This window comes from Watersipora subatra, chromosome 7 (assembly GCF_963576615.1).
Source record: "Watersipora subatra chromosome 7, tzWatSuba1.1, whole genome shotgun sequence".
Classification (NCBI taxonomy): Eukaryota; Metazoa; Bryozoa; class Gymnolaemata; order Cheilostomatida; family Watersiporidae; genus Watersipora; species Watersipora subatra.
In genome coordinates, this window is record NC_088714.1 from 1,699,373 (window position 1) to 1,943,165 (window position 243,793).

At 35.6% G+C, this 243,793-nt stretch overlaps 10 protein-coding genes and 1 long non-coding RNA gene across 11 annotated transcripts in view; 6 read left to right on the forward strand and 5 right to left on the reverse strand.

The window, feature by feature from the left end:
• Window positions 1-4,198, reverse strand: part of LOC137399935 (ATP-binding cassette sub-family C member 2-like) — a 13,853-nt gene extending 9,655 nt beyond the window's left edge. The window contains exons 1-5 of the mRNA XM_068086200.1: window positions 4,159-4,198; window positions 2,501-2,732; window positions 1,992-2,162; window positions 548-687; window positions 120-319 (exon numbers count right to left, since the gene is read on the reverse strand). Of these exons, the coding sequence (XP_067942301.1) occupies window positions 120-319; window positions 548-687; window positions 1,992-2,162; window positions 2,501-2,696 (707 nt within the window). The 5' untranslated portion in view covers window positions 2,697-2,732; window positions 4,159-4,198. The remainder of the gene's footprint in view (window positions 1-119; window positions 320-547; window positions 688-1,991; window positions 2,163-2,500; window positions 2,733-4,158) is intronic.
• A 20,850-nt stretch (window positions 4,199-25,048) lies between these two features.
• LOC137401161 (uncharacterized) lies at window positions 25,049-38,359 on the forward strand. The gene is made up of 3 exons (XR_010979292.1): window positions 25,049-25,136; window positions 37,527-37,718; window positions 38,254-38,359. It is a non-coding gene; the product is annotated as an uncharacterized lncRNA (long non-coding RNA).
• Window positions 38,360-38,606: 247 nt separating this feature from the next.
• Window positions 38,607-40,557, forward strand: LOC137399725 (multidrug resistance-associated protein 1-like). Its single transcript, XM_068085936.1, has 4 exons — window positions 38,607-38,660; window positions 39,500-39,634; window positions 39,728-39,850; window positions 40,330-40,557. Exons 1-4 carry the CDS (start codon window positions 38,607-38,609, stop codon window positions 40,555-40,557), a joined length of 540 nt encoding a protein of 179 aa, XP_067942037.1.
• Window positions 40,558-40,798: 241 nt separating this feature from the next.
• On the forward strand, window positions 40,799-86,875 carry LOC137400217 (multidrug resistance-associated protein 1-like). The gene is made up of 24 exons (XM_068086546.1): window positions 40,799-40,912; window positions 43,502-43,560; window positions 47,142-47,331; window positions 48,223-48,320; window positions 49,762-49,984; window positions 51,087-51,224; window positions 52,598-52,744; window positions 54,486-54,570; window positions 57,155-57,348; window positions 57,491-57,667; window positions 58,210-58,389; window positions 61,602-61,743; window positions 66,151-66,244; window positions 68,885-68,981; window positions 69,473-69,704; window positions 71,645-71,815; window positions 72,264-72,403; window positions 74,849-75,048; window positions 78,772-78,910; window positions 81,548-81,681; window positions 82,420-82,690; window positions 83,053-83,219; window positions 83,423-83,617; window positions 86,580-86,875. The coding sequence occupies exons 3-24, from the start codon at window positions 47,263-47,265 to the stop codon at window positions 86,692-86,694; spliced, it is 3,408 nt and encodes a 1,135-aa protein (XP_067942647.1). The 5' UTR covers window positions 40,799-40,912; window positions 43,502-43,560; window positions 47,142-47,262; the 3' UTR covers window positions 86,695-86,875.
• A 3,783-nt stretch (window positions 86,876-90,658) lies between these two features.
• Window positions 90,659-134,695, reverse strand: LOC137399726 (ATP-binding cassette sub-family C member 2-like). Its single transcript, XM_068085937.1, has 16 exons — window positions 134,570-134,695; window positions 124,986-125,162; window positions 123,213-123,392; window positions 114,870-115,005; window positions 113,948-113,971; window positions 104,567-104,655; window positions 102,907-103,138; window positions 102,399-102,569; window positions 100,955-101,094; window positions 100,527-100,726; window positions 99,635-99,773; window positions 99,095-99,228; window positions 98,679-98,949; window positions 91,561-91,727; window positions 91,167-91,361; window positions 90,659-90,927 (listed from the first exon to the last, which is right to left on the reverse strand). Exons 1-16 carry the CDS (start codon window positions 134,693-134,695, stop codon window positions 90,813-90,815), a joined length of 2,496 nt encoding a protein of 831 aa, XP_067942038.1. The 3' UTR covers window positions 90,659-90,812.
• Window positions 134,696-135,989: 1,294 nt separating this feature from the next.
• On the forward strand, window positions 135,990-137,516 carry LOC137399727 (uncharacterized). Its single transcript, XM_068085938.1, has 2 exons — window positions 135,990-136,038; window positions 136,147-137,516. Exons 1-2 carry the CDS (start codon window positions 135,990-135,992, stop codon window positions 137,514-137,516), a joined length of 1,419 nt encoding a protein of 472 aa, XP_067942039.1.
• A 3,421-nt stretch (window positions 137,517-140,937) lies between these two features.
• On the reverse strand, window positions 140,938-141,522 carry LOC137399728 (uncharacterized). The gene has a single exon (XM_068085939.1). The coding sequence runs from the start codon at window positions 141,520-141,522 to the stop codon at window positions 140,938-140,940; it is 585 nt and encodes a 194-aa protein (XP_067942040.1).
• Window positions 141,523-145,907: 4,385 nt separating this feature from the next.
• LOC137399729 (chloride intracellular channel protein 6-like) lies at window positions 145,908-148,474 on the reverse strand. The gene is made up of 2 exons (XM_068085940.1): window positions 148,390-148,474; window positions 145,908-146,314 (listed from the first exon to the last, which is right to left on the reverse strand). Exons 1-2 carry the CDS (start codon window positions 148,472-148,474, stop codon window positions 145,908-145,910), a joined length of 492 nt encoding a protein of 163 aa, XP_067942041.1.
• Window positions 148,475-148,596: 122 nt separating this feature from the next.
• LOC137399730 (multidrug resistance-associated protein 1-like) lies at window positions 148,597-160,812 on the forward strand. The gene is made up of 10 exons (XM_068085941.1): window positions 148,597-148,650; window positions 149,490-149,624; window positions 149,718-149,840; window positions 150,319-150,530; window positions 150,742-150,901; window positions 153,491-153,549; window positions 156,880-157,069; window positions 157,913-158,010; window positions 159,461-159,683; window positions 160,660-160,812. The coding sequence occupies exons 1-10, from the start codon at window positions 148,597-148,599 to the stop codon at window positions 160,810-160,812; spliced, it is 1,407 nt and encodes a 468-aa protein (XP_067942042.1).
• On the forward strand, window positions 160,702-198,693 carry LOC137401179 (multidrug resistance-associated protein 1-like). The gene is made up of 19 exons (XM_068087564.1): window positions 160,702-160,797; window positions 162,846-162,992; window positions 164,726-164,810; window positions 168,425-168,618; window positions 168,758-168,934; window positions 169,687-169,866; window positions 172,765-172,906; window positions 178,429-178,522; window positions 181,718-181,814; window positions 182,306-182,537; window positions 184,735-184,905; window positions 185,354-185,493; window positions 187,282-187,481; window positions 189,997-190,135; window positions 192,936-193,069; window positions 193,826-194,096; window positions 194,459-194,625; window positions 194,829-195,023; window positions 198,273-198,693. Exons 2-19 carry the CDS (start codon window positions 162,852-162,854, stop codon window positions 198,385-198,387), a joined length of 2,874 nt encoding a protein of 957 aa, XP_067943665.1. The 5' UTR covers window positions 160,702-160,797; window positions 162,846-162,851; the 3' UTR covers window positions 198,388-198,693.
• A 3,611-nt stretch (window positions 198,694-202,304) lies between these two features.
• On the reverse strand, window positions 202,305-242,392 carry LOC137400306 (ATP-binding cassette sub-family C member 2-like). Its single transcript, XM_068086634.1, has 15 exons — window positions 242,222-242,392; window positions 240,729-240,908; window positions 236,980-237,121; window positions 217,315-217,420; window positions 216,083-216,173; window positions 214,425-214,656; window positions 213,917-214,087; window positions 212,473-212,612; window positions 212,045-212,244; window positions 211,264-211,402; window positions 210,724-210,857; window positions 210,308-210,578; window positions 203,140-203,306; window positions 202,746-202,940; window positions 202,305-202,568 (listed from the first exon to the last, which is right to left on the reverse strand). Exons 1-15 carry the CDS (start codon window positions 242,390-242,392, stop codon window positions 202,454-202,456), a joined length of 2,454 nt encoding a protein of 817 aa, XP_067942735.1. The 3' UTR covers window positions 202,305-202,453.
• Between the last annotated feature and the right edge of the window lie 1,401 nt (window positions 242,393-243,793).

A 243,793-nucleotide genomic window follows, 5' to 3' on the forward strand; every position in this document is an offset into this window, starting at 1 on the left:
TTGTTTTTAGTTAAACTTTATATGTCAACGAGCTGCAGCAGGATATACATGTATTTTTAAGCTGCCTCGGCATATGATGCCTTACGTAATCATAAATAACCTAGTGAGACTCTACTAACCAGGAGCTTGTCTGGTCAAAATATCGAAACATGTTCTGTTTCTCAATCTTATTAATATTATCATTCATGAACCTCTCCTGGTGTCCATAGGCTCGTATTGTCTGGCAGCCATTAAGGGTCTCACTGAAGTGAGCGTATATGGGAGAGGAGGCCTTAGACGAAAGCCTCCTTAACTGTCTTCCACTTGAGATATAGTATCTCTGTAATTGAATAGAAATTTTTAATAGCCTAATATGCTAGCAACAAACAAACTATAAAAATGCCGCAAGACCAAAACTTGCTGAAAGTAAATCAGAAACAGAGGAAAAGACATGCAAGAGAAGACAACTAAGCTTGTAAACGATCTGATTTCATCCAATCAAATTTCTTTTTCACTAACAAACACTATATAGTACTATGAGGTGAAATAGTCCAGTTATTCAACTTACCTGAACGTAAACATAAAGAGCCGTTATAGGAACTATGGCTAGTATGAATAGAGGAGTGGCATATATGATCCCAGCTATACTCGCTAAAAGGCCGACTAGAACTGAGGCTAGGTGCAGCAAGGACCAACCAACAAGATTATCTGGAATACAATCATAGAGACTTTACTTCAGACCTTCCGTGAAATACTTGAATCTATAAGATTACATTGTGTAGACAACTCTATACACGCAGCTCTTACAATATGCTGCATAGTCCGTAGATGTTGTGTATAATCTATGGATGTCTGTGGTCGAGACTGACACTGTGTCTGATACAAGCATACATATTTCCAATTCTGAGTAGTTTCGGGGAAATATTCAAAGTCACTATTGCAACAGCGAGAGTACAACTCTATATCCATGCAATTCAAAATGTTAAAAGTTTACTTGCAACAAAATTCACATTACAGTTATTTGGTATCAAAAGATTCACCATGTCTTACTCTGCTGTGTTGTAGGTGCAAAATATGTGGAAATGTGATTAAAAGCTATTAAAAGCTCAAAAACGAACAGTTAATCGCAGCCATTACAAAACCACCGTAGATTGGAATCTCCTTCCAAAACGGCTCAAATGGGATGTAGATGAACGAGATGGCTTCTGTTTACATTTTCATGCAACCTCATTCGTCAAAATATTTTCGCAAATATACTTCACGCATTCAATAAAACCATGTTTATTGTTCTTACGCGTCTATTTCATTGTCATTGTAATGCTGTCACTTTTAGCACTGATATCTTATAACCTAACATGAAAATTCGTTTAATTTTTTAACCTTAGCTCAAAGGAGTGCATATCATTGTCTAATAAACATGACGAGTCTGTTGGTCACCTGTGATAATCGAAAAATGCTGCAGAAATTATTCACACTGTTTGGCAGGAAGTATGGGTCACATGATCAGATTACGACTAGACGATTAGATCAAGCCGAAACAAAACTGTAAAGTAGCGAGCATCTATATCTGGTACGGGGTCTTTGGTAAAACCGTAAGTGTTTGTCATAAACTAGTGCTACGAGAAGCTTTATATTAAGCCTTTTATAGGCCTTTCAATTTACGTCAAATTTATGTCAAAATAATAACCAAATGGATTAACTCTGTCAGAGAAATAAACTGATTCCGATCTATGGCGGTTTCGTGATGGCGGCGATTAACTGTTCATTTTTGAGCTTTTAAGAGCTTGTAATCACATTTCCACACATTTTGCACCTACAACACAGCAGAGTGAGACATGGTGAACCTTTTGATACCAAATAATTGTAATATGAAGTTTGTTGTGAGTCAACCTTTAAAGTTAATGTTCTAAAAATGTTTTCCTCAAACTTGGTGAGGCTGCTAGACAAATCGGTCTGATAGAAGTCAACAGACACAAGATAATGCAATACAAAGTGTGAATAAGGACACATACCTACAGTATTGATGTCTTTGGAGAAGCGATTGAGTATCATTCCGAGTGGTTTGATGTCAAAGAAGACAGACTTAGCCTTAAGTATGTTGTTAAGTAGAAACTTGTGTAGGTTGCTACTAGCTTGGCAAAAACAGTAAGCAGCTAGTAGGGTGTAACTCAACACCGTCAACACTACGAATATACAAAAGAAGGAAAGTCACTCCCTAAAAGACTTAGCACATTTGATTTTTCTAACCTTCATGGAACTTGAGAACACAGGCTAATATTATGGAACTTGAGAACACAGGCTAATGTTATGTTTAACAGAGTAGCTGGGATATTGATAAATGTATTGCTCATAATTAGCTGGTGAACCTGGTTTTCATATCAAAGCATCCATCTCTTACTCAAGAGAAAAAGTGTTATCTGGAGTAAATGAAGGTCATAAGGAAAAACTTACGAGTTTTACACACATCCAAGTGTAATTTTGACAAACCATATCTAGATAAAAGTGACAATGGCCGACTCACTTTGTCCGAGACCGATGAAGGAAAGGATAATTAGGTATCTCTCCATAGCAGACTCTTTCTGCTCAGCACTAGCTTGACTGCTGTTCTGAAACACTTCATCTCCTGTCCATTTACTTATCCAGATGCTGTAGGTCAGGTCTAGACCAGTTGATCCGAGCATACAGAGTACACAGATAGACATCATCTTTAGTCCCATGGCTTTAAGATAAGCTTTGTAGACACTCCATGATACCTACATAGAAATGAAAATAAAATTTAGTCTGCGTAGTGTTTGGCTGACTTCCAACGCTTGCAATAGGATTGTCAACTGCAGAAACTGTTAAAAGAACATGAATTACCGATAATCATTTATGAGACGAGGGAAGATGAACTAGGTAAAATATATGTATCTGAAAGGGTAGATTGTAAGCTGAGAGGGTTGACAATGTGATACTACAATAAGGGTGCTTTACATGAATTGAAGGTAGACGGAGAGTGTATACTACAATAGACGCTCCTATTAAGTAAACCTATTATATCAATTCCACGTAACGTAAAGAATTTATGTCAAGTTTTTGCTTCATACCTATTATTTAAAAATTCCATATAAAGTGTCAAGCTCGCTGCAAGTTCTTAAATTTGATTTAAATAACGACAATTTCGTAGCTTGTCTTAAAATGTCTTTTCTATCTTGCTGTAGTTCAGAGAAAAACGACATACATGGGTATCCCTATTATATACACTAGTACCCTGGTAGTCTGGTGCGCCGTGAGAGATCGTCAGATGTTCCAGAAATAAAACACAGAGAATAAGTAGCTGCCCAATTATTCAGAAATATCCAAAGGCAGTCGATTGGTCTGAATGTCACAAGTTGGAATTGCGATAAAAGCGATGTTTCATCCTAACTTCTAACCCTGACTTCGGACACACGGACAGATGGACCGACAGACACCACTCTTATTCTAGTAAATTCATATTTTGTTTTACTTTAGGCATATATATTTCTTTGCAACATAGAGCTTGCTGTATAGAAAAAATTTAAAAATCAATTTAAATTGACACTGAAGGTTTGCGCCCCCTTAAATTGCCTGAAATGACCGTAATCATGGACCCTAACCTAAGTGAAAACGATAAGAAAAAAGAATAAAGTTGTCGATACAAAACCAATAATACCAGTTACTGTACAGTCTTTGAATTAAAAAGTTAAGTTTGGCTTTTTCTATCTGAAGGGCCAAAGAGGTGAGTTAGGGAAGATCTTGGAACGGATTAGTCAGTTTACACGTATTTCATGATTATTATAACTTAAAATCCTTACAACGTAAATGTCCTCGGAACGGATTATTTACGGTGAAGGAGTGTCTAATGTACTTCGTTTCATGTATGAGAAAAAAATTTATTTATACTTATTTTATATTGTTTACGCACACTGTGTATATGCATCTACAATGTGTATATAGTTATATGAATACGTATCCACACTGTGAGTGCTTTGGCACTATCAAGTTTACGTAACATACACATATGTAATCTACTTTGAAAAGATGAATAAGGAAAACAAAGTTAAACTAGAATACAACTACGGAGAATAATCTTTTGACTGTTGGGCTACCTTTTGCTAACCGATACCAAGTTGGCTGTAGCCACAACTATCTACCTTATAAATTATAAACACAACCTACTGTGCCAGTTTGAACTTTCTCCTGTTCGTCATATAGGTCTGAATCTTGTGATCCCTGTGAAGGTCTGACACCAGTATTATCAGAGGCAGCTCTAGAAAACATACTATATCAGTAGCTAATTTCATCTTCTACATGTATATGCTGTTAACTGTCTGGTAAGTCCAATCCTTAATATGGCTAGTGAGAAAAAGAAGCACATCAAGTTGGCAGTTAGACTCCTTTAGACGACACACTCACTAGGGTGTAGACCCTGCACAGCAATCAGAAATTTAACCATGTTAACATGTCAACATTACTCTCTGGCAGCACAGCACACAAATATTAGGTAAGTTAGGGAAGAGTGGTGGAAATCGCAGCACCAACAAGTCAGTGTATTCTCGGGCTACCAAACTACCACAAATACTACAGAAAACTTTGGTTGAAGTTAATTTGCAGAAGTTACTCAAGAGCAAAATATTTCTTAATATAATTGCACCGCCATTTATTGTCTAGAACACCAAATCAAGCTCTAAGGCTATGATCAACGATAATATTGCGCGCTTCACCATTTGGCATACACACATAGACAACAGAGAGACATTATCAACTCTCAACCGATCAGCCGACAGACACTCTCAACCAACGGACAGACATTTTAAACTTTCAACCAATCAGCAGACAGACATTTTCAACTTTCAATCAATTGGCAAACAGATATTCTCAACCAATCGGCAGACGGACATTCTCAACCCTCAACAAATCAGCAGGCAGACATTCTGAACCGATCGGTAGACAGACATTCTCAAGTATCAACATCTCTAAGATGTTGTGTCAAGTGGCTAAGTCACTTGAGTAAGAGTACTTGAAATGGTCAACTACGGGGGCAACAATAAAGTTGCAGCAGAATCAGCCTGAAACATTTCCCAACATCTTATTTGGTACAACCCTTTTACCAACTTTCAACAACCTTTACCCACTTCCAACAACTTTCGCCCATCTCCAAACACCCACTGTTATCCACCAACCTACAACCAGCTATACTGAAATGTGACATGGCTACCGCAATGAGAAATGATGTATTAAGACTCCACCGAAATACTCAACTCATGATAACTTAAAAGCAGATGATTCCACTAATACAACTTGCTTAGTTTAACATATATACACTCTGCCTTAGCCTGTCTTGACGAGCTGTTGTTTTTGCGTAGTTGTCCCCCCGTCGAGCGGCGAGCAACAACAGCTTGTCACAAGACGTACTGCACCTGATGCATCAGCTGCATTGAAAGGGAGTTGTTCTCTTCCGTCTACGCGGCTTGGCCGCGATGTTATGTCGGTCGCTCCATTGGTAATCATAACGGATTTCACGCAAAAATTTATGTAGAAAAAAAACAAGATTACAACGTTTAACCAAAGACCAGTTTTAGTGATAAACTTTAGTAGAACTTAAAAATAAAATAAACTTATAATAAAATCCATTAGAACAAATAAAACTGACTGATACCAAAATAGAAATAAAACTGACTGAGCGCACAAATAACGACATGTTTAGTCGCTGTTGTTGCCTAAGTTCTCAAGTTCTACTAAAGTTTACCGCAGAGACTGGTCGCTGGTTAAACGTTATAATCTTATTTTTTCTACATAAATTTTTGCGCAAAATTCGTTATGATTACCAATGGAGCGACCGACATAACATCGCAACCAAGCCGCATAGACGGAAGAGAATAACTCCTTATAAGTGCAGCTGATGCATCAGGTGCAGTACGTCTTGTGACAAGCTGTTGTTGCTCGCCGCTCGACGGGGGGACAACTACGCAAAAACAACAGCTTGTCAAGACAGGCTAAAGCCGTGGTCACACGGGCACCGAACCGAACTAAATGACGCAAAACGACGTCGTTTTCAGCTCTAAAAAGTTCGGCTGAGGACATTTCTGACCGAAACGAACTATTTCGGTACTGCTCGAAATTTCGTGCCGAACCCTTGCTCTTATTGGCTGGTTAAAATTCTAGAATTCTAGCGAGCACGCGTCACATTTCTTCTTACGTGCGTGTGAGTAAAGTTAAAAAAGAAATGGGATGATACTTTTATTTCGCTAAATAAACAACATGAAGCAATTTACGACAAGGTTCACCCGGACTTGTGATTGGGTTGCATAAATGTAAGATGTTGCACTTAAGTTTTGCATAAATGTAAGGGAATGGTTGTGATTTTCTTTCGTGTGGAATACAAGTAATGTGTCATATTCATCCTGATGAAGTATCGTTGACTGATTTATTTATGTAAAACCACAGTACTATGATAAAGACTGATTTTGTTTGTTATGTACTCAGCATAGAAAAACATTCATATGTTAATAAAAAAAATATAATTATGTTGATGGGAAGGGTTAGCAAAATCTTTGTATCGAGTGATTTATTTTGAGCAGCTGAACGATCTTCTGATAAATCTGCTGTGTAATTATAATTGTTCCTCAAAGTTTTTTGTTTACAATAGAAATATTTAACTCAAATACATAAAAACTACGAATGAAACCGTGTCTTGTCTCTACACGTATGGTATCTAAGAAGCGAAGTTACTTCGGTGGCCGTGTGACATGTGCCCTGAACCGAACCAGCCTCCGAACCGAACCGATCCTACGTCGGTTCGGTGTTCGTGTGACCACGCCTTAACTCTGCCTGTCTTCATGGAAAACATCAAATAATGAGATGCAATATAGGATGTGCCTGGCTAAAGCAAGACAAAGCCTATGTGACTAACCGTGCTGAAGCATTTTCTCTCTTCAGTCTTGACTTCCTTGGGGACTCAACTCTTCCAGCATCCTCATAGGAAGTGCCAGTGTCAAGGTCACTCTCTTCAGTCTCATCTAACATAAGGAATTACCTTTATATAACCTTGTTTACTATAATACTATCTATATCTAATACTATTGTTTACTATAATACTACCTATTACTAGTACTATTGTTTACTATAATACTACATATTACTGATACTATTGTTTACTATAATACTACATATTACTGATACTATTGTTTACTATAATAGTACCTATTACTAGTACTATTGTTTACTATAATACTACCTATTACTAATACTGTTGTTTACTATAATACTGCCTATTACTGATACTATTGTTTACTATAATACTACATATTACTGATACTATTGTTTACTATAATACTATCTATTACTAATACTATTGTTTACTATAATACTACATATTACTGATACTATTGTTTACTATAATACTATCTATTACTAATACTATTGTTTACTATAATACTACATATTATTAATACTATTGTTTACTATAATACTACCTATTACTAGTACTATTGTTTACTATAATACTACCTATTACTAATACTATTGCTTACTATAATTCTACATATTATTAATACTATTGTTTATTATAATACTACCTATTACTAATACTATTGTTTACTATAATACTACCTATTACTAGTACTATTGTTTACTATAATACTACCTATTACTAATACTGTTGTTTACTATAATACTGCCTATTACTAATACTATTGTTTACTATAATACTATCTATTACTAATACTACTGTTTACGATAATACTACCTATTACTGGTACTATTGTTTACTGACACCTTCCTTGAACATTAAGGACTTTCAAATAGCCATAAAATGCTGGATTTTTTAAGAATATCATTTATACTCTGTTAAAATACAACCAAAATGTATTATTTATAAGTAATCCTACAGGAATGATCATGAGATAATTGCAAAAGGCTAAAACTGTATATTTACAATAAATCGTGAAAACTTCATATATCGTTTGATGGAATCCAGTGTGACACTTAACAGTCATTAAGAAGCCTTCATATATCGTTTGATGGAATCCAATGTGACACTTAACAGTCATTAAGAAGCCTTCATATATCGTTTGATGGAATCCAGTGTGACACTTAACAGTCATTAAGAAGCCTTCATATATCGTTTGATGGAATCCAGTGTGACACTTAACAGTCATTAAGAAGCCTTCATATATCGTTTGATGGAATCCAATGTGACACTTAACAGTCATTAAGAAGCCTTCATATATCGTTTGATGGAATCCAGTGTGACACTTAACAGTCATTAAGAAGCCTTCATATATCGTTTGATGGAATCCAATGTGACACTTAACAGTCATTAAGAAGCCTTCATATATCGTTTGATGGAATCCAGTGTGACACTTAACAGTCATTAAGAAGCCTTCATATATCGTTTGATGGAATCCAATGTGACACTTAACAGTCATTAAGAAGCCTTCATATATCGTTTGATGGAATCCAGTGTGACACTTAACAGTCATTAAGAAGCCTTCATATATCGTTTGATGGAATCCAATGTGACACTTAACAGTCATTAAGAAGCCATCGATGCAACTTCAGGAAATAGTTAGACTTCAGTAGTTTTTTAAAAAGCTGAAAATCATATAATGTAATTTTCATGGAATTACAAACCGATGCTGAGTATTAAAAACTATGTAAACATTCGGAAAACGTGTTTAATGACTGCTATAAACAGCTAAATTTGAATCTTGAAACAAATAAATTCCCATGTGATAGTACTACCATATTGTGCCACCAACCAAGATGTGCTGCTCAGGGCAAGTTTTGCATCGTAAAGGTTGCACAGATATGAGCAAACATATGTGAATGCAAATGGAGAGCTTGAATGAACGAGTTACTTTGCCTTGTTATGGAGTAGTCAACTGTGTTTAGTGGGTTAATAACGCAATATTGACTTCCTCCATGTACTCATATAACGAGTTCGCATACTCGAGGAGATTCCAATAAAATTGAGATTGCTGAGCCTTGGAGAAATCTCACTTTAGTATTAGATACTAAAGTATTGAGTACTTCTATTTAACAGAGTATAAAAGATTACAATTGCCATTCGAGCGGAAAAAATTGAAGTATCTTACAATTCGCACCTCAAGAATGACTTGAATGACTCAAGAATGACTTGGATGACTCAAGAATGACTTGGATGATTCAAGAATGACTTGGATGACTCAAGAATGACTTGGATGACTCAAGAATGACTTGGATGACTCAAGAATGACTTGGATGACTCAAGAATGACTTGGATGACTCAAGAATGAATTGGATGACTCAAGAATGAATTGGATGACTCAAGAATGACTTATATGATTGTAAATCTCAATAGAGTAGGAGTATAGGCAGAGAGTAGGACTTTAGGCTAAATAATAATGACAACAGTTTTTAATAACCAAGATAAACTGTGATTTTTATATTTATTTTCAAATTGAGCTAAATTTTTTCAGATTTGAGTAACAGTAAAATCTTTTATTTTTGTATAGAGTATATGTAAATCCATGGTTTGTATAGAGTATATGTACATCCAGGGTATATATAGAGTATATGTACAACCAGGATATTTTAGTCAAATTCCTTGCATTTTTAACAGCTAATGAATGTGACAACACAAGTGAACATTTACCAAAACTCATTCAAATATTGTTATACCTATTTTCTGAACCTCATATTCGTTCACAATGGCTGCTATAAAAATATATAATGAAATGCAATAGGAATTTAAATTGTTATTAAAGTTAAGAAGTAGTCTTTTACTGCAACTGCTTTGTAAATTAACCGTAAAGCTAACACCATATTAATATATACATATTATTATACATATATAAATTAATATAGATATTAATATATATATTAATATGAATATTAATATATATATTGATATAGATATTAATATATATACATTAATATAGATATTAATATACATGTATATATTTATATAGATATTAATATATATACATATTAATATAGAAGCTAACAGTAAATTTTCAACAAAGATGTTGGAATTATCTGCCCGCACAATATAAAACTTTGTGGGCTAAGTATGTTAGAAGACTAAAACAAGAACTTTAAGTCGCTTGAAGAAGGAAATTGTTGAATATTCAGTTAAACAAAATACTGATTCCTAAAGCTGTAAAAGCCAAAATAATGTGAAACTGAAAACGCGAAGAACGTCGCGAAAGATGCGACCTATCTGGCAATGAACGAGTGGAAACTTTCACGATTCAGTGATACCACTGCAGTAACTGTCTTTTAGTCGTACAAAGTTTGACTAAAATATTGACTACCAAGCTGATGACAAAAATCACTTAATGTTTCCGTCTGTTGTACTAAAGGAAGAGAACAACAGAAAGCGAAAGCACCTTTAGAAAACTCTTTGAGAAGCTTGGCGAAGGCACCATCACGACTGATTAAGGATTTATAAGAGCCATGTTCAGTGAGTCTACCAGTGTCCATAACATAGATCTCATCTACTTGAGGTAGCCAGTGCAGTCCATGTGTCACCTAAAATAGGGTTTCACCTTATGACTCAGTTGGTAAGACAAGGATCATACGATTTGTGAAGTTTCACCTTATGACTTAGTTGGTAATATAAGGATCATGCATGTTGTGTTGTTTCACCTTATGACTCAGTTGGTAATATAAGGATCATGCATGATGCGATGTTTCACCTCATGACTCAGTTGGTAATATAAAGATCATGCATGTTGTGTTGTTTCACCTCATGACTCAGTTGGTAATATAAGGATCATGCATGTTGTGATGTTTCACCTCATGACTCAGTTGGTAATATAAAGATCATGCATGTTGTGTTGTTTCACCTTATGACTCAGTTGGTAATATAAGGATCATGCATGTTGTGTTGTTTCACCTCATGACTCAGTTGGTAATATAAGGATCATGCATGTTGTGATGTTTCACCTCATGACTCAGTTGGTAATATAAGGATCATGCATGTTGTGTTGTTTCACCTTATTACTCAGTTGGTAAGATAAGGATCATGCATGTTGTGTTGTTTCACCTTATGACTCAGTTGGTAATTCAAGGATCATGCATGTTGTGTTGTTTCACCTTATGACTCAGTTGGTAATATAAGGATCATGCATGTTGTGATGTTTCACCTCATGACTCAGTTGGTAATATAAAGATCATGCATGTTGTGTTGTTTCACCTAATGACTCAGTTGGTAATATAAAGATCATGCATGTTGTGATGTTTCACCTCATGACTCAGTTGGTAATATAAAAATCATGCATGTTGTGATGTTTCACCTCATGACTCAGTTGGTAATATAAGGATCATGCATGTTGTGTTGTTTCACCTCATGATTCGGTTGGTAATATAAGGATCATGCATGTGTGTTGTTTCACCTTATGACTCAGTTGCTATTACAAGGATCATGCATATTGTGCTGTTTCACCTTATGACTCAGTTGGTAATATAAGGATCATGCATGTTGTGATGTTTCACCTCATGACTCAGGTGGTAATTCAATGATCATGCATGTTAGGTTGTTTCACCTCATGATTCGGTTGGTAATACAAAGATCATACATGTTGTGTTGTTTCACCTCATGACTCAGTTGGTAATATAAGGATCATGCATGTTGTGTTGTTTCACCTCATGATTCGGTTGGTAATATAAGGATCATGCATGTTGTGTTGTGTCACCTTATGACTCAGTTGGTAATATAAGGATCATGCATGTTGTGTTGTTTCACCTCATGATTCGGTTGGTAATACAAGGATCATGCATGTTGTGTTGTTTCACCTCATGACTCAGTTGGTAATATGAGGATCATGCATGCTGTGTTGTTTCACCTCATGATTCAGTTGGTAATATAAGGATCATGCATGTGTGTTGTTTCACCTCATGACTCGGTTGGTAATATAAGGATCATGCATGTTGTGTTGTTTCACCTTATGACTCAGTTGGTAATATAAGGATCATGCATGTTGTGTTGTTTCACCTTATGACTCAGTCGGTAATATAAGGATCATGCGTGTTGTGTTGTTTCACCTTATGACTCAGTTGGTAATATAAGGATCATGCATGTTGTGTTGTTTCACCTCATGACTCAGTTGGTATTACAAGGATCATGCATGTTGTGTTGTGTCACCTCATGACTCAGTTGGTAATATAAGGATCATGCATGTTGTGTTGTTTCACCTTATGACTCAGTTGGTAATATAAGGATCATGCATGTTGTGTTGTTTCACCTTATGACTCAGTTGGTATTACAAGGATCATGCATGTTGTGTTGTGTCACCTTATGACTCAGTTGGTAATTCAAGGATCATGCATGTTGTGTTGTTTAACCTCATGACTCAGTTGGTAATATAAAGATCATGCATGTTGTGTTGTTTCACCTTATGACTCGGTTGGTAATATAAGGATCATGCATGTTGTGTTGTGTCACCTTATGACTCAGTTGGTAATTCAAGGATCATGCATGTTGTGTTGTTTCACCTTATGACTCGGTTGGTAATATAAAGATCATGCATATTGTGCTGTTTCACCTCATGACTCAGTTGGTAATATAAGGATCATGCATGTTGTGTTGTTTCACCTTATGACTCAGTTGGTAATATAAAGATCATGCATGTTGTGATGTTTCACCTTATTACTCAGTTGGTAATATAAGGATCATGCATGTTTTGTTGTTTCACCTTATGACTCAGTTGGTAATTCAAGGATCATGCATGTTGTGTTGTTTCACCTTATGACTCAGTTGGTAATTCAAGGATCATGCATGTTGTGTTGTTTCACCTTATGACTCAGTTGGTAATACAAGGATCATACGTGTTGTGATGTTTCACCTCATGACTCGGTTAGTAATACAAGGAACATGCATGTTGTGTTGTTTCACCTTATGACTCAGTTGGTAATATAAGGATCATGCATGTTGTGATGTTTCACCTCATGACTCAGTTGGTATTATAAAGATCACGCATGTTGTGTTGTTTCACCTTATGACTCAGTTGGTAATTCAAGGATCATGCATGTTGTGTTGTTTCACCTGTATTACTCAGTTGGTAATATAAGGATCATGCATGTTGTGTTGTTTCACCTGTATTACTCAGTTGGTAATATAAGGATCATGCATGTTGTGTTGTTTCACCTTATGACACAGTTGGTAATATAAGGATCATGCATGTTGTGATGTTTCACCTTATGACTCAGTTAATAATATAAAGATCATGCATGTTGTGTTATTTCACCTTATGACTCAGTTGGTAGTATAAGGATCATGCATGTTGTGATGTTTCACCTCATGACTCGGTTGGTAATATAAGGATCATGCATGTTGTGTTGTTTTACCTTATGACTCAGTTGGTAATATAAGGATCATACGTGTTGTGATGTTTCACCTTATGACTCAGTTGGTAATATAAAGATCATGCATGTTGTGATGTTTCACCTCATGACTCAGTTAATAATATAAAGATCATGCATGTTGTGTTATTTCACCTTATGACTCAGTTGGTAGTATAAGGATCATGCATGTTGTGATGTTTCACCTCATGACTCAGTTGGTAATATGAGGATCATGCATGTTGTGTTGTTTCACCTCATGACTCAGTTGGTAATATGAGGATCATGCATGTTGTGTTGTTTCACCTTATAACTCAGTTGGTAATATAAGGATGATGCATGTTGTGTTGTGTCACCTCATGACTCAGTTGGTAATATAAGGATCATGTATGTTGTGATGTTTCACCTTATAACTCAGTTAGTAATATAAGGATGATGCATGTTGAGTTGTGTCACCTCATGACTCAGTTGGTAATATAAGGATCATGCATGTTGTGTTGTTTCACCTTATGACTCAGTTGGTAATATAAAGATCATGCATGTTGTGTTGTGTCACCTCATGACTCGCTTGGTAATATAAGGATCATGCATGTTGTGATGTTTCACCTTATGACTCAGTTGATTATATAAGGATCATGCATGTTGTGTTGTTTCACTTCATGACTCAGTTGGTAATATAAGGATCATGCATGTTGCATTACTCTTTGGAGCTCACTAAAACCTCAAAGAATAAACCCAACGATTACCATGAGACGAGTTTTGTCTTTAAGAAGTCCATTGGGTCCGATGACATGTTCAAATATGTGTTTACCAACATGAACATTGACAGCGCTGAGAGGGTCATCGAGAAGGTAAATGTCAGCGTTACTGTACACAGCTCTGGCCAAGCTTATTCTCTGCTTCTGTCCACCAGAGATATTTATACCCTGCAGTCATAGGGAATCATTGTAAGTAAAGTAATATTAAACATTCAACTTACTGAGAGATATTTATACTCTGTAGTCATATGGAATCATTGTAAGTAAAGTAATATTAAACATTCAACTTACTGAGAGATATTTAGACTCTGTAGTCATATGGAATCATTGTAAGTAAAGTAATATTAAACATTCAACTCACTGAGAGATATTTATACTCTGTAATCATATGGAATCATTGTAAGTAAACTAATATTAAACATTCAACTTAATGAGAGATATTTATACTCTGCAGTCATATGGAATCATTGTAAGTAAAGTAATATTAAACATTCAACTTAATGAGAGATATTTATACCCTGTAGTCATATGGAATCATTGTAAGTAAAGTAATATTAAACATTCAACTCACTGAGAGATATTTATACTCTGTAGTCATATGGAATCATTGTAAGTAAACTAATATTAAACATTCAACTTAATGAGAGATATTTATACTCTGCAGTCATATGGAATCATTGTGTGTAAAGTAATATTAAAAAATCAACTCACTGAAAGATATTTATACTCTATAGTCGTATGGAATCATTGTAAGTAAAGTAATATTAAACATTCAACTTAATGAGAGATATTTATACTCTGTAGTCATATGGAATCATTGTAAGTAAAGTAATATTAAACATTCAACTCACTGAAAGATATTTATACTCTGTAGTCATATGGAATCATTGTAAGTAATGTAATATTAAATATTCAACTTACTGAGAGATATTTATACTCTGTAGTCATATGGAATCATTGTAAGTAAAGTAATATTAAACATTCAACTCACTGAGAGATATTTATACTCTGTAGTCATATGGAATCATTGTAAGTAAAGTAATATTAAACATTCAACTTAATGAGAGATATTTATACTCTGTAGTCATATGGAATCATTGTAAGTAAAGTAATATTAAACATTCAACTCACTGAGAGATATTTATACTCTGTAGTTATATGGAATCATTGTAAGTAAAGTAATATTAAACATTCAACTCACTGAGAGATATTTATACTCTGTAGTCATATGGAATCATTGTAAGTAAAGTAATGTTAAACATTCAACTCACTGAGAGATATTTATACTCTGTAGTCATATGGAATCATTGTAAGTAAAGTAATATTAAACATTCAACTCACTGAGAGATATTTATACTCTGTAGTTATATGGAATCATTGTAAGTAAAGTAATATTAAACATTCAACTCACTGAGAGATATTTATACTCTGTAGTCATATGGAATCATTGTAAGTAAAGTAATGTTAAACATTCAACTCACTGAGAGATATTTATACTCTGTAGTCATATGGAATCATTGTAAGTAAAGTAATATTAAACATTCAACTCACTGAGAGATATTTAGACTCTGTAGTCATATGGAATCATTGTAAGTAAAGTGGTATCAAACAGTTGACACATCTGTAATACCACAAAACTGACAAATCATAGGTGAGTATTTTATCAGTTAGCCCAAATTAGCCATGCATACCTTTTACCAATGATCGAGTTGTCACCATTAGGAAGTACTCCAAAGTCTTCAACAAGGGCACATGCATCCACTACTTTGCTGTACAATTCTTCATTATACTCATTGCCAATAAGAATGTTGTTTTTGACAGAAGCATTCACTATAAATGCTTCTTGCGCAACCAGTGCCATAAAACCCTGTAGGACATATCAATAGCTTTTTTCAACTCAATTAGGCAAAAATGCCTAAATTAATGCTTTTAATGCTTTTAATGTTTAAATTAATGCTTGTTTAAAAGCAAATACGCCTGATTACTAAAATATGGTGGCGATAGGACTAACGATCAATCAAGAGTGGAAAGTACTTTACTGATTAATAAGCAAACTACAGTAGAAGTTGTTTAATGCTATATTAATCAATGCAGTTCTATGCCTGGAAGATTAGCTCTACATAGCGTATTTGATTAATAGAATCTGAGAAAATTATATATGAAATGAATGTTTACATTAGTATAAAGGGCAATACTTTACAAGTGGATAGGTATTTTTAAGGCAAAAATTGTATTTTTATAAGTATTACTCATGTATAAGTCAACCACATTATTCCAGAATATTTTAGAATCACTATAACTGTATCGATTTTTGCTATCCGAAATAAAAATATAGCTTTCAAAAGTTTTTTATTCGATATGATAAATAGAGTTCATTGGCATGTTTTAAACGAGGTTTTGGTTGACTCACTTATGATATTGTTTGTGAATGGATCACATGCTAAAACAAAAATTAAGCATTGCCTGTTCTCAATTGGGTGTGGGCTGCTCAGGAGGTAGCAAAAAACAAACAAACAGTGCATATTTATAGTCTATTTAGAATTGGAATATTTCGCCTAATATTTTCCAAATATATTACTTGTTAAACTTAAAACCGATCAGTAGCAGTTCAGCATAACATTAGCGCCTGCCATATTATGATTGAAAGTGCTGTACTAAGCATGTTCAATAGAAATATCTATGGTATCGTCGCTGATATTTGATACTGGTATCATGTGACTACTATTGACCTCTGACCTTTTAATGTGTTTTACTGTTTTACTTGTAATTAATAAATAGAGACAGTTGGGTTCTAGATGTGAAGCAATAAGCACGCTTACATTAATTAGCGATACACATCGATACGCTAAACTAAACTATTATAGTCGTACACTACAGAAGATAATACACACAATAACAATCATACTACACAGGTACTTCTGTGAAATAACTTTAACATTTATATGCTGAACTATCATTAATATGAGTGTTTGTGAATCCGTAGACAAATGCATGCTTCGTCGTCATTAAATTTACTATTTTGCTTGGAAGGGTTTTAATAATAACGGTTTTTGCTGGAAAGCCTTCAAAAACCATGAACAATTGTTTTTTATTTACCCAAATTGCTCATGCCATCCAGATTTTGTTAATTAGTAAATATGAATAGTATGAACACGAACTATATGGGTAAGAATTGATTTTCATATTTTTAAATGGGCTGTTGTGATTGCTTTATTTTGCCTGAACCTGATCTAGATTTAGGGGCTTGTTGTGGAGTAATTCGAAGACCTTTGCTAGGCATGAAAAATATTATGCTAAAGCCTTAAATGAGTTCAGACATCTCTACAGGTTCACGACCTTGCACAATAAAACAAGCTTACCCATGAGATGAATTCAAAGTTCATGGTTAATAAAGCACTAGTCAATAGAAATTTAGTCAACAATCAAAACTCAGACTATTTGTGTTTTGAGAGTACTTTTGTCCCATTTTTTACTGAAACTTAAAATAGTTAATTTATCAAGGGTGTATATCGCAGGTATAATTAAGGCTACATCGCAGGTATAATTAAGGCTATACATCGCAGGTATAATTAAGGCTATACATCGCATGTATAATTAAGGCTATACATCGCATGTACAATTAAGGCTATACATTGCATGTATAATTAAGGCTATACATTGCATGTATAATTAAGGCTATACATCGCAGGTATAATTAAGGCTATACATCGCATGTATAATTAAGGCTATACATTGCAGGTATAATTAAGGCTATACATTGCATGTATAATTAAGGCTATACATTGCAGGTATAATTAAGGCTATACATCGCAGGTATAATTAAGGCTATACATTGCAGGTATAATTAAGGCTATACATCGCAGGTATAATTAAGGCTATACATCGCATGTATAATTAAGGCTGTATATCGCAGGTATAATTAAGGCTATACATCGCATGTATAATTAAGGCTATACATCGCATGTATAATTAAGGCTATATATCGCATGTTTAATTAAGGCTATACATCGCAGGTATAATTAAGGCTGTATATCGCAGGTATAATTAAGGCTATACATTGCATGTATAATAACAAAGTTTTTCATATTCACATTCTATTTGACTAGGCAGCAACATGTTCATTAATATTACTCATGTATAAATTGACCCCCAGAGTTTTTCTTTAAAATCGTCTCCCAAAAACTCATGGGTATATACGGTAATACTTTGACTGAAACCTTTCATCTGGCATGTGTTTTTTGAAAAATAATATAACTTATAAGTATAATATAACTTCAGTGTAAATTCAAAGCAACCAGAAAATACGAGCTACCAATTGCCATGAAACAGTTTTACAAAGTATTTTGTAAGAGAGCAAATGCAGCAAACGTCTGAGTTCGCCACCTATAAATCCAATAAAATATCTGATAGTATGATTTCTACTATGCTTCCTCAATGACGTCTGAATCCTTAATTGATGTTTTCTTATTTCTTATTGCGGTAGCTTAAAGAGCTCAGTAGTTGTAAGGGAGGAGGCGAAAGATTTTCCAGCCATGGAGATAATACTCGCCTATTTCCATGATACTTTTATACGCGGAGTCATTCTAATCAGCATATGAAATGTATATTTTCGAGACATAGCACACGAACTAACAACTATGTGGAATGTAAATATTAAAAGCTAACAAAAATTACAAAATCAAAAAAATCAGACATCGTCCTCTACCTCGCAATATCAGTGATGCGTGGCAATTTGGCTTCCCCAGTTATTGCATATTGTTTATATTCGTGGAATATGTTGAATCTTATTAACAAAAATATCTGTCAGCAAAACAATTCTCCCTAGGAGTATGCAGACAGATTTTTGTTCTTAAGACTATATTCTATAATGATACATCATGTGCTAATATCCTTTGATTCTGATTCATATTATTCTGCTGTTTTAACATATTAAAAACCCGCAAAGTTTATTAATACTCAATTTATAATTTTGTCTTCCTCAAAGTAATTCAATAAAACAGAGAAGCGTTCAAAAAGCCGCTACCTTCACTTCAAGTTTTAAATATTGTACTGCATATAAAATTTTATGTAGACGACAGTGCGAATGTGCAGTCCCCAGTATTTAGGCTAAGATCCTAAAAGGCTAATGAGCTAACAACAATCTGCTGTAAATCAGAAACAAGCTTTCACAAGATTAAAATAAAAACTGTATGCGATTTTCATCTAATTTTTGGGTTAAAAAAGATAATTCGTATAACTTAATCATATTATAAATTTACTCAGCAAAGTGCTTTTTTATACCTAGCCAGGAACAGTCATTTCAATGACGCGGTTGGAAGAAAGCACCTTTCAATATAGCTTCTCATTTCATGTTTAAATGACGAAGAAATATTGTATAAACAATGAGCCGCAGCTGCTGAAAGAGGTTTACCTTTTTACGAAAAAATATGGGAACGATCGTTGTAATCTACTTTCTTTGGCAGACCTTGTGTGACGTAATGATTAATTTGTATTGCTGAGTGAGTTTTGTTAATATTCAATGACACAATTTATGCTCAATGCTTAATTGCTTATAAGAAATTCTATTTGATGTATATACATGTATATATATTCTTTGTATATATAAAAAAACTGTTTCCTCACCCCGGATACACCGTATGGGTGGTAATTTCTGCTCTAACTCGGGTCTCCTACCAGAGACCTGGGAGTTTGAGTACTCGCCTCAAGATCTTAGCTGTTCCCAATAGCGCACCTTTTCTGCAACTCACCGGAGTTGATTGCTGTTGGTATTTGGGCAAGCCACATTTTATGCGCCGGTGTTATTGCGTCCAGTGCCCCAATGACTACTGGGATTACAGTTGTTCTTACATTCCAGCATTTTTCAATCTCTTCTCCAAGAGGGAGATATTTCTCTACATTTTCTTTTTCTTTGCTGGCTATAATGTAGTCATTGGGTACTGCTATATCTATTATAATAGCTCTCTTGTTCTCCTTGTCCACCACCACTATATCTGGTTGGTTTGCTAGGACATGCTTGTCAGTCCGGATGTAGAAGTCCCAGAGGATCTTAGCGCGGTCATTTTCATTGACCTTATCAGGAGCTTCCCACCAGTGTTGTGGTTTATTAAGGCCATACTCATCACATAGACTTCTATACACAACACCTGCAACATGGTTATGCCGCTCAGTGTATGCGTTTCCTGCTAGCTGTTTGCATCCACTGATGATGTGTTGGATGGTCTCAGGTGCATCTTTACACAGTCTGCATCTAGGATCGTCTCTAGTGTGATAGATTTTTGTTTGGAGTTGCCTTGTTGGGAGCACTTGCTCCTGGGCTGCCATGATAAGCGACTCTGTATTGGGCGTTAGGTTTCCTTTGTTCAGCCACATATATGTCTGGTGAAGATCGCCAACCTTAGATATTTGTCGGTGGTAAGCACCATGAAGAGGTTTCGTGTGCCAGTCATCTTCCTCATCATCAGGGCGTAGGTCCGTTGTAAGAGCAGCCGATTGAAATTCAGCTAGCAGCTTATCTGAAGTGGCCATGGAGGCTGCATATGCTTTGATGCTTTGCTCCTCCTCTTTCACTGTCTTCTTTACACTTTTGAGTCCCCTACCGCCATCTTTCCTATCGAAATACAATCTAGTAGTATCAGATTTTGGGTGGAGTGCTCCATGCATGGTCAGCAGTTTACGAGTTGCTATATCTGTTTCCTTGATGGCTATATATATATATATATATATATATAACTAACTAGAGTAAAAATATAATAATATAATATATATAACTAACTATATAATTATAATATATATAACTAACTAGAATAAAAAGTCTGTAAATTTCCTTGACGTAACCTTTAACCTTAATGCAAACACCTACTCTCCCTATGCCAAACCTAGCAATACAACACTCTATGTCCACAAAAACAGTAACCACCCACCTACTGTAAATAAAAAATCTACCACACAACATTAATTTGCGACTAACTACACTGTCCAGTAATGAGCATGAATTTAGCAAAGCAGCACCCCCTTACCAAAAAGCACTCAATGACAGTGGTTATAACCACACACTTAAATATAAACACATCCCGACCCAGCCAGCGACTAACAAGAGACAGCGTAAGCGACCCGTAACATGGTACAACCCCCCTTTTAACGCCGACGTACAGACTAATATAGGCAGAAAATTTATAAACATTATAGATACATGCTTCCCGCCTACTCATTCACTGCTCAAAGTATTTAACAGACCCACACTAAAACTCAGCTACTCTTGCATGCCGAACATGAAACAGCACATAGATTCACACAACAGACGCCTGCTGAGCAGCCAGCAGAGCACAACTACAAACAGGGCCTGCAATTGTAGAGTAAGGAACAACTGCCCACTAGATGGAAACTGCTTAACCACAAACATAATATACCAGGCCATAGTGACTAAAGAAGATACGGGCACCGATAGCACCTACATAGGACTATGCACAACCGACTTCAAATCCAGATTTAGAAACCACACAGCCTCTTTCACACACAGTGACAAGCAAAACAGCACAGAACTTAGTAAACACATCTGGAAACTTAAGAATGACAATGCAAGCTACAGGATTAAATGGAAAATCATGCAGAAAGCTAGACCTTATTCAAACCAAACAAAGAAATGCCATCTGTGCCTTAGTGAAAAGTATTACATCATTTGCAGGCCAGAAACAGCCACCTTAAACAAAAGAAATGAAATAAACAATACATGCAGACACTCCAAGAAATACCTACTCAGCCAATACGATCCAGGCAGAGGCGGAGCTACAGACACCACCAACAACATCAGGAGAGGCAATTCCACCCGCCATTCAACACAAGTCACCTGAAGAGTGCACCAGCACGAAACAGACCTGTCGTGACCCCAGAATAAAACATCAATCTGGAATAAAGATAAGTAAAATTAACCTATTCCACCCTCTAGTTAGTTATAACACTCCGCACTTTTTAGAGCGTAGAGTGCTGTTAGCAGTAGGCCTGACAACTTATCTATTATATATATATATATATATATATATATATATATATATATATATATATATATATATGTATATGTATATATATATATATGTATATATATGTATATGTATATATATATGTATATATGTATATATGTATATATATATATATATGTATATATGTATATGTATATAGATATATGTATGTGTATATGTATAGGTATATGTATAGGCATATGTATAGGCATATGTATAGGCATATGTATATAAATAGTGGAACTGATAACAAACCCCTAAACGCTTTTCAAATGCATTTTTATTTATATTCAATCATTTTCATTTTAGGGAAACTGATAGTTCGCAGGCGGACAAAAATGGCAGAAGTTAGAGGAACGGATTCAAAAGCTCAGGAGATAGCTGGAGCAGGGAAAATGAACAATAAATAGCTACTGGCGAGCAATAAAATATGCTGTGAATGAAATAATGTAAAATTACCCGCATTTACATGTACTTTATAAAAATTTATTGTATTTATCATTTCAATTGATTGATAGAGAATACTTTTGTATGTAAAATTATTTTTTAAGCAATAGTTCATGCCTGTTGGGACTCTCCGATGAAATTGCTAGAACAAGATAAAATTCCAAATATATTGGCTATATACATGTATAATCCGTTGGTTACTTGGCTGCTTTGTTTGTGGTATATGTTTAGAATACATTTTATTATTATAGTTACATAGTATATTATTATTATACTGATTAGCTTATTTCTTTGATTTAAATTGGGCATGTGAAGAGTAGAACATGCAGAGTAGAAATAGGAGATATAGAAACTTTTTTAACAAGCACTTGTTGCATCTTACGGCACTAATGTTACATGAGGATATTTTACCAGTTTCAACTAAAAAAATTACTAGACAATGTCATCCCTTAGTTGCCAGATGTAACTACATGTACTTGGTTCTGTTGCTGCTCTTTTGAGATGCCTATTAAGTAAGGAACATGGGCCCAAGCGAGAATATTGTACAATATCGAGTAAGGAACATGGGCCCAAGCGAGGATATTGTACAATATCGAGTAAGGAACATGGGCCCAAGCGAGAATATTGTACAATATCGAGTGAGGAATATAGGCCCTTTGACTATATTGCGCAATCTCGAGTGAGGAACATAAGACCCAAGCAAGTAAAATATGCTCGTTATGATGTGAGGAATATAGGCCCTTTGAGTATATCGCGCAATATGAAGTGAGGAACATAGGCCCTTTGATTATATTGCGCAATCTCGAGTGAGGAACATACACCACAGCTAGTATAATACACCAGTATAATATGTCCGTTATGAAGTGAGGAATATAGGCCCTTTGATTATATTGCACAATCTCGAGTGAGGAATATAGACCAAAGCTAGTATAATATGCTCGTTATGAAGTGAAGAATATAGGCCCTAGTGAGTACCTATACTGTAATATCTCGAGTGAGGAACATAGCGAGTACATTGTACAATATTGTGTGAGGAACATACGTAAGCCCTCATGATTATAATTATATTATAATTGAGTGAGGGACATAGGCCCTCATTATTATATTTATAATAAAATAGAGTGAGAAACAGAGACCCTCATGATTATATTTGTATTATAATAAAATGAGGAATAGAGTATATATATAATATATGTAACTATATATAGTTATGTAACTAGTAATAATATAACTAATAAAATATTTTTAATATAACATTGTTATAGTTATAATAAAATAGAGTGAGGAACATAGGCCCTCATTACTATATTTATAATATGTTAGAGTGAGGAACAGAGACCCTCATGATCATATTTGTAATATAATAAAATGAGGAACATATTATACTATAATATACGTAGCTATATACAGCTAATAATATAAATAATTTAACTAATAAAATATTTATAATAGAACATTGTTATATTTGTAATAAAGTAGAGTGAGGATCATATGCTCTCATGGTTTTATTTTTATGCTAATAGAATGAGGAACACAGGCCATCATGGTTATATTTATAATAGAATGAGGAACATAGGTTGTCATGATTATATTTATAATATAACAGAGTGAGGAACATAGGCCCAAGCCATTATATTGTACAATATTGAGTGAGGAACATAGGCCCTCATGATTATGCTTATTTACTATATCATTTAGTGCAGAACACCGGTTTTCTTGGCATACAATATCATGTGGTGAAAACATTACGCCTAGAAGAAAAATTGTATAATATTACAGAGTATGTAACAGAGGCTTACATGATTATGTTAATTTTGTTATGGAGTGAGAAATACAGAGTTTATGACTTTTTATGATTAGAAATGTAGGCTTACATTGTAGGTAGAATACTTGTACTTGTAGAACACTTGTATTTAATTAAATAGAAGAATGAAGTAGCCTTTGAATTTATCTATATTCCTTTAAGATAAAGAAATGACTGAAAAAAGATGGTTTTTTGCGTATTCCAGTTTAATAATTCGTGTATTATCACCAGACCTGCCAACCCAAGAATGGGGCAATGCGTGAGATTTGGTTTTGGGGCAATTGATGTATCAATGATAGTATATATAAAATTGTGGAAATTGGGGCAAAAATCTCACGCATTTCTCACGCATTTTCATTTTTTCTTTTGGTGTGATTGCGTGAGTCTCACGCCCAATGCGTGAGAGCTGGCAGGTATGATTATCACTACTAATTTTTAGTCAACGTTCATTCGTCAGATCTTTTTATTTTCTTTCAAATTCAGCAGAGCGGTTTGTATTTTTCCAACGGCGTGATTTTGCAACGACAGTTTTAATTTAAACGGCTATAATTGCATTTGTTTTAGAAGTTGTCTCTCCTTTTTAGAAATTTCATTGGATTTTGCGGAAAAGTGCGGAACATCGGGACTTGCGGAACATAGAGCGTGCGGAACAAAGACCTGTCCCCACACGTGCGATAGTACAAAAAGCTGCGCAACAGGGTGCAACACATGTGAATGCTCGCGTAGTTCGCTTCGTTGTACATGTTCAGTCATGCCTAAGGGCCTGTGTTGACAATGGAGCTTAAGGAGTTCTGTGGATCCGTATTTTGGGTCAGTATTTACAATGAATTGCGAGCTTTAAATTATTTCAGGCTATCATTAAAGTTGATTCTGCTGCACATTCAGAAATTGCAAGTTCTGCATGTTTACCCCTTGGAGATTTATCGTTAACGTTACACCCTAATTATTTTGGGACCATCAGCATGTTTGCTGCAGAGCTAATGGTTTTGCTTAGCTCACTGTCTTCCATTGATCATCATACATAAATAGTCATTGGTGCTTCATTGGTGCATATACTTGTGTAACGACGTGTACAATCACATCTCGTGTTCTAGTGATTGACCCTTTCAAGAGCTGATTTTCAAAGATTGTGAAAGGTTGTTTTGGTGGGCCTTTATACAGGGTTTTATACAGGCACAGATAAACAATTAGCCTGCTATCCTGTTCATATACATGTATTTAGGGTGTGCTCATCTCTGATTCCTCCAGCATGGCATGTGTTGTGCCGAACTATTACCGACGCCAATATAGACCATGCTTTGCACATGTGTAAAAAGTCCATGCTCGATAAAATGGCAACTTGACAATTAGAGTATTTATTTAGGGATTTAGCCTGGCCAGGTTTTATCATTACGATTTTCATAGTCACACATATACTGCATACACATTCTACATAACTCAAACAGGTAAGACACAACATAGTGTCTGAAGTGAACGGGTAATAGCCCACTGATTATACTACCACCATCCTGATGCAAACGAGTACGAGTACGATGCTAATTTAAGCTAATGAAAATAAATAAATAAAAAATCTAGTTACAGAAGATCTGAAAGACTTATACTAAGCTATGGCTCGCAGGTTTGACCCTCCTAATGCACTGTTGTTAGATGAACATCGTGAAGAAGCGTTTCGGGTGTTCAAGAAACAATGAGAAAGATATGCTATAGTAAGTAAATTAAGCAATGAAGACGAGGACTACCGTTCTGCATTGTTACTATACACAGTTGGTGAACCCGCAGTGAAGCTAGTAGAATCTAGTGGAAAAGAACACACTGGTTACACAAATACTAGATATTCTTGAGTCACATTGTGTTGGAACAAAGAATGAACTGTACCATGACTTTGTGTTTGGTACTGCTGACCAGAAGGAGGGAGAGAATTTCGACACTTTCTTAGCAAGACTGCGCAGTCTGAAAAAAGTGTGCAACTTTGAAGAGTTGAAGGATAGAATGCTGCTCAACAGACTTGTGTTAGGCATTCAAAACAATGATACAAGAAGAAAACTGCTGGCTTCTACTGAGCAAACACTTGAGTCTGTAATTAAGCTATGTAAGAGTGAGGAACGTGCTACTACTACTCTTCGAAAGATACAAGCAGAGGAAGCAGTTAATGTCAATGAAATCGCAAAGAGAAGTCATCGTTCCTTTAAGGACACAAAATCGGCAACTAGGTCGGTGGATTGCAAATACTGTGGCAGACGGCATGCTGCCAGGAAAGAATCTTGCAAAGCTTTTGGCAAGATTTGCAATTTTCGCAAGGCAGAAAATCATTTTGAAGCTGTCTGTCTTAAAAAGAAAGCTGGTGCGCATGCGTCGACACATGCAATAGCAGGAGAGACTAGTGATCATGAATCAATAGACTAGATCACAACAGAAAGCAGCTCTCAAAAGGTTTTTGCACGCTTGGTTTTGACAGACTCAGACGCAGAGGCCAAGTTTCAGGTAGACAGTGGCTCGACTGTCAATATCTTGAGACGGGATATGTTACCACAGGGGGTACCAATCACAGCAGACAAAACAATACTAACTTCATGGACCAACGATGTGCAGACAGTCTTGGGTACCGCTAGGATAATGGTTCGTAATCCCAAAAACAACAAAAAGTACAAAGTGACGTTTCATATTGTAGACAAAGAACGATCACTCATTTTAGGCTTAAGAGCTTCTGTGGCAATGGGCATGATAACCATTAACCAAGGAAATATCAATGCTATGAATACGGGCGGTCAGATTGACATCTTGAAAGAATTTCCAGGTGCTTTCGACGACAAGTTAGGTTCTCTACCTGGTGTTCAGCACTTGAAAGTGGCAGAAGTCAGACCACATGCCTCACCAGTGCGCCGCGTGCCACATGCTATACACACAGAGGTTAAAGCTGAGCTAGATGCTATGGTGAAGAAAAGGGTAATTGAGGCTGTGGATACACCCACTCCTTGGGAAAGCAACATGGTAGTGGCAAAGAAGCCTAATGGCAAGCTGAGGATATGCATAGACCCACAGAGATTAAATGAAGCGTTGCAGAGGGAATCTTACCTTATGCCCACATGGAGGATGTACTTCCACAGTTCAAAAATGCTCGACTGTTCTCTGTAGTAGACTTGAAGGCTGGATACTGGCATGTGAACTTGATGAAGAATCATCTCTACTGACATGCATGAACACACCTTTTGGTCGTTATAAATGGCTACATCCGCCGTTTGGTCTGAAAGTCTCTTCTGAGATATTTCAGAAACAACTTCATCGTGCACTGCAAGGTGTAGATGGTGTAGTCTGTGTAGCTGATGCCATTGTAGTGATAGGCTGTGGCTCAGACGATGTAGAAGCGCGCATAAATCATGATGCAAGAATGAGATTGCTTCTTGAGCGCTGTGGGGATCTAGGAATTAAGCTAAACCCAGACAAAGTGCAGTTATGTCAGAAATCGATTAAGTTTCTAGGCCACATAGTAACAGACAAAGGGTTACTGCCTGATCCCATGAAAATCAAGAGTGTGGCGGAAATGAAAGAACCTCAAAATGAAAAAGAACTGAAGAGTTTCCTTGGTTTCCTTCAATATCTATCCAAGTTCCTCACCAACCTAGCAGAGATTGCAGTTCGTCTGCGAGAGGCAAACAATAAGGGAATTTGGAACTGGACCGAAGCTCAAAGTGAGGCCTTTTTGGAAGCCAAAGCACTAGTAGCAGCTGAGCCAGTGATGCTAAAATACTATGATCCAAAGAAAGAGTTGACTGTACAGTGTGATGCTAGTGACAAGGCTATAGGAGCAACCTTACTACAGGATGATCAACCTCTTGAGTTTAGCAGTCGAGCTCTTCGAGATGCAGAGACCCGGTACTCTATCATCGAGAAAGAACTTCTAGCCATTGTGTGGGCAATTAAAAGGTATCATCAATACACGTATGGCAGGCACACAACTGTACTTTCAGACCACAGATGTTTACAAAGAATCATGCTCAAACTTCTCAGAGATGTCCCTAAAAGACTGCAAGGTTTACGTATGCGGCTTCAGCAGTATGATGTTACTGTAACATACCACCCAGGAGCGCAGCAACATATTGCAGACATGCTTAGTAGACACGGATGTCACCTGAATGATCCAGCAGACAGTGCAAGGGAGAATGAAACAATAAACTGTCTCACAGAAAATGTTCAAGCCTTAACTGAAACAATAGCTGGTCCATGGAAAGAAGATCTAAAAATGGAAACTGCAAACTGTCCGACTCTACAAGCTGTTATGAAAGTTATAGCAAAGGGGTGGCCAGAAGAGAAAGAGAGAATAAACATGCTAGCAAAACCATTTCATAGCATGAGAGATGAAATGGCTGTGCATGATGGACTTGCCTACAGAGGGGAGAGAATTGTGATTCCCAGCTCACTGAGAGCTGAAGTAAAACAAGAACTACACTCATCCCATCAAGGGGTCAAGGCCACGCTGAGAAGGGCTAGAGAGTGCCTCTACCGGCCTGGAATGACGGCTGAAATTGAAGATTTTATAGCCCAATGTGACATTTGTCAAAGATATAGTGCAAGACAACAGAATGAACCAATGATGAGGACAGACCTACCAGATCATCCATGGCAGATTGTGTCTAGTGATCTCTTCACATGTGGTGAAAAAGAGTATATGGTCACTGTCGACCACTATAGCAACTTTATTGAAGTGGATAGAGTTGAGTCAAAAGACGCTAGAACTATAGTAAAGAAATTGAAAGGACACATGGCTCGATATGGTCTTACTGAAACTCTTATAACTGACAATGGTCCTCAATTTACATCAGAATTGTTTGAAAAGTTCACTCAAAAGTATGACATTAGACATCAAACCTCAAGTCCACATCATCAACAGGGGGATGGCAAGGCGGAATCAGCAGTCAAGACAGCAAAAAGACTAATAACTAGAGCTAACGAAGATTAGACTGATGCCTATTTAGCGCTGCTAGCCCATAGAAACACACCTCAAGAAGGGCTTGAATACAGTCCAGCTCAGCGAATGTTAGGTCGTCGTTGCAGGACAAGGTTGCCAACTACTGCATCATTACTAAGCCCATCAAATCCAAATACTGATAGTGTAAAATCTGCACTTAAACAAAAACAATTTGTAGACAAGGCTGTGTATGACCAGCACACAAAGGAACTAAAACCTCTGCAGGATGGGGATGTAGTTCGACTTAGACCAGTGACCTTGGGTCAGAAAGTTTGGCGACGTGCTCAAGTCACACAACGTCTGGATGAACGATCTTATATGGTACAACCAGAGAGAGGAGCTCCTGTTCGTAGGAACAGAGTGGATATTAGAAAAGTCCCTCATCCAATAAGTCTGAACCAGAAGTACTCAGCACTCCCGAAACAACAACATCAGAACCAGTGATAGACAACTCAACATCTACCAACACTAAAGAGAGGGAGGTATCAGAGGCAACGCCTATCAGAATCACACGCTACGGAAGAACAATCAATCCTCCTCGTCGCTACCTAGAGTAGCGAGCTGTCTTTTGGACAGCGCTGTACATACTATATTACTCTACTACTTACCTTACATATTATTATATCAAGTCTCATATCTTACTCAACTTGCTAATTACTAGCGTCGATCATATGGACAATCAAAGGGGAACACAACAATCAATATATAAACAGTTCTCTACATAACAGATAGACTCAACACATTATTAAGAGAAGGGAGGATGTTGTGCCGAACTATTACCGACGCCAATATAGACCATGCTTTGCACATGCGTAAAAAGTCCATGCTCGATAAAATGGCAACTTGACAATTAGAGTATTTATTTAGGGATTTAGCCTGGCCAGGTTTTATCATTACGATTTTCATAGTCACACATATACTGCATACACATTCTACATAACTCAAACAGGTAAGACACAACAGCATGCACGCAACATTTTAATAGTTTTAAAAAAGCAGTTCTCGTAGTGCAACCGCCGTACTAAAAGTTTTGTGATATTCAATCAACTAAAAAACCATTTAATTTTTGAACTAAAAGCTGTTTCTTGAGGAAAATCTCCTGATTCTGTTTGCGATATTAACTATTAAAATGTATGTTTTGTTTCTAATTAATGTAAACTGGCATACGCTTAGTAATCCCAGTTTTTGTTGTCATATTATTAGTAGCCTGCCCATGTGATCGTTAAATTACCTTGATCCGCTCCATGAAAAAGATGGCCATACTTCTCTAGGAAGACTGTACATGTATATCAGACTCCCAACTGTTGTTTCTGTATGAATAATAACACAAGCTATAACAAAATTAATGTGGTTTATTCTCTCTCATAGTATGTAATGAACTATTGCTTCAAAAACCTAGTTTATATAACCATCAACTATGGCTATTTAATAAATGGCTAAACAAAGCATTTATTTATTAGATATATACCGCAAAGTTAGCTTGGTCTAAGCTTTTTTTATCATAATAATATATCTACCACCTCACTAGTCTGGACATAAAATGAACAGACGATGTGATTACGGATAAAATTGTGTTTGCTGTCTATTGGATAATCAACGTAGATTATCTGGTCCATAATCACTGTTCAGAGGATGCCTAGGATTTGGTCTCCTTGGTTGACACACTGGTTCTTCAGGAGGTACAGGAATAGGCAGTCTGTCAGTATCTTTATCTGAAGTTTGAGACATATCCTCAGGGTTTCTGTCTTCTTCTCTGCTAAACCTAGGTTGTAGTTGTTCTACATGTCTTCTCCGTGTAGGTCCACTTGGCCATACTTTAACATCAACACTTCGCTGGCCATAGACTTTAGTCACTAATGCTTGCACCCATCGAGGCTGAGTAGATCTTCTAGGGCCACAGTATAATGCATAGTATGGATCTTCAACTTTATAGGTGTGAATCTTGTTTACTGTGTCATTCAGAAGCTGTGCACTTCTAGATTGTCTCCCTTGAGCCGAATGGGCTGGTGATGGAATAACTGTTTCAATTTTGCATCGGATTTGCCTTCCATGTAGCAGTTGGCTTGATGAATATCCTGTCTCTAAAGGTGTTCTTCTATAATGCATTAGGAATTCTAATAATGCTGCATTAGGTGGTAAGCTAGACTTCCTCAAAGCTTGTTTAAATGATTGCACCATTCTCTCAGCAGCTCCATTTGTTGCAGGATGATAAGGAGCTTCTGAGAAATGTGTAATTCCTCTTTCTTTGCACCGATGTTAAAACTCTTCTGATTTAAAGCTAGTAGCATTATTTGTAACTAACACGTGTGGATAGTCAAAGTGTGAATAATCTTGTTTTAAGAGATCAGTAGTTGATGTGGTCAAGGTAGAACTGGTCCTGTGAATGCAGGGATATTTAGTGTAAGCATCTGTGAGAACTAGCCAGTTACTTCCCATAAAGTTAGTAGCATGATCTAAGTGTAGATGACTCCATGGTTTTTCCGGTAGCATCCAGGGATGTACAGGTTACTTTGAAGGTAGTCTCGGATTTTCAGCACATGATGTACACAACTTGCTTGTCTCCGCAATGTCAGCATCCATTCTAGGCCAGTATACTGCTGTGCGTGCTAGCTGCTTCACCCTTTGTATCCCGAAATGTTCGAGGTGCAATATCTTCAGTACTTCTCTTTGTAGGCTGGTAGGAATTACTACTCTGTTTCCATAGAGTAGACAACCATTACACACAGATAGTAAATTTTCTAACTTCTTAAATTCTTTGATTTCAGAGGTAGCTGGGGTTGTTTCCTCTCGATGTGGCTATCCTTCTGTTGCATATCTCATCACTGTAGAGATAACAATGTCTTTAGAAGATTCTTTGACTATTACTCTTGGATTTGTAGGATTTAGTTGAGCTGCAATAGTTTTAATGTTGCAAATGATGTCTACGTCAGCATCGTCTTCCTCTGTCATACTCAACATCTGGTCCAACAAGTAGTCGATTGAGAGCATCTGCATTCCCATGTTCGTTAGTCTTTCTATATTCTATTTCAGATTCGTATTTACTGAGTCAGAGAGCTCATCTTGCTAATCGGTTAGCAGCAAGTGCAGGAGTTCCTTTGTTAGGTGCAAACATTGATGTAAATGCTCTGTGGTCAGTAACAATGGTGAATTTTCTGCCATAGAGAAATTGGTGAAACTTCTTTAACACAAATATGATAGCTAGTGCCTCTTTTTGAATCTGACCATACTTCCTTTGAGTGTCAGTCAATGTTTTAGAAGCATGCATAATAGGTCTTTCGCTGTTATCCTCATATCTGTGAAATAAGGCAACTCCAATTCCTTTTTCGGAAGCATCACATGTTATTCCTATAGGCAGCTTTAAGTTGAAATGTGTAAGAACTGTGCCAGCAGTCAGCAGTTGCTTCAGCTGAAGAAAACTGCTTTCATGTTCTGCACTTCACTTCCACTGCACATTCTTTCTAGTTAGCTTACGTAATGGTTCTATGATAGTTGATAGGTTAGGTAAGAATTTGCTATAGAACTGTACTGATCCAAGGAATGAACATAAACTGTTTATGTTAGTAGGTGTCGGCATCTGTTTAACAGCATCTGCTTTTAGTCCTTTAGAAATTCCTTTTGCTGAAAGGTGATGACCAAGATATTCTACTGAGGGTTGAGCAAAATGGCACTTTTCTTTACAACATCGTAAACCTTTCTCATTCAGTCTTGTAAGTAGTTGTCAGCAATTCTGTAAATGACCCGTAATTTCAGTACCGCTAACCAGTATATCATCCAAATATACAGCTATGCCTGGTAGATCGGCTGTTAATTGTTTCATTATCTCCTGAAAATATCCAGGTATTGAACTGATTCCAAACGGAAGTCTCATCTGCAGTAGAAGTACTCCTTTTTGAGTGCTTTTGCAGGCTGTTTGGTTTTAGTGGGATTTGGTTGTATGCATCAGCTAGATCCATTTTAGTGTATCTGTACCCTCCTCCTAACTTGTTCATCAGGTCTTCGGATAAAGGTATAGGCTGTCGGTGAGTCTCTAATTGTGGATTGACTGTTTGTGAGTAGTCTCCACATAATCTGATTGATCTTTGATGACTGTTAGAAAGTGCTTTCCTGACTGGAACTACAGGGTACCATATTAATTAAACAGTACTGGCTTCCAAATTCCTCTTTGAATTCTGGTTTTGTAGGCTAGATTTAATTCATCTTGCTTAGCAAATGGAACAGGTCGAGGTTTGCGAAACACTGGCTTTGCATCTGCTTTAAATCTTATTTCTAGCACGCAATCTTTTAGACAGCCCAAATTGCTGTAGACTTTTGTCAGGCTTTCGTTTCCTGGTCTACTACTTTACAAGTCGTAGTAGTTTGTTGGTTGAACAGGTTGTTTATTGATATCCCTAATAGTTTGATTGCTTCTCTTCCTATCATATTGAGATTTGGAACCCGGCTAACTACAAAGTTCAAAGCCATAATGTTTTCTTTTACTGTTTTAGTATTCAGCTGGCACTGTTCAGTTACTTCAATAGGATGTTTTGAAGTAGGTGTCTTATTTCTATGATCTGGTTGTACCTTGTTGACTCTTTGTTGCTCTCCATATACAGTTTATTTAGCTATCTTGTCTGCATCTTCTGTTTCAGTTGCAATTTCAATAGCTCTTTTGAAAGATAGCTCATTTTCTTTTACTTTGAACAGTGCTTCGAGAACTGCTTCATTATTTACTCAGCAGACAAACAGTGTTCTCATAGCTTCATCTAATGGATAATTTATATTAGGAAAGTCACAAGTAGTCGCTTCCTGTCTAATTCTATTCGTTAATTCATGAATAGTTTTTCCAGGTTTTGTTTTTATATTGCTCCAGAATATATAACGTTCACATACTAAAAATCGTGTAGGAGATTATATTGTTCTTTTAAGAAATTATCTATTTCTTCCATGGTAACTTCATTTATAAGTTTTGGAGTCTCCAGTTGGCCAGCCATTGCTGATTTGTTTTGTAGAGAGCAGGTCGACTGATTAATTCAAAACACGTTAGCTTTTCTCTCCTCAGGTATAGAGTTAGCTGCTACAAAAGTGTCATATCGATTTATGGAATCAGTCAATAGTTCTGTGGCTGGATCATACTCTGAAAACTTGGGTTGCTGATGAAGGCTGCTGATGGTGAAGGCTGGGAAGTGCTGGGAAGGCTGCTGATGGTGCTAGCTTATCTGCTGCCTCAGTTTGACCTTTCACCAGTAGTTATATGAGTTTCTTATTTTCTTCCAGATAAGCTTGTTGTTGCTCTTGATAAACTTTTTGTTGCTCTTCCATCTTTTGGTTTTAGCCGTAGTTGATTCAATTAACTTATCAACTTCCGAAGACGTACTTGTATATACTGAGAATGTTGTATAGGTTTCTGGATTATATTCTTGTAATAATCTCAGTTGTACTGCTCAAGAATATCCCATCTTTATCGCCAATAATTTCTGTTATGGTTCTGTATGAATACTAAAGCAAGCTAAAACAAATGTGGTTTATTCACTCTCATATCATGTAATTAATTAACATGTAGATACAACAAGGAAAGTATAACAGTAATAATAGTTACCTGTATGAATAATAACACAAGTTATAACAAATGTGGTTTATTCACTCTCATAGTATGTAATGAACTGTTGCCTTAAAAACCTAGTTTATATAACCATTAGCTATGGCTATTTAATAAATAGCTAAACAAGGCATTTATTTATTAGATATATAGCGCAAAGTTAGCTTGACCTAAATTTTTTTATTACAGCAATATATCACCGACATTGATGTCGGATTGCATAGATGAGATCATGTAGATATGATACAAACCTTTGAATATTCTTTATATTATATTATTCATTATTATATATGCTTTCAAAAAATCTCTACTGTGTAGAGTGTAGCATTCCTGTAACAACAGCAAAATTTGTTCATAACTTTAATACAGACGTAGATACGGTAAGCCTAAAGTTTGGCACAACCCTGTTGAATCGGTTGATACAAGTAATACAGAGTAACACAGAGTTTATTGTATAGCAAAGAGGCAACTACAATAAAAATAGTAAATAATGCTGATTACGCTGTAATACTACTTTATGGTTCATAATGTACGATTGGTATTTTAAGCATCGTATCACTACGGTATTGTAGTGAAACAGATATGAATGTGAGTCACACAACTATTGACAAAGGTTTACATGAACAAATGTTTCGTATTAATATTAATTAATATAGGTATTCAATTTTAGTGTTAAATGGGACCTTTAACAACTCTTTAACGTTAACAATACTGTCACTGCAATGTAACTGATATCTGCTTTCCTTCTATGTCTCACAGGGAGATGAGTAATTTTAAACGTTGAATAGGTTTAAGAGAAACTCTTTCACAATTTATTAATTAAAGAGTAAGACATCTTCCATCAAGAAACAAGCATATCAGGGCGGTTAGAGGTTAACTTCACTAACTGATACCTAGTACCTGGTAACTGGTATGTGCATAATTAAAACTTTAAAATGCATGTCCCAGAGTCCAAAGAGTTGGCAGAGTCCAAAACTTTATCGAAAATGGCCAACGGATAGAAGACTTCATTTTAAAGCAATACAATATTGTGCAGAATCAGAGTTTTCCTGTAGTTTTTCCATTAAACCATAGACTGTGTTTCGAAGTCTCCACATATGACTGCGACATATGTTTCTACATATGACTGTGCACCTGTTTAGAAGTCTTTACATATGACTATGCAACTGTTTGGAAGTCTCTACATATGACTCTGCAACTGTTGGCAAGTCTCCACATATGACCGTGCACCTGTTTAGAAGTCTCTACATATGACTGTGCACCTGTTTAGAAGTCTTTACATATGACTGTGCACCTGTTTAGAAGTTTCCACATATGACTGCTCAACTGTTTGGAAGTTTCCACATGACTGTGCACCTGTTTAGAAGTCTTTACATATGACTGTGCAACTGTTGGCAAGTCTCCACATATGACTGTGCACCTGTTTAGAAGTCTCTACATATGACTGTGCACCTGTTTACAAGTCTTTACATATGACTGTGCACCTGTTTAGAAGTCTCCACATATGACTGCTCAACTGTTTGGAAGTTTCCACATATGACTGCACCTGTTTAGAAGTCTTTACATATGACTGTGCAACTGTTGGCAAGTCTCCACATATGACTGTGCACCTGTTTAGAAGTCTCTACATATGACTGTGCACCTGTTTACAAGTCTTTACATATGACTGTGCACCTGTTTAGAAGTCTCCACATATGACTGCTCAACTGTTTGGAAGTTTCCACATATGACTGTGCACCTGTTTAGAAGTCTTTACATATGACTGTGCAACTGTTGGCAAGTCTCCACATATGACTGTGCACCTGTTTAGAAGTCTTTACATATGACTGTGCACCTGTTTAGAAGTCTTTACATATGACTGTGCACCTGTTTAGAAGTCTCCACATATGACTGCTCAACTGTTTGGAAGTTTCCACATATGACTGTGCAACTGTTTGGAAGCCTCTACATATGATGGTATAGCTGTTTTGAAGCTTATAAGACAAAGATCGTGCACGTACACACGCCTATTTGAACACATACATTACACAGACTTTTTATTTTAAATATATTTTATATATATGTTGAACAATGTCAAAAGTTGACAGATTTGATTGCAGCTAAATGTGAATTGGTATTTTCACCAATTTAAAAAAAAAATGAAAATGCCTCGCGCAAAATCTCGATATCTATATCAACGTCATATAGCCTACATGTGTTTAGACTTATATATCTGTATTAATGTAGATATATACGTGTTTAGAACTATAAATCTATATCAATGTAGATATACATGTGTTTAGGACTATATGTCTATATCAAGGTTAATATACATGTGTTTAGGACTATATATATCTATATCAATGTAGATATATACGTGTTTAGAACTATAAATCTATATCAATGTAGATATACATGTGTTTAGGATTGTATATCTATATCAATGTAGATATACATGTGTTTAGGTTTATATATCTATATCAATGTAGATATACATGTGTTTAAGATTATTTATCTATATCAATGTAGATATACATGTCTGTTGCTCATAAATACTCATAGTAGTTTGTTCGTATAATAATGGCTTTTTAATTTTGCTAAACGCTAACATCTCCAACATGTTCTATTTCCTGCCAATCTTTGCCATTTTCTGCTAATAAAATTTCTGTTTACTGTCTTTTAGGATCCAAACCTTACCTGGAATCCTCCTAATGACACATGGCCAGATTTCACTCCTTGTATGGAGACCGTTTGTTTGGTCTGTGCTCCGTCTGTGTTTCTTTGGTTGCTGCTGTTGCCTTATATCTTTACACTAAAGCTAAATTTGAAGGGACGTACTCCGCAGCCCCTCACGAGATTTACATTGTTAAAATCTGTGAGTAGTTTACTTAATGGAATTTGCTAATCAATTCTATTGCAAGAGTTTTCAGTGATGTAAACAAGTCCTACAAGACTTGTACCCGAGACCTCCTGTTAGCTGCTTCACTATGAGGAAATATTTCTGTTTTCAAATTGTCAGGGAAGATTGCTAGGTTACTCAGAGGTCAATATGTGGAGCATTCATCACTATTGCTTTGACACTTTCTTCATCTATGCTTGTATTGGCTCTTTGTTTTATAGAAGGCTGATAATCCTAGTTGGGAACACGCAGCCTCCACTTCAACATACCTTGCATAAATTTGTTTTTGTTTCCTTCAAAAACATCCTGCTTAATGATATGATAACCGATTTGCATGTGTACATTTATGTTAATATATGTTTAAAATATACAAGATTGAAATGAGCACTTGAGTCAGTAATCACATGTTCAAGTGCTTCTTCAAGTTGTCTAATTGTGTATTGCTCGAGTGTATCTCATCGCAAAGGATACCTATGTAATTTCCTATTACACGCATTGCCTAATCTTGTAGGTGTTTCCTGGCCTGCTTATAGGATTTAGTGTCTATGACCTGATTGGTGACCTACACAAGCCTCTTGACATCCATCTGTTGTCATCGGTCCTCTCTATTCTGACACTGGCAAGTGTACATACTGTCCGTGACTGTCTTCTACTTACTGGTGTCAATTGTTTCATGTTCACGGCCTGAATATTCGTCAGCTGATGACCACCATTTTACAAAAATATATAGAGCCACTGTCATACAAACTCCAACATTAATATTTTGGAATACCAGTAAAAATCTAGCTGTGAACTTACATTATATTAGTGTGTAAGCGATCCCTTGGTGAGACTCTGTAAGCATGGCTGGACGAGTTTAAGTCCATGGGCAAGAGAACCTGGACTAGAGACATGCCTAGTCGGCGAGAGCAGTTTAAGGTTGGATGTCATTCCTGAGACAATCAGTGGCCTTTTTTGGGAATTAAACAGCAACCCGTTGTTTCCAGCTCAGGCATTTTAGAATATATGGCTACGACTGTGCTCAAGCTAGTTCAAGTTGATAAAAGGGTGTTCTAGAACACTAGGCTACGGCTGCTCTCAGGCTATGGCTGCTCTCAAGCAAGTGAAGGTCAATAAAAGTTAGATTGGTACAATTGTTGTTGTACAATTTTATAGCTTCATTCTGTCTAAGGAATATTGCTCATAAAAGAAAGTCAGTCCTAAAGACTGATCTCTGATGATTCCAGTGATTAAATGTTTCAATTAACACAACTAAAAAATAAAGGAACAAAATAAAAGCGCACAATTTTTATAAAGTCAGCAGTCTAACATTGGCAGCTTCTAACACTGGTAGAGATAGTTATTGCGTTTACATTCATCAATACATGAAATGCGATGCCATGGATTTGCTGAAAAGGTTGACTTTGCGGAGTATCACGGACTAGCTGACAAGTACTGAAAAGTATTGCAGCTTTACATGTTACCAAGATCTCTTCATCTTTTAGAAGATTGAACAGGTTTTGGTTACCATATATACGATGGCTAATCGACTCCAATATTCAGCACAATTGTTACAATAGTTGTTGTTCATATTTGTGAGGCGACTAATAGCTAACATCTGCATGCTATCTGGATGGCAACTGGATGCTAAGCACTGTTTAATTGTTTCTCGTTAGTAGTTTTACATCCGGTACGCTGTCCAGCTTGGCATCTAAAATATTAGCTAAAATTTTAGAGAACATTTGTAGAAAATATTATAAGGCCCATTGTTTCAACAGGTGTGTGCAGGTGCTTTGGTTGACGTCTATAGAAGATATGGACAATATTCTAGCGGTCTACTGTGGATTTACTGGCTTATCTCGATGCTTTGTTCTGGACTTCGAGCATATATCTACTGGAAGAGATGGTTATTTGTAAGTTTTATGCTAAGGAGCAAGCATGGAATTAGTAAGTGATATTCAGGAATATCAGTTGAGCACTCTCTATCAAGTTGTCATTTGATGTAGGATGAACGAGAAGAGGCTAGGACATTAGCCATTCTCTACTCTTCAATTTTTCTCCTTGTCATCGGAGCATTCATTCTCTCTTCCATAAGTGATGCATCAGCATGCATTCTGGAAACTTACAAGGTATGCAACAACTTGCACTGTATTGTATAGAACTGATCTCGATGTTTACCACGTTCCCGCATTTTGGTGGAAGACCCATGTTAGGTTTGAAAGCTATGTTGTGCGTCACATGTGACACCTTGCATCTTAGATTAAACTACAATACCTCTCACATCAGTGATAATGTCACAGGAACCATCGTATTCACTGACACCTGGGCTACCTTATGCCATTTTGGTAGCGTGTAGAAAATAAAAAATTCTTACCAAGGTTAAAAAGTGATTTCTACTGATCACCGGAGGAGATAGCATTAAAGTATTGAACTGGAGAGTCTATGAATTTCAGAATGGAAGTAGATGAGTTCTCCATAGTTGGATTCATTTTGTTGCATATAAGAAGACTTTTACTCTGCAGCGACCGGGAATGTCCTTGATAGAAGAACACTGTTTCACTCTAGTTGATCTTTGCAAGGCGTCTGTCTATTACTTCTCTACGTTTAGGACATATCTCCAGAGGTGACAGCATCCTTTTCTTCCTACATGACCTTCTACTGGATGCAGCCATTAATGGCCACTGGTCACAGGAAAAAACGAGAAGGTTCAGGAATAGAGAGGGAAGATCTCTACCAACTCTCAGCACCTGACAGGGTTAACAGCTACTACCCTCAATTTGAGAAGGACCTCCATGATAAGATACACCGACACCACCTAAGGCAGGTTGATGCTTGAAGATTCACACCTCCTTTGTAAAAGAAAATATTTGGTTGTTGGCTGTGTTTTTCAACTATGTTGGAGATTAGACGTCTAAAGATGTCAACTTTTGATGTGGACATCAGAAGCCATGGGTTTCAGCTGTGAACTTCTGAAACCTCGTATTTCGGCTGTCAACTTCAGGAGCCAAATCTTGCTGTTATTTTTATGCAGTCATCGAGAGGTCAGACGTCTCACAGCTGATGATGATTTACGGATGCCTATCAACGATTCCGAACCTCTGGTAACTGTCTCCACTGACAGTAACACTACCTTCAAAACTGCTTCTCTGATAGCTGTTCTGGGGAAACACTTTCTACCTTTATTATCTTTGGTAAGCAACAGCTAGCTCCTTCCTACATATACATCTTGTAAACAGAAAGTGTTAGTGGTATAAAAAGGTATTTTGCATAATCTTTTCGCATTCATTTTTCTTAAAGCTCTCTGCCATCTCATCATATTATATATTAGATAGTCTTCGTTCAGAGGTATAGATCAGTGACAGTTAATAGAACAAGGAATGTGAGTGATAACTATAAAATGCCTGCTATAAAATTCCATGAAATTGTTAATGCTTTCAATTATTCACACTATTGTACAGCATCCGTGCTTATTTTGTTTTGTTAAAACCAATAGCTATTTTGTCACACTATTCACTGTCGTCAGAGCATTTGATGACAACTGTGGTACACTCTGGTTGTATTATTATCAGCTCTCTCTCATCTCAAAATTAACCTCGGAGTCCTTGTTTCACTATTGAAATTGTAACCATAGCTGTAAAATGTTTGACAAGTGAACAAATTATAAACACAATAATGCCAAAAAAATATTGTGAGTTCAATGCACTTGTGGTTGTTATAATCTCTTCATCTTTGCCACTAACTCAGTTTTAAATGATAATACCCGTTTTATTTTGTTCATAGCCTTTCTGGGTGGTAACTTTTCAGTTACCTGGCTTTTTTGTGCTTTGATCACAAAAATGCTATCATTAGCGAGTAGATAACTTCTGTAGTTCTGGATTTGTATTCAACTTTAAACATTAGGTATCTATGACTGTATCTAAGCATGAAGTTACTATACAGGGCACCAAGGCTACTTCTATGGGCACCAAGGCTACTTCCTATCCTTTCTAACACCTGCTTACAATGCTGTGAGTGTTGTGATATTAGTTAAAGGTTTACGTGCAACAAAATTCACATTACAGGTATTTGGTATCAAAAGGTTCACCATGTCTTACTCTGCTGTGTTGTAGGTGCGAAATATGTGGAAATGTGATTACAAGCTCTTAAAAGCTAAAAAACGAACAGTTAATCGCAGCCATCACAAAAACGCCGTAGCTTGGAATCTTTTTATTTGGCTGGCGTACTCCAACAGTTTGGTTATTGTTTTGACACGTGATGTTATCACATGAAATTAAAGGCCAATAAAAAACTCGATATAAAACGTCTCGTAGCACTAGTTTATGACCGATACTTCGGGTTCTACCGGAAAGCCCGTATCAAATATAAATGCTCGCTACTTCACAATATCGTTTCAGCCTGGTCTAATCATCTAGTTGTAATCTGATCATGTGACCCATACTTTCTGCCAAATTGCGTGAACAGTTTCTGCAGCATTCTTTGACTAACGCAGGTGACCAACAGGCTCCTCATGTTCATTAGAGGATGATATGCACTCCTTCGAGCTAAGGTTACAAAGTAAACGAATTTTTAAGGTAGGTTTTGAGATATCAGTGCTCAAAGTGACAGCATTACAATTATGATGAAAAAGACGCGTAAGGACAATAGACATGGTTTTATTGAATGCGTGAAGTATATTTGTACAAATATTTCGACAAATGAGGTTCCATGAAAGTGTAAACAGAAGCCATCTTGTTCAATTACGTCCCATTTGAGCCGTTTTGGAAATGGATTCCAATCTACGGCGTTTTCGTGATGGCTGCGATTAACTGTTCGTTTTTGAGTTTTTAAGAGCTTGTAATCACATTTCCACATATTTTGCACCTTCAACACAGCAGAGTAAGACATGGTGAATCTGTTGATATCAAATAACTGCAATGTGAATTTTTTTGCAAGTCAACTTTTAAAGCAAATTAAATCACCTTTATAACGATGGTGTGGCTTATATTGTTTGAAGATTTTATTTCTGTTGGCATTTTTTGGAGTGATGAGTACCTCTATTTATATCTTAATATTAAATGGCGATGAAGCTAGGTGACCCGATCTTATCAAGTAAACTGTCATTAGTAATATATTTATACATGGAAAGTAAATGGAAACGTTGTATGACCAAGTCAAGGCCTAAAAAGGTTCATCAGTATCTTCATGTCTAGTAATAATACAGGTCTTGTCAAAACATCAGATACAAGCAATTGACGCAACAGTCTAGGCCCAGATGTATTGCTAAAGGATTGTCTCGCGTATATATTTCTCTGAATTATACCTGATTCTCCTATAAGGACTTTTCTAATAGTCTGTACTTTTCGGTTAGTCCAACATTTTTAAGCGGTTTTCTCAGACATAGTTTGTGTTCAGTCAAGTTGCAGGTTGATGATCTTAGTTCGTGATAATTTTAAAAGTTCTTTAATTTACAATTCTACGCAGATTACACATGTATGTAAAGAAGTATTTTATCGCATGTTTATGTGGTATTTATACAGTATAGTATTTGTCCAGTATTTATATAATATATCTGCAAAAGAATTGTAAGACTGCTAACAGTTGCGTCTGAAAGCGACTTTGTTTCTAACAGATATATATGTACAGGTATATGGATGATCCTGACGCTAAGATGTGGAATTTTATCTTTTTCATGATTTTATTACATATATACACTATATTGTTATATATTATATTTCCGCTACCTCTTACTTGCTTACACCACTGTTTTATATCATTGCTTTCTAATTTTCCGTTTGTTTTAGAGCTGGACTCTGAGTCTGGTTACGAGACTACAATTACTCATTAGCCCACTTCTTCAATTGTAAGTATAGATGAGTGAATCGTGGTTCTACTGACAGACATGTGAATAGACCAGTAGGAGGTAGTTCTACTAGCTGCCAAATAAATACACCAATAGGTAGTGGTTTTACTATTGGGCACATAAATAGACCAATAGGAAGCGGTTTTATTGATATGCACATAAATTAACCTAAGGGAGGTGGTTCTACTAGCTGACAATTGGAGGTGGTTTTATTGACAGGCACATGAATGCGCCAATTAGGAGGTCATTCTACTAACAGCTACAAGAATCGACCAATAGGAGGTAGTTCTATTTACAGGCACGCGAATGGACCAATAGAAAGTGATTTTACTGGCATGCATATAAATTAACCACTAGGAGGTAGTTTTACTAGCTAGCCATTGTATAGACCAATAGGATGTGGTTTTACTGACATGCACATAAATCGACCAATGCAAGGTGGCACTACTAGCTGGCACATGAATAGACCAATGTGAAGAAGTTTTACTATCTGACATATGAATAGACTAATAGCAAGTGGTTTTACTGGCATGCACATAAGTGGACCAATAAAAGATAATTCTTCTGACAAACACAATAATTTAAATTGAAAGCAGTCCAATATGCCAACAAATGACTATACTACCCATATGAAAAGCCTATGGGTGTCTAATTTCTCTGTCTAAAATTCTTCTGATTTTTAAAACTACGCAACAAACCTTAAAAAATTTACTAAGTTTAATGTATGATTCACTTTTGCATGACAATTACAACAGGGTATCCCACAGGCAACTATTAATATACAGTGGAACCTCAGTTCTCGAACACAATCCGTTCCAGAAGGTTGTTCAAAAACCGAGTTGTTCGAGATCCGAAACAAGTTTTCCCATTAGAATTAATGTATATAAAGTTAATTCGCTCCAAGTCGATTTAACAACTTCGGTAAAGTATTGTTTAAAATTTTACACTATAAACTGTACTGTTTACTGCACACTATAAATAAAAGCAGGTAGATATAGATCGTGTTTAATTTTAATGAAAAAATTTCTATGATGACAAAAAAACAAAAAGTAAACATTTCATATACTTTGCTTTTAAAACATTGAAAACATTATGGATTAAGATACAATACCAAAAATTGCAGAAATTGATAATGAAACAGCAAAAAAATGCAACAGATCAGTCACATCAAAAATCGTGTGAAAAAGAAAATATAAACAGCAATGGCACGTTTACTTCACATCTTTGAAGAAGAATCCTCTTCCAAAACAATTTAGGGTAACTCGACTGGAGGAGTTGTGTCCCTAGAAAATCTCTTCAGTAGAAGCGACATCCTTCCAGTTGGATCCTTTTTGTAAAGAATTTGACGCGAAACTTCTCAATTCGCATGTTCCGGTTTGGTCGAGAACCGAATTTATGTCGAGATCTGAGACGAACAATTCTCAAATTTTTTGTCGAAAACCAAGTTGTTCGAGAACCGAGGTTTCACTCTATGACCGAAGATATTTTCGCTTGTATTTTAGGGCCACTTTTGTAAATTTGACCTGGTCATGAAAACCTTCAGATGTATAGGCGATCAAATCTCTTTCCTCTGGTTCGGCTCAGCTCATGAATCCAAATTGGTTTTGTACTTGGCTGATTTCTATTGTAGCATTTGTCCTTTAACAAAAATATACCAATGCAAATAGCTGCACAAACCTTATTACTATCACAAATTGTTGATGATCCATAACTGATAATAAATAATCCATAATAAATACACTGACGATACTTCAATAATAATAATAATAGTAAGTCCAGCAACGTCGTCATAGCTTTCACACAACAGTCCAATTCTCATTGCTCTATTTGTCATTTAGGAGTGCCGTTGTGTGTTGCACCAGCAAATATCTACAGGGCCATCAGCTAGCTATGCAGCAGTTATACCTGACATTACATACCAATGAAATTCATAGCTGATCATAGCGTAAATAATATCTGTGGCTACCTATGCTAGTACTACTGAATGAGAGATCGCACTTACAAATTGATTGACTAATGTGAATTGGCACCAGCCACATGAAGGTCATAGTGTTCTTCTCATTATGATCATTGGAATACCATCAGCATATTACCATTTCTGTACTATAATATGTTTCATATGGATCATTAATATTTTGTAATCTATATATTATATAAATCTCAAAGTTTGTTGGTCTGTCGTTTGTCTGTCCTGTTATAGCGATTAAAATCTAGCAATTAAAAATCAGTATAGAAGATTTAATCTCAGAACCTCCTGATTCGAAGGCGACAAGCTAAACCATTAAGCTATAGGAAATGCAATGGATTCATTGGGCGATATGAGTCATTATCTGAGTTAAAATTTGCGTAGCGATTCTGCGTTACGCGCAACGTCTCTAAAGCTTGCTCTCACGGTATCTTACTAGTAAGTTCAGCATTACGAATACTAGCTTACTCAAATTAGCCAATAGCAACTACATCACCTGCCACTGTTTATAAGCTGTTTTTAATACCCGGGCAACACCGAGCATTCGGCTAGTTTTTACTATAATAAGAGCCCGAGCTGTCTGACTGAAGCCGTGCTTGGAGTGTTAGGAAAAATATTTCTCACACAGGAATCGACACTGGTTATTTGGATTTGAAGATGAGAGCCCTACTACTTCACCGCTCTACCATTTTGATCTATCATGGAATAATTGTACACATAATTATTACATGATAATCTCTCAGGGCGCACGGGACTGCCAGTGTACTAGTTCTAATAATGTATGTTCAGCTATTTACATTGCTATAATGTTGTTCAGGGAAAAATATTACCAGTATCTCCCATTTATCATGTACATTCATATACAAGTATAGGCTAACATTTATATATCCCATGTATCATGTACATTCATAAAGTACAAGTGTAGGCTAACATTTATATATCTCATATATCATGTACATTCATAGAGTACAAGTATAGGCTAACATTTATATATCCCATGTATCATGTACATTCATAGAGTACAAGTATAGGCTAACATTTATATATCCCATGTATCATGTACATTCATAGAGTACAAGTATAGGCTAACATTTATATATCCCATGTATCATGTACATTCATAGAGTACAAGTATAGGCTAACATTTATATCTCCCATGTATCATGTACATTCATAGAGTACAAGTATAGGCTAACATTTATATCTCCCATGTATCATGGACATTCATAGAGTACACGTATAGGCTAACATTTATATATCCCATGTATCATGTACATTCATAGAGTACAAGTATAGGCTAACATTTATATATCCCATTTATCATGTACATTCATAAATTACAAGTATAGGCTAACATTTATATATCCCATGTATCATGTACATTCATAGAGTACAAGTATAGGCTAACATTTATATATCCCATTTATCATGTACATTCATAGAGTACAAGTATAGGCTAACATTTATATATCACATGTATCATGTACATTCATAAAGTACAAGTATAGGCTAACATTTATATATCCCATGTATCATGTACATTCATAGAGATCAGACAGTATCACCAAATTTTGCATGAAATTTAGGCTAGTATAAAATTGTATCTTTTTTTTAGTTTGCTTATCACTCATGTGGAAAGTCAGCGAACAGACAACCCTGAACCTCTCTGGAAAGGAATCCTTTACTGTTTCTGTTTCTTCCTATTTTCATCCTTCGGCACCCTCGTCTTTAATGCCATGTTCACCTTATATATGAAATGCAGAACAAGAGTTAGAGCTACACTCATTGCAGCAGTTTATAAAAAGGTTACTCTTAAATTATTGCTCTGAAATATTTGACATCGATCAAAATTTACTTCTGCTCCTCAATTCTGTGATATTGTACTAGTCTGTACAAGGAATAATCTGTACTAGGAATAACCTGTACTAGTAATAACCTGTACTAGGAATAACCTGTACTAGGAATAACCTGTGTTAAGAATAACCTGTGTTAGGAATAACCTGTACCAGGAATAACTTGCTTTAGGAGTAACCTGTACCAAGAATAACCAGTACTAGGAATAACCTGTACTAGTAACAACCTGTACTAAGAATAACCTGTACTGGTAATAACCTGTACCAGGAATAACCTGTACTAGAAATAATCTGTATTAGTAGTACGTATGTTCCTTTGATTTTGAGTTTTTACAACTTGTTTAGTTTTTTTCAATGAAAAGCGGAGTTATTGCACCAGTTTTTGAATTTTGTTAAGTGCATGTTCATGCCAATAATTATCTGTGATGAAACTGTCCCACTCAATTGTACGGCAGCATGTAAATCAGCTGACAGCTCTGTGAGAGGATATTGGGTAGTTTGTAAAATTATTACTCAGCTGTCAAACACCTCACTAAAAGAAACTTTCAACGCTCTGACAGTGTATTTGTACATACAAAGCACTTTACTGCGATACATATCCTACTAATATAGTTGTACTGTGATACATATACTACTAATATAGTTGTACTGCGATACATATACTACTAATATAGTTGTACTGTGATACATATCCTACTAATATAGTTTTACTGTGATACATATACTACTAATATAGTTTTACTGTGATACATATCCTACTAATATAGTTTTACTGTGATACATATACTATTAATATATTTGTACCGTTGTGTATACATAGACTAGTTATCTAGTATTGTTCAGGCACTTAGACTGAGCGCAGATGCCCGACAGAAGTCGAGTACAGGAGAGATAGTCAACCTAATGTCTGTTGATGCGCAAAGGATTGCCCACTTTGTATAGTGAGTACATGTAAATAATATGATTGTCAGTTTATGATAGAGAAAAGCTTACCTTGAAATGTCCATGTAGCAATATCATAGGTTTACTTGCACAGCTTCAGGTGTTTTACCTCAAGATGCTCTTGTTGTGTATATTGCTATCAGTTTTACTTGCTCTCCTGTATACTAGATCAAACTAATCCCATTGGAGGCTGCAGACTTTTATAATTAGTTGACATAACAGCGTATTCATCTGGCAATTGAGCATGTTTAATTTGAAATATTTTGACATTAAGTCTTCTCTGGGACTATATGTTTTTCATCTTTTGAGGAGCCAAAACTCTGCTTTCGTACGAAATTCGTTCCGGTAAACAGGTTGTAAGTAGAAAATATCTTAAATAGAAATCGATTTTACCATATAAATGCCTTATTCCATTCCAAGCCTCCGCCAATTTTGGATATAACATTTGTATAAATACATGTAATGGTTAAAACCTGTAACAAATACATGTTAGAGTTATATTATTACATAATAAATAGAAAAAGTACACATCGAAAAACAAAATCTAGAGAAATAATAAAAAATCTGGAAACGTTCTGCTTGTCTACGTTTGGCGTTGGCTGTCTAAATGAGGCTGAGAACAGCTCACGAGAAGTTGGAAGATGGCGATCACTAGAGGTGGGTGTTGTGTTGTTGCGTTGTTACCTTGGTTGTGTTTTGCTCAGAATAAATGTTTTTAGAAATCTCAGTAGAAAGATTTATTTGCATTGACACAAACTAAAAAACTAATCGTATGGAAAAGACTGAACCTGAATTGCTAGAAATGAAAGTTATAATACTCTGTATGCGATGTATAATAACTCCAAATTATAAAGGACCGAAGGCAAAACACTTGTCGTTTATTGACTCACTAGTAAAATAAAATAAGTGAGCCATGTTTTAAGTTGTACCCACTGGAAGCAAGCGGGTCAAGGCATGAAACTAACTGAGCCATGTTTTAAGTTGTACTCACTGGAAGCAAATGGGTCACGGCATGAAACTAACTGAGCCATGTTTCAAGTTGTACCCACTGGAAGCAAGCGAGTCAAGGCATGAAACTAACTGAGCCATGTTTTAAGTTGTACCGACTGGAAGCAAGCGGGTCAAGGCATGAAACTAACGCACCAAAGTACGAATAGCTTTTTGTATCTAGAAATAACTTTCATGAGTGGAAGCAAAATTTCCACTAAAAGTCATTTTATAACTTGAAAATTTAAGTAGAGGTTTCAAGTAGTAAGTACATAGAGCATACGGTGAAACCTCTACTCATAAGTAAAGGTTTCACTGTCCAGTTTTCAACATTACATTTAATAGAGAAGTGTAGGAAAGTGTCTAGCGAACTCAACAACAGTTCTGCATAGGTTGTGTGCAGCATTATTTTTTAGAATGACATTTATATTTTGTGTTCTCTATCTGTTTCAGTGAAGGTTGGGTGTTCATCGTTGTTCCCATTCAGATCTGTATTGTTATATATATGCTTCATCGGCTGATGGGCAACAGCATTTTTGCTGGAGTTGCAATACTGCTTGTGGCAGCACCAGTTTCATTTGCTATCGGAATCCTTCAGAGGAAGATCAGGGTAAAAACTATGAAAATCAAAGATGAACGAATAAAGTTGCTTAAAGAGGTGCTTTCATCTATCAAGGTGTGTGTATGCGGATCATACTCTATGTCAATATGTCAATGTGCCCTCTATGTCAATGTGCCCTCTATGTCAATGTGCCCTCTATGTCAATGTGCCCTCTATGTCAATGTGCCCTCTATGTCAATGTGCCCTCTATGTCAATGTGCCCTCTATGTCAATGTGCCCTCTATGTCAATGTGCCCTCTATGTCAATGTGCCCTCTATGTCAATGTGCCCTCTATGTCAATGTGCCCTCTATGTCAATGTGCCCTCTATGTCAATGTGCCCTCTATGTCAATGTGCCCTCTATGTCAGTGTTCATGCCGCAATGATCTATTAGATTATCGCAGCTTGTATGGCTTCCCTTTACATGTCGTTTTTGCCATCTCCTTTGAACCAGACTTCCAGTAAATTTTGCAGTGCTAACTTCAATTCTTTTCACTGTAACAAATAGTGGTCATTTTGAAATAAACTGGATGTGACGCCCGCTCTATTTTTTTGCGTCAACATCAAAACTTTTAGCACCTTTACTCACAAGCTATTTAGTTGTATACCTGGTAGTTATTCCTTTAGTGACAGGTTATTAAACTCTATGCCTGGTAGTTATTCCTTTACTGACAGGTTATTAAACTCTATGCCTGGTAGTTATTCCTTTAGTGACAGGTTATTAAACTGTATGCCTGGTAGTTATTCCTTTAGTGACAGGTTATTAAACTCTATGCCTGGTAGTTATTCCTTTACTGACAGGTTATTAAACTCTATGCCTGGTAGTTATTCCTTTAGTGACAGGTTATTAAACTGTATGTCTGGTAGTTATTCCTTTAGTGACAGGTTATTAAACTCTATACCTGGTAGTTATTCCTTTACTGACAGATTATTAAACTCTATGCCTGGTAGTTATTCCTTTAGTGACAGGTTATTAAACTCTATGTCTGGTAGTTATTCCTTTACTGACAGGTTATTAAACTCTATGCCTGGTAGTTATTCCTTTAGTGACAGATTATTAAACTATGTCTGGGAGTTATTCCTTCACTGACAGGTTATTAAACTCTATACCTGATAGTTATTCCTTTAGTGACAGGTTATTAAACTCTATGTCTGGTAATTATTCCTTTATTGACAGGTTATTAAGCTGTATGCCTGGGAGCCATCATTTCAGAGGAAAGTTACTTTGTTGAGGAAAAGTGAAGTTTTGCGACAAAGAACTTTGAATATTATCAGGGCTATCCAGGATTCTCTTTATAATATTGTACCTGTTCTGGTACGTATGAAGTAATAGGTGATTTTTGATGGTTCTGTCAATGTCATACACCAACATGAGTCAACTTGAATCCTCGCTTGTACTTCTTCGTAAGATTTGTAAGGAACATCATAAAGTTGACTAGCAAACAAGAGGTGTACAGCCTAGCTACCCTTTACACTCTTGATAAGATATGCCAAAACTGCAGTGTATACAAACCAAGCTTTACGCTTTTATATGGTTGCAACAAAAACGAAAGTGTCAGTTGTGTAGAATCAACTTAACAATAAACATTTACAATTTCCAAGTTTTGTGCATTACATGCTTTTGCTACATGTAATAGTCATCACACGTAGTAGTTAGCACATGTAGTAGTTATCACACGTAATAGATATCACATGTAGTAGTTATCACACGTAGTAGTTGTCACACGTAGTAGTTATCACACGTAGTAGTTATCACACGTAGTAGTTGTCACACGTAGTAGTTATCACACGTAGTAGTTATCACACGTAGTAGTTATCACATGTAGTAGCCATCACATGTACGTAGTAGTTATCACATGTAGTAGTTATCACATATAGTAGTTGTCACATGTAGTAGTTATCACACGTAGTAGTTGTCACACGTAGTAGTTATCACACGTAGTAGTTGTCACACGTAGTAGTTATCACACGTAGTAGTTATCACACGTAGTAGTTATCACACGTAGTAGTTATCATACGTAGTAGTTATCACACGTAGTAGTTATCACACGTAGTAGTTGTCACACGTAGTAGTTATCACACGTAGTAGTTGTCACACGTAGTAGTTATCACACGTAGTAGTTGTCACACGTAGTAGTTATCACACGTAGTAGTTATCACACGTATTAGTTATCACACGTATTAGTTATCACACGTAGTAGTTATCACACGTAGTAGTTATCACATGTATCAGTTGTTACCTTTTTCTTAACAAATAGCAAGTTGTTCATACAATAGCTAATCACATTTAATTTGCATTTATTCTCCTGTGTTACGAGAGAAATCATTGCGACTTCTTAAATACAAATATCTTCCAAGGGGCTGTTCTCCCTAATTCTTTTTAAACGTTCGGTTCTCAAACTATTGCTCCCCCTAATGTACAGGTAGTTAATATTAATTGATGTGTAATTTTACTCCAATTTGATCTGGCTGTTTCTAATAAAGCTAATATGGATATAAATATGACTGTTTCTGTATACTAGACGATACTACAGGTCATTCTTTTGAACCAAGTTTCTTAACGCATGATTTGCCCTCCCTTGGTCATGGAGAAAAAAGTACTGAATGTTTGCATGGCTCTGCTAAGTTGGCCACCATTTCAAGTTTATATTCAGTAAAAGTCTATAGATAAGGTTTGTTCTCATACAGGTTGCTATGACAACATTTGCAATATACACATCGACAAGACCTGATCACACACTAACCGCCAGTGTAGCCTTTGTTGCTCTCTCGCTTTTTGATACCATGAAGTATTCGCTGAACATAACATCTCAAAAAATCTCCATGCTAGTCATGGTAAGTCCGTCCAGTATTGATACAAGGGGTAGACAACTTATAACTATTATGCAAGTGATTTTTAATGAATTTTGCTCACCAATCTATATATATATTTTCTAAAGTTGGTCGTATGTGTGTAGTTTCAGCTATAGCTATTAAAATATTGGAATAAAGAATCCGTACCGCAGAAGATTTGATCTCACACCTTGCGGTTCACCAGTCTGACCCCTTTCGAATTCGGCTACACAAGCTTGATGAATTCATTAGGCGATATATGTCGTTATATTGGAGCAAATACGCTACGCTTTCAGTCATGACGCAAAGTTATGGCGTTACGTCATGAGAAACAATAGCTCTTATTAGTAAGCTTACTCAAATTATCCATTGGCATTGTGCCAGGTTTATAGCCAGTGGCGAGCAACTCTCATTGCCTCTCATTGTTTTTAAGCTGATTTTTAATAACGGGCAGCGCCGGTAGCACAGCTAATCTTTACTATAATAAGAGCCGTGTTTGTTCATTTGCTATCCGAAGCCGCGCTAAGATTGCTAGGCAAAAAGATTTCACTGATCTGGAATTGAACTCGAATATTTGGCATCCTACTCAAGCTCGCTACCATCTCCATGACTCGTCCACCATTCCACATTCAAGAATAATTGTACGTATAGTTATTACACCTGATGATCTTACATAGCAGACTGCCCTGCCTGCGTACGAGTTAGAATTAATATTTGTTGTGCATTGTGCGACAAACTGAGAATAACAACGCTACCCGACCTGTTTTCGTACGTACATCAATCTAATAATACTTACAATAGTTTTATTGCTAATTATATGGATGACTCCTGTCATTCAGGTGTTTGAGGAGCATCAAAGCAGTAAAAATAGTAATTATTATACTTGTACAATTTGAACAGTGTTGTTTATAGCCTATATCTCTGATTTTTAATAGATGTAGTCATTTATAGCCTATGTGTTTCACTTTTAATTCATGTAGTCATTTAAAGCCTGTTTTTCACTTTTAATAGATGCAGCCATTTATAGCCTATGCAGTCATTTACAGCCCATGATTTTCACTTTTAATAGATGTAGTCATTTATATCATATGTTTTTCACTTTTCATAGATGTAGTCATTTATAGCCTATGTTCTTCACTTTTAATAAATTTAGAGTTGCTTTACCACAGATAAAACAAGGGTTGCTCAAGACCTGTAGCTTTTGCTGATAAACGAGCTTATCACAAGCTCTTTAAGCTTCCTGCTCTAGTGCAACCCTGGGGCAACTCTAGTGCAACTCTAGTGCAACTCTAGTGCAACCTTAGTGCAACCCTAGTGAACTCTAGTGATTCACTATTATAATGTCCATTCGTCACAAGCCACAATCAGAGGTTAGGAAAAAATAATGCCTTGCACGGTAATCGAACTCAAATATTCAGCTTAGCAGCCCGACTACCAACTGCCCCACTCGACCACCTTGCTACATATTGGAATATTTGTGCACATAGCTATTACACATGATTATCTCTCACAATGCCCGGGACTGCCAGGGTACTAGTATAAATATATTCTAACTACAAAAGGGTTGATGAATGTACATACAGCGCTAGCAAGGTTAAGTACCTCCAATAAACTAGGAACTACTGCTATTCATGCTCACCTTGATTATACTCTCTCGTGGCACTCAAACTGTTAATTTAGTATGTGTGTTAGCACTTGTGTTCTCATCCATTCCTTACTCCCTGTTAACTTAAATTATCTACAGACGACAGTGTCGGTTACTAGACTCGCAAAGTTCTTTGCAAATGAAGAGCTTGATGACACTTTTGTAACTCTGGACCCAACTGCTGGTTTGTATTGCTTCTAAATGTTTATTCATGGGATTTTCTTAAAATTGGAACTTGTCTGAGCACTGTGCCTTTTTTAGAAGTGTAGAGAAAATATATCTGTGCTGCAATTTAAAGTTGTCATACGAATGAGGTCACAACTCCTCTTTTGGTAGGAGATAAAAAGGATTTACTAACAAATTGTGCAAACCAACTCTGTTCAAAGTACCTAGATCCGAACTGCCATTGCTTATTTTTTCATGCATTATTGTTCTGTTCCAATAACTGTTCACGCCTTATATATGTTATAGGTTATATATATATATATATATATATATATATATATATATATATATATATATATATATATATCTTATAGGTCGATATGGCCATACCAACCTTATTGGCTCAAATAAGGTTGATATGGCCATATCAACCTTATTTGAGCCAATAAGGTTGATATGGCCATACCAACCTTATTTGAGCCAAGAAGGTTGATATGGCCATATCAACCTTATTGGCACAAATAAGGTTGATATGGCCATATCGAATTTCAGAATCTTTCAGAGTGTAACAAAAGCTCTGTTAGGTTGAAGCAGGTGTGAAATGAGAATTTTGACAACATTACACAGGCATTTAATATATGCCAGAGATATGGCAATTATCGCTGATACATATCAATTATTATATTGTCTCGTTTGGTCCACCCTTTATGCGATGGCGTCAAACTGATGACTATGCATTTGATCTACTGACTTCTCAATACTTCATCTATATATAGTAATTTCAATGTTTGTCTGTCGTTCGTTTGTCCATTTATAGTGATAAACTTTCAGGAATGAAAAATCCACTTTCAACTGAATTCAAATCGAAACCTTCCGGTCTGCAGACAGGCATTCTAAACCACTAGACTACATATCCAGCTGACAGTAGTGATGAATGATTGTGATCATATTCATTACATCGGTTAAAATACTCGCTCTCAAAGCGCTTTAAAAAATACTAGCATGCTTGATCTATACGCGTAACGATTATTAAGCTGGCTTCATGCACAGCTTTAGCTTAAGGTACTAGCTAACCAGGTAAATTACTCATAGTCACCTTAAGTGAATTTGAGGTGGTTTTGAATTCACTCATTGGGTAATTATTTTATTAACCATGCAACGCCGGGCATTCAACTAGTATATGCATATATAACGATTAAAAAGAACTCGTAATATTTTTAGTCAGCTAAAATACGAAATGTCACATGTGCTATTTTGTGTGATATTTAAATTATTTTGATAAAAAACAAAATGAAAATTCGTATGTTGACTTTGGAGCTATTGCATTATCGATATTCTATTGCTCATATTGATAGACAGTTGCACACAGCAGAGTTAGCAGAACTAGGTGTAATCACAATGCATATATAACTATACTACTGATAAAATTTGTTTGTTGATAAATATTAGGCTTTCCTAAACAAAGTTTTTCAAATGTCATGTGCTATAGAAAATAATGTAATAGTAATGAGTTCCGAGAGCATCAAGTTTTTTAGTTCGTGATGTAGATAGTCGGCTACATAACTATAATAACAAGTTTGTGTTTGTCCTTGACCTGCACTACTGCTAGTGCCCAAATGTGCCGAATTAGTAGAAATTGTTTTGCAAGAAAATGACTATTAATTAAAGCCAAGTTGTCTTCTCCATATAACTATTGCTTTAACGTGTGAACTTTGCTGTTGTCACACGTTCTTCAACAATGTCAGACTAATTTAATATGTAAATGAAATTGCTTGCATTTTTGGGCAGAGTATAAATAAGTTTCTTAGAATCTTCCCAACAATTCACAAATATATAACTATCGACTTGTAGACTGAGTTAACCAACTGCATGCATTGACTACTTGCTAGAGTATCATACAAATCTGAGCGTACCTTCTCTGCCAAACTTGAAGGCATTAATAGGATTGCTCATCGACGTTTTTGTGACTTCAGGCTTTGTCTCATGAACATCTCTGCTTCTGGTAACAAATACAGAAACAAGTGGATTGTTTCTGGAAATTCCTGGCAGCACCGATATTCATGACTGGTTTGGAGTCGCCTTGTGGAGAGTAGTTGGTAGTAAAGCCAGGATTAGTGAATCTGTATTAACGATGCTGTCATTGTTAGTTAGCCATATATACTACTGGTGTTAATCATGCTTCTCTAACAGTCTAACAGTTGTTAATTTTGGCATCAAGGAGATCTTCAATTTCTCAAATTTCCAGTGGCTTTAAAATGGCTCTTCAGTGGCCTTAGTCCCCAAGACTCCCTAAGTGGTTTTGTTTTCACAGCAATTGATTATAAAATGATGGCCCTGTAGATACAAATTTGTTGTTTTTAATTAGACAGTAAAATAATAAGATAGACAATAAAAAACATATTGCTTAACATTTACTAAATACTATTATGCAGCAGTGAAGTATTTAGATACTTGAATACGATTAGAAACCCGTGTAGGAACGACGAACGTATGGACTGTGTCTAGGAATGTTACTATTATCAATAGTAGAACGCATCCGAAGGTTTTATACAACTTGCTGTACTCATCATAGTGACAGTAACAATTCAACTTTTTCACTACAGTTGCGGCTATTGAGATCTTGGATGGAGAGTTCTCACATCTACAAGATTCTTCTCCTGTTCTACGTGACATTCATCTGCAGGTGACAGATAAATCTTTGACGGCAGTTGTTGGCTCAGTAGGTTCGGGTAAATCCTCACTCCTCTCGGCTGTAACGGGTGACTTGTATAAACTGGAAGGTTCAGTGATTCGTAAGGTGAGTTATGTTCCCTTAGACAAAACGATGGATCACAATGATAGCTTTGCAAATGATTTCCTTGACGCTGATGATCTTGTTAAACTAATCTTATCAACATGGTAAGAAGTGCTTCCTGAATGCTATTCATTTTACCTCGCAGGGTTCTCTGGCATTGGTATCTCAAGTGGCATTCATAGTGAATGCTTCTGTCAAAAACAACATTCTTTTTGGCAATGAGTATAATGAAGAATTGTACAGCAAAGTAGTGGATGCATGTGCTCTTGTTAAAGACTTTGAAGTACTTCCTAATGGTGACAACTCGATCATTGGTGAAAAGGTATGCATGGCTAATTTCGGCAACTGATAATATACTCACCTATGATTTGTCAGTTTCGTGGTATTACAGATGTGTCAGCTGTTTGATACCGCTTTACTTACAATGATTCCATATGACTACAGAGTATAAATATCTCTCAGTAAGTTAGATGTTTAATATTACTTTACTTATAATGATTCCATATGACTACTGGGTATAAATATCTCTCAGTGAGTTGAATGTTTAACATTACTTTACTTACAATGATTCCATATGACTGCAGAGTATAAATATATCTCAGTGAGTTGAATGTTTAATATTACTTGACTTGCAATGATTCCATATGACTACAGAATATAAATATCTCTCAGTAAGTTGAATGTTTAATATTACTTTACTTACAATGATTCCATATGACTGCAGAGTATAAATATCTCTCAGTAAGTTGAATGTTTAATTTTACTTTACTCACAATGTTTCTATATGACTACAGAGTATAAATATCTCTCAGTAAGTTGAAGGTTTAATATTACTTTACTTACAATGATTCCATACGACTGCAGGGTATAAATATCTCAGGTGGACAGAAGCAGAGAATAAGCTTGGCAAGAGCTGTGTACAGTAACGCTGACATTTACCTTCTTGATGACCCTCTCAGTGCTGTCGATGTTCATGTTGGTAAACACATATTTGAACATGTCATCGGACCCAATGGACTTCTTAAAGACAAAACTCGTCTCATGGTAATCGTCGGGTTTATTCCTTGAGGTTTTTGTGAGTTTCTACGAGTAACCCAACATGCATGATCCTTGTAATACCAACTGAGTCATAAGGTGAAACATCACAACATGTATAATCCTTATATTACCAACTGAGTCATAAGGTGAAACAACACAACATGCATGATCCTTATATTACCAACTGAGTCATAAGGTGAAACAACACAACATGCATGATCCTTATATTACCAACTGAGTCATAAGGTGAAACATCACAACATGCATGATCCTTATACTACCAACTGAGTCATAAGGTGAAACAACTCAACATCCATGATCCTTGTAATAGCAACTGAGTCATAAGGTGAAAGAACACAACATGCATGATCCTTGTATTACCATCTGAGTCATGAGGTGAAACAACCTAACATGCATGATCATTGAATTACCACCTGAGTCATGAGGTGAAACATCACAACATGCATGATCCTTATATTACCAACTGAGTCATAAGGTGAAACAGCACAATATGCATGATCCTTGTAATAGCAACTGAGTCATAAGGTGAAACAACACAACATGCATGATCCTTGTATTACCATCTGAGTCATGAGGTGAAACAACCTAACATGCATGATCATTGAATTACCACCTGAGTCATGAGGTGAAACATCACAACATGCATGATCCTTATATTACCAACTGAGTAATACTGGTGAAACATCACAACATGTATGATCCTTGTATTACCAACTGAGTCATAAGGTGAAACAACACAACATGCATGATCCTTATATTACCAACTGAGTCATAAGGTGAAACATCACAACATGCTTGATCCTTATACTACTAACTGAGTAATACTGGTGAAACATCACAACACGTATGATCCTTATATTACCAACTGAGTCATAAGGTGAAACATCACAACATGTATGATCCTTATATTGCCAACTGAGTTGTAAGGTGAAACATCACAACATGCATGATCCTTATATTGCCAACTGAGTTGTAAGGTGAAACATCACAACATGCATGATCCTTGTATTACCATCTGAGTCATGAGGTGAAACAACCTAACATGCATGATCATTGAATTACCACCTGAGTCATGAGGTGAAACATCACAACATGCATGATCCTTATATTACCAACTGAGTCATAAGGTGAAACAGCACAATATGCATGATCCTTGTAATAGCAACTGAGTCATAAGGTGAAACAACACAACATGCATGATCCTTGTATTACCATCTGAGTCATGAGGTGAAACAACCTAACATGCATGATCATTGAATTACCACCTGAGTCATGAGGTGAAACATCACAACATGCATGATCCTTATATTACCAACTGAGTAATACTGGTGAAACATCACAACATGTATGATCCTTGTATTACCAACTGAGTCATAAGGTGAAACAACACAACATGCATGATCCTTATATTACCAACTGAGTCATAAGGTGAAACATCACAACATGCTTGATCCTTATACTACTAACTGAGTAATACTGGTGAAACATCACAACACGTATGATCCTTATATTACCAACTGAGTCATAAGGTGAAACATCACAACATGTATGATCCTTATATTGCCAACTGAGTTGTAAGGTGAAACATCACAACATGCATGATCCTTATATTGCCAACTGAGTTGTAAGGTGAAACATCACAACATGCATGATCCTTATATTACCAACTGAGTCATAAGGTGAAACAACACAACATGCGTGATCCTTATATTACCAACTGAGTCATAAGGTGAAACATCACAACATGTATGATCCTTATATTGCCAACTGAGTTGTAAGGTGAAACATCACAACATGCATGATCCTTATATTACCAACTGAGTCATAAGGTGAAACAACACAACATGTATTATCCTTATATTACCAACTGAGTTATAAGGTGAAACAACACAACATGCATGATCCTTATACTACCAACTGAGTCATAAGGTGAAACATCACAACATGCATGATCCTTATACTACCAACTGAGTCATAAGGTGAAACATCACAACATGTATGATCCTTATATTACCAACTGAGTCATAAGGTGAAACAACACAACATGCATGATCCTTGAATTACCAACTGAGTCATAAGGTGAAACATCACAACATGCATGATCCTTATATTACCAACTGAGTCATAAGGTGAAACAACACAACATGCATGATCCTTATATTGCCAACTGAGTTGTAAGGTGAAACATCACAACATGCATGATCCTTATATTACCAACTGAGTCATAAGGTGAAACAACACAACATGCATGATCCTTATATTACCAACTGAGTCATAAGGTGAAACATCACAACATGCATGATCCTTATATTACCAACTGAGTCATAAGGTGAAACAACACAACACGTATGATCCTTATACTACCAACTGAGTCATAAGGTGAAACATCACAACATGTATGATCCTTATATTACCAACTGAGTCATAAGGTGAAACAACACAACATGCATGATCCTTGAATTACCAACTGAGTCATAAGGTGAAACATCACAACATGCATGATCCTTATATTACCAACTGAGTAATAAGGTGAAACAACACAACATGCGTGATCCTTATATTACCAACCGAGTCATAAGGTGAAACAACACAACATGCATGATCCTTATATTACCAACCGAGTCATAAGGTGAAACAACACAACATGCATGATCCTTATATTACCAACTGAGTAATACAGGTGAACATCACAACATGCATGATCCTTGTATTACCAACTGAGTCATAAGGTGAAACAACACAACATGCATGATCCTTGTATTACCAACTGAGTCATAAGGTGAAACATCACAACATGCATGATCCTTATATTACCAACTGAGTAATAAGGTGAAACAACACAACATGCGTGATCCTTATATTACCAACCGAGTCATAAGGTGAAACAACACAACATGCTTGATCCTTATATTACCAACTGAGTCATAAAGTGAAACAACACAACATGCTTGATCCTTATATTACCAACTGAGTCATAAGGTGAAACAACACAACATGTATGATCCTTATATTACCAACTGAGTAATACAGGTGAAACAACACAACATGCGTGATCCTTATATTACCAACTGAGTCATAAGGTGAAACAACACAACATGTATGATCCTTATATTACCAACTGAGTAATACAGGTGAACATCACAACATGCATGATCCTTGTATTACCAACTGAGTCATAAGGTGAAACCCTGTTTTAGGTGACACATGGACTGCACTGGCTACCTCAAGTTGATGAGATTTATGTTATGGACACTGGTAGACTCACTGAACATGGCTCTTATAAATCCTTAATCGATTGTGATGGCGTCTTTGCTAAACTTCTCAAAGAGTACTCTGAAGGTGCGGTTACACCATCTACTATGGCGATTTTTTAAGGGCAAAGAAATTGTTCACACGCTAAGAAGCTTGTCTTGCTTAATTGACGAAAAGGTTGGAAACTACCTACATCACTGAAACCTATCAAAGTCACATGTAGTAGCTAGTCAGTGCCCCAGCTGTGTAGTATCAATGTTTATTTTACTACCAACATCGCTAGCACTCAACAAGAACAGCATCGACTAGTAGGGTCATGAAATTTGGGTGATGTTTTCAGTCAGTGCGTGTGTTAGTCAGTTTTCAATTTACCGTAAAATGTCTAATTAAACGCCACCTCTATTTGAACACCACCTCTATTTAACAGCCACTATAAGAAGGTTGAAAAATAGAGTGCCACCCTCTATTTGACCGCCACCTCCATTTGACTGCCACTTTGACAATCTTTGATCTTTATGAATCCATAATATCAAGTGATCTGTAGAAAAGTGTTCACAAAATCGTTTTAATAATGAATCGTTTACATCAATAACAATCAATTCTCTCGTTCTCCAGTTCCACAGTTTTTCGCTATTTTTTCCTTTTAAACTTTGAATGCAACACCATAGAAATAATTATTAACTGTCTCATGTTGATAGCAGTTCTTTGTTTAACGCGGTCTTGATACTTCAAAGTACTTCTATATAAAACTGGTTTATATTCATGATGGTAGATGAATGACTATTTTTAGGCCAAAGGTTACATTTAGCGAGCAAAACCTTTACACGTTGCATTTGTGCTAGATGCAACACGTAAAAGTTTTGCTCTGTCAAAACAATTGTTTGAACGCTAATATCAACTAGTTCAGCAGTGCAGAAAAAGTGTTGAGGTTAGAAGACCTTGTGGAAGGTATTGAACAACCCAAAGATTTTCGTTCCATCGAAAGCAACAATCAGGATGCAGCTATCCGAGCAAACGATGTAAATATTGTTGCTTTAAAAATGTTAATTTTTGTTTTTGCGTGTAATATAAGTATGGTTCGTTTATGTCACTTGTTCATGAATATATATTTGTAGCATTTGATAGATTATCATTATCCAACTTATAAATTTGCAGATTTATGGCATATTATTTGATAGCATCATTGCGGTAATCTGATCTTACAATTGATTGACGCTCGTAACTCCTCTTCTATTGCACATAAAACAGTAGTTTTGGCTCCAAACTGTAGCAAACATATCAATGGGTGCAGTGAGCTTTTATGCAACATTGGTAAATATATACATAACATAAAAATACGTTTTCAAATTTAGACTGAAACAAAAATTGAAAGCTCCAACAAATCGCAAAGCGGGACACAGGCTATAATATTATCGCAGGTTTATTGCAAGCCAAAGATATCAACTAGTAGAGATATTTCTTGGTTTCTCAATGCATATTTATTAAAAGATCTCTGACAATTTGGAGGTAGGTTAGCAGATTTATTGCATCCAAAAGGAATAATATTGTGTAAAGATTTGCCCAAAAATAGAGGCAATCTTTATGTTTTGAATTCGACCTGGTTCTTGGAAGTTGTCTTATTTTACTTAGGGTGAAAATTAGTTTGCAAAGAAGTAAATGAGCAAGTTATCTTACACACACCAATCAAAAATAGTTTATTTAATTCTAAAATGAAACAATCACAACCTTAACAACTATTAAAATTGTACAATGGCTGACACTCAAAATAAAACTAAAATACAGTAATACCTGGCTTCGAGAGAGAGGGAGTTGTGTAGACGTATAATAACAATTCAAAAGACAGCTTCATAAAGTGACGGAGCAGTATATATATGAGAATGCGACGCCACAATTAATTAAGATTAAATACTTAGAAAATGGGTTGTGCTAAAAATATAATAAAGTTAGGAAGTGTGCAATAGTTTTATGGTCAAGTTGGACCAATAACTCGGACAACGGATAGCCAAGATGGGTAGAGTTAATTCACTTTGGTTAGCTAATTTTGACATAGTCATGCAACCCTAGGTAGAATATGTAAATGTTTGTGAGAATTCTTAATGTCCAGGTGTGTCTTCTTATTAAATGTCTTTCTGCTGGTGGAGGGTGTGTCATTGTGTGTTCTTCTTTAATATATGTGCGTAAATGTTATGATGAATGTTGTAATGAAATGGAATTAGTTTTGACCGTGAGAACCTCCGATCTGTGGGAACCTTACAATTGCTCAACCAGAAAAATAGGACAAAATATAGGCGCCATTTGCTTCGCCCTTAAAAGGGTTAAATTTATCTTAACAAACTTTTGAGAGCCATTTGAAAAATACAATGCCGGCCTCTATTTGAACGCCACCTCCAATTGACTGCCACTATAAAAGAAAATTTAAAAATAGAGCTCCATGGCATTCAATTGAAAGTTTTATGGTACTATGAACACACAAAACCATCTTTTAGGTCTCCGAAAATATCAAAAACACTCATTTTGATTTGGGAGCCATGAAATGGTGCTCCATCTTTAATCCTAACTTGAGGCGACGTATATACAATTATTTGTAGTATTTGGATGAGAGACAACAACTATGTTGAGATAACAATATAGCCTGAATTAGCCTATTAAACAATTGCATCTAACTGTTTTGTCCATCACTGTAATTGTATCATTTTCAATCACTGAATTATGTTGCAATGTCTAGATTTTACAAAGATCCATATGCCTCTACTCTTTTAGTGGCTTGAAACTTATAGAGAAATCATGAAACTAAAAAGAGGTGCATAGACATTGAAGTGCCAGACAGACATTGAGTTAAATTCTGTTTCACTGCCAATGCAGGTCATTAGCGCTGGCAGTATTTGTGTTTGTGTTTTTGGTTTTCAAGCCTGCGGCACACTATTCAGTAAGGCACTTGCTCTATTCAGTATGCACTATTACTATAGTATTCAATTGCACTATTCAGTAAGGTGCACTATTACTATAGTATTCAATTGCACTATTCAGTAAGGTGCACTATTCAGTAAGGTACACTATTCAGTAAGGTGCACTATTCAGTAAGGTGCACTATTCAGTAAGGTGCACTATTGCACTTGCTCTTTAAGATGAGCTTACTTAAAATTTCATCAGAAAGTATCGATATTTTTTTATCATTTGTGATTTTTTCTGATGGTTGAGGCTATTTAATTGCCAGGATGTTGCTAGATTAAAATCGATAAAACTTGGTCACGATTATACATGTAACACTCAGTCAAAAAATATGTGCAAAATGGTGTCACAAGTTGTTATCGTTGCGGTGATTGATATCGGCTATTGCATTCAGGCTAAACTCTATACTGTCGGTCTCTTTGCAATTATAGACGTCATAATTGCACCAATTGATCTGAGCATTTTAATCGCGATCAAGTTTTATCGATTTTAATCCTGAAACATCCTGTCAACCAGATCACCACAAACAAAACACAATCGCAAGTGTGATAAAAAATAGCAATACTTTCTGACAAAATCTACACAAATTTTGTGTGAGTTCATCTTTAAGTATCAACTAGCTGAGTGTTACATAGAGCAAGCCACTGAGCACAGGTAAAATATGTAATTGCCTTCTCCATGCTTCATTGTGCAACCTTCGCTACACTCATGAGTTGGACCAACAACTTATTTTAGTAGCCAAAATTTTGGAAGGTTTACAAGTTCTTGTGGCAGGTACTTACAAGTTCTTGTGGTAGGTACTTACAAGTTCTTGTGGCAGGTTCTTACAAGTTCTTGTGGCAGGTACTGACAAGTATGTGGCAGGTTCTTACAAGTTCTTGTGACAGGTACTTACAAGTTCTTGTGGCAGGTACTTACAAGTTCTTGTGGCAGGTACTTACAAGTTCTTGTGGCAGGTACTTACAAGTTCTTGTGACAGGTACTTACAAGTTCTTGTGGCAGGTACTTACAAGTTCTTGTAGCAGGTACTTACAAGTTCTTGTGGCAGGTACTTACAAGTTCTTGTGGTTTGAGGTAGGAGTTTTTGTTCATCTTAGGCTTTGATCTTCAGGAATATGTGCTTTTGTAGTTGTTCCCAACTTCATTTATTGCAAAAATTTAAAAAGATTGTTGTGATCTTCCTATCATGTGTCGTTATAGGTACTTTACCTGCTAGATTCATTCTCAGCCCTTATTTGTTCCTATCCACTCTTTTATCTTCTGCGGCAGTTTATTCATGGTTATTTCTTGCCATTTACCTTCTTTTTAAACCATTTCTGTTTTTTCCTTTCTAGACCACCTTTCCTATTTTTTCTCACTTTCTCCTTTTTAACTATTTCTTTGTCTTTTCCTTTTTCTCATCTTTTTGCTCTCTCCACTAGTCCAGAGTTTTATAACGATCACTAATCAGTAGATATAATCCAACACTAAACTTATCTCATGCAATACCAACTCGGGAGATATTTAACCTCGAAAGTGATGAGAGTTTTCTAAAATTCATTACAGAAGCATCCGAAGAGAGCAAGCCAGAGGGACAGGAAAAGTTGCAAAAGGATCTCACACAGAGGAAATGTGAACAACTGGAGAGAGCTGCTAACAAGTTAGCTTTAGCAATCACATTGTAGTTCTTTTTATTTCAGTTTGCTTTTAGATACAATTTCAGTTTCTTTTAGTTCTAATACTTCGGATGATTTTGTAGGCTTGGTTCCAGCTTTTGGCGTACCTTATTTTAGTTAGCCATACATTTTTAGTTTACCAGTAGCCTCAGAGCATAGTTGACTCACAGTTTCTCATCAGATTAAATATTACTGTAACTACTGGTAAATATACATATGTAAGTTTTAATATATAAATAGGTTTTAATAGACAAAGTATATACTTCCATTTAAAATATACCCCTATGTTTCAACTGACAAAATACGTACTTATAGTTTCAATAGAGATAATTTATAGTTTACTAATTGGTATCAGCCTTACATTTTACATTGTAGACTTCTTTCTTCAGTTCTAAAGCTTTTGAAAAGTTGACAATAGACAATATATTTGCAATAGATTGTCGATGGGAGATTTTTGGAGATTTATAATAACATGTACATTATATAATTTATAGCAGACTGATGGGATTGTTCACAATATAGACTCATCCTTTATAGTATACTAGATGAATGTCCGGTGTTGCCCGGGTAATAAAAAAGTCTTTGGACAAAATTTATTTTTATTTAACATATACAACATTCACTACTCTAACTTTTAAACTTTATATCATGGAAAAAGTTTTTTTTTCTGCAGTTCAAATGACTTGAGAAAAAACAACTGTTAAAGTTTTCAAACTTTTTCAAACAACTAACTTTTAAATTTCATATCATGAAAGATGTGTTTTGTTGAAATAAATTAGGAGGAAAAATAAAGCTGTAAAGGTTTTTAAATGTAAGTGTGAAATCACAAGCAAGTAATGGTTAAATGGCTGTTTTGCTACAATTACAATGGAAAATTATTTGATATGGGATTATATGATTTTAGTTCGTTTCAGTGTTGGCATGATAAGGCGAAAATACTGTATAGACATATAGAGTGGTATAGAAACCCACAGTAATTATCTAATGCAAGCACTGCCTGGTAAAAATCATCAAAATCATCATTGTCAAAAAATAGTAACAAAACAATATGTTAACCTTGGTAACTATAGTTACCTACAATAACTTTAGTGCATTTTGTGGTTATGATCTGCAAGATTGTAATTTATAACATTTCAATGTACTACTTGGAGAGTTCTTACCTTCAAGACCGACATGTAACATAAGCGCTGAATCTAACTAAAATGAATTTAGTTTACTACAAATATACTTGATGGAAGTTTTAGTATGTATTTCACTACTCAAACTTTTAACTAAAGTTTAGCACTTATCTGGTTGGTAACCCGTTTTTACCATAATGGATGACACTGAACTGAGATACAATCACAAAATTTTAATTTCGAGAAAAATTTTTGTTGACAATGTTTGGTGGAAAACAAATTAGCTCTAGTACGGCGAGGATGAGAAAGCATCGTGTTTCATAGAGTTCATAGAGTTTCAATTAATACGTCATTTATTGTGGGCAATCGAGAAAAGGGTATACAGTGTATGATAAGAGCTATGAAATTGTAAGAATAGTGTAGCTTGTTGGCTAAATGCACAGTTCAAAACTTGTGGCTGCTATCTTCGTGAGTTCAAATCCAGCAGGATGTGAGCTTTTAATTCCAAGATTTTAATAGCTATAACTGGATAGTATAATAGTACACACAAACATAACTGGATATAGTACACAAAAACTTTGAGATTTATATATATGGATTGACAGCAAACAGCGATACATTTAATCTAAGTTTTAAATAGCTTCAATGGGGTCAATACTCTTTGTTAAGCTACTTTTTAGGCGGTATAGTTCCTTAGAACATCTATAGATGATGTATTTCCTTAGAACATCTATAAATGATATAGTTCCTTAGAACATCTATAGATGATATAGTTCCTTAAAACATCTATAGATGATATAGTTCCATAGAACATCTATAAATGATATAGTTCCGTAGAACATCTATAGATGATATAGTTCCATAAAACATCTATAGATGATATAGTTCCTTAGAACACTTTTAGAGGATATATTTCTTTAAAACATCTACAGATGATATAGTTCCTTAAAACACTTTTAGATGATATAGTTCTTTAAAACATCTATAGATGATATAGTTCCTTAGAACATCTATAGATGATATAGTTCTTTAAAACATCTATAGATGATATAGTTCTTTAAAACATCTATAGATGATATAGTTCCTTAGAACACTTTTAGAGGATATATTTCTTTAAAACATCTACAGATGATATAGTTCCTTAAAACACTTTTAGATGATATAGTTCTTTAAAACATCTATAGATGATATAGTTCCTTAGAACATCTATAGATGATATAGTTCTTTAAAACATCTATAGATGATATAGTTCTTTAAAACATCTATAGATGATATAGTTCCTTAGAACACTTTTTTGGTTGTAACTGAAAATAAAAAAGTATGTTAGATGGCGCCTGACTCTCTTCTCTTTATAAATTCGTTTTTAGTGTTGTTTTTTTCAAAGTCAAAATTTAAAATTTTTTCTTTTGGTATTGTCAATAAAGCATCTTTGATGAGCTGAAACGCCATTTATAAGCAATCTCAGTTACCAGTGTTTCAATTATGTTGTACATGCTTTTACTTCAGCAAGAATATGCAAGGTGAAACAGTTGGAGCGAAAGAGGAGGTCACAAGTGGTGGTTCTGATTTATATGATGAGCAGGAACAGGTTGCAACAGGAAATGTATGACACTCGTGTCTCCTTCTATATTTTTTCTCATTTATCAACAGCTTAAATATCATCTTTTACCTTCCTTTCAAAATGTCTTAGTTTAGAATGGTCATGGACGGATGACCATGATTAACAATAGTCAATCACATATGGCTGCCTCACTTGTGACTGCTGGAGACAATCTGATATTTCCTCAGAAACAGATTTACAGAGACATGTTCAAAATTACTTATAGCATTCTTTTTCTGTCTCAAAATAACATCTCCAATCAGAAGCATAGATGGCATATTGTACATAAATATGTTGGTAAAAGATATCCTACAATAATATTGCTGTTATTGGAGTTGTCCTTCCTTCAGGCCTTAAGGAAAGACGTGTCTGTTTTTTCCCATGACTAATTACAGGATTTTGAAATGCTAAGCTTTTACTGTTTTTTAATTACAATTCCCAACTTCTGAGTGGATTATTGAAAATTCTGGCACTAACTCGTGATGCTTTCATAGGTGACCTCGGGCATTTATTGGGTATATCTTAAAGCCTTGGGATTAAAGATGGTGTCCATCTGTGTACTCTGTATGCTCGGATCAACTGGTCTAGACCTGACCTACAGCATTTGGATAAGTAAATGGACAGGAGATGAAGTGTTTCAGAACAGCAGTCAAGCTAGTGCTGAACAGAAAGAGTCTGCTATGGAGAGATACCTAATTATCCTTTCCTTCATCGGTCTCGGACAAAGTGAGTCTCTACGCTTGTACTTGCCTCTCGACTTATTAAAACCTATTTGACTTTTTTATGTTAAATAGAACTAGACCTTATATTTTTCACTTGATAGGAATAGGTTTAGGATTATTTAAAACTACAATAAAAATTAAATGTTCTGAGTTAATCCATTTTAATATTTTCTTTGCATGTCAAATGTTGGAGCAAATGCTCTTATAAAATTGTATTGTTTTTTGTTTAACCCGTTTCCCAGCTCCAAACTAGACAATAGCCGCTTCAGGTAATTACATATAGCCTTAACCTTTTCGCTACCTAATTAATTTTTTTACTGGGGTTATTTTTTAAATATTTGGTAAAAACCAATATTTAACAATGGCGCATATAATTTGTCATAACTCTTGAACCACTCTTGAAGATTTTGATAGTAAATTAATTGGCATAAAATTTGACATCAGCCGATGTTATAAGAACAAGGCTGCAAATGTGTTCCAGAATGAGTTCGGACACTGGCTGAGCCCCCCCCCTTCCTACTACCGTGAGTAACAGCTTGAGCATTGTCCGAGTTCAGAGTTATTACTGTTATCATAGCTTACGACATTATCATTATTATTATTATTATTGCTACTAGTAAGCTGGCCGTCCCATGGGCCATGAGAGATCATCGTGTGTAATAGCTATGTGCATGATTATTCCACAATACAGCAAGGTATTCGCCTGGCTGGTAAGCCAAGTATATGAGTTCAATTCTCATGCGAGGACTTTTTCCAACCTCTAGCCGGGCTTCAGACAGATGGTACAATGTGTGGAGCCTCAGATGTAATGCGTCTGACACATCTGGTCACTTGAGACAGATGGTACAATGTGTGGAGCCTCAGATGTAATGTGTCTGACACATCTGGTCACTTGAGACAGATGGTACAATGTGTGGAGCCTCAGATGTAATGTGTCTGACACATCTGGTCATCGCTAACAAGAAATTGCGATAATGAAAATAAAGTTTTTGCACAACGAATCTCAGCTCAGTGTGGCTATTAAACATATATTTTCTAATGGCTCAGGGCAGGCAGATGATTGATTCCATTCGTTCAAAAATGAGCTTACACAAAATCTGACTTGATTTTATTAGAAAGTATCAGTATTTTTCTATCATGTGCAATTGTTGATGTTGAGGTGATCTGACTTGGGGATGTTTCCAGGTTAAAATCGACAAAACATGGTCGCAGTTAAAACTGTCAGATCAAGTGAAAGTGTGATTATGATGTCTATAGTTGCAAAAAGACCAACACAATAGAGACACATAACGCTGCCTCTTGAATGCAATAGCCGATATCAACTATAGCAACGACAACAGCTAGTGACGTCATTTTATACGTATTTTTCTCTTGATCGTTTTTACTGTGATCAAGTTTTGTTGATTTTAATCTTGAAACATCCTGGTAGTCAGATTACTTCAAACATCTAAAACAATCGCAAATAATAGAAAATTACTGACACTTTCTGATACAATCTACTAACATGTTGTGTAAGTTCATCTTTAAGTACAGACACGGTAAGCTACTTACACTGTAGTTGACTACTCACTACTTCACTGTAGTTGACTACTCACTACTACACTGTAGTTGACTACTCACTACTACACTGTAGTTGACTACTCACTACTACACTGTAGTTAACTACTCACTACTACACTGTAGTTGACTACTCACTACTACACTGTAGTTGACTACTCACCTGAAAAATTTTGTTTTTTGTTAATGAAATGAATCCTACTAAAATCACTCGGCTCATGGCCGACGCAACGCTGTACGCAAACGCTGTTCTGAGCCGCACTATGCGGCTTCTGGTTCGCACTGAGTTAAAGCATGTCAACTATATAGGACTACGTAAGCAACTAATATAGTATTATAATAATCAGTAAAAAGTTTTTGTTATTTTTCTTCCTTTATGTATTTCAGTGTTGACGGTGTTGAGTTACACCCTACTAGCTGCCTACTGTTTCTGCCAAGCTAGTAGCAACCTACACAAGTCTCTACTTAACAACATACTTAAGGCTAAGATTCTTTTCTTTGAGATCAAGCCACTAGGAATGATACTCAATCGCTTCTCCAAAGATGTCGATATTGTAGGTGAGTCATAGTAAACCCTGTTTACAGTCATAGAATGGAAGCAATTTTATACTTCTCTTCGTCTGGTTGTGGTCCCTTTAGTTTTAGTTCTGTACACAAAACCTGCTGTTTTCACTTTCAACTGCGTAAGTCTTTGGACGTAAATATTGATATTCATAGAGTCAATAGAGTCATAGAGTTAATGCACCCGCTAGAGTTTTACATGTTTTGTAAATTAAATCCTATAATTTTGTACCATTGTTTACTGTATTACAATTCTCAATCAATTCATCACTTAGTTCAGACCATCAACTGAAATGGAACGACCATGACAGTAGAAGGCAGGTTGAAATACTATTTCCATGAAGAAACTGGTGATCTACCCAAACGGTCTGAGATTTTAGATCCCTGGACTGGTTAATGGGAACCAAGCTGAACATGGTACAAATCTGTGTCTTTTCTTTTTCAGATAACCAGCTTGGCGGGTCACTGCTGCAAATGGCTGTAATTCTTGTTGGTTTGTTGGCTAGCATCGGAGGAATAATCTACGCCACCCCTTTGTTTACATTAGCTGTCATACCAATAATTGCTGTCTATGTTTATGTCCAGGTAAGGCTCTAATAACAAAGTACTTGTTAGTGTACTTTGTTAGCTATGCTGACATAGTTCTGCTATGCTTGCTTCAACATCAATTCCTGCATACAGTGGTGTGCATAAACTTGGAATCACCAGTTAAATCTTCAAATATGTATGTTTATATGCTGTTGTCTAAGAAATTCTTTGGAGTTAAGTGCCTCAACCCCATCAATATATATATCATTTGAAAGGGAAAATTCTGAAGAACAAGATGATGCCAAATATTCGAAAATATTCTCAGATTTTTATCGCTGGGGGTGGATCTACCGAAAGGCAGACTTATTGCAGGCTATGAATGTTGTTAGTGAAAATTGATAAAATAGGATACAAACAAACTCTTTTATACAAATTGGTGGCCCTGAAAAGGGCCGTTGGGTTATTGTTGGTCTTCAGAAGGACTGGTAAGGTGTCTTGAGCTGAGCATTAGTATTTTATTGGCCAGCCCTTGTTCTTGATCACCATCTGACACCGTCGAGGCATGCTGTTTACCAACTTTCGGAGCTCTTCAGGAGTGATGATGTGATGCCAAGCATGAATAATCTTCTCTATGAGCTCCCGTTTTAAATCAATCAATGCATTGTTTGAAAGGACATCTTCTGCTGATCAGATTGATATATAATATTGGGCATGGCATCATAATTGGGGGGAAAATAGAAAGCAAATGGAAGATCCATTCGATATATAGTAAACAAAACAATGTGATTCCAAGTTTATGCACACCACTGTAGTTACAGTATACTGTCAGATTTAATACCTCTATTGCTAAAAGTACAAGGTATCAACGTGTCGGTAAGCAATTTTTGATTACCGGTGTACTCTGTGTATTCATTGAAGTCGCTGTTTGCATGTGTAGAAAGCTGCACCTTTGCTATCAGGTCTAGTCTTGCACTCTACAGACTCATATGAAGGCTGCCACGAAAATGATGCGTTGGCTCATTGTTTCAAGTAGGCATTAAAAGAGTTACAATGCTGACAGGAAGCAGTGCTGTGCTAGAGGATCTACTTTTAGCCTTTTTACCTAGTAAAGTGGTAAATTTACTGTGTCAGGCATCAACACTGAACAAATCGATTGAACGAGTCTGTTTGTGCAGTTGGTTTGAATTGATTAATAATTGATAGGATGATTTGGCTAAACTATTTCTCTTGATAGAGAAAATGTGGCATATTCATTGGATTCAATGTATTTTCTGTCTAACTGTAATTTTACTTGTCATTGGCCAAACTCACACAATGCGTGCAATGTTTATTTTTGTTGGTGGCATATGGCCGATATCAACACAAAGTAGTCATAATCGTGGTCTGAGCGCATGAGTGTCTATTTCATAAAAATAACAATTCACAGATGACGCTTAAGTCAAAACAGTCATATATCTGCATAGAGGCTTTGATCACTGACCTGTTTAGTATGTTGAACAATCAAATATCTGTATAGAGGTTTGATCACAGACCTGTTTTACATGTTACAACTGTTGTATGTTAGATCGAATATTTCCATAAGAATACACTGTAACTCGTTTAAGTCATTCCACAGCTTAGCATGCGTGCAACAACTACCACATAAATGCACATAGTAGTTAATTCAGGGGAGAAATATAAACAAAGAAAAAATATAAATTATAATCAAACCTCTACATACAAATTTTTGATGTACGCCAAAATTTCAGCCAGTATTTGTCTTTAAATACAAAGTAATGTGGAGACTTTGTATCTTAAGATTTGGCATCTGAAAACGTTGTGATTCAATTTGGAGACTTTGTATCTCAAGGCATCTGGAAACTTGGCAGTTTTGTAAAAACTCAAAAAAGTAATCAAATTAGTAAAAATTAGAGATAAAACAAAAATAATGGAAAATTTTTTAATTGAGTTAATTTAAACTATATCTCATTTAAGTTAAATTAAGTTTAATCATTTTACCACGAAACGTTTGCATTGCTAAGTCTACACTTTGTTCCCAAATCCTGAAATACTTACTCATTGCTAAGTCTACACTCTGTTCACAAGTCCTGAAATACTTACTCATTGCTAAGTCTACATTCTGTTCACAAGTCCTGAAAGACTGACACATTGTTAAGTCTACACTCTGTTCACAAGTCCTGAAATACTTACTCATTGCTAAGTCCGAGCTAAAACCATTCATATTCAACCCACAAGTTTGAATTTGTCAAGCTTTTACAGTCAGTGTGTGTCAGTCTTATAACATGAAATGCATCTTGGCAGAATTTTTCAAAGCCATTCGATATGTTGACCTGAATTCTGTATGATTTGCACTTGCGTAACTCGATGTGCCATTAGAATGTAATGTAATGTCAAATGTACATTAGAAATGCATCTCTGAACATAAAGATATCTTGTAATTGGATCTGCACCTCTCCTTTATAGTGCATCAATAGAAGTGATCAGCTTTGTTGCATATTTTAGAGGTATTACATCGCAACCTCTAGACAGCTAATGAGGCTCCTCTCTAAGGCCTCTTCTCCCATATACGCTCACTTCAGTGAGACCCTTAATGGCTGCCAGACAATACGAGCCTATGGACACCAGGAGAGGTTCATGAATGATAATATCAATAAGATTGAGAAACAAAACATCTTCCAGTACTTTGATGAGTTTGCTGATTGGTTAGTAAATACAATGTAGTTGGCTGCTAGTAGTTGATCACATTTGCTTTAGTCTCAGGGGTCTTGTGCATATTCTATCATACTTACATCAGCTAGATTCGACAATATTTCTTGTCGTGCTATACAGTAGATGCCCCTCTAATGTAAACCTCTTACGTAAATTCAATTGAACCTTAGAGTTTAGGTAAAATTTTTGCATCGTTTTATGTAAGAATTTCTATAATACATAATGTACCAAATCGGTACAAATTCTCAACTTCGATCTGAGTGCTAGGAGTCCGATAGTTAGCCTTCAAAGCATTATTTTCTCTCCTGCCGCAATTGAGAGAGAAAATTGGGAGAGAAAATAACAGATAAGGGCTAACTGGGGTATTTCTTATATTTTCTTTTACTTAATTGTAGACTTGTACATCGTTTTTTACTTTTTCTTTGCAGCATAGACGTTGATGTGGAGAGAAAAGTAAAAAATTGGTTTAAATTGTTATTGAATGTGTGCGCTCCCCTTTAACGTAAAATTTTTGTAATAATTGACCCTGAACCGACTGTAAGTGATAAGAAAAAAGAAAAGGTGGTTGATACAAACCTGTAACACCACAGTTACTATACAATACCACAGTTACTATACAATACCACAGTTACTATACACTACCACAGTTACTATACAATACCACAGTTACTATACAATACCACAGTTACAATACAATACCACAGTTACTGTACAATACCACAGTTACTGTACAATACCACAGTTACTGTACAATACCACAGTTACTGTACAATACCACAGTTACTATACAATACCACAGTTACTATACAATACCACAGTTACTGTACAATACCACAGTTACTGTACAATACCACAGTTACTGTACAATACCACAGTTACTGTACAATACCACAGTTACTGTACAATACCACAGTTACTGTACAATACCACAGTTACTGTACAATACCACAGTTACTGTACACTCATTAAATTAAAAAGTTAAATGTAGTTTTTTTCATTTTGAAGGGCCAAAGAAGTGAGCTTAGAAAGATTTTAGGCTATTAACATGTATTTTACAGTTTGTATCACATAAATTCCCTTTAATGTAATCGATATTAGAATGGATTATTTACGTTGTTGGAGCATCAACTATTTACATATACATTAGCCGAATGTCCGGTGTTGCGTGGGTATTAAAAATAGCTTATAAATAGTGGCAGGTACTGCCACTATTTATAAGCCACTATTTGATTAAGCTAGTATCCGTATTTCTAAACTTGCTAATAAGAACCGTGAGAGCAAGCTTTAGTGACGTTGCGCGTAACACAGAGTCACTAAAGCTATGCATATTTTAACCCAGATAATGACTCATATCGCCCGATGAATCCATTGCATCCTGTGTAGCTTAATGAGTTAGCTTATCTTGTGAGCGGAGAAATAAAATGCGCCGAATATCTTGTGCCGAAATAAAATCTTTTGCGATGTGAATTTTTTCATTGCTAGATTTTAATTGCTATAGCTAGACAGACACCAAACGAATCTAATGCAAACACCATAGTATGAAACCCATAGTAATTAACTAATGGAAACACCCCCTGGTAAAAATCGTCAAAATTTTATATACGTACTGCTAATATTAAAAATTAGTAACTGAACAATATGCTAACCGGAGATAACTTACCTACAGTAACTTTAGTTACCTACAGTAACTATAGTTACCTACACTAACTTTAGTTACTGTAGGTAACTATAGTTACCTACAGTAACTATAGTTACCTACAGTAACTTTAGTTACCTACAGTAGCTTTAGTTACCTACAGTAACTATAGTTACCTACAGTAACTTTAGTTACCTACAGTAACTATAGTTACCTACAGTAACTTTAGTTACCTACAGTAACTTTAGTTACCTACAGTAACTTTAGTTACCTACAGTAGCTTTAGTTACCTACAGTAACTTTAGTTACCTACAGTAACTTTAGTTACCTACAGTAACTGTAGTTACCTACAGTAACTAAAGTTACCTACAGTAACTAAAGTTACCTACAGTAACTTTAGTTGCCTACAGTAGCTTTAGTTACCTACAGTAACTATAGTTACCTACAGTAACTTTAGTTACCTGCAGTAACTATAGTTACCTACAGTAACTTTAGTTACCTACAGTAACTTTAGTTACCTACAGTAGCTTTAGTTACCTACAGTAACTTTAGTTACCTACAGTAACTTTAGTTACCTACAGTAACTGTAGTTACCTACAGTAACTGTAGTTACCTACAGTGACTAAAGTTACCTACAGTAACTAAAGTTACCTACAGTAACTTTAGTTACCTACAGTAACTATAGTTACCTACAGTAACTTTAGTTACCTACAGTAACTATAGTTACCTACAGTAACTTTAGTTACCTACAGTAACTTTAGTTACCTACAGTAACTTTAGTTACCTACAGTAACTATAGTTACCTACAGTAACTTTAGTTACCTACAGTAACTTTAGCGTATTCTGCGGTTATGATCTGCAAGAAACTGTAACATCACAATGTACTACGTGCAGTAAGTACCTTGGAGAGTAATTACCTTTAAAACAGATGTATAATATGAACGTTGATTTCAAGTTAAATAAATTTAGTTTGCTAAACACATACTTAAAGGTTTTAGTATGTATTTCACTTAACTAATCTTTAACTTTCAACTAACAATTTATCACTTATTTGTTTTTGTATCCATTTTTCCTATAACCTATAACGAATAACGCTGAACTGAGATACCGAGCAATGTGTATTTCTTTCAGGCGTTGTGGGAGGGATTTTGGTGAATAGCAAATCAAATTTTTTTATCTTGTTGTAATCAGTACACCAACTTTTAAATTTGAATTTCTACAGAAGTTTTTTGTTGATATATGATGTTGATGCGAAAAATAAATTCGCCTTAGTATGACGAAAATGAAAAAGCATCGTGTTTCTTAGAGTAAGACGAAAACATCTTATAACAGGGGCATCACGACCTGTGGGCGCACTGTATTAATTAATAATTTGGCGTGTGCAATCGAGAAAATGGTATACAGTAATGGTAACTGACTGTAATGTGGTAATAACGGTAATGTGGCAGTAATGGTAACAACAGTGTGGCCTTGTGGTTGGTGCGCTTGTTTACAAACTTGCTGTTACGCTCTTCATGAGTTCAAATTCAGTACGAAATGCAATTTGCATTGCTAGATTATAATTGTCATAGCGGGACAGACAGTGTTAGACGTGACACACTTTGAGATTTATATATATACTACTGAATGCCCGGCGTTGCACGGGTAGTAAAAAAACATGTTATAAACAGTGGCAGGTAATGTAGTCGTTTGCCATTAGCTCAGGACATTGTCAATGACTAATTTGAGCAAGTTAGTATCCATGTTGCTAAAGTTACTAATAAGAGCTGTGAGAGCAAGCCTTAGTGACTTTGCGCCTTAACCCAGAGTCACTATTTTAACCGAGAAAACGCCGCATATTGCCAAATGAATTCCTCGCATATCAGTGCAAGGATTAGTTTGCAATGGGTTAGTTTATCGCCTGGTGAACGGGAGGCTCCGAGATCAAAGCTACTAGGGTATGAATTTTTCATTGCTTGATTTTTATCGCTATAGCCGGACAGACAAACAGACAGCGGAAGACAGACGGCGAACTCTTAGCTTTATATATACAGATACATATAGGCCTATATCTTTTTAGACTCAATGATTTTTGTTGCAGCTGGCTTGATGTTCGCATGTACACTCTCAATGGGGTCCTACTATGCCTGACAGCTTTGTTCTGTGTGCTTTCTGTAAGGATACCCAGCCTACACATGACATCTAGTTTGACTGGCCTTGTGCTCTCTCTGGTCATTGAGGTGAGTTTTTCATATTTCATATTTATTACTATTTAAGGATTATTACTATTATGTTGTCATGTTTATGCAACTAAAAGCGATAGGCGATAGGAATACCTGCACCATGTGTCAAAGTATAACATGCCATATACATAGCTTATACTCTTCATTAGTCATAGGAATACCTGCACCATGTGTCAAAGTATAACATGCCGTATACATAGCTTATACCCTTCATTAGTCATAGAAATACCTGCACCATGTGTCAAAGTATAACGCGCCATATATATATATAGCTTATACCCTTCATTAGTCATAGGAATACCTGCACCATGTGTCAAAGTATAACATGCCGTATACATAGCTTGTACCTTTCATTAGTCATAGGAATACCTGCACCATGTGTCAAAGTATAACATGCCATATATATATAGCTTATACCCTTCATTGACGAAAGGACCATACTGCACCATGTGTCAAAATATGATGTCACATGCATAACCTATGCTTCCATCCATTGCTGTTTACATAAACATGCAATTTTGTACTAGATTATAGTTTGCAGTATGCAGTGTATATAGCTTTTATTTCATCCTTAATAGGAATATCTGTACAAGATGTCACCCACCAACTTCATCCATCAGGCTTTCCATCAGGCCCACTAGTGTTTTCATAATTACTAAATATAGTTATTGAATAGACTCTCAAATCTGGAGTTATCTTATTCTCTCTCAAATGTGCACCCTAAGGATACGATTTTGATCTGTTTCGGGGTTGGCATCGTATGGTGAAAAATCGTATGTAGGGGTATAGAAACCATAGTAATTATATAGTGCAAACATCCACTGGTAAAAATCGTCAACATTTTATATGAGGGCTGTACATATTAAAAATTAGTAACAAAATAATATGTTAACCTTAGTAACTATAGTTACCTACAGTTACTTTATTGAATTTAGTGTATTCAGTGGTTATGAACTTATTATCTGCAATAAAATGTAACATTATAATGTACTATGCGCAGTCATACCATAGGAAGTTCTTACCTTCAAAAAGTTACCTCTAATAATTTTAGCTTTCTAAACACGCACACACACGCACACGCACACACACACATACACACACACCTACACACACGCACACACGCACGCACATACACACACACACACATACACACATACACACACACCTACACACACGCACACACATACACACACATACACGCACACACACACGCACACACACATACACACACACACATACACACACGCACACACACCCGCACGCACACGCACGCACACACACATACACACACCCACACACACACATACGCACGCACATACACACACACATACACACACACACACACACCTACAGCTAAGTTTTAGTGTATTTTGAACTATTTTACTGGATTTCAACTTTTTATTACTGAACTGTTATCACTTATCAGTTTCTATCTTCGCTTTCACTATAACTTTTAGCAAACCTGTTTATAACCTTTTCCAACCTAATTCGGCGAGAAAGCCCGAACGATACTGTTTTCGTGATGAATTGGATTTTTGTTAGCAGGTGAGAGACGTTGTCTGACCACTGACTGACCTTCTGTTTGAAGGGATCGCAACTCCAACTTTGCTAATGAGTTTAAAGGGAAAATATTACTGTTTTACACACAAGAATTGCTGAACATCGCGTCTCTTCATGCGTTGTAAAAATATTTTCGGCAAACAGTATTTCGGTGTCTTTGTTATTTTGATGTACGTAATATGCACACCGACTGCCAAATTTGAACTTGGACGAAAATTTTGTTTAATTTTTATGGTGAAATAAGATGCGTATGGTGAGGCTAACAAATCGTATATCAGGGTAATCGTATCTCAAGGGTGCACTGTAGTATGACCGCTGGGTTTTAATTTTCAACAGTTTGCATAGAAATGCTGTGTATCACAACTCTCTGTCTATTTGTAACTTTTCATTGTAACTCTCTGTCCATTGTAATTCTGTTTATTTTAATGTTCTGTCTATTATAACTCGTCTGTCACAATGCTCGTGTATATCATAACAGACAGTGTATAGTTAGACTTTGCCTATCCTAACTTCTAGCCATCATAGCTCTGAGTGTACCATAACGCTCTGTTTTTCATAACTCGCAGTATATCGTAGCGCTATGCATATTGTAATGCCTGCATAATGTGTTTGTTAACACTCTATTTGTAGTAGCACCCGGTGTATCATAACACTCAGTATATCTTAACACTCTGCATAACGTAATGCCCACATAATGTGTCTGTTAACACTCTGTGCGTAGTAGCACCCAGTGTATCATAACTCTCAGTATGTGGTAACGCTCTGCATAACATAGTTAATGTTATTTAGTTTGTAATACATAATGCATAATAGTTGGTTTATAACTATGATATTAGTGCTTCAAAGTATAGCACTTAAAACTCCACCTCTTACGCTTCACAACCAAAATAATCCTTAAAAGTTACCATTTGCAACAATTTGCAAATTCTGAACTGATAAGCTCTTGTATTCAGAAAGTGACTGTAGTACTTGATGGTTGTGTAAAGCTGTTGTATTTTTAGAAATTTATGTTTATAATATTACAACCTGATCGCCATTATCGTGTAGTAATATTATTTGAGGCTTTATCGTTAGGTAGCTGATGTGATGACCATGTTCGTCTGGACAGTGTCCACTGTAGAAACAAATATCGTATCCATCGAACGGATTAAGGAATACATTGAGGTAGAAAAGGAAGACGATTGTTCATCCGACCTGAATCCAGAGAGGTAATAATTGCCTCTTATTGAAGACTAGTCTTACAACCAGCTGAAGTTTACATGGCCGATGGCTGCCTGAATTATCTGGTAAAGCTGGGATATGGTTGCACTTTCTTTTACCAAATATTTACATTCTTAAATTGAAATTCAATTTACAGTCATCTCTGCTACACTTGAACAGAATCTCTAGAACAGCATTAAGATGGTTGATATCCTTACAATCATCTTAACTATTAGGGCAATGTTTACCGTCACTGTCAATTGAACGCTCGGAGATTCTAGATGACTTAGTTTAGAAACTTAGTTTATACATTGTCTGCTTTAAGTTAGATGTATCATTTGGGCGCTGCACTTAATAAAGCATATACCTCACAGGACAATATTATTCATGGAGTTATATTTCGTGAAAGTTGTCTTTTCATTAATTTATGCGGACTATATTATTCTCGGAGAAATATATACATTTGTACGCGAATAAATTAATCTGCGAAACCAGCTAGCAATAGAGTGCAAAACCTTCACATGTGTATAGCAAGTGTTTAACTTTCTATTTGACTGTTCTATTCTATAAGTAACATATCTGCAAAACAAATTCATTGCAGATTTTAACCATTCGCGGATTTTAACCATTCGCGGGATTGTCTACCTTCAAATTTGCCCATTTGAGGGTATTTTTATTCATTTTATCTTTCTTTTATCTGTTAGTAGTCGATCTGCTAGTCAACTTTGTGTGATTATCACTTTCAGCGACTGGCCATCCGCAGGCAAGTTGGAGTTTGACAACTACTCAACAAGATACCGCCCTGAGCTCGATCTTGCTATTAAACATCTCAGTATAACTATAAAGCCTGAGGAGAAAGTAGGAGTTGTAGGAAGAACAGGGGCAGGCAAATCCTCACTTTCACTCTCACTCTTTCGAATGTTGGAAGCTGAGAATGGTTGCATTAAAGTGGATGGAGTAGACATATCTCAGTTGGGGCTGCATAGACTTCGTAATAGCTTAACAATACTGCCGCAGGTATGTATCAATGTCTATTCTATTCTTCCAAGTAATAACTATTGCCCTTGTTGGCAGTGGTGTCACAGCAAGCGTTTGTTCAATTTATAAATTTGTGCAAGAGATCATTAGATAGACACTGATGGTGTTCAGTTTCATAAGTGACAGCTTCATTGCAATCTAATCACCTGATAGTTTTTTAACCAGCAGCCATAGTGATGTTTGTAGCATCTCAAAACTATTAAGGCAGTCAACAGGTTTGTCTTTCGAACAATTTCTGTAGCTTATTTCTGATCAGACTAAAACAATGAATGACTTTCTAGTGTTCACCACCTATCAATAATAATCATTTTCTCTAGAGGATGTTTACTTCTTCCTCACAGGATCCAATGCTATTCTCTGGCACTGTGAGAGAGAACCTGGACCCATTTGCTGAAAGCTCAGATGAAAAGCTCTGGAATGTTCTGGAACAATGTGAACTGAAGAGCTTTATTTCTGAGCAGCCTGAACAGTTATCTGCCGAGTGTGGAGAGGGAGGACAGAATCTCAGGTGACCAGCGCACGTTTTTACACCTCTTTCATCCCACAATATATTTGTTCGTTGTGTTGAACACCGCAGGATTTAGACATGCCTGTTGTGTTTGGATATATGTACAAGTATGGGTCGAAGCTACAAGATTTGTGATTCGTAAGTCTTTGATCATAGTTGATGGTTGTTGCCCGGTAAATACGTGTCCAGTTCATTGGTTATAGCGTTGGTCAGAGGCAGCTGCTCTGCTTAGCCCGAGCACTTCTCCGCAAGACTAAGGTCCTCATAATGGATGAGGCAACAGCAGCAGTTGATATGAAAACTGATGATGTCATACAAAAGACTATTAGAAGTAAATTCTCAGATTGCACGGTTCTAACTATTGCCCACAGGCTGCACACTATCATGGACTGTGATAGGTTAGTAAATTACTATCGTGGTCTGTGATAGGTTAGTAAATTGCTATCATGGTCTGTGATAGGTTAGTAAATTACTATCGAGGTCTGCGATAGGTTAGTAAATTACTATCGTGGTCTGATAGATTAGTAAATTAATATTGTGGTCTGTGATAGGTTAGTAAATTACTATTGTGGTCTGTGATAGGTTAGTAAATTACTATCGTGGTCTGTGATAGGTTAGTAAAGTACTATTGAGGTCTGCGATAGGTTAGTAAATTACTATCGAGGTCTGTGATAGATTAGTAAATTACTATCGTGGTCTGTGATAAATTAGTAAATTACTATCGTGGTCTGTGATAGATTAGTAAATTACTATCGTGGTCTGTGATAGATTAGTAAATTACTATCGTGGTCTGTGATAGGTTAGTAAATTACTATCGTGGTCTGTGATAGATTAGTAAATTACTATCGTGGTCTGTGATAAATTAGTAAATTACTATCGTGGTCTGTGATAGATTAGTAAATTACTATCGTGGTCTGTGATAAATTAGTAAATTACTATCGTGGTCTGTGATAGGTTAGTAAATTACTATCGTGGTCTGTGATAAATTAGTAAATTACTATCATGGTCTGTGATAAATTAGTAAATTACTATCATGGTCTGTGATAACTTAGTAAATTACTATCGTGGTCTGTGATAGATTAGTAAATTACTATCATGGTCTGTGATAAATTAGTAAATTACTATCGTGATCTGTGATAAATTAGTAAATTACTATCGTGGTCTGTGATAGGTTAGTAAATTACTATCGTGGTCTGTGATAGATTAGTAAATTACTATCGTGGTCTGTGATAAATTAGTAAATTACTATCGTGGTCTGTGATAGATTAGTAAATTACTATCGTGGTCTGTGATAAATTAGTAAATTACTATCGTGGTCTGTGATAGGTTAGTAAATTACTATCGTGGTCTGTGATAGGTTAGTAAATTACTATCGTGGTCTGTGATAGGTTAGTAAATTACTATCGTGGTCTGTGATAGGTTAGTAAATTATTATCGTCGACTGCCATAGGTTAGCAATTTACTATCGTGTTCTGTGATAGGTTAGTTGTATATCATCTTGGTTAGTTGTTTGTCATTGTGGTTAGTCATTCCATGCTGTGATATGTTAGTAATTTACTATGAGAAGTTAGTAATACACTGTCACTAAGCTGAATGCCCGGCGTTGCCATGGTAATTTATTTTCATTTAACATATAACAACAGTTACCACTCTACCTTTCAAACTTCATCTCATGAGAAAAGTGTTTTGTGCAGTTTAAATAAGTTAAGAGAAAAATAAAACAGCTGTAAAGGTTTTTAAACTTTTTCAAACAACTGTAACGATTACAATGAAAAACAATTTGGTATGCAATTATGATTTTGATTCGTTTTAGTGTTGGCATCGTAAGGCAAACATGTCGTATTGAGTGGTATAGAAACCCATTGTAATTAATTAATGGAAACACCCCCTGGTAAAAAATCATCAAAATTTTATATATGTACTGCACATATTAAAAATTAGTAACAATATGTTAACCTTAGTAATTCTAGTTACCTAGAGTAATTGTAGCGTATTTAGTGATCTGCAAGAAAATGTAACATTATATTGTACTATCGTACTCCCCACGGTACAGTACGTACCGAGGGAAGCTCTTACCTTTAAGATAGACATATAACATAAGCGTTAAATTTAACTTAAATGAATTTAGCTTAGGAAAAACTTGCTTAAAATTAAGTTTTAGTATTATTTTACTAAACTTCAACATTGGCGTAGGCTAAAATTTTATCACCGATTTTGGTTTCATTTTTACTATAACTTATAACGAATAATGCTGAACTGAGATAGAGAGTGAGCATCATATCTCTTTCAGGCGTTGTGGGAGAGATTTCAGCAAATAGCATATTGGAATTTTCGTTATTTCGTTGTAATCAGTACACCGACTGTCAAATTTAATTTTGAGAGAAGTTCTCGTTGATATCGGTATGGCGGAAAAAATTCGAAAAAGATTTCGTCCTCTTATGGCGAAGACAAAATCAACGAAAAAACATTGTGTTCTATATAGCAAGGCGAAAAAAATCTTATAACTAGGGCATCCCAACACGAGGGCGCACTGTATTAAATTGGCGTGTGCAATCACAAAACTATTGTATTGTATATGGTAAGAGCGATGGGTGTGATAAGATTGGCTTAGCGTTGTTGTTAAGCCTGCTGTTAGTAGACTTGCGATTTGAATGTCGGGAGTTCAAATCCAGTACTATTCATTACTAAAACTTTATCGCTATAACTGGACATACAAATGACAGACAAACAACAAACATTGAGATTTATTATTATATATATATAATATATATATTATTTATATTTTTATATATATATTATATATATATAGATGAACTGTGATAGATTCATCATTTACTATCATTGGCTATACCCAGTTAGTTATATTAGTTATGTGCCATATTGGTTAGTTATATATTATGTGATAGGTTAGTACTTGATATCATGTGCTGCGATATGTTAGTTATATTCCATCATGTACGATGATGAGTCAGTTTTAATACTGTCATAGACTTACCATCATAGAAATACCGTCATAGACTGTAGTAGATCAGTTATATGTATGAATGTTCTGTTAGTTACTTTGCTGTATCAGTTATATGTTGTCACTAGACTTAGGTTCACCTTTTTATTTGTTTTATGAAATTACGGAGAAAATATACATTCAAGTGAATCTGAGAAGTGCTCTTTCTTGCGAAACATTTTTAAAACGCCTTGGAGTTCAAGACATTTGTTAAATTTTTTATCACTTCCGGTGCAACCTTTGTTTTTATGATACAGGCAGTTTTTTGGCATCCTGCTAGCCATGCCAAAGAGGTGCCTATGTATTAAAGTTAAAAAATAGGCTTATCACGTTCTTAGACATGATTTCTATGTTTGTAGGATTATGGTTATGAGTGAAGGTCACGTCGCTGAGTTTGATAGTCCACAGGTTCTCCTCGAAAACAAGCTGAGTCTATTTTATTCAATGGCAAAAGAAGCTGGAATAGTCTCTTAATTGCTGTCAGCCCTTGCACGCAAATACACCATAGTAGCACATAGTAGTACAACGCTATTGCTAAATGATTGCAACTATCAGCTCAATTTATATGGTGTTCAGCTAATTATGCACACACATTATTATACATGTATACAACACACCCCAAGTAGCTTAGTGAAGTTGCCATATAGACGCTCATTACTCCAATCAATGCTTTTTTATCTGTGCTATTTTATATACACTATAATATACTGGTATATTATGGTACATTTTATAATGAACATGAACTATTAAAAAAAAGGCTGTTTTTGAAACCTCTAGTTTTTAATGAGACGTTAAGGCGGTATAAAAAAGGTGACCAAGTCTACTGGAAGATTTATCAAGCCATACAAGGTTGTCAGCTTGCCTCGGTGCTGCAAATCAACCCATCAAAGGGTTTTAAACTGAAACCCAACATTGGTCTCTGTGGGTGTCTTGCGAGATTAAATTTATGCAAGAACTAAACAATGTAACCACTCTAAAGTCAAACACTAGATTTAAGTATTGGCATAATTTCTGTAAACAATATGGAAGAAACATGCATGTGGCACTGGAGAACGAGTTGAGCATGGATGGTATAAAGGAGGGGACTTAAAAAGGTACTTGTTATGGAATGCCTATTGTATAACTCATATTAAATATGTAGGGATGGAAGCTTCTCTTGCTGTCTGAAATGTTACCAATATTGCAAAATTCTTCCAGGTGAGACTACATTTTCTGCTATAAAGTCTTTCAGGATCGACTAAATTCTTTGTATAGAGCCTCAAGTGACTCACCATCCGACCAGCACAAACATACAAAACCATGAGACTGTTTATATTCATTTCAACTAAAGATTTCCATAAATATCAAATTGCTCCGAAAACTCTCAACAACCTGGAATCAAGTTGTATCCAGAGGATTTGTGTTATTAGACAAAAAGGGGACCAAGACTGATAAATGTTAGTCATGTCTGGCAGGCTCTGCGAAATGATTAAGTTAAATATTTGGATGACTTCTAATGTATGCAAATCTCCAAAAATGTCAGAAACACAACCATCCAATTAAATTTCTTATATTGGGTAGTAATCCTAGCGTTTATTGCAATATCATAGCAATTTTAATGGTTAAAAATAACATAACATAATGTGAAATTTAACTGCGGTTTACATTCAACTCCTAATTTGGAATCAAACCTCAATAATATGAGTTGAATTTGTTCCACGATTGAGCTTGAATAATTGAATTGACAGAAATTAAATTGTGTTCCAGACGTAAAAAACCTAATTGGTGTATGAAAATATTTTTAGATAACGAATACTTTCACATACATCTACTTTACGAATGTAAGATAAAAGCAAATATAATATTATGTGACAGCATAATATTAACTAGCTTGTTCAACATTAACAACAGATTAATGTGGCTAACAGAAATTAAGGTGGCTTAAGAGATATTTCTTGACATCAAACGTAAAGGTTTTCTCTGAACAAACAAAAGAATCGATATAATTGCGGAACAAAAAACTTAAGAGTTTGTTAACTAACTAAACATTAATCGTACACTATGTTCATGTTTTATGGTAGTTTTTTCTATTGATATAATATTTGTTTTATTATTGTCCCTTTGACTCGCTGTTTTCTTTAGCACACAAAACTTTTGTGGATAAAAACAGCATTCAATGCAGAACAAACTAATGATGTATACCAGGTGTTGTTGGCAGTGTGCACCGTGTATGTAGCAGCCATTTTTTGAAACTAATGTGCCTATCTTAATTAATGGGTGATACGATCAACAAAATTTAGGCTTGCAACTGAAAAAGTGTAGTATGACATATTACTAATGAGTTTGTGTTAAATCAGCATAAAATGCGAATATTGTGAAAGAAACTGCTCGTTTTTTTACTTTCCACAAAGCAGTCAGATAAATAAACACTCCGAGTGTTTTAATAATTAGAATATTTATATTTCGCCACAAATATTTATATGTATACACAAAATCATATGCAATAAACAAATGACAAGCTCGTAGAGTATGCGCAAACTGCAACGATTGTAACAGGCACCTTTTATAGCGAAACTTTACGATAGGCACCACCTCCTTTTTTGTTCGTCTTGGTGTGGCGGCCGGCTCATCGGTGATCAGGCCTACTTCTATGATAGGGAGGCCCAGCCATGCCAGTGATCATGAGGCCGGTCTCGCCGGCTCTGGTCACGGCGCCTTGCAGTAACAATATGACTGAATCTAGCTAAGATTGAATGTAAAGATCCCTGAGTGATTCTAAAATGAGTTGAATACTCAAATTTATAAAAAGCCATTTTATACAAATGTTTAAATATTGAGCATTTGTGAGTTTCTAGTAATTACTTATGTGATATGCTTATATCACACCTAAGAGTAATTTCTCTATAAAGAGTATTTTTCTCTCCTAAGTGTAATAACCTATAAAGTGAATTAATCTACCTGTTAGCAAATAATTTATTTCCTCATCGATTTAAAAGAATTCTGCTCATAGCCTAAAACCCTAAACAGGTGAAATATTTGGTTGAACATCAATCCGATATCAACCTCATATTTTATAAATTGAATTTTCATAGAATATTGTTTTTGGTGGTCATGTATTGGTCAAACGATAAATTTTTAGTTATAGTTCAAAACTATCATGCCGTCACCAACTCGAGGTCCTTCAGCTGTGTCTTTCAGACATCGTCAATAAATGGCTACAAAGCTTATAACAGAATAAATTTTTGCTGCATAGAAGCATTTAGATATTATGAAACAAAAGTGCAAGTTTCTATTTCAACTCACGGAAACAAAAAAGGGGTTGAATTTTCGCTGGATAGCCTACCTTGAATTATAATAATTCAATTGACTTACTGTCCGTTGAATTGAGTGAAGTTAGTCCATTGCCAATGCACTCACTCGCTTGTTATTGAAATGGTCAGTGAACGAAGAATTATTTAAAATTAGCTTATTCATGGAAACAATCCTTGGTGTGTACCCCTTTTAAATGACGGTCCACTCATGTTGATACTTTTAATGGATCAGCCGCAGTTGTATGGATTCGTACTTCTGTAAGTTAACAGCTAAATTACTGTTTCGGTGCAGGCTGTCTGATTCTACTTACCTAAATTTGGAATCACTGGTTTCTGACCTTTTGATTGTGTAAACCCATTTATAGCAGCATTAAAAGGAAATATAGCAATGTATTGAGAAAACAAAACATCCAGTTTGAGAGGAAAAGATTTGAATCAATTTGGATTCGAATCTATATTTTTAGTAAAAGTTGAGTTTCACAAAGCTAGTTGACAACCTGAATATGAGTCTGTACATTACTGCTGACACACTGGCCAGATACAGTGAGTAGGGGGTTATGATTAACTTAATCTGCTGCTGCCACGGGTCAAACAATATTTTTGTCACTCGCTCCTTTCGGCTTGATTAAAATGGTTGCCCACGCATGGCTATCAACAACTTCAAAGACAATTCCCTATTTAAGAGTGAGAAAAATAGTTTATCTTACTAAAGTTTGACTGCTTCGGAAAACAGACTTGACTACATGGTTATAATGCAACGTTTTCTCTCAGTGCAAGAGAGCAGTGTTTATCTTATACTGCGGTTCAAGTATTAGTAAAATCACCTCCTACTATTGCGGGAATAACATTTCCAGCTCTTGAAATAAAACATCGTTTGTCCCCCATTGATGTATACACCACCACTACTCAAGGTTGGAAGCTACTAGTTGCAAAAGGTAACTACAGTACAAATTAACAGAGATGACTCTAACCAGCGGTTACCAATAATAACACTCTAATTAATTACAGCAGATGACATTAATATTATATTATCATTTTAAAGCTTAAATGAAACTCTTAAATGAAACTCAAAAATAATGAATAAATTGAAATTATTTCAACACTTTATTACAAAAAGATTTTACAAGAGCTGTAGAACTGGCTGTAGAACTGGCTGTAGACATGATATACAACATTCATTACAAAGGCTATGGCAAGAGGGTGATTGGATCAATGGCACAAGACTTTTACTCCAGTATAAACAGTAATAAGACTTTCTCCAGTACAAACAGTAACAACGTTGAGAGCCAAAACTTCTATTACTCATGATACTATGCCAGCCTCCTTCGCCATTGTGTAGAATAAGCTATTCTGGTTGGTGAGGAGATTCTCTGGACTATTAAACTCAAGAACACGACCTTCACCCATAACCATAATTCTGAAAAGAAATGAGGATAGGAGCCATAATAATCACAGACCTATATAACTCACCAATCATAGTCAATGATGGTGTACAACTAACCTATTATAGACCACGATAGTAATTTACTAACCTATCACAGACCAGGATAGTAATTTACTAACCTATCACAGACCACGATAGTAATTTACTAACCTATCACAGACCACGATAGTAATTTACTAATCTATCACAGACCACGATAGTAATTTACTAACCTATCACAGTCCATGATAGTGTGCAGCCTGTGGGCAATAGTCAGAACCGTGCAATCTGAGAATTTACTTCTAATAGTCTTTTGTATGACATCATCAGTTTTCATATCAACTGCTGCTGTCGCCTCATCCATTATGAGGATCTTAGTCTTGCGGAGAAGTGCTCGGGCTAAGCAGAGCAGCTGCCTCTGACCAACGCTATAACCAATGAACTGGACACGTATTAACGGGCAACAATCATCAACTATGATCAAAGGCTTACGAATCACAAATCTTGTAGCTTCAACCCCGTTCTTGTTTATCCAAACACAACAGGCATGTCTAAATGCTGTGGTGTTCAACGTGACAAACAAATATATTGTGAGATGAAGATGTGTAAAAACGTGTGCTGGGTCACCTGAGATTCTGTCCTCTCTCTCCACATTCAGCAGACAGCTGTTTGGGTTGCTCAGAAATAAAGCTCTTCAGTTCACATTGTTCCAGAACATTCCAGAGCTTTTCATCTGAACTTTCAGCAAATGGGTCCAGGTTGTCTCTCACAGAGCCAGAGAATAGCACCGGATCCTGTGGTAAAGAAATAAACATCCACTACACTAGTGGGAATAAATACCTATGCGCGGTGAAACAACCAGGTAAGCCTTCTATTGCATATTAAAAAGTCATTCATTGTTTTAGTCTGATCAGAGATAAGCTACAGGAATTGTTCAAAGGATAAACTTGTTGAGAGCCTTGCTAGTTTTGAAATGCTACAGACACTACTATGGCTGCTGGTTAAAAAACACTATCAAGTGACTAGATTGTAATGAAGCCATCACTTAAAATATTTTTAGTCTGTGTAATTGCCTTTAAGATAGCTACTCCATTTACTTCCATTGTAATTCCTGCTAGAATGGCTTGGATTGGTATAATTGCTACAACAGCAGCTATGATCGGTGTAATTGCTACTAAAATTCCTTCCATTGGTATAATTCCCGCTAGAATGGCATGGATTGGTGTAATTGCTACAATAATTGATTTGATTGGTTTAATTGCTACTAGAATTACTTCCATTGCTATAATTACTGCTAGAACAGTTTTGATCGGTGTAATTGCTACTGGAATAGCTTGGATTGGTGCAATTCCTTTATATTGTAATACTAGGGGGATGCCCGCCATTGCATGGGTAATAAAAACAGCTTATAAACAGTGGCAGGTAATGTGGTTGCCATTGGCTGTTTCTTTACCAAACGCACTTGAGTAACTTAAGCTAGTCTAAATCTTTACTATAATAAGAGCCGTGCTTATAATCATTATGTTACGTGTCATGATCTCTCACGCAATCATGATCTTCAAACATGCTAGTAGTAACCAATAGTACTTTTGCAAGCGCTGCAAAGTATGTGCACAATTATTCCATAGTATAGCAAGGACAGCATAGTGGTTAGCTCGCCTGTTTGAAGAACTGCTGGTTCGGAGTTCAACTCCAGTGCGAAGCGAATTTTTCGTTCCTAGATTTTAATTGCTATACCTGGATACAGGAATGACAGACAAACAATACAGATGTTTATATATATATATATATATATACTAGCTGCATTACCCACCTACGGAAACAGATTCACGTGCAGCATGAGGTTTATTAAGAGTTGTCTTTCATACTGTAAAACAACTCCAAATATGCAGTCTACTGAAATTGTTGCCCTGATCAGAGTATACATACACATATACATGTCAATAATGTTGAGGAGAACAATGGAAATCTGCAATATGTTTTACAGCTAGTCTACAATGCATCAGTCTCAAACCACTCAAATCGGAGTTGCCCTATTTGTGTACAGAGAACTGATAACGAAATTGACATTGCTAAGCAAACTGAAGTTCTTCAAACTGGCAGTATTGAAAAATTTTGCATCTTTTAAAAAATTATACAAAATATTTTGCTATTGCCAGCTTTTACTGAATGGAGACTTCTACATGCTTAAAACACTAATCATGGTTCACCAGTTCTTCATCTATAGCCTGTGTTTTGATATGGTATATATAAACAGTAATGAGGTTGTGTCGATAAAATTTATACGTATAACAGCACAGACAGTATGATGCCAAGGAAGATACAGCATTAGCACCTTACAATAATAAAACAACGCCAACATGATAGCCTTTTTATGAGATACAATAAGGAAAACGAATGCATGAAAATACATATATATACTGAAAAATATGTTAGAAAATGCTGCATGTGGTATAGCAGAACATGAAGAACATAACATGGCATAACAATAACACAATGTTAGTTCAACGCAACACTTGCGGATAGACAACATTTTTTGTTTTTCTGTCGGGTGTATGAACAAACAGTTTTCGGCTTGTGCCTACTTTTGAGCAGGCGATGTGCAACTGGTCATGGCTAAAGCAGGGTGACGGTAAGTCGATACCAGCTGCTCTCTTTCTTCTCACCATCGCCTATCGCAACCTTCGGAGTACTCGTGCAAGTTCCGTAGTAGTAAGTTACAGTAGGCCTACTCGTAGCTGAAAAAAAAGTAACTCAGCTGCTGAAGGAAATGAACATGTTTACTATCACGAACAGTGGCAAATCCAAGGTTTTCAAGTAGTGGAGGTGTGGCAATTCATAGACAATACAACATTGAATGAGAAGTACTTACATCTTTGAAGTAGCAATTTAGTAGGTAAAACGCAGTAGCAGTACCCGTGCAAGTTCTGTAGTAGCTGTAGTTCTGCAGTACTCGTAGCTAAAAAAAAAGTAAAAGTAACTGGGCTGCGGAAGGAAATGAGCTTGTTTACTATCACAAACAGTGGAAAATCCAACATTTTTAACCCTTTCACTGAAGTAGACTCATTTATGTGTTTTTTATGGTCAACCACGTAGATGCATTTTTGCGATTTTACCAGCAATTGCTAGTAACTGAATTTTATTATTCGTTGATAACATAACCAACGATTTTTAGGACTTTTATGGTAGTGACAGTGTTGTCCTAAGATTTCTCTATAAAATTAGCCTAGTTTAATTTTTTAATCTTTGTTTGGTAACTTCCAACCTAAAAACGAACGTTTTCTGTGTAAGTTCTTTAAACGCCTATGAGTTAGAAAACAAATAACTACTTATGTTGACATTATAGCCGATTCAGATTTTTGTGATTACACAGATAATTAAAATAGCAATAGCAGCACTGACTCTGATGGTGGTGAAAGTAATGGTTTTGTAAGAATAAGGAACATTGTAGAGGATCGTTTTAGCTTCGTAGCTTCACATCGCTTTATTAATGCACAAAGTATAGATACAATGAATTTTTTGCATAGCAGTGTTTGTTAACATGTTGGCAAAACGAAATATATAACCAAAACAAACATTCTAGATGGAGTTTGAAATTGAAAAAAATATTGTGTATACATATCATGAAGCAATACCGGCAAAATGGCTGGCAGTAGGTCGATAGCTAAATTTGTACATGGATGCAAGTGAAAGGGTTATGTAGTAGAGGTGTGGCAATTCATAGACAATACAACATTGAATAAGAAGTACTTACCTTTTTGATGTAGAAATTTAGTAGGTGAGAACAGCGTTTTTTTTAGTGGCCGCAAGAAATAAACATTCACGTGACCTTCTCGATATGTTGGCAGTAAATATTAATTACATGTAAATTACTACTCATCAATTTATTTTATTTAATGAGTAGTACATTTGTGTAGCTGTATAGGCACCTTTGTATAGGCCGTAGAACTCAGGACGGTGCTTTTTAACACAAACACGGCAGCAACTTTGCTGTTTAAAACGGAACATTGCCGTTGGCACTGTAAAGAGGCGCACTAACTGGAGATTTCGGTTAATGGGCCCTAGCGATGAAAGAAAAACCACAGAAACGCCGCACCCTTATATAAGCCGCTTGGCACAAATCATCACAAAAAAAAGTAGCGGCTAATAATCCAAAAGTATGGTATTTACTACTCATATTAATTCAGTTGGCTTCGTACGACCGAATGGAAAAAAAGACCGCTCTATAATTTATTTGCTACTCATATCATATTAATTCAATTCGCTTCGTATGACCGAAATTCGTACGACGAAAAAAGGAAAGACCGCTCTATAAGGTGGGCCAACACACACAAATATATAGACAGATTTTTTGCCGTTTATATAGTAGAGGTATATATATATATATATGTATATGCAGTTTATTAAAAACTACAGGTTAAAATCATTACTACTAATAGTTTCATGCAATCGCGTTACAATCTTCAGGTGGAATCTTCAGGTCTACCTGGAGATTGTAACGCGATTGCCTGAAACTATTAGTAGTAATGATTTTAACCTGTAGTTTTTAATAAACTTCATACACAGCTCTAATTGACTCGATTATTGAGCACTTTACTCTACAGTGTAAACTACATATACTATATATATACAGATTACTAGGGGAATGCCCGGCGTTGCCTAAGTAATAAAAAGTCTGCACAAAAGATTTATTTTCATTTAACATATACAACATTTACCATTACAACATTTAAACTTCATATCATGAGTAAAGTGTTTTGGGCAGTTCAAATAAATTAAGAGAAAAGCTAAAACAACGGTAAAGGTGTTTAATTGTAAAATAATTAGCAAGTAAACGCTAGAAAAAGTATGATTTGTTAAAATGGTTACAATAAAAAGTGAATTGACACTGATACAGTTAAAACAAACTGATAAACAAACAAAATAAAAATCACAAATATGTTGCTGCAGAAGCTCTATATCAAAGTTTTGAATACGACTAGTACCTCTTGATAGTCGATAATGGCACAAACGTAAAAATGAGACATTGAAATTAAATACATCAGTGAGGGTACTTTGTCTGACCGAAGCGAGAAAGAATGTAGAAGCGATTTCTACTTGAAAATGCTCATGTGAACATTTTTTAGCTTCACAATTTCTATCGATTGCCCTCTTGCAATAACCAGAAATTGAAGGCTGAAATGGAGCCATTACAGTTAGAGGTGGAACGAGACAGGTTTTTTAAGTTCGAGACGAGACTCGAGACACTGCCTTGTAAAAATTTGAGACTCGAAACACGAGACAGTAAAATAATGTGCATTTGGTGATGATTTCACTGCACAAGGACTAGCGTACTTAATATATAAAATCGATAAACCTCTTTTTAAATTGAATTTTCACCTGGTGTAAACGATTTAAATACAACATTTTAATTGCGATATGCATGTATTTTTTGTAAACGAAAGTGACACAAACAGCTCTAAAATAGCGAAGTTATATATTTCTAAGAATTTTGAGCTTGATTGATACTAATTATTATAAACATATTGCTTTGTACATGTATATTTGTTTTGTTTGCGTATTAACTGCAGTATGTGAATTATATTTAAATTGTACTCATAAAATTATATGCATTACTGTATACATGCACATGTATATTTTTATATTGAACTAACAATGTCATTGTTACATGAACACGGACTATGGTCGATACGGCCTTTAGTTCGTTTCTCCGTGTACAGGCAGGTTTTACCCGCAATTGGTAGTATACAAAAGAGGCCTGAATTTTATGAAGGGTAAATGGTGTTTGGACACGATAGATAAAATACAGATATTTTATCCCAACAGTCTTCTTTATTAAATCGGATTACCCGAGGGGGGGTAATTGGATACGACCCGGTATCAGTTTTAAGGACACAGAACCGGACTACAATATATTAGCAGAGCCGTTGTCCGGACTACATGATTAGACTCGGCGGCGAACATAATCAATAACAGGTAGTAACGAACCTGGTATAAGTTTAAAGGCAGTTGCCCGCAATCCATTACAATATACGGAGTTGTTGTTACTGCGAAAGCCATGTTTTAACAGCCGTGCACAGGCGCTTTAGTTCTATTTCCTGTCTCAATTTTGGTAATAGCTAGGTCGAGATGAGACCGACACGAGACAGGTCGATACTCGAGACGTCTCGTGTCTCGTTCCACCTCTAATTACAGTTGCACTGCAGTTGCACAGAACTGAAATTGAAACGGCACACTTGAAAATTACAAATAAAAAATAATGAATAATGGATTTTAAAAATGGCTTTAAAAGCAACTTCAAAAGAAGAACAAACGCAATAATATATATATATATATATTATATATATACGAATAATAATAACAATTCATAATAAAACATACATATTTAGCTTTAATCGCGACACCATAGATGAGCTAAACAAAATAAGAATGCCTTAGCCTTGTGGTTAAGTGCGCGTGTTTGCATAATTGCAATCATCGCGAGTCGAATTCGAGCACGGTGGGGATTTTTCATTGCTAAATTTTAATCGTTATAGCAAGACATATTGACGACAGATACAAAAGACAAACTTTGAAATTTCTATATATATATATATATATACTACAAATATGTGTGATTTGGTGTAATTGCTTTACATTTTAATAACCTGTAAAATGACATAACAAACATGACTACATGAAAAAGTACAGTATAATTGTTGATAATTTAGCTCTTAAAGCACATGAATTACATAATTTTTTTATTATATATTTCAATACATGAGTCTTGGCTTTCGAATGAGCCTATATTCAATACACAAAGAATAATTGAACTATGAAAAACGAGGTGTCAAAAGAACGTCCCACAAAAAAACACTTGGTTCAGGTACTCAAAATGTGGCATCATAATTCTCATTCAGCCTTAGGTCGTCGATCCCTTTCGCTGCCATTGAGGCTGCGGTTTTCTGTGACATTCGGTGCTGTTAAACCCGGAGAGCGCTAATAATAAACTAAGATTCTAGATAATCAACAATACCTGCGATCGTGCTAACGCCCGACTAATACAAACACATATTCTGGGTTAATTAATTATGCTTCAATAAATGTACTGTCGTTGATAAAGGTAATGAAATCACATCGATTAAATTATGACCTGCGGTTGCGTGGCCCTAGGACTAAATGTCAATCGCACTTTCGCGAGATCACGCAATGCTTAAAATTATTTAGTCTCAGTCGTCACCCTTAACATCGCATTAAAAATAAAGAGCTAGTGCATAATATCATCGGGAAAATATAGTATGGTTCTTGGAGTCTGAGGTACTTATCATAGAAATAATATGTACATGGAGAACTAATGACACTGATTCCTTTGTCATCTTCATTCGTACTCTGGAGTTGTCCTACCTTCGCCTGCCACTAGCGTCATTATCGTCACTTTCGTAGTTGATAAATAAGCGGTAAGAGCACACAACAACGAATATGAGAATTGTGACGTCACAATTTTCGAGACTGCCAGTAAACTTTTTCGCGGTAGAGCTCTGGGGAAATCCTATAAACACCAACCAATGTCTGTCTCACCATGCAAAGAATAGCTCATTCGAAAGCCAAGACTCTGATGTATTGAAATATACAATAAAAAAATTATGTAATTTATGTGCCTAAAACAAATCCATAAATTGTGTAATGAACAAAGGCTTGCTGTGACACCACTGCCAACAAGGGTAACAGTTATTACCTTGAAAAATAAAATAGACATTGATACATACCTGCGGCAGTATTGTTAAGCTATTACGAAGTCTATGCAGCCCCAACTGAGATATGTCTACTCCATCCACTTTAATGCACCCATTCTCAGCTTCCAACATGCGAAAGAGTGAGAGTGAAAGGGAGGATTTGCCTGCCCCTGTTCTTCCTACAACTCCTACTTTCTCCTCTGGCTTTATAGTTATACTGAGATGTTTAATAGCAAGATCGAGCTCAGGGCGATATCTTGTTGAGTAGTTGTCAAACTCCAACTTGCCTGCGGATGGCCAGTCGCTGAAAGTGATAATCACACAAAGTTGACTAGCAGATTGACTACTAACAGATAAAAGAAAGTGCTTTGTTAAGTGCAGTGTCCGAACTCAAATGATACGTCTAGCTTAAAGCAGAAAATTTTATAACATTGAAGATTTTGAGGCACCTATCTGGATTTATCTCTGCCATCCAACCAGCTTCCTTTTCCACTTCGGCGTACTCCTTGATCCTTTCGATAGCCACAACATTTGTTTGCACCGTGCTGGCATTCCATACAATCTGAGAGAGTACATCCGTCACCTGCTCAAAATTGCCACACAAATAGAGGATAAACTACCTTTGAAATAAGTGATTACAAAACAGACAAGATGATTATCCAACTATAGATAAAGGTGAATAAGAAGCTCAATGTTGAGCATAGACTTACTCATCAGCAGACTTCTATGAAAAATTAAATATCGTGTAAAAAAACTACGTGTAAACCTTCAATATGCCCAAAGGAATGCTTTTGTTAATGCGAAATGCTGACTAATAATATGTGAGACAGGTTAATACTAACAAATCCAATTTTTTCATTTTTAATAAAGCAAACAGTTGATTTATCCGGTATACATACACACCCTTTACTTGTTTAAAAGGTATGCGAGAAATGCATAACGTAACAATAATAATTCTACAAAACTGATGGTTCGAGGAACCAACAAACCTGGAAGACGAGAGAAAGCGCTAACCCAGTCATATTAGGCGGCATATGAAAACCTGGAATTTCCGCTGATATGACACAGAAGAGAGCGGTTGAAGAGATGAGGAGACCATTCAATGCCGACATGTAGACAGCCAGCCAACTACAATAACAAGATTTTCCTATACCAGAAATACCATAAAAATAGTGAACCTTCAGTCAAATGTGGTCGTTTCTGTAGGCCTACAATATTCTGAATGGAGCAGAGACAGATTGGAGTAGAGACAGATAGAGATAGATGTCCAATGTATATATGGAGCAAAGACAGATTGGAGTGGAGACAGATAGAGATAGATGTCCAATGTTTATATGGAGCAGAGACAGATTGGAGTAGAGACAGATAGAGATAGATGTCCAATGTTTATATGGAGCAGAGAAAGATTGGAGTAGAGACAGATAGAGATAGATGTCCAATGTTTATATGGAGCAGAGACAGATTGGAGTAGAGACAGATAGAGATAGATGTCCAATGTTTAATGAAAGCACATATAATGTGAGCAAGCCTGTCATTAAATTCCAGAAGACATCGTGCAGCAGACCCGATTAGTTATAGCCATTTGAATGTTCTCAGCTAATCTAGATGCAGTGTTATTATTTCTTTCTGAAAATCTGAATAGGAATTACCTAATGCCGTACCGTGTTATTGGCCATATAGGTTTACAAAAACAGTGGAATTACAAGTTCTTACCCGCCTTTTCTTATCAACCAATCAGTGACATACTAGCTGTTTTCACTGGTTGTTTTTAGTTAAACTTTATATGTCAACGAGCTGCAGCAGGATATACATGTATTTTTAAGCTGCCTCGGCATATGATGCCTTACGTAATCATAAATAACCTAGTGAGACTCTACTAACCAGGAGCTTGTCTGGTCAAAATATCGAAACATGTTCTGTTTCTCAATCTTATTAATATTATCATTCATGAACCTCTCCTGGTGTCCATAGGCTCGTATTGTCTGGCAGCCATTAAGGGTCTCACTGAAGTGAGCGTATATGGGAGAGGAGGCCTTAGACGAAAGCCTCCTTAACTGTCTTCCACTTGAGATATAGTATCTCTGTAATTGAATAGAAATTTTTAATAGCCTAATATGCTAGTAACAAACAAACTATAAAAATGCCGCAAGACCAAAACTTGCTGAAAGTAAATCAGAAACAGAGGAAAAGACATGCAAGAGAAGACAACTAAGCTTGTAAACGATCTGATTTCATCCAATCAAATTTCTTTTTCACTAACAAACACTATATAGTACTATGAGGTGAAATAGTCCAGTTATTCAACTTACCTGAACGTAAACATAAAGAGCCGTTATAGGAACTATGGCTAGTATGAATAGAGGAGTGGCATATATGATCCCAGCTATACTCGCTAAAAGGCCGACTAGAACTGAGGCTAGGTGCAGCAAGGACCAACCAACAAGATTATCTGGAATACAATCATAGAGACTTTACTTCAGACCTTCCGTGAAATACTTGAATCTATAAGATTACATTGTGTAGACAACTCTATACACGCAGCTCTTACAATATGCTGCATAGTCCGTAGATGTTGTGTATAATCTATGGATGTCTGTGGTCGAGACTGACACTGTGTCTGATACAAGCATACATATTTCCAATTCTGAGTAGTTTCGGGGAAATATTCAAAGTCAATATTGCAACAGCGAGAGTACAACTCTATATCCATGCAATTCAAAATGTTAAAAGTTTACTTGCAACAAAATTCACATTACAGTTATTTGGTATCAAAAGATTCACCATGTCTTACTCTGCTGTGTCGTAAGTGCAAAATATGTGGAAATGTGATTAAAAGCTATTAAAAGCTCAAAAACGAACAGTTAATCGCAGCCATCACAAAACCACCGTAGATTGGAATCTCCTTCCAAAACGGCTCAAATGGGATGTAGATGAACGAGATGGCTTCTGTTTACATTTTCATGCAACCTCATTCGTCAAAATATTTTCGCAAATATACTTCACGCATTCAATAAAACCATGTTTATTGTTCTTACGCGTCTATTTCATTGTCATTGTAATGCTGTCACTTTTAGCACTGATATCTTATAACCTAACATGAAAATTCGTTTAATTTTTTAATCTTAGCTCAAAGGAGTGCATATCATTGTCTAATAAACATGACGAGTCTGTTGGTCACCTGTGATAATCGAAAAATGCTGCAGAAATTATTCACGCTGTTTGGCAGGAAGTATGGGTCACATGATCAGATTACGACTAGACGATTAGATCAAGCCGAAACAAAACTGTAAAGTAGCGAACATCTATATCTGGTACGGGGTCTTCGGTAAAACCCTAAGTGTTTGTCATAAACTAGTGCTACGAGAAGCTTTATATTGAGCCTTTTATAGGCCTTTCAATTTACGTCAAATTTATGTCAAAATAATAACCAAATGGATTAACTCTGTCAGAGAAATAAACTGATTCCGATCTACGGCGGTTTCGTGATGGCGGCGATTAACTGTTCATTTTTGAGCTTTTAAGAGCTTGTAATCACATTTCCACACATTTTTCACCTACAACACAGCAGAGTGAGACATGGTGAACCTTTTGATACCAAATAATTGTAATATGAAGTTTGTTGTGAGTCAACCTTTAAAGTTTATGTTCTAAAAATGTTTTCCTCAAACTTGGTGAGGCTGCTAGACAAATCGGTCTGATAGAAGTCAACAGACACAAGATAATGCAATACAAAGTGTGAATAAGGACACATACCTACAGTATTGATGTCTTTGGAGAAGCGATTGAGTATCATTCCGAGTGGTTTGATGTCAAAGAAGACAGACTTAGCCTTAAGTATGTTGTTAAGTAGAAACTTGTGTAGATTGCTACTAGCTTGGCAGAAACAGTAAGCAGCTAGTAGGGTGTAACTCAACACCGTCAACACTACGAATATATAAAAGAAGGAAAGTCACTCCCTAAAAGACTTAGCACATTTGATTTTTCTAACCTTCATGGAACTTGAGAACACAGGCTAATATTATGGAACTTGAGAACACAGGCTAATGTTATGTTTAACAGAGTAGCTGCGATATTGATAATGTATTGCTCATAATTAGCTGGTGAACCTGGTTTTCATATCAAAGCATCCATCTCTTACTCAAGAGAAAAAGTGTTATCTGGAGTAAATGAAGGTCATAAGGAAAAACTTACGAGTTTTACACACATCCAAGTGTAATTTTGACAAACCATATCTAGATAAAAGTGACAATGGCCGACTCACTTTGTCCGAGACCGATGAAGGAAAGGATAATTAGGTATCTCTCCATGGCAGACTCTCTCTGCTTAGCATTAGCATGGCTGCTGTTCTGAAACACTTCATCTCCTGTCCATTTACTTATCCAGATGCTGTAGGTCAGGTCTAGACCAGTTGATCCGAGCATACAGAGTACACAGATAGACATCATCTTTAGTCCCATGGCTTTAAGATAAGCTTTGTAGACACTCCATGATACCTACATAGAAATGAAAATAAAATTTAGTCTGCGTAGTGTTTGGCTGACTTCCAACGCTTGCAATAGGATTGTCAACTGCAGAAACTGTTAAAAGAACATGAATTACCGATAATCATTTATGAGACGAGGGAAGATGAACTAGGTAAAATATATGTATCTGAGAGGGTAGATTGTAAGCTGAGAGGGTTGACAATGTGATACTAAAATAAGGGTGCTTTACATGAATTGAAGGTAGACGGAGAGTGTATACTACAATAGACGCTCCTATTAAGTAAACCTATTATATCAATTCCACGTAACGTAAAGAATTTATGTCAAGTTTTTGCTTCATACCTATTATTTAAAAATTCCATATAAAGTGTCAAGCTCGCTGCAAGTTCTTAAATTTGATTTAAATAACAACAATTTCGTAGCTTGTCTTAAAATGTCTTTTCTATCTTGCTGTAGTTCAGAGAAAAACGACATACATGGGTATCCCTATTATATACACTAGTACCCTGGTAGTCTGGTGCGCCGTGAGAGATCGTCAGATGTTCCAGAAATAAAACACAGAGAATAAGTAGCTGCCCAATTATTCAGAAATATCCAAAGGCAGTCGATTGGTCTGAATGTCACAAGTTGGAATTGCGATAAAAGCGATGTTTCATCCTAACTTCTAACCCTGACTTCGGACACACGGACAGATGGACCGACAGACACCACTCTTATTCTAGTAAATTCATATTTTGTTTTACTTTAGGCATATATATTTCTTTGCAACATAGAGCTTGCTGTATAGAAAAAATTTAAAAATCAATTTAAATTGACACTGAAGGTTTGCGCCCCCTTAAATTGCCTGAAATGACCGTAATCATGGACCCTAACCTAAGTGAAAACGATAAGAAAAAAGAATAAAGTTGTCGATACAAAACCAATAATACCAGTTACTGTACAGTCTTTGAATTAAAAAGTTAAGTTTGGCTTTTTCTATCTGAAGGGCCAAAGAGGTGAGTTAGGGAAGATCTTGGAACGGATTAGTCAGTTTACACGTATTTCATGATTATTATAACTTAAAATCCTTACAACGTAAATGTCCTCGGAACGGATTATTTACGGTGAAGGAGTGTCTAATGTACTTCGTTTCATGTATGAGAAAAAAATTTATTTATACTTATTTTATATTGTTTACGCACACTGTGTATATGCGTCTACAATGTGTATATAGTTATATGAATACGTATCTACACTGCGAGTGCTTTGGCACTATCAAGTTTACGTAACATACACATATGTAATCTACTTTGAAACGATGAATAAGGAAAACAAAGTTAAACTAGAATACAACTACGGAGAATAATCTTTTGACTGTTGGGCTACTTTTTGCTAACCGATACCAAGTTGGCTGTAGCCACAACTATCTACCTTATAAATTATAAACGCATAACCTACTGTGCCAGTTTGAACTTTCTCCTGTTCGTCATATAGGTCTGAATCTCGTGATCCCTGTGAAGGTCTGACACCAGTATTATCAGAGGCAGCTCTAGAAAACATACTATATCAGTAGCTAATTTCATCTTCTACATGTATATGCTGTTAACTGTCTGGTAAGTCCAATCCTTAATATGGCTAGTGAGAAAAAGAAGCACATCAAGTTGGCAGTTAGACTCCTTTAGACGACACACTCACTAGGGTGTAGACCCTGCACAGCAATCAGAAATTTAACCATGTTAACATGTCAACATTACTCTCTGGCAGCACAGCACACAAATATTAGGTAAGTTAGGGAAGAGTGGTGGAAATCGCAGCACCAACAAGTCAGTGTATTCTCGGGCTACCAAACTACCACAAATACTACAGAAAACTTTGGTTGAAGTTAATTTGCAGAAGTTACTCAAGAGCAAAATATTTCTTAATATAATTGCACCGCCATTTGTTGTCTAGAACACCAAATCAAAGCTCTAAGGCTATGATCAACGATAATATTGCGCGCTTCACCATTTGGCATACACACATAGACAACAAAGAGACATTATCAACTCTCAACCGATCAGCCGACAGACACTCTCAACCAACGGACAGACATTTTAAACTTTCAACCAATCAGCAGACAGACATTTTCAACTTTCAATCAATTGGCAAACAGATATTCTCAACCAATCGGCAGATGGACATTCTCAAGTATCAACATCTCTAAGATGTTGTGTCAAGTGGCTAAGTCACTTGAGTAAGAGTACTTGAAATGGTCAACTACGGGTGCAACAATAAAGTTGCAGCAGAATCAGCCTGAAACATTTCCCAACATCTTATTTGGTACCCTTTTACCAACTTTCAACAACCTTTACCCACTTCCAACAACTTTCGCCCATCTCCAAATACCCACTGTTATCCACCAACCTACAACCAGCTATACTGAAATGTGACACGGCTACCGCAATGAGAAATGATGTATTAAGACTCCACCGAAATACTCAACTCATGATAACTTAAAAGCAGACGATTCCACTAATACAACTTGCTTAGTTTAACATATATACACTCTGCCTTAGCCTGTCTTGACAAGCTGTTGTTTTTGCGTAGTTGTCCCCCCCGTCGAGCGGCGAGCAACAACAGCTTGTCACAAGACGTACTGCACCTGATGCATCAGTTGCATTGAAAGGCAGTTGTTCTCTTCCGTCTACGCGGCTTGGCCGCGATGTTATGTCGGTCGCTCCATTGGTAATCATAACGGATTTCACGCAAAAATTTATGTAGAAAAAAAATAAGATTACAACGTTTAACCAAAGACCAGTTTTAGTGATAAACTTTAGTAGAACTTAAAAATAAAATAAACTTATAATAAAATCCATTAGAACAAATAAAACTGACTGATACAAAAATAGAAATAAAACTGACTGAGTGCACAAATAATGACATGTTTAGTCGCTGTTGTTGCCTAAGTTCTCAAGTTCTACTAAAGTTTACCGCAGAGACTGGTCGCTGGTTAAACTTTATAATCTTATTTTTTCTACATAAATTTTTGCGCAAAATTCGTTATGATTACCAATGGAGCAACCGACATAACATCGCAACCAAGCCGCATAGACGGAAGAGAATAACTCCTTATAAGTGCAGCTGATGCATCAGGTGCAGTACGTCTTGTGACAAGCTGTTGTTGCTCGCCGCTCGACGGGGGGACAACTACGCAAAAACAACAGCTTGTCAAGACAGGCTAAAGCCGTGGTCACACGGGCACCGAACCGAACTGAATGACGCAAAACGACGTCGTTTTCAGCTCTAAAAAGTTCGGCTGAGGACATTTCTGACCGAAACGAACTATTTCGGTACTGCTCGAAATTTCGTGCCGAACCCTTGCTCTTATTGGCTGGTTAAAATTCTAGAATTCTAGCGAGCACGCGTCACATTTCTTCTTACGTGCGTGTGAGTAAAGTTAAAAAAGAAATGGGATGATACTTTTATTTCGCTAAATAAACAACATGAAGCAATTTACGACAAGGTTCACCCGGACTTGTGATTGGGTTGCATAACTGTAAGATGTTGCACTTAAGTTTTGCATAAATGTAAAGGTATAAACACACTAGGCGATATTTAGAGCGATATCGCGCTGCGTGGCGCTAATCTGCGCTAGAATTCACCCAGCGTGCTCATCCAGAGCGATAACGCTAGACTTTCTCTGCACAACTTTATCGCTAGCGAGATGCATTCCGATTGGTTGGATTTTACCAGAATGCAATTTTATGGCGGGTAATTATTTCTTATCGATGTTCACCAACGTACAGCAGCGATAATTTGCTATTTTGTTAATATTGAAACATCTTCAGAACGAGCACTGAATTGTTCATAAATTTAATAATAGCATTCCCAGTCATGTGCACCATACCAAACAAAAATTACAAAAAAAACCAAGTTGAAAACCAACATTTGGAGTCAATCGTTGCACAGGTTGACCATCTTGAGAACGGTAAATATTTAATACATTTGGCCTAAATATAAAAAACCACTACAAAACAAATATGTATAAAATAGTGAAAAATATTACAGTTAAAAATGCAATAATCGTTTTTCTTATGTCTCCTTGTAGTGTAGGCAGTGTACAATCCGTGAAAGTGAGATAGGTTTAATAACAAATGCGTAAGTTGTTTACGTTGTCGCCTAGACGGCGCCATATTGACTGACCTAACTTTATTAACAACTCCGAAGAAACTAATGAGACGGAATTTTATTGGCAGTTTGTGGGCGTGCCCATTATATCGCTTACTAGTGAATCGCTCAAGTGTGTTTATGCACACGCTAGCGATATCTCCGCCCTCCTCATGACGCTCGCGATAAAATCGCCTAGTGTGTTTACACCTTTAGGGAATGGTTGTGATTTTCTTTCGTGTGGAATATAAGTAATGTGTCATATTCATCCTGATGAAGTATCGTTGACTGATTTATTTATGTAAAACCACAGTACTATGATAAAGACTGATTTTGTTTGTTATGTACTCAGCATAGAAAAACATTCATATGTTAATAAAAAAATATAATTATGTTGATGGGAAGGGTTAGCAAAATCTTTGTATCGAGTGATTTATTTTGAGCAGCTGAACGATCTTCTGATAAATCTGCTGTGTAATTATAATTGTTCCTCAAAGTTTTTTGTTTACAATAGAAATATTTAACTCAAATACATAAAAACTATGAATGAAACCGTGTCTTGTCTCTATACGTATGGTATCTAAGAAGCGAAGTTACTTCGGTGGCCGTGTGACATGTGCCCCGAACCGAACCAGCCTCCGAACCGATCCTACGTCGGTTCGGTGTTCGTGTGACCACGCCTTAACTCTGCCTGTCTTCATGGAAAACACCAAATAATGAGATGCAATACAGGATGTGCCTGGCTAAAGCAAGACAAAGCCTATGTGACTAACCGTGCTGAAGCATTTTCTCTCTTCAGTGTTGACTTCCTTGGGGACTCAACTCTTCCAGCATCCTCATAGGAAGTGCCAGTGTCAAGGTCACTCTCTTCAGTCTCATCTAACATAAGGAATTACCTTTATATAACCTTGTTTACTATAATACTATCTATATCTAATACTATTGTTTACTATAATACTACCTATTACTAGTACTATTGTTCACTATAATACTACATATTACTGATACTATTGTTTACTATAATACTACATATTACTAATACTATTGTTTACTATAATACTACATATTACTAATACTATTGCTTACTATAATTCTACATATTACTAATACTATTGTTTACTATAATACTACCTATTACTAATACTATTGTTTACTATAATACTACCTATTACTAATACTATTGTTTACTATAATACTACATATTACTGATACTATTGTTTACTATAATACTACATATTACTAGTACTATTGTTTACTATAATACTACATATTACTAATACTATTGTTTACTATAATACTACATATTACTAATACTATTGTTTACTATAATACTACCTATTACTAATACTATTGTTTACTATAATACTACCTATTACTAATACTATTGTTTACTATAATACTATCTATTACTAATACTATTGTTTACTATAATACTACCTATTACTAGTACTATTGTTTACTATAATACTACCTATTACTAATACTGTTGTTTACTATAATACTGCCTATTACTGATACTATTGTTTACTATAATACTACATATTACTGATACTATTGTTTACTATAATACTATCTATTACTAATACTATTGTTTACTATAATACTACATATTACTGATACTATTGTTTACTATAATACTACCTATTACTAATACTATTGTTTACTATAATACTACATATTATTAATACTATTGTTTACTACAATACTACCTATTACTAGTACTATTGTTTACTATAATACTACCTATTACTAATACTATTGCTTACTATAATTCTACATATTATTAATACTATTGTTTATTATAATACTACCTATTACTAATACTATTGTTTACTATAATACTACCTATTACTAGTACTATTGTTTACTATAATACTACCTATTACTAATACTGTTGTTTACTATAATACTGCCTATTACTAATACTATTGTTTACTATAATACTATCTATTACTAATACTACTGTTTACGATAATACTACCTATTACTGGTACTATTGTTTACTGACACCTTCCTTGAACATTAAGAACTTTCAAATAGCCATAAAATGCTGGATTTTTTAAGAATATCATTTATACTCTGTTAAAATACAACCAAAATGTATTATTTATAAGTAATCCTACAGGAATGATCATGAGATAATTGCAAAAGGCTAAAACTGTATATTTCCAATAAATCGTGAAAACTTCATATATCGTTTGATGGAATCCAATGTGACACTTAACAGTCATTAAGAAGCCTTCATATATCGTTTGATGGAATCCAATGTGACACTTAACAGTCATTAAGAAGCCTTCATATATCGTTTGATGGAATCCAGTGTGACACTTAACAGTCATTAAGAAGCCTTCATATATCGTTTGATGGAATCCAATGTGACACTTAACAGTCATTAAGAAGCCTTCATATATCGTTTGAGGGAATCCAGTGTGACACTTAACAGTCATTAAGAAGCCTTCATATATCGTTTGATGGAATCCAATGTGACACTTAACAGTCATTAAGAAGCCTTCATATATCGTTTGATGGAATCCAGTGTGACACTTAACAGTCATTAAGAAGCCTTCATATATCGTTTGATGGAATCCAGTGTGACACTTAACAGTCATTAAGAAGCCTTCATATATCGTTTGATGGAATCCAGTGTGACACTTAACAGTCATTAAGAAGCCTTCATATATCGTTTGATGGAATCCAGTGTGACACTTAACAGTCATTAAGAAGCCTTCATATATCGTTTGATGAAATCCAATGTGACACTTAACAGTCATTAAGAAGCCTTCATATATCGTTTGATGGAATCCAGTGTGACACTTAACAGTCATTAAGAAGCCTTCATATATCGTTTGATGGAATCCAGTGTGACACTTAACGGTCATTAAGAAGCCTTCATATATCGTTTGATGGAATCCAGTGTGACACTTAACGGTCATTAAGAAGCCTTCATATATCGTTTGATGGAATCCAATGTGACACTTAACAGTCATTAAGAAGCCTTCATATATCGTTTGATGGAATCCAATGTGACATTTAACAGTCATTAAGAAGCCTTCATATATCGTTTGATGGAATCCAGTGTGACACTTAACAGTCATTAAGAAGCCTTCATATATCGTTTGATGGAATCTAGTGTGACACTTAACAGTCATTAAGAAGCCTTCATATATCGTTTGATGGAATCCAGTGTGACACTTAACAGTCATTAAGAAGCCTTCATATATCGTTTGATGGAATCCAGTGTGACACTTGACAGTCATTAAGAAGCCTTCATATATCGTTTGATGGAATCCAATGTGACACTTAACAGTCATTAAGAAGCCTTCATATATCGTTTGATGGAATCCAATGTGACACTTAACAGTCATTAAGAAGCCTTTATATATCGTTTGATGGAATCCAGTGTGACACTTAACAGTCATTAAGAAGCCATCATATATCGTTTGATGGAATCCAGTGTGACACTTAACAGTCATTAAGAAGCCTTCATATATCGTTTGATGGAATCCAATGTGACACTTGACAGTCATTAAGAAGCCTTCATATATCGTTTGATGGAATCCAGTGTGACACTTAACAGTCATTAAGAAGCCATCATATATCGTTTGATGGAATCCAGTGTGACACTTAACAGTCATTAAGAAGCCTTCATATATCGTTTGATGGAATCCAATGTGACACTTGACAGTCATTAAGAAGCCTTCATATATCGTTTGATGGATTCCAATGTGACACTTAACAGTCATTAAGAAGCCTTCATATATCGTTTGATGGAATCCAATGTGACACTTAACAGTCATTAAGAAGCCTTTATATATCGTTTGATGGAATCCAGTGTGACACTTAACAGTCATTAAGAAGCCTTCATATATCGTTTGATGGAATCCAGTGTGACACTTGACAGTCATTAAGAAGCCTTCATATATCGTTTGATGGAATCCAATGTGACACTTAACAGTCATTAAGAAGCCTTCATATATCGTTTGATGGAATCCAATGTGACACTTGACAGTCATTAAGAAGCCTTCATATATCGTTTGATGGAATCCAGTGTGACACTTAACAGTCATTAAGAAGCCATCATATATCGTTTGATGGAATCCAGTGTGACACTTAACAGTCATTAAGAAGCCTTCATATATCGTTTGATGGAATCCAATGTGACACTTGACAGTCATTAAGAAGCCTTCATATATCGTTTGATGGATTCCAATGTGACACTTAACAGTCATTAAGAAGCCTTCATATATCGTTTGATGGAATCCAATGTGACACTTAACAGTCATTAAGAAGCCTTTATATATCGTTTGATGGAATCCAGTGTGACACTTAACAGTCATTAAGAAGCCATCATATATCTTTTGATGGAATCCAGTGTGACACTTAACAGTCATTAAGAAGCCATCATATATCGTTTGATGGAATCCATTGTGACACTTAACAGTCATTAAGAAGCCATTATATATCGTTTGATGGAATCCAGTGTGACACTTAACAGTCATTAAGAAGCCATCATATATCGTTTGATGGAATCCGATGTGACACTTAACAGTCATTAAGAAGCCTTTATATATCGTTTGATGGAATCCAGTGTGACACTTAACAGTCATTAAGAAGCCATCATATATCGTTTGATGGAAACCAATGTGACACTTAACAGTCATTAAGAAGCCATCGATGCAACTTCAGGAAATAGTTAGACTTCAGTAGTTTTTTAAAAAGCTGAAAATCATATAATGTAATTTTCATGGAATTACAAACCGATGCTGAGTATTAAAAACTATGTAAACATTCGAAAAACGTGTTTAATGACTGCTATAAACAGCTAAATTTGAATCTTGAAACAAATAAATTCCCATGTGATAGTACTACCATATTGTGCCACCAACCAAGATGTGCTGCTCAGGGCAAGTTTTGCATCGTAAAGGTGGCACAGATATGAGCAAACATATGTGAATGCAAATGGAGAGCTTGAATGAACGAGTTACTTTGCCTTGTTATGGAGTAGTCAACTGTGTTTAGTGGGTTAATAACGCAATATTGACTTCCTCCATGTACTCATATAACGAGTTCGCATACTCGAAGAGATTCCAATAAAGTTGAGATTGCTGAGCCTTGGAGAAATCTCACTTTAGTATTAGATACTAAAGTATTGAGTACTTCTATCTAACAGAGTATAAAAGATTACAATTGCCATTCGAGCGGAAAAAATTGAAGTATCTTACAATTCGCACCTCAAGAATGACTTGGATGACTCAAGAATGACTTGGATGACTCAAGAATGACTTGGATGACTCAAGAATGACTTGGATGACTCAAGAAGGACTTGGATGACTCAAGAATGACTTGGATGACTCAAGAATGACTTGGATGACTCAAGAATGACTTGGATGACTCAAGAATGACTTGGATGACTCAAGAATGAATTGGATGACTCAAGAATGACTTATATGATTGTAAATCTCAATAGAGTAGGAGTATAGGCAGAGAGTAGGACTTTAGGCTAAATAATAATGACAACAGTTTTTAATAACCAAGATAAACTGTGATTTTTATATTTATTTTCAAATTGAGCTAAATTTTTTCAGATTTGAGTAACAGTAAAATCTTTTATTTTTGTATAGAGTATATGTAAATCCATGGTTTGTATAGAGTATATGTACATCCAGGGTATATATAGAGTATATGTACAACCAGGATATTTTAGTCAAATTCCTTGCATTTTTAACAGCTAACGAATGTGACAACACAAGTGAACATTTACCAAAACCCATTCAAATATTGTTATACCTATTTTCTGAACCTCATATTCGTTCACAATGGCTGCTATAAAAATATATAATGAAATGCAATAGGAATTTAAATTGTTATTAAAGTTAAGAAGCAGTCTTTTACTGCAACTGCTTTGTAAATTAACCATAAAGCTAACAGCATATTAATATATACATATTAATATACATATATATATATTAATATAGATATTAATATATATATTAATATAGATATTAATATATATATTAATATAGATATTAATATATATACATTAATATAGATATTAATATACAGTCAAACATGGATAACTCGAACTTCACGGGACCGGGCAAAAGTGTTCGAATTATCAGAGCGTTCAAGTTATCAGAGCACTGTCACAAGTCCATGTATTTACTTATTTATTAGTAGATACATGTACATCTGCAAACTATAATACAAATCAAAGGCACAAATGGCTTGTTTCAAATTAAATGCTTCTAATGTAAAGTTTAAAACGTTTTTATCAAAAAGTATAGAGATTTTTCTATCACTTGAGATTGGTTTGTTGTTTGAGGAGATGTTATTGCCAGGACGTTTTTTAGAGTGACATTGACAAAACTTGATCGTTGTTGAAATGCTCAAAAGAAAAGACATCTTTTTCTTTTGAGCGTTTTACCCACAATCAATTTTGCTTGAAGTTTATGCAAAGATTACCTTACTTTAACTGGGATTCGTTAAGAGCAACACTCCGAGGCAGTTCAATTAAAAGTTTTACGAGGTTTTACGGTACATTGTATATCACTCACGCTTTTTGAATGGATACTTATTGAATATACATACGTATTCTGTGTTTAGGTCAAACGATGAATAGGTTTTTTAGCTAAGACAACATAAACGTTTAATTACAAATAATTTTAAAACGTTTTAAACATTCAACATTCCGACGTTGATTCCGTGTTGAATCAACGTCGGAAAACTATTCGTCACGGGCTAGCCGGGTCACGCACTGAAGGATTTTCGCCACGCACATACAAAACAACATGCTGTTTTTGTTTTGCATGTGCGTGGCAAAAATCCTTGCACGCGTGACCCGGCAAGCCCATGCTATTCATCGTATAACACAATAAATCAAATTTAACCAAACCTTTAGAAAAGTCGTTGACAAAAATATTTTGCCGATGGAGGTAATAACAACGCTTATGAATTACGAAAAGATGAGGTTTACCTCTATGGCTTTGAATAAAGTGAATTTCTAAAGCGATAACAACCGTTTCGGTAGCCGTTGGGCAAAAAAACAGTTCGAATTAACAGTGTTGAGTTCGAGTTATCTATAGCAATTTATCATTACGTGGGAACGGACCAAAGAAACCGTTCGATTTAACCATGTGTTCGAACTATCCGTGGACGAGTTATCCATGTTTGACTGTATATGTTTATACAGATATTAATATATATACATATTAATATAGAAGCGAACAGTAAATTTTCAATAAAGATGTTGGAATTATCTGCCCACACAATATAAAACTTTGTGGGCTAAGTAGGTTAGAAGACTAAAACAAGAACTTTAAGTCGCTTGAAGAAGGAAATTGTTGAATATTCAGTTAAACCAAATACTGCTTCCTAAAACTGTAAAAGCTAAAATAATGTGAGACTGAAGACGCAAAGAATGTCGCGAAAGATGCGACCTATCTGGCAATGAACGAGTGGAAACTTTCACGATTCAGTGATACCACTGCAGTAACTGTCTTTTAGTCGTACAAAGTTTGACTAAAATATTGACTACCAGGCTGATGACAAAAATCACTTAATGTTTCCGTCTGTTGTACTAAAGGAAGAGAACAACAGAAAGCGAACGCACCTTTAGAAAACTCTTTGAGAAGCTTGGCGAAGGCGCCTTCACGGCTGATTAAGGATTTATAAGAGCCATTTTCAGTGAGTCTACCAGTGTCCATAACATAGATCTCATCTACTTGAGGTAGCCAGTGCAGTCCATGTGTCACCTAAAATAGGGTTTCACATTATGACTCAGTTGGTAATACAAGGATCATGCATGTTGTGTTGTTTCACCTTATGACTCAGTTGGTAATATAAGGATCATGCATGTTGTGTTGTTTCACCTCATGACTCAGTTGGTAATATAAGGATCATGCATGTTGTGTTGTTTCACCTTATGACTCAGTTGGTAATATAAGGATCATGCATGTTGTGTTGTGTCACCTCATGACTCGGTTGGTAATATAAGGATCATGCATGTTGTGTTGTTTCACCTTATGACTCAGTTGGTAATATAAGGATCATGCATGTTGTGTTGTTTTACCTTATGACTCAGTTGGTAATATAAAGATCATGCATGTTGTGTTGTTTCACCTTATGACTCAGTTGGTAATATAAGGATTATGCATGTTGTGTTGTGTCACCTCATGACTCAGTTGGTAATATAAGGATCATGCATGTTGTGTTGTTTTACCTTATGACTCAGTTGGTAATATAAGAATCATGCATGTTGTGTTGTTTTACCTTATGACTCAGTTGGTAATATAAGGATCATGCATGTTGTGTTGTTTTACCTTATGACTCAGTTGGTAATATAAGGATCATGCATGTTGTGTTGTTTCACCTCATGACTCAGTTGGCAATATAAGGATTATGCATGTTGTGTTGTTTCACCTTATGACTCAGTTGGTAATATAAGGATTATGCATGTTGTGTTGTTTCACCTTATGACTCAGTTGGTAATATAAGGATCATGCATGTTGTGTTGTTTTACCTTATGACTCAGTTGGTAATATAAGGATCATGCATGTTGTGTTGTTTTACCTTATGACTCAGTTGGTAATATAAGGATCATGCATGTTGTGTTGTTTTACCTTATGACTCAGTTGGTAATATAAGGATCATGCATGTTGTGTTGTTTTACCTTATGACTCAGTTGGTAATATAAGGATCATGCATGTTGTGTTGTTTCACCTCATGACTCAGTTGGTAATATAACGATCATGCATGTTGTGTTGTTTCACCTTAAGACTCAGTTGGTAATATAAGGATTATGCGTGTTGTGTTGTTTCACCTTATGACTCAGTTGGTAATATAAGGATTATGCATGTTGTGTTGTTTCACCTTATGACTCAGTTGGTAATATAAGGATCATGCATGTTGTGTTGTTTTACCTTATGACTCAGTTGGTAATATAAAGATCATGCATGTTGTGTTGTTTCACCTTATGACTCAGTTGGTAATATAAGGATTATGCATGTTGTGTTGTTTCACCTTATGACTCAGTTGGTAATATCAGAATCATGCATGTTGTGTTGTTTCACCTTATGACTAAGTTGGTAATATAAGGATCATGCATGTTGTGTTGTTTTACCTTATGACTCAGTTGGTAATATAAGGATCATGCATGTTGTGTTGTTTCACCTTATGACTCAGTTGGTAATATAAGGATCATGCATGTTGTGTTGTTTCACCTTATGACTCGGTTGGTAATATAAGGATCATGCATGTTGTGTTGTTTCACCTTATGACTCAGTTGGTAATATAAGGATCATGCATGTTGTGTTGTTTCACCTTATGACTCAGTTGGTAATATAAGGATCATGCATGTTGTGTTGTGTCACCTTATGACTCAGTTGGTAATACAAGGATCATGCATGTTGTGATGTGTCACCTCATGACTCAGTTGGTAATATAAGGATCATGCATATTGTGATGTTTCACCTCATGACTCGGTTGGTAATATAAGGATCATGCATGTTGTGTTGTGTCACCTTATGACTCAGTTGGTAATACAAAGATCATGGATGTAGTGATGTTTCACCTTATGACTCAGTTGGTAAAATAAGGATCATGCATGTTGCGTTGTGTCACCTCATGACTCGGTTGGTAATATAAGGATTATGCATGTTGTGTTGTTTCACCTTATGACTCAGTTGGTAATATAAGGATCATGCATGTTGTGTTGTTTCACCTTATGACTCAGTTGGTAATATAAGGATCATGCATGTTGTTTTGTGTCACCTTATGACTCAGTTGGTAATACAAGGATCATGCATGTTGTGATGTGTCACCTCATGACTCAGTTGGTAATATAAGGATCATGCATATTGTGATGTTTCACCTCATGACTCAGTTGGTAATATAAGGATCATGCATGTTGTGTTGTGTCACCTTATGACTCAGTTGGTAATACAAGGATCATGGATGTAGTGATGTTTCACCTTATGACTCAGTTGGTAATATAAGGATCATGCATGTTGTGTTGTTTTACCTTATGACTCAGTTGGTAATATAAGGATCATGCATGTTGTGTTGTTTTACCTTATGACTCAGTTGGTAATTTAAGGATCATGCATGTTGTGTTGTTTCACCTTATGACTCAGTTGGTAATACAAGGATCATGCATGTTGTGTTGTCTCACCTCATGACTCAGTTGGTAATGTAAGGATCATGCATGTTGTGTTGTTTCACCTCATGACTCAGTTGGTAATATAAGGATCATGCATGTTGTGTTGTTTTACCTTATGACTCAGTTGGTAATATAAGGATCATGCATGTTGTGTTGTGTCACCTTATGACTCAGTTGGTAATATAGGGATTATGCATGTTGTGTTGTTTCACCTTATGACTCAGTTGGTAATATAACGATCATGCATGTTGTGTTGTTTCACCTTATGACTCAGTTGGTAATATAAGGATCATGCATGTTGTGTTGTTTTACCTTATGACTCAGTTGGTAATATAAGGATCATGCATGTTGTGTTGTGTCACCTTATGACTCAGTTGGTAATACAAGGATCATGCATGTTGTGATGTGTCACCTCATGACTCAGTTGGTAATATAAGGATCATGCATATTGTGATGTTTCACCTCATGACTCGGTTGGTAATATAAGGATCATGCATGTTGTGTTGTGTCACCTTATGACTCAGTTGGTAATACAAAGATCATGGGTGTAGTGATGTTTCACCTTATGACTCAGTTGGTAAAATAAGGATCATGCATGTTGCGTTGTGTCACCTCATGACTCGGTTGGTAATATAAGGATCATGCATGTTGTGTTGTTTCACCTTAAGACTCAGTTGGTAATATAAGGATTATGCGTGTTGTGTTGTTTTACCTTATGACTCAGTTGGTAATATAAGGATTATGCATGTTGTGTTGTTTCACCTTATGACTCAGTTGGTAATATAAGGATTATGCATGTTGTGTTGTTTCACCTTATGACTCAGTTGGTAATATAAGGATTATGCATGTTGTGTTGTTTCACCTTATGACTCAGTTGGTAATATAAGGATCATGCATGTAGTGATGTTTCACCTTATGACTCAGTTGGTAATATAATGATCATGCATGTTGTGTTGTCTCACCTTATGACTCAGTTGGTAATATAAGGATCATGCATGTTGTGTTGTGTCACCTTATGACTCAGTTGGTAATATAAGGATCATGCATGTTGTGTTGTTTTACCTTATGACTCAGTTGGTAATACAAGGATCATGCATGTTGTGTTGTTTCACCTTACGACTCAGTTGGTAATATAAGGATCATGCATGTTGTGTTGTTTCACCTCACGACTCGGTTGGTAATATAAAGATCATGCATGTTGTGTTGTGTCACCTCACGACTCAGTTGGTAATATAAAGATCATGCATGTTGTGTTGTTTCACCTTATGACTCAGTTGGTAATATAAGGATCATGCATGTTGTGTTGTGTCACCTCATGACTCAGTTGGTAATATAAAGATCATGCATGTTGTGTTGTTTCACCTTATGACTCAGTTGGTAATATAAGGATTATGCGTGTTGTGTTGTTTCACCTTATGACTCAGTTGGTAATATAAGGATTATGCATGTTGTGTTGTTTCACCTTATGACTCAGTTGGTAATATAAGGATCATGCATGTTGTGTTGTTTTACCTTATGACTCAGTTGGTAATATAAAGATCATGCATGTTGTGTTGTTTCACCTTATGACTCAGTTGGTAATATAAGGATTATGCATGTTGTGTTGTTTCACCTTATGACTCAGTTGGTAATATCAGAATCATGCATGTTGTGTTGTTTCACCTTATGACTAAGTTGGTAATATAAGGATCATGCATGTTGTGTTGTTTTACCTTATGACTCAGTTGGTAATATAAGGATCATGCATGTTGTGTTGTTTCACCTTATGACTCAGTTGGTAATATAAGGATCATGCATGTTGTGTTGTTTCACCTTATGACTCGGTTGGTAATATAAGGATCATGCATGTTGTGTTGTTTCACCTTATGACTCAGTTGGTAATATAAGGATCATGCATGTTGTGTTGTTTCACCTTATGACTCAGTTGGTAATATAAGGATCATGCATGTTGTGTTGTGTCACCTTATGACTCAGTTGGTAATACAAGGATCATGCATGTTGTGATGTGTCACCTCATGACTCAGTTGGTAATATAAGGATCATGCATATTGTGATGTTTCACCTCATGACTCGGTTGGTAATATAAGGATCATGCATGTTGTCTTGTGTCACCTTATGACTCAGTTGGTAATACAAAGATCATGGATGTAGTGATGTTTCACCTTATGACTCAGTTGGTAAAATAAGGATCATGCATGTTGCGTTGTGTCACCTCATGACTCGGTTGGTAATATAAGGATTATGCATGTTGTGTTGTTTCACCTTATGACTCAGTTGGTAATATAAGGATCATGCATGTTGTGTTGTTTCACCTTATGACTCAGTTGGTAATATAAGGATCATGCATGTTGTTTTGTGTCACCTTATGACTCAGTTGGTAATACAAGGATCATGCATGTTGTGATGTGTCACCTCATGACTCAGTTGGTAATATAAGGATCATGCATATTGTGATGTTTCACCTCATGACTCAGTTGGTAATATAAGGATCATGCATGTTGTGTTGTGTCACCTTATGACTCAGTTGGTAATACAAGGATCATGGATGTAGTGATGTTTCACCTTATGACTCAGTTGGTAATATAAGGATCATGCATGTTGTGTTGTTTTACCTTATGACTCAGTTGGTAATATAAGGATCATGCATGTTGTGTTGTTTTACCTTATGACTCAGTTGGTAATATAAGGATCATGCATGTTGTGTTGTTTCACCTTATGACTCAGTTGGTAATACAAGGATCATGCATGTTGTGTTGTCTCACCTCATGACTCAGTTGGTAATATAAGGATCATGCATGTTGTGTTGTTTCACCTCATGACTCAGTTGGTAATATAAGGATCATGCATGTTGTGTTGTTTTACCTTATGACTCAGTTGGTAATATAAGGATCATGCATGTTGTGTTGTGTCACCTTATGACTCAGTTGGTAATATAGGGATTATGCATGTTGTGTTGTTTCACCTTATGACTCAGTTGGTAATATAACGATCATGCATGTTGTGTTGTTTCACCTTATGACTCAGTTGGTAATATAAGGATCATGCATGTTGTGTTGTTTTACCTTATGACTCAGTTGGTAATATAAGGATCATGCATGTTGTGTTGTGTCACCTTATGACTCAGTTGGTAATACAAGGATCATGCATGTTGTGATGTGTCACCTCATGACTCAGTTGGTAATATAAGGATCATGCATATTGTGATGTTTCACCTCATGACTCGGTTGGTAATATAAGGATCATGCATGTTGTGTTGTGTCACCTTATGACTCAGTTGGTAATACAAAGATCATGGGTGTAGTGATGTTTCACCTTATGACTCAGTTGGTAAAATAAGGATCATGCATGTTGCGTTGTGTCACCTCATGACTCGGTTGGTAATATAAGGATCATGCATGTTGTGTTGTTTCACCTTAAGACTCAGTTGGTAATATAAGGATTATGCGTGTTGTGTTGTTTTACCTTATGACTCAGTTGGTAATATAAGGATTATGCATGTTGTGTTGTTTCACCTTATGACTCAGTTGGTAATATAAGGATTATGCATGTTGTGTTGTTTCACCTTATGACTCAGTTGGTAATATAAGGATTATGCATGTTGTGTTGTTTCACCTTATGACTCAGTTGGTAATATAAGGATCATGCATGTAGTGATGTTTCACCTTATGACTCAGTTGGTAATATAATGATCATGCATGTTGTGTTGTCTCACCTTATGACTCAGTTGGTAATATAAGGATCATGCATGTTGTGTTGTGTCACCTTATGACTCAGTTGGTAATATAAGGATCATGCATGTTGTGTTGTTTTACCTTATGACTCAGTTGGTAATACAAGGATCATGCATGTTGTGTTGTTTCACCTTACGACTCAGTTGGTAATATAAGGATCATGCATGTTGTGTTGTTTCACCTCACGACTCGGTTGGTAATATAAAGATCATGCATGTTGTGTTGTGTCACCTCACGACTCAGTTGGTAATATAAAGATCATGCATGTTGTGTTGTTTCACCTTATGACTCAGTTGGTAATATAAGGATCATGCATGTTGTGTTGTGTCACCTCATGACTCAGTTGGTAATATAAGGATCATGTATGTTGTGATGTTTCACCTTATAACTCAGTTGGTAATATAAGGATCATGCATGTTGTGTTGTGTCACCTTATGACTCAGTTGGTAATACAAGGATCATGCATGTTGTGATGTGTCACCTCATGACTCAGTTGGTAATATAAGGATCATGCATGTTGTGTTGTTTCACCTTATGACTCAGTTGGTAATATAAGGATCATGCATGTTGTGTTGTTTCACCTTATGACTCGGTTGGTAATATAAGGATCATGCATGTTGTGTTGTTTCACCTTATGACTCAGTTGGTAATATAAGGATCATGCATGTTGTGTTGTTTCACCTTATGACTCAGTTGGTAATATAAGGATCATGCATGTTGTGTTGTGTCACCTTATGACTCAGTTGGTAATACAAGGATCATGCATGTTGTGATGTGTCACCTCATGACTCAGTTGGTAATATAAGGATCATGCATATTGTGATGTTTCACCTCATGACTCGGTTGGTAATATAAGGATCATGCATGTTGTGTTGTGTCACCTTATGACTCAGTTGGTAATACAAAGATCATGGGTGTAGTGATGTTTCACCTTATGACTCAGTTGGTAAAATAAGGATCATGCATGTTGCGTTGTGTCACCTCATGACTCGGTTGGTAATATAAGGATCATGCATGTTGTGTTGTTTCACCTTAAGACTCAGTTGGTAATATAAGGATTATGCGTGTTGTGTTGTTTTACCTTATGACTCAGTTGGTAATATAAGGATTATGCATGTTGTGTTGTTTCACCTTATGACTCAGTTGGTAATATAAGGATTATGCATGTTGTGTTGTTTCACCTTATGACTCAGTTGGTAATATAAGGATTATGCATGTTGTGTTGTTTCACCTTATGACTCAGTTGGTAATATAAGGATCATGCATGTAGTGATGTTTCACCTTATGACTCAGTTGGTAATATAATGATCATGCATGTTGTGTTGTCTCACCTTATGACTCAGTTGGTAATATAAGGATCATGCATGTTGTGTTGTGTCACCTTATGACTCAGTTGGTAATATAAGGATCATGCATGTTGTGTTGTTTTACCTTATGACTCAGTTGGTAATACAAGGATCATGCATGTTGTGTTGTTTCACCTTACGACTCAGTTGGTAATATAAGGATCATGCATGTTGTGTTGTTTCACCTCACGACTCGGTTGGTAATATAAAGATCATGCATGTTGTGTTGTGTCACCTCACGACTCAGTTGGTAATATAAAGATCATGCATGTTGTGTTGTTTCACCTTATGACTCAGTTGGTAATATAAGGATCATGCATGTTGTGTTGTGTCACCTCATGACTCAGTTGGTAATATAAGGATCATGTATGTTGTGATGTTTCACCTTATAACTCAGTTAGTAATATAAGGATGATGCATGTTGTGTTGTGTCACCTCATGACTCAGTTGGTAATATAAGGATCATGCATGTTGTGTTGTTTCACCTTATGACTCAGTTGGTAATATAAGGATCATGCATGTTGTGTTGTGTCACCTCATGACTCGGTTGGTAATATAAGGATCATGCATGTTGTGATGTTTCACCTTATGACTCAGTTGATAATATAAGGATCATGCATGTTGTGTTGTTTCACTTCATGACTCAGGTGGTAATATAAGGATCATGCATGTTGCATTACTCTTTGGAGCTCACTAAAACCTCAAAGAATAAACCCAACGATTACCATGAGACGAGTTTTGTCTTTAAGAAGTCCATTGGGTCCGATGACATGTTCAAATATGTGTTTACCAACATGAACATCGACAGCGCTGAGAGGGTCATCGAGAAGGTAAATGTCAGCGTTACTGTACACAGCTCTGGCCAAGCTTATTCTCTGCTTCTGTCCACCAGAGATATTTATACCCTGCAGTCATAGGGAATCATTGTAAGTAAAGTAATATTAAACATTCAACTTACTGAGAGATATTTATACCCTGTAGTCATATGGAATCATTGTAAGTAAAGTAATATTAAACATTCAACTCACTGAGAGATATTTATACTCTGTAGTTATATGGAATCATTGTAAGTAAAGTAATATTAAACATTCAACTTACTGAGAGATATTTATATTCTGTAGTCATATGGAATCATTGTAAGTAAAGTAATATTAAACATTCAACCCACTGAGAGATATTTATACTCTGTAGTCATATGGAATCATTGTAAGTAAATTAATATTAAACATTTAACTCACTGAGAGATCTTTATACTCTGTAATTATATGGAATCATTGTAAGTAAAGTAATATTAAACATTCAACTCACTGAGAGATATTTATACTCTGTAGTCATATGGAATAATTGTAAGTAAAGTAATATTAAACATTCAACTCACTGAGAGGTATTTATCCTCTGTAGTTATATGGAATCATTGTAAGTAAAGTAATGTTAAACATTCAACTCACTGAGAGATATTTATATTCTGTAGTCGTATGGAATCATTGTAAGTAAAGTAATATTAAACATTCAATTCACTGAGAGGTATTTATACTCTGTAGTCATATGGAATCATTGTAAGTAAAGTAATATTAAACATTCAACTCACTGAGAGATATTTATACTCTGTAGTCATATGGAATCATTGTAAGTAAAGTAATATTAAACATTCAACTCACTGAGAGATATTTATACTCTGTAGTCGTATGGAATCATTGTAAGTAAAGTAATATTAAATATTCAACTCACTGAGAGATATTTATACTCTGTAGTCGTATGGAATCATTGTAAGTAAAGTAATATTAAACATTCAACTCACTGAGAGATATTTATACCCTCTAGTCATATGGAATCATTGTAAGTAAAGTAATATTAAACATTCAACTCACTGAAAGATATTTATACTCTGTAGTCATATGGAATCATTGTAAGTAAAGTAATATTAAACATTCAACTCACTGAGAGATATTTATACTCTGTAGTTATATGGAATCATTGTAAGTAAAGTAATATTAAACATTCAACTCACTGAGAGATATTTATACCCTGCAGTCATAGGGAATCATTGCAAGTAAAGTAATATTAAACATTCAACTCAATGAGAGATATTTATACTCTGTAGTTATACGGAATCATTGTAAGTAAAGTAATATTAAACATTCAACTCACTGAGAGATATTTATACTCTGTAGTCATATGGAATCATTGTAAGTAAAGTAATATTAAACATTCAACTCACTGAGAGATATTTATACTCTGTAGTTATATGGAATCATTGTAAGTAAAGTAATATTAAACATTCAACTCACTGAAAGATATTTATACTCTGTAGTCATATGGAATCATTGTAAGTAAAGTAATATTAAACATTCAACTCACTGAGAGATATTTATACTCTGTAGTTATATGGAATCATTGTAAGTAAAGTAATATTAAACAGTTGACACATCTGTAATACCACAAAACTGACAAATCATCGGTGAGTATTTTATCAGTTAGCCCAAATTAGCCATGCATACCTTTTCACCAATGATCGAGTTGTCACCATTAGGAAGTACTCCAAAGTTTTCAACAAGGGCACATGCATCCACTACTTTGCTGTACAATTCTTCATTATACTCATTGCCAATAAGAATGTTGTTTTTGACAGAAGCATTCACTATAAATGCTTCTTGCGCAACCAATGCCATAGAACCCTGTAGGACATATCAATAGCTTTTTTCAACTCAACTAGGCAAAAATGCCTAAATTAATGCATTTAATGCTTTTAATGTTTAAATTAATGCTCATTTAAAAGCAAATACGCCTGATTACCGAAATATGGTGGTGATAGGACTAACGATCAAATCAAGAGTGGAAAGTACTTTACTGATTAATAAGCAAACTACAGTAGAAGTTGTTTAATGCTATATTAATCAATGCAGTTCTATGCCTGGAAGATTAGCTCTACATAGCGTATTTGATTAATAGAATCTGAGAAAACTATATATGAAATGAATGTTTACATTAGTATAAAGGGCAATACTTTCCAAGTGGATAGGTATTTTTAAGGCAAAAATTGTATTTTTATAAGTATTACTCATGTATAAGTCAACCACGTTATTCCAGAATATTTTAGAATCACTATAACTGTATCGATTTTTGCTATCCGAAATAAAAATATAGCTTTCAAAAGTTTTTTATTCGATATGATAAATAGAGTTCATCGGCATGTTTTAAACGAGGTTTTGGTTGACTCACTTATGATATTGGTTGTGAATGGATCACATGCTAAAACAAAAATTAAGCATTGCCTGTTCTCAATTGGGTGTGGGCTGCTCAGGAGGTAGCAAAAAACAAACAAACAGTGCATATTTATAGTCTATTTAGAATTGGAATATTTCGCCTAATATTTTCCAAATATATTACTTGTTAAACTTAAAACCGATCAGTAGCAGTTCAGCATAACATTAGCGCCTGCCATATTATGATTGAAAGTGCTGTACTAAGCATGTTCAATAGACATATCTATGGTATCGTCGCTGATATTTGATACTGGTATCATGTGACTACTATTGACCTCTGACCTTTTAATGTGTTTTACTGTTTTACTTGTAATTAATAAATAGAGACAGTTGGGTTCTAGATGTGAAGCAATAAGCACGCTTACATTAATTAGCGATACACATCGATACGCTAAACTAAACTATTATAGTCGTACACTACAGAAGATAATACACACAATAACAATCATACTACACAGGTACTTCTGTGAAATAACTTTAACATTTATATGCTGAACTATCATTAATATGAGTGTTTGTGAATCCGTAGACAAATGCATGCTTCGTCGTCATTAAATTTACTATTTTGCTTGGAAGGGTTTTAATAATAACGGTTTTTGCTGGAAAGCCTTCAAAAACCATGAACAATTGTTTTTTATTTACCCAAATTGCTCATGCCATCCAGATTTTGTTAATTAGTAAATATGAATAGTATGAACACGAACTATATGGGTAAGAATTGATTTTCATATTTTTAAATGGGCTGTTGTGATTGCTTTATTTTGCCTGAACCTGATCTAGATTTAGGGGCTTGTTGTGGAGTAATTTGAAGACCTTTGCTAGGCATGAAAAATATTATGCTCAAGCCTTAAATGATTTCAGACATCTCTACAGCTTCACGACCTTGCACAATAAAACAAGCTTACCCATAAGATCAATTCAAAGTTCATGGTTAATAAAGCACTAGTCAATAGAAATTTAGTCAACAATCACAACTCAGACTATTTGTGTTTTGAGAGTACTTTTGTCCCATTTTTTACCGAAACTTAAAATAGTTAATTTATCAAGGGTGTATATCGCAGGTATAATTAAGGCTACATCGCAGGTATAATTAAGGCTATACATCGCAGGTATAATTAAGGCTATACATCGCATGTATAATTAAGGCTATACATCGCATGTACAATTAAGGCTATACATTGCATGTATAATTAAGGCTATACATTGCATGTATAATTAAGGCTATATATCGCAGGTATAATTAAGGCTATACATCGCATGTATAATTAAGGCTATACATTGCAGGTATAATTAAGGCTATACATTGCATGTATAATTAAGGCTATACATTGCAGGTATAATTAAGGCTATACATCGCAGGTATAATTAAGGCTATACATTGCATGTATAATTAAGGCTGTATATCGCAGGTATAATTAAGGCTGTATATCGCAGGTATAATTAAGGCTATACATCGCATGTATAATTAAGGCTATATATCGCATGTATAATTAAGGCTATACATTGCATGTATAATTAAGGCTATACATTGCAGGTATAATTAAGGCTATACATCGCAGGTATAATTAAGGCTATACATCGCATGTATAATTAAGGCTATACATCGCATGTATAATTAAGGCTATATATCGCATGTATAATTAAGGCTATACATCGCAGGTATAATTAAGGCTGTATATCGCAGGTATAATTAAGGCTATACATTGCATGTATAATAACAAAGTTTTTCATATTCACATTCTATTTGACTAGGCAGCAACATGTTCATTAATATTACTCATGTATAAATTGACCCCCAAAGTTTTTCTTTAAAATCGTCTCCCAAAAACTCATGGGTATATACGGTAATACTTTGACTGAAACCTTTCATCTGGCATGTGTTTTTTGAAAAATAATATAACTTATAAGTATAATATAACTTCAGTGTAAATTCAAAGCAACCAGAAAATACGAGCTACCAATTGCCATGAAACAGTTTTACAAAGTATTTTGTAAGAGAGCAAATGCAGCAAACGTCTGAGTTCGCCACCTATAAATCCAATAAAATATCTGATAGTATGATTTCTACTATGCTTCCTCAATGACGTCTGAATCCTTAATTGATGTTTTCTTATTTTTTATTGTGGTAGCTTAAAGAGCTCAGTAGTTGTAAGGGAGGAGGCGAAAGATTTTCCAGCCATGGAGATAATACTCGCCTATTTCCATGATACTTTTATACGCGGAGTCATTCTAATCAGCATATGGAATGTATATTTTCGAGACATAGCACACGAACTAACAACTATGTGGAATGTAAATATTAAAAGCTAACAAAAATTACAAAATCAAAAAAATCAGACATCGTCCTCTACCTCGCAATATCAGTGATGCGTGGCAATTTGGCTTCCCCAGTTATTGCATATTGTTTATATTCGTGGAATATGTTGAATCTTATTAACAAAAATATCTGTCAGCAAAACAATTCTCACTAGGAGTATGCAGACAGATTTTTGTTCTTAAGACTATATTCTATAATGATACATCATGTGCTAATATCCTATGATTCTGATTCATATTATTCTGCTGTTTTAACATATTAAAAACCCGCAAAGTTTATTAATACTCAATTTATAATTTTGTCTTCCTCAAAGTAATTCAATAAAACAGAGAAGCGTTCAAAAAGCCGCTGCCTTCACTTCAAGTTTTAAATATTTTACTGCATATAAAATTTTATGTAGACGACAGTGCGAATGTGCAGTCCCCAGTATTTAGGCTAAGATCCTAAAAGGCTAATGAGCTAACAACAATCTGCTGTAAATCAGAAACAAGCTTTCACAAGGTTAAAATAAAAACTGTATGCGATTTTCATCTAATTTTTGGGTTAAAAAAGATAATTCGTATAACTTAATCATATTATAAATTTACTCAGCAAAGTGCTTTTTTTATACCTAGCCTGGAACAGTCATTTCAATGACGCGGTTGGAAGAAAGCACCCTTCAATATAGCTTCTCATTTCATGTTTAAATGACGAAGAAATATTGTATAAACAATGAGCCACAGCTGCTGAAAGAGGTTTGTCTTATTACGAAAAAATATGGGAACGATCGTTGTAATCTACTTTCTTTGGCAGACCTTGTGTGACGTAATGATTAATTTGTATTGCTGAGTGAGTTTTGTTAATATTCAATGACACAATTTATGCTCAATGCTTAATTGCTTATAAGAAATTCTATTTGATGTATATACATGTATATATATACTTTGTATATATAAAAAAACTGTTTCCTCACCCCGGATACCCCGTATGGGTGGTAATTTCTGCTCTAACTCGGGTCTCCTACCAGAGACCTGGGAGTTTGAGCACTCGCCTCAAGATCTTAGCTGTTCCCAATAGCGCACCTTTTCTGCAACTCACCGGAGTTGATTGCTGTTGGTATTTGGGCAAGCCACATTTTATGCGCCGGTGTTATTGCGTCCAGTGCCCCAATGACTACTGGGATTACAGTTGTTCTTACATTCCAGCATTTTGAAATCTCTTCTCCAAGAGGGAGATATTTCTCTACCTTTTCTTTTTCTTTGCTGGCTATATTGTAGTCATTGGGTACTGCTATATCTATTATAATAGCTCTCTTGTTCTCCTTGTCTACCACCACTATATCTGGTTGGTTTGCTAGGACATGCTTGTCAGTCCGGATGTAGAAGTCCCAGAGGATCTTAGCGCGGTCATTTTCATTGACCTTATCAGGAGCTTCTCACCAGTGTTGTGGTTTATTAAGGCCATACTCATCACATAGACTTCTATACACAACACCTGCAACATGGTTATGCCGCTCAGTGTATGCGTTTCCTGCTAGCTGTTTGCATCCACTGATGATGTGTTGGATGGTCTCAGGTGCATCTTTACACAGTCTGCATCTAGGATCGTCTCTAGTGTGATAGATTTTTGTTTGGAGTTGCCTTGTTGGGAGCACTTGCTCCTGGGCTGCCATGATAAGCGACTCTGTATTGGGCGTTAGGTTTCCTTTGTTCAGCCACATATATGTCTGGTGAAGATCGCCAACCTTAGATATTTGTCGGTGGTAAGCACCATGAAGAGGTTTCGTGTGCCAGTCATCTTCCTCATCATCAGGGCGTAGGTCCGTTGTAAGAGCAGCCGATTGAAATTCAGCTAGCAGCTTATCTGAAGTGGTCATGGAGGCTGCATATGCTTTGATGCTTTGCTCCTCCTCTTTCACTGTCTGCTGTACACTTTTGAGTCCCCTACCGCCATCTTTCCTATCGAAATACAATCTAGTAGTATCAGATTTTGGGTGGAGTGCTCCATGCATGGTCAGCAGTTTACGAGTTGCTATATCTGTTTCCTTGATGGCTATATATATATATATATATATATATATATATATATATATATATATATATATATATATATATATATATATATATATATATATATATATATATATATATATATATATATATATATATATATATATATATATATATATATATATATATATATATATAACTAACTAGAGTAAAAATATAATAATATAATATATATAACTAACTATATAATTATAATATATATAACTAACTAGAATAAAAAGTCTGTAAATTTCCTTGACGTAACCTTTAACCTTAATGCAAACACCTACTCACCCTATGCCAAACCTAGCAATACAACACTCTATGTCCACAAAAACAGTAACCACCCACCTACTGTAAATAAAAAATCTACCACACAACATTAATTTGCGACTAACTACACTGTCCAGTAATGAGCATGAATTTAGCAAAGCAGCACCCCTTACCAAAAAGCACTCAATGACAGTGGTTATAACCACACACTTAAATATAAACACATCCCGACCCAGCCAGCGACTAACAAGAGACAGCGTAAGCGACCCGTAACATGGTACAACCCCCCTTTTAACGCCGATGTACAGACTAATATAGGCAGAAAATTTATAAACATTATAGATACATGCTTCCCGCCTACCCATTCACTGCTCAAAGTATTTAACAGACACACACTAAAACTCAGCTACTCTTGCATGCCGAACATGAAACAGCACATAGATTCACACAACAGACGCCTGCTGAGCAGCCAGCAGAGCACAACTACAAACAGGGCCTGCAATTGTAGAGTAAGGAACAACTGCCCACTAGATGGAAACTGCTTAACCACAAACATAATATACCAGGCCATAGTGACTAAAGAAGATACGGGCACCGAGAGCACCTACATAGGACTATGCACAACCGACTTCAAATCCAGATTTAGAAACCACACAGCCTCTTTCACACACAGTGACAAGCAAAACAGCACAGAACTTAGTAAACACATCTGGAAACTTAAGAATGACAATGCAAGCTACAGGATTAAATGGAAAATCATGCAGAAAGCTAGACCTTATTCAAACCAAACAAAGAAATGCCATCTGTGCCTTAGTGAAAAGTATTACATCATTTGCAGGCCAGAAACAGCCACCTTAAACAAAAGAAATGAAATAAACAATACATGCAGACACTCCAAGAAATACCTACTCAGCCAATACGATCCAGGCAGAGGCGGAGCTACAGACACCACCAACAACATCAGGAGAGGCAATTCCACCCGCCATTCAACACAAGTCACCTGAAGAGTGCACCAGCACGAAACAGACCTGTCGTGACCCCAGAATAAAACATCAATCTGGAATAAAGATAAGTAAAATTAACCTATTCCACACTCTAGTTAGTTATAACACTCTGCACTTTTTAGAGCGTAGAGTGCTGTTAGCAGTAGGCCTGACAACTTATCTATTATATATATATATATGTATATATATGTATATATATATGTATATATATGTATATATATATATATATATATATATATATATATATATATATAGGTATATAGGTATATAGATATATAGGTATATAGATATATAGGTATATAGGTATATAGGTATATGTATAGGCATATGTATAGGCATATGTATATAAATAGTGGAAATGATAACAAACCCCGAAACGCTTTTCAAATGCATTTTTATTTATATTCAATCATTTTCATTTCAAGGAAACTGATAGTTCGCAGGCGGACAAAAATGGCAGAAGTTAGAGGAACGGATTAAAAAGCTCAGGAGATAGCTGGAGCAGGGAAAATGAACAATAAATAGCTACTGGCGAGCAATAAAATATGCTGTGAATGAAATAATGTAAAATTACCCGCATTTACATGTACTTTATAAAAATTTATTGTATTTATCATTTCAATTGATTGATAGAGAATACTTTTGTATGTAAAATTATTTTTTAAGCAATAGTTCATGCCTGTTGGGACTCTCCGATGAAATTGCTAGAACAAGATAAAATTCCAAATATATTGGCTATATACATGTATAATCCGTTGGTTACTTGGCTGCTTTGTTTGTGGTATATGTTTAGAATACATTTTATTATTATAGTTACATAGTATATTATTATTATACTGATTAGCTCATTTCTTTGATTTAAATTGGGCATGTGAAGAGTAGAACATGCAGAGTAGAAATAGGAGATATAGAAACTTTTTTAACAAGCACTTGTTGCATCTTACGGCACTAATGTTACATGAGGATATTTTACCAGTTTCAACTAAATAAATTACTAGACAATGTCATCCCTTAGTTGCCAGATGTAACTACATGTACTTGGTTCTGTTGCTGCTCTTTTGAGATGCCTATTAAGTAAGGAACATGGGCCCAAGCGAGAATATTGTACAATATCGAGTAAGGAACATGGGCCCAAGCGAGAATATTGTACAATATCGAGTAAGGAACATGGGCCCAAGCGAGAATATTGTACAATATCGAGTGAGGAATATAGGCCCTTTGACTATATTGCGCAATCTCGAGTGAGGAACATAAGACCCAAGCAAGTAAAATATGCTCGTTATGAAGTGAGGAATATAGGCCCTTTGAGTATATTGCGCAATATGAAGTGAGGAACATAGGCCCTTTGATTATATTGCGCAATCTCGAGTGAGGAACATACACCACAGCTAGTATAATACACCAGTATAATATGTCCGTTATGAAGTGAGGAATATAGGCCCTTTGATTATATTGCACAATCTCGAGTGAGGAATATAGACCAAAGCTAGTATAATATGCTCGTTATGAAGTGAGGAATATAGGCCCTAGTGAGTACCTATACTGTAATATCTCGAGTGAGGAACATAGCGAGTACATTGTACAATATTGAGTGAGGAACATACGTAAGCCCTCATGATTATAATCATATTATAATTGAGTGAGGGACATAGGCCCTCATTATTATATTTATAATAAAATAGAGTGAGAAACAGAGACCCTCATGATTATATTTGTATTATAATAAAATGAGGAATAGAGTATATATATAATATATGTAACTATATATAGTTATGTAAATAGTAATAATATAACAAATAAAATATTTTTAATATAACATTGTTATGGTTATAATATAACAGAGTGAGGAACATAGGCCCAAGCCATTATATTGTACAATATTGAGTGAGGAACATAGGCCCTCATGATTATGTTTATTTACTATATCATTTAGTGCAGAACACCGGTTTTCTTGGCATACAATATCATGTGGTGAAAACATTACGCCTAGAAGAAAAATTGTATAATATTACAGAGTATGTAACATAGGCTTACATGATTATGTTAATTTTGTTATGGAGTGAGAAATACAGAGTTTATGACTTTTTATGATTAGAAATGTAGGCTTACATTGTAGGTATAATACTTGTACTTGTAGAACACTTGTATTTAATTAAATAGAAGAATGAAGTAGCCTTTGAATTTATCTATATCCCTTTAAGATAAAGAAATGACTGAAAAAAGATGGTTTTTTGCGTATTCCAGTTTAATAATTCGTGTATTATCACCAGACCTGCCAACCCAAGAGTGGGGCAATGCGTGAGATTTGGTTTTGGGGCAATTGATGTATCAATGATAGTATATATAAAATTGTGGAAATTGGGGCAAAAATCTCACGCATTTTCATTTTTTCTTTTGGTGTGATTGCGTGAGTCTCACGCCCAATGCGTGAGAGCTGGCAGGTATGATTATCACTACTAATTTTTAGTCAACGTTCATTCGTCAGATCTTTTTATTTTCTTTCAAATTCAGCAGAGCGGTTTGTATTTTTCCAACGGCGTGATTTTGCAACGACAGTTTTAATTTAAACGGCTACAATTGCATTTGTTTTAGAAGTTGTCTCTCCTTTTTAGAAATTTCATTGGATTTTGCGGAAAAGTGCGGAACATCGGGACTTGCGGAACATAGAGCGTGCGGAACAAAGACCTGTCCCCACACGTGCGATAGTGCAAAAAGCTGCGCAACAGGGTGCAACACATGTGAATGTTCGCGTAGTTCGCTTCATTGTACATGTTCAGTCATGCCTAAGGGCCGGTGTTGACAATGGAGCTTAAGGAGTTCTGTGGATCCGTATTTTGGGTCAGTATTTACAATGAATTGCGAGCTTTAAATTATTTCAGGCTATCATTAAAGTTGATTCTGCTGCACATTCAGAAATTGCAAGTTCTGCATGTTTACCCCTTGGCGATTTATCGTTAACGTTACACCCTAATTATTTTGGGACCATCAGCATGTTCGCTGCAGAGCTAATGGTTTTGCTTAGCTAGGTCTAGGTCTAGGTGTTTTAAGAACCCGTAAATCCCGAAATCGGGCAAAAGAAGGCCGTTGAGAACTTTATTTAAAAATAGTCAATAAAACATAAAATTATGGTAAGCCGCGCAAGTTGCGCGATGTTCTAGGTAAAAAACTATTCATATAAAACCCGGTGTTTGCACATACAGCTGAAGGAGCACCCCCCGTAACCAGTCTTGTTTCATGACTGTGAAGAACATTTTGTATTTGGTTAAAACTTTCGATAAGAGATTCATGGCAGTCGTCAGATAAAATCTTTAGCATGAGAGACATTCTTGCATGTTTGCGTCTTAGTTCTAAAAGTTCTAGATCTATAAAAATTCTTGCCTCTGTAACACTCTGCCTACCTTTCAAACCAGATATAAACCTAACCGCCTTTCTTTGAACTGCTTCCAATGATGCTACCTGTCGCATCAAATGAGGGTCCCATACTTCACTCGCATATTCCAATATTGGTCTACACAGAGTGAGATATGCAACCCTTCTAACCCTCATCGGCGCATTAAACAAAACATGCTTCATCATTCCCAATCGCTGACTTGCCTTAGATATGATTGAGTCTATATGTAAATCCCAATTGAAATCATTTGATATAAAAACTCCGAGGTATTTAAAACTGTCTACTACAGATAAAGGTCTGCCACTTAGGTAATACACCACATCTGGGTTTCCGCTACTCTGCCTTGCAAAACGAACGATTTGGCATTTATCAGTGTTAAAATTCATTTTCCAGTTATAGGCCCACTGGTCTAATATGTTTAAATCCTCCTGGAAATTCACTGAATCCTGAAGGGTGTTTACCTGAGAAAAAAGTAAAGCGTCGTCTGCAAAAAGCTTGATAGTAGAAAAATTTAGATTATCGGAGATATCATTTATGTACACCAAAAATAGGGTGTACATAAATGGGTGTACAATAGGGTGTACAAAAATAGGGTGTACACAAAAATAATTAAGCTCACTGTTTTCCATTGATCATCATACATAAATAGTCATTGATGCTTCATTGGTGCATATACTTGTGTAACGACGTGTACAATCACATCTCGTGTTCTAGTGGTTGACCCTTTCAAGAGCTGATTTTCAAAGATTGTGAAAGGTTGTTTTGGTGGGCCTTTATACAGGGTTTTATACAGGCACAGATAAACAATTAGCCTGCTATCCTGTTCATATACATGTATTTAGGGTGTGCTCATCTCTGATTCCTCCAGCATGGCATGTGTTGTGCCGAACTATTACCGACGCCAATATAGACCATGCTTTGCATATGTGTAAAAAGTCCATGCTCGATAAAATGGCAACTTGACAATTAGAGTATTTATTTAGGGATTTAGCCTGGCCAGGTTTTATCATTACGATTTTCATAGTCACACATATACTGCATACACATTCTACATAACTCAAACAGGTAAGACACAACATAGTGTCTGAAGTGAACGGGTAATAGCCCACTGATTATACTACCACCATCCTGATGCAAACGAGTACGAGTACGATGCTAATTTAAGCTAATGAAAATAAATAAATAAAAAATCTAGTCACAGAAGATCTGAAAGACTTATACTAAGCTATGGCTCGCAGGTTTGACCCTCCTAATGCACTGTTGTTAGAAAAACATCGTGAAGAAGCGTTTCGGGTGTTCAAGAAACAATGAGAAAGATATGCTATAGTAAGTAAATTAAGCAATGAAAACGAGGACTACCGTTCTGCATTGTTACTATACACAGTTGGTGAACCCGCAGTAAAGCTAGTAGAATCTAGTGGAAAAGAACACACAACTGTTACACAAATACTAGATATTCTTGAGTCACATTGTGTTGGAACAAAGAATGAACTGTACCATGACTTTGTGTTTGGTACTGCTGACCAGAAGGAGGGAGAGGATTTCGACACTTTCTTAGCAAGACTGCGCAGTCTGGAAAAAGTGTGCAACTTTGAAGAGTTGAAGGATAGAATGCTGCGCAACAGACTTGTGTTAGGCATTCAAAACAATGACACAAGAAGAAAACTGCTGGCTTCTACTGAGCAAACACTTGAGTCTGTAATTAAGCTATGTAAGAGTGAGGAACGTGCTACTACTACTCTTCAAAAGATACAAGCAGAGGAAGCAGTTAATGTCAATGAAATCGCAAAGAGAAGTCATCGTTCCTTCAAGGACACAAAATCGGCAACTAGGTCGGTGGATTGCAAATACTGTGGCAGACGGCATGCTGCCAGGAAAGAATCTTGCAAAGCTTTTGGCAAGATTTGCAATTTTTGCAAGGCAGAAAATCATTTTGAAGCTGTCTGTCTTAAAAAGAAAGCTGGTGCGCATGCGTCGACACATGCAATAGCAGGAGAGACTAGCGATCATGAATCAATAGACCAGATCACAACAGAAAGCAGCTCTCAAAAGGTTTTTGCACGCTTGGTTTTGACAGACTCAGACGCAGAGGCCAAGTTTCAGGTAGACAGTGGCTCGACTGTCAATATCTTGAGACGGGATATGCTACCACAGGGGGTACCAATCACAGCAGACAAAACAATACTAACTTCATGGACCAACGATGTGCAGACAGTCTTGGGTACCGCTAGGATAATGGTTCGTAATCCCAAAAACAACAAAAAGTACAAAGTGATGTTTCATATTGTAGACAAAGAACGATCACTCATTTTAGGCTTAAGAGCTTCTGTGGCAATGGGCATGATAACCATTAACCAAGGAAATATCAATGCTATGAATACGGGCGGTCAGATTGACATCTTGAAAGAATTTCCAGGTGCTTTCGACGACAAGTTAGGTTCTCTACTTGGTGTTCAGCACTTGAAAGTGGCAGAAGTCAGACCACATGCCTCACCAGTGCGCCGCGTGCCACATGCTATACACACAGAGGTTAAAGCTGAGCTAGATGCTATGGTGAAGAAAAGGGTAATTGAGGCTGTGGATACACCCACTCCTTGGGAAAGCAACATGGTAGTGGCAAAGAAGCCTAATGGCAAGCTGAGGATATGCATAGACCCACAGAGATTAAATGAAGCGTTGCAGAGGGAATCTTACCTTATGCCCACATGGAGGATGTACTTCCACAGTTCAAAAATGCTCGACTGTTCTCTGTAGTAGACTTGAAGGCTGGATACTGGCATGTGAACTTGATGAAGAATCATCTCTACTGACATGCATGAACACACCTTTTGGTCGTTATAAATGGCTACATCCGCCGTTTGGTCTGAAAGTCTCTTCTGAGATATTTCAGAAACAACTTCATCGTGCACTGCAAGGTGTAGATGGTGTAGTCTGTGTAGCTGATGACATTGTAGTGATAGGCTGTGGCTCAGACGATGTAGAAGCGCGCATAAATCATGATGCAAGAATGAGATTGCTTCTTGAGCGCTGTGGGGATCTAGGAATTAAGCTAAACCCAGACAAAGTGCAGTTATGTCAGAAATCGATTAAGTTTCTAGGCCACATAGTAACAGACAAAGGGTTACTGCCTGATCCCATGAAAATCAAGAGTGTGGCGGAAATGAAAGAACCTCAAAAGGAAAAAGAACTGAAGAGTTTCCTTGGTTTCCTTCAATATCTATCCAAGTTCCTCACCAACCTAGCAGAGATTGCAGTTCGTCTGCGAGAGGCAAACAATAAGGGAATTTGGAACTGGACCAAAGCTCAAAGTGAGGCCTTTTTGGAAGCCAAAGCACTAGTAGCAGCTGAGCCAGTAATGCTAAAATACTATGATCCAAACAAAGAGTTGACTGTACAGTGTGATGCTAGTGACAAGGCTATAGGAGCAACCTTACTACAGGATGATCAACCTCTTGAGTTTAGCAGTCGAGCTCTTCGAGATGCAGAGATCCGGTACTCTATCATCGAGAAAGAACTTCTAGCCATTGTGTGGGCAATTAAAAGGTATCATCAATACACATATGGCAGGCACACAACTGTACTTTCAGACCACAGATGTTTACAAAGAATCATGCTCAAACTTCTCAGAGATGTCCCTAAAAGACTGCAAGGTTTACGTATGCGGCTTCAGCAGTATGATGTTACTGTAACATACCACCCAGGAGCGCAGCAACATATTGCAGACATGCTTAGTAGACACGGATGTCACCTGAATGATCCAGCAGACAGTGCAAGGGAGAATGAAACAATAAACTGTCTCACAGAAAATGTTCAAGCCTTAACTGAAACAATAGCTGGTCCATGGAAAGAAGATCTAAAAATGGAAACTGCAAACTGTCCGACTCTACAAGCTGTTATGAAAGTTATAGCAAAGGGGTGGCCAGAAGAGAAAGAGAAAATAAACATGCTAGCAAAACCATTTCATAGCATGAGAGATGAAATGGCTGTGCATGATGGACTTGCCTACAGAGGGGAGAGAATTGTGATTCCCAGCTCACTGAGAGCTGAAGTAAAACAAGAACTACACTCATCCCATCAAGGGGTCAAGGCCACGCTGAGAAGGGCTAGAGAGTGCCTCTACTGGCCTGGAATGACGGCTGAAATTGAAGATTTTATAGCCCAATGTGACATTTGTCAAAGATATAGTGCAAGACAACAGAATGAACCAATGATGAGGACAGACCTACCAGATCATCCATGGCAGATTGTGTCTAGTGATCTCTTCACATGTGGTGAAAAAGAGTATATGGTCACTGTCGACCACTATAGCAACTTTATTGAAGTGGATAGAGTTGAGTCAAAAGACGCTAGAACTATAGTAAAGAAATTGAAAGGACACATGGCTCGATATGGTCTTACTGAAACTCTTATAACTGACAATGGTCCTCAATTTACATCAGAATTGTTTGAAAAGTTCACTCAAAAGTATGACATTAGACATCAAACCTCAAGTCCACATCATCAACAGGGGGATGGCAAGGCGGAATCAGCAGTCAAGACAGCAAAAAGACTAGTAACTAAAGCTAACGAAGATGAGACTGATGCCTATTTAGCGCTGCTAGCCCATAGAAACACACCTCAAGAAGGGCTTGAATACAGTCCAGCTCAGCGAATGTTAGGTCGTCGTTGCAGGACAAGGTTGCCAACTACTGCATCATTACTAAGCCCATCAAATCCAAATACTGATAGTGTAAAATCTGCACTTAAACAAAAACAATTTGTAGACAAGGCTGTGTATGACCAGCACACAAAGGAACTAAAACCTCTGCAGGATGGGGATGTAGTTCGACTTAGACCAGTGACCTTGGGTCAGAAAGTTTGGCGACGTGCTCAAGTCACACAACGTCTGGATGAACGATCTTATATGGTACAACCAGAGAGAGGAGCTCCTGTTCGTAGGAACAGAGTGGATATTAGAAAAGTCCCTCATCCAACAAGTCTGAACCAGAAGTACTCAGCACTCCTGAAACAACAACATCAGAACCAGTGATAGACAACTCAACATCTACCAACACTAAAGAGAGGGAGGTATCAGAGGCAACGCCTATCAGAATCACACGCTACGGAAGAACAATCAATCCTCCTCGTCGCTACCTAGAGTAGCGAGCTGTCTTTTGGACAGCGCTGTACATACTATATTACTCTACTACTTACCTTACATATTATTATATCAAGTCTCATATCTTACTCAACTTGCTAATTACTAGCGTCGATCATATGGACAATCAAAGGGGAACACAACAATCAATATATAAACAGTTCTCTACATAACAGATAGACTCAACACATTATTAAGAGAAGGGAGGATGTTGTGCCGAACTATTACCGACGCCAATATAGACCATGCTTTGCACATGCGTAAAAAGTCCATGCTCGATAAAATGGCAACTTGACAATTAGAGTATTTATTTAGGGATTTAGCCTGGCCAGGTTTTATCATTACGATTTTCATAGTCACACATATACTGCATACACATTCTACATAACTCAAACACGTAAGACACAACAGCATGCACGCAACATTTTAATAATTTTAAAAAAGTTCTCGTAGTGCAACCGCCGTACTAAAAGTTTTGTGATATTCAATCAACTAAAAAACCATTTAATTTTTGAACTAAAAGCTGTTTCTTGAGGAAAATCTCCTGATTCTGTTTGCGATATTAACTATTAAAATGTATGTTTTGTTTCTAATTAATGTAAACAGGCATATGCTTAGTAATCCCAGTTTTTGTTGTCATATTATTAGTAGCCTGCCCATACGATCGTTAAATTACCTTGATCCGCTCCATGAAAAAGATGGCCATACTTCTCTAGGAAGACTGTACATGTATATCAGACTCCCAACTGTTGTTTCTGTATGAATAATAACACAAGCTATAACAAAATTAATGTGGTTTATTCTCTCTCATAGTATGTAATGAACTATTGCTTCAAAAGCCTAGTTTATATAACCATCAACTATGGCTATTTAATAAATGGCTAAACAAAGCATTTATTTATTAGATATATACCGCAAAGTTAGCTTGGTCTAAGCTTTTTTTATCATAATAATATATCTACCACCTCACTAGTCTGGACATAAAATGAATAGACTATGTGATTACGGATAAAATTGTGTTTGCTGTCTATTGGATAATCAACGTAGATTATCTGGTCCATAATCACTGTTCAGAGGATGCCTAGGATTTGGTCTCCTTGGTTGACACACTGGTTCTTCAGGAGGTACAGGAATAGGCAGTCTGTCAGTATCTTTATCTGAAGTTTGAGACATATCCTCAGGGTTTCTGTCTTCTTCTCTGCTAAACCTAGGTTGTAGTTGTTCTACATGTCTTCTCCGTGTAGGTCCACTTGGCCATACTTTAACATCAACACTTCGCTGGCCATAGACTTTAGTCACTAATGCTTGCACCCATCGAGGCTGAGTAGATCTTCTAGGGCCACAGTATAATGCATAGTATGGATCTCCAACTTTATAGGTGTAAATCTTGTTTACTGTGTCATTCAGAAGCTGTGCACTTCTAGATTGTCTCCCTTGAGCCGAATGGGCTGGTGATGGAATAACTGTTTCAATTTTGCATCGGATTTGCCTTCCATGTAGCAGTTGGCTTGATGAATATCCTGTCTCTAAAGGTGTTCTTCTATAATGCATCAGGAATTCTAATAATGCTGCATTAGGTGGTAAGCTAGACTTCCTCAAAGCTTGTTTAAATGATTGCACCATTCTCTCAGCAGCTCCATTTGTTGCAGGATGATAAGGAGCTTCTGAGAAATGTGTAATTCCTCTTTCTTTGCACCGATGTTAAAACTCTTCTGATTTAAAGCTAGTAGCATTATTTGTAACTAACACGTGTGGATAGTCAAAGTGTGAATAATCTTGTTTTAAGAGATCAGTAGTTGATGTGGTCAAGGTAGAACTGGTCCTGTCAATGCAGGGATATTTAGTGTAAGCATCTGTGAGAACTAGCCAGTTACTTCCCATAAAGTTAGTAGCATGATCTAAGTGTAGATGACTCCATGGTTTTTCCGGTAGCATCCAGGGATGTACAGGTTACTTTGAAGGTAGTCTCGGATTTTCAGCACATGATGTACACAACTTGCTTGTCTCCGCAATGTCAGCATCCATTCTAGGCCAGTATACTGCTGTGCGTGCTAGCTGCTTCACCCTTTGTATCCCGAAATGTTCGAGGTGCAATATCTTCAGTACTTCTCTTTGTAGGCTGGTAGGAATTACTACTCTGTTTCCATAGAGTAGACAACCATTACACACAGATAGTAAATTTTCTAACTTCTTAAATTCTTTGATTTCAGAGGTAGCTGGGGTTGTTTCCTCTCGATGTGGCTATCCTTCTGTTGCATATCTCATCACTGTAGAGATAACAATGTCTTTAGAAGATTCTTTGACTATTACTCTTGGATTTGTAGGATTTAGTTGAGCTGCAATAGTTTTAATGTTGCAAATGATGTCTACGTCAGCATCGTCTTCCTCTGTCATACTCAACATCTGGCCCAACAAGTAGTCAATTGAGAGCATCTGCATTCCCATGTTCGTTAGTCTTTCTATATTCTATTTCAGATTCGTATTTACTGAGTCAGAGAGCTCATCTTGCTAATCGGTTAGCAGCAAGTGCAGGAGTTCCTTTGTTAGGTGCAAACATTGATGTAAATGCTCTGTGGTCAGTAACAATGGTGAATTTTCTGCCATAGAGAAATTGGTGAAACTTCTTTAACACAAATATGATAGCTAGTGCCTCTTTTTGAATCTGACCATACTTCCTTTGAGTGTCAGTCAATGTTTTAGAAGCATGCATAATAGGTCTTTCGCTGTTATCCTCATATCTGTGAAATAAGGCAACTCCAATTCCTTTTTCGGAAGCATCACATGTTATTCCTATAGGCAGCTTTAAGTTGAAATGTGTAAGAACTGTGCCAGCAGTCAGCAGTTGCTTCAGTTGAAGAAAACTGCTTTCATGTTCTGCACTTCACTTCCACTGCACATTCTTTCTAGTTAGCTTACGTAATGGTTCTATGATAGTTGATAGGTTAGGTAAGAATTTGCTGTAGAACTGTACTGATCCAAGGAATGACCATAAACTGTTTATGTTAGTAGGTGTCGGCATCTGTTTAACAGCATCTGCTTTTAATCCTTTAGAAATTCCTTTTGCTGAAAGGTGATGACCAAGATATTATACTGAGGGTTGAGCAAAATGGCACTTTTCTTTACAACATCGTAAACCTTTCTCATTCAATCTTGTAAGTAGTTGTCACAAATTCTGTAAATGACTTGTAGCATCAGTACCACTAACCAGTATATCATCCAAATATACAGCTATGCCTGGTAGATCGGCTGTTAATTGTTTCATTATCTCCTGAAAATATCCAGGTATTGAACTGATTCCAAACGGAAGTCTCATCTGTAGAAGTACTCCTTTTTGATTGCTTTTGCAGGCTGTTTGGTTTTAGTGGGATTTGGTTGTATGCATCAGCTAGATCCATTTTAGTGTATCTGTACCCTCCTCCTAGCTTGTTCATCAGGTCTTCGGATAAAGGTATAGGCTGTCGGTGAGTCTCTAATTGTGGATTGACTGTTTGTGAGTAGTCTCCACATAATCTGATTGATCTTTGATGACTGTTAGAAAGTGCTTTCCTAACTGGAACTACAGGGTACCATATTAATTAAACCGTACTGGCTTCCAAATTCCTCTTTGAATTCTGGTTTTGTAGGCTAGATTTAATTCATCTTGCTTAGCAAATGGAACAGGTCGAGGTTTGCGAAACACTGGCTTGGCATCTGCTTAAAATCTTATTTCTAGCACGCAATCTTTTAGACAGCCCAAATTGCTGTAGACTTTTGTCAGGCTTTCGTTTCCTGGTCTACTACTTTACAAGTCGTAGTAGTTTGTTGGTTGAACAGGTTGTCTATTGATATCCCTAATAGTTTGATAGCTTCTCTTCCTATCATATTGAGATTTGGAACCCGGCTAACTACAAAGTTCAAAGCCATAATGTTTTCTTTTACTGTTTTAGTATTCAGCTGGCACTGTTCAGTTACTTCAATAGGATGTTTTGAAGTAGATTTGTAGTTGTTGTAGAGAATACAGGTTTTCCAAGTTGACACCAGACTTCCTCAGTAATAAAGTTGTCACAGGCTGCTGTATCTAACTTCATCTCGACGATCCGTTCTTCTATTTCAATATTCTTCTGAAGTTGTTCCGTATATATATTCTTCGGATAGTTTTAAACTGTTGTTTTGGTGTAGATTTCTGTGCTATAGGCTTTTTATTAGTAGTTGCTTTCCTTTTTCTGCAGGCAACTCCTAGATGGCCTAATTTCTGGTAAAAATTACATGTAGCAGATCTGTACGGACATTCCTTAGCAGTATGTGTAGTTTTATTGCATCTGTAACAATTGAATGTTGTGTCTTGTTTCTTTGTAGTTTGAAGTTCCTGTCGGTGTCTTATTTCTATGATCTGGTTGTACCTTGTTGACTCTTTGTTGCTCTCCATATACAGTTTATTTAGCTATCTTGTCTGCATCTTCTGTTTCAGTTGCAATTTCAATAGCTCTTTTGAAAGATAGCTCATTTTCTTTTACTTTGAACAGTGCTTCGAGAACTGCTTCATCATTTACTCAGCAGACAAACAGTGTTCTCATAGCTTCATCTAATGGATAATTTATATTAGGAAAGTCACAAGTAGTCGCTTCCTGTCTAATTCTATTCGTTAATTCATGAATAGTTTTTCCAGGTTTTGTTTTTATATTGCTCCAGAATTTATAACGTTCACATACTAAAAATCGTGTAGGAGATTATATTGTTCTTTTAAGAAATTATCTATTTCTTCCATGGTAACTTCATTTATAAGTTTTGGAGTCTCCAGTTGGCCAGCCATTGCTGATTTGTTTTGTAGAGAGCAGGTCGACTGATTAATTCAAAACACGTTAGCTTTTCTCTCCTCAGTTATAGAGTTAGCTGCTACAAAAGTGTCATGTCGATTTATGGAATCAGTCAATAGTTCTGTGGCTGGATCATACTCTGAAAACTTGGGTTGCTGATGAAGGCTGCTGATGGTGAAGGCTGGGAAGTGCTGGGAAGGCTGCTGATGGTGCTAGCTTATCTGCTGCCTCAGTTTGACCTTTCACCAGTAGTTATATGAGTTTCTTATTTTCTTCCAGATAAGCTTGTTGTTGCTCTTGATAAACTTTTTGTTGCTCTTCCATCTTTTGGTTTTGAGCCGTAGTTGATTCAATTAACTTATCAACTTCCGAAGACGTACTTGTCTATACTGAGAATGTTGTATTGGTTTCTGGCATATATTTTTGTAATAATCTCAGTTGTACTGCTCAAGAATATCCCATCTTTATCGCCAATAATTTCTGTTATGGTTCTGTATGAATACTAAAGCAAGCTAAAACAAATGTGGTTTATTCACTCTCATATCATGTAATGAATTAACATGTAGATACAACAAGGAAAGTATAACAGTAATAATAGTTACCTGTATGAATAATAACACAAGTTATAACAAATGTGGTTTATTCACTCTCATAGTATGTAATGAACTGTTGCCTTAAAAACCTAGTTTATATAACCATTAGCTATGGCTATTTAATAAATAGCTAAACAAGGCATTTATTTATTAGATATATAGCGCAAAGTTAGCTTGACCTAAATTTTTTTATTACAGCAATATAATGCTGATTACGCTGTAATACTACTTTATGGTTCATAATGTACGATTGGTATTTTAAGCATCGTATCACTACGGTATTGTAGTGAAACAGATATGAATGTGAGTCACACAACTATTGACAAAGGTTTACATGAACAAATGTTTCGTATTAATATTAATTAATATAGGTATTCAATTTTAGTGTTAAATGGGACCTTTAACAACTCTTTAACGTTAACAATACTGTCACTGCAATGTAACTGATATCTGCTTTCTTTCTATGTCTCACAGGGAGATGGAGTAATTTTAAACGTTGAATAGTTTTAAGAGAAACTCTTTCACAATTTATTCATTAAAGAGTAAGACACCTTCCATCAAGAAACAAGCATGTCAGGGTGGTTAGAGGTTAACTTTACCTAGATAACTGGTATGTGCATAATTAAAACTTTAAAATGCATGTCCCAGAGTCCAAAGAGTAGGCAGAGTCCAAAGAGTAGGCAGAGTCCAAAGAGTAGGCAGAGTCCAAAGAGTAGGCAGCGTCCAAAGAGTTGGCAGAGTCCAAAGAGTAGGCAGAGTCCAAAGAGTAGGCAGAGTCCAAAGAGTAGGCAGAGTCCAAAGAGTAGGCAGAGTCCAAAGAGTAGGCAGAGTCCAAAGAGTAGGCAGAGTCCAAAGAGTAGGCAGAGTCCAAAGAGTAGGCAGAGTCCAAAGAGTAGGCAGAGTCCAAAGAGTAGGCAGAGTCCAAAGAGTAGGCAGAGTCCAAAGAGTTGGCAGAGTCCAAAGAGTTGGCAGAGTCCAAAGAGTAGGCAGAGTCCAAACATTTGGTGAAAATGGCCAACGGATAGAAGACTTCATTTTAAAGCAATACAATATTGTGCAGAATCAGAGTTTTCCTGTAGTTTTTCCATTAAACCATAGACTGTGTTTCGAAGTCTCTACATATGACTGCGACATATGTTTCTACATATGACTGTGCATCTGTTTAGAAGTCTTTACATATGACTATGCAACTGTTTGGGAGTCTCTACATATGACTCTGCAACTGTTGGCAAGTCTCCACATATGACTGTGTATCTGTTTAGAAGTCTCTACATATGACTGTGCACCTGTTTAGAAGTCTTTACATATGACTGTGCACCTGTTTAGAAGTCTCCACATATGACTGCTCAACTGTTTGGAAGTTTCCACATATGACTGTGCACCTGTTTAGAAGTCTTTACATATGACTGTGCAACTGTTTGGAAGCCTCTACATATGATGGTATAGCTGTTTTGAAGCTTATAAGACAAAGATCGTGCACGTACACACGCCTATTTGAACACATACATTACACGGACTTATCATTTTAAATATATTTTATATATATGTTGAACAATGTCAAAAGTTGACAGATTTGATTGCAGCTAAATGTGAATTGGTATTTTTACCAATTTAAAAAAAAAAATGAAAATGCCTCGCGCAAAATCTCGATATCTATATCAACGTCATATAGCCTACATGTGCTTAGACTTATATATCTGTATTAATGTAGATAAACATGCGTTTAGGATTATATATCTATATCAATGTAGATATACATGTACATGTGTTTAGGACTATATATCTATATCAAGGTTAATATACATGTGTTTAGGACTATATATCTATATCAATGTAGATATATACGTGTTTAGAACTATAAATCTATATCAATGTAGATATACATGTGTTTAGGATTGTATATCTATATCAATGTAGATATACATGTGTTTAGGACTATATATCTATATCAATGTAGATATACATGTGTTTAGGTTTATATATTTATATCAATGTAGATATACATGTGTTTAGGGTTATATATCTATATCAATGTAGATATACATGTGTTTAAGATTATTTATCTATATCAATGTAGATATACATGTCTGTTGCTCATAAATACTCATAGTAGTTTGTTCGTATAATAATGGCTTTTTAATTTTGCTAAACGCTAACATCTCCAACATGTTCTATTTCCTGCCAATCTTTGCCATTTTCTGCTAATAAAATTTCTGTTTACTGTCTTTTAGGATCCAAACCTTACCTGGAATCCTCCTAATGACACATGGCCAGATTTCACTCCTTGTATGGAGACCGTTTGTTTGGTCTGTGCTCCGTCTGTGTTTCTTTGGTTGCTGCTGTTGCCTTATATCTTTACACTAAAGCTAAATTTGAAGGGACGTACTCCGCAGCCCCTCACGGGATTTACACTGTTAAAATCTGTGAGTAGTTTACTTAATGGAATTTGCTAATCAATTCTATTGCAAGAGTTTTCAGTGATGTAAACAAGTCCTACAAGACTTGTGCCCGAGACCTCCTGTTAGCTGCTTCACTATGAGGAAATATTTCTGTTTTCAAATTGTCAGGGAAGATTGCTAGGTTACTCAGAGGTCAATATGTGGAGCATTCATCACTAATGCTTTGACACTTTCTTCATCTATGCTTGTATTGGCTCTTTGTTTTATAGAAGGCTGATAATCCTAGTTGGGAACACGCAGCCTCCACTTCAACATACCTTGCATAAATTTATTTTTGTTTCCTTCAAAAACATCCTGCTTAATGATATGATAACCGATTTGCATGTGTACATTTATGTTAATATATGTTTAAAATATACAAGATTGAAATGAGCACTTGAGTCAGTAATCACATGTTCAAGTGCTTCTTCAAGTTGTCTAATTGTGTATTGCTCGAGTGTATCTCATCGCAAAGGATACCTATGTAATTTCCTATTACACGCATTGCCTAATCTTGTAGGTGTTTCCTGGCCTGCTTATAGGATTTAGTGTCTATGACCTGATTGGTGACCTACACAAGCCTCTTGACATCCATCTGTTGTCATCGGTCCTCTCTATTCTGACACTGGCAAGTGTACATACTGTCCGTGACTGTCTTCTACTTACTGGTGTCAATTGTTTCATGTTCACGGCCTGAATATTCGTCAGCTGATGACCACCATTTTACAAAATTATATAGAGTCACTGTCATACAAACTCCAACATTAATATTTTGGAATACCAGTAAAAATCTAGCTGTGAACTTACATTATATTAGTGTGTAAGCGATCCCTTGGTGAGACTCTGTAATCATGGCTGGACGAGTTTAAGTCCATGGGCAAGGGAACCTGGACTAGAGACATGCCTAGTCGGCGAGAGCAGTTTAAGGTTGGATGTCATTCCTGAGACAACCAGTGGCCTTTTTTGGGAATTAAACAGCAACCCGTTGTTTCCAGCTCAGGCATTTTAGAATATATGGCTACGACTGTGCTCAAGCTAGTTCAAGTTGATAAAAGGGTGTTCTAGAACACTAGGCTACGGCTGCTCTCAGGCTATGGCTGCTCTCAAGCAAGTGAAGGTCAATAAAAGTTAGATTGGTACAATTGTTGTTGTACAATTTTATAGCTTCATTCTGTCTAAGGAATATTGCTTATAAAAGAAAGTCAGTCCTAAAGACTGATCTCTGATGATTCTAGTAATTAAATGTTTCAATTAACACAACTAAAAAATAAAGGAACAAAATAAAAGCGCACAATTTTTATAAAGTCAGCAGTCTAACATTGGCAGCTTCTAACACTGGTAGAGATAGTTATTGCGTTTACATTCATCAATACATGAAATGCGATGCCATGGATTTGCTGAAAAGGTTGACTTTGCGGAGTATCACGGACTAGCTGACAAGTACTGAAAAGTATTGCAGCTTTACATGTTACCAAGATCTCTTCATCTTTTAGAAGATTGAGCAGATTTTGGTTACCATATATACGATGGCTAATCGACTCCAATATTCAGCACAATTGTTACAATAGTTGTTGTTCATATTTGTGAGGCGACTAATAGCTAACATCTGCATGCTATCTGGATGGCAACTGGATGCTAAGCACTGTTTAATTGTTTCTCGTTAGTAGTTTTACATCCGGTACGCTGTCCAGCTTGGCATCTAAAATATTAGCTAAAATTTTAGAGAACATTTGTAGAAAATATTATAAGGCCCATTGTTTCAACAGGTGTGTGCAGGTGCTTTGGTTGACGTCTATAGAAGATATGGACAATATTCTAGCGGTCTACTGTGGATTTACTGGCTTCTCTCGATGCTTTGTTCTGGACTTCGAGCATATATCTACTGGAAGAGATGGTTATTTGTAAGTTTTATGCTAAGGAGCAAGCATAGAATTAGTAAATGATATTCAGGAATATCAGTTGAGCACTCTCTATCAAGTTGTCATTTGATGTAGGATGAACGGGAAGAGGCTAGGACATTAGCCATTCTCTACTCTTCAATTTTTCTCCTTGTCATCGGAGCATTCATTCTCTCTTCCATAAGTGATGCATCAGCATGCATTCTGGAAACTTACAAGGTATGCAACAACTTGCACTGTATTGTATAGAACTGATTTCGATGTTTACCACGTTCCCGCATTTTGGTGGAAGACCCATGTTAGGTTTGAAAGCTATGTTGTGCGTCACATGTGACACCTTGCATCTTAGATTAAACTACAATACCTCTCACATCAGTGATAATGTCACAGGAACCATCGTATTCACTGACACCTGGGCTACCTTATGCCATTTTGGTAGCGTGTAAAAAATAAAAATTCTTGCCAAGGTTAAAAAGTGATTTCTACTGATCACCGGAGGAGATAGCATTAAAGTATTGAACTGGAGAGTCTATGAATTTTAGAATGGAAGTATATGAGTTCTCCATAGTTGGATTCATTTTGTTGCATATAAGAAGACTTTTACTCTGCAGCGACCGGGAATGTCCTCGATAGAAGAACACTGTTTCACTCTAGTTGATCTTTGCAAGGCGTCTGCCTATCACTTCTTTACGTTTAGGACATATCTCCAGAGGTGACAGCATCCTTTCCTTCCTACATGACCTTCTACTGGATGCAGCCATTAATGGCCACTGGTCACAGGAAAAAACGAGAAGGTTCAGGAATAGAGAGGGAAGATCTCTACCAACTCTCAGCACCTGACAGGGTTAACAGCTACTACCCTCAATTTGAGAAGGACCTCCATGATAAGATACACCGATACCACCTAAGGTAGGTTGATGCTTGAAGATTCACACCTCCTTTGTAAAAGAAAATATTTGGTTGTTGGCTGTGTTTTTCAACTATGTTGGAGATTAGACGTCTAAAGATGTCAACTTTTGATGTGGACATCAGAAGCCATGGGTTTCAGCTGTGAACTTCTGAAACCTCGTATTTCGGCTGTCAACTTCAGGAGCCAAATCTTGCTGTTATTTTTATGCAGTCATCGAGAGGTCAGACGTCTCACAGCTGATGATGATTTACGGATGCCTATCAACGATTCCGAACCTCTGGTAACTGTCTCCACTGACAGTAACACTACCTTCAAAACTGCTTCTCTGATAGCTGTTCTGGGGAAACACTTTCTACCTTTATTATCTTTGGTAAGCAACAGCTAGCTCCTTCCTACATGTACATCTTGTAAACAGAAAGTGTTAGTGGTATAAAAAGGTATTTTGCATAATCTTTTCGCATTCATTTTTCTTAAAGCTCTCTTCCATCTCATCATATTATATATTAGATAGTCTTCGTTCAGAGGTATAGATCAGTGACAGTTAATAGAACAAGGAATGTGAGTGATAACTATAAAATGCCTGCTATAAAATTCCATGAAATTGTTAATGCTTTCAATTATTCACACTATTGTACAGCATCCGTGCTTATTTTGTTTTGTTAAAACCAATAGCTATTTTGTCACACTATTCACTGTCGTCAGAGCATTTGATGACAACTGTGGTACACTCTGGTTGTATTATTATCAGCTCTCTCTCATCTCAAAATTAACCTCGGAGTCCTTGTTTCACTATTGAAATTGTAACCATAGCTGTAAAATGTTTGACAAGTGAACAAATTATAAACACAATAATGCCAAAAAAATATTGTGAGTTCAATGCACTTGTGGTTGTTATAATCTCTTCATCTTTGCCACTAACTCAGTTTTAAATGATAATACCCGTTTTATTTTGTTCATAGCCCTTCTGGGTGGTAACTTTTCAGTTACCTGGCTTTTTTGCACTTTGATCACAAAAATGCTATCATTAGCGAGTAGATAACTTCTGTAGTTCTGGATTTGTATTCAACTTTAAACATTAGGTATCTATGACTGTATCTAAGCATGAAGTTACTATACAGGGCACCAAGGCTACTTCTATGGGCACCAAAGCTACTTCCTATCCTTTCTAACACCTGCTTACAATGCTGTGAGTGTTATGATATTAGTTAAAGGTTTACGTGCAACAAAATTCACATTACAGGTATTTGGTATCAAAAGGTTCACCATGTCTTACTCTGCTGTGTTGTAGGTGCGAAATATGTGGAAATGTGATTACAAGCTCTTAAAAGCTAAAAAACGAACAGTTAATCGCAGCCATCACAAAAACGCCGTAGCTTGGAATCTTTTTATTTGGCTGGCGTACTCCAACAGTTTGGTTATTGTTTTGACACGTGATGTTATCACATGAAATTAAAGGCCAATAAAAGACTCGATATAAAACGTCTCGTATCACTAGTTTATGACCAATACTTCGGGTTCTACCGGAAAGTCCGTATCAAATATAAATGCTCGCTACTTCACAATATCGTTTCAGCCTGGTCTAATCATCTAGTTGTAATCTGATCATGTGACCCATACTTTCTGCCAAATCGCGTGAACAGTTTCTGCAGCATTCTTTGACTAACGCAGGTGACCAACAGGCTCCTCATGTTCATTAGAGGATGATATGCACTCCTTCGAGCTAAGGTTAAAAAGTAAACGAATTTTTAAGGTAGGTTTTGAGATATCAGTGCTCAAAGTGACAGCATTACAATTATGATGAAAAAGACGCGTAAGGACAATAGACATGGTTTTATTGAATGCGTGAAGTATATTTGTACAAATATTTCGACAAATGAGGTTCCATGAAAGTGTAAACAGAAGCCATCTTGTTCAATTATGTCCCATTTGAGCCGTTTTGGAAATGGATTCCAATCTACGGCGTTTTCGTGATGGCTGCGATTAACTGTTCGTTTTTGAGTTTTTAAGAGCTTGTAATCACATTTCCACATATTTTGCACCTTCAACACAGCAGAGTAAGACATGGTGAATCTGTTGATATCAAATAACTGTAATGTGAATTTTTTTGCAAGTCAACTTTTAAAGCAAATTAAATCACCTTTATAACGATGGTGTGGCTTATATTGTTTGAAGATTTTATTTCTGTTGGCATTTTTTGGAGTGATGAGTACCTCTATTTATCTCTTAATATTAAATGGCGATGAAGCTAGGTGACCCGATCTTATCAAGTAAACTGTCATTAGTAATATATTTATACATGGAAAGTAAATGGAAACGTTGTATGACCAAGTCAAGGCCTAAAGAGGTTCATCAGTATCTTCATGTCTAGTAATAATACAGGTTTTGTCAAAACATCAGATACAAGCAATTGACGCAACAGTCTAGGCCCAGATGTATTGCTAAAGGATTGTCTCACGTATATATTTCTCTGAATTATACCTGATTCTCCTATAAGGACTTTTCTAATAGTCTGTACTTTTCGGTTAGTCCAACATTTTTAAGCGGTTTTCTCAGACATAGTTTGTGTTCAGTCAAGTTGCAGGTTGATGATCTTAGTTCATGATAATTTTAAAAGTTCTTTAATTTACAATTCTACGCAGATTACACATGTATGTAAAGAAGTATTTTATCGCATGTTTATGTGGTATTTATACAGTATAGTATTTGTCCAGTATTTATATAATATATCTGCAAAAGAATTGTAAGACTGCTAACAGTTGCGTCTGAAAGCGACTTTGTTTCTAACAGATATATATGTACAGGTATATGGATGATCCTGACGCTAAGATGTGGAATTTTATCTTTTTCATGATTTTATTACATATATACACTATATTGTTATATATTATATTTCCGCTACCTCTTACTTGCTTACACCACTGTTTTATATCATTGCTTTCTAATCTTCCGTTTGTTTTAGAGCTGGACTCTGAGTCTGGTTACGAGACTACAATTACTCATTAGCCCACTTCTTCAATTGTAAGTATAGATGAGTGGGTCGTGGTTCTACTGACAGACATGTGAATAGACCAGTAGGAGGTAGTTCTACTAGCTGCCAAATAAATACACCAATAGGTAGTGGTTTTACTATTGGGCACATAAATAGACCAATAGGAAGCGGTTTTATTGATATGCACATAAATTAACCTAAGGGAGGTGGTTCTACTAGCTGGCAATTGGAGGTGGTTTTATTGGCAGGCACATGAATGCGCCAATTAGGAGGTCATTCTACTAACAGCTACAAGAATCGACCAATAGGAGGTAGTTCTATTTACAGGCACGCGAATGGACCAATAGAAAGTGATTTTACTGGCATGCATATAAATTAACCACTAGGAGGTAGTTTTACTAGCTAGCCATTGTATAGACCAATAGGATGTGGTTTTACTGACATGCACATAAATCGACCAATGCAAGGTGGCACTACTAGCTGGCACATGAATAGACCAATGTGAAGAAGTTTTACTATCTGACATATGAATAGACCAATAGCAAGTGGTTTTACTGGCATGCACATAAGTGGACCAATAAAAGATAATTCTTCTGACAAACACAATAATTTAAATTGAAAGCAGTCCAATATGCCAACAAATGACTATACTACCCATATGAAAAGCCTATGGGTGTCTAATTTCTCTGTCTAAAATTCTTCTGATTTTTAAAACTACGCAACAAACCTTAAAAAATTTACTAAGTTTAATGTATGATTCACTTTTGCATGACAATTACAACAGGGTATCCCACAGGCAACTATTAATATACAGTGGAACCTCAGTTCTCGAACACAATCCGTTCCAGAAGGTTGTTCAAAAACCGAGTTGTTCGAGATCCGAAACAAGTTTTCCCATTAGAATTAATGTATATAAAGTTAATTCGCTCCAAGTCGATTTAACAACTTCGGTAAAGTATTTTTTAAAATTTTACACTATAAACTGTACTGTTTACTGCACACTATAAATAAAAGCAGGTAGATATAGATCGTGTTTAATTTTAATGAAAAAATTTCTATGATGACAAAAAAAACAAAAAGTAAACATTTCATATACTTTGCTTTTAAAACATTGAAAACATTATGGATTAAGATACAATACCAAAAATTGCAGAAATTGATAATGAAACAGCAAAAAAATGCAACAGATCAGTCACATCAAAAATCGTGTGAAAAAGAAAATATAAACAGCAATGGCACGTTTACTTCACATCTTTGAAGAAGAATCCTCTTCCAAAACAATTTAGGGTAACTCGACTGGAGGAGTTGTGTCCCTAGAAAATCTCTTCAGTAGAAGCGACATCCTTCCAGTTGGCTCCTTTTTGTAAAGAATTTGACGCGAAACTTCTCAATTCGCATGTTCCGGTTTGGTCGAGAACCGAATTTATGTCGAGATCTGAGACGAACAATTCTCAAATTTTTTGTCGAAAACCAAGTTGTTCGAGAACCGAGGTTTCACTCTATGACCGAAGATATTTTCGCTTGTATTTTAGGGCCACTTGTGTAAATTTGACCTGGTCATGAAAACCTTCAGATGTATAGGCGATCAAATCTCTTTCCTCTGGTTCGGCTCAGCTCATGAATCCAAATTGGTTTTGTACTTGGCTGATTTCTATTGTTGTAGCATTTGTCCTTTAACAAAAATATACCAATGCAAATAGCTGCACAAACCTTATTACTATCACAAATTGTTGATGATCCATAACTGATAATAAATAATCCATAATAAATACGCTGACGATACTTCAATAATAATAATAATAATAGTAAGTCCAGCAACGTCGTCATGGCTTTCACACAACAGTCCAATTCTCATTGCTCTATTTGTCATTTAGGAGTGCCGTTGTGTGTTGCACCAGCAAATATCTACAGGGCCATCAGCTAGCTATGCAGCAGTTATACCTGACATTACATACCAATGAAATTCATAGCTGATCATAGCGTAAATAATATCTGTGGCTACCTATGCTAGTACTACTGAATGAGAGATCGCACTTACAAATTGATTGACTATTGTGAATTGGCACCAGCCACATGAAGGTCATAGTGTTCTTCTCATTATGATCATTGGAATACCATCAGCATATTACCATTTCTGTACTATAATATGTTTCATATGGATCATTAATATTTTGTAATCTATATATTATATAAATCTCAAAGTTTGTTGGTCTGTCGTTTGTCTGTCCAGTTATAGCGATTAAAATCTAGCAATTAAAAATCCGTATAGAAGATTTAATCTCAGAACCTCCTGATTCAAAGGCGACAAGCTAAACCATTAAGCTATAGGAAATGCAATGGATTCATTGGGCGATATGAGTCATTATCTGAGTTAAAATTTGCGTAGCGATTCTGCGTTACTCGCAACGTCTCTAAAGCTTGCTCTCACGGTCTCTTACTAGTAAGTTCAGCATTACGAATACTAGCTTACTCAAATTAGCCAATAGCAACTACATCACCTGCCACTGTTTATAAGCTGTTTTTAATACCCGGGCAACACCAAGCATTCGGTTAGTTTTTACTATAATAAGAGCCCGAGCTGTCTGACTGAAGCCGTGCTTGGAGTGTTAGGAAAAATATTTCTCACACAGGAATCGACACTGGTTATTTGGATTTGAAGATGAGAGCCCTACTACTTCACCGCTCTACCATTTTGATCTATCATGGAATAATTGTACACATAATTATTACATGATAATCTCTCAGGGCGCACGGGACTGCCAGTGTACTAGTTCTAATAGTGTAATGTATGTTCAGCTATTTACATTGCTATAATGTTGTTCAGGGAAAAATATTACCAGTATCTCCCATTTATCATGTACATTCATATACAAGTATAGGCTAACATTTATATATCCCATGTATCATGTACATTCATAAAGTACAAGTGTAGGCTAACATTTATATATCTCATGTATCATGTACATTCATAGAGTACAAGTATAGGCTAACATTTATATATCCCATGTATCATGTACATTCATAAAGTACAAGTATAGGCTAACATTCATATATCCCATGTATCATGTACATTCATAAAGTACAAGTATAGGCTAACATTTATATCTCCCATGTATCATGTACATTCATAGATTACAAGTATAGGCTAACATTTATATATCCCATGTATCATGTACATTCATAGAGTACAAGTATAGGCTAACATTTATATATCCCATGTATCATGTACATTCATAGAGTACAAGTATAGGCTAACATTTATATATCCCATGTATCATGTACATTCATAGAGATCAGACAGTATCACCAAATTTTGCATGGAATTTAGGCTAGTATAAAATTGTATCCTTTTTTTTTAGTTTGCTTATCACTCATGTGGAAAGTCAGCGAACAGACAACCCTGAACCTCTCTGGAAAGGAATCCTTTACTGTTTCTGTTTCTTCCTATTTTCGTCCTTCGGCACCCTCGTCTTTAATGCCATGTTCACCTTATATATGAAATGCAGAACGAGAGTTAGAGCTACACTCATTGCAGCAGTTTATAAAAAGGTTACTCTTAAATTATTGCTCTGAAATATTTGACATCGATCAAAATTTACTTCTGCTCCTCAATTCTGTGATATTGTACTAGTCTGTACAAGGAATAATCTGTACTAGGAATAACCTGTACTAGGAATAACCTGTACTAGGAATAACCTGTGTTAAGAATAACCTGTGTTAGGAATAACCTGTACCAGGAATAACTTGCTTTAGGAGTAACCTGTACCAAGAATAACCAGTACTAGGAATAACCTGTACTAGTAACAACCTGTACTAAGAATAACCTGTACTGGTAATAACCTGTACCAGGAATAACCTGTACTAGAAATAATCTGTATTAGTAGTACGTATGTTCCTTTGATTTTGAGTTTTTACAACTTGTTTAGTTTTTTCAATGAAAAGCGGAGTTATTGCACCAGTTTTTGAATTTTGTTAAGTGCATGTTCATGCCAATAATTATCTGTGATGAAACTGTCCCACTCAATTGTACGGCAGCATGTAAATCAGCTGACAGCTCTGTGAGAGGATATTGGGTAGTTTGTAAAATTATTACTCAGCTGTCAAACACCTCACTAAAAGAAACTTTCAACGCTCTGACAGTGTATTTGTACATACAAAGCACTTTACTGCGATACATATCCTACTAATATAGTTGTACTGTGATACATATACTACTAATATAGTTGTACTGCGATACATATCCTACTAATATAGTTTTACTGTGATACATATACTACTAATATAGTTTTACTGTGATACATATCCTACTAATATAGTTTTACTGTGATACATATACTATTAATATATTTGTACCGTTGTGTATACATAGACTAGTTATCTAGTATTGTTCAGGCACTTAGACTGAGCGCAGATGCCCGACAGAAGTCGAGTACAGGAGAGATAGTCAACCTAATGTCTGTTGATGCGCAAAGGATTGCCCACTTTGTATAGTGAGTACATGTAAATAATATGATTGTGGGTTTATGATAGAGAAAAGCTTACCTTGAAATGTCCATGTAGCAATATCATAGGTTTACTTGCACAGCTTCAGGTGTTTTACCTCGAGATGCTCTAGTTGTGTATATTGCTGTCAGTTTTACTTGCTCTCCTGTATACTAGATCAAACTAATCCCATTGGAGGCTGGAGACTGGAGACTTTTTTGATTAGTTGACATAACAGCGTATTCATCTGGCAATTGAGCATGTTTAAGTTGAAATATTTTGACATTAAGTTTTCTCTTTGACTATGTGTTTTTCATCTTTTGAGGAGCCAAAACTCTGCTTTCGTACGAAATTCGTTCCGGTAAACAGGTTGTAAGTAGAAAATATCTTAAATAGAAATCGATTTTACCATATAAATGCCCTAATCCATTCCAAGCCTCCGCCAAATTTGGATATAACATTTGTATAAACACATGTAATGGTTAAAACCTGTAACAAATACATGTTAGAATTATATTATTACATGATAAATAGAAAAAGTACACATCGAAAAACAAAATCTAGAGAAATAATAAAAAATCTGGGAACGTTCTGCTTGTCTACGTTTGGCGTTGGCTGTCTAAATGAGGCTGAGAACAGCTCACGAGAAGTTGGAAGATGGCGATCACTAGAGGTGGGTGTTGTGTTGTTGCGTTGTTACCTTGGTTGTGTTTTGCTCAGAATAAATGTTTTTAGAAATCTCAGTAGAAAGGTTTATTTGCATTGACACAAACTAAAAAACTAATTGTATGGAAAAGACTGAACCTGAATTGCTAGAAATGAAAGTTATAATACTCTGTATGCGATGTATAATAACTCCAAATTATAAAGGACCGAAGGCAAAACACTTGTCGTTTATTGACTCACTAGTAAAATAAAATAAGTGAGCCATGTTTTAAGTTGTACCCACTGGAAGCAAGCGGGTCAAGGCATGAAACTAACTGAGCCATGTTTTAAGTTGTACTCATTGGAAGCAAATGGGTCACGGCATGAAACTAACTGAGCCATGTTTCAAGTTGTACCCACTGGAAGCAAGCGAGTCGAGGCATGAAACTAACTGAGCCATGTTTTAAGTTGTACCGACTGGAAGCAAGCGGGTCAAGGCATGAAACTAACGCGCCAAAGTACGAATAGCTTTTTGTATCTAGAAATAACTTTCATGAGTGGAAGCAAAATTTCCACTAAAAGTCATTTTATAACTTGAAAATTTAAGTAGAGGTTTCAAGTAGTAAGTACATAGAGCATACGGTGAAACCTCTACTCATAAGTAAAGGTTTCACTGTATCCAGTTTTCAACATTACATTTAATAGAGAAGTGTAGGAAAGTGTCTAGCGAACTCAACAACAGTTCTGCATAGGTTGTGTGCAGCATAATTTTTTAGAATGACATTTATATTTTGTGTTCTCTATCTGTTTCAGTGAAGGTTGGGTGTTCATCGTTGTTCCCATTCAGATCTGTATTGTTATATATATGCTTCATCGGCTGATGGGCAACAGCATTTTTGCTGGAGTTGCAATACTGCTTGTGGCAGCACCAGTTTCATTTGCTATCGGAATCCTTCAGAGGAAGATCAGGGTAAAAACTATGAAAATCAAAGATGAACGAATAAAGTTGCTTAAAGAGGTGCTTTCATCTATCAAGGTGTGTGTATGCGGATCATACTCTATGTCAATATGTCAATGTGCCCTCTATGTCAATGTGCCCTCTATGTCAATGTGCCCTCTATGTCAATGTGCCCTCTATGTCAATGTGCCCTCTATGTCAATGTGCCCTCTATGTCAATGTGCCCTCTATGTCAATGTGCCCTCTATGTCAATGTGCCCTCTATGTCAATGTGCCCTCTATGTCAATGTGCCCTCTATGTCAATGTGCCCTCTATGTCAATGTGCCCTCTATATCAATGTGCCCTCTATATCAATGTGCCCTCTATGTCAGTGTTCATGCCGCAATGATCTATTAGATTTTCGCAGCTTGTATGGCTTCCCTTTACATGTCGTTTTTGCCATCTCCTTTGAACCAGACTTCCAGTAAATTTTGCAGTGCTAACTTCAATTCTTTTCACTGTAACAAATAGTGGTCATTTTGAAATAAACTGGATGTGACGCCTGCTGTATTTTTTTGCGTCAACATCAAAACTTTTAGCACCTTTACTCACAAGCTATTTAGTTGTATACCTGGTAGTTATTCCTTTAGTGACAGGTTATTAAACTCTATGCCTGGTAGTTATTCCTTTACTGACAGGTTATTAAACTCTATGCCTGGTAGTTATTCCTTTAGTGACAGGTTATTAAACTGTATGCCTGGTAGTTATTCCTTTAGTGACAGGTTATTAAACTCTATGCCTGGTAGTTATTCCTTTAGTGACAGGTTATTAAACTCTATACCTGGTAGTTATTCCTTTACTGACAGATTATTAAACTGTATGCCTGGTAGTTATTCCTTTAGTGACAGGTTATTAAACTCTATACCTGGTAGTTATTCCTTTAGTGACAGATTATTAAACTATGTCTGGGAGTTATTCCTTCACTGACAGGTTATTAAACTCTATACCTGATAGTTATTCCTTTAGTGACAGGTTATTAAACTGTATGTCTGGTAATTATTCCTTTACTGACAGGTTATTAAGCTGTATGCCTGGGAGCCATCATTCCAGAGGAAAGTTACTTTGTTGAGGAAAAGTGAAGTTTTGCGACAAAGAACTTTGAATATTATCAGGGCTATCCAGAATTCTCTTTATAATATTGTACCTGTTCTGGTACGTATGAAGTAATAGGTGATTTTGGATGGTTCTGTCAATGTCATACACCAACATGAGTCAACTTGAGTCCTCGCTTGTACTTCTTCGTAAGATTTGTAAGGAACATCATAAAGTTGACTAGCAAACAAGAGGTGTACAGCCTAGCTACCCTTTACACTCTTGATAAGATATGCCAAAACTGAGTGTATACAAACCAAGCTTTACGCTTTTATATGGTTGCAACAAAAACGAAAGTGTCAGTTGTGTAGAATCAACTTAACAATAAACATTTACAATTTCCAAGTTTTGTGCATTACATGCTTTTGCTACATGTAATAGTCATCACACGTAGTAGTTAGCACATGTAGTAGTTATCACACGTAATAGATATCACATGTAGTAGTTATCACACGTAGTAGTTATCACACGTAGTAGTTATCACACGTAGCAGTTATCACACGTAGTAGTTATCACACGTAGTAGTTATCACACGTAGTAGTTATCACAGGTAGTAGTTATCACACGTAGCAGTCATCACACGTAGTAGTTATCACACGTAGTAGTTATCACACGTAGTAGTTATCACACGTAGTAGTTATCACACGTAGTAGTTATCACACGTAGCAGTCATCACACGTAGTAGTTATCACACGTAGTAGTTATCACACGTAGTAGTTATCACACGTAGTAGTTATCACACGTAGTAGTTATCACACGTAGTAGTTATCACACGTAGTAGCCATCACATGTATGTAGTAGTTATCACATGTAGTAGTTATCACATATAGTAGTTGTCACACGTAGTAGTTATCACACGTAGTAGTTGTCACACGTAGTAGTTATCACACGTAGTAGTTATCACACGTAGTAGTTATCACACGTAGTAGTTATCACACGTAGTAGTTATCACACGTAGTAGTTGTCACACGTAGGAGTTATCACACGTAGTAGTTGTCACACGTAGTAGTTATCACACGTAGTAGTTGTCACACGTAGTAGTTATCACACGTAGTAGTTATCACACGTGGTAGTTATCATACGTAGTAGTTATCACACGTAGTAGTTGTCACACGTAGTAGTTATCACACGTAGTAGTTATCACACGTAGTAGTTATCACACGTAGTAGTTATCACACGTAGTAGTTATCACACGTAGTAGTTGTCACACGTAGTAGTTGTCACACGTAGTAGTTATCACACGTGGTAGTTATCACACGTAGTAGTTATCACACGTAGTAGTTATCACACGTAGTAGTTATCACACGTAGTAGTTATCACACGTAGTAGCCATCACATGTATGTAGTAGTTATCACATGTAGTAGTTATCACATATAGTAGTTGTCACATGTAGTAGTTATCACACGTAGTAGTTGTCACACGTAGTAGTTATCACACGTAGTAGTTATCACACGTAGTAGTTATCACACGTAGTAGTTATCACACGTAGTAGTTATCACACGTAGTAGTTGTCACACGTAGTAGTTGTCACACGTAGTAGTTATCACACGTGTTAGTTATCACACGTAGTAGTTATCACACGTAGTAGTTATCACACGTATTAGTTATCACACGTAGTAGTTATCACACGTAGTAGTTATCACATGTATCAGTTGTTACCTTTTTCTTAACAAATAGCAAGTTGTTCATACAATAGCTAATCACATTTAATTTGCATTTATTCTCCTGTGTTACGAGAGAAATCATTGCGACTTCTTAAATACAAATATCTTCTAAGGGGCTGTTCTCCCTAATTTTTTTTAAACGTTCGGTTCTCAAACTATTGCTCCCCCTAATGTACAGGTAGTTAATATTAATTGATGTGTAATTTTACTCCAATTTGATCTGGCTGTTTCTAATAAAGCTAATATGGATATAAATATGACTGTTTCTGTATACTAGACGATACTACAGGTCATTCTTTTGAACCAAGTTTCTTAACGCATGATTTGCCCTCCCTTGGTCATGGAGAGAAAAGTACTGAATGTTTGCATGGCTCTGCTAAGTTGGCCACCATTTCAAGTTTATATTCAGTAAAAGTCTATAGATAAGGTTTGTTCTCATACAGGTTGCTATGACAACATTTGCAATATACACATCGACAAGACCTGATCACACACTAACCGCCAGTGTAGCCTTTGTTGCTCTCTCGCTTTTTGATACCATGAAGTATTCGCTGAACATAACATCTCAAAAAATCTCCATGCTAGTCATGGTAAGTCCATCCAGTATTGATACAAGGGGTAGACAACTTATAACTATTATGCAAGTGATTTTTAATGAATTTTGCTCACCAATCTATATATATATTTTCCAAAGTTGGTCGTATGTGTGTAGTTTCAGCTATAGCTATTAAAATATTGGAATAAAGAATCCATACCGCAGAAGATTTGATCTCACACCTTGCGGTTCACCAGTCTGACCCCTTTCGAATTCGGCTACACAAGCTTGATGAATTCATTAGGCGATATATGTCGTTATATTGGAGCAAATACGCTACGCTTTCAGTCATGACGCAAAGTTATGGCGTTACGTCATGAGAAACAATAGCTCTTATTAGTAAGCTTACTCAAATTATCCATTGGCATTGTGCCAGGTTTATAGCCAGTGGCAAGCAACTCTCATTGTTTCTAAGCTGATTTTTAATACCCGGGCAACACCGGGTAGCACAGCTAATCTTTACTATAATAAGAGCCGTGTTTGTTCATTTGCTATCCGAAGCCGCGCTAAGATTGCTAGGCAAAAAGATTTCACTGATCTGGAATTGAACTCGAATATTTGGCATCCTACTCAAGCTCACTACCATCTCCACGACTCGTCCACCATTCCACATTCAAGAATAATTGTACGTATAGTTATTACACCTGATGATCTTACATAGCAGACTGCCCTGCCTGCGTACGAGTTAGAATTAATATTTGTTGTGCATTGTGCGACAAACTGAGAATAACAACGCTACCCGACCTGTTTTCGTACGTACATCAATCTAATGATACTTACAATAGTTTTATTGCTAATTATATGGATGACTCCTGTCATTCAGGTGTTTGAGGAGCATCAAAGCAGTAAAAATAGTAATTATTATACTTGTACAATTTGAACAGTGTTGTTTATAGCCTATATCTCTGATTTTTAATAGATGTAGTCATTTATAGCCTATGTGTTTCACTTTTAATTCATGTAGTCATTTAAAGCCTGTTTTTCACTTTTAATAGATGCAGCCATTTATAGCCTATGCAGTCATTTACAGCCCATGATTTTCACTTTTAATAGATGTAGTCATTTATATCATATGTTTTTCACTTTTCATAGATGTAGTCATTTATAGCCTATGTTCTTCACTTTTAATAAATTTAGAGTTGCTTTACCACAGATAAAACAAGGGTTGCTCAAGACCTGTAGCTTTTGCTGATAAACGAGCTTATCACATGCTCTTTAAGCTTCCTGCTCTAGTGCAACCCTGGGGCAACTCTAGTGCAACTCTAGTGCAATTCTAGTGCAACCATAGTGCAACCCTAGTGAACTCTAGTGATTCACTATTATAATGTCCATTCGTCACAAGCCACAATCAGAGGTTAGGAAAAAATAATGCCTTGCACGGTAATCGAACTCAAATATTCAGCTTAGCAGCCCGACTACCAACTGCCCCACTCGACCACCTTGCTACATATTGGAATATTTGTGCACATAGCTATTACACATGATTATCTCTCACAATGCCCGAGACTGCCAGGGTACTAGTATAAATATATTCTAACTACAAAAGGGTTGATGAATGTACATACAGCGCTAGCAAGGTTAAGTACCTCCAATAAACTAGGAACTACTGCTATTCATGCTCACCTTGATTATACTATCTCGTGGCACTCAAACTGTTAATTTAGTATGTGTGCTAGCACTTGTGTTCTCATCCATTCCTTACTCCCTGTTAACTTAAATTATCTACAGACGACAGTGTCGGTTACTAGACTCGCAAAGTTCTTTGCAAATGAAGAGCTTGATGCCACTTTTGTAACTCTGGACCCAACTGCTGGTTTGTATTGCTTCTAAATGTTTATTCATGGGATTTTCTTAAAATTGGAACTTGTCTGAGCACTGTGCCGTTTTTAGAAGTGTAGAGAAAATATCTGTGCTGCAATTTAAAGTTGTCATACGAATGAGGTCACAACTCCTCTTTTGGTAGGAGATAAAAAGGATTTACTAACAAATTGCGCAAACCAACTCTGTTCAAAGTACCTAGATCCGAACTGCCATTGCTTATTTTTTCATGCGTTATTATTCTGTTCCAATAACTGTTCACGCCTTATATATGTTATAGGTTATATATATATATATATATATATATATCTTATAGGTTGATATGGCCATACCAACCTTATTGGCTCAAATAAGGTTGATATGGCCATATCAACCTTATTTGAGCCAAGAAGGTTGATATGGCCATATCAACCTTCTTGGCTCAAATAAGGTTGGTATGGCCATATCAACCTTCTTGGCTCAAATAAGGTTGATATGGCCAAATCAACCTTATTGGCTCAAATAAGGTTGGTATGGCCATATCAACCTTATTTGAGCCAATAAGGTTGATATGGCCATACCAACCTTATTTGAGCCAAGAAGGTTGGTATGGCCATATCAACCTTATTTGAGCCAAGAAGGTTGATATGGCCATATCAACCTTCTTGGCTCAAATAAGGTTGGTATGGCCATATCAACCTTCTTGGCTCAAATAAGGTTGATATGGCCATATCAACCTTATTTGAGCCAATAAGGTTGATATGGCCATACCAACCTTCTTGGCTCAAATGAGGTTGGTATGGCCATATCAACCTTCTTGGCTCAAATAAGGTTGGTATGGCCATATCAACCTTATTTGAGCCAATAAGGTTGATATGGCCATACCAACCTTATTTGAGCCAAGAAGGTTGATATGGCCATATCAACCTTCTTGGCTCAAATAAGGTTGATATGGCCATACCAACCTTCTTGGCTCAAATAAGGTTGGTATGGCCATATCAACCTTATTTGAGCCAATAAGGTTGATATGGCCATACCAACCTTATTTGAGCCAAGAAGGTTGGTATGGCCATATCAACCTTATTTGAGCCAAGAAGGTTGATATGGCCATATCAACCTTCTTGGCTCAAATAAGGTTGGTATGGCCATATCAACCTTCTTGGCTCAAATAAGGTTGATATGGCCATATCAACCTTATTTGAGCCAATAAGGTTGATATGGCCATACCAACCTTCTTGGCTCAAATGAGGTTGGTATGGCCATATCAACCTTCTTGGCTCAAATAAGGTTGGTATGGCCATATCAACCTTATTTGAGCCAATAAGGTTGATATGGCCATACCAACCTTATTTGAGCCAAGAAGGTTGATATGGCCATATCAACCTTCTTGGCTCAAATAAGGTTGATATGGCCATACCAACCTTCTTGGCTCAAATAAGGTTGGTATGGCCATATCAATCTTATTGGCTCAAATAAGGTTGATATGGCCATACCAACCTTATTTGAGCCAATAAGGTTGATATGGCCATATCAACCTTCTTGGCACAAATAAGGTTGATATGGCCATATCGAATTTCAGAATCTTTCAGAGTGTAACAAAAGCTCTGTTAGGTTGAAGCGGGTGTGAAACGAGAATTTTGACAACATTACACAGGTATATAATATATGCCAGAGATATGGCAATTATCGCTGATACATATCAATTATTATATTGTCTCGTTTGGTCCACCCTTTATGCGATGGCGTCAAACTGATGACTATGCATTTGATCTACTGACTTCTCAATACTTCATCTATATATAGTAATTTCAATGTTTGTCTGTCGTTCGTTTGTCCATTTATAGCGATAAACTTTCAGGAATGAAAAATCCACTTTCAACTGAATTCAAATCGAAACCTTCCGGTCTGCAGACAGGCGTTCTAAACCACTAGACTACATATCCAGCTGACAGTAGTGATGAATGATTGTGATCATATTCATTACATCGGTTAAAATACTCGCTCTCAAAGCGCTTTAAAAAATACTAGCATGCTTGATCTATACGCGTAACGATTATTAAGCTGGCTTCATGCACAGCTTTAGCTTAAGGTACTAGCTAACCAGGTAAATTACTCATAGTCACCTTAAGTGAATTTGAGGTGGTTTTGAATTCACTCATTGGGTAATTATTTTATTAACCATGCAACGCCGGGCATTCAACTAGTATATGCATATATAACGATTAAAAAGAACTCGTCATATTTTTAGTCAGCTAAAATACGAAATGTCACATGTGCTATTTTGTGTGATATTTAAATTATTTTGATAAAAAACAAAATGAAAATTCGTATGTTGACTTTGGAGCTATTGCATTATCGATATACTATTGCTCCTATTGATAGACAGTTGCGCACAGCAGAGTTAGCAGAACTAGGTGTAATCACAATGCATATATAACTATACTACTGATAAAATTTGTTTTTTGATAAATATTAGGCTTTCCTAAACAAAGTTTTTCAAATGTCATGTGCTATAGAAAATAATGTAATAGTAATGAGTTCCGAGAGCATCAAGTTTTTTAGTTCGTGATGTAGATAGTCGGCTACATAACTATAACAACAAGTTTGTGTTTGTCCTTGACCTGCACTACTGCTAGTGCCCAAATGTGCCGAATTAGTAGAAATTGTTTTGCAAGAAAATGACTATTAATTAAAGCCAAGTTGTCTTCTCCATATAACTATTGCTTTAACGTGTGAACTTTGCTGTTGTCACACGTTCTTCAACAATGTCAGACAAATTTAATATGTAAATGAAATTGCTTGCATTTTTGGGCAGAGTATAAATAAGTTTCTTAGAATCTTCCCAACAATTCACAAATATATAACTATCGACTTGTAGACTGAGTTAACCAACTACATGCATTGACTACTTGCTAGAGTATCATACAAATCTGAGCGTACCTTCTCTGCCAAACTTGAAGGCATTAATAGGATTGCTCATCGACGTTTTTGTGATTTCAGGCTTCGTCTCATGAACATCTCTGCTTCTGGTAACAAATACAGAAACAAGTGGATTGTTTCTGGAAATTCCTGGCAGCACCGATATTCATGACTGGTTTGGAGTCGCCTTGTGGAGAGTAGTTGATAGTAAAGCCAGGATTAGTGAATCTGTATTAACGATGCTGTCATTGTTAGTTAGCCATATATACTACTGGTGTTAATCATGCATCTCTAACAGTCTAACAGTTGTTAATTTTGGCATCAAGGAGATCTTCAATTTCTCAAATTTCCAGTGGCTTTAAAATGGCTCTTCAGTGGCCTTAGTCCCCAAGACTCCCTAAGTGGTTTTGCTTTCACAGCAATTGATTATAAAATGATGGCCCTGTAGATACAAATTTGTTATTTTTAATTAGACAGTAAAATAATAAGATAGACAATAAAAAACATATCGCTTAACATTTACTAAATACTATTATGCAGCAGTGAAGTATTTAGATACTTGAATACGATTAGAAACCCGTGTAGGAACGACGAACGTATGAACTGTGTCTAGGAATGCTACTATTATCAATAGTAGAACGCATCCGAAGGTTTTATACAACTTGCTGTACTCATCATAGTGACAGTAACAATTCAACTTTTTCACTGCAGTTGCGGCTATTGAGATCTTGGATGGAGAGTTCTCACATCTACAAGATTCTTCTCCTGTTCTACGTGACATTCATCTGCAGGTGACAGATAAATCTTTGACGGCGGTTGTTGGCTCAGTAGGTTCGGGTAAATCCTCACTCCTCTCGGCTGTAACGGGTGACTTGTATAAACTGGAAGGTTCAGTGATTCGTAAGGTGAGTTATGTTCCCTTAGACAAAACGATGGATCACAATGATAGCTTTGCAAATGATTTCCTTGACGCTGATGATCTTGTTAAACTAATCTTATCAACGTAAGAAGTGCTTCCTGAATGCTATTCATTTTACCTCGCAGGGTTCTCTGGCATTGGTATCTCAAGTGGCATTCATAGTGAATGCTTCTGTCAAAAACAACATTCTTTTTGGCAATGAGTATAATGAAGAATTGTACAGCAAAGTAGTGGATGCATGCGCTCTTGTTAAAGACTTTGAAGTACTTCCTAATGGTGACAACTCGATCATTGGTGAAAAGGTATGCATGGCTAATTTGGGCAACTGATAATATACTCACCTATGATTTGTCAGTTTTGTGGTATTACAGATGTGTCAGCTGTTTGATACCACTTTACTTACAATGATTCCATATGACTACAGAGTATAAATATCTCTCAGTAAGTTAGATGTTTAATATTACTTTACTTATAATGATTCCATATGACTACAGGGTATAAATATCTCTCAGTGAGTTGAATGTTTAACATTACTTTACTTACAATGATTCCATATGACTGCAGAGTATAAATATATCTCAGTGAGTTGAATGTTTAATATTACTTGACTTGCAATGATTCCATATGACTACAGAATATAAATATCTCTCAGTGAGTTGAATGTTGAATATTACTTTACTTACAATGATTTCATATGACTGCAGAGTATAAGTATTTCTCAATGAGTTGAATGTTTAATATTACTTGACTTACAATGATTCCATATGACTACAGAATGTAAATATCTCTCAGTGAGTTGAATGTTTAATATTAATTTACTTACAATGATTCCATATGACTTCAGAGTATCAATATCTCTCAGTGAGTTGAATGTTTAATATTACTTTACTTACAATGATTCCATATGACTGCAGTGTATAAATATCTCTCAGTAAGTTGAATGTTTAATTTTACTTTACTCACAATGTTTCTATATGACTACAGAGTATAAATATCTCTCAGTAAGTTGAATGTTTAATATTACTTTACTTACAATGATTCCATACGACTGCAGGGTATAAATATCTCAGGTGGACAGAAGCAGAGAATAAGCTTGGCAAGAGCTGTGTACAGTAACGCTGACATTTACCTTCTTGATGACCCTCTCAGTGCTGTCGATGTTCATGTTGGTAAACACATATTTGAACATGTTATCGGACCCAATGGACTTCTTAAAGACAAAACTCGTCTCATGGTAATCGTCGGGTTTATTCCTTGAGGTTTTTGTGAGTTTCTACGTGTAACCCAACATGCATGATCCTTGTAATACCAACTGAGTCATAAGGTGAAACAACACAACATGCATGATCCTTGTATTACCAACTGAGTCATGAGGAGAAACAACACAACATGCATGATCCTTATATTACCAACTGAGTCATAAGGTGAAACAACACAACATGCATGATCCTTGTATTACCAACTGAGTAATACAGGTGAAACAACACAACATGTATGATCCTTATATTACCAACTGAGTCATGAGGTGAAACAGCACAACATGCATGATCCTTATATTACCAACTGAGTCATGAGGTGAAACAACACAACATGCATGATCCTTATATTACCAACTGAGTCATAAGGTAAAACAACACAACATGCATGATCCTTATATTACCAACTGAGTCATAAGGAAACAACACAACATGCATGATCTTTATATTACCAACTGAGTCATAAGGTGAAACAACACAACATGCATGATCCTTGTAATACCAACTGAGTCATGAGGTGAAACAACCTAACATGCATGATCATTGAATTACCACCTGAGTCATGAGGTGAAACATCACAACATGCATGATCCTTATATTACCAACTGAGTCATAAGGTGAAACAACACAACATGCATGATTCTTATATTACCAACTGAGTCATAAGGTGACACAACATGCATGATCCTTATACTACCAACTGAGTCATAAGGTGAAACAACACAACATGCATGATCCTTATACTACCAACTGAGTCATGAGGTGAAACAACACAACATGCATGATCCTTATATTACCAACTGAGTCATAAGGTAAAACAACACAACATGCATGATCCTTATATTACCAACTGAGTCATAAGGTGAAACAACACAACATGCATGATCCTTATATTACCAACCGAGTCATGAGGTGAAACAACACAACATGCATGATCCTTATATTACCAACTGAGTCATAAGGTAAAACAACACAACATGCATGATCCTTATATTACCAACTGAGTCGTGAGGTGAAACAACCTAACATGCATGATCATTGAATTACCACCTGAGTCATGAGGTGAAACATCACAACATGTATGATCCTTATATTACCAACCGAGTCATGAGGTGAAACAACACAACATGCATGATCCTTATATTACCAACTGAGTCATAAGGTGAAACAACACAACATGCATGATCCTTATATTACCAACCGAGTCATAAGGTGAAACAACACAACATGCATGATCCTTATATTACCAACTGAGTCATGAGGTGAAACAACACAACAAGCATGATCCTTATATTACCAACCGAGTCATGAGGTGAAACAACACAACATGCATGATCCTTATATTACCAACTGAGTCATAAGGTAAAACAACACAACATGCATGATCCTTATATTACCAACTGAGTCGTGAGGTGAAACAACACAACATGCATGATCCTTGTATTACCAACTGAGTCATTAGGTGAAACAACACAACATGCATGATCCTTATATTACCAACTGAGTCATAAGGTAAAACAACACAACATGCATGATCCTTATATTACCAACTGAGTCATAAGGTGAAACAACACAACATGCATGATCCTTATATTACCAACTGAGTCATAAGGTGAAACATCACAACATGCATGATCCTTATATTACCAACTGAGTCATAAGGTGAACATCACAACATGCATGATCCTTATATTACCAACTGAGTCATAAGGTGAACATCACAACATGCATGATCCTTATATTACCAACTGAGTCATAAGGTGAAACAACACAACATGCATGATCCTTGTATTACCAACTGAGTTATAAGGTGAAACAACACAACATCCATGATCCTTATATTACCAACTGAGTCATGAGGTGAAACAACACAACATGCATGATCCTTATATTACCAACCGAGTCATAAGGTGAAACAACACAACATGCATGATCCTTATATTACCAACTGAGTCATAAGGTGAAACAACACAACATGCATGATCCTTATATTACCAACTGAGTCATGAGGTGAAACAACACAACAAGCATGATCCTTATATTACCAACCGAGTCATGAGGTGAAACAACACAACATGCATGATCCTTATATTACCAACTGAGTCATAAGGTAAAACAACACAACATGCATGATCCTTATATTACCAACTGAGTCATAAGGTGAAACAACACAACATGCATGATCCTTATATTACCAACTGAGTCATAAGGTGAAACATCACAACATGCATGATCCTTATATTACCAACTGAGTCATAAGGTGAACATCACAACATGCATGATCCTTATATTACCAACTGAGTCATAAGGTGAAACAACACAACATGCATGATCCTTGTATTACCAACTGAGTTATAAGGTGAAACAACACAACATCCATGATCCTTATATTACCAACTGAGTCATGAGGTGAAACAACACAACATGCATGATCCTTATATTACCAACCGAGTCATAAGGTGAAACAACACAACATGCATGATCCTTATATTACCAACTGAGTCATAAGGTGAAACAACACAACATGCATGATCCTTATATTACCAACCGAGTCATAAGGTGAAACAACACAACATGCATGATCCTTATATTACCAACTGAGTCATGAGATGAAACATCACAACATGCATGATCCTTATATTACCAACTGAGTCATAAGGTAAAACAACACAACATGCATGATCCTTATATTACCAACTGAGTCATAAGGTGAAACAACACAACATGCATGATCCTTATATTACCAACTGAGTCATAAGGTGAAACATCACAACATGCATAATCCTTATATTACCAACTGAGTCATAAGGTAAAACAACACAACATGCATGATCCTTATATTACCAACTGAGTCATAAGGTGAAACCCTGTTTTAGGTGACACATGGACTGCACTGGCTACCTCAAGTTGATGAGATTTATGTTATGGACACTGGTAGACTCACTGAACATGGCTCTTATAAATCCTTAATCAGTTGTGATGGCGTCTTTGCCAAGCTTCTCAAAGAGTACTCTGAAGGTGCGGTTACACCATCTACTATGGCGATTTTTTAAGGGCAAATAAATTTTTCACACGCTAAGAAGCTTGTCTTGCCTAATTGATGAAAAGGTTGGAAACTACCTACATCACTGAAACCTATCAAAGTCACATGTAGTAGCTAGTCAGTGCCCCAGCTGTGTAGTATCAATGTTTATTTTACTACCAACATCGCTAGCACTCAACAAGAACAGCATCGACTAGTAGGGTCATGAAATTTGGGTGATGTTTTCAGTCAGTGCGTGTGTTAGTCAGTTTTCAATTTACCGTAAAATGTCTAATTAAACGCCACCTCTATTTGAACACCACCTCTATTTAACAGCCACTATAAGAAGGTTGAAAAATAGAGTGCCACCCTCTATTTGACCGCCACCTCCATTTGACTGCCACTTTGACAATCTTTGATCTTTATGAATCCATAATATCAAGTGATCTGTAGAAAAGTGTTCACAAAATCGTTTTAATAATGAATCGTTTACATCAATAACAATCAATTCTCTCGTTCTCCAGTTCCACAGTTTTTCGCTATTTTTTCCTTTTAAACTTTGAATGCAACACCATAGAAATAATTATTAACTGTCTCATGTTGATAGCAGTTCTTTGTTTAACGCGGTCTTGATACTTCAAAGTACTTCTATATAAAACTGGTTTATATTCATGATGGTAGATGAATGACTATTTTTAGGCCAAAGGTTACATTTAGCGAGCAAAACCTTTACACGTTGCATTTGTGCTAGATGCAACACGTAAAAGTTTTGCTCTGTCAAAAAAATTGTTTGAACGCTAATATCAACTAGTTCAGCAGTGCAGAAAAAGTGTTGAGGTTAGAAGACATTGTGGAAGGTATTGAACAACCCAAAGATTTTCGTTCCATCGAAAGCAACAATCAGGATGCAGCTATCCGAGGAAACGATGTAAATATTGTTGCTTTAAAAATGTTAATTTTTGTTTTTGCGTGTAATATAAGTATGGTTCGTTTATGTCACTTGTTCATGAATATATATTTGTAGCATTTGATAGATTATCATTATCCAACTTATAAATTTGCAGATTTATGGCATATTATTTGATAGCATCATTGCGGTAATCTGATCTTACAATTGATTGACGCTCGTAACTCCTCTTCTATTGCACATAAAACAGTAGTTTTGGCTCCAAACTGTAGCAAACATATCAATGGGTGCAGTGAGCTTTTATGCAATATTGGTAAATATATACATAACATAAAAATACGTTTTCAAATTTAGACTGAAACAAAAATTGAAAGCTCCAACAAATCGCAAAGCGGGACACAGGCTATAATATCATCGCAGGTTTATTGCAAGCCAAAGATATCAACTAGTAGAGATATTTCTCGGTTTCTCAATGCATATTTATTAAAAGATCTTTGACAATTTGGAGGTAGGTTAGCAGATTTATTGCATCCAAAAGGAATAATATTGCTCAACCAGAAAAATAGGACAAAATATAGGCGTCATTTGCTTCGCCCTTAAAAGGGTTAAATTTATCTTAACAAACTTCTGAGAGCCATTTGAAAAATACAATGCCGGCCTCTATTTGAACGCCACCTCCAATTGACTGCCACTATAAAAGAAAATTTAAAAATAGAGCTCCATGGCATTCAATTGAAAGTTTTATGGTACTATGAACACACAAAACCATCTTTTAGGTCTCCGAAAATATCAAAAACACTCATTTTGATTTGGGAGCCATGAAATGGTGCTCCATCTTTAATCCGAACTTGAGGCGACGTATATACAATTATTTGTAGTATTTGGATGAGAGACAACAACTATGTTGAGATAACAATATAGCCTGAATTAGCCTATTAAACAATTGCATCTAACTGTTTTGTCCATCACTGTAATTGTATCATTTTCAATCACTGAATTATGTTGCAATGTCTAGATTTTACAAAGATCCATATGCCTCTACTCTTTTAGTGGCTTGAAACTTATAGAGAAATCATGAAACTAAAAAGAGGTGCATAGACATTGAAGTGCCAGACAGACATTGAGTTAAATTCTGTTTCACTGCCAATGCAGGTCATTAGCGCTGGCAGTATTTGTGTTTGTGTTTTTGGTTTTCAAGCCTGCGGCACACTATTCAGTAGGGCACTTGCTCTATTCAGTATGCACTATTACTATAGTATTCAATTGCACTATTCAGTAAGGTACACTATTACTATAGTATTCAATTGCACTATTCAGTAAGGTGCACTATTACTATAGTATTCAATTGCACTATTCAGTAAGGTGCAATATTACTATAGTATTCAATTGCACTATTCAGTAAGGTGCACTATTCAGTAAGGTGCACTATTACTATAGTATTCAATTGCACTATTCAGTAAGGTACACTATTACTATAGTATTCAATTGCACTATTCAGTAAGGTACACTATTCAGTAAGGTGCACTATTCAGTAAGGTACACTATTCAGTAAGCTGCACTATTCAGTAAGGTGCACTATTCAGTAAGGTGCACTATTACTATAGTATTCAATTGCACTATTCAGTAAGGTACACTATTCAGTAAGGTGCACTATTCAGTAAAGTACACTATTCAGTAAGGTGCACTATTCAGTAAGGTGCACTATTCAGTAAGGTACACTATTCAGTAAGGTACACTATTCAGTAAGGTGCACTATTCAGTAAGGTGCACTATTCAGTAAGGTGCACTATTCAGTAAGGTGCACTATTCAGTAAGGTGCACTATTCAGTAAGGTACACTATTCAGTAAGGTGCACTATTCAGTAAAGTACACTATTCAGTAAGGTGCACTATTCAGTAAGGTGCACTATTACTATAGTATTCAATTGCACTATTCAGTAAGGTACACTATTCAGTAAGGTGCACTATTCAGTAAAGTACACTATTCAGTAAGGTGCACTATTCAGTAAGGTGCACTATTCAGTAAAGTACACTATTCAGTAAGGTGCACTATTCAGTAAGGTGCACTATTCAGTAAGGTGCACTATTCAGTAAGGTGCACTATTCAGTAAGGTACACTATTCAGTAAGGTGCACTATTCAGTAAGGTACACTATTCAGTAAGGTGCACTATTCAGTAAAGTACACTATTCAGTAAGGTGCACTATTCAGTAAGGTGCACTATTCAGTAAGGTGCACTATTCAGTAAGGTACACTATTCAGTAAGGTGCACTATTCAGTAAGGTACACTGTTCAGTAAGGTGCACTATTCAGTAAAGTACACTATTCAGTAAGGTGCACTATTCAGTAAGGTGCACTATTCAGTAAGGTGCACTATTCAGTAAGGTACACTATTCAGTAAGGTGCACTATTCAGTAAGGTGCACTATTCAGTAAGGTGCACTATTCAGTAAGGTGCACTATTCAGTAAGGTACACTATTCAGTAAGGTGCACTATTCAGTAAGGTACACTATTCAGTAAGGTGCACTATTCAGTAAAGTACACTATTCAGTAAGGTGCACTATTCAGTAAGGTGCACTATTCAGTAAGGTGCACTATTCAGTAAGGTACACTATTCAGTAAGGTGCACTATTCAGTAAGGTACACTATTCAGTAAGGTGCACTATTCAGTAAGGTGCACTATTCAGTAAGGTGCACTATTCAGTAAGGTGCACTATTCAGTAAGGTACACTATTCAGTAAGGTGCACTATTCAGTAAAGTACACTATTCAGTAAGGTGCACTATTCAGTAAGGTGCACTATTCAGTAAGGTGCACTATTCAGTAAGGTACACTATTCAGTAAGGTACACTATTCAGTAAGGTGCACTATTCAGTAAGGTGCACTATTCAGTAAAGTACACTATTCAGTAAGGTGCACTATTCAGTAAGGTGCACTATTCAGTAAGGTGCACTATTCAGTAAGGTACACTATTCAGTAAGGTGCACTATTCAGTAAGGTACACTATTCAGTAAGGTGCACTATTCAGTAAGGTGCACTATTCAGTAAAGTACACTATTCAGTAAAGTACACTATTCAGTAAGGTGCACTATTCAGTAAGGTGCACTATTCAGTAAGGTACACTATTCAGTAAGGTGCACTATTCAGTAAGGTGCACTATTCAGTAAGGTGCACTATTCAGTAAGGTGCACTATTGCACTTGCTCTTTAAGATAAGCTTTACTTAAAATTTCATCAGAAAGTATCGATATATTTTTATCATTTGTGATTTTTTCTGATGGTTGAGGCTATTTAATTGCCAGGATGTTGCTAGATTAAAATCGATAAAGCTTGGTCACGATTATACATGTAACACTCAGTCAAAAAATATGTGCAAAATGGTGTCACAAGTTGTTATCGTTGCAGTGGTTGATATCGGCTATTGCATTCAGGCTGATCTCTATACTGTCGGTCTCTTTGCAATTATAGACGTCATAATTGCACCAATTGATCTGACCGAGCATTTTAATCGCGATCAAGTTTTATCGATTTTAATCCTGAAACATCCTGTCAACCAGATCACCTCAAACAAAACACAATCGCAAATGTGATAATAAATAGCAATACTTTCTGACAAAATCTACACAAATTTTGTGTGAGTTCATCTTTAAGTATCAACTAGCTGAGTGTTACGTAGAGCAAGCCACTGAGCACAGGTAAAATATGTAATTGCCTTCTCCATGCTTCATTGTGCAACCTTCGCTACACTCATGAGTTGGACCAACAACTTATTTTAGTAGCCAAAATTTTGGAAGGCTTACAAGTTCTTGTGGCAGGTACTTACAAATTCTTGTGGTAGGTACTTACAAGTTCTTGTGGCAGGTTCTTACAAGTTCTTGTGGCAGGTACTGACAAGTATGTGGCAGGTTCTTACAAGTTCTTGTGACAGGTACTTACAAGTTCTTGTGGCAGGTACTTACAAGTTCTTGTAGCAGGTACTTACAAGTTCTTGTGACAGGTACTTACAAGTTCTTGTGGCAGGTACTCACAAGTTCTTGTAGCAGGTACTTACAAGTTCTTGTGGCAGGTACTTACAAGTTCTTGTGGCAGGTACTTACAAGTTCTTGTGGCAGGTACTTACAAGTTCTTGTGGTTTGAGGTAGGAGTTTTTGTTCATCTTTGGCTTTGATCTTCAGGAATATGTGCTTTTGTAGTTGTTCCCAGCTTCATTTATTGCAAAAATTTAAAAAGATTGTGATCTTCTTCCTATCATGTGTCGTTATAGGTACTTTACCTGCTAGATTCATTCTCAGCCCTTATTTGTTCCTATCCACTCTTTTATCTTCTGCGGCAGTTTATTCATGGTTATTTCTTGCCATTTACCTTCTTTTTAAACCATTTCTGTTTTTTTCCTTTCTAGACCACCTTTCCTATTTTTTCTCACTTTCTCCTTTTTAACTATTTCTTTGTCTTTTCCTTTTTCATTTCTCATCTTTTTGCTCTCTCCACTAGTCCAGAGTTTTATAACGATCACTAATCAGTAGATATAATCCAACACTAAACTTATCTCATGCAATACCAACTCAGGAGATATTTAACCTCGAAAGTGATGAGAGGTTTCTAAAATTCATTACAGAAGCGTCCGAAGAGAGCAAGCCAGAGGGACAGAAAAAGTTGCAAAAGGATCTCACACAGAGGAAATGTGAACAACTGGAGAGAGCTGCTAACAAGTTAGCTTTAGCAATCACATTGTAGTTCTTTTTATTTCAGTTTGCTTTTAGATACAATTTCAGTTTCTTTTAGTTCTAATACTTCAGATGATTTTGTAGGCTTGGTTCCAGCTTTTGGCTTACCTTATTTTAGTTAGCCATACATTTTTAGTTCACCAGTAGCCTCAGAGCATAGTTGACTCACAGTTTCTCATCAGATTAAATATTACTGTAACTACTGGTAAATATACATATGTAAGTTTTAATATATATATAGGTTTTAATAGACAAAGTATATACTTCCATTTAAAATATACCCCTATGTTTCAACTGACAAAATACATACTTATAGTTTCAATAGAGATAATTTATAGTTTACTAATTGGTATCAGCAATTACATTTTACATTGTAGACTTCTTTCTTCAGTTCTAAAGCTTTTGAAAAGTTGACAATAGACAATATATTTGCAACAGATTGTCGTCGGGAGATTTTTGGAGATTTATAATAACATGTACATTATATAATTTATAACAGGCTGATGGGATTGTTCACAATATAGACTCATCCTTTATAGTATACTAGATGAATGTCCGGTGTTGCCCGGGTAATAAAAAAGTCTTTGGACAAAATTTATTTTTATTTTAACATATACAATATTTACCAATCTAACTTTTAAACTTTATATCATGGAAAAAGTTTTTTTTCTGCAGTTCAAATGACTTGAGAAAAAACAACTGTAAAAGTTTTCAAACTTTTTCAAACAACTAACTTTTAAATTTCATATCATGAAAGATGTGTTTTGTTGAAATAAATTAGGAGGAAAATTAAAGCTGTAAAGGTTTTTAAATGTAAGTGTGAAATCATTAGCAAGTAATGGTTAAATGGCTGTTTTGCTACAATTACAATGGAAAATTATTTGGTATGCGATTATATGATTTTAGTTCGTTTCAGTGTTGGCATCATAAGGCGAAAATACTGTATAGACATATAGAGTGGTATAGAAACCCATAGTAATTATCTAATGCAAGCACTGCCTGGTAAAAATCATCAAAATCATCATTGTCAAAAAATAGTAACAAAACAATATGTTAACCTTAGTAACTATAGTTACCTACAATAACTTTAGTGCATTTTGTGGTTATGATCTGCAAGATTATAATTTATAACATTACAATGTACTACTTGGAGAGTTCTTACCTTCAAGACAGACATGTAACATAAGCGCTGAATCTAACTAAAATGAATTTAGTTTACTACAAATATACTTGATGGAAGTTTTAGTATGCATTTCACTACTCAAACTTTTAACTAAAGTTTAGCACTTATCTGGTTGGTAACCCGTTTTTACCATAATGGATGACACTGAACTGAGATACAATCACAAAATTTTAATTTCGAGAAAAATTTTTGTTGACAATGTTTGGTGGAAAACAAATTAGCTCTAGTACGGCGAGGATGAGAAAGCATCGTGTTTCATAGAGTTCATAGAGTTTCAATTAATACGTCATTTATTGTGGGCAATCGAGAAAAGGGTATACAGTGTATGATAAGAGATATGAAATTGTAAGAATAGTGTAGCTTGTTGGCTAAATGCACAGTTCAAAACTTGTGGCTGCTATCTTCGTGAGTTCAAATCCAGCAGGATGTGAGCTTTTAATTCCAAGATTTTAATAGCTATAACTTGATAGTATAATAGTACACACAAACATAACTGGATATAGTACACAAAAACTTTGAGATTTATATATATGGATTGACAGCAAACAGCGATACATTTAATCTAAGTTTTAAATAGCTTCAATGGGGTCAATACTCTTTGTTAAGCTACTTTTTAGGCGGTATAGTTCCTTAGAACATCTATAGATGATGTATTTCCTTAGAACATCTACAGATGATATAGTTCCTTAGAACACTTTTAGAGGATATATTTCTTTAAAACATCTACAGATGATATAGTTCCTTAAAACACTTAGATGATATAGTTCTTTAAAACATCTATAGATGATATAGTTCCTTAGAACATCTATAGATGATATAGTTCTTTAAAACATCTATAGATGATATAGTTCCTTAGGACATCTATAGATGATATAGTTCCTTAGAACATCTATAGATGATATAGTTCCTTAGAACATCTATAGATGATATAGTTCTTTAAAACATCTATAGATGATATAGTTCCTTAGAACATCTATAGATGATATAGTTCTTTAAAACATCTATAGATGATATAGTTCCTTAGCACATCTATAGATGATATAGTTCCTTAGAACACTTTTAGATGATATAGTTCCTTAGAACACTTTTAGATTATATAGTTCTTTAAAACATCTATAGATTATATAGTTCCTTAAAACAATTTTAGATTATATAGTTCCTTAGAACATCTATAGATGATATAGTTCCTTAAAACACTTAGATGATATAGTTCCTTAGAACACTTTTAGATAATATAGTTCTTTAAAACATCTATAGATGATATAGTTCTTTAGAACATCTATAGATGATATAGTTCCTTAGAACATCTGTAGATGATATAGTTCCTTAGAACATCTATAGATGATATAGTTCCTTAGAACATTTTTGGATGCCATAGTTCCTTAGAACATCTATAGATGATGTAGTTCCTTAGAACACTTTTAGATTATATAGTTCTTTAAAACATCTATAGATTATATAGTTCCTTAAAACAATTTTAGATTATATAGTTCCTTAGAACATCTATAGATGATATAGTTCCTTAAAACACTTAGATGATATAGTTCCTTAGAACACTTTTAGATAATATAGTTCTTTAAAACATCTATAGATGATATAGTTCCTTAGAACATCTGTAGATGATATAGTTCCTTAGAACATCTATAGATGATATAGTTCCTTAGAACATTTTTGGATGCCATAGTTCCTTAGAACATCTATAGATGATGTAGTTCCTTAGAACATCTATAGATGATATAGTTCTTTAAAACATCTATAGATGATATAGTTCCTTAGAACACTTCTTTGGTTGTAACTGAAAATAAAAAAGTATGTTAGATGGCGCCTGACTCTCTTCTCTTTATAAATTCGTTTTTAGTGTTGTTTTTTTCAAAATCAAAATTTAAAATTTCTTCTCTCGGTATTGTCACTAAAGTATCTTTGATGAGCTGAAACATCATTTATAAGCAATCTCAGTTACCAGTGTTTCAATTATGTTGTACATGCTTTTACTTCAGCAAGAATATGCAAGGCGAAACTGTTGGAGCGAAAGAGGAGGTTACAAGTGGTGGTTCTGATTTATATGATGAGCAGGAACAGGTTGCAACAGGAAATGTATGACACTCGTGTCTCCTTCTATATTTTTTCTCATTTATCAACAGCTTAAATATCATCTTTTACCTTCCTTTCAAAATGTCTTAGTTTAGAATGGTCATGGACGTATGACCATGATTAACAATAGTCAATCACATGTGGCTGCCTCACTTGTGACTGCTGGAGACAATCTGATATTTCCTCAGAAACAGATTTACAGAGACATGTTCAAAATTACTTATAGCATTCTTTTTCTGTCTCAAAATAACATCTCCAATCAGAAGCATAGATGGTATATTGTACATAAATATGTTGGTAAAAGATATCCTACAATAATATTCCTGTTATTGGAGTTGTCCTTCCTTCAGGCCTTAAGGAAAGAAGTGTCTGTTTTTTCCCATGACTAATTACAGGATTTTGAAATGCTAAGCTTTTACTGTTTTTTAATTACAATTCCCAACTTCTGAGTGGATTATTGAAAATTCTGGCACTAACTCGTGATGCTTTCATAGGTGACCTCGGGCATTTATTGGGTATATCTTAAAGCCTTGGGATTAAAGATGGTGTCCATCTGTGTACTCTGTATGCTCGGATCAACTGGTCTAGACCTGACCTACAGCATTTGGATAAGTAAATGGACAGGAGATGAAGTGTTTCAGAACAGCAGTCAAGCTAGTGCTGAGCAGAAAGAGTCTGCTATGGAGAGATACCTAATTATCCTTTCCTTCATCGGTCTCGGACAAAGTGAGTCTCTACGCTTGTACTTGCCTCTCGACTTATTAAAACCTATTTGACTTTTTTATGTTAAATAGAACTAGACCTTATATTTTTCACTTGATAGGAATAGGTTTAGGATTATTTAAAACTACAATAAAAATTAAATGTTCTGAGTTAATCCATTTTAATATTTTCTTTGCATGTCAAATGTTGGAGCAAATGCTCTTATAAAATTGTATTGTTTTTTGTTTAACCCGTTTCCCAGCTCCAAACTAGACAATAGCCGCTTCAGGTAATTACATATAGCCTTAACCTTTTCGCTACCTAATTAATTTTTTTACTGGGGTTATTTTTTAAATATTTGGTAAAAACCAATATTTAACAATGGCGCATATAATTTGTCATAACTCTTGAACCACTCTTGAAGATTTTGATAGTAAATTAATCGGCATAAAATTTGACATCAGCCGATGTTATAAGAACAAGGCTGCAAATGTGTTCCAGAATGAGCTCGGACACTGGCTGAGCCCCCCCTTCCTACTACCGTGAGTAACAGCTTGAGCATTGTCCGAGTTCAGAGTTATTACTATTATCATAGCTTACGACATTATTATCATTATTATTATTATTATTGCTACTAGTAAGCTGGCCGTCCCATGGGCCATGAGAGATCATCGTGTGTAATAGCTATGTGCATGATTATTCCACAATACAGCAAGGTATTTGCCTGGCTGGTAAGCCAAATATATGAGTTCAATTCTCATGCGAGGACTTTTTCCAACCTCTAGCCGGGCTTCAGACAGATGGTACAATGTGTGGAGCCTCAGATGTAATGCGTCTGACACATCTGGTCACTTGAGACAGATGGTACAATGTGTGGAGCCTCAGATGTAATGTGTCTGACACATCTGGTCACTTCAGACAGATGGTACAATGTGTGGAGCCATAGACGATGTAATGTGTCTGACACATCTGGTCATCGCTAACAAGAAATTGCGATAATGAAAATAAAGTTTTTGCACAACGAATCTCAGCTCAGTGTGGCTATTAAACATATATTTTCTAATGGCTCAGGGCAGGCAGATGATTGATTCCATTCGTTCAAAAATGAGCTTACACAAAATCTGACTTGATTTTATTAGAAAGTATCAGTATTTTTTTATCATGTGCAATTGTTGTTGATGTTGAGGTGATCTGACTTGGGGATGTTTCCAGGTTAAAATCGACAAAACATGGTCGCAGTTAAAACTGTCAGATCAAGTGAAAGTGTGATTATGATGTCTATAGTTGCAAAAAGACCAACACAATAGAGACACATAACGCTGCCTCTTGAATGCAATAGCCGATATCAACTATAGCAACGACAACAGCTAGTGACGTCATTTTGTACGTATTTTTCTCTTGATCGTTTTTACTGTGATCAAGTTTTGTTGATTTTAATCTTGAAACATCCTGGTAGTCAGATTACTTCAAACATCTAAAACAATCGCAAATAATAGAAAATTACTGACACTTTCTGATACAATCTACTAACATGTTGTGTAAGTTCATCTTTAAGTACAGACACGGTAAGCTACTTACACTGTAGTTAACTACTCACTACTACACTGTAGTTGACTACTCACTACTACATTGTAGTTGACTACTCACTACTACACTGTAGTTAACTACTCACTACTACACTGTAGTTAACTACTCACTACTACACTGTAGTTAACTACTCACTACTACATTGTAGTTGACTACTCACTACTACACTGTAGTTAACTACTCACTACTACACTGTAGTTGACTACTCACTACTACACTGTAGTTAACTACTCACTACTACACTGTAGTTGACTACTCACTACTACACTGTAGTTAACTACTCACTACTACACTGTAGTTGACTACTCACTACTACACTGTAGTTAACTACTCACTACTACACTGTAGTTGACTACTCACTACTACACTGTAGTTAACTACTCACTACTACACTGTAGTTGACTACTCACCTGAAAAATTTTGTTTTTTGTTAATGAAATGAATCCTACTAAAATCACTCGGCTCATGGCCGATGCAACGCTGTACGCAAACACTGTTCTGAGCCACACTATGCGGCTTCTGGTTCGCACTGAGTTAAAGCATGTCAACTATATAGGACTAGGTAAGCAACTAATATAGTATTATAATAATCAGTAAAAAGTTTTTGTTATTTTTCTTCCTTTATATATTTCAGTGTTGACTGTGTTGAGTTACACCCTACTAGCTGCCTACTGTTTCTGCCAAGCTAGTAGCAACCTACACAAGTCTCTACTTAACAACATACTTAAGGCTAAGATTCTTTTCTTTGAGATCAAGCCACTAGGAATGATACTCAATCGCTTCTCCAAAGATGTCGATATTGTAGGTGAGTCATAGTAAACCCTGTTTACAGTCATAGAATGGAAGCAATTTTATACTTCTCTTCGTCTGGTTGTGGTCCCTTTAGTTTTAGTTCTGTACACAAAACCTGCTGTTTTCACTTTCAACTGCGTAAGTCTTTGGACATAAATATTGATATTCATAGAGTTAATAGAGTCATAGAGTTAATGCACCCGCTAGAGTTTTACATGTTCTGTAAATTAAATCCTATAATTTTGTACCATTGTTTACTGTATTACAATTCTCAATCAATTCATCACTTAGTTCAGACCATCAACTGAAATGGAACGACCATGACAGTAGAAGGCAGGTTGAAATACTATTTCCATGAAGAAACTGGTGATCTACCCAAACGGTCTGAGATTTTAGATCCCTGGACTGGTTAATGGGAACCAAGCTGAACATGGTACAAATATGTGTCTTTTCTTTTTCAGATAACCAGCTTGGCGGGTCACTGCTGCAAATGGCTGTAATTCTTGTTGGTTTGTTGGCTAGCATCGGAGGAATAATCTACGCCACCCCTTTGTTTACATTAGCTGTCATACCAATAATCGCTGTCTATGTTTATGTCCAGGTAAGGCTCTAATAACAAAGTACTTGTTAGTGTACTTTGTTAGCTATGCTGACATAGTTCTGCTATGCTTGCTTCAACATCAATTCCTGCATACGTAGTTACAGTATACTGTCAGATTTAATACCTCTATTGCTAAAAGTACAAGGTATCAACGTGTCGGTAAGCAAGTTTTGATTACCGGTGTACTCTGTGTATTCATTGAAGTCGCTGTTTGCATGTGTAGAAAGCTGCACCTTTGCTATCAGGTCTAGTCTTGCACTCTACAGACTCATATGAAGGCTGCCACGAAAATGATGCGTTGGCTCATTGTTTCAAGTAGGCATTAAAAGAGTTACAATGCTGACAGGAAGCAGTGCTGTGCTAGAGGATCTACTTTTAGCCTTTTTACCTAGTAAAGTGGTAAATTTACTGTGTCAGGCATCAACGCTGAACAAATCAATTGAACGAGTCTATTTGTGCAGTTGGTTTGAATTGATTAATAATTGATAGGATGATTTGGCTAAACTGTTTCTCTTGATAGAGAAAATGTGGCATATTCATTGGATTCAATGTATTTTCTGTCTAACTGTAATTTTACTTGTCATTGGCCAAACTCACACAATGCGTGCAATGTTTATTTTTGTTGGTGGCATATGGCCAATATCAACACAAAGTAGTCATAATCGTGGTCTGAGCCCATGAGTGTCTATTTCATAAAAATAACAATTCACAGATGACGCTTAAGTCAAAACAGTCATATATCTGCATAGAGGCTTCGATCACTGACCTGTTTAGTATGTTGAACAATCAAATATCTGTATAGAGGTTTGATCACAGACCTGTTTTACATGTTACAACTGTTGTATGTTAGATCGAATATTTCCATAAGAATACACTGTAACTCGTTTGAGTCATTCCACAGCTTAGCATGCGTGCAACAACTACCACATAAATGCACATAGTAGTTAATTCAGGGGAGAAATATAAACAAAGAAAAAATATAAATTATAATCAAACCTCTACATACAAATTTTTGATGTACGCCAAAATTTCAGCCAGTATTTGTCTTTAAATACAAAGTAATGTGGAGACTTTGTATCTTAAGATTTGGCATCTGAAAACGTTGTGATTCAATTTGGAGACTTTGTATCTCAAGGCATCTGGAAACTTGGCAGTTTTGTAAAAACTCAAAAAAGTAATCAAATTAGTAAAAATTTGAGATAAAACAAAAATAATGGAAAATTTTTTAATTGAGTTAATTTAAACTATATCTCATTTAAGTTAAATCAAGTTTAATCATTTTACCACGAAACGTTTGCATTGCTAAGTCTACACTTTGTTCCCAAATCCTGAAATACTTACTCATTGCTAAGTCTACACTCTGTTCACAAGTCCTGAAATACTTACTCATTGCTAAGTCTACATTCTGTTCACAAGTCCTGAAAGACTGACTCATTGTTAAGTCTACACTCTGTTCACAAGTCCTGAAAGACTTACTCATTGCTAAGTTAGAGCTAAAACCATTCATATTCAACCCACAAGTTTGAATTTGTCAAGCTTTTACGGTCAGTGTGTTTCAGTCTTATAACATGAAATGCATCTTGGCAGAATTTTTCAAAGCCATTCGATATGTTGACCTGAATTCTGTATGATATGCACTTGCGTAACTCGATGTGCCATTAGAATGTAATGTAATGTCAAATGTACATTAGAAATGCATCTCTGAACATAAAGATATCTTGTAGTTGGATCTGCACCTCTCCTTTATAGTGCATCAATAGAAGTGATCAGCTTTGTTGCATATTTTAGAGGTATTACATCGCAACCTCTAGACAGCTAATGAGGCTCCTCTCTAAGGCCTCTTCTCCCATATACGCTCACTTCAGTGAGACCCTTAATGGCTGCCAGACAATACGAGCCTATGGACACCAGGAGAGGTTCATGAATGATAATATCAATAAGATTGAGAAACAAAACATCTTCCAGTACTTTGATGAGTTTGCTGATTGGTTAGTAAATACAATGTAGTTGGCTGCTAGTAGTTGATCACATATGCTCTAGTCTCAGGGGTCTTGTGCATATTCTATCATACTTACATCAGCTAGATTCGACAATATTTCTTGTCATGCAATACAGTAGATGCCCCTCTAATGTGAACCTCTTACGTAAATTCAATTGAACCTAAAGAATTTAGGGAAATTTTTTGCATTGTTTTATGTAAGAATTTCTATAATACATAATGTACCAAATCGGTGCAAATTCCCAAATTCGATTTGAATGCTAGGAGTCCCATGGAGCATCATTTTTTCTCTTACCTCAATTGGGAGAGAAAATAACAGATAAGGGCTAACTGGGGTATTTATTATATTTTTTTACTTTATTGTAGACTTGTACGTTTTTTTACTTTTTTCTTTGCAGCATAGACGTTGCTGTGGAGAGAAAAGTAAAAAAATCGGTTTGAATTGTTATTGAATGTGTGCACTCCCCTTTACTTAACGTAAATTTTTTGTAATAATGGACCCTGAACCAACTGTAAGTGATAAGAAAAAAGAAAAGGTTGTTGATACAAACCTGTAATACCATAGTTACTGTACAATACCACAGTTACTGTACACTACCACAGTTGCTGTATAATACCACAGTTACTGTACAATACCACAGTTACTGTATAATACCACAGTTACTGTACAATACCACAGTTACTGTACAATACCACAGTTACTGTACAATACCACAGTTACTGTACAATACCACAGTTACTGTACAATACCACAGTTACTGTACAATACCACAGTTACTGTACAATACTACAGTTACTGTACAATACCACAGTTACTGTACAATACCACAGTTACTGTACAATACCACAGTTACTTTACAATACCACAGTTACTGTATAATACCACAGTTACTGTATAATACCACAATTGCTATAGCTAGACAGACACCAAACTGCTATAGCTAGACAGACACCAAACGAATCTAATGCAAACAACCCCTGGCCAAAATTTATATACATGTATGTACTGTAAATATTAAAATTAGTAACTGAACAATATGTTAACCTTAGTAACTACAGTTACCTACAGTAACTTTAGTGTATTTAGTGGTTATGATCTGCAAGAAAATGTAACATCACAATGTACTACATGCAGTAGGTACCATGGGGAGTACTTACCTTTGAAACAGATGTATAACAGGAACGTTGATTTCAACTTGAATAAATTTAGTTTGCTAAACACATACTTGAAGGTTTTAGTATGTATTTTACCAGACTAATCTTTAACTTTCAACTAACAATTTATCACTTATTTGTTTTTGAATTCGTTTTTACTATAACTTATAACAAATAACGCTGAACTGAGATAGCAAGCAATGTGTATTTCTTTCAGGCGTTGTGGGAGGGATTTTGGCGAATAGCATATCAAAATTTTTCTATCTTGTTGTAATCAGTACACCAACTGTTAAATTTGAATTTCGAGAGAAGTTTTTTGTTGATATATGATGTTGATGCGAAAAACAAATTCGCCTTAGTATGATGATGATGAAAAAGCATCGTGTTTCTTAGAGTAAGGCGAAAACATCTTATAACAGGGGCATCACGACCCATCTTATAACAGGGGCATCACGACCCATCTTATAACAGGGGCATCACGACCCATCTTATAACAGGGGCATCACGACCCATCTTATAACAGGGGCATCACAACCCATCTTATAACAGGGGCATCACGACCCATCTTATAACAGGGGCATCACGACCTATCTTATAACAGGGGCATCACGACCTGTGGGCGCACTGTATTAATTAATAATTTGGCATGCGCAATTGAGAAAATGGTATACAGTAATGGTAACAGACGGTAATGTGGTAATAACGGTAATGTGGCAGTAATGGTAAGAACAGTGTGGCCTTGTGGTTGGGTGCGCTTGTTTACAAACTTGCTGTTACGCTCTTCATGAGTTCAAATTCAGTACGAAATGCAATTTTCATTGCTAGATTATAATCGTCATAGCGGGACAGACAGTGTTAGACGTGACACACTTTGAGATTTATATATATACTACTGAATGCCCGGCGTTGCACGGGTAGTAAAAAACATGTTATAAACAGTGGCAGGTAATGTAGTCGTTTGCCATTAGCTCGGGCCATTGTCAATGACTAATTTAAGCAAGTTCGTATCCATGTTGCTAAAGTTATTAATAAGAGCTGTGAGAGCACGCCTTAGTGACTTTGCGCCTTAACCCAGAGTCGCTATTTTAACCGAGAAAACGCCGCATATTGCCAAATGAATTCCCCGCATATCAATGCAAAGATTAGTTTGCAATGGGTTAGTTTATCGCCTGGTGAACGGGAGGCTCCGAGATCAAACCTACTAGGGTATGAATTTTTCATTGCTTGATTTTTATCGCTATAGCCGGACAGACAAACAGACAGCGGAAGACAGACGTCAAACTCTTAGCTTTATATATACAGATACATATAGGCCTATATCTTTTTAGACTCAATGATTTTTGTTGCAGCTGGCTTGATGTTCGCATGTACACTCTCAATGGGGTCCTACTATGCCTGACAGCTTTGTTCTGTGTGCTTTCTGTAAGGATACCCAGCCTACACATGACATCTAGTTTAACTGGCCTTGCGCTCTCTCTGGTCATTCAGGTGAGTTTTTCATATTTCATAAGGTATTTATTACTATTTAAGGATTATTACTATTATGTTGTCATGTTTATGCAACTAAAAGCGATAGGCGATAGGAATGCCTGCACCATGTGTCAAAGTATAACATGCCGTATACATAGCTTATACCCTTCATTAGTCATAGGAATACCTGCACCATGTGTCAAAGTATAACATGCCATATATATAGCTTATACCCTTCATTGACGAAAGGACCATACTGCACCATGTGTCAAAATATGATATGCCACATGCATAACCTATGCTTCCATCCATTTCTGTTTACATAAACATGCAATTTTGTACTAGATTATAGTTTGCAATATGCAGTGTATATAGCTTTTCTTTCATCCTTAATAGGAATATCTGTACAAGATGTCACTCTTCAACCTCATCCATCAGGCTTTCCATCAGGCCCACTAGTGTTTTCATAATTACTAAATATAGTTATTGAATAGATTCTCAAATCTGGAGTTATCTTATTCTCTCTCAAATGTGCACCCTAAGGATACGATTTTGATCTGTTTTGGGGTTGGCATCGTATGGTGAAAAAATCGTATGTAGGGGTATAGAAACCATAGTAATTATATAGTGCAAACATCCACTGCTAAAAATCGTCAAAATTTTATATGAGGGCTGTACATATTAAAAATTAGTAACAAAATAATATGTTAACCTTAGTAACTATAGTTACCTACAGTTACTTTATTGAATCTAGTGTATTCAGTGGTTATGAACTTATGATCTGCAATAAAATGTAACATTATAATGTACTATGCGCAGTCATACCATAGGTAGTTCTTACCTTCAAAAAGTTACCTCTAATAAATTTAGCTTTTTAAACACACGCACGCACACACACCTACAGCTAAGTTTTAGTATGTATTTTGAACTATTTTACTGAATTTCAACTTTTTATTACTGAACTGTTATCACTTATCAGTTTCTATCTTCGCTTTCACTATACCTTTTGTGGACCTGTTTAAAACCTTTTCCAACCTAATTCGGCGAGAAAGCCCGAACGATACTGTTTTCGTGATGAATTGGATTTTTGTTAGCAGGAGAGAGGCGTTGTCTGACCACTGACTGACCTTCTGTTTGAAGGGATCGCAACTCCAACTTTGCTAATGGTTTTAAAGGGAAAATATTACTGTTTTACACACAAGAATTGCTGAACATCGCGTCTCTTCAGGCGTTGTAAAAATATTTTCGGCAAACAGTATTTCGGTGTCTTTGTTATTTTGATGTACGTAATATGCACACCGACTGCCAAATTTAAACTTGGACGAAAATTTTGTTTAATTCTTATGGTGAAATAAGATTCGTATGGTGAGGCTAACAAATCGTATATCAGGGTAATCGTATCTCGAGGGTGCACTGTAGTATGACCGCTGGGTTTTAGTTTTCAACAGTTTGCATAGAAATGCTGTGTATCACAACTCTTTGTCTATTTGTAACTTTTCATTGTAACTCTCTGTCCATCGTAACTCTATTTATTTTAATGTTCTGTCTATTATAACTCGTTGTCTGTCACAATGCTCGTGTATACCATAACAGACAGTGCATAGTTAGACTTTGCCTATCCTAACTTCTAGCCATCATAGCTCTGAGTGTACTATAACGCTCTGTTTTTCATAACTCTCAGTATATCGTAGCTCTCTGCATATTGTAATGCCTGCATAATGTGTTTGTTAACACTCTATTTGTAGTAGCACCCAGTGTATCATAACACTCAGTATATCGTAACACTCTGCATAACGTAATGCCCACATAATGTGTTTGTTAACACTCTGCGCGTAGTAGCACCCAGTGTATCATAACTTTCAGTATATCGTAACACTCCGCATAACGTAATGCCTGCATAATGTATATTTTAACTTTATGTGTAGTAGCACCCAGTGTATCATAACTTTCAGTATATCGTAATGTTCTTCATAACATAATGCCCACATAATGTGTATGTTAACACTGTATGTGGTAGCACCCAGTGTATCATAACTCTCAGTATATGGTAACTCTCTGCATAACGTAATGCCTGCATAATGTATATTTTAACTCTATGTGTAGTAGTACCCAGTGTATCATAACACTCAGTATAAGGTAACGCCCTGCATAACGTAATGCCTGCATAATGTGTATGTTAACACTCTGTGTAGTAGCCCCCAGTGTATCATAACTTTCAGTATATCGTAATGTTCTTCATAACGTAATGCCCACATAATGTGTGTGTTAACACTGTATGTGGTAGCACCCAGTGTATCATAACACTCAGTATAAGGTAACGCCCTGCAAAATGTAATGCCTGCATAATGTGCATTTTAACTCTATCTGTAGTAGCACCCAGTGTATCATAACACTCAGTATATCGTAACACTCCGCATAATGTAATGCCTGCATAATGTGTTTGTTAACACTCTGTGTAGTAGCACCCTGTGTATCATAACTTTCAGTATATCGTAACACTCCGCATAACATAGTTAGTTAATGTTAGTTAGTTTGTAATACATAATGCATAATAGTTGGTTTATAACTATGATATTAGTGCTTCAAAGTATAGCACATAAAACTTCACCTCTTACACTTCACAACCAAAATAATCCTTCTTGAAAGTTACCATTTGCAACAATTTGCAAATTCTGAACTGATAAGCTCCTGTATTCAGAAAGTGACTGTCGTACTTGATGGTTGTGTAAAGCTGTTGTATTTTAGAAATTTATGTTTATAATATTACAACCTGATCGCCATTATCGTGTAGTAATATTATTTGAGGCTTTATCGTTAGGTAACTGATGTGATGACCATGTTCGTCTGGACAGTGTCCACTGTGGAAACAAATATCGTATCCATCGAACGGATTAAGGAATACATTGAGGTAGAAAAGGAAGACGATTATTCATCCGACCGGAATCCAATGAGGTAATAATTGCCTATTATTGAAGACTAGTCTTACAACCAACTGAAGTTCACATGGCCGATGGCTGCCTGAATCATCTGGTAAAGCTGGGATATGGTTGCACTTCCTTTCACCAAATATTTACATTCCTAAATTGAAATTCAATTTACAGTCATCTCTGCTACACTTGAACAGAATCTCTAGAACAGCATTAAGATGGTTGATATCCTTACATTCATCTTAACTATTAGGGCAATGTTTACCGTCACTGTCAATTGAACGCTTGGAGATTCTAGATGACTTAGTTTAGAAACTTAGTTTATACATTGTCTGCTTTAAATTAGATGTATAATTTGGGCGCTGCACTTAACAAAGCTTATACCCTGCAGGACAATATTATTCATGGAGATATATTTCTTGAAAGTTGTCTTTTCATTAATTTATGCGGACTATATTATTCTCGGAGAAATATATACATTTGTACGCGAATAAATTAATCTGCGAAACCAGCTAGCAATAGAGTGCAAAACCTTCACATGCGTATAGCAAGTTTTTAACTTTCTATTTGACTGTTCTATTCTATAAGTAACATATCTGCAAAACAAATTCATTGCAGATTTTAACCATTCGCGGATTTTAACCATTCGCGGATTTTAACCATTCGCAGGATTGTCTACTCTCAAATTTGCCCATTTGAGGGTATTTTTATTCATTTTATCTTTAATTTGGTCTGTTAGTAGTCGATCTGCTAGTCAACTTTGTGTGATTATCACTTTCAGCGACTGGCCATCCGCAGGCAAGCTGGAGTTTGACAACTACTCAACAAGATATCGCCCTGAGCTCGATCTTGCTATTAAACATCTCAGTATAACTATAAAGCCAGAGGAGAAAGTAGGAGTTGTAGGAAGAACAGGGGCAGGCAAATCCTCACTTTCACTCTCACTCTTTCGAATGTTGGAGGCTGAGGAAGGGTGCATTAAAGTGGATGGAGTAGACATATCTCAGTTGGGGCTGCATAGACTTCGTAGTAGTCTAACGATACTGCCTCAGGTAGGTATCAATGTCTATTTTATTCTTCCAAGTAATAACTATTGCCCTTGTTTGCAGTGGTGTCACAGCAAGCGTTTGTTCAATTTATGAATTTGTTCAAGAGATCATTAGATAGACACTGATGGTGTTCAGTTTCATAAGTGACAGCTTCATTGCAATCTAATCACCTGATAGTTTCTTAACCAGCAGCCATAGTGATGTCTGTAGTATCTCAAAACTATTAAGGCAGTCAACAGGTTTGTCTTTCGAACAATTTCTGTAGCTTATTTCTGATCAGACTAAAACAATGAATGACTTTTTAGTGTTCACCACCTATCAATAATAATCATTTTCTCTAGAGGATGTTTACTTCTTCCTCACAGGATCCAGTGCTATTCTCTGGCACTGTGAGAGAGAACCTGGATCCATTTGCTGAAAGTTCAGATGAAAAGCTCTGGAATGTTCTGGAACAATGTGAACTGAAGAGCTTTATTTCTGAGCAGCCTGAACAGTTATCTGCCGAGTGTGGAGAGGGAGGACAGAATCTCAGGTGACCAGCGCACGTTTTTACACCTCTTTCATCCCACAATATATTTGTTCGTTGTGTTGAACACCGCAGGATTTAGACATGCCTGTTGTGTTTGGATATATGTACAAGTATGGGTCGAAGCTACAAGATTTGTGATTCGTAAGTCTTTGATCATAGTTGATGGTTGTTGCCCGGTAAATACGTGTCCAGTTCATTGGTTATAGCGTTGGTCAGAGGCAGCTGCTCTGCTTAGCCCGAGCACTTCTCCGCAAGACTAAGGTCCTCATAATGGATGAGGCGACAGCAGCAGTTGATATGAAAACTGATGATGTCATACAAAAGACTATTAGAAGTAAATTCTCAGATTGCACGGTTCTGACTATTGCCCACAGGCTGCACACTATCATGGACTGTGATAGGTTAGTAAATTACTATCGTGGTCTGTGATAGGTTAGTAAATTGCTATCATGGTCTGTGATAGGTTAGTAAATTACTATCGAGGTCTGTGATAGGTTAGTAAATTACTATCGTGGTCTGTGATAGATTAGTAAATTACTATCGTGGTCTGTGATAGGTTAGTAAATTACTATCGTGGTCTGTGATAGGTTAGTAAATTACTATCGTGGTCTGTGATAGGTTAGTAAATTTTTATCGTGGTCTGTGATAAATTAGTAAATTACTATCGTGGTCTGTGATAAATTAGTAAATTACTATCGTGGTCTGTGATAAATTAGTAAATTACTATCGTGGTCTGTGATAAATTAGTAAATTACTTTCGTGGTCTGTGATAAATTAGTAAATTACTATCGTGGTCTGTGATAAATTAGTAAATTACTATCGTGGTCTGTGATAAATTAGTAAATTACTATCGTGGTCTGTGATAAATTAGTAAATTACTATCGTGGTCTGTGATAGATTAGTAAATTACTATCGTGGTCTGTGATAAATTAGTAAATTACTATCGTGGTCTGTGATAAATTAGTAAATTACTATCGTGGTCTGTGATAAATTAGTAAATTACTATCGTGGTCTGTGATAAATTAGTAAATTACTATCGTGGTCTGTGATAAATTAGTAAATTACTATCGTGGTCTGTGATAAATTAGTAAATTACTATCATGGTCTGTGATAAATTAGTAAATTACTATCGTGGTCTGTGATAAATTAGTAAATTACTATCGTGGTCTGTGATAAATTAGTAAATTACTATCATGGTCTGTGATAAATTAGTAAATTACTATCATGGTCTGTGATAAATTAGTAAATTACTATCGTGGTCTGTGATAAATTAGTAAATTACTATCGTGGTCTGTGATAAATTAGTAAATTACTATCATGGTCTGTGATAGGTTAGTAAATTACTATCGTGGTCTGTGATAAATTAGTAAATTACTATCGTGGTATGTGATAAATTAGTAAATTACTATCGTGGTCTGTGATAGATTAGTAAATTACTATCATGGTCTGTGATAAATTAGTAAATTACTATCGTGGTCTGTGATAAATTAGTAAATTACTATCGTGGTCTGTGATAAATTAGTAAATTACTATCGTGGTCTGTGATAAATTAGTAAATTACTATCGTGGTCTGTGATAGGTTAGTAAATTACTATCGTGGTCTGTGATAGGTTAGTAAATTACTATCGTGGTCTGTGATAGGTTAGTAAATTACTATCGTGGTCTGTGATAGGTTAGTAAATTACTATCGTGGTCTGTGATAGGTTAGTAAATTATTATCGTCGACTGCCATAGGTTAGCAATTTACTATCATGTTCTGTGATAGGTTAGTTGTATATCATCTTGGTTAGTTGTTTGTCATTGTGGTTAGTCATTCCATGCTGTAATATGTTAGTAATTTACTATGAGAAGTTAGTAATATACTGTCACTAAGCTGAATGCCCGGCGTTGCCATGGTAATTTATTTTTATTTAACATATAACAACAGTTACCACTCTACCTTTCAAACTTCATCTCATGAGAAAAGTGTTTTGTGCAGTTTAAATAAGTTAAGGGAAAAATAAAACAGCTGTAAAGGTTTTTAAACTTTTTCAAACAACTGTAACGATTACAATGAAAAACAATTTGGTATGCAATTATGATTTTAATTCGTTTTAGTGTTGGCATCGTAAGGCAAACATGTCGTATTGAGTGGTATAGAAACCCATTGTAATTAATTAATGGAAACACCCCCTGGTAAAAAATCATCAAAATTTTATATATGTACTGCACATATTAAAAATTAGTAACAATATGTTAACCTTAGTAATTCTAGTTACCTAGAGTAATTTTAGCGTATTTAGTGGTTATGATCTGCAAGAAAATGTAACATTATATTGTACTATCGTACTCCCCACGGTACAGTACGTACCGAGGGAAGCTCTTACCTTTAAGATAGACATATAACATAAGCGTTAAATTTAACTTAAATGAATTTAGCTTAGGAAAAACTTGCTTAAAATTAAGTTTTAGTATTATTTTACTAAACTTCAACATTGGCGTAGGCTAAAATTTTATCACCGATTTTGGTTTCATTTTTACTATAACTTATAACGAATAATGCTGAACTGAGATAGAGAGTGAGCATCATATCTCTTTCAGGCGTTGTGGGAGAGATTTCAGCAAATAGCATATTGGAATTTTCGTTATTTCGTTGTAATCAGTACACCGACTGTCAAATTTAATTTTGAGAGAAGTTCTCGTTGATATCGGTATGGCGGAAAAAATTCGAAAAAGATTTCGTCCTCTTATGGCGAAGACAAAATCAACGAAAAAACATTGTGTTCTATATAGCAAGGCGAAAAAAATCTTATAACTAGGGCATCCCAACACGAGGGCGCACTGTATTAAATTGGCGTGTGCAATCACAAAACTATTGTATTGTATATGGTAAGAGCGATGGGTGTGATAAGATTGGCTTAGCGTTGTTGTTAAGCCTGCTGTTAGTAGACTTGCGATTTGAATGTCGGGAGTTCAAATCCAGTACTATTCATTACTAAAACTTTATCGCTATAACTGGACATACAAATGACAGACAAACAACAAACATTGAGATTTATTATTATATATATATAATATATATATTATTTATATTTTTATATATATATTATATATATATAGATGAACTGTGATAGATTCATCATTTACTATCATTGGCTATACCCAGTTAGTTATATTAGTTATGTGCCATATTGGTTAGTTATATATTATGTGATAGGTTAGTACTTGATATCATGTGCTGCGATATGTTAGTTATATTCCATCATGTACGATGATGAGTCAGTTTTAATACTGTCATAGACTTACCATCATAGAAATACCGTCATAGACTGTAGTAGATCAGTTATATGTATGAATGTTCTGTTAGTTACTTTGCTGTATCAGTTATATGTTGTCACTAGACTTAGGTTCACCTTTTTATTTGTTTTATGAAATTACGGAGAAAATATACATTCAAGTGAATCTGAGAAGTGCTCTTTCTTGCGAAACATTTTTAAAACGCCTCGGAGTTCAAGACATTTGTTAAATTTTTTATCACTTCCGGTGCAACCTTTGTTTTTATGATACAGGCAGTTTTTTGGCATCCTGCTAGCCATGCCAAAGAGGTGCCTATGTATTAAAGTTAAAAAATAGGCTTATCACGTTCTTAGACATGATTTCTATGTTTGTAGGATTATGGTTATGAGTGAAGGTCACGTCGCTGAGTTTGATAGTCCACAGGTTCTCCTCGAAAACAAGCTGAGTCTATTTTATTCAATGGCAAAAGAAGCTGGAATAGTCTCTTAATTGCTGTCAGCCCTTGCACGCAAATACACCATAGTAGCACATAGTAGTACAACGCTATTGCTAAATGATTGCAACTATCAGCTCAATTTATATGGTGTTCAGCTAATTATGCACACACATTATTATACATGTATACAACACACCCCAAGTAGCTTAGTGAAGTTGCCATATAGACGCTCATTACTCCAATCAATGCTTTTTTATCTGTGCTATTTTATATACACTATAATATACTGGTATATTATAGTACATTTTATAATGAACATGAACTATTAAAAAAAAGGCTGTTTTTGAAACCTCTAGTTTTTAATGAGACGTTAAGGCGGTATAAAAAAGGTGACCAAGTCTACTGGAAGATTTATCAAGCCATACAAGGTTGTCAGCTTGCCTCGGTGCTGCAAATCAACCCATCAAAGGGTCTCTGTGGGTGTCTTGCGAGATTAAATTTATGCAAGAACTAGACAAAGTAACCACTCTAAAGTCAAACACTAGATTTAAGTATTGGCATAATTTCTGTAAACAATATGGAAGAAACATGCATGTGGCACTGGAGAACGAGTTGAGCATGGATGGTATAAAGGAGGGGACTAAAAAAGGTACTTGTTATGGAATGCCTATTGTATAACTCATATTAAATATGTAGGGATGGAAGCTTCTCTTGCTGTCTGAAATGTTACCAATATTGCCAAATTCTTCCAGGTGAGACTACATTTTCTGCTATAAAGTCTTTCAGGATCGACTAAATTCTTTGTATAGAGCCTCAAGTGACTCACCATCCGACCAGCACAAACATACAAAACCATGAGACTGTTTATATTCATTTCAACTAAAGATTTCCATAAATATCAAATTGCTCCGAAAACTCTCAACAACCTGGGATCAAGTTGTATCCAGAGGATTTGTGTTATTAGACAAAAAGGGGACCAAGACTGATAAATGCTAGTCATGTCTGGCAGGCTCTGCGAAATGATTAAGTTAAATATTTGAATGACTTCTAATGTATGCAAATCTCCAAAAATGTCAGAAACACAACCATCCAATTAAATTTACATTGGGTAGTAATCCTAGCGTTTATTGCAATATCATAGCAATTTTAATGGTTAAAAATAACATAACATAATGTGAAATTTAACTGCGGTTTATATTCAACTCTTAATTTGGAATCAAACCTCAATAATATGAGTTGAATTTGTTCCACGATTGAGCTTGAATAATTGAATTGACAGAAATTAAATTGTGTTCCAGACGCAAAAAACCTAATCGGTGTATGAAAATATTTTTAGATAACGAATACTTTCACATACATCTACTTTACGAATGTAAGATAAAAGCAAATATAATATTATGTGACAGCATAATATTAACTAGCTTGTTCAACATTAACAACAGATTAATGTGGCTAACAGAAATTAAGGTGGCTTAAGAGATATTTCTTGACATCTAACGTAAAGGTTTTCTCTGAACAAACAAAAGAATCGATATAATTGCGGAACAAAAAACTTAAGAGTTTGTTAACTAACTAAACATTAATCGTACACTATGTTCATGTTTTATGATAGTTTTTTCTATTGATATAATTTTTTTTTTATTATTGTCCCTTTGACTCGCTGTTCTCTTTAGCACACAAAACCTTTGTGGATAAAAACAGCATTCAATGCAGAACAAACTAATGATGTATACCAGGTGTTGTTGGCAGTGTGCACCATGCATGTAGCAGCCATTTTTTGAAACTAATGTGCCTATCTTAATTAATGGGTGATACAATCAACAAAATTTAGGCTTGCAACTGAAAAAGTGTAGTATGACATATTACTAATGAGTTTGTGTTAAATCAGCATAAAATGCGAATATTGTGAAAGAAACTGCTCGTTTTTTTACTTTCCACAAAGCAGTCAGATAAATAAACACTCCGAGTGTTTTAATAACTAGAATATTTATATTTCGCCACAAATATTTATATGTATACACAAAATCATATGCAATAAACAAATGACAAGCTCGTAGAGTATGCGCAAACTGCAACAATTGTAACAGGCACCTTTTATAGCGAAACTTTTCAATAGGCACCACCTCCTTTTTTGTTCTTCTTGGTATGGCGGCCGGCTCATCGGCGATCAGGCCTACTTCTATGATAGGGAGGCCCAGCCATGCCAGTGATCATGAGGCCGGTCTCGTCGGCTCTGGTCACGGCGCCTTGCAGTAACAATATGACTGAATCTAGCTAGGATTGAATGTAAAGATCCCTGAGTGATTCTAAAATGAGTTGAATACTCAAATTTATAAAAAGCCATTTTATACAAATGTTTAAATATTGAGCATTTGTGAGTTTCTAGTAATTACTTATGTGATATGCTTATATCACACCTAAGAGTAATTTCTCTATAAAGAGTATTTTTCTCTCCTAAGTGTAATAACCTATAAAGTGAATTAATCTACCTGTTAGCAAATAATTTATTTCCTCATCGATTTAAAAGAATTCTGCTCATAGCCTAAAACCCTAAACAGGTGAAATATTTGGTTGAACATCAATCCGATATCAACCTCATATTTTATAAATGGAATTTTCATAGAATATTGTTTTTGGTGGTCATGTATTGGTCAAGTGATAAATTTTTAGTTGTAGTTCAAAACTATCATGCCGTCACCAACTCGAGGTCCTTCAGCTGTGTCTTTCGGACATCGTCAATAAATGGCTACAAAGCTTATAACAGAATAAATTTTTGCTGCATAGAAGCATTTAGATATTATGAAACAAATGTGCAAGTTTCTATTTCAACTCACGGAAACAAAAAAGGGGTTGAATTTTCACTGGATAGCCTACCTTGAATTATAATAATTCAATTGACTTACTGTCCGTTGAATTGAGTGAAGTTAGTCCATTGCCAATGCACTCACTCGCTTGTTATTGAAATGGTCAGTGAACGAAGAACTATTTAAAATTAGCTTATTCATGGAAACAATCCTTGGTGTGTACCACTTTTAAATGACGGTCCACTCTTGTTGATACTTTTAATGGATCAGCCGCAGTTGTATGGATTCGTACTTCTGTAAGTTAACAGCTAAATTACTGTTTCGGTGCAGGCTGTCTGATTCTACTTACCTAAATTTGGAATCACTGGTTTCTGACCTTTTGATTGTGTCAACCCATTTACAGCAGCATTAAAAGGAAATATAGCAATGTATTGAGAAAACAAAACATCCAGTTTGAGAGGAAAAGATTTGAATCAATTTGGATTCGAATCTATATTTTTAGTAAAAGTTGAGTTTCACAAAGCTAGTTGACAACCTGAATATGAGTCTGTACATTACTGCTGACACACTGGCCAGATACAGTGAGTAGGGGGTTATGATTAACTCAATCTGCTGCTGCCACGGGTCAAACAATATTTTTGTCACTCGCTCCTTCCGGCTTGATTAAAATGGTTGCCCACGCATGGCTATCAACAACTTCAAAGACAATTCCCTATTTAAGAGTGAGAAAAATAGTTTATCTTACTAAAGTTTGACTGCTTCGGAAAACAGACTTGACTACATGGTTATAATGCAACTTTTCCTCTCAGTGCAAGAGAGCAGTGTTTATCTTATACTGCGGTTCAAGTATTAGTAAAATCACCTCCTACTATTGCGGGAATAACATATCCAGCTCTTGATATAAAACATCGTTTGTCCCCCATTGATGTATACACCACCACTACTCAAGGTTGGAAGCTACTAGTTGCAAAAGGTAACTACAGTACAAATTAACAGAGATGACTCTAACCAGCGGTTACCAATAATAACACTCTAATTAATTACAGCAGATGACATTAATATTATATTATCATTTTAAAGCTTAAATGAAACTCGAAAATAATGAATAAATTGAAATTATTTCAACACTTTATTACAAAAAGATTTAACAAGAGCTGTAGAACTGGCTGTAGACATGATATCCAGCATTCATTACAAAGGCTATGGCAAGAGGGTGATTGGATCAATGGCACAAGACTTTTACTCCAGTATAAACAGTAACAAGACTTTCTCCAGTACAAACAGTAACAACGTTGAGAGCCAAAACTTCTATTACTCATGATACTATGCCAGCCTCCTTCGCCATTGTGTAGAATAAGCTATTCTGGTTGGTGAGGAGATTCTCTGGACTATTAAACTCAAGAACACGACCTTCACCCATAACCATAATTCTGAAAAGAAATGAGGACAGGAGCCATAATAATCACAGACCTATATAACCCACCAATCATAGTCAATGATGGTGTACAACTAACCTATTATAGACCACGATAGTAATTTACTAACCTATCACAGACCACGATAGTAATTTACTAATCTATCACAGACCACGATAGTAATTTACTAACCTATCACAGTCCATGATAGTGTGCAGCCTGTGGGCAATAGTCAGAACCGTGCAATCTGAGAATTTACTTCTAATAGTCTTTTGTATGACATCATCAGTTTTCATATCAACTGCTGCTGTCGCCTCATCCATTATGAGGATCTTAGTCTTGCGGAGAAGTGCTCGGGCTAAGCAGAGCAGCTGCCTCTGACCAACGCTATAACCAATGAACTGGACACGTATTAACGGGCAACAATCATCAACTATGATCAAAGGCTTACGAATCACAAATCTTGTAGCTTCAACCCCGTTCTTGTTTATCCAAACACAACAGGCATGTCTAAATGCTGCGGTGTTCAACGTGACAAACAAATATATTGTGAGATGAAGATGTGTAAAAACGTGTGCTGGGTCACCTGAGATTCTGTCCTCCCTCTCCACACTCAGCAGACAGCTGTTTGGGTTGCTCAGAAATAAAGCTCTTCAGTTCACATTGTTCCAGAACATTCCAGAGCTTTTCATCTGAACTTTCAGCAAATGGGTCCAGGTTGTCTCTCACAGAGCCAGAGAATAGCACCGGATCCTGTGGTAAAGAAATAAACATCCACTACACTAGTGGGAATAAATACCTATGCGAGGTGAAACAACCAGGTAAGCCCTCTATTGCATATTAAAAAGTCATTCATTGTTTTAGTCTGATCAGAGATAAGCTACAGGAATTGTTTAAAGGATAAACCTGTTGAGAGCCTTGCTAGTTTTGAAATGCTACAGACACTACTATGGCTGCTGGTTAAAAAACACTATCAAGTGACTAAATTGTAATGAAGCCATCACTTAAAATATTTTTAGTCGGTGTAATTGCCTTTAAGATAGCTACTCCATTTACTTCCATTGTAATTCCTGCTAGAATGGCTTGGATTGGTATAATTGCTACAACAGCAGCTATGATCGGTGTAATTGCTACTAAAATTCCTTCCATTGGTATAATTCCCGCTAGAATGGCATGGATTGGTGTAATTGCTACAATAATTGATTTGATTGGTTTAATTGCTACTAGAATTGCTTCCATTGGTATAATTACTGTTAGAACAGTTTTGATCGGTGTAATTGCTACTGGAATAGCTTGGATTGGTGCAATTTCTTTATATTTTAATACTAGGGGAATGCCCGGCATTGCATGGGTAATAAAAACAGCTTATAAACAGTGGCAGGTAATGTGGTTGCCATTGGCTGTTTCTTTACCAAACGCACTTGAGTAACTTAAGCTAGTCTAAATCTTTACTATAATAAGAGCCGTGCTTATAATTGCGCTTATAATCATTATGTTACGTGTCATGATCTCTCACGCAATCATGATCTTCAAACGTACTAGTAGTAACCAATAGTACTTTTGCAAGCGCTGCAAAGTATGTGCACAATTATTCCATAGTATAGCAAGGACGGCATAGTGGTTAGCTCGCCTGTTTGAAGAACTGCTGGTTCGGAGTTCAACTCCAGTGCGAAGCGAATTTTTCGTTCCTAGATTTTAATTGCTATACCTGGATACAGGAATGACAGACAAACAATACAGATGTTTATATATATATATATACTAGCTGCAGTACCCACCTACGGAAACAGATTCACGTGCAGCATGAGGTTTATTAAGAGTTGTCTTTCATACTGTAAAACAACTCCAAACATGCAGTCTACTGAAATTGTTGCCCTGATCAGAGTATACATACACATATACATGTCAATAATGTTGAGGAGAACAATGGAAATCTGCAATATGTTTTACAGCTAGTCTACAATGCATCAGTCTCAAACCACTCAAATCGGAGTTGCCCTATTTGTGTACAGAGAACTGATAATGAAATTGACATTGCTAAGCAAACTGAAGTTCTTCAAACTGGCAGTATTGAAAAATTTTGCATCTTGTAAAAAATTATACAAAATATTTTGTTATTGCCAGCTTTTACTGAATGGAGACTTCTACATGCTTAAAACACTAATCATGGTTCACCAGTTCTTCATCTATAGCCTGTGTTTTGACATGGTATATATAAACAGTAATGAGGTTGTGTCGATAAAATTTATACGTATAACAGCACAGACAGTATGATGTCAAGGAAGATACAGCATTAGCACCTTACAATAATAAAACAACGCCAACATGATAGCCTTTTTATGAGATACAATAAGGAAAACGAATGCATGAAAATATATATATATACTGAAAAATATGTTAGAAAATGCTGCATGTGATATAGCAGAACATGAAGAACATAACATGGCATAACAATAACACAATGTTAGTTCAACGCAACACTTGCGGATAGACAACATTTTTTGTTTTTCTATCGGGTGTATGAACAAACAGTTTTCGGCTTGTGCCTACTTTTGAGCAGGCGACGTGCAACTGGTCGTGGCTAAAGCAGGGTGACGGTAAGTCGATACCAGCTGCTCTCTTTCTTCTCACCATCGCCTATCGCAACCTTCGGAGTACTCGTGCAAGTTCCGTAGTAGTAAGTTACAGTAGGCCTACTCGTAGCTGAAAAAAAAAGTAACTCAGCTGCTGAAGGAAATGAACATGTTTACTATCATGAACAGTGGCAAATCCAAGGTTTTCAAGTAGTGGAGGTGTGGCAATTCATAGACAATACAACATTGAATGAGAAGTACTTACATCTTTGAAGTAGCAATTTAGTAGGTAAAACGCAGTAGCAGTACCCGTGCAAGTTCTGTAGTAGCTGTAGTTCTGCAGTACTCGTAGCTAAAAAAAAGTAAAAGTAACTGGACTGCGGAAGGAAATGAGCGTGTTTACTATCACAAACAGTGGAAAATCCAACATTTTTAACCCTTTCACTGAAGTAGACTCATTTATGTGTTTTTTATGGTCGACCACGTAGATGCATTTTTGCGATTTTACCAGCAATTGCTAGTAACTGAATTTTATTATTCGTTGATAACATAACCAACGATTTTTAGGACTTTTATGGTAGTGACAGTGTTGTCCTAAGATTTCTCTATAAAATTAGCCTAGTTTAATTTTTTAATCTTTGTTTGGTAATTTCCAACCTAAAAACGAACGTTTTCTCTGTAAGTTCTTTAAACGCCTATGAGTTAGAAAACAAATAACTACTTATGTTGACATTATAGCCGATTCAGATTTTTGTGATTACACAGATAATTAAAATAGCAATAGCAGCACTGACTCTGATGGTGGTGAAAGTAATGGTTTTGTAAGAATAAGGAACATTGTAGAGGACCGTTTTAGCTTCGTAGCTTCACATCGCTTTATTAATGCACAAAGTATAGATACAATGAATTTTTTGCATAGCAGTGTTTGTTAACATGTTGGCAAAACGAAATATATAACCAAAACAAACGTTCTAGATGGAGTTTGAAATTGAAAAAAATATTGTGTATACATATCATGAAGCAATACCGGCAAAATGGCTGGCAGTAGGTCGATAGCTAAATTTGTACATGGACGCAAGTGAAAGGGTTATGTAGTAGAGGTGTGGCAATTCATAGACAATACAACATTGAATAAGAAGTACTTACCTTTTTGATGTAGAAATTTAGTAGGTGAGAACAGCGTTTTTTTTAGTGGCCGCAAGAAACAAACATTCACGTGACCTTCTCGATACGTTGGCAGTAAATATTAATTACATGTAAATTACTACTCATTAATTTATTTTATTTAATGAGTAGTACATTTGTATAGCTGTATAGGCACCTTTGTATAGGCCGTAGAACTCAGGACGGTGCTTTTTAACACGAACACGGCAGCAACTTTGCTGTTTAAAACGGAACAGTGCCGTTGGCACTGTAAAGAGGCGCACTAACTGGAGATTTCGGTTAATGGGCCCTAGCGATGAAAGAAAAACCACAGAAACGCCGCACCCTTATATAAGCCGCTTGGCTCAAATCATCACAGAAAAAAGTAGCGGCTAATAATCCAAAAGTATGGTATTTACTACTCATATTAATTCAGTTGGCTTCGTACGACCGAATGAAAAAAAGACCGCTCTATAATTTATTTACTACTCATATCATATTAATTCAATTCGCTTCGTATGACCAAAATTCGTACGACGAAAAAAGGAAAGACCGCTCTATAAGGTGGGCCAACACACACGCACACAAATATATAGACAGATTTTTTGCCGTTTATATAGTAGAGGTATATATATATATATATATATATATACATATATATATATATATACATATATATATATGTATATATATATATGTATATGCAGTTTATTTAAAACTACAGGTTAAAATCATTACTACTAATAGTTTCATGCAATCGCGTTACAATCTTCAGGTGGAATCTTCAGGTCTACCTGAAGATTGTAACGCGATTGCATGAAACTATTAGTAGTAATGATTTTAACCTGTAGTTTTTAATAAACTTCATACACAGCTCTAATTGACTCGATTATTGAGCACTTTACTTTACAGTGTAAACTACATATACTATATATATACAGATTACTAGGGGAATGCCCGGCGTTGCCTAAGCAATAAAAAGTCTGCACAAAAGATTTATTTTCATTTAACATATACAACATTTACCATTACAACATATAAACTTTATATCATGAGTAAAGTGTTTTGGGCAGTTCAAATAAATTAAGAGAAAAGCTAAAACAACGGTAAAGGTGTTAAATTGTAAAATAATAAGCAAGTAAACGCTAGAAAAAGTATGATTTGTTAAAATGGTTACAATAAAAAGTGAATTGACACTGATACAGTTAAAACGAACTGATAAACAAACAAAATAAAAATCACAAATATGTTGCTGCAGAAGCTCTATATCAAAGTTTTGAATACGACTAGTACCTCTTGATAGTCGATAATGGCACAAACGTAAAAATGAGATATTGAAATTAAATACATCAGTGAGGGTACTTTGTCTGACCGAAGCGAGAAAGAATGTAGAAGCGATTCCTACTTGAAAATGCTCATGTGAACATTTTTTAGCTTCACAATTTCTATTGATTGCCCTTTTGCAATAACCAGAAATTGAAGGCTGAAATGGAGCCATTACAGTTAGAGGTGGAACGAGACAGGTTTTTTAAGTTCAAGACGAGACTCGAGACACTGCCTTGTAAAAATTCGAGACTCGAAACACGAGACAGTAAAATAATGTGCATTTGGTGATGATTTCACTGCACAAGGACTAGCGTACTTAATATATAAAATCGATAAACCTCTTTTTAAATTGAATTTTCACCTGGTGTAAATGATTTAAATACAACATTTTAATTGCGATATGCATGTATTTTTTGTAAACGAAAGTGACACAAACAGCTCTAAAATAGCGAAGTTATATATTTCTAAGAATTTTGAGCTTGATTGATACTAATTATTATAAACATATTGCTTTGTACATGTATATTTGTTTTGTTTACGTATTAACTGCAGTATGAGAATTATATTTAAATTGTACTCATAAAATTATATGCATTACTGTATATATTCTTATATTGAACTAACAATGTCATCGTTACACGAACACGGACTATGGTCGATACGGCCTTTAGTTCGTTTCTCCGTGTACAGGCAGGTTTTACCCGCAATTGGTAGTATACAAAAGAGGCCTGAATTTTATGAAAGGTAAATGGTGTTTGGACACGATAGATAAAATACAGATATTTTATCCCAACAGTCTTATTTATTAAATCGGATTACCCGGGGGGGAGGGGGGGGGTAATTGGATACGACCCGGTATCAGTTTTAAGGACACAGAACCGGACTACAATATATTAGCAGAGCTGTTGTCCGGACTACATGATTAGACTCGGCGGCGAACATAATCAATAACAACAGGTAGTAACGAACCTGGTATAAGTTTAAAGGCTGTTGCCCGCAATCCATTACAATATACGGAGTTGTTGTTACTGCGAAAGCCATGTTTTAACAGCCGTGCACAGGCGCTTTAGTTCTATTTCCTGTCTCGAGTTTGGTAATAGTTAAGTCGAGATGAGACCGACACGAGACAGGTCGATACTCGAGACGTCTCGTGTCTCGTTCCACCTCTAATTACAGTTGCACTGCAACAGAACAATTGAAATTGAAACGGCACACTTGAAAATTACAAATAAAAAATAATGAATAATGGATTTTAAAAATGGCTTTAAAAGCAACTTCAAAAGAAGAACAAACGCAATAATATATATATATATTATATATATAAACGAATAATAATAACAATTCATAATAAAACATACATATTTAGCTTTAATCGCGACACCGTAGATGAGCTTAACAAAATAAGAATGCCTTAGCCTTGTGGTTAAGTGCGCGTGTTTGCATAATTGCAATCATCGCGAGTCGAATTCGAGCACGGTGGGGATTTTTCATTGCTAAATTTTAATCGTTATAGCTTGACATATTGACGAGAGATACAAAAGACAAACTTTGAAATTTCTATATATATATATTACAAATATGTGTGATTTGGTGTAATTGCTTTACATTTTAATAACCCGTAAAATGACATAACAAACATGACTACATGAAAAAGTACAGTATAATTGTTGATAAATTAGCTCTTAAAGCACATGAATTACATAATTTTTTTATTATATATTTCAATACATGAGTCTTGGCTTTCGAATGAGCCTATATTCAATACACAAAGAATAATAGAACTATGAAAAACGAGGTGTCAAAAGAACGTCCCACAAAAAAACACTTGGTTCAGGTACTCAAAATGTGGCGTCATAATTCTCATTCAGCCTTAGGTCGTCGATCCCTTTCGCTGCCATTGAGGCTGCGGTTTTCTGTGACAATCGGTGCTGTTAAACCCGGAGAGCGCTAATAATAAACTAAGATTCTAGATAATCAACAATGCCTGCGATCGTGCTAACGCCGACCAATACAAACACATGTTCTGGGTTAATTAATTATGCTTCAATAAATGTACTGTCGTTGATAAAGGTAATGAAATCACATCGATTAAATTATGACCTGCGGTTGCGTGGCCCTAGGACTAAATGTCAATCGCACTTTCGCGAGATCACGCAATGCTTAAAATTATTTAGTCTCAGTCGTCACCCTTAACATCGCATTAAAAATAAAGAGCTAGTGCATAATATCATCGGGAAAATATAGTATGGTTCTTGGAGTCTGAGGTACTTATCATAGAAATAATATGTACATGGAGAACTAATGACACTGATTCCTTTGTCATCTTCATTCGTGCTCTGGAGTTGTCCTACCTTCGCCTGCCACTAGCATCATTATCGTCACTTTTGTAGTTGATAAATATGCGGTGAGAGTACACAACAATGAATATGAGAATTGTGATGTCACAATTTTCGAGACTGCCAGTAAACTTTTTCGCGGTAGAGCTCTGGGGAAATCCTATAAACACCAACCAATGTCTGTCTCACCATGCAAAGATAGCTCATTCGAAAGCCAAGACTCTGATGTATTGAAATATACAATAAAAAAATTATGTAATTTATGTGCTTAAAACAAATCCATAAATTGTGTAATGAACAAAGGCTTGCTGTGACACCACTGCCAACAAGGGTAACAGTTATTACCTTGAAAAATAAAATAGACATTGATACATACCTGCGGCAGTATTGTTAAGCTATTACGAAGTCTATGCAGCCCCAACTGAGATATGTCTACTCCATCCACTTTAATGCACCCTTCCTCAGCCTCCAACATTCGAAAGAGTGAGAGTGAAAGTGAGGATTTGCCTGCCCCTGTTCTTCCTACAACTCCTACTTTCTCCTCAGGCTTTATAGTTATACTGAGATGTTTAATAGCAAGATCGAGCTCAGGGCGATATCTTGTTGAGTAGTTGTCAAACTCCAACTTGCCTGCGGATGGCCAGTCGCTGAAAGTGATAATCACACAAAGTTGACTAGCAGATTGACTACTAACAGATAAAAGAAAGTGCTTTGTTAAGTGCAGTGTCCGAACTCAAATGATACGTCTAGCTTAAAGCAAAAAATGTTATAACATTGAAGATTTTGAGGCACCTATCTGGAGTTATCTCTGCCATCCAACCAGCTTCCTTTTCCACTTCGGCGTACTCCTTGATCCTTTCGATAGCCACAACATTTGTTTGCACCGTGCTGGCATTCCAGACAATCTGAGAGAGTACATCCGTCACCTGCTCAAAATTGCCACACAAATAGAGGATAAACTACCTTTGAAATAAGTGATTACAAAACAGACAAGATGATTATCCAACTATAGATAAAGGTGAATAAGAAGCTCAATGTTGAGCATAGACTTACTCATCAGCAGACTTCTATGAAAAATTAAATATCGTGTAAAGGAGCTACGTGTAAACCTTCAATATGCCCAAAGGAATGCTTTTGTTAATGTGAAATGCTGACTAATAATATGTGAGACAGGTTAATACTAACAAATCCAATTTTTTCATTTTTAATAAAGCAAACAGTTGATTTATCCGGTATACATACACACCCTTTACTTGTTTAAAAGGTATGCGAGAAATGCATAACGTAACAATAATAATTCTACAAAACTGACGGTTCGAGGAACCAACAAACCTGGAAGACGAGAGAAAGCGCTAACCCAGTCATATTAGGCGGCATATGAAAACCTGGAATTTCCGCTGATATGACACAGAAGAGAGCGGTTGAAGAGATGAGGAGACCATTCAATGCCGACATGTAGACAGCCAGCCAACTACAATAACAAGATTTTCCTATACCAGAAATACCATAAAAATAGTGAACCTTCAGTCAAATGTGGTCGTTTCTGTAGGCCTACAATATTCTGAATGTAGCACTTAGAAAATTGGAGTAGAGACAGATAAAGATAGATGTCCAATGTTTATATGGAGCAGAGACAGATTGGAGTAGAGACAGATAGAGATAGATGTCCAATGTATATATGGAGCAGAGACAGATTGGAGTAGAGACAGATAGAGATAGATGTCCAATGTTTAATGAAAGCACATATAATGTGAGCAAGCCTGTCATTAAATTCCAGAAGACATCATGCAGCAGACCCGATTAGTTATAGCCATTTGAATGTTCTCAGCTAATCTAGATGCAGTATTATTATTTCTTTCTGAAAATCTGAATAGAAATTACCTAATGCCATACCGTGTTATTGGCCATATAGGTTTACAAAAACAGTGGAATTACAAGTTCTCACGCGCCTTTGCTTATCAACCAATCAGTGACATACTAGCTGTTTTCACTGGTTGTTTTTAGTTAAACTTTATATGTCGTCGAGCTGCAGCAGAATATAAATGTATTTTTAAGCTGCCTCGGCATAGGATGCCTTACGTAATCATAAATAACCTAGTGAGACTCTACTAACCAGGAGCTTGTCTGGTCAAAATATCGAAACATGTTCTGTTTCTCAATCTTATTAATATTATCATTCATGAACCTCTCCTGGTGTCCATAGGCTCGTATTGTCTGGCAGCCATTAAGGGTCTCACTGAAGTGAGCGTATATGGGAGAGGAGGCCTTAGACGAAAGCCTCCTTAACTGTCTTCCACTTGAGATATAGTATCTCTGTAATTGAATAGAAATTTTTAATAGCCTAATATGCTAGTAACAAACAAACTATAAAAATGCCGCAAGACCAAAACTTGCTGAAAGTAAATCAGAAACAGAGGAAAAGACATGCAAGAGAAGACAACTAAGCTTGTAAACGATCTGATTTCATTCAATCAAATTTCTTTTTTACTAACAAACACTATATAGTACTATGAGGTGAAATAGTCCAGTTATTCAACTTACCTGAACGTAAACATAAAGAGCCGTTATAGGAACTATGGCTAGTATGAATAGAGGAGTGGCATATATGATCCCAGCTATACTCGCTAAAAGGCCGACTAGAACTGAGGCTAGGTGCAGCAAGGACCAACCAACAAGATTATCTGGAATACAATCATAGAGACTTTACTTCAGACCTTCCGTGAAATACTTGAATCTATAAGATTACATTGTGTAGACAACTCTATACACGCAGCTCTTACAATATGCTGCATAGTCCGTAGATGTTGTGTATAATCTATGGATGTCTGTGGTCGAGACTGACACTGTGTCTGATACAAGCATACATATTTCCAATTCTGAGTAGTTTCGGGGAAATATTCAAAGTCAATATTGCAACAACGAGAGTACAACTCTATATCCATGCAATTCAAAATGTTAAAAGTTTACTTGCAACAAAGTTCACATTACAGTTATTTGGTATCAAAAGATTCACCATGTCTTACTCTGCTGTGTTGTAGGTGCAAAATATGTGGAAATGTGATTAAAAGCTATTAAAAGCTCAAAATCGAACAGTTAATCGCAGCCATCACAAAACCACCGTAGATTGGAATCTCCTTCCAAAACGGCTCAAATGGGATGTAGATGAATGAGATGGCTTCTGTTTACATTTTCATGCAACCTCATTCGTCAAAATATTTTCGCAAATATACTTCACGCATTCAATAAAACCATGTTTATTGTTCTTACGCGTCTATTTCATTGTCATTGTAATGCTGTCACTTTTAGCACTGATATCTTATAACCTAACGTGAAAATTCGTTTAATTTTTTAACCTTAGCTTGAAGGAGTACATATCATTGTCTAATAAACATGACGAGCCTGTTGGTCACCTGTGATAATCAAAAAATGCTGCAGAAATTATTCACGCTGTTTGGCAGGAAGTATAGGTCACATGATCAGATTACGACTAGACGATTAGATCAAGCCGAAACAAAACTGTAAAGTAGCGAGAATCTATATCTGGTACGGAGTCTTCGGTAAAACCCTAAGTGTTTGTCATAAACTAGTGCTACGAGAAGCTTTATATTGAGCCTTTTATAGGCCTTTCAATTTACGTCAAATTTATGTCAAAATAATAACCAAATGGATTAACTCTGTCAGAGAAATAAACTGATTCCGATCTACGGCGGTTTCGTGATGGCGGCGATTAACTGTTCATTTTTGAGCTTTTAAGAGCTTGTAATCACATTTCCACATATTTTGCACCTACAACACAGCAGAGTGAGACATGGTGAACCTTTTGATACCAAATAATTGTAATGTGAAGTTTGTTGTGAGTCAACCTTTAAAGTTTATGTTCTAAAAATGTTTTCCTCAAACTTGGTGAGGCTGCTAGACAAATCGGTCTGATAGAAGTCAACAGACACAAGATAATGCAATACAAAGTGTGAATAAGGACACATACCTACAGTATTGATGTCTTTGGAGAAGCGATTGAGTATCATTCCGAGTGGTTTGATGTCAAAGAAGACAGACTTAGCCTTAAGTATGTTGTTAAGTAGAAACTTGTGTAGATTGCTACTAGCTTGGCAGAAACAGTAAGCAGCTAGTAGGGTGTAACTCAACACCGTCAACACTACGAATATATAAAAGAAGGAAAGTCACTTCCTAAAAGACTTAGCACATTTGATTTTTCTAACCTTCATGGAACTTGAGAACACAGGCTAATATTATGGGACTTGAGAACACAGGCTAATGTTATGTTCAACAGAGTAGCTGTGATATTGATAATGTATTGCTCATAATTAGCTGGTGAACCTGGTTTTCATATCAAAGCATCCATCTCTTACTCAAGAGAAAAAGTGTTATCTGGAGTAAATGAAGGTCATAAGGAAAAACTTAAGAGTTTTACACACATCCAAGTGTAATTTTTACAAACCATATCTAGATAAAAGTGACAATGGCCGACTCACTTTGTCCGAGACCGATGAAGGAAAGGATAATTAGGTATCTCTCCATGGCAGACTCTCTCTGCTCAGCATTAGCATGGCTGCTGTTCTGAAACACTTCATCTCCTGTCCATTTACTTATCCAGATGCTGTAGGTCAGGTCTAGACCAGTTGATCCGAGCATACAGAGTACACAGATGGACATCATCTTTAGTCCCATGGCTTTAAGATAAGCTTTGTAGACACTCCATGATACCTACATAGAAATGAAAATAAAATTTAGTCTGCGTAGTGTTTGGCTGACTTCCAACGCTTGCAATAAGATTGTCAACTGCAGAAACTGTTAAAAGAACATGAATTACAGATAATCATTTATGAGACGAGGGAAGATGAACTAGGTAAAATATATGTATCTGAGAGGGTAGATTGTAAGCTGAGAGGGTTGATAATGTGATACTACAATAAGGGTGCTTTACATGAATTGAAGGTAGACGGAGAGTGTATACTACAATAGACGCTCCTATTAAGTAAACCTATTATATCAATTCCACGTAACGTAAAGAGTTTATGTCAAGTTTTTGCTTCATACCTATTATTTAAAAATTCCATATAAAGTGTCAAGCTCGCTGCAAGTTCTTAAATTTGATTTAAATAACGACAATTTCGTAGCTTGTCTTAAAATGTCTTTTCTATCTTGCTGTAGTTCAGAGAAAAACGACATACATGGGTATCCCTATTATATACACTAGTACCCTGGTAGTCTGGTGCGCCGTGAGAGATCGTCAGATGTTCCAGAAATAAAACACAGAGAATAAGTAGCTGCCCAATTATTCAGAAATATCCAAAGGCAGTTGATTGGTCTGAATGTCACAAGTTGGAATTGCGATAAAAGCGATGTTTCATCCTAACTTCTAACCCTGACTTCGGACACACGGACAGATGGACCGACAGACACCACTCTTATTCTAGTAAATTCATATTTTGTTTTACTTTAGGCATATATATTTCTTTGCAACATAGAGCTTGCTGTATAGAAAAAATTTAAAAATCAATTTAAATTGACACTGAAGGTTTGCGCCCCCTTAAATTGCCTGAAATGACCGTAATCATGGACCCTAACCTAAGTGAAAACGATAAGAAAAAAGAATAAAGTTGTCGATACAAAACCAATAATACCAGTTACTGTACAGTCTTTGAATTAAAAAGTTAAGTTTGGCTTTTTCTATCTGAAGGGCCAAAGAGGTGAGTTAGGGAAGATCTTGGAACGGATTAGTCAATTTACACGTATTTCATGATTATTATAACTTAAAATCCTTACAACGTAAATTTCCTCGGAACCGATTATTTACGGTGTAGGAGTGTCTAATGTACTTCGTTTCATGTATGAGAAAAAAATTTATTTATACTTATTTTATATTGTTTACACACACTGTGTATATGCATCTACAATGTGTATATAGTTATATGAATACGTATCCACACTGCGAGTGCTTTGGCACTATCAAGTTTACGTAACATACACATATGTAATCTACTTTGAAACGATGAATAAGGAAAACAAAGTTAAACTAGAATACAACTACGGAGAATAATCTTTTGACTGTTGGGCTACCTTTTGCTAACCGATACCAAGTTGGCTGTAGCCACAACTATCTACCTTATAAATTATAAACACAACCTACTGTGCCAGTTTGAACTTTCTCCTGTTCGTCATATAGGTCTGAATCTCGTGGTCCCTGTGAAGGTCTGACACCAGTATTATCAGAGGCAGCTCTAGAAAACATACTATATCAGTAGCTAATTTCATCTTCTACATGTATATGCTGTTAACTGTCTGGTAAGTCCAATCCTTAATATGGCTAGTGGAAGAAAGAAGCACATCAAGTTTGCAGTTAGACTCCTTTAGACGACACACTCACTAGGGTGTAGACCCTGCACAGCAATCAGAAATTTAACCATGTTAACATGTCAACATTACTCTCTGGCAGCACAACACACAAATATTAGGTAAGTTAGGGAAGAGTGGTGGAAATCGCAGCACCAACAAGTCAGTGTATTCTCGGGCTACCAAACTACCACAAATACTACAGAAAACTTTGGTTGAAGTTAATTTGCAGAAGTTACTCAGGAGCAAAATATTTCTTAATATAATTGCACCGCCATTTGCTGTCTAGAACACCAAATCAAAGCTCTAAGGCTAAGATCAACGATAATATTGCGTGCTGCACCATTTGGCATACACACATAGACAACAGAGAGACATTCTCAACTCTCAACCGATCAGCCGACAGACACTCTCAACCAACGTACAGACATTTTAAACTTTTAACCAATCAGCAGACAGACATTTTTAACTTTCAACCAATTGGCAAAGAGATATTCTCAACCAATCGGCAGACGGACATTCTCAACCCTCAACAAATCAGCAGGCAGACAGACATTCTGAACCAATCGGTAGACAGACATTCTCAAGTATTAACATCTTTAAGATGTTGTGTCAAGTGGCTAAGTCACTTGAGTAAGAGTAAATACTTGAAATGGTCAACTATGGGTGCAACAATAAAGTTGCAGCAGAATCAGCCTGAAATTTTTCTCAACATCTTATTTGGTACAACCCTTTTACCAACTTTCAACAACCTTTACCCACTTTCGCCCATCTCCAAACACCCACTGTTATCCACCAACCTACAACCAGCTATACTGAAATGTGACACGGCTACTGCAATGAGAAATGATGTATTAAGACTCCACCGAAATACTCAACTCATGATAACTTAAAAGCAGATGATTCCACTAATACAACTTGCTTAGTTTAACATATATACACTCTGCCTGTCTCCATGGAAAACACCAAATAATGAGATGCAATACAGGATGTGCCTGGCTAAAGCAAGACAAAGCCTATGTGACTAACTGTGCTGAAGCATTTTCTCTCTCCAGTGTTGACTTCCTTGGGGACTCAACTCTTCCAACATCCTCATAGGAAGGGCCAGTGTCAAGGTCACTCTCTTCAGTTTCATCTAACATAAGGAATTACCTTTATATAACCTTGTTTACTATAATACTATCTATATCTAATACTATTGTTTACTATAATACTACCTATTACTAATACTATTGTTTACTATAATACTATCTATTACTAATACTATTGTTTACTATAATACTATCTATTACTAATACTATTGTTTACTATAATACTATCTATTACTAATACTATTGTTTACTATAATACTATCTATTACTAATACTATTGTTTACTATAATACTATCTATTACTAATACTATTGTTTACTATAATACTATCTATTACTAATACTATTGTTTACTATAATACTATCTATTACTAATACTATTGTTTACTATGATACTACCTATTATTAATACTATTGTTTACTATAATACTATCTATTACTAATACTATTGTTTACTATAATACTACCTATTACTAGTACTATTGTTTACTGAGACCTTCCTTGAACATTAAGGACTTTTAAATAGCCATAGAAATACTGGATTTTTTAAGAATATCATTTATACTCTGTTAAAATACAACCAAAATGTATTATTTATAAGTAATCCTACAGGAATGATCATGAGTTAATTGCAAAAGGCTAAAACTGTATATCTCTGATAAACCATGAAAACTTCATGTCGTTTGATGGAATCCAATGTGACAACCAACCAAGGTGTGCTGCTCAGGGCAAGTTGATAGTACTACCATGATGTGCCACCAACCAAGGTGTGCTGCTCAGGGCAAGTTGATAGTACTAGCATGATGTGCCACCAACCAAGGTGTGCTGCTCAGGGCAAGTTGATAGTACTACCATGATGTGCCACCAACCAAGGTGTGCTGCTCAGGGCAAGTTGATAGTACTACCATGATGTGCCACCAACCAAGGTGTGCTGCTCAGGGCAAGTTGATAGTACTACCATAATGTGCCACCAACCAAGGTGTGTTGCTCAGGGCAAGTTGATAGTACTAGCATGATGTGCCACCAACCAAGGTGTGCTGCTCAGGGCAAGTTGATAGTACTAGCATGATGTGCCACCAACCAAGGTGTGCTGCTCAGGGCAAGTTGATAGTACTACCATGATGTGCCAGCAACCAAGGTGTGCTGCTCAGGGCAAGTTGATAGTACTACCATGATGTGCCAGCAACCAAGGTGTGCTGCTCAGGGCATGTTGATAGTACTACCATAATGTGCCACCAACCAAGGTGTGCTGCTCAGGGCAAGTTGATAATACTACCATGATGTGCCACCAACCAAGGTGTGCTGCTCAGGGCAAGTTGATAGTACTACCATGATGTGCCAGCAACCAAGGTGTGCTGCTCAGGGCAAGTTGATGGTACTACCATGATGTGCCAGCAACCAAGGTGTGCTGCTCAGGGCAAGTTTTGTATCGTAAAGGTGGCACATATATGGGTGCACACACAACAATCATACATTATGTGAATGCAAACGGAGAGCTTGAACGAACAAGTTACTCTGTCGTGTTATGGAGTAGTCAACTGAGTTCAATGGGCTAATAATGCATTATTGACTTCCTCCATGTACTCGTAGAACAAGTTCGCACACTCAAGGAGATTCCAATAAAATTGAGATTGTTGAGCCTTGGAGAAATCTCACTTTAGTTTTATCTAAACTAGTATTAGATGCTAAAGTACTGAGTACTTCTAACTGAGTATAAAAGATTCCAATTGCTATTCGATTGATAAATATCAAAGTATCTTACAATTCGTCTCAAGAATGACTTGTATGATTGTAAATCTGGTGAAAAATGAGAAAACACAACTTCTAGTCTATTCAGCCTTAGATTTTATTCGCACAAATTTACTCAAAATTCTGAATTGTCTACTCACAGCCGCGGGTGGCCGAGGTGGCCGTTGCCGAATTTAGGTAAGCAGACTTGTTCAAGACACCTAACCAGTTCTGCTGCAAAGGTTGAATCTAATCTAGAAACCCTTCACCTTTGTTTGAAATTCATGACTCATCCAACTCCATTTGACTTAAAAATCATTTTTAAGACATTTTCTAGACATTCTAGAAATTCCCCTGTCATACAGCCCACGACCAAAGTGATATTGGAAAAAAGAAAGGGTACTGATGGTTGAGAAATGCAATATTAGCAGTCAAATGGCACTGCAGTGCAATAGGATAACTGCAATGGTAGCTGTAATGTACTGGGTGTGGGTGTTATTATGTACAACAAACAGCAGTAATGAAAGGAAAAGATTATATGTTTATATCTCTCCACTGCAATAGGAGAAATGCAATATTAGAAGTAAAATGCACTGATATTATTAGAATAACCAATATTATTAACATAGTAATACAGTAATAATAGAAAACCAATGCACAATTTTGTTTACATTTCAAAACGTCATAGCTAACAATATCAAGAAGTTGTGATATTTATATAGATTTTTAGAAAATCTATTTAACAAAACTATTTAGAAAAAATAATAACAGTAACATATTGCCTATCATCGATGTTGTTAGTGTGACTATAACACTTCAATAGTCATCCAAACTTATAATTAAATATTGTAATAATCTCATAAGAATCGTTAGAAAAAAATATCATCGTCATTTCCTTTACTTTCACTGCTTTGGACATCAGTTAGAATACCAAAGTACTCAAAAGTGTCCAAAATGTCAGTTACTTTGAAATCGGCAAAAAAGAAATGATTATATTTCAGTACTTCTACGTTAATTACATAAACCTTCGGCAATTCGACAATGCTATAGACTGGTGAAATGTGCACGTTATTTTTTCGTGAAATGCGCACGACTTAATGGTTCTATTCTCTGTCGTTCGGCGTTTCGTTTGCCAGTCTTAATTTTGATAAAAGTAAGGCTTGGCAAGTTTTAATAACGATTTTCGGCCAAATTAATCTGTCTATTTGTGTATAATCCAATCAGATGGGTAAGTTTTAAGATATTGTCGACAATTTACAAAGACTTGGTAACATATTTAAATAGGCTTATATGTGTTTTGTATCGTTATTATACATAAACGACTCGATTGAAAAATGGTTAAATTTGTTGATGAGATTTCGGTACAAGTGTTTGCGACGTTGTTGATGAATAATTTTTGTTAATTAACTTAGAAGTACTGAAAAGTGATCGTTTCTTTTGGCTGATTTTATTATTCGAATTAATTATTTGATTTTCCCACGACCAAAAACGTGCACATTTCACCAGTCTATGGAATTGTTCAATTGCCGAAGGTTTCTGTAATTAACTTACAAGTACTGAAAAGTGATTGTTTCTTTTTTGCCAATTTTATTATTCGAATTAATTATTTAATTTTATAAAAAAATTAATATAATATTTAATTATAAGAATAATCATTAGAATTTACAACATCGAAGTATATAATGATTGCATTGTCTAATTGCCGAAGGTTTCTTTAATTAACGTAGACCGTTTGAGGCGTAGACCGATTTGCAGGTACGAAAATGTGGTACACAGTTTATCAGCCTATGTTTTTGTCCAATTACCGAAGGTTTCATTAAATTATCTAGAACATTAGCCAGATTTCTTTACATCTTATCTACCAGCTAAGGCCGAACTGCAATGCCCCTTTGTGACAAGAATATTTATTTATTTTACTCCAGTTTGCAGAAAACTTCCAGACGCGTTAATGCTAATGATTGCTTTCTGTTACATATCACTGTCAAAACCATTCTACATTCAACACAACCAACTTACTATTGCTGTGCCAACTTTCCAACGCAACTTTCAAACTGCGTATATTACACGGCAGCTTGCCATTTTACTTTTAATATTGCATTTCAGAGATATAATAAACATATTTCATTATTGCTGTTGTTAGTTAAATTACGTACAGTAGGTTAGGACTACATCTTGAATTAATATTTATTTTATTGTTGTAAAACATAAGTTTGAGATAGTAGTAGAATAGGCCTGATTTTTATACAACCTTTTGTTTTGCATAACTGACCTTTTGAATTTCATTTCAAAACAACTTGACAACTACTATTGACATACAACCTCCCAGAACACCACGTCGTCACACTGGCCGTCCACGTGTCTCCCAATTATTACGGAGGAGGAGAAACAGAAGGTCCTCATAGCAACCATCAACATCAAATCCTAATGTTCAACAACACGCTACTCAAAATAATAACAACAACTCATCTGATTCAGAGAATTCTTTAGTAGATGTTGTAGGCGAAGCCTACAACATCTAACTAAAGAATTCTACTTTTGTAGAATTCTGACCTTTTGTCACTACTTTTTCAACAACCAGCAGTACCCTTTCTTTTTTCCATTATCACTTTGGTCGTGGGCTGTATGACAGGGGAATTTCTAGTAATGTATATGCATATTAATATACATATACATATATCAATATAGATATATATAGAACTATATTTCCCAACTAGGAGGCTTCTATCAATATATAATCCATGTTAGGAGGCTCTGAAAAATTAGGAGGCGTCCAGGGAGCCTCCTAATTCTAGCAGTGTTTATAGTGCTTAACAACCCTATAGAAGTATTTTAAACATGATTCCCATAATTGCCTTATATATCTATATTCATATATATGGAAAAGAGGAGACAACTCCAACAAAAATGTGTAATTTTCTATCAATAAATTATAAACTCTAGGAGGCTCTTATATATGGAACTAGGAGGCATATATCAATTTTAAAATATTCTTACTTTTAATTGCTTTGGTATCGTTTCAGTTAATAGCACAATCTATTTAAAAACATATTGCAATAAGCTTATGGCTAAGCATCAGCCAGTACAAGGAACTAGCAGCTATGTCGGATACAGTCAGTTTTGCTAATATTCATCATAGCTTTATTAGATTTGAGAAATAAAGTTGTATATTAACAAACTACAATACATTACAATTTATTTGCTGACCATATTTATGGTTTTCCAGACTGCCATTTAAGCACTCCCTTTTTTTGCAAGGTTTCTCATTGAACTGCTCTTTTTTGTGAAAATTCACAATAATTGCACATTATGGTTTCAACTGATGTTTAAGCATGGCTGTAGTAAAAGTTTAAATAAGTCTATAATCGGTACAATTCATATTTTCGCTGCCGTTGCATCCAGCCACAAAATAAATCTTTTTTTGAAACTTTGCATCCGAACGCAATACCTGAGAGATGGTTTTTTAGTCGAAGAATTGATTTTTTAAATTTATTGAAGTAAAGTGGCAAAAGTATAACCACAGTATATAACAGCTAGCGAGATGTGGCTGTTATAATGTTGCTGTGGCTGTTAGGACTATTAGTTCTTCACCCATGTAGTCTACTAGAGCTTGGTAGCAGCAGAATAACTACATGTAAGGGAGCACGTCACATTTGGTAAGTTGTTCATGTTATTTTAGTCAATTTACAGTTTATTTACTTGAAACATACAGTTGTAGAAAAGCAGCATAAATTTTATTTAATATTGAAATAGGACTAGTGTGAAAAAAGTATGTTTCAATTATTATAATTTTTAAGGAATGTAGCATAGAACACGTTTGATATATTCTTTTACACTCGTTTATGTCATCCAACTGCTGATATTGTTCTGCATAAAAAAGTCAAGAAAGGTCAGTATTATAATACCATAAAGGAAAATATCAAAATTTTTTGTAAAATCCTAATTTGGACTTTATTATTGTTACACGAATGCTCAGTTTTGTAACATTAACACAGACACCCCAGCTGACAATTAATAGTTATTTTAGTAAGTCAGTTAATTCTCCAACTTTAATCTATTTTCAGTTGTTATTATTATAATGATTTTTGATGTTTTTTATAATGATAAGTAAAGTTATTAATGTGGTTCTACCAGCAGTCAAAACTATTATTAGAATATCATGATCATTATGTTATTGTATTATTGTTATCATGAATAGTTAGAGTTTGCGTATTTCAGTTATGATTTTGTAAGTAATAGTAGTACATGCATAGGCATAGGCAAGTAAGTGGGGTATATGCAGCCTTTGAATTTTAAAACTTTTAGTATTTAGTTTGAATCTTGTGTAATATTTGCGTAGTAATTAAGAGCCTAGCTGTTTTATATAGCTTCAGTAGTAGGAGGCAGACATTCAAGTTAGCCAAAAAACCCTAACCAGTGAACTAAAATGTGTATTTTGCATTCATTTTGGTCTGTGTATCTGTTTATGCTATTTGAATTATCTTTTCATTTTTTGTAGAAACTTGGTAAGCATTATTACCAGTATATTCATCAGATGGCAGAGAGTATTAGGCAAAGTTGGATCTTCTTTTCTAGAAAAAGTATGTTGCTAATTACACGTTGGTTGGCATAACAAGTTTGTCAAAATAATCAATGTTTCATCTACCAAATTTTATAATATTTTTGAACATATACGGTAATTATAGATTACAAACTATAAAACATTATATCAGTAAGGTTGTATTTTGAAATGTAGTAATGTTTGACGTTTGGGCAAAGTTACTATGATAAGCAAACCTTTAAATTCACCAATACAAAATATACTGTACAAAGTTTTACTGTAACTAGCAAATGTATACCTGACGTAAGAATGTAACAGCATGTCCAGAAGTAGTTTTTCTTTGTATAGTTGCAACTAATCAATGACGCTTTAGTTATAGATAACTGCAGGATGAGAAGCATTGATGGCCCACACCAAAGACTGATTTGCAGACATCAAATTAAAGGTATGCGATATTGCAATAAGTTGCTGTAAACTAGCACATTATACAAGCGAGCCAAAAATTAGTGTGATAATTTGATATAGCCATAGCTTCAGTAAGAAAAGTTGTCAACTGTTATAGGCATTGCATTATTTCAAACGCTTACATAAACCATTATGCCACTTTTGTGTTCTATTCATCTATTATTGGCAGATTACATAATATAAATAGCACAAACCAATCAAAGGAATGTAGCATAGCAAAGAGATTTAGTATTGCTCTTCTTAGTCTTTATGAGTCATGGTAGCAATTGCTAAGCAAGATAATGCTGAAGTTGCGCAATGACTTGCATTTAATAGTTTGTTAGAATTTCAACATATGGCTTTTCATTATTACCTCAAAATGTTGAAAACACACGATAGGAAAGGTCAGAACACTACAAAAACTCATAGTTGCTCAAACCTGAAATACAGTAGGTTTCATTCAAATTGCAATACAAAGACAAAACAGCAAAACTGTTGGTAAAAATATAAATAGCAATATATATTATTATTTTTGGCCCTCGGTATCGGGCAGAATGTATGCAGTTTGTTTGCTGATGTTAACAAAAGTTTTACTAATAAGCTACATAATTTGCTCAATTATTGGTGTCAACTTTAAAATTTAAAACAAATGTAGTGTTAGCACTTTTAGAATATACTACAAACAACGCAGAGGAATTTTTTGTTGCATATGACTTGAATTGAAAAGTTCTCTGAAAATGCAATTTGTATTTGCCCGTGTTAATACTTTAAAATGTCAAAGGGAGCTCATAATGAAGTCCACTTTAATATAGTTTCCAGATACTCAAAGCGGTACGAATTTTATGTTGACAAACATTAACAGGTCACTCTGTACTATGGATAGTAAGTATTTACATGTGTTTAGATTTTGCATTGATGCTTCCAATTAGGTAGTGTAGGAAATATATTTACATTAGCTAAATTACCAGCATGTGCAATACCCAGCTTTGTTTCCTATCCGTCACAAATATTTTGCCAATGCTTATAATAATTCATTGCCCTTTTCAAATCTGATTTCTGAACCAAAGGTAGTTTTACCAGTATAAGAACATATACTAATTTTCCTATGGGTCTACTCAAGGTTTTGTAGCAGCAAAGGCCACTGTTTTTATGAGGTCTGTAAGAATTATTGTATTACTTATTTTGACATCCATTGGTGCTCGTAGCAAATATAATTTAAGTACAACTTGCATCAATAAAGTTATTATTACTTGTTTCGTAAAGTATTTGGAGCAAAATAATAGTTTATGTGCACAACAAACATTTTTGCTGCAAGCTTACCAAAACAAAATAAAAACGTCTATTTTTATGTTAGATTTTAACTAAACATCATGTTCTATTCATTTATTGCTGTCAGTACTATGCAGTTATTGCTGTCAATGATCTTTGTGCATTCTTGGTATACTTTTATGTTAAACTTCCAATGCATTAAACACTTTAGAAATAAAGTGTCCAAACAAGGATGCATAACATGAAATTTGTCACTGGCTAGTTTTGACCTATATCTAGCACTCTTTAGCCAAAGGTGTTTAGCTTTAGTAAAGAATTTGGTATTGAAATTGTACATAAATTCATTGCCTGCATACATGTCAATCATGATGCCAATGCTCTTATTATGTGTGTTCTACTATTGCCTGCTTAGCTAATTCACTTTCTACTTCTCAATAGCCTCAGCCTCCCAATAAAATCTAATGTTGTTATTTCTATGCTTTGTAACTTTATAATAAAGGAGGTTGTGGTTTGGCAGCTCATTTGCTTTTCACTCTATTAGAAGTATTGCAGCACAAGCATAACTGCAGTAATAAAATCTGCACAGAATTGCATAATGTGGTCTTATTCTCCAAGGTCTTCTCACTAGCAGAAATGACCTATGTACTTATGCAATTGTGGTTTGTGCTTAAAGTGACTCGTTCTCCTAATGTGAGCTGGCTTGCTATCTTCTTGCATGCTAGTCAATTGATTAAATAGATTGTAAGAAACAAGTCAACCTCTCATTCCTACACAACCTAAAGACTTATCACATAAGTTCAACCTTCTAGCGAGATTGTAGCCGCTAAACTTTTTGCTTTTTTCACGCGTCTAGCCATTTAGGGTTTTGCAGTAGCAGAAGAACAGACTAAGCATGCCACAATTGGTATATTTGTTTGTCACAATTGTTTTATATTACTTTTGCCAATTTTGTCATTGAATTAATTGTACCATATTATGGTGAAAAGGCATCATGAAAAGTATTTTACTTCGTCTCAATACCAATGCAAAAGGTTAGACCGGTAGTGGCCATTTTTGATCATTAAATCGAGCCATTTTAAATACTATTTCTAAGCAACTTACTCATGTCATTAAATTGCGATGGCAAACAACAATGCATAGGTTTTCGCAGCTATTTCGGATTTGGATTTTACTGCCTTAATTGCAGGATCGTAATATTGTCAAGTTAAAAAGGTCAAGAAACCCCAACTTTATAATGCTAAAAGAATGAAATTATTACTAATTTTCATAAAATGATAACTTTGTAATTATACACGAGGGTAGCTTTGTGAGATTAACCGACACACATTAAATTAATTATGGTAACATATAGCATGGTAGCCAGCAATTGATGAATATCTGCGACTCTGTCGATACTCCTAACTTTTGTAACTTTTTAAAAAGCATTAAAATAATTTTGGATGCTTTTTATTCTGATTAGTAGTGTTAGCTGATTGATAGCACCAAACAGGCAGAATTGTTAGTATACTATACTGCCCTGAGCAAGCAAAACGCCGTATCTTGATATTTGTAAATTGTTCAGCACAAGCACAAACGCGTTTTGGTCGAGCCTGGCATCAGTATTAGCAGTATTTTAGTTGTTTTTTCTGATTTATTATGGTGAGATATCCAACAATCTTTACCGGAAAACTTTTTTCGTGAAACTTTAGATTCAAAGGAGTTATTTCACTTAGGGCATTTTGTTTGCTTAAATTGACAATTTACTAAGCTGCCACTAGGCAATCAAACGCCCTATCACAGCAGATAGGGCCTTTTGATTGCTTAATTGGACTGGTTTCTCATTGTTAGTTTGCCACAAGACCATTTGCCATGACTGGATTATCAAAGGATTACAAGTTTAAATTCTGATATTAATCCGCAATTAGTCAACAAAATGATATATGTTGCAATTCCTATTACTCATCTAGTCAACACATGGATTAAAGCCCTGTAATAGCCATCCTTCAGCTCAAAAGTTAAGAGATGATCAAAGATCTAGGTATCCTTCAAACCTGATGTTATGAAATGAAAGGAGTAAGTAAAATAGTAGTTTTAATAATATCAAAGGCTTTAATTGGAAATAATTTAAAACAAACAACTGAGTGCAATAATGACAGTATTTTAAAAAAGCAAAACCTTCCCATGGACATGTAATTAAAACAAATTTTTCATCAAATCTCTGAGTCGGATTTTTAAATCGAGAATTTTGTCACTTAGATATCGTCCTGTCATAATAAATATATTATGATAAAAATATAGCAATAAGATTGAGCACTTAGAAGTGCACTAGCTTGTATGAGCTGCCTTAAAACAACCAAATATATATGCTTCTGTTTCGCTTCCCTTTGTTTATATACTCTTTGATTACATAATACTGCTCATAATGTCCAACTTTGTGTATGTTCAGGCCAATCAAAACGCTCTATCTGCAGATAGAGCGGTTTGATTGCCACTTTATGTGTGGTAAATGTGGATAGGGCGTTTTGCACATAGTGAACATTGCTATTTCTGGTGGTCTCAGATATATGAAATTTTGAGACATGTTAGATATCAACCTAACTTGCATATAAGCACAAAAAAGTGAATTTTTAAAAGCTTGTCAGATAGGGTGTTTTGCTTGCTTAGGGCAGTATAAAGTTATGATAATGTATTATTTTCATTGTAATTAACAAGTTGATGCATTTTAGCTGTAATTTGATACGGATTTAAACTAGAGGCGGAGTCATAAGTAGGTGACTGGAGCAAATGAAACCCTTTACATTGTTGAAGCTTTAAAATCATTGTTTCAATTTTGTAGAAGAATATCGGATGAGATAAAATATTACTGCTTCATAGAATTTCAGTAATGGGAGGTATGGACACGGATTTGCTGAAAAACCTAAAAACATCAGGCATCTTTTGCATCTATTTTTAATCTGCATAACATCTGTTTGGGCTATTCAAATTGTTTTGCTTATTTTGGTAGAAACCTGGTCACCGCATCCAAGCACTATATCCACCAGGTGGAAAATGGTACGAAGTACAGCTGGACGCTTTCTTGAAGGGGGGTATGTTGCTGATTAACGGTTAATTTACACAAAAGCGCACCACATTAATAAAAGTTTTATTTCACAAAGTTTATAATAAATAAGATTACTATAAAACCTTTGTTTGAATGCCATGGCACTGCATTTTTTAACCCTTCCAATTATAGTGGCAAAAATTGTCGATTGTGCTTCATAATATATGTTCAATCTTTATTAGCTTCAACTCTATCTAAAAGACTTTTGTTATAGATTTTACTTTTCCAACACGTTAAAAAATAGTACTATTCAAAAAACTTAATGCATTCCTACTTCGTGCATTGCTAAAGCAATGTGAAGCTACGATCCCTTCGAATCTCGAAAAACAATGCTCTACCATGTTCCTTACTCTTACGAAACTATTACTTTGACCACCATTGGAGTCACTATTGGAGCTGCTACTTTAATTATATGTGCAATCACTAAAATCTTAATCCGTCATCAACAATCATCAATTATTTCATCAAAATAAGTAATTATCTGTTTTCATTTCTGGATGTACTTGCGAAAGCTATAGGCCTAATAGCACTAAATATTTCGAAAATCAGAAAGAACAAATGTTTCTTTTTATGTTGAAAAGTCCAAAACAAAAATTTAAAATTGCTTCGTGAGTTTAGGGTAATTTTACAGGGAAATTTTTGGACAACACTGTCAATACCATAAAAAGTCTTAAAGATTGTTAGTTATGTTGTCAACGAATAATAAAATTAAGTTACTACGCAAATGCCAGGAAATTCGCAACATGCACATGTGCCAGTCGTCCATTGATTTCGCCTAAATGCGCATGCAGCGGTGAAAGGGTTAATAAAATATTATGGAATCTCTAACTGAATCCCCATTTATTTAAACACCCTTCTTTTAGACCTGCGCTATAATAGATGACGGTTAAAAATAGAACTCCACCGTTCAAGTGAACGTTACTTCTTTTGAAAAACACATAAAAACTATATAACACACAAACTAAGCTGTGAGCCAGTGATAACATATACACTGGGCGTTGAGCTTGCGAAATGCCATTGTTAACTGCTTATTCTAATGCTGTAGCATGTGCAAGAAATTTTAGCCTCAAATAGTAGTACAGATTTCATCGTATTTGCTAAACCGTTTTTTCATATATGCCGAATTATCAAGGCCGCTTAAACAATAAAATTATTATCAGCCTGATAGAGTTATTAATTATTTCCATAGTGCTGCTTTCAAAGCTTTAACGAAAACACTGTAAAGCTTAGAAGTTAGAAAACTCGCTTCAATGTGCATTGAAAAAAGTATTAATTGCTATTGTTGTAACTGAGTCATTGTTAGTAAAAATTTGTCAACATTTTTCTATCTATCATGTCCAAAATTGGATCCAAAGATCAAAGAATGTTGAAGTCGCAGACAACTGGAAGTGGTTGTCAATTAAAGGGTGACACTCTAGTTTTCAACACTTCGAGAGTAGCACTCAAATGAACATGGCCTTCAAATTAAGATTCTACCTTATGTCAATTTAGCTGTATTTCAGAATGTTATGATATTGGAGTTTTGGGTCAAGGTTAAAATAGCAAACATAACTTTGCTAATATCGACGCAAAAAGATTTTAGTTTTAAATGAGGCTCTGCTTTCATATATTTGCAAATCACTAATGCATGAATTTAAAAAAGAACCCAAGGGTATATTTCTCCTTGTGTAGTAGCATCTAATCAAAAATGCATTGATTTTAAATAAGTGCAGAGTGACATACATGGATTATCAACACCGAAAAGTGATTTTCAGACGTCAGATTAAATGTAGGTAATGCTATGATAAGTGGCTTTAAACTAACACAATGTACTAGGGAACCAAGTGTGATTATTTTGCTGTAGCTCAACTGCAGTGGAAAAAATAAAGAAATCTAGCTTTTCAAGTATTTCAGCCAAATTCATTGCCTACATAAATGCTGACACTAGTATTTGTGTTCTGCTGTTGTCAGGTTACAAAACTTATGTAGCTCTCCTAGTCAGAGGCATTTAGGTATCTAGAGCAATCTAGGCATTAGTGGTTTCAATGAACACCTGAACAATGCGTGTTTAACCACAGTGCTCGACCCCATAGGTCAAGTATTAGCCTAATTAATGACTCAAATAATAGCTACCCAGTCAGGCCACACTAAGTTTAGCAGCAATCGTTCTGAACATTGGCCATTGAGACTGCTCAATGAATGTTAATCCTGATCATTTCTCTAATAGTTTGAAGCAAATAGAAATCCAAACTGCTCTATCGCATGCACACAAGTGGCACACTATGTAGTTTCATAATTAGCTACTAAAGTAGTATATAGAAGTGGTCATCAAAGTACCTTCTACAGTATATGTGTGTTCTGAATAACAATCCATCGGCTAAGTATTATATTACTAAATGAGAAATGACACAAGCGAGCATTTATGTCCTTATTGTTCACTTGTATCTGAGAAACCGTCAATTCTGTTTTGACTTGCCGCACATAAACCAGCTTATTTAACTTTTGAATGGAGCTGAGCAATGATATGTGATTCATCAAAACCATAGCTTATCAGATTTTTAATAAATGATAATTCACATTATTTACTATTTCAGTCAGCAGAAAACGGTAAAGTGCAGAGGAAATAGCAAAAATTGACTAGCACTGGACTGAAAAATCAGGCAAACTGCCAACAAGATCAGTGTTCGATGCTATACACTCAACGCTGCCTAACAGAAGTGTTATAGTGATTCGCGCTCGAACCAACAACTTGCTAAAGAAGGCTGCGAGAAAAAATGCCAGCTGAATTTTTTATGTTGTGGAACCTTCTTATTATCATTGCGTTCTATTTGTCAATAAATGTGCTCTTTTTGGAGACTAAAAGAGACCAACTCCGCAGTAATGCACTTGTATAGTTATTTTGTATCAAGCAGTCCTAGCTATTATTTTATGTACAGAAAATGCGCATAAAACAATGACTATGATAGATAATGCAATACCGACAATAGATTTTATCTGTTGTACTGCACTGTACACTGTGATGTATTATTCAAGAAACAAGCTCTAAGATAAATTATAATAATTTTTTTAAAGAAAAACCAAATATAAGGAAATATGCCGCAGCAGCCAGTCTACTGACAACTTACTGTCAAACCGACAAGCCCAAAAAATTACTTAGAATGCTGTGCTTGACTAAAAACAATCAGAAATCATTAAATCATTTTCCAAATTTAAGTGAATGTGTCTGAGTAGAATGTTTTATCAATTTCTTGACAGTTCAAGGCATTATTATTACTAGTAAATGTGAATAATAGGAGTCAGTATTACTATTGATCAATAAAATCACCCAAAGTCAAGGGATCTAAAGTTAGAAAAAATTTGGTACTGTGCGGGGTCCAGCCCGATTGATCATTGCTAACAATAAATTGCAGTAAGAAAGAAGTTTTGAAAAGCAAAAATGCCCTCAAGATAGAATGTTATTGTATTTTTATTGGCTCTCTATGTGACATTAATTTTTTCCCTGAGTTCTACATAGACACAATGGGCTTGTTTGGAATCTACCCAATTTATGGTGCTGTGGTATCGCGCTGGTTTTGGAACCTGACTCTCCAGGTTCCATTCCCGAGTGGGGAAATGTTTTTACTTAACGTTCTAAGAGTGGCTTAAGATCAATAGAAAGACATTGCTGTTATTGTATGTTAGGTTGAGTAACTAAGTATGTTGTGCAAGTAATTCATATTAGCACTGTAGATAATATGCACAGCAAGGAAAAATGTGTGTGTTTCATTTTAGCAATCACAGTAACTGAGTTGCGTCCATGCATTGTTTCCAACTAATTTTTTTAAGTTTTTGTATGCAGTGCAGCAGCGATATGTGACTGAATAAGAAACTATAACATAAACCATATTTATAAATATTGAGTTACATTATTCGTTTATTTTAGTGAGCAGAAAGTTATGCAGCCTAAAAGAAAATTGAGAGTTCAAAAAGCCATGATCGGAAGATTTAGGCAAACTACCAAAAATGTCAGAGCTGTATACTGTTAAAAGAAATTGGTGTTTGAAAATGATAATGATGACTTATGCCCGAGCCCACAACTTACTCAAGAAGCTGCAAAATTAAACTGGTAGCAGGGTCTTCTTGTTGTTGAGGCTTTTGTAATATCGCATTAAACTTGACGTCTGAATAAATATACTCCGTTTGGCGACTAAGCAACAACCATTCTATGGTACTTGACTAGTTGAATTTTTTGGTATCAAGCATGGTGGCTGTTGTTGTTTTATATACAAATTTATTGAATCCTACTTTAAAGTTTAACATACTGTACAATATGTAAGTTTTAACAACAATTAAATTATTTCAGAAAAAAATACTTGGAAATGTGCAACAGAGGCCGGTTTGCCCACAACTAATGATTGCTCCAATAGGCACAAAAATAAAGTAGATTCTATAGTAAAATGTTGTGAGTGTTTTGAGATAATTTTGTTACTTTTTTGATATGTCATAAGTCAGAGAAGTCATTATGCGTATAAGTTGCTAAAAGAGAACAAGGTTTTATGGCTTCTTAGCAAATGTGTGCAAGTTATGCTATTTTCTTAACATAGTCCATAATCGATCATAGCCTTCTGAAGTATGTGCACTGTGTACGTCATATAGGTACTTCTAGAACCTAAATATAAGTTAAATAGCTTTTTACATATGTGAAAGGTATATCGCTATAAGATACAAGTTGTATAGTTTCATGCAACTTTCTGACTAGTATATAAATTATAGTTGTTAAGTAACAATAACAGATAAATAAGTTATAGCAACCTACTAAATAATATATAAATAGCAGCAGCCTCTTAAATAATATATAATTCATAGCAGCCTCCTAACTGATATATAAATAGTAGCTACCATCTAAATGAAATTCAAATTATAGCAAACTCTTACGTGATCTATAAGTCATAGCAACATCCTAAATTCTATGTAACCCATAGCAGCCTCTGCAATGATATGTAAGTTATAGCAACCTCCTAAATGATATATAAGTAGCAGCAGCCTCCTAATTAATATATAATTCATGGCAGCCTCCTAACTGATATATAAATAATAGCTATCAACTATGGAAAATTGAAATTATAGCGAGGTCTAAGGTGATCTATAAGTGATAGCAACATCCTAAATTATATGTAACTCATAGCAGCCTCTGCAATGATATGTAAATTATAGCAACCTCCTAAATGATATATAAATAGCAGCAGCCTCCTAATTAATATACAATTTATAGCAGCCTCCTAACTGATATATAAATAGTACTGTAGCTACCGAATATATGAAATTTAAATTATAGCAAACTCTTAGGTGATCTATAAGTGATAGATGCATCCTAAATTATATGTAACCCATAGCAGCCTCTGCAATGATATGTAAGTTATAGCAACCTCCTAAATGATATATAAGTAGCAGCAGCCTCCTAATTAATATATAATTCATGGCAGCCTCCTAACTGATATATAAATAATAGCTATCAACTATGGAAAATTGAAATTATAGCGAGGTCTAAGGTGATCTATAAGTGATAGCAACATCCTAAATTATATGTAACTCATAGCAGCCTCTGCAATGATATTTAAGTTATAGCAACCTCCTAAATGATATATAAATATCAGCAGCCTCCTAATTAATATATAATTCATAGCAGCCTCCTAACTGATATATAAATAATAGCTATCAATTATGGAAAATTCAAATTATAGCAAGTTCTTAGGTGATCTATAAGTGATAGCAACATCCTAAATTATATGTAACTCATAGCAGCCTCTGCAATGATATGTAAGTTATAGCAACCTCCTAAATGATATATAAATATCAGCAGCCTCCTAATTAATATATAATTCATAGCAGCCTCCTAACTGATATATAAATAATAGCTATCAATTATGGAAAATTCAAATTATAGCAAGGTCTTAGGTGATCTATAAATGATAGCACCATCCTAAATTGTATGTATCTCATAGCAGCCTCTGCAATAATATGTAAGTTATAGCAACCTCCTAAATGATATATAAATATCAGCAGCCTCCTAATTAATATATAATCCATAGCAGCCTCCTAACTGATATATAAATAATAGCTATTAACCATGGGAAATTCAAATTATAGCAAGGTCTTAGGTGATCTATAAGTGATAGCAACATCCTAAATTATATGTAACTCATAGCAGCTTCTGCAATGATGTGTAAGTTATAGCAACCTCCTAAATGACATATAAATATCAGCAGCCTCCTAATTAATATAAAATTCATTGTAGCCTCCTAACTGATATATAAATAGTAGCTACCAACTATATGAAATTCAAATTATAGTAAACTCTTATGCAATCTATAAGTCATAGCAACATCCTAAATTCTATGTAACTCATAGCAACCTCTGCAATGATATTTAAGTTATAGCAACCTCCTAAATGATGTAAAAATAGCAGCAGCCTCCTAATTAATATTAAATTCATTGCAGCCTCCTAACTGATATATAAATAATAGCTATCAACTATGGAAAATTCAAATTATAAAAAGGTTTTAGGAGATTTATAAGTGATAGCAACATCCTAAATTATATGTAACTTATGGCAGCCTCTGCAATGATATGTAAGTTATAGCAACCTCCAAAACAATTTATAAATAGCAGCAGCCTCCTAAATAATATATAACTTATAGCAGCCTCCTCACTGATATATAGATAACTGCTACCAACTATGTGAAATTCAAATTATAGCAATTTCTCAAGTGATCTATAAGTTATAGCAACATACTTTATTATATGTAAATCAGAGCAGCCTATCAAAGACATAAGTTATAGCAAACTCCTAAATGATATAAAAGTTACGACAACTTACTAAAGGGTATGTAAGCTATGCCATGCTATGTAATGTTTCCATTGTAACTATTACATAAGTTACAATGGTAACATTCTAATTTATGTGTAATTTGTAGCTATCTGCTAAATGGTAATCATTATTTTTGCTTACTCATTGAAGTATGAAGTATTTTACCTTCAAATTGATATGTAATTTACAAAACAACCATCTAGACATTGTCCAAGTTTTGACAGTTTTTCAAGTATGCACATACACAAATTATGATAAGGCAATGAATATATAGTGTATGATACCAAATTCTCCTAAAATTTCCATAAAAATATATAATAATTAGGAGGTGAATAAATATATATATATCTACAATGTAAATAAATTAGACCATATAGGAGGCTTACCCTTATATATTTGCGTTAACTCCTAATCCCTTATATTCCGAAACCTCCCAACTGGTATATATTTATTCAACTCCCAACTCTGGAAATAAGGGTATATATATATATATATATATATATATATATATATATATATATATACAGTCAAACATGGATAACTCGCCCACGGATAGCTCGAACACATGGTTAACTCAAACGGTTTCTTTGGTCCGTTCCCACGTAATGATAAATTGCTTTAGATAACTCGACCTCAACTCTGTTAACTCGAACAGTTTTTTGCCCAACGGCTACCGAGACGGTTGTTATCGCTTTAGAAAATCACTTTATTCCAAGTCATAGAGGTAAACCTCAACTTTTCGTAAATCATAGGCGTCGTTATTACCACCGTCGGCAAAATATTTTTGTCAACAACTTTTCTAAAGGTTAGGTGAATTTTGATTTTTACCAAACATCCGCTTAGCGATCGCCTTTCGGAAGCATGGAAAAGTGAGGTGACCTTCGCATAAACTTCCAGAAAAATCGGCAAAATTGATCTCGGTTAAAACGCTCAAAAGAAAAAGATGTCTTTCCTTCTGAGCATTGCAACAACGATCAAGTTTTGCCAATTTTAATCTAAAAAACGTCCTGGCAATAACATCAGCTCAAACAACGAAACAATCTCAAGTGATAGAAAAATCTCCTATACTTTTTGATAAAAAAGTTTTAAACTTTACATTAGAAGCATTTAATTTGAAACAAGCCATTTATGCTTTTGATTTCTATTATAGTTTGTATATGTGCATGTATCTACTAATAAATAAATAAATACATGGACTTGTGACAGTGCTCTGATAACTTGAACGCTCTGATAACTCGAACACTTTCGCTCGGTCCCGTGAAGTTCGAGTTATCCATGTTTGACTGTATATATTTATATAGATATTAATATATATACATATTAATATAGAAGCTAACAGTAAATTTTCAACAAAGATGTTGGAATTATCTGCCCACACAATATAAAACTTTGTGGGCTAAGTATGTTAGAAGACTAAAACAAGAACTTTAAGTAGCTTGAAGAAGGAAATCGTTGAATATTCAGTTAAACCAAATACTGATTCCTAAAGCTGTAAAAGCCAAAATAATGTGAAACTGAAAACGCGAAGAACGTCGCGGAAGATGCGACCTATCTGGCAATGAACGAGTGGAAACTTTCACGATTCAGTGATACCACTACAGTAACTGTCTTTTAGTCGTACAAAGTTTGACTAAAATAGTGACTACCAGGCTGATGACAAAAATCACTTAATGTTTCCGTCTGTTGTACTAAAGGAAGAGAACAACAGAAAGCGAAAGCACCTTTAGAAAACTCTTTGAGAAGCTTGGCGAAGGCACCATCACGACTGATTAAGGATTTATAAGAGCCATGTTCAGTGAGTCTACCAGTGTCCATAACATAGATCTCATCTACTTGAGGTAGCCAGTGCAGTCCATGTGTCACCTAAAATAGGGTTTCACCTTATGACTCAGTTGGTAAGACAAGGATCATACGATTTGTGAAGTTTCACCTTATGACTTAGTTGGTAATATAAGGATCATGCATGTTGTGTTGTTTCACCTTATGACTCAGTTGGTAATATAAGGATCATGCATGATGCGATGTTTCACCTCATGACTCAGTTGGTAATATAAAGATCATGCATGTTGTGTTGTTTCACCTCATGACTCAGTTGGTAATATAAGGATCATGCATGTTGTGATGTTTCACCTCATGACTCAGTTGGTAATATAAAGATCATGCATGTTGTGTTGTTTCACCTTATGACTCAGTTGGTAATATAAGGATCATACATGTTGTGTTGTTTCACCTCATGACTCAGTTGGTAATATAAGGATCATGCATGTTGTGATGTTTCACCTCATGACTCAGTTGGTAATATAAGGATCATGCATGTTGTGTTGTTTCACCTTATTACTCAGTTGGTAAGATAAGGATCATGCATGTTGTGTTGTTTCACCTTATGACTCAGTTGGTAATTCAAGGATCATGCATGTTGTGTTGTTTCACCTTATGACTCAGTTGGTAATATAAGGATCATGCATGTTGTGATGTTTCACCTCATGACTCAGTTGGTAATATAAAGATCATGCATGTTGTGTTGTTTCACCTAATGACTCAGTTGGTAATATAAAGATCATGCATGTTGTGATGTTTCACCTCATGACTCAGTTGGTAATATAAAAATCATGCATGTTGTGATGTTTCACCTCATGACTCAGTTGGTAATATAAGGATCATGCATGTTGTGTTGTTTCACCTCATGATTCGGTTGGTAATATAAGGATCATGCATGTGTGTTGTTTCACCTTATGACTCAGTTGCTATTACAAGGATCATGCATGTTGTGCTGTTTCACCTTATGACTCAGTTGGTAATATAAGGATCATGCATATTGTGCTGTTTCACCTCATGACTCAGTTGGTAAGATTAGGATCATGCATGTTGTGTTGTTTCACCTTATGACTCAGTTGGTAATATAAAGATCATGCATGTTGTGTTGTTTCACCTCATGATTCGGTTGGTAATACAAAGATCATACATGTTGTGTTGTTTCACCTCATGACTCAGTTGGTAATATAAGGATCATGCATGTTGTGTTGTTTCACCTCATGATTCGGTTGGTAATATAAGGATCATGCATGTTGTGTTGTGTCACCTTATGACTCAGTTGGTAATATAAGGATCATGCATGTTGTGTTGTTTCACCTCATGATTCGGTTGGTAATACAAGGATCATGCATGTTGTGTTGTTTCACCTCATGACTCAGTTGGTAATATGAGGATCATGCATGCTGTGTTGTTTCACCTCATGATTCAGTTGGTAATATAAGGATCATGCATGTGTGTTGTTTCACCTCATGACTCGGTTGGTAATATAAGGATCATGCATGTTGTGTTGTTTCACCTTATGACTCAGTTGGTAATATAAGGATCATGCATGTTGTGTTGTTTCACCTTATGACTCAGTCGGTAATATAAGGATCATGCGTGTTGTGTTGTTTCACCTTATGACTCAGTTGGTAATATAAGGATCATGCATGTTGTGTTGTTTCACCTCATGACTCAGTTGGTATTACAAGGATCATGCATGTTGTGTTGTGTCACCTCATGACTCAGTTGGTAATATAAGGATCATGCATGTTGTGTTGTTTCACCTTATGACTCAGTTGGTAATATAAGGATCATGCATGTTGTGTTGTTTCACCTTATGACTCAGTTGGTATTACAAGGATCATGCATGTTGTGTTGTGTCACCTTATGACTCAGTTGGTAATTCAAGGATCATGCATGTTGTGTTGTTTAACCTCATGACTCAGTTGGTAATATAAAGATCATGCATGTTGTGTTGTTTCACCTTATGACTCGGTTGGTAATATAAGGATCATGCATGTTGTGTTGTGTCACCTTATGACTCAGTTGGTAATTCAAGGATCATGCATGTTGTGTTGTTTCACCTTATGACTCGGTTGGTAATATAAAGATCATGCATATTGTGCTGTTTCACCTCATGACTCAGTTGGTAATATAAGGATCATGCATGTTGTGTTGTTTCACCTTATGACTCAGTTGGTAATATAAAGATCATGCATGTTGTGATGTTTCACCTTATTACTCAGTTGGTAATATAAGGATCATGCATGTTTTGTTGTTTCACCTTATGACTCAGTTGGTAATTCAAGGATCATGCATGTTGTGTTGTTTCACCTTATGACTCAGTTGGTAATTCAAGGATCATGCATGTTGTGTTGTTTCACCTTATGACTCAGTTGGTAATACAAGGATCATACGTGTTGTGATGTTTCACCTCATGACTCGGTTGGTAATACAAGGAACATGCATGTTGTGTTGTTTCACCTTATGACTCAGTTGGTAATATAAGGATCATGCATGTTGTGATGTTTCACCTCATGACTCAGTTGGTATTATAAAGATCACGCATGTTGTGTTGTTTCACCTTATGACTCAGTTGGTAATTCAAGGATCATGCATGTTGTGTTGTTTCACCTGTATTACTCAGTTGGTAATATAAGGATCATGCATGTTGTGTTGTTTCACCTGTATTACTCAGTTGGTAATATAAGGATCATGCATGTTGTGTTGTTTCACCTTATGACACAGTTGGTAATATAAGGATCATGCATGTTGTGATGTTTCACCTTATGACTCAGTTAATAATATAAAGATCATGCATATTGTGTTATTTCACCTTATGACTCAGTTGGTAGTATAAGGATCATGCATGTTGTGATGTTTCACCTCATGACTCGGTTGGTAATATAAGGATCATGCATGTTGTGTTGTTTCACCTTATGACTCAGTTGGTAATATAAGGATCATACGTGTTGTGATGTTTCACCTTATGACTCAGTTGGTAATATAAAGATCATGCATGTTGTGATGTTTCACCTCATGACTCAGTTAATAATATAAAGATCATGCATGTTGTGTTATTTCACCTTATGACTCAGTTGGTAGTATAAGGATCATGCATGTTGTGATGTTTCACCTCATGACTCAGTTGGTAATATGAGGATCATGCATGTTGTGTTGTTTCACCTCATGACTCAGTTGGTAATATGAGGATCATGCATGTTGTGTTGTTTCACCTTATAACTCAGTTGGTAATATAAGGATGATGCATGTTGTGTTGTGTCACCTCATGACTCAGTTGGTAATATAAGGATCATGTATGTTGTGATGTTTCACCTTATAACTCAGTTAGTAATATAAGGATGATGCATGTTGAGTTGTGTCACCTCATGACTCAGTTGGTAATATAAGGATCATGCATGTTGTGTTGTTTCACCTTATGACTCAGTTGGTAATATAAAGATCATGCATGTTGTGTTGTGTCACCTCATGACTCGCTTGGTAATATAAGGATCATGCATGTTGTGATGTTTCACCTTATGACTCAGTTGATAATATAAGGATCATGCATGTTGTGTTGTTTCACTTCATGACTCAGTTGGTAATATAAGGATCATGCATGTTGCATTACTCTTTGGAGCTCACTAAAACCTCAAAGAATAAACCCAACGATTACCATGAGACGAGTTTTGTCTTTAAGAAGTCCATTGGGTCCGATGACATGTTCAAATATGTGTTTACCAACATGAACATTGACAGCGCTGAGAGGGTCATCGAGAAGGTAAATGTCAGCGTTACTGTACACAGCTCTGGCCAAGCTTATTCTCTGCTTCTGTCCACCAGAGATATTTATACCCTGCAGTCATAGGGAATCATTGTAAGTAAAGTAATATTAAACATTCAACTTACTGAGAGATATTTATACTCTGTAGTCATATGGAATCATTGTAAGTAAAGTAATATTAAACATTCAACTTACTGAGAGATATTTAGACTCTGTAGTCATATGGAATCATTGTAAGTAAAGTAATATTAAACATTCAACTCACTGAGAGATATTTATACTCTGTAATCATATGGAATCATTGTAAGTAAACTAATATTAAACATTCAACTTAATGAGAGATATTTATACTCTGCAGTCATATGGAATCATTGTAAGTAAAGTAATATTAAACATTCAACTTAATGAGAGATATTTATACCCTGTAGTCATATGGAATCATTGTAAGTAAAGTAATATTAAACATTCAACTCACTGAGAGATATTTATACTCTGTAGTCATATGGAATCATTGTAAGTAAACTAATATTAAACATTCAACTTAATGAGAGATATTTATACTCTGCAGTCATATGGAATCATTGTGTGTAAAGTAATATTAAAAAATCAACTCACTGAAAGATATTTATACTCTATAGTCGTATGGAATCATTGTAAGTAAAGTAATATTAAACATTCAACTCACTGAGAGATATTTATACTCTGTAGTCATATGGAATCATTGTAAGTAAACTAATATTAAACATTCAACTTAATGAGAGATATTTATACTCTGCAGTCATATGGAATCATTGTGTGTAAAGTAATATTAAAAAATCAACTCACTGAAAGATATTTATACTCTATAGTCGTATGGAATCATTGTAAGTAAAGTAATATTAAACATTCAACTCACTGAGAGATATTTATACTCTGTAGTCATATGGAATCATTGTAAGTAAAGTAATGTTAAACATTCAACTCACTGAGAGATATTTATACTCTGTAGTCATATGGAATCATTGTAAGTAAAGTAATATTAAACATTCAACTCACTGAGAGATATTTATACTCTGTAGTTATATGGAATCATTGTAAGTAAAGTAATATTAAACATTCAACTCACTGAGAGATATTTATACTCTGTAGTCATATGGAATCATTGTAAGTAAAGTAATGTTAAACATTCAACTCACTGAGAGATATTTATACTCTGTAGTCATATGGAATCATTGTAAGTAAAGTAATATTAAACATTCAACTCACTGAGAGATATTTAGACTCTGTAGTCATATGGAATCATTGTAAGTAAAGTGGTATCAAACAGTTGACACATCTGTAATACCACAAAACTGACAAATCATAGGTGAGTATTTTATCAGTTAGCCCAAATTAGCCATGCATACCTTTTCACCAATGATCGAGTTGTCACCATTAGGAAGTACTCCAAAGTCTTCAACAAGGGCACATGCATCCACTACTTTGCTGTACAATTCTTCATTATACTCATTGCCAATAAGAATGTTGTTTTTGACAGAAGCATTCACTATAAATGCTTCTTGCGCAACCAGTGCCATAAAACCCTGTAGGACATATCAATAGCTTTTTTCAACTCAATTAGGCAAAAATGCCTAAATTAATGCTTTTAATGCTTTTAATGTTTAAATTAATGCTTGTTTAAAAGCAAATACGCCTGATTACTAAAATATGGTGGCGATAGGACTAACGATCAATCAAGAGTGGAAAGTACTTTACTGATTAATAAGCAAACTACAGTAGAAGTTGTTTAATGCTATATTAATCAATGCAGTTCTATGCCTGGAAGATTAGCTCTACATAGCGTATTTGATTAATAGAATCTGAGAAAATTATATATGAAATGAATGTTTACATTAGTATAAAGGGCAATACTTTACAAGTGGATAGGTATTTTTAAGGCAAAAATTGTATTTTTATAAGTATTACTCATGTATAAGTCAACCACGTTATTCCAGAATATTTTAGAATCACTATAACTGTATCGATTTTTGCTATCCGAAATAAAAATATAGCTTTCAAAAGTTTTTTATTCGATATGATAAATAGAGTTCATCGGCATGTTTTAAACGAGGTTTTGGTTGACTCACTTATGATATTGTTTGTGAATGGATCACATGCTAAAACAAAAATTAAGCATTGCCTGTTCTCAATTGGGTGTGGGCTGCTCAGGAGGTAGCAAAAAACAAACAAACAGTGCATATTTATAGTCTATTTAGAATTGGAATATTTCGCCTAATATTTTCCAAATATATTACTTGTTAAACTTAAAACCGATCAGTAGCAGTTCAGCATAACATTAGCGCCTGCCATATTATGATTGAAAGTGCTGTACTAAGCATGTTCAATAGAAATATCTATGGTATCGTCGCTGATATTTGATACTGGTATCATGTGACTACTATTGACCTCTGACCTTTTAATGTGTTTTACTGTTTTACTTGTAATTAATAAATAGAGACAGTTGGGTTCTAGATGTGAAGCAATAAGCACGCTTACATTAATTAGCGATACACATCGATACGCTAAACTAAACTATTATAGTCGTACACTACAGAAGATAATACACACAATAACAATCATACTACACAGGTACTTCTGTGAAATAACTTTAACATTTATATGCTGAACTATCATTAATATGAGTGTTTGTGAATCCGTAGACAAAGGCATGCTTCGTCGTCATTAAATTTACTATTTTGCTTGGAAGGGTTTTAATAATAACGGTTTTTGCTGGAAAGCCTTCAAAAACCATGAACAATTGTTTTTTATTTACCCAAATTGCTCATGCCATCCAGATTTTGTTAATTAGTAAATATGAATAGTATGAACACGAGCTATATGGATAAGAATTGATTTTCATATTTTTAAATGGGCTGTTGTGATTGCTTTATTTTGCCTGAACCTGATCTAGATTTAGGGGCTTGTTGTGGAGTAATTCG

Coding starts and splice junctions, on each gene's coding strand:
- LOC137399725 (XM_068085936.1), top strand. CDS start 38,607: ATGGGCAAGAGAACCTGGACTAGAGACATGCCTAGTCGGCGAGAGCAG. Junction 38,661..39,499: donor GTCGGCGAGAGCAGTTTAAG/GTTGGATGTCAT, acceptor TTGTTTCAACAG/GTGTGTGCAGGTGCTTTGGT. Junction 39,635..39,727: donor ACTGGAAGAGATGGTTATTT/GTAAGTTTTATG, acceptor CATTTGATGTAG/GATGAACGAGAAGAGGCTAG.
- LOC137400217 (XM_068086546.1), top strand. CDS start 47,263: ATGTTCACCTTATATATGAAATGCAGAACAAGAGTTAGAGCTACACTC. Junction 58,390..61,601: donor AAGACAAAACTCGTCTCATG/GTAATCGTCGGG, acceptor ACCCTGTTTTAG/GTGACACATGGACTGCACTG. Junction 82,691..83,052: donor GCTTAACAATACTGCCGCAG/GTATGTATCAAT, acceptor TCTTCCTCACAG/GATCCAATGCTATTCTCTGG.
- LOC137399726 (XM_068085937.1), bottom strand. CDS start 134,695: ATGTCTCTCATGCTAAAGATTTTATCTGACGACTGCCATGAATCTCTT. Junction 104,656..113,947: donor TGATTCAACACGGAATCAAC/GTCGGAATGTTG, acceptor TGTTTTCTAGAG/CTGCCTCTGATAATACTGGT. Junction 90,928..91,166: donor ACTATCATGGACTGTGATAG/GTTAGTAAATTA, acceptor ATTTCTTTTCAG/AATTATGGTTATGGGTGAAG.
- LOC137399727 (XM_068085938.1), top strand. CDS start 135,990: ATGGCTCGCAGGTTTGACCCTCCTAATGCACTGTTGTTAGAAAAACAT. Junction 136,039..136,146: donor ACTGTTGTTAGAAAAACATC/GTGAAGAAGCGT, acceptor TACTATACACAG/TTGGTGAACCCGCAGTAAAG.
- LOC137399728 (XM_068085939.1), bottom strand. CDS start 141,522: ATGGTGCAATCATTTAAACAAGCTTTGAGGAAGTCTAGCTTACCACCT.
- LOC137399729 (XM_068085940.1), bottom strand. CDS start 148,474: ATGACAGTGACTCTATATAATTTTGTAAAATGGTGGTCATCAGCTGAC. Junction 146,315..148,389: donor ACATGAAACAATTGACACCA/GTAAGTAGAAGA, acceptor TTTAAAATGAAG/TCTTCTATCCGTTGGCCATT.
- LOC137399730 (XM_068085941.1), top strand. CDS start 148,597: ATGGGCAAGGGAACCTGGACTAGAGACATGCCTAGTCGGCGAGAGCAG. Junction 150,531..150,741: donor ATACACCGATACCACCTAAG/GTAGGTTGATGC, acceptor ATTTTTATGCAG/TCATCGAGAGGTCAGACGTC. Junction 153,550..156,879: donor ATTAGCCCACTTCTTCAATT/GTAAGTATAGAT, acceptor CTTTTTTTTTAG/TTTGCTTATCACTCATGTGG.
- LOC137401179 (XM_068087564.1), top strand. CDS start 162,852: ATGACAACATTTGCAATATACACATCGACAAGACCTGATCACACACTA. Junction 162,993..164,725: donor AAATCTCCATGCTAGTCATG/GTAAGTCCATCC, acceptor AATTATCTACAG/ACGACAGTGTCGGTTACTAG. Junction 194,097..194,458: donor GTCTAACGATACTGCCTCAG/GTAGGTATCAAT, acceptor TCTTCCTCACAG/GATCCAGTGCTATTCTCTGG.
- LOC137400306 (XM_068086634.1), bottom strand. CDS start 242,392: ATGGCACTGGTTGCGCAAGAAGCATTTATAGTGAATGCTTCTGTCAAA. Junction 240,909..242,221: donor ACTCGATCATTGGTGAAAAG/GTATGCATGGCT, acceptor CTATGACTGCAG/GGTATAAATATCTCTGGTGG. Junction 216,174..217,314: donor AGAGAAAATGCTTCAGCACA/GTTAGTCACATA, acceptor TATGTTTTCTAG/AGCTGCCTCTGATAATACTG.